The 226,627-nt window shown below is 41.3% G+C and overlaps 4 protein-coding genes and 1 long non-coding RNA gene across 14 annotated transcripts; 3 read left to right on the plus strand and 2 right to left on the minus strand.

Annotated features, from left to right (window-relative positions):
* Positions 1-104,032: 104,032 nt before the first annotated feature.
* On the minus strand, positions 104,033-166,072 carry PI4KA (phosphatidylinositol 4-kinase alpha). Of its 4 annotated transcripts, none has more exons than XM_042805087.1 (55): positions 165,839-166,072; positions 163,147-163,263; positions 161,877-161,970; positions 161,101-161,189; positions 160,522-160,594; positions 159,947-160,206; positions 159,203-159,269; positions 157,021-157,169; positions 156,350-156,415; positions 155,189-155,285; positions 154,602-154,793; positions 153,765-153,865; positions 152,898-153,027; positions 151,744-151,876; positions 150,989-151,084; positions 150,031-150,214; positions 149,135-149,238; positions 148,510-148,678; positions 144,968-145,018; positions 132,230-132,338; positions 131,563-131,699; positions 130,498-130,631; positions 129,366-129,448; positions 129,019-129,089; positions 128,777-128,901; positions 128,225-128,306; positions 127,526-127,609; positions 127,082-127,171; positions 125,744-125,863; positions 123,998-124,090; positions 123,492-123,648; positions 123,094-123,221; positions 122,805-122,963; positions 122,388-122,539; positions 121,769-121,876; positions 120,922-121,049; positions 120,722-120,841; positions 119,997-120,076; positions 119,662-119,855; positions 118,852-118,942; positions 117,874-118,041; positions 117,260-117,313; positions 115,896-116,016; positions 115,464-115,593; positions 113,294-113,364; positions 112,358-112,430; positions 112,183-112,253; positions 111,485-111,594; positions 110,786-110,890; positions 110,198-110,323; positions 109,756-109,876; positions 108,923-109,082; positions 107,608-107,697; positions 106,668-106,751; positions 104,033-104,737 (listed from the first exon to the last, which is right to left on the minus strand). In XM_042805087.1, the coding sequence occupies exons 1-55, from the start codon at positions 166,070-166,072 to the stop codon at positions 104,686-104,688; spliced, it is 6,387 nt and encodes a 2,128-aa protein (XP_042661021.1). In that variant the 3' UTR covers positions 104,033-104,685. The 4 variants fall into 4 exon arrangements, with proteins under 4 accessions (XP_042661021.1, XP_042661024.1, XP_042661023.1 ...); XM_042805090.1 differs by having other exon boundaries at positions 151,744-151,873; positions 165,839-165,981; XM_042805089.1 differs by lacking the exon at positions 165,839-166,072 and adding an exon at positions 163,518-163,535 and having other exon boundaries at positions 151,744-151,873.
* SERPIND1 (serpin family D member 1) lies at positions 133,726-142,010 on the plus strand. Of its 2 annotated transcripts, none has more exons than XM_033008357.1 (5): positions 133,726-133,835; positions 135,098-135,969; positions 139,759-140,032; positions 140,981-141,125; positions 141,505-142,010. In XM_033008357.1, exons 2-5 carry the CDS (start codon positions 135,114-135,116, stop codon positions 141,694-141,696), a joined length of 1,467 nt encoding a protein of 488 aa, XP_032864248.1. In that variant the 5' UTR covers positions 133,726-133,835; positions 135,098-135,113; the 3' UTR covers positions 141,697-142,010. The 2 variants fall into 2 exon arrangements, with proteins under 2 accessions (XP_032864248.1, XP_009963020.2); XM_009964718.3 differs by lacking the exon at positions 133,726-133,835 and adding an exon at positions 134,254-134,366.
* A 121-nt stretch (positions 166,073-166,193) lies between the features above and the next one.
* Positions 166,194-176,212, plus strand: SNAP29 (synaptosome associated protein 29). Of its 2 annotated transcripts, XM_033008353.2 has the most exons (6): positions 166,194-166,685; positions 168,195-168,391; positions 169,149-169,234; positions 170,310-170,414; positions 172,043-172,203; positions 173,500-176,212. In XM_033008353.2, exons 1-5 carry the CDS (start codon positions 166,461-166,463, stop codon positions 172,198-172,200), a joined length of 771 nt encoding a protein of 256 aa, XP_032864244.2. In that variant the 5' UTR covers positions 166,194-166,460; the 3' UTR covers positions 172,201-172,203; positions 173,500-176,212. The 2 variants fall into 2 exon arrangements, with proteins under 2 accessions (XP_032864244.2, XP_032864243.2); XM_033008352.2 differs by having other exon boundaries at positions 166,195-166,685; positions 172,043-176,212.
* A 2,462-nt stretch (positions 176,213-178,674) lies between these two features.
* Positions 178,675-189,434, minus strand: LOC116965385. The gene is made up of 2 exons (XR_004409328.2): positions 188,841-189,434; positions 178,675-178,849 (listed from the first exon to the last, which is right to left on the minus strand). It is a non-coding gene; the product is annotated as an uncharacterized LOC116965385 (long non-coding RNA).
* Positions 189,435-189,693: 259 nt separating this feature from the next.
* CLTCL1 (clathrin heavy chain like 1) lies at positions 189,694-225,507 on the plus strand. Of its 5 annotated transcripts, none has more exons than XM_042805135.1 (34): positions 189,694-189,820; positions 197,925-198,132; positions 198,784-198,786; positions 201,998-202,266; positions 202,382-202,543; positions 203,352-203,465; positions 204,737-204,910; positions 205,174-205,371; positions 205,750-205,950; positions 206,071-206,223; positions 206,845-206,967; positions 207,716-207,853; positions 208,045-208,209; positions 208,612-208,792; positions 209,163-209,326; positions 210,087-210,212; positions 210,528-210,670; positions 211,274-211,508; positions 213,417-213,539; positions 213,955-214,100; positions 214,479-214,662; positions 215,211-215,403; positions 215,885-216,042; positions 216,138-216,302; positions 216,653-216,760; positions 217,109-217,276; positions 217,359-217,508; positions 218,309-218,440; positions 218,782-218,892; positions 219,473-219,643; positions 220,430-220,651; positions 221,355-221,375; positions 223,636-223,711; positions 224,714-225,507. In XM_042805135.1, the coding sequence occupies exons 1-34, from the start codon at positions 189,779-189,781 to the stop codon at positions 224,827-224,829; spliced, it is 5,043 nt and encodes a 1,680-aa protein (XP_042661069.1). In that variant the 5' UTR covers positions 189,694-189,778; the 3' UTR covers positions 224,830-225,507. The 5 variants fall into 5 exon arrangements, with proteins under 5 accessions (XP_042661069.1, XP_042661073.1, XP_042661071.1 ...); XM_042805139.1 differs by lacking the exon at positions 198,784-198,786 and adding an exon at positions 224,111-224,199 and having other exon boundaries at positions 223,636-223,715; XM_042805137.1 differs by lacking the exon at positions 221,355-221,375.
* Positions 225,508-226,627: the final 1,120 nt, after the last annotated feature.

Here is a 226,627-nt window from a genome sequence, read left to right on the forward strand (position 1 = left end):
GAATGTTTTCGGAATAACAGGAAAAAAAAAAGATAAAATAGCAAAAGTTGTATAAAAGAATAAAGAAGCTCATACCCAAATTCACAAAACTATTTTTTAAACCAAAGCACATTTGAATGAGTATGGAACCTCACTTGGCTCAGAAAAGTACTAATATATTTATCTCATTGTTTACATAAACTTTTACAGTTTCAGACCTCAACAGATCTAGGGGCCAGTCAAAATTAATCTTTGCTTTTTCCATTGGTTTGTCTCTGAAGGCTATGCAGTGCTCCCCATCTTGGGAGGGGAGATCTGTGTCCCAGCCTGCATTCCAGTACTGCTTGGGGAGGGCAGGGAGAGGGAGGGCAATTAGAAATATGACATGTAGATATTATTTTTTTTGTCTTCAACCCATGAGACATATTGCTGGGAGTAAGATCCAGGCACTATTGCAGAGGCATTCCAGCCTACCTCTTCCTCAGAGGAGTCTGAGGGTACCAAGAGGGTAAAGAGAGATGCAAGAAGCTTTAGAGACAGAGAAGGATGTTGTCAGATGGTGGGAGCTGCTATGCCCAGCACATCTCCTTAACGTTAGCCATGGGGAGCTGGGCTGAGCTGTTTTCCAATCCTTTACTTCAAAACCTCCAAAACCAAATTCCTGGCAAAAACCCCAAAGGCCCAGCTCTGTGCATTTGGGGGAGTTAGCAGGAGCCACAAAGATCACAGAAGACACCAAAGAGCTATTGACATGCAGCTTCTGTGAGGCTTTGCGGCTGCTGACGTGGAAGAGTACGCACAACTCCGAGCCGCCCCTCTGCGCGGGCAGGGGCTGTGGCAGAGGTGGCTGATCTCCCCACGGTGACTCGAGTAGCTTTAATGGTCTGGCGTGAGGGTGAGAGCACGGGTGCCTAGCTGCTGCCTCCTGCTCAGAGCTGTGCTGGGGCCTGGGCTGTACTGTTCAGACCATCTGAGCCACCGTTTAATTAAACAGCAGGATTGATTCACTCCAGACCTTACAGTCATGCGCAAAGAGCCCAACCAAAACTCCTAAGGCTTTCTAGGTGGAAACCTAAGCTTGATTTGCATGTTAGAACAGTCTAAAGATGACCAATGAAGATGGTTTGCTAAAATACCGCTGAAGCCAAAAAAAAAAAAGTTTTAAAAAAGCTCCCTATCATTAGTCTTGACCCTTTGTAGCTTTTACTTTCTACACCAAAGCCAACTCAAACATTTGAGGGAGGGCTGATGGAAAATGAAATATTAATTTTGCCTGGTCTTAATATCTAACAAAGATGGTGCAAACACTATTTGACAGTGTTGTTTTTGTATCAATATGTATGTGCAGTAATGAATGTATTTATTTCTCAGATTCTGTATGCACAGTTTTGCAATGTAATTCAGAAAGTTGCAAACACAAAGATGTGTCCGCAGGGTCTTCTCTACAGGATTTCAAAAAAATGAAAAAAAATATATTAAAAAAAAAAAAAAAAGAATCTCAGAGACTCTCAGCATAGCCATAAACCATAACCTGTGAAGACAATACAAAGACTGGACTTTTGTAGCTTTGCATAGAAGAGGAATTTATGTTTTGCTGTATTTAAATGTTTCCATTTACAGTGTCACTCTTTTAAGATTCCTGTTTTGGGTTTTGTTTTTTGGTTTTTGTTTTTTTTTTTCCTCTCTCTCGTGTGTGTGGAAAGCATTGTTTTCAAGCAGTGCAGGTTCAAAGTCTGGGTTAGCAGTATTTTACCGTGTCGCTTCAGTTCTGAAAAGCAGGAGTATGGGTCTTGACCAGGGAAACATCCAGTGCACTCAGTGAAAGAAAACAAATTCCAAGGTGACTGCTGGCAAAATCCAGAGGAGGCAGAAGTCATCAGAGGAACAGCTGTGTGCTTCCGATTGCAGCTTGTGACTGAGACAAGTCTATTGTCCTGCCTGAAGGACAGGACACAACTCCTATACTAAAGTTCTCATCCCCCACTTACTGTTTACTGTGGTAGCAATAAGGATCTTAAGAGTGGCAAGTCAATGCCTGAGATAGCTAGAGGAAGCGTTGTGCCAAATCCAGCAGCCTCTGTGCCACCTTGTGATGGGCCTTGCATGCTGTACTGAAGCATCAGGTTCCCTGTAGCGTAAGGTGGATAGAGTCCCTGGGAAAAGCTGTACTTGACAAAGCCTCTCGTTCTAGTATCGGTGGAGTTAACAGTTACAGACCTGCTACAGCCTTAAAAATTAGCATGAAAGAAAGGATGTTTGTTGATATCTGGATATTTGCCAAATTCAGAAACCTTTCCAATCATCTGTGCTGGAGTTAAGGGAAAAGCAAATAAAAAACAAAGAGACAAAACCTCCCTACATTTTAAATGGGTTTGAGAGGATCTAGATAGTAAACATCTAGCTCTCCCCAGACAGCAGAAATGCTCATCATTGACACGGCATGTTTGAATAAACATTTGTTTAAGCAAGAGTTTAAAATCCAAATGAGCTCTGAGCTGTAATTCTGGAATAATTAAATAGACTTCTGGCATTTTTTCTTAGTTTTTGTTTAAACTTAATGATTTGCTCAACATCAGCAAAGCGTCTCCATTTATTGTAAAACCCTTTCTTTTCGTAAGGTTATTATTGCACTCCAGAACTGGCCATATTCTTGAAAAAAAGAAAATTTGAGGGTTACTTTCAATAGCTGAAAGTAGCTTGTTGCACTGTTTTAAGTCCCATGGTACTTTACTGTCCTGATTTTATGCAGGAGACAAGCAGGCAAGCAGTAGCTGATTCTCAGCCCGTTTCCACTCTTATATTTTGCATTTTTTTCAGAGTAGGGTATGAAATTTCACCTTTGATGATTTCCCATTAGACTCACTAAATTTGATGCTTTCCTTGTAAAAGGAAGAGATTTGGGATCCCTTGTGAGGCAGTTCCAGCTCTGCTGTACAGCTCCTAGCTGGACCTCCTAGTCAGGAAGACTTCATTTCAGCCCTAGTTCATCTCTGTGCCACAACAGAATTGCTATTTATTGTGCTTTCCTTTTTTTAACCAACTGGACTCAAAAATACTGAAACAGAAGTTTAGAGGTAAAAGTGCACTTGTTGCTCAGTTGTCTCCTATCTCCATCCTCTTCTTCCTCTCCTTCCCCAATTTTCCTAAGCATTTTGAAGCCCAGTGTTGAACACATAGGGATCAATGGATCAGTGTTTTTTAAACAGAGCAGACCCTGTGGGATGCACTAGGGAACATCTAAAACAGAATACTTCATACTATGTTTGTTGGCAGTTAGGGAACACACTTCATAGTGCTTGCTTTCCCTGAGGAGCGGGATGTTTTTTAAACTTTCTCATTCACAAGTTGTCAATCAGAGCACCTAGCACAACTGTTGCTCTAACTTCCACAGGAGTTTTGACTGGCCGGGGATAACTTTCATATGAGGATAGGATCTTGTGCTGGTTGGCTGGATATTTTTCCCCATTTTATTTTAGTATTTTAAATACAACTGAAAAAGGGATGTTGCATCTCTCTTTGATTTTTTTTTTGTTGGTTTTTTTTTTTTTTTTTTTGGTTGGTTTTTTTTGGTTGTTGTTGTTTTGGGGTTTTTTGTTTGTTTGTTTTTGTTTTGTTTGGGTTTTTAATTTTAAGCCTTAACTATCAGTCAGCCTAGGAGCCCTGGATGTTTCCTGGGGAGGGGGAGAAGAGGGAAGGGCAAGGGAAAGGCCGACATTCCTGCTGCAATGTTCTGTTCATTTCCTTCAAGAGCTTGAATTCAGGTCAGAGCCACACATAGTTGTGGCTTCAACTCAAGTGTCATATAAAAAGATACAGAAATTATAATATGATCTCAGCATTCAGAAATTTGCAGTCTTAATGTACAGTGATGAGAAACTGTTATTTTATGATCTTTTCATTAAAAGCTTGATTGAAAAATTACATCTTTTGCTCTAGAGTTCACCTTTCCTACAGCTGACTCTCTGTTTTCTCCTCCCTCATGTATTCTTGCTCTGGGATCTGAACCAGCTACTTTGCAGAACAGACACCCCCCCACACACACACACACACACATATAGCCTAAAAAGCCACACACAACTTCTTATTTTATGCACCTATGCACTTTCCTCATAAGCCAAAATCTGACGCTCATTAGAATATAAGAAAAGATGAATTGCATGGGCCAGGCTGGCATACAGTTAATGTGCAGGCAATGGATAATGGAGGAGTCATAATTCCACCTTTTTTGTTGTATGACCCTGAGCAATTCGAGGCTGTTTTTGAAAAGTTGGCCCTGTTTTGTCCTAACCACAGTTTGAAAGCACTGTCAGTGTTTGAAAGTCAGGGGCAGTAGGTTGTAGATGGACATACCAATCCATAAATCCCTTCAGTCTGTTTGGGCTGTAAGTCTGACTCCCTGGGCACCTCTCTGAGGAACGGAGAAGCAGCTGAAGCAGAAAAGTTTCCTAGAAGAAATTAAGGTTCTCCATCCACCTGTGGTGCAGGTAAAAAGGGGAAATGCTTCAAGGGAAGATGGCTTTAAGTAATGACAAAAGCACCCGTTGCAGATTTCAACCTCTCAAATGTTAAGATCCAGACATTTTTCCTTGGGCAAGTTAAGTGTGACCCTAGCAAAATTAACATTTCCTTGGCCTGGGTTCTTAATGGTGTTTTCTGGTTCCCAGGCCAGGTTTTTGGATCTAAGGATCCTTCAATAAAATACCTATTTAATGGAGACAAATTAAGCATCTTCACCATAATGCAAGAGCCAAGCCTAGTATTTTGCAACACTTCCCTTTGTCACACTACCCATCACCACAGGTTTGCTGTTTCTCCCAGAGCCTGTTGGAATGCCTTAATATGCATCAGAGTAACCCTGATGTTGAATTCATAAATTTCTTTTTTCTTTTTTTTTTTTTTTTGAACACAATGCTGACTATATTTTAAAGTGACTGACTGAAGGAGCTTCAAGTTTAGTCAGTTTTCTGACAGGTTGCAAAGTCAGCAACACTGGTAAGAAAATCATTTTTATTTGTCCTTGGAGATGTGTTTTACCCAGCAAGGTTAAAGAGAAGGACAAAAATGAACAGAAAAACAGATGAAGAGCAACAGAAAACCAGAGGCTGTTTTTCAACAGCTCAGATGTGGTAATGAGCCTGTACTCTTCTACCAGCTACCATTGACTTTTCTTTTCCTTTTTTCCCTTTATTTCTAATTTCTTCTGGAAGTTTTTGCTTCCTGGCACGCATTTCTCTGTGGCATAAGTGGTTTCCAGCATAGTTAATAGATTGCATGTTCTATTTTACTTTCTTTGCCGTGGTCAGCTCCTTTTCATCTCATAAGATCCTGTGACAACTACACAAAACTCTTCATATAATAACTCACAACTGAAATGCAGCTGCCTCTGCGGTGGAACACTGAAATATGTACAACTGAAGCGCAGAGCGCAGGATATAAAGGATACCAGATATGTCTGGAATGCCTGGGAATTTGTACGTTCTTCCCTCTGCTTTCATTGCCCCCATTTATTGGTAGGACTTCTTTTCTCTCAAACCCACACTTGCTTTCTCTCCATTACTCTTCTCCCTCATGAAGAGCAAACAGACATCAGGTCAAACCTTTGAATGATAGGTATGGCTTTTGCTATTCTGGGGGAAATATAATTTAATAAAAATTGGAACTTTTCTATGGGAACAAAACTTATTATTTTTTTTTAATGAAATTTTGTTTCAGTCACTGCTGAGGTCCCATTTGGACCCTGCTGAGTAGATACAGATGCAGAATGTTTGTTTGTTTCATGAGAATTCTGATGACTGATATCACATTAAGAAGATAAAAGGGAAGGGCAGTTTTTTAAAAAAGAATAATTTCAGGTCAGTAAAAGCCAAGATACTAGCACCTCACTTTGCAAATTATTTCTAAAATATGCCTTTGTCTTGGTTTGTATTGAAAATAAACTTTGAAGCACTGGAGGTTTTATCTGCAAGTAATGCTAAATTTTCAACAGCTTTAAGAATGCTGAAGCTGTTACCAACTATTAATTGTATGTATCTATCTGGGTTTTGTTTGTCTGGATGCACCACAAAGTTACGGAGGTTTAAACAAATTGATTTTAGTGTGCACTTGTGCAAAGCCTGCTGTGTACCAAGTTTAGTGTGACTTGGTTTACATCAGTAATAGCTAAAGCTAGTGCATTTGCCTTAGCAAAAGTAATTTTTCTTTGTCATGTTCTTTTCTTGCACAGTGGGAGTCACCTCCTGCAGCCCCCCGTAAGATGCATCTTGAGAATCAAACTGAAGGGCTTCCCACAGGAGAGTCTGGCTGCTGTCAGCAGAGCCATTAAGTCCCTCATTCCTTCCATGTGGTGTATATATAATTTTCAGCTCTCAACTCAGGACCATGGGATCCTTTATGGCAGGAAGCAAACAATGAAACCGTTGCATCCAGTTGGGAGCCTAGTCCCTAGACTGCAAATGTAATGCTGCTTCATCCATCTCTGCACATTACTGTTTGCCCCAGCTCACAGCATGCTTCTGGTAACACTACTGTTTCTTGGTTTTAATTTCACTAAGACTCTGTTCCAGCATCTGAAGCCAACACCCATCCTATCCCTTACCTTGAGGAACCTGGATTACAAAACCTGGCATAGAGGGTCAAAAGTACTCCAAAGTTTTATATTTCAACCAAAACTGCTTCCCTCTACAACTCCTCTGCTTTTGCCTCAATACTACAATTTCTTCCCTCCTACAGGTCACCACACCCCATCTTCCTTCTTTCCCTTCATGGGCTCTGTAGCAATGACTGGTTTGGGGTTTTTTCGCCTTTGCAGCTATGTTGTCTTAGTGATGAGCGCTGTTGGAAACTGTTTCAGAGCAAGGTTTGAATCCATATGTTTCAGCTCAGTAGGTTGAGCCAGTTGTAAGAAAGCACGATCTCCCTGCAATTACAGTGCATCCATAGCTCCAGTACTGTAGAGTGAAAAACATTCATCATACTGTCTTCTGCTGTTCCAGGTGCTAAGAAGAGAGGCCAATGTAGCTGGTATGTATCAGCCTAGGAAGTGATTGATGGTCCTGCCTACTTCCTTTGCTTTCTGCCTTCTCACCGTTTTGCTCCTTACCTTAGTTTCTTGCTTAGTTACAGAGAGCGCTGGGAGAGGAGAGATGTTGTGAGGCTTTCTCAGCAGCAGAGGGTAAAATTTTTGATAATTTGGCTCTGAAGCAAAGGCCTAATTCTCCCTCTCTGCCCTTGTCCATCCTCTCCTTCTTGTACACAATAATTAGATTTAAAAATCCATACAGAATCCCACACCCCTTGCCTCTGGATTCAGACTCAGCTGGTTCACTTACTTTTGGTTAGAGATTTTGAATTTGACAAAAATCAAGAACACTTCCAGAAGCCTGACTTTAAGCAAGCAGCACTTAAGGCTAGTAAAACCATGACATAGCCTTCCCTGGATTTCAGAGGACAGTGGTGAAAGAGCAGATGCTAGCTCTAAGATTTTTTGGTCAGCCTCCCTGCACAGCACATGTGTGCATTGTCTAGCTGTTTGGTGAGCACCTACTCCCCAGTACGGGCACCGAGGATTCAGACGCAGGAACCTGGCCAGACTACATAACCACATCCCCTGGCTGTGGCCGCACAGTGAGCACTTTATGAGCACTAGGCAGGAATTGAGCTCCACATCTGGGCAGATGCTGCTTCTCTGTAACCCTGCAGATCTGTGTGCCTTTACAGTAACGGGCCTGGCCTTTCAAATGCCATCTGGGACTGGCCAGACAGATCTGACCACAGGACACCGGAGAGGGCAGCATCACCAGATGGCACTTAGCAGACTCCCAGGCAAATGTGCAGAACTAAGCTCTGGGTTTCGAGCCTTGTCACCAGAGGTTCTCGCTAACCCCATCGCCTGGAAGCAACCTCCTACCAAATCCAGCTGGTCCCCTTGCCACAATAGCAGCCAAAGGCCAGCCAGGGAAGATTGCACGGCCAGGCCTTGATCTGTATTTTCCACTGCTCAGCCAGCAAACCTCTCCTTTTTTCCAGCACAGCTGTTTTCCATCTCTGCTCAGGAAACATGCTCTGTTTTTGATTCCTGGGTCTTGCTTTATGAAGCAATCATGGGCAGGCTGTCTGGGTGAAATGGGTCACAAAGTGGCTGTGGGATAACTCTGGATTTTGAACGCCAACACAGAACAAAGGGGAGCTTTGCCAAGGCTCAGGTGAGCTTGGGGTCAGCACACAGACAGGCTACTGACGCAAGCATGAACGCAGGGTTTTCTTTCACTGGGCCATGGTGTTTGAAATCCCCCCTCCCTTTTCCTCTCCTGCCCGCTTGCCACAGCCTTTTCCTGGTTAGATCCACATGTCAGTAACAACGGTGGGTGCATGGTTAATAGTGTCAGTTTCCTGCTACCTCATACTCATGCAAAACTCCTAGACAAGGTGGCCATCCCTTCTTAAGCCACCAGCCCTGTATGACTAGGTTACTAAGTGATGGTATCACAACAGGCAGCTGTGGCTTGGTAACTTGGACATTAAAGACACTTAGCCCTTGCTGCAAACAGAGGATGGTGGGGTGGCAGACAGTGGGTGGAAGCCCAGGATGAAGCGCAGACCTGGATGTGCTCCACTCAGGAACACCAGCAGCCAGAAACACCCTGGCATTGAACTTTTTGGCTCACTCCCCAAAACACTGGAAATTAGCCAGCTCCCTGGTCATATCAACCTGGAAATTAGCTAGCTTCCTCAAGGGTTAAGGCATTAATGTTAACACCATCTATATTAACTAAAAATAATATGTGTGCAAAAAGATCTGAGTTACAGCTGTTACAGGAGTCATACCTTGGCTTTTCTGAGTTCTTTATATGTGATGTGTGGTCCTTTACAGCAAATGCCTGTAAAGTGTCTTTTAGGCTGGAATGGGTAGAAGGGACAGTTACACTGAACAGCCTTGGAGCTCACAAAGATGTGCTCTGGAGCAGGCTTTGAAATCACCAAGGGCAGAACAAATGGTGGAAGAGGCTGATCACTTTTTTTTTTCCCAGAGGGGTAGAGCTAAAAACCAGCTGGGCACTGTCATCAAACTGCCTGGATGTGCATCTACGTAGAGGCAACAGACAAAAAAGGAGAAGGGAAGCAGAGTTCTGCCTCCTTTTCTTTTACAAATTTACACCCAATCAGCTCCTGGCTGCTCTAACTGGTTTGATAGTGTCCACATAAAGGACTTACTGCCATAAGAGGAAGGATTCAAAAATCACTTAATTGAATCATTTCTGTCATCACACAAGCCACAGCCTGCAGCAGTTGACATGTGGTCAGCAACTAGGGAGTCTTCCACTATAGCTACTTCTTTGCTTTTGGTGGGAATCTCTGTTTCAGAGCTGGGGGTGCAGGTGGGAACTGGAGGAGGGGAGGGGATGGAAAGCAAGCAGGCTCTGGTGTCTCTGGCAGTGCACTGCAGTCCTGCCCAACATACAGATGTAGCCTGCTCTTCCAGTCTCAAGTCTCTCCTGAGCAGAGCGTGCCACTCACACCAGATTGTGCAATAGCAGTTTAGGATGTGTAGCGTGCCACTCACACCAGATTGTGCAACAGCAGTTTAGGATGTGTACAAACACTGGCAGGAGGGAGAGATGTCAGTCCTTGGTGTAAACTCTGACCTAGCCTGGCTTCAAGCCACTGATCACAGTGGTGAGGCTATGCCAGGGCTTGTCACACACTCACAGTGCACTCTACCCTTCCCAACAAGGTCTGTCAGGCTCCTCTACTTTGCTTTTGTAAGTGTACACACAACATAGTCTATGAGCACTTTGTCCTGCATCTTTTTTTTGAAGGCAGCAAAGGTGAGAGGAATCTCCATTATTTTAGAGAGCATTTAGCTTAATCTCCTGAACTCCTTACAAGATGGGTATCTTCCAAACATCCTGACCACTGTGAATACTTTCTACAGAGGCGTATTAACTTCCCTTGATTTGGTTGGAGTGCCTGCCTACTCTCATTACCCTTTTGCCCTGCACAGTACTGTTCTGCAAACTATCATACTACAGAAGACCTCTGACCACAAAGTCCAGATCAGTTCCTGGTCCATAGCAAAACTGTAATACAAGTAAAACAGCAATTTTCAGATAGATCACCCTTTCTGTTGGCGTCAGGTAGCCCAACAGTGGCTCATGCATGGTCTGTGGGGTACATCCTCCAAGCAGCATGGCCCTTTCACACCCTAGGAACCAGTGAAGCAACATTCTTCAGCAACAAAGGGAAGCATGACACAGTGGCACATAAAATGAACTTGTTAAACTTCTTCCACTACCATGTTCTTTCTGCTGGGTTCTGATTTAACCTCGTCTCCAATGCCAGTACCTTGCCTTTACCTTCATCCCCATTTTGTTAAGTCATTTCTACAGTTGCATTTTCTTTTGCATGAGACACAGTTAAAGAAGCTTAGGGAAAAGACAGACTTGCTTTTCTTTGATGACTGGTAATTTTCTTAAATTTCCTTTTTTTCCCTTTTCAGTTTTTTTCAGTCTAAAGAAGAGATGACATACCTTTTGAAAAGCAGCTTTCCTGGGGTTGCTTCTGCCCTGAAAACATACACCTGGAAATTCCAGTGCTTGAGAGGAGCTGCAGAAGATCAGTCTGTAAATGTTTTTGCTGCACTTGGTGAGCAAGATGATGGGCTGGATTCTATATTCATTGGCTTCAGTCTTCCCTAGAAATGACAATACACAAAAGCATCAGCACTGAAACGTAAGAGCAGACTAAAAGATGAGGCTTCTTTGCCTTTAACAAGATCTCATGAACAGCCTTCCTTGACATCTCAGTAGAGTTGACTCTACTGAGATATTCAGAAAAGCGATGCTTTGACAACCTGATCTCAAATTATGCAGTATACCAGCATATATATGAGAGATCTCTTAATACTGCAAGAACAACAGTGCCAGAAGCACAAAGCAAAGCTTCTCCAAGCCTTCTTAACACATAGACCTGGTCCTAAAAGTTTCTGTATTGGCTGGTTCTACCTGCCTTATTAAGCCTGGAGAAAGGATAGAATTAAATTACATTTCTTTTCTATAAAGCAAAGCCTGGCACTGCCTGCTTTTGGAGAGCACTAAGTTCTTCAAACAGCCTTGAAATGCTTGAAAGGAGGATCTGTGAACACATATAAAAATATGTGTGAGCAAGCTATGAAGCCTGTTACAAAAGCCAGAGAGGTTTAAGCTGTGCTGCCCTTCAAAGGAGGCCTGTTCTGAGCAGAATTAGGTAATATCTCATCTAAACCATGACTGCCCATGTCACTTAAGCTGATGGAACTGAACATGTATGCACCGTGCAGCAGGAGGGAAAATGTCAGAAAGGGTCCTTTAAATCTACAAGCCTTTGATCATTCATTTAGCCTTTTGTTCTCTGATACCTGCTACAGCCAAAGCACCCCATCAGACAGCCAAGGGGATGGCTGTTTTAGAAGTGTGCATAGCAATAAGGAGAGTTAGCAAAGCTCTGTCAGGTTGCTCTAGGCCTTATCCAATTGAGTTCTTAAAATCTCCAAAGATGGAGCTTTTATACACTTGCTGGGCTACCTGTTCCAGTGTTTAACCCACTCTCACTGTGAAGTATTTTTCTGTATATCCAATTGGATAGGTAATTCAGTAGGCTGAGGGGTTTGTCTAAAGTGGCAGCATTATACTTCCTTCTGAGGCTCCAGGCCATCAGGAAGATCACACAGTGACAGCACTACAAAGGGAGCCTGCAATGTAATTATGTATGGGCACACAGGCTGGAGGGGCCCAGGGGTCTGCAGATGACAAAAGACATGGTAACTGGTTGGGCCTTGTCTTTGTTTCTCAAGGCCTATGCCAACTGTGCTGCCAACCATATGTGCCATGCATATTAGGTAATGGTCTGGAAAAGCCTTCCCTCTAGAGGCACGTTCTGTGTTCATGGTCTTTGCTGCTATGCCGCCAGCCAGCTCCTGCTTCCTCTTCCTTAGCTTTGTGAGCCAGGGACTGTAGAGGAGTCAGTCCATGTAAGGGCTGCAAGGAGTAGTCATCCTCTTGTTCAACTCTTCAGCTTGTTAAGGAGTGGCATAGTGCAATGCTAAAGGCAGAAGCAGGGCACAGATCTGAGCAGCAGGCATGGTATGGCATGGAGTGAGAGAGGGCCTGAGGAGATCCATAACGCTGAAAGCAACAGATGCCCCTCTTCATCTCTTCGGCCAGCGGAGCTTCACTGACTTTATGTGCTTTTAGAATTTAAGGTACAGGGAAGTCCACATTTAGAAAGTGGCAATAGGAAGAATTCAGCTAATGCCACCATATCTGCATCCACCCTGCTTTAAAGAGTACATAGGGCCTTACTTTCCTCTGACAAATGGGTGAAGGGAGAGGCCAGAGACTGGACATGTATTCAGTTTATTCTCCTGGCTTTGAAAGGCTTAGTTATAGTAGGGCTAAGAGCCAAATGCAACTCTGTCTTGAGCCGTTCCTTCTCCTCCCCCACTAAAGAATGAGCTTTAAGCTCTGGACCCTCATCTCCACCCAAAACGACTGCCCTGATTTACTTTATGCTTTTTTTGTTGTTTCCTTTTAAATCACTCCTAAGCTAAGCTTTTGTTTGCCAAGTTTTCAGCCTGGAGCAAATTTTTACAGTCGAATTATAACCTCCTCTCCTTCCCCTTGAAAAAGAGGTGTTTTTCTGGATATGCTGGTGTCCCACCCATTACTCACTCACCTTGCTGCTGGGAGGCAGGGGAGATGGCAAACTTTTTAAATATCAGCATTTCAAAGTTCAGTGTTGCAGGCATGGGCACACATCTGGTTAAACCATTTCCCTCATATCTTGGCTCAAAATCCTTGGCTGAGACATCTCATGTCAGTATACGTGTCCAGGGAGCTGAGAGGGAGGGAATAAAGGAGACAAAGCGGTTAGGTTTCTCAGAAAGGGAATGGTTGTGGGCTGGAATATAAAGAAATGCCAGGACTGCAGAGTCTGCTCTCTCAGCACGTTACAGGGTTTTGACTCTTCAGGGCAGCATGACACCAACTCACACTTGCAAAGCCCCCTCTAAAGCACAGGCTACAAAAAGCAGAAGACAGCTGAGGCCAGTGCCTTCCATTGAAGGGACAAATGGGAGATGGTCTGAAAAGGTACTATGACTTGGAGCCTCCCAGGAACTTGGACACTTCTTTTCCTCAGGGACTTTGGTTTCCTTACTAAGAACCCAGTGAAAGCCTGAAAATCCCTGCTCAGCTGCCAGTGAATTCCTGATGCCAATTTTGAAGCCAGGAAGGTTCTGGAGAAGATACTTCAAAGCAAGCAACTTCATCTCCCTAACCGCCTGCTTTACCAGTGGGATCCAGTCCCTTGTGCTTCCTCAGAGCATGCCTAAAAACGTTATCTGTGGTCTGGGATGGGGCGTGGGAGGGTGCAAATAGGAGGAGAATAAGGCGTATTTTGTGAGGAATTCCTTGTGAATGTGTCAGATCAAGACTGAAAGTCCTTCACTGGATTAGAGATGTTTCCTTTAGAGGAACTGATGCTCAAATTACTCTGTGTTACAACCTTTTATTACTTTTACCAACTTACTTCCCCTCCTCCCACAAGATCAGTTGGCAAGCTGTAGTTGCCTCTCATGCCAGGCAGATCGCCTGTCTTTCTACCACACTCTCTCTCAGGAGTTGCTCCATGTTAGGAGCCACCATAGTGTATAATGACATTTTTGCACATGCTGACATTGGCAGCAAGTTATATGACTGTTAGGCTTTAAACTACTCAGTGCACAGGTCTTTTAGAAAGGCTACTGACTTTCTGAAAGGAAAACAATCAGCATTCAGCACAACAAAAAGGTCAAATCTGGTATCAAGCTTCTGTGCAAAAAGGGGAGCTGGTCCCAGTACTAACTCTGAACTTGGTGACATCATCAGATGTGCAAAGCCACACAGGATGGTGCATCTCATGTTCTGAGAAGGTCTAAGGGTAAGAAAACCACAGGGTAAAATGGATTTCTGTTGCTTTCCCCTGTGAGTTAGAATCTAAGTGAGGGAAATTAAGAGGAGCCTCTTCCTACAGGCAAGCTCTCAGCTGCATATTAACTCCCACTGCCCAGAGAGTCACAGAAACTGAGGACAGTAAGGGACCTTCTGGTCCATCCACCTGCTTGCTCCAAGGCAGGCCAGCTCCGTCTGCCATCCTTGACTGAAATTTTTATACTGTGTTTTAAATATTTCCTTCATAGGTCCCACAGCCACCTTTGCACTTTATTCCAGGGCTTCATTTGCTTTACTGCTATAAAGCTTTTTCCCTAATGTCTTGCTGTAGGTAAAAACCTTGGTATTTTGTCCTGTATGCCCTGGATAGGGAGAACAAATGATACCCATTCTCCTTGTATTTCTTGTATTGTCCCTCCAGCCCTTTACTACTTCATGATGTTATCACATTTCTCCATTCTTCTTGTTTAAGAGCCTCAGGCTCTCTCAGCTCTCCTCTTCTAGACCTCTGAGATCCTCTTCCAATACCTTAAGGCAAATGCCAAGCTTGCTACCTTAGCAGAGAATGGCATAGCCCCACACTTTGGGGGCAGGGACTGAAGTGTAGCTACAGGTCAGATTGTCTCAAATAATTGAGTCAGCTTAAAAATTCCTTCTTTCCACTGGCTTTGCTGTGGTACTACAGTTCACCCCGTTCCCCAGTTGTGATTATCAATTAGTCTGCAGGCTATGTTCCAGCACAGCCTGGAAAATAACAACTTTTTTTTTTTTTTTAAAAAAAAAGGAGAGCTGTATTTAACTGGGATATTTCCAGGAATCTATGAGAAATTCTGAAGCCTGGTTCACCTCCCAAGCCAGGTTATCACAACTACCCTCTAACAGGTATTTTGCAAGTGTAGTTACAGAATCACAGAATCGCTGAGGTTGGAGGCACCTCTGGAGATCATCTAGTTCAACCCCCTTTCTCAAGGCATAATCAACCATAGCAGGTTGCCTAGGACATGTCCAGTTGGATTCTGAATTATCTCTGAGGATGGAGACTCCACAGCCTCTCCGGGCAACCTGTTCCTACGTTCTATCCTTATGGTAGAAATCACTGAGAGTCTGGCTCCAACCTCTTTATTCTCTCCCATCAAGTGTCTACACACATCAGCTAATTATATCCAACTCCAAAAACCTGCTCTTTTCTCTCCTCCACACAAATTTTTCCCGCTAATACTTGCTCTGGTCAGTAAAGAAGATTCCAGTTTTAGGGAGCAGCCAGGGTGACACACAGCTAACAACTGCTCAGGTGTTCCCAAATGTTTGTTTGTTCTTGTTCTGATCATATCTACATGACCAAACCTTGTTGTACTTCACAGTGACGAAGAAACAAGGATGCAGGCACCGTAGGTATCAAAGCCAGCATCAGAAGACAGGGTTGAAGAACTGCTCTACTCATCTTCTGTATCACCATCTTGACATTTATTAAAAAAAGCTGCCCCCCCATGTCTAGAAGCCTGCAGAGTGATAAATACTTAAAAGACCATGCGTAAGGAATCTTGCGATGCTTGCCTGGATCTGCAGGCAGCCTGAGAAGTATGAATAGCTGTCACTTATCTCAACATAAGATAACTAAGAACCATGGTTCTGGAAAGAGTAGGAAAGGATTAGAGAGCAGCAGCCCAGTATCCTTCCGAGAATACTGGATTTCTTACCCAGCCTCCACACTACTATCCCAGCTTTTCCAGGGAAGGAGTACAGAAGGGTAGAGATAGAGAAAGAAACTCTGCTCCTCCCTCCACTCTCAGTCGTGTGCCAAGATCCCAAACTGCACTAATTTGACCTTGCCAGGCTTTCCAAGGAAACAATTACATAGGTCTCTGCCCTTGGGACTTTACATTCAAAGTCTCCAACCCTTCGAAGATGTATGCACTTGCTTGGCTTTTATCAATGTGATGTGAATGAGTTATAAGCAGAGAAGAAAGGCTGGGATATGCATATTCTTGCAAGGGTTGTTGGAGAGCAGAAGACGATCACAAACCCTTCCCTCTCCACCAGGTGAAAAATTTTACAAACCGTGGACAGTTGCAACCTTCCCCTTGTCCTTTATCCCCCTTGTCTAAAGCCTGATTTTCCCCTGGAATATTTGTCTTTCCTACATTTCCCCTCAGTAATGATTTAATCAAGTAGAATTCTTCTGGTATTAATCAGATGATCAGGGGAGCACTTTGTGGTTAATATTATCAATGGAGATGTCAGGAAGGCTTTGACAGGATTACCCTTGGAATTTGCCATTTATTAACTAGGCCATCAGCTAAAATGGCATGGCTGGGGTGGGGCTGGTTTTGCTTTGCACATGGGAGATGGCTTGTTTAAGGGTGGGGAAGTTGAGGGTGGTGGAGTTCTGTCTCCATCTGATTCAGAGATCTCGAACAGCTGCCCTGGCAGCACTGGGATATCTTTCCCCATCTGTGTGTCTTTTCTTTGCTTTCATCATCTCTTCCCATTATTGGGAAACCATCACAAATCAAGCTGCAGACTGAGCTAGGAGAGCTTGCACCACCAAGCGTAGGCTTGTGGTCCTGACCCAGGGAGGACGGAAATGAGGAAATGAAACCCCGCTGTTACAGGCTGTTCTGCAACAGGAGGCCAGAGATAAATGCTCCAAGGCCCTAGCCCAGGGCATCAGGAATGAGAAAACGGGTTTAGAAATAGAGACATATTAGACTTGCAGAAGCAGCTGGGATACAAAGTAGGCACATGCAAAGAGTTTAAGCAAGCAGGGGAAAGGAAACAAAACAAAAAAATTTGTTTTCTCTCCTTGAAATTTAGCACTGCTGTTCACCCAACACAGACAGATGGATAAACACAGTCGGGTAATGGAAGAATACAATCAAACATTAAAGATGAAACAAATGTAAAAATACAGCTGCAACACCCTTCCCCTCCAAGCGGGTTTCTATCCCAAATTCCAGAGGCACTAGGCATTATTTTCTGTGCTGCAGACAACTTCACATGGGCTATTGCTGGAGGAAACTTTTGCAAACTTGAGTCTCAAAGATCACTGCACCAGAGAAGAGACAGGCACAGGCACCCAGCACCAAAAGTGGCTGGGCTGTGAAGCAAAGGGCCAAAGAGTGAAACTCCTCTAGCACATCACAGGACATGTCTTTGTTCATTACTTATTCAGGCAGGAGTGGAGAAATAAAGTAAGACCTCTATTCAGTGCTATTTTTCTTGGTAGCACACCTCAGGAAAGACAGAAGGAGTTCCCTCTGCACTGCTAGTTCTGCAGGATGAATCCCACCCGATGACACTGGTTTCCTCTCCGAAAATGGGTGTCTCATTCTTGGGGGCAGGTGGAGCACAGAGCTCCAGAGCAGAGATTCTGGGGAGAGGACAAGAGGTGCTCCTCAGGAGAGCCATGAGTCAGCATCTGGGGAGTCTAAGGTGAATGGAGCCCTGACAGCAGCCAGGACTGAAAGTTGCCTCTAAATAGCATCTCCTGCTACCGCTGCCAGAGACAAAACCTGTGGCTGGATGGAATCAGCCCACTGGTGTGGCCCAGAAGGGCAATTTTTACATTCTAACAACCCTGGAATCATTAAGGCATCAACTGAGAGCTTTTAGCACCTCTCAGAGTTTGTGCACTGTAGTACCCATCACCGCATTCAGACATCCCACAGTATTTTTTTATCATGAGTAAGTCAGTGGAGTAACTGGACTCACCATGGACCAGAACTGGGCCCTTGCAGAGAGTTTAGACAGGAGAAAGAAATATTGCTCTTCTCAGTCAGAGTACTGAATATAGAAAGGCAAAAACCAGTGCTCATTTCTAAAGCCTATCCTGCCTGGTCAGCTAAAGAAAGAATTAGTGCTAGAATCCAAAATGCTGCAGGAACAAAAGCACATCCAACTCGTACAGTCTCCTCTGCTTTGACACACAGAGAGAACATATTTATGTAATTCCATCCACTCTGACTTGAAATGTGGCACTTATGCATAGAAAAGTCTGCAAAAGGAAGCCCTTGAAATCCCAGTAAAATTTGTAAAATGGATTTCCTACATCATAGACCAAGATCTTGCATCAGGCCTTTACCATTTATTCAGTACGAATAGAATTAACTTAAAATTCAACAGCTACTCCGTAACTTTTCACATTGCTTATGGAAAAACCTATCAACTCATGTCTCAAAGTCCAGGTGTGAAATTCCTTTTTCTCAATTTGTTCCAGCAATTGCTCTGATGAGGGAACATCCCAGAAAAAGTATTTCTTCACCAGGTACTTTGCAGAAGTCTGGCTCTGAACCCAAGTTCCCTATACCAATGTCATCTTCTTCACCTTAAGCAGATCAGTGAGTCTTCATTTAGAAAGAAGGTTATGGGTTCTCCTCAAGGCAGCTTGGTCCAAAGAAGTCCACCCAAAAGACAAATGAAAAGCCAAAAAAATGTCAACATAAAATAGAGACTGAACGTAGCAAAACTGCTGCTGATATTCGGGAGCAGAAACCACATGCCTCTTGCCTGAACAATTTCCAAACCATAAATGATGTTTAATGTGGAAAAAGTCATAAATGTACAAAAGTTACTTCTAAAACCAAAAACACAGAGTTTCTTACTTACGGCTTTGATGAATGAAGTGTTTTGTATTCTGGCGTCACGCTTGGCACTCTAAAGAACCTTTCTGCTAGGTGGAAATTAATGGCATTGCATGTCAGCATGTCCACTGGGTTTGTAGCAGACTGGAGGGTGCCCTTCAAGATCCTAACACAAGCTATTTCTGTTGACTTCTCAGCAAGATGGAATATGTTCTCCTTCCACTAGTGCTATATCACAGGAAAGGGTTAAATGATACTAAAAGGACTTCAAATGTTGCTGTGCATTATGTTCTTTTGTGCTCTCAGTTCCTACCTGTCTTTCAGCTACTGTCCAATTTATCAAGAGACAATGTGTGAATAAATCACACGTGAACCAGAAGTGGCTCACATAAAGCAGATTAAGGTATTTCAGAAGGACACAGGAATTAAGGAAACGATGCTCTAGTCTCTTCTCTGTTACTGTTGATTTGCAGACATTTTCAAGTATGTTCCAAAACTATATTTAAAATTAAGCTTTTAAAATAAACAGTTTGCACTGGGCGCCAAGATTGCTTTAATGCCAAAACAGAAAACTCTGTCTGTCTGGCACATGCATCACTTTCCAAGCAGGAAATCCAACAAAGCGTTTAATACAACAGACATCATTTGATAGTCTCAACTAAGACGCCCACTTGGCACTAGCACTAACCAGTCTTCCATCAACTGCATCCAAAAATGATGCTTGCCTAACTCGTTATCATGCAAAACATTAATGGGAGTATCTTCCTCTTTTGAAGTCTGTTGGAACTGGAAACGTAGGCTGAAAATGCCTGGTACACAACCATGCAGAACATCCGAGAACCACCCTTCCGAGATGGAAGCAGAGAGAATAACATTGGAAAGCAGATCTTCTCAGCCTTTTCTGTACTGTGAGTCACATCATGTACACACAGTGGTGGGGAATCCCTATGGGAGCTACAGCCATGGCGAACACTGGGAAGCAAAGCCAGTAACTATTTTATGGAAGAGGCTTGCTGACCTCTTCGGCAAGCCTGTAGCTGCCCTGTCAGCTCTCCGAAGGCAACTAGTGGCTAGTCAGCATACCACAGTTTTGAGTGCTGCTATCTGAGCTGTTTTCTTTTTTCCCCACCACTAGTTACTTTTCACATTATGTAATCCCAAACTTTTGTAGGAGGATCTTTTTCTCTTTCTGCATCAGTGAGAGGGGTATGGTCTTCACCTGGTATGAAAGAGAGCTATATTAACTCCTTCACTTGCAAAAATCACTGTCACTTAGAAAAAGCAGTGATGGGTAGCATAAAAGCTGCTACAAACATGCACATATTTTTTGCTTATAAGCATATGTATGACACTAGGTCCTCAGGACAGTCTTACTATCAACACTTGAAGATTCATAGTTTTCCTAGGCAAAAGTGGTCCGTTGAAAGAAATTCATAGCTGAAAATATTACATCACCATATGATTTGTTTAAGCAAATTCCTCAGTGATCTTCTGAAGCCTTGCCCCTATACTCAGAGAAAAAGCATGCTACCTACCAGTGGATCTTTCGAGCAGGTCCTGATAGTTGTTTTCATAATTTCTAACAACCAGTGACTCTGTTTTCCTTTTTCCTCCTGCACCTCACTCGGTGAATTAAACAGGCTGTCAGTGGCTCAAGGCCAAGTCTGCCTCTCTCACTGACAGCACACTTCAATTTTGCTGTTCAAGCACTTCTTCCGGGACAGGTGCCCAGTAAGTGCTTTAGAAACCAGTGTTTACTATTCACAAGAGGAAGAATTTCAGGAAAAATACCGTCATAACATCCATGACGGGTTTTTTTATCACTCTTGTTACAGCCATGCACTTCTGGCATGCCAGCCTTCTGAAATGTGCCTCTTTTGGGGTCCAACCCACTCTAGGTTGCAGTTTTCTGTGCACCTGGAGTGAACATTGCCTCAGGTCTGGTAGCATACCGATCCATGGCAGTGTCCTCCCTAGGACACTGGGAAGCAGTGATTAACATGCTTCTTAAAGCCAAGTAGTTAGAATTGAAGCATGTAAGAGGAAATGTATTCCTTACCATACCCACTGTAGCATATTCGGTCTTTCCTTAAGGCTGGAACTGGAAAGACCCAAATCCTTTGTGTCTCAGCAGATACCTAATTCCTGAATAGGCAACAGCGTGTAGTGTCACCCCTAACAATTCATGAAGTTCTCGCTCTCTCTTTTTCACTGTCAGTATATTTTGCTATTTGACTTCTAACAAGTTTTCTCCCCAACATAAGCAACTTCTACATCATATTAGTGGCTTGTACAGCTAGGTGAGAGTCTGTACAGACAGCAATGTGTCATATACCAGATGCAGAAGGAATTAGCTTGAGTTCCATGTCAGTGATGAGGCATTCTTCATCAGTCATAGTTGTTTTACTCTCTCACTCATTACTGAACACTGCTCCTGCTTCTTAACCATTTGCAATGTGCCTGTGTCTTTAGAGCTTCTGTACAGTCCCCAGCAATCCAGGCATTGCTTCCGTGCTCCAACCTGGTGCTTGCTTGTAATTACCTTTCCTGGTTTTCCTATTCTTTTCCCAAAAGGCTGAGGCACTTTTTCCTCTTTGCTTTTACTCAGCTATCACATGTCTTTTCCTCACACCTATTCAAAATTCACCATAACAATCCAACATGCCACCACTGCCCGTGTCACAGCAACAATCTCTGAGCAGTTATTCCTGAAGCTTCTATCAAAACACAAGTGTTGCTGAAAAAGTTTTCTGGTCAACTCATGGCTCCTCACCTGCAGCCTGAGGGCACACCACTTGAAGCTGCTATTGCGATGCCCTGTCTCCTGTCTCATTAAGGGCAGAAAGTAAACTGCAATCCTTTATTCCTCAGCATGGAGCACAGAGGTATCCTGAATAAATTCCCTTGTTTTTTAATATGCTCATTTTTTGGAGACTACTTCCAAACTTGATTTAAAAAATGGTTAGGAATGAAGAATACAGTGGTACATTACTCAAATGGATGAAGATCCTCACCACTGTAATGCTGCACCCTCTTTCTCACATAAATTTACCGAGCTTCAGTTTTCAACCACTGAATACTAACACTTTTTCTTGCCCTAGTTGGACAACTCCATTATCAAAGCTGCACTCTAAACAAGCACCTAGAGATTAAAATAAGGCCTCCCTTCTTTTCAGTAAATTAAACATATTGTTAAATGGGGTGCTAAAATTGTTTCTGAGTTATCAAATGCAGAAGTCTCCAGCTCAAAACACATACACCAAGGGACAAGTGTCGATACAGTTTTGAGTCAGTGGAAACACTGGGATTATTTCCACCAACAATGGTGAAAGCACAGCCAGGGTATAATGCAATAGAGACACTCCTGAACCCCAAATTCCTCTAAAGAAGGAAACAGTCCTTAGACCAGGCTTGAAGCTTTCTAGTGAAGAGTCACAAAAGTTTGTCCTGTTGCCACACAGACTTTGTTTGGTGACTAAGTATGCCTGAGTATCTTGTTAACATGCCCTATGATATTGAAAGCTGACCCTTTGCAATAAGAAGTGTGACAAAGAAACAAGCTCTTGAATGGGGAAAAAAGGGCTGTATGCCCCAAGCACTGTAACTCGAATAAAGGTGCTTTCTAAAGGAACAAAGATGCTTGTACACAGGTGCCTGCTACAATTGCTGCTCCTTGAGTCAGTGGGTAAAGTGCAAGACAGCAACAGTGTTGGGAATTGGGCAGCACTGGAGTTTGAAGCAAAGAGGCTGGTCTGCTTAGCCTCTCGATGTCACAACAGTTCCTGAAAATTTCTGAGTTCCAGGAGAGCTGCCTGACTTCCTCTGAGCCACTGCCTCCGAGCTGCATTCGCAACACCGGCGGCCTGTGTATTTCAGGAATGTGAAAAACTGGCACAGTGAGGTCTATGATTCAGCCAAGATGATGTGTTGGGACATGACTGAAGTTAATTAAAAGGAGCTTAAGACAGACAGACAAAAAAAAAAGAGTTTGCAAGACTTCTTAAAGAGCCAATTAATTATTATTTGTGGCTGCACACGCCAGCTGGGCCACAACATGGAAACTCCCCAGCCTTTACCACTCACCTCAGAGCCTTTATACAACGCCAAAAAAACCCATATGCAGGTCAGCCTTCGGAAGCTCTGGGCAAACCCCCTGCACTGGAGCTGGGTACAACTTTACTGAAATCAGCAGAATGACATCGTTTACACCCACAGATTTATGTTAGGTCTTAATGGTGGACACAGAAGCAAGAAGTGAACAGTATCTTGGTTGATATGTGAAAAAGCACGGGCTACTGCAGATCAGGATGGCCTAGTGACAACTGTCTTTGTGTGCACGGACTAGAAAGGGAAGGACTGGCTTCGCTTGGAGTCAGGGTGGGGGAAGAAAGAATAAATGTGAGCAATTTCATCCTTTCTACTACACAATAGTGGTCATTTTCAGAGCTGCACGAGGCACCCATGCTAAAAGAAGCATAGTTTCCCATAACACACTTCCAGACTAGTTTCCTATAAGGAAGTCATTGCCGCCTTAGCAATTCCCTAAGACTAAATTCCGAGTCCCAAATCTATGGCCCCAAACCCTTCATTACCTCCCTAAGGACAGCAAAGCAATGCTCACATGTGTGAGCAACCTCATCTCTTCCAATTCTTCTACATGTTCAGCTAGCACTGTCCCAGAGGGACAGCTGAGCAAAGACAGGAATGAGTCTTGCCATAGACCAGCCTGGCTGGAACCCTGAGCCACATGAGCTGCACAAAGGCAAAGCAGTCGGAGCCACCCATGGGCTGAGCGGGCTGCCCGACCCACGCTTACCAACATTTGTACTTTTCCTGCTCAGGAGGAACAGACTTGTCAATAACCAACATGTATGTTTAACAGGAGGCTGCAAATTTTAACAAAGGGGACTTTTTACTTTGACTCCCTGTCATTTCGGTGGCTTATGGCGATTACAGCTTACAAGGCTCCTGTGTGCGTGTGACTGGCACGGCTGCTCCCCGGGCCGGCGAGGAGCCTCCTACCGCTGCAGGCCCCACACCTGCTCGCACAGCCCTACCTGCACGTATACCTTGGCAGCCCCGTGGCATTTGCTGGGGTGGGGGTGGGAAGACCATGGTGTCATTTACACACAGATTGAGCAAACCAGGTGCAATCGGTTTGGGTTTGGCTGAAGAATCCTCCACCCTTCTCAAGCTATTTAACCCCTGCAGTGCCAAACCTTTATGCATGCCCAGGGCAATGAGAGCATTAGTTTGCAGAGAAGAAATCTTTAGGTCAGTCGTCATTCCCAGATTTGTAAAGGCACAACAGGAGGGACAGGTCTTATTAAAGATCCATTGCCTAAAGACAGATAGCCAGCCCTCCAGCTACTGTACTCTGAAAATTATTTTAACCAAATCAATGAAAACACATGGTAAATATCAGAAAATCAATTGTCATCTGAAAACGGTTTCCTTGTCTTTCCACTACCTGGTCTTGGACAAGCTAAAATGATGCTTGAAAACCTTTTGAAGAGCACAGCACTGGGACCAATGTGTTGCAGGTGCAATGGGCAAGATGACGGCAACCTACCTGCTCCTCGCCAGAGGCTACAGTAGCTCTTCTGGTGCTGCCCTGGTGAGTGTGGATGGCCAGTGTGGGGACCCTTAGGAAGAATTCCCTGCTTCAGCCTTGAGACCCAGTGTTTGGTTAGCCACCGTGCAGGTTATGTTCAGAAAGGGACCTGAAGGGCCATATCTTCTGCACAGCTTTGAAAATAAAGCACCTACTACACACAGCAGCATACACTCTGGAGCATAAGCAGATAACTGTGGCACTTCTGAGCAGCACATACCCCAAAAGCAGTTCACACGTAGCTCAGATGACTTACAGCAAGAGGGCTGTGGTGGTACAAGGACTGCTGGGCAACCCAAGCCTCCAGTACTGGGAAGCAGTGCAGCAATACCACTGCACTGTCCTTGGACATGTTCAGTCCAGCTCTATCCCACAGCAGAGAGGCAAGATCCCTGGGACCCACAGTCTGAAACTCACCCCCTGGAGCACCCACATTTTGTCTTCCCACCCACTGAGCTCTCTGGTCTATGAGGTACACCTTGCATCTCTCTGACACAGGAATATTTCGGTATGCAGTTTGTAGGGGCTGGACAATTATCCATCTCTGAGCTCAGGGGTCCATAAAGTCAACTAAGGGCTGCTTACTCCCAATCTGTTACTTTGCTCAAGATTAATACTATCACGACAAAACCTTAAAATGGAAACCCCTATGGGAAATTGCTGACTGCAGATCACTCAAGCTGAAGAGGACATGTTTGCAGAAAAGCCCGGAACAGCAGATTTTATTTGAGTTTCTATCTCCAGTTGTTCTTCTGGCCCTTTCACAAAGGGTTGAAGAAACAGGGTAGGGACTTGGGGGGAAGTCCCGACTGAAAGTAGCTTAACACCTTTCTGGATCCTCGCCAAAAGCAGTTTCAAATTAACAATTCCAAACTAGCAGGAAAAATGCTTCTCTCGACCCCCAGGGGGTCAGTGCGACACCCAAGCACAGGCACAAGGCAGAGCTCATATCTGACACAAAAAGACAGGGTTGCTCACCTCTCTCGCGGGCTACAGCCAGGAGAAAGGGGCACTGCTTCCAGGAGGGGACAAAGCCTGCAAACCCCACAACAAAGGCCACTTTTCAGCAGCACATAAAAGAAGGAGGGCCTGGGTCTGCTGCTCCAGCCAGACCCCACCCCTCGCAGCGTGGAGGCCTTCGTCCCAGCTCCAGCCAAATCTAATCAAGTCTGACATACAAGACAAGGCGGACAGCCACTTGCCTTAGGCACCCACAGGCCTCCCCCCCACGCCCCCGACCCACACAGGCGCTGCCTTGCTGGAAGAGCTCACGCCAGGCCCCCAGCACCATCCCTGTCCCTGAGTCCAGCTCCCGGCCATCACCCACCTCTGGTCAGGCATGCAGCAGCCCCCAGCCCCGCCAGCCATGGGGAGAGTGAGGTGAACCCCCCTTCCTCCCACCAGCCTGGAGGGCCCCCGCGACCTTCGCTGCACCAATGCAATAGCTCTGCTCATGTCAGGGGAGACGCAGCCCGTGGCCCTGCTGCAGTGGGGCACGAGCCCTTCCCTGCTTGCAGCCACGACTGAGGTTCCCTTTCCCTAACACCCTCCATAGCAGCACCCATCAGTGGGTTCTATGTAGCTGGGGGAGTCTTTGCCCCCCAGTCCTTACAGTTTAAAGCACAGCCCAGTGTTGATTAAAGTACACAGGAACTGGGCCAGATCCTCGACAATACTAGTCACTCTTCAGATAGGAGAAAAAAACCCCAGAGCTTTAAAAGAATTCATTTAAGCATTGCTGGGACAAATGAGCAAGTGCTGAAGGTAGAAAGCAGCTCAAAGCAGTCAGACCTGTCTCGTAATAGCAGGGAAGGATGAATATTTCTTAAAATTGCCTCTCCTGCATTACCTACTCCACTCCTTGGGTCAGGGCTCAGTTTGCTCCAGAGCAGGCGAGAATCTAGCAAGGAAAGCTGAATAAGCATTGCTTGAAAGGGAGGAGGCAGGAATTCACCGAAGTGAAGAGGAGGAGAAGGAGAGAGCACAGGCTGTTTTTAGAAGTACTGGCACCACCTTAGTCTGCAGCGGCCAGGAAACTGGTTGGAAGCTCCACGACTTGAGCAAGACACCCAGTCCTGGGAGCCAGAAGAGGAAGGAACTTGGCAGAAATTTCCCTCCAAAGCGAGGAATCATTTCTGCAGCAAACTATTCAGCTTGGCCTTGCTGCAAACAAACCCTGCCAGATACCTGATCATGCCACCAGTATATTAGCACTCCTCTCCCCTGCTCTTAATACAGCCATGAATCTTCTTCATCCACTTCTATCTTCCATTTGATCTTTTTTAGACAGCTTCCCTCTAACCCCAGTCTTCCTGCACTGCCCTGGGGCCATCACAGTGCTCTCTGCATCGAGAGCAGCCGCTGTCCCATCCCCCCTGGCTTCCAGCTGCCCACCCTCATTCCTCCCACACTTGCCCTTTGGGCACTGTTGTCCCACCCCCTCCTTTGAGAGGCTACAGCTTATAGCACGTTGAAGGGTAAAAACCACCGCTCTGGTCTTCCTACGGTTAAAGACAAAGAGGCCAAGCATCAAAGAGCCAACTCAGGGAAATTCTGGCACCATGCAGGAAGCTGAGATAACTTGGCTGCTTCAGTTTATCTTTACCCTTCCTCTCCAGAACTAGTTCTATGTAGCACACCCCATGGTACAGTGTGGTATAAAGCCCAGGGCAGCTGGAATGTTTGCAAGGAAACAGAGCAGATAGGATAATATTATAGCACTGCATTTATTTTCTTACTTGCTTGCAACACAGAAGAATAGTGAGAGACTCGATACTAGGCAGCTGGAGTGCCTCATAGCCACAATATCTCAGTGGAGTTAAAAGACACCTATCCATACCACAGAAAGTTGTGTCAAGGGTTGGTGGTGCCAGCATAAACCTACGGGCAAAGTCTGAGAGGTTTATACCCATTCCAGCTAGAACTTCAAGAAGGAAACAATACCACTTTAAATACATACCGACACTTAAAAGCTTAACTGTGCGAATGACAGCCATGTCCTTATGTTCTGAACGTGTCTGTCCCTTTTGAAATCATGAAAAATGAAGCAGAACAAATTTAACTTTTAAAGACATTTTCTAGGGCACAACAATACACTGAATAATTTCCCTTTGCTATACACCATGGAAACAAAAATAGCCCTTTTAGAAAGACTATAATCAGCGATTAGAGCACATGTATCTCTCCCCCCAACAGACACAGAAAAGATAAATCTATACATGAGTTGTAGTCCTGTTTTAACATGTCATCTAATAAGACTGTCAGTTCTAGTCTAGCTATGAATATCTGTTGCTAGCGGAATGAAATCCTAGCTGAAAGTCTGGAGCAAAAATATAACTACCCTGGAAACGTCTTGTTAATGAACAAATTACTGTGTAAAACATACACTAGCATTCACAATTGTATTTTAGTTATCCTGTGTTGAAAAGAAGCATAAACATATTCAAATCCACTTGGGGAATGCTAAAAAACAAGACAGAAGAAAGCAAAATTCACTTTGGACCTGATACTTGCCGCCCTGGGTTTGAAGTTATGCAGGAACAGCCCCTCCAGCAACAGTTCTGGTTCCAGACCTTTTCTCCAATGAATCCTGCTGCAAACGAGACCCTGAATTCTTTCCCTTTTAGAATAAATGCTTGCACAGGGAAGGCATTGTGCCCACATTGCAAAGTGGGTGACACCAGCAGGCATGGAGGGAAGTATAGAAAATGGTTTTGAACATGGCTAAAGGGGATGACGGATAAGCAGAAAAGTACAAATTTTGTTCTTGGTTACTTTAAATTAGGGTCAGTCTGTGTCTTTGGGTTTATGCCTAGTTGTTGCAAGCTAGCTGGATTTCCATCCGGTCCTTCCTTCCACATACTCATTTTGACCATGAGTTTAAGGCTCCTGAAAGGCACCAGGTGGTGGTGGGGGATGGGGTGTGTGTGTTTGTTTGTTTGAACTCCACTTGCAAAAACAACAATAAAAGGAGGGAAGGAGATTGGATGACTTCACATTTGCTTTCCAGCAGAGTATGACTGAGGCAGGGAGGTAGCTTGGTAAATACACTCAGGGAGGACTATGGGGAGGGACAAAAAACATATGGAGAAACCTAAGAGAAAAGAAGCAAGAGGGATAGAAGTTTCCAGTCATTAGCAGAATGAAGAAAATGGAGACAAAACAGGTGATACAGAGAAAGTTTTTGTGGACACAACCTGGAAGGGGAGAGCCAAGAGTTTCATCTCCAGGCACAGTCCAATACAGACCTAACAGACACAGCTGAAGCAATAGGTGAGAAAAGTGAGGGCAGGAGACAGAGACAGAACAGGGCACTCTTGGTGGTGAGCAGTCCAAATGTTATGCTGGACTCTGCTTTGGTTAGTTGCTGCTGTGTTACTAGGAACTTCACACTGTCTTTCTAGAAGTTTATAGCATTCAGGAACCTTCTTCTCCAGGAAACTTGCCATGTCTGTGTGGAAGAGTACTGTCATCAAGGTGAGCCACAGGCAGCTATTGGGAGGTATAACAGAAAAGGTGTGAGCATGAATATGAGGAGAAGAAGTGTCTAAGGAATTCGAACTGATCCTGGTTTGTGGGACAGGAACAATCAGAGGAGGAAAGGATAATGTAGGCAAAAGGAAAGCCCTGGAAGGAGGGAACACAAGTTCTTTGAACTGAAATTCTACTTTACTTTAAAACACACATATTGCAACAGAGATGCACACATGCACGCACACACACAAACAAGTCAAGTATCCACATGAACACAGTTGGTTCTGGATATTCCTTCTTTCTTTAATTGGTCCCAGGTGAGGCATCAACAATCACATCTGGAAATTTTTATACAAATGGCAGGAAAGCCAATGACTCGGGTCACAAATATTTCACGCTCTCTCTTTGCCAGAAACACAGGACAAATGTGGTTTACATCTGTCTCCCTATAAATACACACACTCACACTTGCAGGATTCTCTGCTATGGCAAATACTTCTACATGCAAAAGCAGAGCTGGTCAGTGTCTCCCATCCCACCCAACGTGGATTTAGTCAGAACTGAGAAACTGGATGCTGGGTGACACCTGTGGTCCAGGTCAGGTTTATCATTGCGATAAGGATCAAGAGATGACAAGGACATTCTTACCGACTGTAGAAGCAAAACACAGAATCAAATTACATGGATGAGCACTGTTAAAAGCTGCTGCAGCCCCAGCCTTCCAGACCCAGACTCCATGAGACCCCAGCAGAGGCTGTGTTAGGCACAGCCAGTTTCTGCCTGACATGCAAACTCAGCTTAGCTTTCCAAAGCTCACCTTTCAAGGAAAAAAGCCACCCGTTCTCCCTTAATCCTCTACGCTTCCTGCCTCAGCTGCTAACAGGCCTGCTGAAGAAAAACAGTGGTGGCAGTAGCTATCACCTGAGTTTATCCACTTGTAGTCAAGAAGAGACCGTACTAGTTTATTGTGTGTGATGCACCAATTCAAGCAGAGCAGTGCCTGATTTAACTAGTTCTATCCAGTGTGCACTGGTGCCACAAAATGCTACACAAATTCAGCACATCTCAGTAGTAAGGACCTATCTCTTAGATCTCAGAGCCCGGACTCAGATCAAGTGCTAACAGTAGTACTGTTTCCTAGTAGTAACCCTGTGCTCAGCTTCACTTTGGGAGTAAGCCTCAGAATGCTGGATACCCTCAACACTGTTGCTGTATGAGCATTACAGTTGCAAAAGACGGACACAGCTTCATTACTACCTTTGTCAACAGTGCTCTTGGGAATGCAGAGTAGATGGGTTTCTCTTCAGTACTAGCTAATTCTTAGAAGAACCACAAGAACTTTGGTTCTTTGCTCTTCTGAGGTGTGCTGCTAGGGTAGATGATGCTGTTAGTCCTCTGCAGTAGATACTGATTTAGAAGAACTGAGCAACCTGCTGGGTGCAATGGAGTGTGCAAGTAAGGCAGAGTTGGGCAGGAACACCTTACACACTTCTAATGAGCCAACTCTGATCCTATCTATGGCAATTTTGTGTTGCTCCAGGGGTAAAGAGACTCAGAGGTGACTTAACTAGATGTCAGAGGGATCTCCTAACACTAAGAAAGCAATCCATTTGGCACTTTGTCATTCCCTCTGCCTGCCCTTGGCATAGTGGATGTAGCAGTAGCTATTCACAGAGCTTTGCCAAACTTCTGGGCAGCAGGGTATGACAAGGGCCACTGCACTGCACCCCTAGAGCAGCCCCGAGTCTGCAGCTATAAACTCCTGGATGATGAAGCTGCTTGGCAAACTTAGATCAGAATATTCTTCCCTCACTGATGAGAATGCCTAAAGCTAAAGACACAGCTTTACCTACCCCTGAATGACCACTGTTAAACTTCGTGCCATCAAATTTTGTAATGGACAAAAGAGTCAACAACACCCAGCTACTGCATCTCTTGATTTTTTTTTTTTTTTCTTAAGCCATGGTATTTAGCTAGGGCGCTTGGCCGTATTTTCCCTCATCGAAAGCTTTAAAGCAATTGGAAAGTTGCATGTATGTTCAAGCAAGAGTTGGTCACTCAGGTAGAACAGCACAGCAAGATACACATTCCCTTAAAGTCAATGGAGTTCTAAAAGCAAAACACTTGAAATTGACAAAAGGTCATCATTTTTTATTCAATGTTTAATTAACACATCCAATGTACTTTAGTCCCACTGTTGCACTATAGCTTACTCATTTTGGTTTTTTTAAAGCATTAAAGAAATTTGATTAAAGACAGCATCTTTCAATATTCGTTCATTAGATCTTTAGAGCACTCCATCAGCCAGGCTAGAATGTGCGATGCTGCTGGTACCTGTCCTCTCCTCACAATTCAAGAACAGGTACTGCCTTAGCAGGTACCTCATTAGCCTCATTCATTCTGGAGTTTTCCTTGGGAACCCCTGCAAGGGTCACTGCTGGAAACAAGATCACTGATCAATGAATTTGTCATGGGTGGCTCACACTGTTCTCTTCTGGCACTTTGGGAGCTTTCCCGAAGCCCACGCCAGGCTGGCCAGCATCCCTGCAGGACAGAGGTGATACACAGGACTAAGAGAAACTGAACCATGTAGATGCACAAATGTTTGGAGTCCTCATTCTGAGTCTTGACAGACACTGCTGCACTCTGATTTATTCTCTGTAGCCTTTTTAAGGGCACACATTGAAATGACCTCCCCATGTGTCTCCACCAGCGCTCATCTGGTATGCCACAGGTGTGAGGCTGTTACTGCTCTTAACATCTTTTAAATGTTCCACCAGATGAAGAGATGAATTCCCTTTGTTCCTCAGAGATGGAGTTTCTTTCATTTCCTGCATAAGGATGCAGTCCACACTTCTAGTAAAGGGAACAGATGATGTAGGCCTAGAGGGTAAGGGTGCATTTGCATGGGATGGGTTATCAGGTGTTTTTGCACAATTAATAATTTATGCCCATTGGGCTGTACATGCCTGGTAACAGCAGTACTTTTCTGAGGGTGTGCTCTGTTTCACATGAGCTCAAGAGAAGAAAACCACTCTTTCAAATCCCTTTACTCTCAGCCCATGGACAGAGTCCCCTTAAAACCAAGGCTGAATGAAAGGATCCTGATTTGGCTTATTTGCATATGTGATTATGTAAATCAACCTACTGCTTCTTATCCCATGGCAGCAGACCTGCCATACTAGGCTGCAGAAGAGCCTCCAGGTCTGTGCCACAGTGAAGAAGATTGGATTATAGAAAGGGACATATGCGTGAAAACAGGTCCTAGCTGCATATTCACAGTTCATCAGCAAGCACATGGGAAAAGTGGGATTTAACCCTTCACTGTCAGAGAGGCAGGGAAGAGGAAAATCGTGCAACAGCCATGGAGAATGTATAGATATAATGCAGCAACCTTCATTTGAACATGTTTAAGGATAAACAACAGAAGTATTCTGCGACTACTCAGATAGCAGCCTGCTGTTTGCAAAAGTGTTAATGACCTTAAGTCACCAGAAATCAAATGGTGAAAGATTTCCAGCCCCAATATCATCACAAGAAGAGCTGTCTCATTCACGTATCACTATCACCTTGTGATGCGCGCACACTATCTGCTTGTTGCTCACCAGTGTGCACAGTACCTGCCTCCTGAGAGGTATGTTCCGCATTTCCACACACCTATCCTGCATCCTGTTGTTGTCTAGACTGTCATCTGTCTCTATACCTCCAGCCTCCCAGCTGCCATCCCACAGATGCAGCATCCAAACCAATGCTAACTGCACTGCCCAGGTGTCCAGGACATGTGGCAGCTCTATACCTCCTTGTTCTTTTATTATGGATCTGCCTGCCCAGAGCCCCACTACCTCCCAGGGGCAGCTGGGGCTTTAGCCCATTCTGTTAACAAAGCAGCTTCTTACTACTGGGATGCCCAGCAGGCCCTGTCTGTGCAGCAGCACTGCTAGGGTTAACACAACCCCAGTCCAGCATATCTAAGCATCTGTAGGAAGTGGAACATTTTTAATGCTGTGAGGAAACTGCTGCATGGATGACAGTAGCAAAGAGACCGGGCCATGTCCATCAAGAGGAAATAGAAGCAGTGTTCAGGGATGCATGGAAAGTGCTGAGTAGTCACAAGATATATTTTGCAAACTCTAAATAATCTCTTACTAGGGCTAATAAGGCACCTCTCACAAAAAAAAAAAAAAAAAAAAAAAAGAAAAAAAAAAAAAAGCATGGAAAGTAACAAAACAAAAAAGAACTGTCACTTCTTGAGACCACGGTTGACATGAACCAGCAATCTCCCAAGGACTGATTTTAATCTGACTACAGGAGTAAGCGACAGTAACTTTAGGGTTCCAAGAAACGTCCCGAAGCAAAACTAAATATGCATCTGGATTTCTCTTTGTTCTGAGATTTGAACTCAGGCTGGTTTTGGCCAAGAGTCACTCAACTTTTAAAGCCAACTTTGCCCAATCTAAAATTTCCAAACCAGGGCAAATAAAGTGGATTTGGCAGAGTTTCCTTTGGAGGGATTTTGCATGTGTGACACAAACTCAAAGCAAAAGGAGTTGGGGCGGGAGGGTTGTTTTCATTTTGTTAATCCTGTCAAGACTAGCAACACAAGGGGGGATTTTAGCAGTACTGAAGGTTGATCCAGTCCAGTAACATCTCTTCAAATTATGCTGTTTTTACCTACCCTGGATCAGCCACCCTAACCTACCCTTTGTGAACATACAGAAAAGCATACCAACATGCAGTAGCTGACACTGGCTAACTCCATCCCATTTTCCTACTGTGAGCAGGACCAAGGTGAGAACAAATGGTGCTGAGTCAAAACCAAACTTAGTAAAACGGCAGTGTTATGCATAACCCTGGTAGTCCCAAAGGACCTCACTTCAAATATCTGCAATTTGAAATGAAAACAAATAAAATAAAATTCCTTCATTTACAGGTTTCCTCATCCCTCTATCACCCTCCCAATTATCAGTTTTGATGCCCCTCAAAGGCAACATCAAACGCAGGAAGCTGGGGCATCTGAATTGTATCTGTGCACTAATCATACAGTTTAGATGCCAGCTTCCTCTCCTGGGGTGGCAGTCCCTCTGCAAATAATGCTCAGAATCAGGAGAACAACCAACTGTGATTTCCTTTTCACCATCCTCAGAATTAAAACAGGGGTTTAGCTGTGGGGTTTCTTGTACTCCAGCTGCACTGCTTTAGCCGTGGCATTTTACTGATTCTGTGGTCAGAAGGATGACACCATAGGAACAGCATCCATCTAGCTCCAGCAAAAAATATTCTGGCAACTTGCAAGACAATTAGTAAGCTTCTACTCATTTGTATTTGCTTCCTCACAGTGGAATTCAGGGTATGTGGTGGAGTCCAAACAGCCCTAGAAGCTTTGCACATGACTGCCAGTCATGGTCACTCCAGAGAAGAGAGAAAAAGCAATAGAAAGGAAGGAATCCAGCTGAGGGAAGGAACATACATATGGACAAACCCATCCCACTGAGCATTACAAGGAGGAGCAGGGTGCAGAGTTCAATGCATCCTTAGGGACAGAGCTTGGAAGCAATGGAAAGGGCTCTCGGATGTGCTCAACAACAGCAGTGTGAGCTAGCTGCTGGCAAGGACTATCAATGGCAGCATTCGCATGTTATGTTTTTCTTTCCCCTTTTCTGAATGCCCCTAGCAGGCTCGGACCGCTTCAGGGTACCAAGCCCATGCATACACCAAACCTCTTCTCTTTGGTCTCTTCAAGGCTGGATGTGGATCTATGCTGTTACCTGTACCTGAGAAAGTCCAGGAGCAGCTCCCTACAGTCCCACCATTTTCTTGCAGTCAGGAACTGACAAAAAGGTGGGAATACAACTGTACTCTGCAGAGACAGCCTGGCACGTTTAATCTGCACCAGCTGGAAAAGTGACTGCTGAATGCTGGAAACTGCTTTATTCATGCGGTTAGTCTAAGGCAGCTCGTCAAACTGACAAGAGCTTCATGCCCTAATCATAGGGTATTCTTTACCTGCTCCTCCGTGTGCCCTGCCCCGGGAGTCCTGTGGCACCAGATAAACCAGACCAAGGTCAGAGTGTGCTCTGAATGGCAGCTGCTGTAGCACCCACAGTGCCCTGTCCCTAGCCTGAGCGAGAGCTTGGCATGAGGCAGCCAGCTGCAGCCAGCCTGAGAGGTTAGACTCCAGCAACGTCTTCCCATTCTCGGCTGGCTGTCTCCCATGTGGCGATGCATAGCACTATTCACCCGACTATTGGCCCAGCCCAGAACTGTTTTTATTAGAAAACACTAAGGCAAGCCTTTCCAAGCCTCAGAAGAATCATCTTGTAAAGATCTGGGCTTGAGATGCCAAATGATTGCTGCTTTGGCGGAGTCTGCACATTCATTTTTTTATTGGTCACAAACGCTTTCCAGATGCTGGCATGCTGGCTGCAGATTGCAACTCTGGGGACTTGGCTCCCAGCCCCAGTCACTTTGTTAAACTCTTGACCTGCTGTGGGTTAAAAGAAGCGGGGAATGGGACTGAGTCACCATGAGGGCATTGCTAAGAGAGAGTGCGCACTACACAGCAGAGACCCATTTCAGCAGCTTTCTGTGCTCAGCTGGCATGGAAAACATTTAAGGTGGTCCACAGCAATCCAGCTCAGCTGCCAAAGCTGGTGAGAACTGCAGCATAACAGCAGTCGCAGGTTTAGGAGCAGGGACAGAAAGGCTGCCCTGCAGCTGGATTTTCCACACTGCAGCCCATACACTTTCCATCTTTTTTTCCCCTGCACAAGTGGATTTCCCATCCCTGCTCCAGTACTAAAGCAATCCTCTGAGCCAGAGCCATGTGCAACATCAGACTGAAAGCTGAAGCCAGGAAACCTTCCTTGGGTTCAGGTTTCATGACAAGCCTGAAGCTTGTTCATCAAGGAGGCTTGCAAACCTTTGGGGAAAAAAAGACTTTCTGGATTCTCAGTTGTTACAGGATGTCCCAAATAAGGAAAAAATAATAATAAATGTGAACAAGCAGAAGGAAACACAATTTTGATAGAGCTGTTTGATATTTTTCTGAATGGAAAAATTTCCCTTTGAAAAATGTAGCTGTTAAAAATAATAGTTTTTTTTTTTTCTCCCCCTCAACAGGGTAATTTTTTCAAACTAATATTTTGCACTTTTTGATAGATTCTTCAAATGAAATTCTTTTGCAGTTGATGACTTTCCTTAATCTCAGTTTTCAAGAAGAAAAAATTCTCTCAAAATCTCAGTTCAAAGAGAACACTTTGAGCTGAAAATTTTTCATTCTGCTTTAAAGTATCCAGCCAAAAAGCTGTGTTTCAGAGAATGTATTTCCATTCTGAACTTCTGGACAGAAAGGAAAACAGTTCTTGATGAGATGTATTGACCTGAGCTTTGGTGCACAGTCTCCCCCTCCCCTGGGTGGGCATCCTGCTGGGGGTGGGGCACAGGGAACAGAGTCCCTTGGCACGTCCTCTGCCCACGACATCCACCTCAAGGCTCTCCACCTCGCTCTCCTATCCCCTCCCTTAATAAAATGCTGCCTAATCCACAGCCCTGACAAGCTCCTGATCTCTCTGCTGGGGCAGATGATGAACTGGATGCCAGGCAGGACAGTGGACAGGACGCTGGTGCAAGAATGTAGATGAGAGATCTGCAGGAGATCTGCAGCAATGAATCAGCTCCTGAGCACTCATGCAACGATGTGGCGGTGACAATGGCTGTTAACGCCTGGTCACTCCTCTGCTACTGCTGCTGCTGGGGGAAACTGCTCACAGAGGTCTGCTTGCGCCCCTCCACCCTAGCAGCTGGGGATGGAGATTTTTCAGGATACAGACAGGATGCTGAGGAATGGCTGGGTGCCTCACTGCTCTGGTTGTTAACTTCTAGCCTTCCTTCGGACCTCTGCAGGAGCTTCATGTCACCCATGGGCCATTCGTTAGAGCAAGCAGGGCCTCTGGGTCTTGAGCAAAAAAGGAAAGAGTGAGCCAGTCCTTCTTCTCAACCCTCCAACAGCCACCCAAGGAAGAGAAGCCACAGGCAGATGTTTCAATAGAAGCTGGGATTTGCCTTTTTGTACTCATCCTGCTCAAGAGGCCTGCCCACAGCTCGTCTGCCCATGTTTGCAAGCAATGCACGATCCTTTCAGCATTACTTGCACACATAGAAAGCTCTGCCATCCTGAGGGAGTATTGGGGAAAGGTTTTATCCCATGGAGCTAGTCCAGTGATGCTAATTAAATCATCACATTAGAGCTGGGGGCTTTCTTGAGTAAGTGTTACCACTTGAGCTGAATCGCACCTCAGATCACGGCCAGGTGTGCTGCCTAGACTCCAGAGCACCCTGCCAAACTCATTTCACTTGTGATGCTAAGGCCAATTCCAGCACAGTCTCCAGAGATTAATAAAATAGTGGAGCAATCCAGTGTAAACCTGAAACTTTTTAGATTCAGCCAAGTGGAAATCCAGCCTGACTCCCCACCCAAAAACAAACAACTGAGAAAAAGAGAGAAAGTTTTACATAATAACCTATCCAATGTTACAGCAGACAGGGTTTCTCCGAGGACATTATGTAATGTCTCGTAAGGGCTTTTAGCTGAATTATCAGGTGACTTGCACAATTACTAAAGAGAAAAACAGAATCACAGGTGAGCAGAGGGTGTGAGAATAGGCATCTGCCTGTTGTACATTAGCAGCAGGAGAAGTGATTCAGATTCAATGAAATGACATTGGAGACAGGTTCATGCTACAGACCTCAGATTTGGAGTCAACAGGCTGCAAAACCTGTAGCTGTTTAGATCTGACATTCTGGTCCAGGCCTGTCTTCCCCAGCGCGAGGGAGGACCACTCTGCAATCCTCTGTAGAGGGACAGACTCCCCGAGGTGAGTTTTTCTGCTTCCTCATATCTTCAGGCTTTACATCAGGATTCAGTGTTCTGGGACTGATTGTTTGTGCCACAAGGACACAAGAGAGAGCTCTTGGCTACTTTTTCTCCCACAGTCCAAGGATGGGAGGGATGAAAACACTCCAGATGAACTCACACTGCGTAGATGCTGACGTTTACTTACATGCGATTCTCTCCCCGACCCCTTCTGCTCACTGAGAGCTCCAGGGGCACAGGAGGAAGGACAAACACAGCCAGTATATCAGATAATATAACCCCACATGCCAGCTTACTGAGTTCTGTCTTAAACTCAGCTCCCAGCAAGAAAACAAAACAAAACAAAAAAAAACACAGCAAAAAAGCATTGCTTTTTGCTTGGACTCTGCTCCAGAATCTCTCTCCTCTGATGGTTAGGAACCTTCTAATTACCAGCCTAAACTTACTACTGGCTAGATGATACCCATCTGTTCCTGTGCCAGTGTTGCTTTCAGTGTAAGCAGTTGTTCTCCCTCCCTGGAATTTACCTCCTCTTTTCCTCCTGTCATGGTGTATTTATAGAATTTCTCCCAGCCTTCACTTTGTCAGACTTCTATTGAGGGAAGATTTATCTAATGGGTTTTACATTTGCTTTTGCCATACATTGGTCTGTACTTGTCCAGCTTCAATGTCTGAGTGGAGCAGCTTTGCTTTCAGATCAGCACTGTCCTTTTAGCATGTCAGGGAAGAAGTACCTTACACATCCATTAAATGAATGAATGCTCTATTGCTATGCAGTGCTTTGCAACAGAATAAATACTCACATGAAGACAAATTTACGAAGTACTATCAACATGGTAGTGATTACTGAAGCAACAGGTAGATATTAGCACACAGAAGGAAGAGAAGAATAAGGTGGACAATATTGAGAGCCATTTGAAAAAGAAAAGGCACTTGGCAGAATGAAGAATTAACTTCCAGACAAGTGGAGAGACCTAGTACTGCTCTTCAGCAAGCCTCTAGGCAACAAAATGGGCTTCAGTAGAAAGAACTTTTCCTGAAGAAGAAGAAAAAACAAGTGTTGCCAAAATATTAATATTAAAATGTCCTTCTTGTAGATAGTTCTAGTAATATCAGAGTAATTTTGCACATGGAATCATAAAATTATACCACAGGATACTTAAATCCTTTATAATCCCCCACTTGTACCATAATCAAATTGCTAGTATCATAGCCCTATTGTGGTAAAACCAGCCAGACCAGCAAAGAAGAATGCCTCTTGGGTGAGTACATGCAAGTCTCCCATGGCGTTGGAATGATATAGGAAGGCTTTGTTCTGTCTGGTTTTGGGTTCCATAATGCTTTTCAGTGTAGTAATATAGCTTATATGTATGCTATCCTCTCTCCTGTGAGTGCAACCCAGAGAGATACATATGTGAACCGAAGCCATTGTATGCAGCTGGTTTAAATACATCTGCGAACTGCATTCCCAGCAGAAATTGCCTTAGACTCCATTTTCTGGTCAAATTATTGCCAACTTTTTGAAGTAGTTTCTACTGAAGACATTTTTAATGCTAGATTTTGTACATGGGTATGAATCAACCAATTCCATTGACAGCTGACAGAATTATTCCAAAATTCACTGGGGCAGCTAATATAAAATCTCAGCATTTCATGCCCCTCCCAAACTCTGCTGTGAAGTCTTGTTGGTTAACGAACTTTTGTATTTCACCCAAGAGGCAGCTGCAGTAGACTAGAGAGTGAATAACTCTCTGAGTTAATCCATTACACTGTGTTGCTTCCTACAGAGAGACCAGTACCACAAAAGAACATAGCCTATTATAATTACAGGTAAGTGCAACTGATTAGGTGGAATTCTAGGAGATACGGTCAATCATTCAGGAAGCTTTAAACACATTCATATCTCTTTTAAACGCATCTAGTTCTACATTTTATAGATTCAAAGACTCTTACCACTGCAGCAAACCACCAGCACAACCTACTGTTTAAATGATGGGTGTCCTACCTGCAGCCCTTCTACTCCCCCTAGCACTTGTTCCTATTATTGCAGATTATTTATTGAATTGTCAATTACTACTAATTTGACGATGTTCTGATTGCAAAGCTGTGTTTCACCCTCCTACATGAAATCTGTGGGAAGGGAGGATGGATGAAATGAGAGTCATGAGAAGATTACCCTGAATCAACCTGGGAAGAGTTGGTTTCAGCTCACCCCTACACATACTGGCCCTCACTACTCATGCACTCCCAAGGAGGTTCAGAGCTTGCTTCGCCAAGGGTCCACAGCAGGCCAGAAAGCTCGTTCATTTTCCTCCTGTTCTGGAATCTCACCCTTGTTGCCTTACTCTGTGGAGTGGGGAAAAGGTATGGCTTTAATGTTTGTGCCTGGATTTGCACTCTCAGGTTTACTTACACTTGCCTATGAACAGACATACAGAATACATAGCAAGAGTAAGCAATTCATAGCAATCTCCCTGAAGTTCTTCCATGTTGAACACTGCTAAATTATCATTATTATTATTATTATTATTATTATTATTACTATCTTAACAGGTTTGCAGGACATACCACTGCTAACTCATGGATCCAGTGGATCTCAAATCTCACCTCTGGTGCCTTTACACAAACAGATCATAGCTCTCTTTAGTAGCCACTCTGACACAGCACGTCCCTAGACCAAGGGGAACTTCAAGCTCAGAGCTCCTCTGTGCGTGCAGCATGCTGTCTCTGGATCAGGGCATTCACAACACCGACATCAGCACCTTGCATCAGGAGTCTCATTGCTCACTTGTGTGCTTTATGACTCATCGTCTATTCTCATGATTGCATCTAGTTCTTTGTAAGCATTTCATCAGTAATAAATAAATATATGTACACATCCATAGTCAAATACCCCAAACCTGTATCTGATATCATGATGCTGACAGGCATCAGGAAAGGAACAGTGGGTTTGGGGACCTTTATCAAGGGGCAACGATTGATGTTGATATAGACAGCCTCGTCCTTAACTAAAATGAAAACAGGCTCTGAGGAGGAGATAGTCTTCTAGGGGACAATCTGTGAAAAGAAAACTCAGAATCTCATATAGACACACCATTTAGGTTCCCTGGGGTTAAGGCAGGAGAAGTCTCCCCAGAACACACCCTAGGGTTAGGGAGATAGGAGTATGACTAATTCTAGTGCATCACACCTCCCTCCCTCTGGAAAAAAAGGAATAAACATTGACTGTCAGGGAGCAGAGAGCAGTTTGGGATTGGAACTTCATCTCCAGGAATTTCTCTCATCTCTGCTGTCTGGGAAACAAATTTCTTAAACATTTCCTGCTTGCTTTCTCTATCACTCCCTTCCTCTGAAAGTGTAAAATGAGTCAACTGGATAATAAACGAAGAAAGGAAAAGAAGATATGTTTATTAGAAGCTTGAGAGAATAAATATCTACCTTCAGTTGCAGGGATTGGCACGGATTCCTACCCATAAAGATAAGCCTCCACAGACGTAGCTCTAGGAGGTTAGATCTTCCTCCAAGCATGATAGGCCTCAATCCAGTGGATAGTACAAAGAGAATAGGGATTTCCCCAATATTGGTACATACTATGTTAAATTCCACCTTCAGGCAATATATAATGAATGAATTATAAACCCTTGAAATCTAGTTTTCTAGTACAAACACTGGTAGATCCTTGAAACAGCCATACCAATATAACAATTACACCACATAGCATTGTTTACTAACTACAATAATACACTGTAATAAACTATAATCTACCTTGGTATTATAATATTGTAGTATGATTATGGCTAAAACAAATATTATGCTGAACTACTGCAACTAATTTAGCATGTATAAAAAATCTTAGCTTAATTTCAAGTTTCACAATTGCAGAAAGTGCCAAAACAAACTGAAGTCCACAGGCAGAACAAAAGGAACCAGAAGGTTATATGACCAGCAGTCTTCAAAGAGAAAAAACAAGACTGGTAAAGGGAATCACTTTACAGAATTGGAAGGAAAAAAACATTGGAAGGGTTATAAAACAACATGGTTAAAATTATCACCAAAATGTTTGATTTCTCTTTCCTATATAGGATTAATAAAATAAGCAAACTGCATGCATGCAGTGACAAATTATTTGGTCACATTTATTTAATACATATACATCTGAAAAACACACTAATTAGACCTCGATAATAGAACTATGCTACTGTTCATGTTGTAATAGCAAGAAGAATCGTAACTGTACTATGATCTGCCATGTCCTGCAGAGGAACGTTCAGACTATTCCACAGCCTCTTCTAATGTCTTTTGGAGCTTCAAGAAGCATGGTGAGAAAGTTTACAGAGCCAGAACACCCCTCACATCTAGATCATCACTAAGGTGCCCTGGTTGACAGTCATTGCTAACAGTGCTTCATAACTGTCACAGGTTGTAGAGTTTTGAAACAGTCACGTGGTAGGTATGTGAAAGCAGGAAGATAAATCCATATTCAGGTAGAAATGAAAATATAACCCTAAAATGCATGTGTGTGTGCATAAACACACTCCTACCCCCTGCACCCCTTTGCTTTCTCATAGTGCTTTAAAAACACGACATTGCTGCACAGTTCATCACAGCTCTGGGGTGATTGCTCCAAACACTTCAGGATGGGGATCCTTTTTTCCAGTTTCCAATCTAACATACAAGTAACATTTTTTTTTGGCTTTTGCCCCTGCCTGATTTTTTTCAATGACAGTCACTTCTAATGTTTGCAATTAGATGTACAGCAGACTTTTCAAAATGGTGTTGAGCTATTCTGGTGGTCTGGTAATTGCAGTGAGCAGGCTGGACAGGTCTTCCTGGCCTACAGAAAGGACTGAATGTGCCACCTCTGGTTCCACTCCTAACCCTTCGTTCAACAGCCTTTTCATTTGCTTATTTCAGTGCTGGATCCACCCTATACATGAAAGGCTCAGCAACCCATCATTCAAACTAGCAGAGGTTTGTGCAGAAGCCTTACATGCAGGCAGAGCTACAGTTAGCGTGGTTTTGGTTAACCCCACAAAACTAGCATCTCCAACTTCTCAAGAAGAGTGATGACTCTTCCTCTGCTACCCCCACACTGTCATAGTTGAAATGAAGATTTAAACAGTTGTCATCCACCCCACCCTCACCCCATTCAGCACAGATGTATGTGAAACACTGATAGTTCAAGTCATAAGATTGAAAATCAGGGTGTCCATTTCAGAACTGGTGGCCATGTACACACTTAGCCTGGAATATCATAAATGCAGTTTGCCCGGAAATCGCCTACTAAGCATTCATGCCTGATGGACCCTCCCATTGCTTTCTGTGGCCACTCAAAGCACTGTATTACAGGTGTGGAAGTGTTATTGGACCATGAACTCTTCATCCTTCCTTCGGAGTGAGAGGAGCAGGGTAGGTCTACCAATGCTGAGCGTCAAGCTGCTGCAGGTAGATTTCTACCATCAAAGTGGTTCTGGTATCTCTGCATTACATTGTAGTCACTCTAATTTATGAAGAGAAGAGAGAAAAAAAAAGATTGGAGACTGATGTTTTATGAAAGTTGAGATTCTCCCCCTCTGCATGATACCATCGCCCACATCAGAGAAAGCCCAATAGCCGTGGGCTTCCCATCCAGCTCTGGCTCCTAAATGGCAAAGCTGCAAACAAACTCTAAATTAGGCAATGACTTCAGGTAAAGGCAGAATTACCACACACTTGTCAAGCAGCCAATTCAAAGCAGCAAGAGCTGAGGAGGAGGCTGAAAGTTTGATGGCTTCACTGGCTTGATTGGCTGCCACAATGCCCAGGATGACCGATGACACTTTCTTGGGCAGAAGCCATCTCCTCCAGGGCCCACACCCTGAGAAGAGGCTGCTGTCCTTCAGAGCAGCTGGCTCCTGCAGTGGGTTCACTACCTAGATGCTTGCTCCTTCCTGACTTTGGAAACAGGTCCTACTTGTATGGGGGGGGCTTGGTGTGTCTCTGGTATTTATAATTACACATTTATTGAGCTTGTGCAATCCAAACTCCAGCTTCAGGCCAAAAGTTCATTGCTAGAGGGGTTCAATAAAGAATTTCCTCCTGAGAATGGAGGATTACATCACTTGCCAAGTGTGTCAGGCGGTTTTCCAACCTCCTGTTGGGTCACACCCATTCTGACTACTCTGGTGGCTGGATACTGTACATGCCTAGCCATATCCTTAAACTCCATTGGATTAATCTTGTCTATATGCCCCAGACATCCGAAAACTGAGTAAGTTTGTCACACAGCCCCTCCTGTTACAGGCCTCAGGACCCCAGAACAGCTGAAGCAAGTCAATGCATCAGGACGAAATTGGGTTCCCAAGCAGCAGTCAAGCCAACTGTTGAATATTTTGCATGTATATCCCAAAAATGTCAGACTGTTCTTTGCAAATCTCATCACACAGACAAGTCTGTGGTTAGAATAATGATGGTTTTCTGATGGAATGCTTAATAATCTCAGGGACACACCGCTTATCATGCTAGAGACACTGCATACATTATAAAAAGGGATGGCTCCCGCCCCAAAAAGTTCCCAGTCTCTGTTCAGCATGATATCATGTTCCTTTCATATTATTCTTGTAGCATCCTGAAGGGCTGAACACTTGACAGTGTATTATCATCTTGCACTTAAGAAAATACAAATACTGGTCCTTCCACACACAAAGGGTCATTGCATGTTTCTCCATATACAAAACACATACTTGAAGACCCTGAAGTTAAGAAAACGGTTCACCTCTAATGCTCTTATGTGATATTGCACCATGCTGCCACAATTAACAGAATAATCCTAGTACAAACAGATAAACCAGAACTCTTACACAAGCAGTTTTATTATAGAGTCTGATACAACTTTTGGTAGTAAACCAGGGGAATGAGACTAATTTTGTTATCGAAATCAAGGTTCATGTGAGTATAAATGCTCTTCCTTAGCCTTTACATACCTGCTCCCTCGATGGCCTCGCAGCATTAAGCCTTCCAATGTGATATACAATTTTGCAACTGGGGAAACTGAGGCAAAAAGGCAAAAAGTCCCCCCCTCTCAGAAGATCACACTGTGAGTGAAAACTGAAGCCAAGAAGATCTACCTGTTGCTAGTCTATAAACTCCACTTGCTGACCACCAGGCTAAATGTCCTCCACCTCAGAATGGAGCACAGGCATATGGACTGATTATAAGAAGCAAGTTACAGGAAGACATGGATTTTAGTAGAAGAACAGACTGGAGTGGAGGGATTAATGTGATTTAATGGGTCACTTGGGGAGGAGAATTGGTAAACATAAATACAATCCTATTCAGTGAAGTTTAACTAGCAGATAGACAAGGCCCTAATTGTAGATAGATACCTATATTGCTATGGATACCAGGCCCCTTTTCTCCCAAGGAAACTAAGAGCTCTGTGCCCACCAGCCTCAGAGTTTCTGCACTCAAAAAGGAGCATTGGCGATATATACACAGCACAGTCTGGTGATTTCTTTCCAAGCCAAGGCTTCCAGAATCAGCATAACCTCCCCAGTTCCAACCCTGATCCAAGAGAACCCTCAGTTCCCACTGACCGGGGTGGAAACCCCACATACTAAGAACCTTGCAGTATGAGGCTCTTTCTTTGTTAAGAATTGCTCTAACACTGAGGCCTTCAATCAATGCAAGGATCTTGTGCAGTTCCTAAATTCCTGGAGCCAAAAGCCCAGAATAACACAGATTTTTCATTCCCCATGTTGCACAGCCTGGAGCCAGTCTGGTGTCTGAGATAATGGCCAGTGATGTTTGAGTGTTTTTCAGGTCCTACCAGAGGCTTTCAGCTCAGCAGATCCCTGTGACAGGCACGGATCTTGTGATTTGAGACTGGCTTACTGCAGCTAAGGCGAGCAGCATTATCTGCCATGTCAGCCCCCTAACACATGGCACCTCAGCCATGTCAGGCATCCATCTGGTCTAAAGAAAACGATCACTGAAATGTTCTGTCAATCTTTAAACCTACTCACTATGGCACAGCTTAGCTGGAGAACCCCCTGAAACCCAAGGTAATGTTTTCAGAGATAGACACATATGCAAACTCAGGAGAAAAACAGGGGCCTCCATATAGAAATCACATTGCTGCTGACCAATAATTGTGCCAGACCACCTTAAATGGACACTGTGCCCATCTGCTCTTCCCTTCTCCTCCCCCACACTCCTCCCTCAGGGTTGTAAACCATCCTGCAATATTTAAAGTAGCATTGTTCACCTCCCTTCTGAAGCCCCTGGACCATTTGAGTGGCTATATATTCTCTCTGTGCTGTTTGTTATTCCTGAGGACATGCACATTGCTGAACATACTAATAAAAATTTCATAAAAGAGGTTGCCAAAGGGGTGTGCATAAGGGGATTTGTAAAGCTCGCTCACACACACACACACACTCACTCTCCATTCACCATTGACAAAGGGCTGCAGCAGGCAAAAGCAAGTACCTCGGTACAACAAAAAGAAACGCCTCTGCTCCTGAATGGGACCTGGCAGTCTTAGGTAACAGAGCAAAGATCTGTATCATCCAGTGATTCAATATAAGCAAACACAGAAGCGTGTTCCTTTGCAGTCCCCAGCAAGTTAAGTGAAAGGCAAGAGGATCTATCAAGAAAATGCCTGTACAAGGCATACCAGTATAATAGTGCCGTGTGTGCATGTTGGGGTGCTGCCTCCTCACTCATCCACAGTGAGCCTGCTTGTACCTTTGCTGAGTGCAGATTGAAAGGACAAGGAGTAACACTGACTAGAAATGAATTTGGGAAGAGCGTGCTCTTCTCCCACCCCCCTCTTTGTGTTTTTTTGTTTGTTTGGTTGGTTGGTTTTAATCGTTTAGCTCCAGAGTGTTGGCTCTAGAGATTGAAATCTCAGCTATTCGCTGCACGCTGCAGGTAACACGAGCAGCTGGGCCCCGCCATGTGCTGCCACATTCATGGGGAGGGATCTGCCTGGGCTGCTGGGCTCCTCTCTGGGGGTTATCTCCTGAGATTGCCAATACCAGCCTGGTCTCTCCACAGATTTGGGGATGTGGAAGTCTGAGACCATCCAAGTTCACTTCATCTAAGGTGACCAACCACACTGAGGACTTTGTGTTCTCTTATTGCTAACTACTTTATCTTAGGACTGTTGATCTTAATAATGCTCATCTGCAGCCTGGGACTCAGTAGAGTAGCACTGGGGCTAGTACTTGACTCCAGGCACATATAAATTTTAAAAAGAGCTAAATAATAATTTGAAGTGCTGAACAAAACCAATAGCTTCAAAGACTGTCCTGCCTCAAAGCTGATCAGAATTAGGTCTCATACCACTGGAGGCATCTAGGAAAGCTAAGGTGCTAAGGAATGCTTCATAGTGATCTGTTGGATTCCTTTTTCCCTTTGCATCTCTCCCTAGGTGTTCAATGCTCTCCTTAGCAGATTTAACACTCACTTTCAACAACTGGATTGTTAGTTCAGATTTTTGGGGCAGGACATGGGATTTTAAGCATCTCTTAAAGCTGTTTAAACTGGTCTGTGTGCAGTATTCAGCAGATGCTGTGTTCCACCTCTGAGTGACTTCTGTGTCGGTGGTGAAGTCACACACATTTTTTTCTGAGTTATATCTCTGCCTCCTGGATGGAGAGCACAGTATAAATGCATGTCATTATAATCAAATACAACCAGAAAAGAAATAAAAACCCCCACAAGATCTGCAAATGCGTGTTTTGTCTGCACTAAAAAGGTAGCGCATTTATAGAATTATAAATAAATGACCTAGTGAAGTCAGGGTCTTTGTTAAGACAGACATTAGGAAATCATTGCAACGCAGGTTATTGCCCTCACAGAGAGTAACAGCCCATGTGGAATGGTTATGGCAGAGCATTCAGTTACACATTAGGGATGTTTTTATTGTAACACATATTTACAGGCTTCATGATCTGTCTTGTAAATACATATCAAGGAAATGTAAGCAGCCAGCTTTCATTGATGGGCCTTAAATATTTGCCAGTTTTATCTCTGATAAACACGGAGAGTCTCACAGGATGGAGGGCTTTCTTTGTAGTTGCCACAACAGGAAACACCCAGAGAAGACATCAGGTATTTAAGCAAGCAGCAAGCTTAAAGGAACGAACTGTCTTAACACTTAGGAAAGAGGACTTAAGCACAAAAAGACATGTTCCAGTGGTGAGGCTTACTCTACTCTTTGAAATACATTTATACAGATGCGGACATTTGGGTCGGCTGCTGGTCAGACGCCTGAACCTCCGAGGATTCTTATATAACACCAGGATGCTATTTCTGCTTGGTTTTCCACCCAAGCCTCATGCACAATCTACTGCTGTACCATAGCAAGCATCAGTAATTATTACACAGGCAAACAGATGCACACTGCGTGAAGTGCCTTGGCCACAAGTTTACTAATGTGCAAGAATATATTCACTGAGAAGAACAAATTATTTTCCAGATTACAATCTGTATGTGCTGAATATTCCATATCCATTCACCAACCCAGCAAGCTCCACGTGTGTATATTTAAACACAAAATGTACAGATGTTCACTGTAATTTGCCTTGCTGAACATCATGTCTCTTTAATACATTTGGAAGGTCAAATATATTTTAATATTTTGGCAAATGCCTTTGGAACCAACTTAATTAAACACCACAGTTAAATTGGGCAGTATGTTTTCCTCAGAAATGCTTACAAGGACTAGCCTGAACAATTAGCTACAGGCTTAGACTGATGCAGCTGGAGAACTGGAGCTGGGGTGACTGTGCTCTGCCAGACCTACGCTGGCTCTGAGCAAGATCGGTGTGGGTGCCTGCGCTGCACTCCTGGCAGTGCACTACACAACCAGTGACAAGGAGCAACAGCAGAAGGCACTGAGGCAGAGCACAGCAAAAGAAGTAAAAGCTGGAAAATTTAAAAAGTGAACCAGCCAGGAAGCTCAGCAATGCTCTAAATCTAAGGCCAGCTCACCTACAAAATGTCCGAGAATTACTATCAAGGGCATCACACAAGTATTAAAGTGGATGAAGTATCAGTGCTCCCAGGAACAGAGCCAAGAGCTGGGACTGGAACTCAGCTGTTTTAGAAGATACCACCTTCATGTGAAATATATACATAGAAAAATATATGCTCATCTCATGGTATACATATGTAACAGTGCAGATGCACTGCTTTGCTACATGAGTGCTCAAGCAAGACACCTTTTGCATGTCAGCAGGAGTTTAGGCAGGGTTTTCACGTGACATGTACATCTTATTTTCACACGTCAGCTCAACAGCGTGCGTGAACACCAGATTGCAGGCACATGTGCACATGCATGTGTTCTTGTGAAATACTCTGGCAAGTATGCAAGCTTTAGGAAAATGTTCTGTCAGACATTATGTTGACAGATGTAGATGCATTGCCTCTTCCAACTTACAGAAACCAGTCCAGACATCTTCTTTCCATACACAAAGCCAAAACTGGAGTGTTAAAAATTCAGCATTGACATCACATCCAATATTTTAATTGTTATCACTTGACCCTTTGGTCCATGCTTGTTCAAGGCAGCTTCTTTTTTATTAATATCTCAGCACACTGTGTGACACAACTTGAGTGTGTCCTAATTTAATTTTAATTAGTGCCGACTTTTGCTTTCCTCACTAATGAAACAGTGCTCATTACGAAGTGTAATTGAAGACCCCTAGAGGGAGGGGAGCCTGGAGACCTCATTGTGTTGGTACCCGGCATCCTGCCCAATAAAATTCCCTTCTGAACGAAAGCAGTTTTATCATTAATTCATACTGCAGGGGGGCTAACTAGCTGCCAGCCGCTGAGTTCATACTGCTCTTAGGAAGAGCCCAAAGCCTGTTTGTTTTCTCCAAAGAAACAATTCCAATTTTCTAATGACTAAAATACTTACATCGTAAATCCTTAGCTCTCGTTGTTAAAAGTATCTTTGAACATCGGCTGTTATGAAAGTATGCCTCTTCATTAGAAGCAGACTATTCATGAACTTTTTTGTGTGTGTTTTTAATTGAGTTTGAATGATACAAATATTGAGTTGTGGTTAACTCCATTAAAAAAAGAAAAAAAAAGAAAAAAAAAAAGAGAGAAGGAAACATGCTCTGTTTACAAGCACTCTAAGATGACCCGGGCAATCGCAGTAAGAAACAGAGGAGTAGGCCAGGCAGGTGGTTAAGTGACCATCTTTGGATGCTCACATGGATGGCCACAAGGAAAGAGGTCTATATGCCCAGAGCACCCCCAGACTCTCAGTTTCTTTATTCCATAGGTGGGTAATCATGGTAACTGCAGAGAAAAATTCTTCAAACAACTGCATGTACCTTGTTTGTGGCAGACTCAGGATTTTTTGTAATTTTGGCTTCAAAAGTTTTCCCTCTCAGTTACTGGACAGAACATAGAACTGCCATTGTACTCTCTCTGAGTAATGACAGAGTATTTACATGGATTTGTTCAGAAACAGTTACTGCATTTTAGATTCACCTTCTGCTTCATTCCAAGCCAAGATTGGAGCATGTCAAGCCTCTACAACAAGACAAGACAAAGCCAAATGGGCCTCCAAGTCTATCAGAGCTATCACCATATAGAACACTGGAAATAGCAGAGTTCTTCTGGCACCAATGAGGGTCCTGAATCTGGGCAGTCAGCACTATGTCTTGCAAGAGCTGAGGGTGCACGTGCCAACAGACACACAAATCTGTCCAGGAAGGGGATACAAATTTACATACAAAACTGATCTAAAACTTGTGTGCTAAAACTTTCGCTTTACCAATATGAGATTAGGTTTTACCTATCATGCACTGGGATTAGAGATACTTATCTAGAGTTAACCCAAGTAGTATCTGTGCGAAAAAGGCACCTCCAGCAAACAGGATATATGAAAAATGCATAGGCTTTTTGCCAGCACAGATCATAAAAAATTGCTGATTGTGATTTTCCCGCAAACCATTAGCAAAAAGTCATACGTTTTACCTAGAGCAGTGGGGACTCAAAGGTCTTTTCCCCCTCTGGTTGTAAACATCACCACAGTTTGTATTCTAATAAGTATCTGAAATGATGGCACAATTACCTCATTTGGTTTCTAACGCTACAACTCTTCTCAGAGCAAAGGCCTCCCGGTCAAGTCTAGTGCGTGCTTGCCGATTTGTGACACTCCCTGCCACCCCATTCCATGGCAACAATTGCCAACAAAGGTGACCGTTTTCCAAATTTGTGCTGCCCAAGTTGTATGCACAATCATTCTCTAGGCTGAGATACAGCTTAATATCCCCAAGAACCTGGCCAAAGTGGATAGTGTGCTCAAAACACAAAAGAAAATGGCATGTTTACACAAACCTAGTCCATCTCCCTAACCTCAAATTAATGACTCTTCATTAGCTTTCCTAAAATGACCCTGTATAAAGCAACAGAAGAATAAAAAGATCCATGGACAATCATGCATTCAGATTACTCCATTTCCAGTGTAGTTTGGAAGCTGAACCACAATTTAATTGCATCTCATAACAGAAAAATCTCCGTGTTCATCTGTCCATTATACATTTGGGCTTTGGTGATAAGAAAGTTGGGGGAGACCCCAGGAAGGGATTTTGCCTACTGACTCTCAGCACCCATCACCAGCAAAATGCCATTAGCGAAACTCAGTCCCTTTTAATAATGAAGTGTCTGATAGACACTGCTGCTCTGGTTCTGCTATTAATCTTGTCCTGTCGCTGTTACATTAGGGGATGTAAACTATCTTTTCTCTCTACTCATTATGGAAACTGTGCAATTCACATCCTCCCAGGAGTGCTCCAATTAGCCAAGACTGCATCACACTCAGCTTTCCATCAACTTGCTGCATTATGCTGCACTAGAAAAGCTAACCTCCTACCACAGGCACGCACAGAAACAGTCTGCGGTAGCGTATCACTACTGATTCTTCAGATACATTCTCTCTAAAGCTGCAGGTTTTGATCTCATCAGCAATTCCTGAATCTTTATACAAGAAAAGAGAATCTAACAATAAAATATTTTTAAGTAGTTAAGAGACACACATGATTCTTGATTGTGGCAGAACTAGGAGGGAAGGCAAAGGCTGTGTGTGACTTTAACCAGGCTACTTTTACCGATCAAGCATGAGTTTGTACTGTCCAGCACTACTACTGAAAGACACATTCTACAGTCTGAGTAATGCCTTCTATCTTTCATGGCACAGTCAATTAGCAAATAGTTAACTCAGTGTTTTGTACCTCTACCATATTTTGGCAGGTTTTAGCTCACCTCTTGGGCTTTTCTAGGTTGCACTTCAAAGTACACCTACCCCAGCCCTGGTGTTTTACATGAACAAGTGGGTTCTAAGAAGAGATTAGACTTGCTTTTGCTTTATTTTGCTTCTTCCAGTTTAAAAGCAAATAGAGTGGTTAGAAATGTCTCCATTAGTTTCTGGTCACACCTCTCATTCTGCATGCAGCAACCAAATGATGATGCTCATTCCCTAGCCCAAGCTCTGCCACTGCCTTTCTGATCTGCTATCATAACTGCCTTTGCAGTTGCTCCCGAACACAGTGCTGCTTGTGGGGGACCTGGCCTGGGGAGGGCAGAGGCTTATTGCTGCTTCCTCTGGCTCAACTACCGCTACAGCAGGACATGCAGATGTAACCCACGGCTCCTGGCTGCTCTCGCTTTTTTTTTGCCAGGCTGTTTTGGGGACAGCAGAAGCAAGTATCTATAGTATTTAAGATTTCAGCCTTCAGAAGTTAGATTCAAGCTATCCTGAAAGTAGGAAGAAACAACTACTCATGCAAAGCAATGCAGAGCTGTTGATGACAGAGTCTGCACCCTCGAGGCACTGAGCATCCCAGACACTTCAGCCCACGATGACTGTGGAGCTGGCCCAGTGTCAGCTGCACACCCCCCATTTCACCAGTGCACAGTGCAGCACAGCTGGGGAAGCAAAAAGGACACACCAAAGGATGCTGCAGAGACTGAGCAGCCCACAGACATTACTGAGCATGCATCCTCTGGTGCATGTACTCCAGAAAGATAGCAATAGTTTTGTTTTGGTTATTTTTTTTTTTTTTTCAAACATCCTCCCTGCAACATGTAATTTTTTAGGTAAATTCTAATCCTAATACCACTTCATACATCCCAACAATGCAGCCTTCCCAAATGGCTGGTGACAGAGCCCAGGTCTGAGATATTTTTTGTAGGGAGTAGTTATTACTAGCATTTTCTGAACTGTCAGCTCTCCTTAGTTTGAAATGCAAAGTATGCATATGTGCATTAGCAAAATGGCACATTGCACTGTGTGGAAGCGAACCACTCTGGAGGTGACATTGGGCAGGGGTTACATGTGTATGGAGCTGCCAGCTGATGTGTGAATCCATTACTGTTATCAGCAATGCATTCAAATGACCTACTTTTTAACACTGTCACAACTGCCGGACAGAAGAATTCAGTAAACTGCTGGCATGCAATTCTCTGTCTAGAGTGACAGAATAATAGCCCATGCAGATACATAGCAAGCTAATCCTCTTCAGGTGTAGCTACATTTTTCTATGCAAAGCTATCAAAGAAAGGTAGAAGCAGCCAAGAAAGACCTTTTTAATCCTCCGTGTGCTCTTTTCCAGCTTGGAGTCACCAGGTCACCATACAAGATGGTGCTGTAAATGGCAAGTGCCAGAGATCCTAGGTTTTCACACAAGCTGAGGATGCAGAAACTCATTCAGCAGCACCTAAGTGGCACAGACAGTTTATCACTGTTCCCCTCCTTTGCTATTCATTGTGCCTTTACATTTCTATGAATGAACTCTCTCCATAAACAGCAACTGTCTTGTTCTCAAGTCAGCACAGCTTGCTGAAAAACATACTACAGAGCTCCATTCTTATGAAGAGACATTATTGTTTGTCCTTATATTCCTTACATATTTCTATTTAGAACTGAAAGAATGAAGTTGCATTTCACCTGCAGAATGTATAAATGCAGCCACATGCTTTTAAGCATATCTTGACAGGCTCTGAAGAGACTGTCACTGAGAGGGGCTGATCCAAGCCACCCTTGCGTTACCAAGGAACTGAGTGCCTTGCACAGATATAGCACCTCTGGACTGAAGTCAAAAAGGGTATGAAAAAACAAGAGGAGGAGGAGCTGCCTCAAAAATCTGCTTTTCCTACATAATACCATGCTGGGAAACATCTCCTCTCTTCTGTTCCTAACATTTTGATGAACAGGGGGCTTTTGGAAATTAAAATCAGTCTGTCCACCACTCATTTGGGAGCCAGGGCAGGAACACAGACTGCAGCACTCCAGATCCAACAATGGTAATGCAATGATTCATCTGTCTCTCCACTCTCCGGAACATGTCTGCTATGAGTAGGACAGATTACAGACACAGAGGGTTGAGACATCTTTGGCCAATAAGCACTAATCAGAGGGGGGAAATAAAGTAAAAACACTTATCCTCTAGAGACAAAGAAAAAAAAAAAAAAAGAAAAAGAGAAGACTGAAGCAAGCATTACATATATAGGATACTGAAAGTCCTATGGTCTCGTACATCCCTTGAAGGCTGCAGGCACATAAAGATGTCTATGTACTACTTGCATCAACAAGCATGTTTAATGTCATAAAACATGCACCAGAAGCAAGTAGAGCTAACAGCAACAGGAGAAAATAAAAGTTTAGCTCTAGCATAATAAATACAAATATTCAAACAGACACAATAAATACCTTCGAGCATGTTTGTGCACAAATGCATCTCACTGCCACACACATGCATAATACCCCTCCCATTAACAGAAAACCCTCTCTTCTCCATTTGTCCTTTTCTTGCTCTTATTCTTCTTGGGATTGCAAACATAGTTTAGCAAATGGCCATTTCAGGCCAGAGCACCCTCCTACAGTGTGATGCTTTACTTCTTAAAGGTGTTAAAATGTAACACATGCAAGAAGGGATTCAGCTCACATGAGAGTAGGGCACTGACACTTGCAAACGCTGGTGAAGGAGAAAAAGGGGCTTTCCAGTCGTGCATACCCCTGCAGTTACAAGCAAGAGGTTGGTAGTGTGGGAAAGCTTGTCACTCTCTGTAATTATGCACAGAGTATGTCAGGTACTCGCAGTACAATAGCACCAACTTGCTTTGAGTTGGTTATCTGAGTGCAAGACCCCATTGCTATGACTGCAGTAGGAAAGCAAACTGGCTGAAGTCAGATTACTGATTACTCCATATTTAAAAACTGCCCTCCAGATTCTTCATCCACCAGACATAAGAGCAGCTTTCTTCTATAACCAGTGCATACAAAGCCCTGAACCCTACAAACCACTTGCACTGCATGAAACCTTTGTAGGCAACCTGCTAAACACTCTCCTCAATACAGTGAATTTGCCAGACTGTAGTTTGAATTAAGGGTATTTTTTCATCTGCACCAGGAGCAGGGACTGAACTTCTTTGCCTGTTGGTGCTGAGGATGGGCCAGCCCAGCCCCTGCAGCTGCCTGCCAGAGCCCAGGTACCTGCTACTCCTCAGACTTGTTCATGCCAGACCAGAAGCTGCTAGTGCAGGAAAAAGTGGCAGAGATGCTACGACGTTACTGGCACTCATGCTCTTGAAGTATGCTGTACTCAATCCCCTGCATATAAAGGGTCTGTTTTTCAGGCTGTTTGTTATCTGCTCCTCCAGACAGCTGTCCATGAACCAAAGTTTGGGTATCTGTCTTGACCGTGCTGATCAGATCTGAATTAGCAACCTAAGGTTGCAAGGTAAATTACAAAGGGAATTTTCCACAGACCTTCTTAAAATTAAATCACAAGCAAAAAATGCAGCTTAGTCCTTCAAAAGCTGCAATTTGCTAAGGCCCTGAGGGCATTTTGGCAAACTCTTCACAACTTTGCTCAAATATTATCTACCTCTCTGCACTGTCAAATTTCGAGATAAACTCCTGTTCCACAGACCCCTGAGTGTCAGTTATGAGCTTGCTGGCAAGACTGCAGTCTGGACGCCTAGGTGTGCAAATCAGGCCAGACAGCTCAGCTCTTCCTACCAAGGCCACTGCTCAGGTCAGGGGTGGGAAGAAGACACAGACTTCTGAGTTGGTGGAGGCTGCAGAGCTGGGGTAAGTAGGTGCCCAGAGTTCAATGTTCAAATGACATAAATCTTGCTTGTCTCTCAGAGTTCTGCCATTTCACCATGCAGTTCTTGTCCTCCGCACTCACTGATGTTAGTTCCAAATTAAAGAGCACTTCTTTGTGTTCTGCATAATGAGGATCTCCCTTTATCAGAAGAGAGCTATGCCCTTGTCCTTTCACTTACAAAATTCTCTATACAACCCTGTTATTCCTGTGATTTCAGGACTTGTTTTGTGGCAGGAACTTTGGTCCTTCCTACATATCTGTGATCCTTCTGAGACACTAGAAATGCCAAGGCCTCAGGAAACACTGGAAACATAATTCTTTACCGTATAATTCTCATCTTTCACAATATACATTTTCCCTAAACCTTCTCTTCTCAAAGCATCACACGCTTTCCTGTTTCATGCTACTTTTCCCTAAATTCTATTGTGCAAACTCTAATTTTTGTAGGTAATCAGCATTAGCACAAAATTCACTAATGCTTTCACTATTTTAAATAACAATGTGATCCAAAGTGGTTTTCTTTTCCTTTCCAAATCTAACTCTCATTTCAAAATAGGTCATGTAAATTCAATTTCTGTAAGTTGCATTCCAAACTCCTCATGCCTCTAGTATTATTATCTAATGAATCAACATTAGTTTTGCACCAAATCCAGATAGGAATATGTTAATAAGCTTCATATACAAGCATCTGAGTTCTCAAATTCCCCTTTGTGTTCTCTTTTGCTTTCATAGTGACTATAATCACTCTACATGAAAAGGAGTCTAAAATGGCCACTTCACACAATGGAACTTGCTCTGGCATGAGCCAGCTTTGGAGTTGATGTGAGCACAGACCAAGAGACAGCTTTGAAGATGACATAAAACAGTGAGACTGTATTAGAAGTAGCTGTATCTTCTTATTGGTAAATCCCACTCCTTTCTTGATAAAGGAGGGCTGCTTCTTTCTTGAAATCATCACTGCACAACAAAACAGTGGCAGAAGAGCTGTGAAGCTTCCTCTGGTTATGCCCCCCTAATTTGTCTAAATGTCTCTTTTAAAGCAAAGAGGGAGGAGATAAACATATCCAGACCTTTACACGTTCCCTAAACACGTGTGTAATGTGCAACCCCAGGACATATGCATGCACTCACCTAGCACAGCGACATTCAGAGAACCTGTGTTTATTCTCTCCACAGCCTATTTTCCAAATGATGGAAGATTTAAAGTTTCTAATTTTTTCCTTTCCCTTGATGAAGTATTTTCACTTTCTTAACCCCCTGGGGAGGTAGAGTCACAGAAACAGCAGCAGGGCACTGTAAATCTTTGAAACTAATAATTATTAAACACATAAATCTATTTAATGCATAGAGCCCCCAAACATGCTGACTGGATATTATGAGAGAGAGAGAGATCCACACATAGCAAAAGGGCCTTGCCATCTTTCCAGACACGAGGCTGGAACTGTATTTCAGTGACAAGGCTTCATTTGCCAGAACAGTTACTGGGCAGAAGCTTTGGGAAACCTTGGGCTTCCAGCTTTTCATTCCACTCTACCAGCAGCTCAGCTGGAGCCCCTGGCAGGGAGCTGGAAGCAGAAGCTGGGAACCAGACCTCCTGAGTTGTTTCAGTGACCACAACTCCCCATCCATGACAAGCCCTTAGCAATTTTGGGCCCTTGAAAGGGAAAAAAGGGAACTGCCATGCCCAAGGCAATAGCAGAGGCACCTGACTCAGGGCTCTACACAGACTCCCTGCTGCAAGCTTGGATGAGATGGTGCCAATGCCGGTCTCGTGCACTAGTGCTCAGAGGTCTCTGGCTTAAGGAAGACAAAGTGGGCTCTCTCTCCCACAAAAACATGGCCTGGGTGCCAAGCATGAGATTTATGACAGGTGGGTTTGGGATACAGAGTTTGCCTCCACCGATACTCTGGCAAAATGGGGAACAAGTGCTGTATCCTCTGTCAGGAAGCAGCTTCTGTGCTAAACACAGCAATGTGATAATGTGGCCAGAGAACAATCACCCTGCAGCAGGCAGGAAGAATTAAAGTCTCATTCACTGATGACCTGAGGCTAGAAGGAAGGGTAATAGACCTTCACAGGTTGCATCTTCCCACAATGGTTCCCCTTTTTCAGTCCTCAAGCCCAATGCTTCTACACATTTAACTACAGCAGCCTTTTGCAGGGAAAGCAGTTGACGCATTTCTAATTTATCTGTCTTCACTAGCATTTATTTGGCCTCTAGCAGGCAGCAACAGATTTCAGCAAGCACCTTTCCTTTGCAGTAGTCAAAATGGTATCTGGTGTGATGCAGCAATGGTTTTCTATGCCAGAAAGCTTGGAAGTGGCACTTCTGCAGATTTCCTCCTCTTACCCCTCCCCCCAAACAAAGAAAAAAGCAAAAGCCTGCCTTCAGAAACAACTTTCCTATTGACTTTGATAGGACATAAATAGACCCCTGGAGACAGGGATGAGGTAAGAAAGAGTCTCACATGAGCCCATTCAGCACCTGAACACTGGGGCATGTCCTGCTTGTGACCCACATATTTTGCCATTCAAAAAAAAAAAAAATTTGAAGTGTGATCATTCTGTGTCTATTCTAGCTGATGAGTAAGGTACTGCCAGGTTCTCATCAGGTCTGTGACCACCACACTTGCAAAACAACAAATTTAATTACAGATTTTGCTTTTATCTCCGTACATGAATCCCCATCTACCCCATTCATGTGCCAGATACACAAGTTAGGAGCAGAGTTGGTGTTAATTAGACGTTCTTAAAACCCAAACATCTTTGTTTCATAAGAAAAAGATTGGTGGTGTCTTAGAATAAAAACTTTGAGTTCTGTTTTTACAGTAGGAATTACTGGTGAATTTACAAATATATTTTAGTATTTGGTTCACAAAGAAAAATTAAGATTGAGGTGCATTAAGAAATGTGATAACTGTCTCCATCATTAGCATGTTCCAAATGATCCTAATTAAAAAAAAATAAAAATAATGCTAAGATGTGAAATCTAGCATGCCTTAATATCTGTTTAATTTTGACCACAAGCACTATGACAGTAACAAATCTGTGTCTCTACGAGGTAGAGTTTGATATTTTTGGATGGGTTACCATTCCTTCCTTTATTTAGATTCCTTTAAAGTTTTATCTCTATTATGAATTCCCTGGGTACATCATGCACACTTCTGGAATGATACATATTGCAATATTTTACTCTTAAATTACTGATCTATAGTCTCAATTTCAGCTCCATTTTTAGCCCAGATTTTTCCTGTAATTATGATTCTAAATGTAGATCCAAATTTTGCATCTCAGGACTGTCTCTTGCTATTTGAAATAAAGAGAAATATCAAGAATGTAAGATGCTTTAGGCAGAACTGCACTTAGAAGAAAGCTACCCGTGGGACTTTAGTAAATCTTAAAAAAAACAAACAGTGTAGGAATGTGACAGTGAGGTCTAGGATATCAAAATTCAAATATGTTTGATGAGGAATTTGAGCAGAAGATTGGACAAAATGACCTTCAGCAATTTCCTCTAACTCAAAGTATTCTATGATTTATGGGAATATCTTCCGTTTTGTCCATTAGAGAATTTGTTTCCGTCTATTTATTTATTTCTCTGCCTATCACTCTTCTCATCTCAGCAGATGGAATCCAATAAAATGTTCCATTTTGCTCTGAATCCCACCACTGGAGAAGCTCTAGATGGTCTGGACCAGGCACTCCTCCCATCTGTAATGGAAACATGCTGACTGCAACTGTCTGCACTTTGAACAGGCAGATCAAACGCTGTGAGTGACAGGTTGAGAAAATGAAACAATCATCTCCATATTTTGTTGTAGGATTTTTTTCCAAGAAAATATGAAAGTGAAATGTGGTGGACAGGTCCAAGGAGACTGAATTTAATCCGCTTTTGAAGTTGTTTGTGGATGGCAAGAAAAAATGTGAAAAGGATTTTTGGACAGATCTCCTTCTATTTTGCAAGCTAATGGAATTTGCTGAAACAAGACCACCAGCTGCTTTGCTTATAATAGTTTGCACTAGATTTCAATATATTCATTTCTTTCTAATAGGTGCCAACTCTGTTCCATACTGAAGATCGGCCTCATCTAGTGCTCCAGATGCAAACATCCCTTTACCCTAATGGTACTCAAAATTCTTGATTAGAATTCTGTGACCTGGAATTCTGAAAAATTATTCATTAATTTCCTGTGTAGGAATTGGCAAGATAAGATATTTGATAATTTTTTTTTTTAAAAAGCATTTCTAATGTCTATTTTTAAGCAAACATTTCTTGGAAGTTTGAAAATATTCAGATCCTCCTTTCCAAACCACCCTTTACTTATCAGCTGGTTTCCTGAGAAAACAAGTCTTACACAATCCTGCTTTGCATGTAAGTCCATGTTTGTGCAAGTCTCTCCATTAATAATTGTGTGATTTATTAATATTTATTACAATACCATACACTACATATTGCTAATTCATTATAACTCATTGGCCAATGTCAACTAAATTTGACAGATACGGAGTTCTCAAAGATACTCAAAGCTGTTTTTAGCAAAAACTGGTTTTGCTAATTCTGCACAGTTTTGCACATAATTACTCTGCATTTTTACACATCTCTCTTTTCTGATTCTAGGCAACACTGTCCATGAAAATACCTACAACTGATGGGACTAGGACTGTCAGTGTACTACCCTCTGTTGAGCCAGGGAGGCTAGTTAAATTCTTATGCAAACGTAGCTTAACTAACCAAAATTTTGATGTCCGTCCTCCCCTACTAATAAGCCCAGAAGAGAGCAGCGAGAATGATGAGAGCCTAATCAAATCTGGTTTACAAGCAAAAATTACAGGAATTGAGGTTGTTCAGTTTATACTCTCGAGCAATAGGAACACCCTATGGAGAAAGTACTCAAGCACAGAAAAGAATGTGGCAATGGGAGGAAGAAATCTATTCTCCAAATCCAAGGTGGATGTAATGAAAGCGGATGTAAAATGAACCAAGGACAGTCCAGGTAAGACACCAAGAGGCCATTTCTTATGGTAAGGAATAATGAAGCAATAGGACTGGACTGTCCAGGAGGTCACTGGAGAGCTCTAAGAACAGGCTGGACATGTCCCAGGAGTGGCACTGGGAAAGCTGAGCCTGCCCCAAGTCAGAAGAATAACTTTCATTCTCTACTGAGCTCACTTCCAGTTCAATTTGTCTATGCTTCTGTAAGAAGCAGAGCAGGTTGGGAAAAGGAAAGAAAGGGAAGAAAGGAAGAGAATAGTAAAGGCATTTAGAGAAGGAGAAGCAGGCAGAACACTAGAAAATGAGTCTAAACATCACTGTTCACTGCTGGAGAGAAAAATAAATAAAACTACTCCCCCATGCCACATGCAGCCACAGTTGCGGGCTATCAAGCCTATTCCAGTGTGGGATATGGAGCCCAGAGCAAGTGCAAGGCCAATTCAGAAAACTATTCATCATCCCCTTCATTGCCCTCCAACTTTATACCAAAAGCTTCCAAGGTTCATCTGTCTGTACAGTAGAGGGATACCCTGAGAATCTCTGTTATCCTTCATCTGACACATGTCACTTCATCCCAGCGTTACCCTTCCCAGGCTCTGAGCTGGTCTCCCAGCAAGCTGTGAGCAAATCCCAAAGAGAATGTGATTGGAATCTCCAGCTGTAACACATGGAGAAAGTAAAGACATAACTTGGGACCTACAGAAACTGAGTTCAGGCTCCAGTTCTGCCACATCTCACTTGCAGCACCATAGAATCATTTAGGTTGGAAAAGACCTTTAAGATGATTGAGTCCAACCATAAACATAACACTGCTAAATCCACCATTAAACTATGTCCCTGTGTGGCACAGCTACACACACATTTTCTAAACACCTCCAGGGATGGTGATTCAACCACTTCCCTGGGCAGCCTGCTCCAATACTCAATAATCCTTTTGGTAAAGATTTTTTTCCTAACATCCAAGTTAAACTTCCCCTGGTGCACCCTGAGGCCATAGCAATGCCACAGCTGTTCTGTACTCCAGGTCCCCATCGGGAACCCGGGCACAATATTTCTTGGTGTGAATAGGGGATGTGAGTCGGAACCCACCGGGCTCTGGAGATGCCCTTGGCACTCCCGCAGGGGCAGGGCTCTGTAAAAGCTCCAGGAGCGCATTTTGCACATCAGGATGCTGCCACCTAATGGCACGAGAGGACGAGCAGCACCCGGGTAAATCGCCGACTGCCATTTGCAAGCTTGCAGAGGCCTGGGTTTTCTTTGCAGACGTAGAGATGCCTTGAATTTAGCCTAACTCTGCCAGAAATCCTGTTCACTCTTCTTCCCCACTGCTGGACCTTCTAGTGGGCACAAGGATCCCTGAAGACCATCCTCCCCACACTGTTACTCACTAGTCACACAGTAAGTCATTGTTATTGCCTCCAACTCTGTCCCTTCCACGCATCCTAGACAGTAAAACTTCCCCTGACGTGTCACATACACATTAAATATCCATCCCTGTGATCCACGCATGATCGATCTCCCCATCCCACATTACAGTCATGATTAACCTTCTCCCACTACGTCACATATTCAATACACCTCCTTTGCCTCCTTCACTCAGACAAAATGAATCTCCTTAGTATTGTCAATAATAATTTTCTTTATATCCTGCATAACAACATGAGGCAACCTGACAGAGCACTCAGGCAATAATTCAATCTTAGCTTCCCACCGACGTTCATTAAACTGAATATAACTTCACCAGAGCTGCCACTGAATTATACCCTCATATCCTTGTGGGAATTGTATATTATTCCCTGAGGAATAACAGCAATGCAGCTGAAGATGAAATAATTCGTTTTAAAAACCCCAGGACTGTATCTGATAGCACATTATTTCTTCATCTCGTTATTCATTTTGCATATTAGTAATTAGCAGAGGTTATTTTCACCATTCCCCCCACCTTTTTGTTTCATTTCATGTCTGATAACATTAATCCGTGGGAGATAAGATGCTGCAAGATTTTAATACAGCTGAAATGACTGAGATCTTCACTAGAGGCAGGCAAACCCTAGGAAATTCTAATTTATTTTGTCAAAACCAAAAATCACACCTCACCACTCCCCCCTGTATTTTGGCATCTCTCCCGTCCCCTAGAGAATGAGCCTCCCTGGGTCGCACTGTGCAGCTGGATGGTGCAAAGCTCAGGTGGTCTCTCTGCTGACATTGTGGTGCTGCTGCTATTGCTGCATCTCCAGCCCGAATTCCTCTTGCTTGCTTTTGAAGAGAGTCGTATGATTCACTCAGCCCCAATGATAAGCACAAGATATTTTCCCAGTTCACAGTGGTTTCTTGTGTGGGTTTTGGAAGCTATTCTGTGACGCTGCTGTGCCAGGGATGGGAAGAGCTTGCTACATGCCACAGAGGCTGTACCTGTACACAATGAAAATAAATCAAAGAAATGCAACTGAAGTTGTCTTCCTTCCTTGTGCTGCTTCCTCCAGTCTCCCTGGCCTTTGAGAAGTTTCCTTTAGGCAGCACATACAACCCCATTTCCTACAACTGGATTATGCTGCCTTCAGCAAGATGGCCACTGGTCACAAAGCAACTGAGAACCGCTCTCTAACATGCTGGCATCAGCCCCTATCAAAGAACTGTGTCCCAATCTCCACCAAAGCAAACAGTGAAAGAGCCTGTCCGCAGCTCTGCTGGGCTGTGAGCAGCGACAGCCAGGCTCTGCCTTTCGCTTCTTTTTCATGGGCTGTCTGTTCCTGTGGTGTTTGGGGACAGAGCCCAAACATTCCCCCTCACGTCACTCTCCTGCTCCTGCACACGTTGCCTGCTGTTAAACCTTATCCTGCTGAATACCATGTGTTTGATATTAATTACATGTCCGAGCCCCATGAAAGTCATTGAAATTTAATGAGATGCAGGGATGGAACCACTGAGCCAATGGCATTCATTAGGGGTTGCCATGGAGATCAGTTTGCCAGGCTTGACCCACATTAAGTGCCACTGGTCACCTCCCAAACAGACAAAAACATGAAATTAAAAAAAAAAATTGGAGCCAATTCCTGAGGGGTCTAAGCACTATGGGCTCTGACGGTCTTCAGTCAGTGCAGCTGGGGCTCAGCAGAGTTCAGTGCATGGCCCACCGTTCTGTCAGGGAATAGGGCTCTAACAGAAGTCAGGAAGTGCTCCTGAGTGGCATCTGCAGAAAGGAGAAAAAAACCCCACGAGCTCACTGACACAAAGAAGCCAGTGAGCTCTTTGCACTTCCCTTCCACCCCTTACAAGTGGTGCAGCTGAACAGGGCTGTCACTTGAAACACGTTTTGTGCTGTTTCCAAAATAATGCTGTCCCTCGCACTTATTGATATTGTGGCTCAAATCCAGGGAGATGGGGTGAGAGAGCAAGAGATGGACGGGAGGGGGGAGGGGAAGAAAAGAGGTTGTAACTCAGCATGGAAATACTAAGATGGAGACTTTTTAAATGAGGAAGCTTCTGTGAGAACCAAGGATGCCCTGCAATACAGGCCCTCCCTGCACAGAGGTTGGGGAAAGCTGACGTTACTTCCCGGCTCAGCCAGAGTCTCTGCACAGCCTTGGCCACATCCCTTACTTCCCATCTCCCCCATTACCCCCTCTGCAAAATCAGGGTCACAACATGTCCTTCTTCCTGACCTTTGTCTACTGAGATACAAACCAAATCAAAGTAGAAAGTGTACTGACCGTGTGTTTTTCTAGTGCCTAGTGAAAGGGGCAGCATGACTTCAGACAGCTCTTTGTAGTCTCTCAGTATAAATAATAATAATAATAAAACAGAATTAATTAACCAGCTCACCAATCTGTCTACTTTCCAGCCAACCAGTAATCCGTAAGAATCGGACTCAGATGCAGTTGCAGGAGTGGCTGGGTGGTGGTGGGGGCAGCAGGGGAAGGCAGGAGAAGGCTGGATGTGCCGTGGTACACACACAGCTCTGACACCCAGGCAGTGTCTTTATCTCTCAGGTAACTCCAGTGCCACTACAGAGTAGCCCCTTACACAGAGCTGACTGCCAGTGTTATGGTACAGCAGCAGCAGAGCTGTCTCTGATTCCCAAACATCTTTTAATATTTTATTTTTCAACCGTAGTCCAAGCACTCACATACCAAAAAACACACACAGCTATCACATCCCAAGTTCTAGAAGGGAGACTACAAGAACATCATTTAAGCCAGGCTTCAATGAAATGAAAAATGCCCTCATCACAAAAGTGAAAATATAAGTTACAATTTATAAGGCAACTAACCCCTAAGCGCAGAGGCCATCCTTTGAAGCACAACCCAAAAAACAGAGAGAAATTGCAGCAAACTTATCTGAGTACATCTGGTTCACCTAACCCATCTGCAGCCCTGGGAAAGAACCCCATTGCCAAAAATGGCTGAAACCTTATCCTTACAGCCTACGGGGGTTCAGATAATTATATCTGACATGAAAACTTGTAGCACATACAAAAAAACTGGAGGGGGAAGAAAAGGTCAACTGTATAAAGATACAATCACTGTGGAAGGGGCCAAGTTACAGCATGGTGAGCTGTTTAAACAGCCAAGATAAATAAGATACAATTAGGGTTACATTGGCTCACCCTTTTGAGATCCCATATGTGGGTGTATGAACCTTAAAAAAAAAAAAAAAAAAAAAAAAAGGGCCAAGTTATCAGGACTTGATGCTTATTTAACTTGGCCCATTTCAAGGCTCAGCCTGTTCTAACTTCATCCCATTTTTGCAGCAAACATCCCATTTCCAATATTTTTGTACTTGTCAAGTGCTTTCTGATCACATCTCTCTTCTTTTTATTGTTTTCATTAGAAAGAGAAAAGTGCTGAGAAAGGGAAGCAAATCTGAACTCAGGGCCTCCTACACCAAAGTCAGCAAACCTTATCCCTTTGTGCCAGCCAGCCTAGGGTCTTTGGTCAAAAATGAAAGCACAAGAATTTCCAGTGTGTTTAATTACCAACCACAGGGAGCCTGGTACAGCCCCACGAATGGAATAACAACATATTGAAACTGGAAAAGGAAAATCAACTGAAAATATTTTGTGGAAGGGCCACAGAGTCGAAGCCCACTTCTGGAAAGATGCAGAATTTCATGGGAACATGATGTTGGCATTCAAAGCCTGGCTCCTGCAGAGCTCCTCAGACTCATGCCTTGAGATCAGCATTCCCCAGCCTCTGCAGAAGTTGAAAGATAAATCTAGTATTTTTACATACCTACCACAATGAAAGGGGCTTGTGTGCAGCAGTGAGGTTAATACAGAATATTTATTATAGCTCTGTCCTCTTCAATGCACTTTCTAAACAGTTAGAAACTTTAGTTATATATTTGTGTAGTTCTCAATCATGGTATTTGAGATGCTTCTTGCTATCTTAGTATTACCAACACCACTGCTGAAACAGGCAGGAGGCCGACTCCATCGCCTACTTTAGCCCCTATGCACCACTCCACTGATGCATTAGGAACCATTTCTGCAAATCTTTGAAGTGCCTTCTTCATTCACATGTGAAAGAGTACCTGGTTACATGATGGTGGGAGGAGCATGGTGACAACCATTTGGGGGACAGATCACAGAGCAGGAGTGAGGCCACAGTGATGCAATGCAAATGTGTGAGCTATACCCTAGCCGCAGGGAGCAGAGGAAAGAATCAGTGGTGCAAATCTTTTGCTCAGCATCTCAGATTTAACAAGTCTGTTAATGTTGTGCACATTGCAATGGGATGAGATTTCCTTGCTACACATACACAGTAAGTCTGCCATGAGCAGTTCCACAATGACTTTAGCAACATGCTACTGTGGAACCCACGAGGGTAAGTAACACCACAGGTGCTCTCATTCTGATAACTCAAATCCACTGAATTGCTCAAGTTCCAATAGCTCTCCAACACTTTCATATGCAATAGGACAGACAAACTCATTTGAAAATGTATTCAAGAGTGGTTCATCTTAACTCAGCACAAGGAGCTATGGGATGTAAACCCAGACAACTTCACAGTGTGGCTGATAGTGAATAAAGCAGCACAGTCAGCTCACCTGCAGTTTTGCAGTGTGGCTATCTAGAACAGGCTAAGGAGGATGCTGAGACAGAAAAAAAAAAAAAAAAGCCATTAATTCTGCAGCAAAGACATATTGTAAAGGCAGGAGCACTGTATGCAGAATCACAGCATAAATGTGCTAGCCCTGTCACCATCACAGCAGTGCTCTGCAGGACAGCACAGCCCCTCTGCCGGCTGACAGTTTGGTAAGTGCCTGCCAAAATCGGAGCCCCAGAACAACAACATTGCTTGATTTTTTTTTTTTTTTTTTGCAGGGCTCCAAATCATTAAAACTGGGTGAAAGTATCACAAAATGCACTAAATGAATTTTGTTCATTGCACACTGTCTTTCATCAGGGTTCATTAATTTATAAAGTTGTTTTATGGAAGTCTGCCTCTCTCTCTAGCATTCACTGTCACACTGTTCTGCTCTGTGGTCTTGCTCCTTTATCAGGTTTGTGTGTCTGCACCTGATTTCAAGAAGCTGCCTGATGACTGGGTAAGCACTTTGCCCTGCTTGTAAAAATGTGTTGCTTTGACACCCAGTGGCTTTCCTTCTGGGTGATGGGCAAAATTCTCATCCCCTGTGCACCAGTGCAAACCCATGGAAGACAAGTGGGAGTTAGCTCTCAGTAAAGCACAGATAGCAAAGACAGGCAAGCTGGGAAAGGTTCATGGAGCTCTTCAGAAGAAAAGTGTGACCAAGGCACTATCTGTCGTACTCCTGATGCTGAGCTCTAAGAGGCCGCAGCCTGGGACTACAGCTAGAGATACACATCTGCTGAACTCCTCTGTACCCAGCATGTCTTCCTGGGCCGCAGGCACACTCAGACAAGCTGCCCTACTGCAGAACAGGGCCAAACGCTGTCCACTTCCCTTGGCCTGGGGGCACTTGCTTACCCAGTTCATCCCACAGCCCAGCGGGACAGAAGTGCCCATGGGTTTTTCATGGCAGTGCCAGGTTCAAGTGGTCCCTGTTACACCAGATATTACCCATTGGGCTGGGAGGAGAAAAGCAGAGATAAAGGAGCTGAAAAGGTCTGAGCCAGTGAGCAGCTACAATGAGCCACCCCAGGCTGCTGGAGGCCCTTCAGGGCCATCTGGCCCTAACAGCAGCACCAACCTCCCCCTCCCTCCCATCACACACCCCCCTCCTTCTCTGGCAAAAAGGCTGTCTCCTTCCAGTTGTGGGGAGGGGCAATTGCCATATGGGCTTGTGGCTGGGAGACTGGAAGGACACCCAATACGGCAGACAGATGAAGGTGGATAGAAAGCCAAGCGTGCCAGAGAAAAACATACACCCTCCCAACCTCCTTGCCTCCTCTGCCAGATATTTAGGAACCAACATCTCTGCCCTGTTTTATTACACAGAGAAGATCTACCCTATTGTCAGCTATCCCTGCCCCATGCCAGACAGGCATTTATCTTCTGTAATGCTCCCTGCTCCTGCCCAGCACTCCCCAGAGCCACCAGCACAGGGACAGGGATGCAGCTCAGACCAACCAGAACAGAAGTACCCAGAGGAGGAACCCAGCCATACAGCCCCTCTTCCCCTCTCCATTCATCACTGTCAAGATAATAATTGAACATTTGCATCCCCAATTTCACACAGCCATCCTCCCAACTCCCCGCAAATTAAGAGTCCACCTATATTTACAGACCAACACGTCTGCTAGATATGCTTGTGGTAAAGGCTGCACATGGAGGGGGGACCAGAAGAATGTGATGTTTCTATCCTGCTGGTGCCTGACAAAAAGTTCTGGCCTTGAGGCTGCCAGCAGTACCGGGCTTCATTCTTTATGTTCCCCCATCCCATTCCATAGTGTAACACATCCAAGTGGTGCTACTGCTGTTGTTGGGAGTTTGTTCTGTTTGTTTGCATCATTTACACTTTTATTTCCTTCCCCTGTGAGCTCATGGAGGTGTCTCCATTTAGTATGCAGGCCTAGTTGGCCAGTTGCCATAGCAATCCATTGCAGTCCTCATAATAGTGCAGGAAGCAAGATCAAAAAAGCGGAATTGTAATAAAAAAAAATAAAAAATAAAAAAAAAAAAAAAAGAAGAGAGGGAAAAGGCATCTCTCCTACCCCTCCTCTTCCCCACCACACACAGAGGCACTTTGCAGGAGCACATAGTTTTAGGACCAGGGTGAAAGATGAACACATTTTCAGTAGCCACACTGCCAAAAAGCCAGACACCCACAAGGAAGAAAAAAGACATCACTCGTTTAGAAGGACGGCAGCATGCTCAGCATGCACACAGCCTCCATTCCCTGGAACACTTTATATACCGCTTCTCCCTCTGCTAACTTATGTACTATTTTCCTAGAGACAAGGCTTTACCTAGCACCCCCTTATCTACACAGAGACACAACTCCTTTGCTCTAAGGGCATCTACTGCTTAAGCAGTATGTTTATTCATACTGTCCACTTCTGCTCACAAGCTAGAGTTTGCAAAGGCTGATGTTGTCCTTCAGTAACAGGAGGTCAGGTGAAACAATCTTTTCCCTTTATTTCACTACAGCAATCTCATTTGCTGTTTTTACTGGATGTGCTTGGGATGCCCATTTGAATCAAGTCTATACTGTTGTAGAAATAAGAATTAACCCATCCCTGTACACAGTGGCCTGCAAAGTGGTCCACAGATATAGCAGCCAAATCACTATCACGTACAGCTAAGTCCCAGACAAACAAGCCTTTGTATGAAGGAGTTCAGCACAGGAACACAACAAACACACCCCAAAACATCCGATTTGACAACAGTTCCAAAACAAAGATTAACATGCCTGGCCTTGGGGACACTGCAGCTGATGCTTATGTCAGCACAAAAACTGTGTCAGTGCCGGTTGGAGTCTGCTCCAACATGGGCTGCTAACCACACACATACTGTGGATTTGTGAGGTTATGAGGTACCTAAATGAAAGGAGAATACAGCCAGTGCTACCTGAAAAACAGATCTGGGCTCCTCACCAAGAGCAGGCTCTCAGCCCTGCCTCCCCTGAATCCATAGCCTTCACCCATGTCTTCCTTCACCTATCTTTCTCGTCCATTTTGAATATTTTGATTTACCTGCAAAAATATTAGAAGGAGATACTTTTTTTTTTTTTTAAATTTCAAATTGTATGAGCAGCTTTAGGAAGCAAGTGGATGAAGACTCCATCCCCAGTGGAGAGCACGTGGCTAACGGGTAGATTTAATTTATATGAAGCACACCGCTCTCTCGTAAGCCCTGCTTGGCATATTAAACTGGTGTCTTACATCTCCTTCCAGTGCCAGAAATATTCATTTCCCACATCATAAAGACCCATCCATGAATAATAATATTAATAATTAAGCACCTGACTCTAGGGCTATACTTTGAGCATCATAACACTCTAATCATTTGCTTATCCCATGATAATTACACTCCTCCACCCCATTTCTATGCTCTGCCTTATTGGTTAACCATTTATTTGCTAGGGTGTTTCATAAGACTCCACCCAAGTTTTCAGACCCCAAGTCTCACCTGCCTAGCAAACTGATGAGGTATGTCCTCCACATTCAAAATTATTTATTTTAAAAATGAAAGCTATTTGTGCCACTGTGAAAAGCAAGGAGACAGACAGCTAATTACTCCTACTACTGTTTAACCGCAGAATAGAAACAGCACTTTGTACTCCTCAGAGTCTAAGCAGCAGCATTCCAAAGGACAGCAGTCCCAAGGCTCTGCTCACAACTGTCATTCTCGCCAGGCTCACAAAGAGGGGTGGATCAGCAATACAGGGCAGTACGGATGTCCCGACAACCTGTGTTAGTACAGAAAGAGCCACACTCATTTAAGCTCCTTCCTGAACCAAGAAGTAACCAAAGCAGTGGGAAGGCAGGGAGATGAATCTCTGCTGCATAGAGCCAGGCAGATAATTCCAGCTAAGCTTGCTCAGCACTAGTGAGGAACTAGAAGCAATACAGCTGTGTTAATATGGCATTCTGCCTGGACTAATTAGGTTTTCTGAGAAGCATGGTCTATCTTGCACAGGCTCACCTGAAAAGGCCATTTGTAAGGGGGTTGCTTAGTTCAGTGTTGTTTTTTTCAAGCCCATTCCTGTAAAAATGATGGCCCTGCTTCTGCCATCTTTCCCAAGCCATGTGTAAGTACAATAGCTACTGCACCGATTTCAACTAAAAACAGCAGTTACATGCAACTCAGGACAAGAAAAGCCTTACTGGCTGCTTTCACACACACTCCTCTGCTGTGGTACTTACCTTCCATGTTTTCCCCACCAAAGCTTGAAACTGCAGCACAGAAATTAAAGATTTTCAACCATCTCCTCATCCACGGCATTCCTGCAAAGCCCAGCCACAAATCTGTCCCATGGAGAAAGAAATCTCTGGACAAGCAAAGATTCCTCATTACATGTAATCTCACAGCATAAGGCATCATTTCTGAAGGAGCTTCAGAAAGAGAAGATTCATTAAAAGCAGGTGGATAGCAGTCTGCAAGGCCAGAAGAAGCCAGAACAAAAGGGGTAATAACTAGTACTTCAAAAGCAGAATATATCACAGTTTAGTGTCAGCAAAGAGGTCTTAAGAAAATAACATGAAAGCAGGAAGACCACACAAAAAAAGGTCTGATAAGACAAAAAAGCTGGAAAGATCTCTAATGTTGGAAAAAGCTACTTTTGTAATTGTTTCCAACTCCACACAACAAACAGAAAAACCACAAACACTGCCTCTTACGGCTGAATTAAATCAGAGATTGGTGGTATGGCTTGTTTCTTTTGTCTGTTAAATAAAGTACCAAAAGAAACCTGGTTTCTTGTTGATGTTATCCCAAAACCAGGGAGTAAGAACACTTACTCTAAAGTTGATGAGATCCTGCATGCTTACTTGGGTAGAACTTCAACTTAGCAAAGTGTTACTAGTTACATATGGATGAAGACAAGTCAGATCCTGCAAACTCTGGTGATATAAATAACATCTTCTGCAAAGTCTGTTGAAATCAAGAACAGCCAAAAAGACTGGATGCCAATGCAAGATGATGCATTTGAAGAGACCATGTTTTGGCCAGCAATGAAACAAAGCAAGAAAGGGAAGAAAAACTGATTTTTCAAGAAGACATGAAAATAAGAGGGGCCAATTCTATAAAACAGTGAGCTAACAGACTCCAGCACTGACACTAACAGACAAGTATCAGAGCAACTTCTCATCAGATTTCAGTGCCTTGAGGTACTGACATACACAGAGCTACCTCCCAGAAATGATTAACCCTGTTCATTGGTGTCATGTAGAGCACATTAGGTTTTATGAAGGAAGCAAACGCCCATACAGCTTGTGGTTCCCCACATCTCTAAAATCAAGTCACACAACATCAACAGGAACACAACTGCTCCTGTCTGGAGCTTTACTGGAGGCTCTGGCTGCACTAGAAAGCTGCATTGCTTTGTTATACCAAGATAACTACAAACCTCCCCAAGCCAGGCAGACCTTGTCTCAAAGGCATTCTATGCAGATTTTGCTATTCCTACAGGGAAAATGGGACAGTCACCTCTAGAAGCACTGCCCAGAGCACAGTGATATGCAGAGGCATGTTAACTTTATTTTTTCCTTCTTTGCAACATCACGATGCTGCCCCTCCCCTCTTCTTTGTAGTCAAACAGCTGCACACTGAATGCCTGGAAGGACCTCGCAGGGGCTGCTGTTTCACACAGAAGCAAACCACCACCCCTCAGCTGCAGGAAGTCAGAGCCCCGAGGCAGGAGCCGAGCTGCTGCTCACTGGAAGCAGCCGATGGCTGAATCTTACCTCCCTGCAAGGCAACCCCTCCTGGCTCCTCCTCAGCTCAGACAGTACCCTCACCTCCTCCTGCCTGGCTTGGAATACAGCCTGCTAATAACCTATATATCGCTCTACCTGCCTTAGTACTATGACTTTTCACCACTGCAGGCATACCAGCAAAAAGTCATATTGCCTAACCACAATTAGTTAAATTATTAAAATTTCAAGCCAAACCTAAATCAAACTATTTAAAACAAAACAAAACAGAAATAGATACTTCCAATCATTGTTTTAACAGTGTAACACAGCCTTATCTGATGGTTTATGCAAACATACTACACACCAGAATACTTCCAATACTTCCTGGAATACCTTACTTATCTGGAATATTTGCTAACAACTTGCCACAACTGTTGACTTTGAGCGTTCTTTGTTGGAGTTCATTATCTGTCCAGTGTGACTAATTGTCTAGATTATATTTCTGGATTTGGTGATTGACTAGACACCTCCCAGAATCAAAATCAGCCTTTATAGTAGCTATTGACTATTTCAACATGAATACTTGCATGTGTCCACAGTTAATGTATGTATCTACACGAGTCTTCTTTTCCCAACATCTGTATGAACTAAATTATGTTGGTTGGAGTAACCAGGAGAAGCGAGAAGCAGAGTAAGTCAGAGATATCATGGGGATGATATTTTGATAACTCATACCAGATTCTGCAATGAAATTGCGACGGGGCACTGAAAACCATCAACTATCCATCAGCAGCTTTTGTCAGCAGCTGTTCAGCTCTGCCTGGCACAGGATAGTCCCCTCATTAGTTATCTCAGGCTTCTTGTCTCATTCAAGCTATGCACTAAAACAATGTTTTACGTTGTTTAAACACAAAACAACGTATATACACTTGCATAAATGATACATAAGCAAGCCTGTCCCATTGCATCCAGGAGAAGGCAAACTTGAATGTAACCACAAGACCAGCACCTGACAGCCATGAGGACCTGAGGCTAAAACCCAAGTGTTGCTTTATACTTTAATTGTCTGGTAATACACATTCATTTCATCAGTCTGCTGTCTCACTGTGTACGCAAGACTGTAAGAGCTTCAGGGCAGAGGCCATAATTTTTTTCTGTTTATACAGTGCCTACAACAACAATACAGTAGCAACTGGAAATCAAATAATTAAGTTGTTACAGTAATAATGACAGAGCTGAGAAGCAGTGATTCTGGCTGTGTCAAAGCTGCATGAATCCATTTAACATTCACACATATCTTCTAACCTCCCTGGCCTATTACAGAGCCTAGCTCTTGAGGGCAGAAAATTGGGAGGTAAACTAATGCACTGAGGACTAACAGTCCTAGTAGGTCAGTATGCAGCTGCTAATCGGGGTGATATGATAGGACAGTCAAGGAAGCAAAGGAGTCTGATTGCTTCAAAATTCCTACTCTGAATGCTCTGCGTTAAAACCCTCTAACCTACAGAGGGTAGAATTGAGTACAAGAAAGATGAATGGGGTTTCCTTTTCATGAATGGGAGAACTGGTAACAGAAACTTCTCAGACCTGCAAGCTAAGTCAGCCTTGGCACACTCATCACTGCCATTGCACAACACAACAGCCTTCCTCTCAGTGAAGTTAAAGCCTCAACACTTCCTTCAGGAGGCTGCTTCTACTCAGATGGTTAATTAAAATCAACAGCACAGGGCTCCACGTAGCTGTCTTCCAGAAATTGGAGTATAAACACAATCAGTTTTCAGACCAAAAAGATGAACAGTCAGTGAGGCAAATTCAGCCACATGTTCAACTCTGACTCTACTACTGGTGTATCAACTCCATTAATAAAAGATCCTTCAGTCTAAGTTACCACAAGACTGTGACCCCATCACTTTTAGTGGGACACAGGCCAGAGAGGACAGACCCTGTAATCTATCTATTGACAATTCTTAAGCCAGAGCACAGTCCAGATTCATAGATAATGCAGAGATGAGAGGAAAGAGTAAAAGCCTATTTTTGTTGTTTCTATTAGCTAATATTGTCAATAAAAGTAGCAATATATTGTCTGTTATGTTAGAAATTCTATGAACGTTTACATCTACTTTTATTTAAGTAACAAGTGCTCTGAACTGATTACACACTCAGTTAATGACAGGCACAATGGGTGGGTGAAACAGAAGAAGGAGTCAAGGCAATGAATAAAATGAGAACATTTTGCATTCCAAGCAGTTACCATGTTTCTCTACGTTCCAAGAGTGAAGAGACCCTTTTTGCAGTGTTCATCTGTGGCATCTGTTCATTGTTTGTATGACAACATCTACAGCCACATTAGAGAACCACCTGCTGCAACACTTGGCACAGCAAGAGATTTGGACTAATACCATGACAGGATGTGGTGTTTTAAAACAAACCAGATAGGGCACCAAACATTGATCACATTTACACCTGGACTAAAAACTCCAGCCAAAGACTAAATACCTACCTGCCTCACTAGATGTCATGCTAACATGCTGCAGTCCCTGCCTTCGAAATCTTAAAATTTCACCATACAGCTAGGGAACAAGGCATGCAGTTGAGGCGCTAAAGGCAACAGAACAGACCAGAAGCAGGACTGGAAAAAGAGCTTGAGCCTCTTGTGTACTAGCTCAGCGTTTCACCAAGACACCACACTGCCACTGCCTTATTCATGTTTTGCCTTGCAGAGCACAAGGGTAGGACCGTATTGTCACTGCTTGCCTGCTCGGTTTTCTCCAACCAGTCCAGCCTGTGATTCGCCAATGAGTGCCTCTAGCAAATGGGAAAAGTGAGCAAGTCCTCTCCTGTATGAAGTACCAGGAAAAAATAATTATCAATTATCAGGTTTGTGATTGTCATTTCGATAGCTGGTCACCTATGGGAGGACTAAGTTCCCAAGAAGAATCAGCAGCTGATGCAACCTCAAAATCCAGAGCAAAAGATCACAAGGCTCAGAGAAAGACCCTGTCCTGAAGGGGTTAGATACAGGGCCCAGTAGCCATCCAGTTAAACTCTGGCACATGCATTATTTATGGAGTCACTAGTAAGTCCGTGGCTGCCAGCCATCCTGGCCTACCCACAGTGGCAACAGCTCCAAAGCAGGATGCAGCCAAACATACACAGCCCATGTTCAGAAGTGGCTCTGGGCAGGTGACAAGACTGCGGACCCAGGTTTAGCGGGGGGGCTTTGTTCTTTCCTCGGTGAGTCCCAGCCTCCCAGGCAGCCACACACACTGCCAGTGATGGCGCCCACTTCCAAGGCCATTTGCGGCACTACTCCCTGGTTCCCTCCGCTCAGGGAGGCAAAGCTTATAGCAGAGCTGCAGGGCAACAGTTGGCAAAGATTGCTTCCCCTTGCAAGGAGAGTCTGTCTGTCCCACACCACTACCATGAGCCTCCCTGCAACATTTGCTGTGCAAGGGAACTGCAAGGTCAGGAGGGAGGTGTGAGGACAAAATTGCTCTTCTTCCTTGAAGGAATAAGCATAAAAATCCTGCAGCCTGTTGGGGTGAAGCTGGTTTACCCCTGCCACTCAGAGCTGTTTTAGCTGTTGTGAATTTAACAAGAGTAGTATTAAAACAACTACGCTTATTTATAAAAGCAGGCAGGCTAATTGACATTTCTATTACAGAGCACACACCACCGGGAGATTCCCTGATGCTGCAGCAAACCAATATAATCTGCATTACGATGCACTATTCTCTCTGCAGCACATACAAGACGGCTGTGCTCTACTGGTATAACAGCAGGGTTTGAGTCTCCTACCCCTAGCTGGGGGAAGTTTTGTTACAGGTTTTGGTAGTAATAAGATCAAGTACTAAATCCATGAGTAACCACTAACGTTACTTGCATTCACTTGCCTGTTCATCTTGTGTAATCAGCATTATATATCTTGCGCATCATGCTATCTCTGCAACATCCTGCAGCACACTGTTCTTCCTCACAGCTCAGCCTGAAATGAGGGCATTCTCTTTGGAGGACATTGCATAAAACTGCATTATAACATCATCTCCATTTTATACTTAAACATGGGACCACTGAATTTAATGAAAGGCTCACATCACGGTTCTTTAGACTCCTTCAAAAAATCTCAGCAACGTATTGGAATCTCTTCTATCAATTCCTCTCCTACCCATTACAAAGACTGCTGCTGTACAGTATTGTATGTATTAACAAAGATAACAAACCAATGAGGTCAGATACCCTTAATCACACCAGTTTAAATTCAGAGTTACTTTGATAAAATCAATTAGATTATTAATATTTCAGCTGTATACAGGGGAGCAGAAGTTGACCCCTAATCTCTATCGCATGGGTTGCTGCCCTGCAACAAACTGCAGGTCCCAGTAATCTGTTCAGGTGTCATCAATGTAATCTGCAGCAACTGCTCTGCATCTAGTGAATTGGTATAACAATCAAACACTGAGCAGTAAAAACAACTAATGCTTATAGCCAAGACATGCACAGTCCTCCGTATCAATAAAACAATCACAGAACCTCTGCATTATATTGCACAAACTAGCTGTACATGTCAACAGAAGCCTCAAACTCAAACTCCCTGCAGTATACCACCTCCATTATTGTGCCTGACTTTCAACATTCACTGTGCCCAATTCTGCCCTTCTCATCTAAGGTATGAGTATGATGGTATGCTCACTTCTTCTCCCTAGCTGGACAGTTAAGAGTTCTGGATTAAACTGGTACCCACAGCTGCAGAATCAGATCTGCTAACACAAATGGAAGTTGTGAAATGCATTCTTCTACCTTTTGTGCCCCTTTCTAGTAATGTTATATATTGAGCTTTATGAAATGTTCCTTGAATGTACGTAAGTCTCATCTGTACCAAAACTTTTTTTTTTTTTTACAGTGACTATTGATTGTGAAAGATAATGCTTTCTTTCCTTTTTATACAAAAAATAACTTATCAAAAATTCTAGTTGTTTTTTTTCACTAGAACTCATAGAGGAAAAAAATTGTAAATCAAAGCCATAAAGAAAAAAAAAATACATTCTAATAAAGACACTAAACTCTACTCTAGATGCCTGGGGATTCTGACTATGCCTATACCAGGACAAAGATGGCAGCAGCACACGTTCAATCAGAACATACTTTAAAGCTATTCTATGCCATGGTCAAAAGGCATACATGGTGTAAATCATAATCCCAAAGACTGGCGCTAAAATTGCCTTAGATGTCTCACAACTGGATATGGTTCAGCTTTTACATATTAATTTGGCTGAAAAAGCCCTGCTTTTCTAGTATTCAAACTGCAAGCAAGATGCAGGGGGATGACTTTTATGCAGGTAGGTGGGCTCTTTTTCCATCCCAGACCACTGCTGAGTTAAAGGTTTATAAACCACAGCAAGCTTGCCTCTATCACTATTAGGAAATTATGCCAGCTTAAAATAGCACAAAGGCAGGTCTCAAAGAAAATAGCACGATTTCCTTCCATAAACTCACCTGTGTATGTGCCATTCTCATGTTACACAGATGGACAGAACAATACTATTATAGCATGGCTGTTTATCTACAGATACAAATGCTGTACCTAAATGCTGATACTACTTGGCTACAGTGCCTCCATTGTAACCGTCTCCTTTTCAGCCCTTGCTCATCATAAATTAGTTACTTCCTAAATGAGAATATGTTCATTTAGCTTATGTGTGAGAGTCCTGTGCTTTGAAAGAAATCCTTCGTTAAGAGATATATAGCTGGGGAAGGCTGCTCTGGGCCAGTACGGATTTGCACTGACTATTGGAGAAGCAAAGCTTCCAGATACGCAAGTATCTATCACAAAACATGACAAATTAACATCAACATTCAAACAAGTTCAGAAAAATAATTTCCCCGTGAAGCATGCTCAGTTTTCCTTCCCATTCCAAATTCAACAGGGGCGAGCGCCAGGTGGGCTGGCCGCAGGCAGGCAGCCAGCGCAGAACAGCTCCACCCGCGTGAACAGCAGCGCCTTCACTCTGCTTTGGAGCAACTGAAATTCTGTTCAGCTGCTCAGGATTTCATGCACTCTGGGATTTCAGTGCTTCATAAACTGGAATTTTTTTGCTTCTTTTCCTTTTTGTTAAACAATTTCTTGCAAAGATGTAAATGTGGGGAGCTTCACTGCAGGCAAATTACAGAACAATCTGCCCAGAGGGAAAGCTCCTTCCTAGCCGGCGCAAGTCAGAGGTTTATGCCTTGACATACAGGGTTCTCATAGCTTTACCATTTTATTTCACATTATCCTTTTTAATTCAACTGTTGAGGTTCTTGGCATTTAGAGACAATGAGGGGGGTGTCAAGCTCATGAATGCAGGTTCACCATTCAATTAATTTCCACACCCAACTTGTTTTTTCTGCTTTGGACAATTCTCCTCTTCAGTTCTTTGGATCCTGCTGAACTCCTAGCCCAGTGCTACCTTTTGGCAATATGTTCTGCAGCATGTGGCAGAACATTTTCTTTAGCAGTTTTAAAAATGTTGCCTTTCAAAGTTATCCAACATCTCCTTCCTCTTCTACTGTAAAATGCAGAAAGGGGAGCTCCTTACCATCATCGTACAAGTCTGCATTTCACATGCTTCCAGAATAACCCGCCATTATACACCCCCCTCTCCAACCTAAATAATCTCTGTTTTTGTGTGGAAGCTGCCTCATGTTTCTAAGAATAACCACTTCTCCCTGAACACTTCTTATTTTTATAATGCTTTCGTGAACACAGAATGACTGAGAATGGACCCAGAACCTGAGGTGAAGGCTGCAGAGGAAACGTCCAGATCTGAACCAGGAGCAGCTCTGGCTGCTGAGACTGCTGACAGTCTAAATCAACAGTTTCCAGGTTGCAGACCCTAAAAATTTCCCAGTGGCTGTCCTAGGCTTTGTGTAGCAAATCTAAGCACGCTGACAACAGGCTCACTTTCCTTTGGCGCTCTCAGGAGAGCCTCAGGGAGCCTCCAACCTACAGATTATAAATCACTAAATCAATTGCCTTAAAAAAGAGGTGCAAGTTTCTCATTCAGCTCAACAAGGTGTTAACGCTACAGTGCAGCAACAGCAACTTGGGTGTCAGCACTCCTAACCTGCCTGACAGAACAGTGACCAACAGACAGATCAGACAATTTCGCACTTGTGCAAGGATTTGGAGAATACAGCTGGTGTCAACATCTGTATTTTTCAGTCTGATCTCTGACACTGGAGCCCTAATTCAGAGCAAGGACTTCAGTGAAATTCTGTTTCTCTTCCCTGTCCCTGAGCGGCATTAATATATGTAAATTTTTATGCAAATGCATGACATTTAAAGGTAAGAAGTCCAAAATAATTACATATGCTTTTTAAAAAAGGTTTTTAAAGACCAATAATGATGACATAAAAGAGAGAGCATATAACTATTATAGTTAATGTCCTTCATAGTTTAAAATGGGTACTGTAGCTAAGATAAGAAAAGGTGTGTCTTATAAAGTTTTGATTCGGCAAGGTATCTAAGCATGTAAGTAATTTTAAACATATAAAGCTGATTGAGAAATATTTGTTACTTTTCTAAAGAAAATTCTGGGGGGAGTTTTAAATTTCCACTAAAATATTTTATCCACTAACCATAAAAAGCGTTTTCAAAACTAAAAAGTTTCTTCCCAAAAGCCTAAATTTCTATGTTAATTTTTTCCTTCAAATAGGAAGAGACAGAGCAGAGTTTCAGTGACTAAAAATTAATCACAAAAAAATCTATTTTTCCATTTTTCCCCTGCAAGCTCTCTCCTGAGTGTGAAGTTTAACTACGCTTAAATGCTCTGCTGAAACAAAGGCTAGACAGGGTTTCCTTAGACAGGCATGTTAGGGCTGGTCCCTGTAGTCTCTGCTCTGACACGGTAGCTGGCTGCCCGTCTGCAGTGCAGCATCCCCAAGGCACTCGGTGATTGCTGAATGCTGCAGCCCAGCCCCTGCGCGGGGTCCCAGCTGCTGTTCACCTCCAATTCATTTGTGCCTGACCTAACCCACGCTGCGGCGCAGGGGCTTGATCTCTTCACTGGTGTGTGCCGTGAGCTAATATCCCATGTTAGACGTCACATAGATGAATAGGAGTCAGACAAGGGGAGCACACTAGGTCCCAGCCCAGCTGTGAATAACTTATATTTGCCTAGAAGAATGGGTAAATCCTTGGGCAAATCATCAAGTAATATCTTAACAAGAAGAGAACGGTGACGAGATGTGCTAAAGGAAATGGCCAGTGTGACTGGCCTCGCTCCCATCGACCCCAATGAGCTTCTCTTTACTGGGGCACCAGGCATTCTCAGAGCCATCAGGCTGGAGAGGTTTCAGCCAGGTCGCTTGTCTTCCCTTTTTAGATTCACACCTACCAGGTTGCTTGGCTTTGCTTTGAACTGCGAGAATTAGGCAATCCCCTCCTCAAGAAGAGCTAGGGAAGGAATACGAAAAATGTACACAAAATTAATCCAGGCCAGTGACAACCTGAAGATGTGGGGGAGGGAGAAGGATTTATTCATTTTCATGACAATAGCCACAGAGAAAAGAAATGCTCTCCTGCCTCTCCCCAGGGACTTGAATTGAATTCCCAGGGCTGCCAATCAGATCAAGAATTTAACAGCATTTATTCTGTGGGGAGGCTGTCTGGAGCCAGCGCGTCAGCATCTGGATGATGCCCTGAGCCTGCTAGCAGAGCAGCCAGAATCATGAATCTGCCTGGCTTGCCATGCAATGAGAGATTCTGGACACACGCACAGAGAAGCAGTTTCTCTCTCATTTATGGCAACATAAAGCTGGAGAGTCAGGGAGGCCTGTATTATTTCACTAAAACTCAACTGGTTGGTAGGACACAAGCTGCAGACCAAAAATCACTGGCATTTAGACACACAGTGTTGCCTGTAGACGCCACTCCCACAAACCAGGATCTTGACTCAGACTCAATGACTGGCAAAAGACTGGTTGTCATTTGGAACAGTGGTTTTGCACCAGCCCAGGCAGGTAAAGAGACCCGGCATGTTACGAGGCTTGCTCTTCTTCTGGGACGGTTTGCAAGGAGTTAAATTGCATCTTATGTGACTTTTAGCCCACTGCTTGCAAAATTAATTCATGTTTCAGGCTGTAGAGAACGTGAACCATTCAGAGTGCCAGGGGGATGATAAGTTCTTAGGGTCAATTACTGCACAGATGTGTCCCAGTTCAGTTGACACTGATTTCAGTAATAATTTCACATATATATATCTATATATTTAGCCTATACAGGTTAGTTGCAGATAAGTCTGTAATCTACAGTAGTTTTCTCCTAATTACCCCTGAAGTTAGTGTAATTATTACTACAAAGTTTGCACAGCTGTTTCTACTGAAACAAACAGGACCGTATGGGTATTTCTGTCACTAGCAGTTCAATCTTTCACTCACTGCAGTTTCATTTCTTCCACTATTGTTAAATGCTAAGGAAAAAAAAACAAAAACAAAAACAAACCAACAAACACAGTGCAAAGAATGTCAAGTCCCCTTTTATTCTTTTTTTCTTTCCTGAAGCATTTCTAACAGTGGCATTTATAGACATCACTTAAAGCATGGCACAGCCAATGCAAGACACCATATTCTTCTGAAAATCCTGGAAAGGTTTCCTGCCAAATAAGAGACCGTTCCCAATTTCCTCAGAAACTGGACAGCTGAAGGAAAGGATCACCCACTGCAGACACTGAGAGCTAGTCTCAGACTGCAAAGCATTTCAGCAGTATTTCAGGAGACAATTAGCTATCAAGAACTGGCAAATACAGCATGAAGTGAATTACACAGAGGTATTGCAAAGGTATCACTGGCATTGCCCCATCTTTCCCATGCACCATCACCAAACCAGGATATAAGAAGACTTCATATTCCATCTGATGTAGGAAAATTTTCAGCTACTACCAAGGACTCCAACGCAATAGTACTAATGATGACAGTGGATGCCATAAATTCTTATGTTGCATATTTCCCTATATTAAGCTCAAATTATTTTGATAACATATATAAATGGGTGCATGCCATCCCCTGGGAATTCCTCATCTTTCTTTTTTAGGTAAAGAATGTTTCTCTATAGAAATTAAGAGTCAGGGGAGCAAGGTTTCATTGAGAGCACCATGGAAAAGGTTATGCAAGTAACTGCCAGAAAGGCAGGCTGTATTTTAGTGCAACTTACAGACTGATCCAAATTGAGAACTCTATATTATTGTTATTCACCCATTTGAGGTCCTATTTTCACTTCAGTTTCCATAGAAACCTGTTGTCCTAAATCTGCAGCACTTATAGCCTTTTAGTGTCATGGGTTCTTTCTTTACAGCTCTAATTACACCATCATCCACAAGGGGAAATGGCTGGGATGCTTTTCCCACCACAGAAACATTCAGGAAGTGCTGCTCTGTAGACAGAGGGAATATAAAACCTAATCATAAACCTTCAGACATTGTCCTTTTTGAATAATTCCCCTATGTCACAGCTGTATGTTTTATTGTTTGGGTTTTGAACATGGGCCATGGCAGAAATAAGGAAGGAATTTGCAGAGGAAAAAAGAATTTTAAGATTTGGGTTAGCTTTTGCCCTTACTCTGTCTTTTTTAGTCTATGGTAAAGAATAATTAAATATGACTGAAGAAACTGGAAAAATACTTGTAAATTAACTGTGCTGGTGTCACATGGATATTAAATACATAAGCTTGAACAAGGCTGTCAAGGCATATGATCCAGAAAGACCTCCCACAGACAAAGGAATGAAGCTCATGTGCCCTTTTATTCATTTAATTCAGCTCTCAAGTCTGCGTACAATTTTCTTCTCAGCATATGAGGGGTTAAGGTTCCCACCTATGCATTCCAAATAGACTCAATAAGACTTTTTCTGTGTGCTAATACAAAACACACAGAGACCTTTGTCTTCCTACATGCTGGTAAAATGCCTGTTGTGCTATGCAGATTATTATTATTATTTCTGGCACTGTCACTTCTAGCTATGGTGCTTCAAAGCAATGATATTAGAAACATAAAGGCAGGCAGCCCTTTGGAAATGAGGAATAGCAACAGCAACGTCAAGAACTTTTTATAGCACCCCTTACTGAAACATCTGGAGGAAGTATCATCTAATGGTTAGTGAAGATAGCTAAAAAGCCAGGACTCCTACGTTCTGTTTCTAGGTCTGTCACTGCCACTGACTTCACATAACCTTTAAGGTGCCTGCCCAAAGTTACATAGAAGTGGTACCTACCCTAGTTTGCTTCTTTATGACAGGTAAAGAAGTCATCTAAGGTTTGTTGCAACTTTCCTTTATAAGCCATAACAAAAGATGTGTCTACATGCAGACAGTTTTCTGCTATCACTCCAGTGGTACAAAGGTGTTTAAAGACACAGCCAGTCACCATCACCCAGAACCAGTGCTTACCCCCACCCAGCTGCTCGGTTACTCCTCCCATCTCTTCCGTCCTTACAGAAGTTGTGTTTCCACCAATTTGACAAAGGACCAATTCTTGTGAGCAATCCCTAACTTTCTCCAGGCAGAACCAACAGGTTTGCTGTGGCCAACAATCAAAACTGCTTAACTCAGACACTCAACTTTGCCTGGGACTCTTCAGGTGATCAGCATAAAGAGTAAGATCAGCTGGTGAAGTAACATCTTTTACTAGCACAGCTGAACCTGGAAGACAATTTTTGCCTGTGATGCAAGTGTTTTCTTTAGGGGAAGAGAATAACGTTAATGAATTAACATCTGCATTTGTTAAAATGCCCTCATATCTACATAATTTTATATAGCCTAGAGCCTGTCCCAGTGCTCTTGACAAAGAACCCTACTCCTTACCAATATAATTTATGCAGATATAGAAGTGGTGTACAGACCAAGTTTTGAAGCCTGGTATTCCCCTGTTTTGGTGGTAGACACATGCCTCCTTGCTCCACTCCCAAGAATGCTTAAACTGAGGTCAACTGGACATCCCATAGACAAGCCTTCTCATGGATTAGTCTGTGATGACTGATACAGTGAGACACAAAGCAGTTACTTAAAGTATTAGCAGATACTTACAGTAAATTTAAAAAAGGAGATGATGAGAGGAAGAATATTTGTTGTTCTTTTAGTCTTAAATCAGATTTGAAACTGAAAGAAAATATTTAAATTGAATTCTCCCCTTTCACTAAGCTTAAAACACCAAGCCTTCTCATCCTCTTTGCAAACCCTGAAAGGTCTTCTTGGTAAAGCCTGACTCAATAATAGTGTCTCCAACACATAGGTTACTGTGCAGATATAGAACTTCTGCCATGGACTTTCCAATAAGGTCTTTTGATATTATTTCCTCTGCATAAAGAATATCTGATAAAATTGAGAGGCCCATAAAAGCAGGCTTTCTAGTGGACATCCTGATCTAGTAGCAGTTTGGACTGCTCTGCCAAACAGCACCACAGGTCCAGAGAACGCCATGAGCCATAGCTGGAGCACTGAAGCTCTGCTTTGTGGGTTTTTTTTTGTAGTTAGGAGGCATTCCATGCTCTGAGTGTGCCTGCTTCAAGTGAGAAGTGTGCCTTATTAGAAGAGGAGAAAAAAAGATGACTGACATCAAAAATAATAGCATCATGTATGGGGCAACTGCAGTGCTGCTTAATGGCTCCATAATGATCAGAAAAATACTTAGATCTCCAAATCTACTTCACCTGGCATTTCAACTAAAATGATTTAAAAAAAAAAAAAAAAAGTTGTTGAGACAATGGTAACCCGGAGGTGGTAGCTGGAGAGGACACAGAACACAACACTGTCTTTTTGCTATATTCACAACATGGTGTGATCCTCACACCTTAAAGTCTCCATATCACCACAAAGATCTCAAGCCAAAATAGCAGGAACATAAAAAATCATGACATCCTGACCATGCGCACACTGCTCAGAGCAAATGTAGCAAAAGAAACATCACAAGTATTTAGTTAGCTATCGGAATCACTCTGTTGTTGCCATGCTCTTGTCATAATTTCTGTGAATAATGAAGCTTCAAAGATGCTTTCCATGATTGTCTGCATCAGCAGAAAGCCACTTGCCAAAGTCTTTACAGAAACAGACCAACAAAACTAATTCCAGCAAAATCTGCACCATAACTATTTTCAAGTTTAGGGAATGTAAAACATTAGTTATTTAACCACAACTAGTGACCACAGTTACCAAATGCAGGCAGCTGCTTAAAAGACAGATTATGACAACCCATAAAGCTCATTCCCCACCCTTCAGAATGGCACAGAAGTCCAACAACTTTTGAATAATGAACAAATTTGAGAAGAAAACTCCATAAAGAGTAGGGCTATATTTGTTAGGTAAATTATCTTTTTGCTTGGTATCTACATCCTGACACTCTCCAGGAGCAAGGAGCTGCCATGATTTACCAGTATTTCCTGAACACAGTGTGCTTCCAAGCCAAACCGGAGGTTGTGCTAACCCCACTAGCAAAGGCTTTGAATCCCCAGGAGCCGTGTGCAGTGTGATACAACTTTGCCCTCATCAAACTGTTACCTGTTCCAAGTGTTTGCAGATGTTTTCCAGCTGTGTCAGAGGCTGCCATTATGACTTTGTTGTTAACAACACTTGAAAGGTTTCCTTTAAAAACAGTTCAGGCCCACTTAAGATACAAGTGTTGGGGGTGAGGTAGAACGCAGGCTCAGTGTTCACAGCCTGCTCTGCCAGTTGTCGCCATGCAAAACAAGAGCAGCTCTCACGTATGATGAGCGGGATGTGGGAACCAAACCACTGCTTGGGCACTGGCTGCCCTTGCAATGCTATTTCCAAACTATGCCTTGGGAGAAAAAGAGGTCACTGAATTGCTTGTTTCCAACTAGCATATGCTTCAACGCTGCAGCAGCTTGTGCCATGGAGTACATGCGGGTAAGTTATACAGGGACATGGCACTGGCTGGAAACTCCTCAGGAACAAAAGGGGAAAACATGCATGTTCTCAGTGTTGGGGAAAGCAGGCATGTGGCAGTAATCATTCATACAGGAGAGGTTATACACAAACCAGCCACCACAGATACCGGCATTAGCTCATCCTACAGAGAAAGGAAGGGCGGCAGGGGGGAACCCCTTGTTTCTTGTTGCTGAGGTGACCATTAACTGTCCTCCTGAGGGCCAATAAGCCCCTTTTTCACCCATGCTGGGTGGGGAGATCAATTCCAGAATTAACATAAGCACGGGAGACTCCTCTCTGCTCCCTCAGTCACCATCTCAGGACGGAGCCTGTGCTCTTGCACAGGCAGAAACCCTCAGCCTCACAGACCTTTGTACTGCATTCATTGCCTATGTCCACAAAGGTCCAGTCATCCTTTTATTTGGTCCCATTTCCTGATATGACACACTGTGGAGAATGCAACTGTGGATAGGCATTAGGTGTGTAGGAGAGACTGTGCTGTGTGTTAGGAGTGCATGTGAAAATATCTGAGCTCACAAGAGAAACTCAGAAGCTCCGAGATGGAGTTTTTCCTTCAGCATTCCAGTTAATTATGGCTTACCTCACTTTTCGCCATCAGAAAATCCTTTTGTCCTTTCCACTACCGTGCTATTAAGTGTATCATGCTCAGCACTGACAGGTGACAAATGAAGCCTAAGTTGGTTCACCACACTGACCCTTCTTGGCAGGGTTTACCGGGCTGGGCCTGACCTTTTCTTGCAGGCTAAGCAAATTTCCCTTCTCTGATATTCTGCTCACAGGGTGCTTTGTGGCAAAGCACAGGAGTAGAAGCTTCTTGTTCCCCACTATGGGTTTAGGAGTCATCCTTTCCTGGCACCTCAGGCAAAATCATCAGGAAAGAGCAGATACAGCAGAATGTGAGGAATATTCTTTTGATAAGTGAACTATAATGATAAGATTTTTTTCTAGACACAGGGGAAAGGGGCTGAGGGAAAATCAGAGCATTGCTGCAATGCCACCCATCCCCTTCAAGTGAAGATACTGTGTGTCTCAAAATACTGAATTTTCTGTACAGCTTTCAGCAAACACAAGTTTTCCAAAAGAACTGCTCAGCAATAGCCTGCTTTCATGACAACTTGCAAAGAAGGGAGCAGGAGGGGTGATTTGTGCCCAGTACAAAAACAAACCACAAAGACATCCCATGCAGCACACGCACACAAAGCTGAGCTCTGCACATCAGAATGCTCCCCAGAGGAGGAGTCAAAGAATCAAAGCAAAGGAGCAGTGATACAAATAGCCTGACTTTTCAAACACATCAAAGGCCAGAAAACAAGTCCCTCTCAACCCCAGGGACCAAGATAGAAAAGATCTAATAAAGAATTCAAATGCCATAATCACATAATCCAATAAGCTACAGTTAAACTAAAACACCTCTTTAGCAAACATCCGTAAGCGGGAAAGGAAGCAGCTCGGAAGTGCTAAGCATGGATGGCTCCCTTCACTTCTCCCTGTTAACACATCACCTCCTGTCGGTGCGACACATCCAAAGGTTTGTTCTTGGTATCAAATTTCCACGTGGGAAAATGGAAAAGGAAGAAGAGCAACTCAACAAAAAGAAACAGCACAGATCAACCAATCGCTGAGAGCTGAGCAGTGCAAAATGCATGCCATGGAAGAAGCTGGTTAAGATATCCGTGTAGGAAAGATGAGAAAGGGTAGAGGTTGAGAAAGAAAAAGGGAAGACAAACATCCTCTCCAGACTGATGCCAAGGTAAGTCCCTCTCTGTATCTTCCCACAATCCTCCCCACTTTGTTTTCATTTTATTCTGGATACATTTCTTCTGCTCTTCTAGTCTCATATTATCTCTTCTCCCTTGTCATCTCTGAATCTCTCCTTCTTGTACTATCTGAGACTCTCTCAGTCATTCTGCCCAAGTACCTGCTCCCCAGGGTGCGTCTCCCATCATCTCCCTGGTAAGTCTGCCGAGGGGGGTGGAAATGACCTTTACTTTGCCATTGTACAGCAGTGGCAGCTACACTGAGTATTACGAGTCTGAGGCAGTAAGACCCTGATGTTCACATACAGCTATCTGCTTGGTTATACATGCCGTGGAAAGAAGACCTCCCTTTGACACTGGTGTATCAGACAGGAACATTGTGTCTCCCTTGACACACTAGGTAGGACTATCCCCTTCTCCTTCCAAGCTCAGACATGTGGACAGGAACAGACTTAGGGAGAAATTCTGACATTGCCCAAGGAAGACAGATCCAGACTTAAACCCCTTCCTTTGACAGAAAGCCCATCCCTGGCCTAACTCAAGTAATCAGGGAGAACAAGTTTTGCTGATGTATGCATCCCTTTGGTATTTGCTTTTATACTGGCTCCCTAGTACAGTCAGTGAGCAGAGCAGTAAATCTCTCTGAAACACAGCAGGGGATGGCAGCACCAGAAAGAATCATTTCCTCTTGCAGAGCCTAGAGCAGGCAAGTACCATTCCATGGGTACAAAAGCAAAGGAAGAGGGGCCCTCAGCACCTCTGGTACGTTTGTATATACAGATGCTTCTGCAGAATTCTAATATCATCCAGTGAATCTGTACGTAAGTAGTAGAATTAACATTCATAAATACATCAACCTTGTTCTGGCAGAATTCCATCCTTGTGACTTTCCTTCCTGTGCAGTCTCCCGCCATTACCCTCTCTTCTACTGTACAAGCCATGTGCTAATCCCCGTTTTCTCTGAGAGTATAATACTCCCATGAGATACCTTATAAAGTGTTTAGCTAGATGACGTCTGATGATGATGCAAGACTGTTAAACTTTATTATTAAAGTAATACATTAAACTAGTTGTAGACCGGAAGACAGAATAAAACTGATTGACTCAAATGTTGCTGCAGAGCCTTGGAACGTGACATGTATGCTAATGCCAGCAGCAGTTTTGGACCTGATGCCCCAGTTTTCACAGCAAGTGCAAAGTGTAGGCACCTGCACAAAATGCTGGCAAGACATGAGGAGGAATGCTGTAGTCCAGTGAAAAAGCACTTTTTCTTTTCCGTAAGTAATCATTATGGAGGGGAGCACAGCTCAATGCAGCCATTACAACTCTAAAAGTGGGAATTAACTTATTGGAAAAGGTTGAACAGTAACCCAGACACATGACCCCCATCTGGAATAAAGCCAGAAAGGGTCATCAACTCTTTTAAACTCCTTGCTTTATGCAATATGAAATCACTTACTGTTGATGCAAAACATGACAGTACTTGCATAGGTTATTCAAGAAAAATCCATTACCTTGATGTGCCACATACATATCTCTACAACAGAGTAGTGTTCATGAGCACGTTCGCATCAATTGTACAGTGGATTTCAGAAAGAGGGATACAGCAGAAATGGGAAGGAAATAGTGAATTGTTGTATATGATCTTTTACATGGTGAGTTATCAGTTGATTTATGTAGCAAGAGTCCCACAGAGTTAGGTCATGATAAATTCATGAGGCATGTGCTTTTGATCGCACAGCGCTCTTCTCATGTCTTGCCATTTCCAGCTCCCTCTTTATCCACCTTCTGAAGACAATATTCTACCTCACAGGGTAAATTGATGCTATAGACAATAAGGACTAGTCTGCATCAGTTGCATCTTCTGACATGCCATGTTCTGGAAGGGAAGAGATGCCTTAAGAAGTCAGAAGTAAGGGAGAAAGCAGCACAAGCAGGCTGATTGGAGGGCTTAAGTCTCTCCTAACATACTTAAGCGTGTATATCCATATGTGGAAGAAAGGGCTGACAGGGACCAGTTCTCAATCAGCTGGCCTAAGACAAAGATGCTCTGTACTGTACATATGCAACTAAATCACTCCCAGGTTCACAAGTCACTCAGTGGATGGATGACTTTCCCTGCTAAACCAGATGAGACGAAAAACCTTTCAGGGAAAAGAAAATATGAGAGAAACCGACTATAGATTTTAAAAGTGCATCAGCTCCTTGTTTAGGCCTCACATGTCATCATAAACTCTGCAGTCTGAACTCATCCCCAGTTTAGTTTATAGCTATACTGCATGAGCACTGTTACACCTAAGGAGTAACCAGAGATACTGCAACCAGCATGGAGCCCGGCACAGGTTAACCACCAGATACCTAACCAGCCTCTTGGTATGGTTGTGCAGCCCACGCACTGGTACTATATTGCTTTGAATAGGCACCTTTTGGATCAGCATTAAGGATGACTTGGAGCATATTATGGCATTCCCTAGTTCTCAGCTTCAGTGCTGCTCTTACGGAAGCCAGCAGTAATCTTAGTGAGCATTGCATGTGAGCTCATGGAAGCAGGGAATATAATCCTTCTCAAAACCCCAAACCGTCCTTTAGTTTGCAACTGCTCTGTACCCAGAAACAATGTTCCAAAGCTAGTTTTAGGGCACAAAGGCATGCCTGGGTTATCCTTACTGGGACACCTACATAGTAGGAAGAGCCAGGTAGGCATTACTACAGGGGCATGACAGTAACAATCACAGGACAAAGTAATGCAACTTAGAGAACAGCCCAAACTGGCATACCTGCAAATCAGAATCTGCTTCTGCACCTTGGCAAATCGTGAACTGTGGGAAGATGGCTGCTCTTCAGCACAGGCAGAGTGTGACGGGAAGGAGAAGAGAGTCTCAGGAAGATCTCTGGCATTTGAACCAACTGCTACAGTCTGAAAAACTGTGATGAGGGTACATTCCAGAGTCACAAGTCTGTGTCCACCACAGGGTAGGGAGCACTGGCTTGGAGTAAGCAACCATACTGGACCACACATGCTCTAGCAAGAGAGTAACCAGACCAGATATATCACAGAATGATCTGTGTCTCATTTTCCCCATCCGTAAGAGTTTATACCTGAGACACCAACAGACAGGAGAGGAACTGCATGAGCTAGGGACTGTGTGCTAAGCTTGGACATTCTTGCTGGGAGGGATATGTCAACTGGGAGATATTTCCTTACATCACATACCCAGTGCACCACCATTTGGTAAAGAGAGGTCCTTTGGCATCCAGATACTCAGCTCTGATTTAGTGTGTGGTACAAGAAGCCCCATCATTTTAAACATTCTCAGTAACTATGGCACTTTGGGAGACACAATAATTAACATAATTGCCAATTCAGCCTCTAATAATGTACAATGCGCTCATTAACCCAATTAACCCCACACAGCACAACCACCATCACAAACAACGCAACTGATGTGGTGGAGGGGAATGGCCGCTTGACAGCCCTGCCACATCCCAGCGTGCTGACATGACACTTGCAAGGGTTGAAGGCAACTCCCAGCGGCAGGACGCCCACCCAGCTTGGAGATAGAGCACGCTGCCACCTGAGCTGGTGTGTTAGCCATGCGCTTGGCTTTCTTCAGCCCTGTCTCAGGGCAATAGAGGAGTTTCTCCTTCCACAAGGTTTTGCCTGGAATGGGCTGGTACATTTAATTAAGCACTATGTATCAACACCCCCATATGCACACCCCACTTCTCCACCCCCCTCTCCCTGGAAGAGTCTCAGGTGGGATTCACTTGCCTGCTTTTGCTGCTGCTTAATTCAGTCAGGCTGGTAAATAATTCAGCAGGCACTCAGCCAACAAACAAACAGGCAGGCAGCACAAATGGCCAGACAGGGAGATGGAAGAATGAGAGACAGAAGGAAAAAACAAAGTGACAGCTTTTGCTGGAGCTCCTTTTCTACAGGCAGGACTTCAAGCAAGAAGCCAAGCCTACTTCTTCATTCCCTGCAGTTATGCTCTCATCCGCTTAAGAAGCAGGGAGTCTATCTGTCTGACACTGCCATGACCTACTGACAACTCACTGGTTTTTGCCCCACTAAATGGCCCCCCAGCCTTCTGCTTCACTTTCAGGGAGAACTTCAGTGTCCTGCTTAAGCTCTTCAGCTTTGAAATCTCTCCGTGAGGGCCACCAGCAGCTCTTCAGTTAGAGTTGGGCACATGGAAGTCTGTATCATTGACTCAAGCCTGTTTAGGCCTCTCTTTTCCCAGCTGTAAAAGAGAAGATGAAGATCCTTTCCCACTGTGGTCTCAGCAGGCCCAACAAACAGGAGCAACCCTAGGAGCCCAACAGTCCTTCTGATGAAATGCCAAGCCTTGGTGCTTCCAGTCCAGGGGTCACAGAACAATTTCAACATGAGGCTCTTCACATCACCCTGTGTTACAGACAGGCAAACAGACCCAAGGGGTTTTGCTGACCTTCCCAACATAATGCAGCCCGTCAAGTGACACACTGAGAAGAGCTTCTCATTTTGGCAGCTCTGTGCACCATGCATACCATTTAGGTTATCTGCATGAGCAACCTGTGGGACTCTCACATCCATATGGGAAGCTAACTTTGCAGAAGTTGTATGGAGAGTGGATACAGTATGGTATTAAAACAGCACCAGTGAAATCTGGCTAGCAAAGTCAACACTAACTCCTGATTTTAGCTGGAGGACCCAGCACAGGGCCAAGCTGTTACCCACGTTGCTATCCTGTGTGTAGATGTGGGAACAATCAGGCACAGGCAGCACAACCACGCTGACTAGAAGTAACACCTACAGAATGGTCTCAAAATTTCATAGAGACCATAGCCCATTAATTCTGGAGCAGTCAGAGCTGCACAGAGCCCTGGAGGGTGCTTGTGGCACCTCCATTCAGCTCCCTCACACATTGGCTCCAGAGCTACTTTGCAGGTGAAGGAAAGCCGTTGTGCCTGTAGTATATTGGCTCTTTGGAACAACAGAAGCTCACACAGGACTTCAGGAAAACATTAAGAGTAGCATAAGTTTAGACAACATAGTGATGAGTGCTGGATATAGCTGTATCTTATATCTTTGGACACAGCAAGAAATCTCTGCAGTATGACATACTGCTCAGAAAGCAGTGATTTTCTTTAAGCAATAAAGGCTTTCAGTGCAAAAAAAAAAAAAAAAAAAAAGTGCAATTAATTTTGGAAGGCTTATCAGGGATGAAAGTTACCTGACACTCTGCCAGAAGAAGTAACAGATGAGACTGAGCTCCTACTTTCTTCCCCTTATGATAATTCAGTGAACACACCTGAATACCACTCCTGCTGTTCTAGACTTGGACAGGAACAGATACAGACAACACATCCATACTGCAATTGGCATTCTAGGCCATGAGTAACCATTTGTTTTACTCCTATTACCTACCCATATCTGTTGCTTCCCCTGATCTGTCCTGGTGTCAGTTTTACACGCTTGTGGCAGTGTTGGGCTGAACTATCACAGTGTAAAAAGGAAAGAGTTTGCCTCTTGTTTCTTCTGTCTAGAGTCCTGCCCCTCCCACCAAATAATGCCTAATCATGTGAAGGTACCAAAGAATGAAGTGTCTAAACCTCTGAATAAAAATATGCAATCTCTCATTAAAATCAGCTACAGTGTTGCAGCCTTGCAAGGTAACAAGTGTACCTGTATTTCAAAAAGGCCCTCAGGGGTTTCTGGAGAACTAGAGACTCAAATGCTCTAAGCTGGTAAATTAATTTAGATGTTAATTAAATATAAGAACAGTGATAGTGCTGTTCCTTGATGGGTTATGAACAGTTCCTTTAAAACAAATCCTTTAGAATTCTCTGACTACATCCAGTGAATACAGCAAAAGACACAGTATCATCAAGCACCAGAAATATAAATTCCAGCCTTACATAAAAGCTGACTTCCACAAAAAACATATTCCAACCAGAGCAAAGCTTCAGGATGATTCAAGGTAAACACAATTCCATCTACAAAAACAAACAGTGATCCAAAACATTTGTAGTGGGATTATCTGTGATGCTTAACCTTACAATAGTAATGAGGGTTTTATGAATGTTATTTTGAAAGATCTTTCTATACACTTAACAACAAATTAGCATGGGATAACTGTATTAACAAGTTTGGTTTAGCTAGCCATCTGAGCATCCTATGAAAATATCAATGTATGAAGTTAATAACTTGGGACACTCCCATGCACTACAAGTTTACCAAAGTAAAATCCAAATCTCCAAATACTATCGAGAGTCACAGTCTTACCAAAAGGACCTGTCTCTCAAACTGCTGGAATCCCTCTGGGCTACAACTAGCGTGGGACACAAGGACAACAGGCATTTTGGGGTAGCTCACACACAGCGTGCTCATTAGGTAAATGCCCTTGCTCTGTGCTGACTCCTTGATACAAGATATTTAACCAGTTTGCATGTGAGGATTGTTGCTGAGGTGGTAGTGGAAAGACATGAATTTCAAAGAAGGTAACAGAGCATTGTACAAACATCTCTTAGATAATCAGTTCCCTGAGTCTATTCTTGGAGCCGCATAATTACATGATAGTTGCCAAACGTCAGGAAGCAAAAATATCCTTTGCAAGAGTGGAAGACATGCAGGTAGGTTTGTTAATATGCTTCATGTGAACATCCTCTGAGTTTCATTGAGAGGGATGAAAATGCAATGGAAGGGTGACTTGAGTAGGTGTACATACACAGTAATTACAGAAGAAGCTTTTTCAGGCTAGTGATTAACTAAGCATTTCCACTGCCAATAAAGATGAAGAAGTAGCAAGCAACAGCCCCTGCTCAATGATCAGCTGTAGAGTTGTACCTGCTGGACCCTGCATAAAGAGCGAGAGCCCAGAAAGGCACTCCAGGTAAAACAGATGTAACGAGCCAGTCAGTTGATCAGAAAGCAAAGTGCTCCTGGAGATAAGGCTGCCCCTGTAGCGGCTGAGCCACCATTACGCTACTGTGAGCTGTTAAGCTAGGTGTGGTGGCAGCATGGCAAGGCACGCTCGCTGACCCCTGTCAAGTGTTTAGTTACTTACCACCCACAGTGACAACGGGTTAAAAGGGAAGTGGGGCTACCACTGACCAGGGCTGGATACTGCTTTTGGGTTCATGCCTGGACCCACCTTGGGCAAGCAATGAAGCCACGTGAAACCTTCTTACAGCAGTTCTCAGCAGGGTCGTGCAAACCCCTTCTGGTTTTGGCAGACTCATATTCCCTGATCCTCGGTCTGAGATTTTGTTTCAAATACACACAGGCCCTCTAAGCATAACCACAGCCAAGATCAGCCTAGCTGCAAGTCAAATGTTCAGATGATTTCCACTCCAAATCGTAAATCCCACCCTGTCACCTGGAACTGAGCCCATTCTGCTCAAACCTCAGCCTGCATTTGGGGGAAACTTGACCCCGGTTCACTGAGAGGTTTTCAAATCCAGCCCGTGTTCTGGGTTTGTAACAAACCCTCCAAAACAGGCAAAATGCCCTTGGTTTTAGGGTTCATCTGGACCTTGCTGCCAGAGTCATGGTGTCATCTAGCGGTGACAGCTTGTATGGGCATACACAGAGTACCCATCTCCACTTGCCAAACATAACTTTCTCCCAAAATAAATCAACTTTTTGAGAGTCAGAAAAGCCCCACCATTTCAGCAAAAGCCATTCACACCTCGAGGAGAACTTTTTGCAAAGGCATCCTAATAAAGTAAAAGGCAAACTTTGCTCTTCCTATCACTTCCACACAATCTCCTGAGAAAAGGGCAAACCACAATAACTTTGAGGAACAGCAGGCTGAGTTGGAAACAGGTTTTAAATTTGAGAGCAATTCTCAGCATAAAAGTTGCATCTGCTGAAATATTGGTTTTACCTATATTGTTAACAATAATGCTCATAAATCCTAGTAATAGGTATTAGTGAAAAAAGGACTCCAATTTCAATTTGTACTTCGAGAGCTCCCTTCCATAGACACTTAAAAGTGCTCAATTCTCAAGAAATGGCAGATGAATTTTGGATTCCCAATTTACATCCTATTGGGTCCAACTTCCCTAAGAATTGAGCAGCCAATGCAGCTTCCAAATTCAGAACAGCTATTTTGCAAGAAATCAAGCTCCCTGTCTCACTTTAAGCACTTCTAAAGGGATTTGACCTACCATATATCCCATGTGACAGGGTTATGGTAACATCCATTCCCGCTCCTTGGTGAAGCTGAGAACTGATGTACCTGCTCTTAAGCCTGCTCTGGTTTTAAGGAACCTTGGGTGAGATTTAAGCTTAGGAGCTTTACCTTTCAGCTGATACAAAACAGAAACACAAACATGATTGGTTTTCCAGGCTCAGCTGATGGGTAGGAACTCAGTTACCATCAGCCCTGTTCCCATAGCCTCAGGCACTGCACTGAGTCACTCATCCCACAAACTGATAAGAGTTACATCTCAAAGGAATGAAAACTCTCTTCAAATTGGAAGAAAGCTCACAGTGTCAGCAGAGAGGCAGGAAAAAAACTAATCTTGGCACTGTCCTGGAAACCAACTGGGTTTTCAGGTTCCTGAAGCCTTTCTGAGGTTTCATCACAGATCCAGCTCAGGTGTTTCCTTGGCAGGTTTGTCTTCTTGCCTAGAGCTTAATCCCTCCCTCTGATCTAGTCATTCTGTCTACAATCTAATGAGCTTGAAATTACTGTATATTTGTGTGCTCCTCTGAGCTCTGATCTGTGACACAACCACAGTTGTAGCTGGATTTGCTACTTTCTTTATTGTCTGGGGTTACAGCCTGAAGGCCAGGCTTGATGCTAAAAACACTGACATTCAAATCCCAGTTTACATGGGGGGTAAGAGGGAGAAAGCACTTTTCAGAGCCCAGGTTTCTTCTGGGATCCATCCCCAGACAGTGCTTTTCAAGCTAGGTCACAGCACAGATCAGGACTATCTTCATGGCAGAGGATTCCAAACACCTGATCCCACCTTTGTCACAGACAGCATGAGAAAACTATTAACTACTACTTGCCTGGACTCAAAATGACTACAGTGAGCTCTTTATAGCTGCACCAAAGTGTTTTCTTCTCTTGAACTTGTTTTCTTCCCCAGTTCTACCCCTCTGTTCTGCTTATTCTGTGAGGCTTAATGACTTTAAGTGCCCTCTACCCAGTATGTCTACAGTGAAGGTGAAGCCCAAAGCAAATTGCTCAAAGGTAAGAGAGAATGTTGAACTACTGTTATGTGGGAAGGTTTTTATTTTTTTAGTAAGTACTCATGAACAACTTACCTCACAGCCTGTATATAAAGTACCTTTCACCCCAAAGCATCATTCCAAAAATGTGCATGCACAGAACCACACAAATGTAGCCATCTCTAGAGCTGAATACAGCTGCTGCTCATACAACACAGTGTGATAACAGCAAGGAGAACTACTGCACTGTCCACAACAAACCTGGGTTGTTTTTTTTTTTTTTTGGTTTGTTTGTTTGTTTTTTTTGTTTGTTTGTTTGTGTTTTGTTTTTTTTTTTTTTTTAATTCACTGTGGATTTCTGCACGCTTGCTATACCAGAGGAGACACATATATTTAAAGGCTTCATGTGAGTCAACAATGCAGAGTCAGCAAAACACATTTCCTTTATGTCCCTCGGAAGGTCAAAAACGTCCCCAGCAGAATATGCCGGAATACAAACTGCCAGGCTCTTGAGCAATTTCATATCTGATATTCAGGTACTCGCTAGCTCTACCACTCAGTGCCTGCCGTGACAGATATGTCACAACTAAAGGTCACGGCAAGGTTGTCCCTGCCAGATTTGCTCGCCTTACAGGAAAGGCAATTTGTTTCTCCTCAGTTGCTCGGCCCAGGTGTCCCAGGCACCATGGCTTGTTTCGGAGTGCCCTCTGCCGCCCAGCACACAGAGCTGCGAGGCTGCAGCTAATGACAAGAAAATTAGCGGGATCTTGGTTAAAGGACAGACAGCAGCCAGCCCTGCTCAGCCTCCCATGCAGCTCAGAGGCCCCGTGCAGAGCTGAGACCTGAGCTCAGCATCTGGCTCTAGTTACCAGAGATCTAAAGGCAACAGGTTTGGGAAGCATTGTCACCTACCAGGGCTGCACAGACAATTGATTTTCTGGGGCAACTGTATCTCACCTCATCTCCCACACCTCACAAAGCTCTTGCCCTGTTCTTCTCATCTAGGACCCAGGGCAGAAAAGGCAGCAGATGCTCCTTGCACTGGCACTGCTGGGATCCCTCCTTTGCAGCCACGGGAAGCAGCTTTACCCTTCTCTTCCACCCGGCCCATCATCCAAGCAATGAGTAACTCCTGTCTCCAAATGAAAATAGGAAAGCTGACTTTCATCTGTCCCTAACCCAAGATGTAGAGCCAGGAATCCCTTTGGGGGTCAGGGGCCTCTGAAAACTGCACAGAAACAGTTTCTATCTTAGTGGTAAGAGATCAGATATTCTAAAAGGTTCTACTAACTTACAACCTCTAATACTTAGCAAAACTGTTTAGTCAGTCAGTTATCCTCACAGCTCCAAGAATCCTTACCGTACCCTTACTAATACTCCTTCTGTTCAGGCTCTTGCAGGCAGCCAGGCCTGACACAAAGATTTTGGTTTCTGACTCTCAATGCCAGAATATAACGTGTTTCTGCGATTTGGTACTTACCTAGCTTAATAAAATTCTTTTAAGTACAACACCCATAAGTAGCTTTATTAGATCACTCATTCATGTACAGTCAGCTACCACATAGGCACAGCATTGTCCTGCACAATCAACAGCTTTGCAATATGTACGGGATTCTCTGTGCAATGAGGTCAAGTACTGCAAAGCTGCTAGGTCTGTGCTCCAAAGAGTAAAGGGAATTTGTCAGCAAGGAAATGGTTTGCATGTGTGCATGCGAAGATGCACACATGCAGTCTTTATCTGTATGCTAACAGCAAGCATCTTAAAAAAAGCTTAGATGTGGCAGTCAAAATATAACTCATCAAGTCCTGCACTAAGGAAGAGAAGTACATCATAGCAATATATGATTTTTATCTCTTATCTTTCTGTTATCCAGAGGTATATTCCTCTCTCTGTGAGGTAGCACTCCTATGCCTGTACAAGGATGGAATTCCATGACTCACCCCTTCTTATATCAGGATCAAAGTTACCACCCCACATGTTCACTCCTAATCAATACAAGCAGCTGTGACTGTCTCCTAGATTTGCTACAATTCAGACATTTTTTTTCCCTCCCACAGCAAAGCACAATTTGTTTTGCCAGGCTTGTCACTGCAAAGCTGAGACAACTTGCTTAAGAACAGACCAAGACACATTCCTAACTCCGTATCTGTTGCCAGTTAGGGGGTTTTAATTCCCAAATGTGTGGGGGAGTATCAGGGCATGTAACAGTCTTTGTGTGGGCACTTACACCTACACTCCCAACTATCACCCCCAATTCTCTTCCCCTTTTGCCTGCCAGGTTTCCCTGGGGAAAAGATACCTGAATGCAGACAGATGGGTAACTTCTCCCTTCAGTGAACTGCCAGCCACTGTTGTCCTGTGTGATTAGTGTGATTGCTTATCTATGTCACCATGTCATCCTCCCTGTTCTGCTCTCCCTGGGGAGACAGCGGAGCCACACGTAATGTTCATAAACCTGAACACAAGCATGTTTGCAGTTTCTTGCTGCTACAGTAAGCACGGAGGCTAACCACGGCCATGGTGACCCTGGAGAGGGACATGTTAGAGTAACAAGACTCACAACAACACTATCACTGCTATTAGGCAACTGATATTGTGCCAGAAATAATCACAAAGGCATCGCCTAGAACTACAAAGTTCTAGTAACAGGGCTGCTGCAGTTGCAACAGCCCCTCAGAAAAATAGTCCTTTTAGGGAGATTGCACTATTTAACAAGCCTGCTGATGCCAGGACTGCGTGTTATCAGAGCTCATCTGCTTTTACCAGCTAAGTAGCTTATCTAATAAATACACTATGTCATCTTACAAATCTTGCTCGTTCAGTATTATAACTCCTATGACCTCCCAAATGACCAAATCAGAATCCTTACAAAAGCAGATGAGGCGCAAAAAATCTCAAACAAACCAACTCACCACTGACATACTGCAGGTAACAGCCTGGGGTAGGCATCCTTCACATCAGGCCTGGAAACTGCTGCAGCACCTCCAAACATTATTTCAAGGTGCTTTCAGTAACAAAGTTCTGTCAGAAAGCCTTTATCTAGAAATAACCCCTGTGCATGCTGTATTTGAGCATACCATGTGCAGCTTTTAGAGCTTATTACACAGGACAAGAAAAATATCATGTCTTAACACCAAAGAACACAGGGACTATATTTTTCATCAGGTCGAACAATATTTTTCATGAGGTCAAACAAAAAAAAATATTTTAAGCTGTATCTACATCTGGAACAAATCCTTTTGTTTACTACCTTTTTTTTTTTTTTTTTGACAGTGTTCATGTGGAAGCAAAGGGAAAGGATGGGCATATTTACAGTGAAAAGGGAAAAAAATCTGATGTAAACTGTTCTGCTGGCCATAATTCCTTCCCTCCCTGCCCCCTTCCCCAGCATTGCCAGAGGACTGTAGCTCCTCTTCCCATGTTTGCTCATTTCATTAGCTCCTCCACAGAGTTCCCTTTCTCTGCCTGTATCAACCCCGATGCTGTGCAGCATGTGCTGGGTGTCCGCAGGGGGTACCACGACCCTGCGCACCAGCCAGAACATCACACAGGCACGTTGGGCTAATGGAGGTGGATGGCTTCGCTTCAGTCTCTAACACACATAATGAGATTAGCATTTGAATAGTGCTGATCAAGTTACCAGTAGCACTGAACCCTGGGTCCATCAGATGCAAATGAATCTCTATAAATTTTGCTCCTTTCTTAAGGGCTCTTTATATGCACTGCCAATATAGAAAGAACTGCAGTGGATATAGCCAGGGAAGTCTGTCTCTCACCATGACCTGGAATTTCTGAGAGTGGAGAAACCATAGCAGCATCTTTTCTTAGAGAAAACTTTTTTTTTTTTCTTTTTTTTTTCTAAAGAGCACTTTTCTTCCCTTCTTTTTGATGCCTCTTTTCTCCCAGGGCTGCAGAGGCATTGGGACATATTCTGACATAAGGTTCAGAGACAGAAACCTTCAGAATAGCTTCAGGTAGATCTTAATTCTATCTGTTCTTCATTACCTGAGCAACTTCCGAAAGCCCTGCCAGCCCCCTTGCGTAAAGGACATATTCTTCCCTCGTGGGAGGATGAAGGTGAAATAAGTCTATGTCATCTCCAACCGCACTAGTTCAGTATCTCCGAAGTACTTGTAATATTCCGGAGCATCTCAGTATTCTCATCTCCTCAGTCTCCCTGAAGGAAGATACAGAACACATCCTGCTTAGGAACAAACATCTTTAGGGTACTGCCTTGCATGATTAAATGTAAACTGCCTAATCCCTTCTGTATCTCAATGGATGCTCAGTTATAGGGGAGTTTGCTTTCATCGCTCTGCTGTGGGCAGGAACACTGAGGGTAGAGGAAGGAGGCAGAGTGAACTTGTGAAAATGAAATCTGCAGGTGTCAGCAGGTGAGCTTTGGCACAATCACCAAAAACCACAGCTAGAAAAGAAGTCACAAGAGCTCATCATTCCTCCTAACATGGGGCTTTAACACATTCACAACATTCCTGCAGGCTTCATAGCAGAAGAAATGATACAACCAAGCTATCTCAAATGCAATTTTCAAGAGCGCACTGCAAACCACCTTGCTCTTGTGGTAACTCCAGTTGACCTCTACGTGCAGTTGGATCCAGTTACTTTAATTTCTCTGGAGAAACCTGACAGAAGAAACTAAGACCACATCAGCTCTATTGAGACAGCCCGACTGAAGTACATAAGTGAGTACTGGGAAGAACTCCCAAATGCATCCACTTCCTGATGCAAAGCCCTGGACGGCTTTAATTGCACTCTAGGAAGTTCTGTGCATCCTATGCTTGAACACACAGAAATTGCTATGGGGGTTGAGATTTGCAACTGGGACTGACTTTCTGAAGTCCAGCATTAGCAGATCCCCACTTAGTATTCCTAATATTATTCACCAGCTGATAGTCACTTCTAGTCCCAGATACTTCTAACAATGCTACTACAAGCATTTGTTAGGAAGTTTACACCTAATAGCATTTATTTATCCTGTGCTCATTCAAAAGAGCAACTTCTGATGCAATCTCAATTTCCGCTAGCTCTTAATTGATCTTCTCATTATAAGGCTACTTGAGACACTCATTTGCGTTTTCATTTCACATGGTACATTGATTTAGAGGTGCAAGAAAGGAAAATACATGCACATAAGCATTAACTTGAATTAGCAAAACATTAGAAGTCCTTACCACCCCCCCTGAGAAGAAAAGCAGCCTTCACATCACTCCACCTGCTACCCGTTACAGGAAAGGTGTGAGGAAGTATATCACATTTGTAGTGTTAATCAACTCATTCTCCTATGGAGCCTGAATAGGTGCAACTAGCCACAGGCATAAAGCACAAAATTTACTCTATGTTCCAGTTGCTTGTATAATAAAGTTGAATTAAATCAACAATTAAAGCAGCTCTTGCACAGTACTCCCCAGTAAACCTTCAAATGCTTTTATAAAGCCAGTGGCACCTTCCCATTTTGCTAGTGAAAAAAGAGCTCAGAGCCCACCTTGCTGTGAGCCACCCACTGCACAGGCAATAGACTACAGCACAAGACCCATTTTAACACCTGTGCCAAAAGCCTGAACCATTTTTGGATGAAACAGGCAGGCTGCAGCCCTTCCAGACTGGGAAAAGGCCAGGCCCTACACTACACCACACACAAAGACCCCGCCTCACAAGCAGAGCCAAAGCAGGCTGCTCGCGCTCTCCCCTCTCCTGCCCCTGCCTCCCTGAGCTGCGGGCACAGCAGAGCATCTCCCTACGGCCGCCTCAGCCGCCTTCCCTGGCTGGGCCCTCCTCAGCCTGCCCGGCTTTGGGCGGGCTGCCCCCTAAGCAGCTCCAGCTGCCCTGGGCCCAGGGGACATGCTAGGAGTTCCCTCAGCAAAGCAGAAACTCACCCTGGGAGATAAAAGTGCCAACTCAAAGATGCTCAACAGGTCACACTACCCAGGGGAAGACGTGGGTGCGGCCGTATTATCAGCAAGCACCCACACAGATCACCCTGTGCCCTGCAAGGCTCAGCCTGCCGCTACGGCCCAGCTCCCGGACAACCCCAGGACGCCGGCACGGGCAGCTACAGCCCAAAGCCTTCTCCTCGGCGCCACAGCCGCCTCTCTGAGGCGGGATCCTCGTGTGCATGACAACCCGCTCCCCGCGCCCGAGCATCCCGCCCGACGCACCTGCCCGCCCAGGGCCCGGCCCCGCCTCAGGGCTGGGTCTCCCTCACGACGTCGCCGCCCCTCAGCGTTGAGCCCGCCTCAGGGCTGGGCCTCCCTCAGGGCGCCGCTTCTCCTCAGAGCTGGACCGCCGCTGTAGAGCGCCCCCGCCTCAGGGCTGAGCCCCCCCGGGGCGCGGCTTCTCCTGAGGGCTGAGCTCCGCCCCGGGGCGCGGCTTCCCCTCAGGGCCGAGCCCGCGCCAGAGCTGCCGCCCGCCTCGCCCGGGGCCCTGGGCCGCCAGGCCCCGTTCCCCGGGGAAGGGAATGGACCTCGAAGGAAAAAAGTCCCCTGAAGATGGGACTAAGTTTTCAAGAGCCCATTCTAGAATGAGAAGCGTGTGGAAAAGGAAAGAAGATTGTAAGATGTGTGCCCCTGTCCAGGGTAGGGCTCCTCTTAAGCAGCAAGGGGGGAGTGTTACCTTAGTCCTACATTTCAGCTCCACAGTAGGTGAGTCTTGTGCAAAACATTTATGAATAAAAAGTAGCACTTAAGATGGACAAGAAGCTGAAGAAATATGATTTCTCCATTATACACAAACGTGCAAAATGATGCATATAAACTGCAACTCAGTGCATGACAAAAGATTTGCAAGACACAAAGTTTAACGTCTTTTATTACATTTTATAGATTAAATATATCTTCAGTAGAGTCTCTTTTTTTAAAACACACAAAAGGAAAAAATACATTCTTCATGTACATATGAAATACTGACCACATAGCAGGGACCATGTACAGTGCAAAGTACAAACACAGCTACACAGACATCACCACCTTGGATGATTATCAGGCTTTTTCTACAGTAAAATTAGAACAAGTTAACAGTTCTGCTTCCAAAGAGAATTCCATACCCTTCCCTTCCATGGCATTTTGTGGGATTGTGCAGGAAAGAATTTTTTTATTTTTTAAGGGTATTATAAAATCCTTGCATTGCATGAAAAATTACCAAACTCCACAAGCTTTACCTCTTTCACATATTCATAATCGTCATACAATTTTTACTGTGATTGCAGTCCAACCCCAAAAATCCAGGGAAAAACAAATATATATAACCTGGTAAAAAGAAAGGAATGAATCAGACTGATTGTTGCAATGTCCAGGAATCATGTACCCACGTGTACACACACATACACAAAAGATGGAAGATAGCGAGGTGTGATTGAGCATCTCCTATTTATTACAAGTTTGGAGTGAGGGCATGGGGTTGCATGTTTCACTTCAGCAGTGAATCTCTAGTGTCTCAGTACGGGATGTCATTCTGGTAGTACTGGATCATGTCATATGTCCTGCTCCTAGAGAAGAAAAGCAAATCAGAGGTAAGTAAAAGTTTAAAAAAACACTGCACCCATTGCCACAGAAACAAACATCAAGATCCCACAGAAACAAAACATGGGTGAAGGAAATTAGCTGCTCATCAAAACTAGCCTACATGCTTTGAAGGTATTGTGAAAGCTCAGTTACTGTTTTGAACTTCACAAAACATCCTGCTCTTGTTTAAACTAGGTTAAAAAAAATGTTTTTTTCCATGCTTCTCAGTGTGACAACAGCAACAGCAGCTTGGATCCTGTGTTTGGATAAGTGAGAACCACCTCACATTGCACTGGCAGTTTGTTTTAGGAGAAGGAAATACATAATGAACGAAGCAAGAACATCAGGGCTGCATGGAGATAGGCTTATGTGGAAATAAACATAATCTTAATTAAGGAGAATGCTAATAATGAAAATAAAAGTGCAGGGGAAACAACAGCATTAATAGCAGCATCTCTGATGAATGACTGAACAAACAAATCTTAGCCTTGTTACAGATAACTCAATTATCCACGAGCAGAGCTTATTCAGGTCACAGACTACCCATGCCACAGGTAGAAAAGCTCAACCAAGCTCGTCATAACTAAGCTGGCTCTGGGCATTCACATGGCAGTGTGACTGCCTTTATAACCCCCAATATTAATCTAAGATTCTGATGAGATGCACCAGCAGGCACTAGAAAATCCAATTCAGTTCTAGCAGGGCTATATCTGAGTCAGTGAGACTTACTGGTCTCAAGCTGACCCCGTATGGAACTACATATGAGTTTGTATTAGACTCTCCAATATATCCCACAAAATCTGTATTATCTGGGATAATAATAAAACATGCACTTAAGATGTTTAAGTATTACATTTATTGCATTTGAAGTAGTAAATGTAATAAAATTAAATTTTACATGTCATTCCCTTTCAAAAGTTTTGCACAAGATGCCAAACTCTTTGTATACTGGAAGGGAAAAAACCTACAGTTGATTGGATAGCTGGTGATTAAGTTGATTTTTAAATTGCTAATTATGTGATAGAACTGATTATTCCATTCAGTATACTGAATAGTAGGTGACAAATGAACATGGCCCAGCTACAAAGACATTCAAAAGCCACATTGCCAGTCTTCTCTACTTGATGCATTTTCCCTGGCCAATATTATACATTAAGTAACATATGATCTACCAAAATGATTAACATGCTAATGTAGTATCAAGTCATGAAGAAAAAATGAGCAGAAAGATTAGAACTCATTTCTAGAGAGGAGCCAAATACAGTTCTGAACAGAATAGCAGTTTTGAACTTCAGAAGGATATTACGGCAACTTAATGCCTACTAGCAATTATAAAAAAGATGCTTAAAAGTCACTCTAGACCTGTTGCAGCTTTATTCTCACTCAGACCAATGGACCATGCATATTTTTTTTTAAGAAACCTTCCTCTTGCAATATAAAAGGCAACAAGCTTCACAATCAATCCTTCCTCGTTCTGAAGAAGGCATGCTACTCCTGTTGCCATTCAATACCATTCTTTACTATTTATTCCTTTATTTGTAGAGGTAAGCCTGTCCTATATAAAAGGAGATATCACAACCAGACATACAACCCTAACAGTACAGTTGGGCATGCTCTAACACAGGAGCCAAAACGCTTAACTTTTGGGCCAAAGATTCACTCTGACAGAAAATTTTCTATTCTTTAGACTAGCCAGCCTTGTTATTTGACCAGCCTGGTCTTAAGCCTTCCTTCCCAGTGTAAAAGGGAGGAGATGCAGCTTGTTCAGAAGCAAAGCTGCTATCCTGCATTATCTAAATATCAACAACTCAAAAATGTTTGGTATCTGCCTGATAAAGCTCTACTTTTGAGCTCTGCTCAAAGCTTGATGACCTTCCTTTAGCCATAGGGAGAAGACATGCACAGATGCCAAACCTGTTGCTGAGGAAACAATTCTGGATGATCTTGATGATGAAAGTTGCAGCCTCCCGTTCAGTCATGTTGGGGCTGAACCTGTGTCTATATGCAGAAAAACACAAAAAGCAGAAGTAAAATTTGTGAGGTTTCCTTTCAGCATGACACAAATGTGTCTTTGCACAATCTCAGCCAGGTGTTGATTTCATTTACTACAAGTACCTACTTCTATGAGACTACCTTGTACAAACTAATGTTTTAATAAGCACTTGCTGTCAGTCTTATAGTGGAGACAGAGGCTGTGAACTTTTCACCAGTGCTAACTCTAGGGACAGCAACTCCCTCTTCCTAGACAGCTGCTGCTTTTAAAGTACTGTTCTACATAGTTCCCTGGAGCTCCAGTCAATCATACTTTATGAATCTGTGCTTATCTTTAGGAAACTGCAGGAAGTTATATGCAGGAAATGCTGAGCGAACTCTGCTCACTCTGGAAGCTGTTTAGTGTCACATTAGAATTTGTATTTGCCTAAGATGTTATGTATCTATGTTATTTCATGTATATATGTTACAACATAATCCCATTCAGTACTGCGTTACCTGTAGAACAAATTTTAAGATGCTGCTCTTCAGAGTCCAGCACCATTTCAGAGGGCTTCAGACTCTGCAACACATTACCTCTCAATTAAACCAGTTCCTTTCTTTACAGTCTTATTTTGCTAGTCCTGAAAACTTAAAAGATAATCCACGTACTTGCACAGTCATTGAACAGGTTGAACTTAAGTCTATAAAAAGACCTCTGGAATTCCTATTTTCTGAAATATTCTATAAACAGAAGTTACCATTTTTATAATGTTGAGATATTTGAGTAGCATGACACCTATACTCACTGCACAAGTTGTGGCAGTATACATTCTGTGAAGAACCTATGAACATTTTCCAGTTCATGAATGTGCTGACTTACTTCAACAGCTTGATTGTCTGCCCTCGGAAACAGGGCAGCCCTGTATCCAACATTAATGTAACCAGTGAGACTACAGCATCCATGTAAGGCCTAGAGAAAAAGAGGACAAAAAAGTTACAGTACTCAAACTTCTGCAGCCTTACTATATAAAGCAGGCAAGCTGAGAAGTTCAATGAGCTGATCACACCTTTTTCAGCAATTAAATCAACACATATAATCCTCCTATATTTGCTGGTGGAACTACAGCATTGCTTGCAAATCTGGCACTTTAATTAAATTTCACTCCTTTATGTTGGATTACTGGATACTCAGAATGCTACAAGATGAACAGTCTCAAGGAGGATTATACAAAGCAATGGTTTAGTAAACAACATTTCTTTGGCATCAGAAAGGTGAATCAGTGCATCAAAACAGTACAAAAGGCTGAAACTAGCAATACCACAGTTAGAGATTATCTTCTAATTCCTAATTACTCCACAAAATTCTTTGCTACATCAGCCCAGCTTCCCTTCTCCTTCCTCTCCTCCTCTTAAAACATTTATTACCTACCAAGCTATTACTCTACTACTTGGGTGACCTTTTTGGCTTGACACAAAACTTTCTCCAGATTTCTCTCCTCAAGGAACCAAATTGATCTTGACTCCAAGACAGCCCCTTCTGGGGCTACTAGCTGAAGAAACTTTGATTCCGTAAGACAACATCAAAATACTCATGACAGAATGAGCTTTTATGTACACTCTACTGTACTGTCCTCCTCCTACTCACATGCAACATCCTCTTCATATAGGTTTATTAGTGCTCCTGTTAAAGCAAACCGTTTGTTTGGTATGGCACAAAGTAAAGTTGCAAATCTTTATGGTGACTGGTTGGCAATCACAGCTGAAGAACTAAGCTAACAAAACCCCCACATATTTTATAACAGGAAATTGTAGCACTTTTTCACATCTCCTACCTAATTAACTCTAGCTGAAATGAGTGATTATTGTGATTGTCCTATCAGGGAAAACAAGAAAGATTTTTATTCTCTTGTAGTTTCTTAATTCCAAGTTTTAACAGCATACTAAATTGTGTGAGAAAATGTGTGTAACATCACATTTATAAATTGAATATAACATATAAAATTTTCAAATGAAAAGAACAGAAAAATCTCACAAAGGCTGTAAAATTGCAGGATTATTAAGCTGTTTCAAAGTTTGCAAGATGTAGCAGGACAGTCTAACAGGCTCAGACCCCCTACAGACAAATGTTTTTTATCTTCTCATCTGGTTTTAGGCACGCAAGCACTTGCACTTTTGAGCAGTTAAAAACACCTTACCTGACTGCCAGATAGCCTCTGACACACATCTCCATAAACCATTTGAATGGAGTTGCTTCCATTTTTCCTCCCATTATCATCACCATCTCATCAGTCAGCTTAATGTCAGGCTCCCAGCCCAGATTTCCACCAGGTGAGCTTTCAAACATGAATCCAAAATCTGTGCACAAAAGATAATTTGCCTCGTAAACTGTTGGTTAATTGTGCGTTGTCAACGCTGACAGAAGAAAGGAGAGGTGGATTCCACATAATAATATCTACTTTTTCTACCGACATTTCAACTCCAATTGGAAAAAAGCTTTGGTGAAGTATAAGAACACCAACAAAAGAATCATCACCATGACATTAGACTAGATGTAAGATGATTACATCAGATAAACTCCTTGCTGAAACATCTGTGCAGTTCCAGAAAAGCAAAGCTAAAGCAGAGGTTACAGACTCACACAATTATATAAATTAGGTGTCAAATTTAATTTACACTCATACAGTGATGAAAGAAACCCCACGATACATTTATATATTTAAATGTATATATACACACATATACGTATGTATGCATGCATAAGTATGTATACATGCATAATCCATATGTATGTGTGTATATACTTTCCTGAAGGTGGAAAAACATTGCAAAGCTAAATTTACATAGAAGCAGCCAACACAAATATACATACAATACTGAACAGGCATGAAAAGTACATGTATATTTACAAACTGTGAAATCAGTATATAGATTGATCTCAAAAGGGAAATGGCTTATTGTCTTCTATAAGCAATACTTAACAGTAGAAGGAAAAGGTAACTACTGAAATCTGAATGGGGATATGACTGACCAATATGAATGATGTGTCCCTTTTTGTCCAGCATGATGTTGCCATTATGCCTGTCTTTAATCTGGAGCAGAAACAGGAGAAGACTATATGCAGCCATACTGCGGATGAAATTATAGCGCGCCTGTACAAACAAGAAGTTAAAACAAATCAGAATAACACAGAGAATGTAATAACTCTCCATCCTAAGAGGAGACAGAGCTGAATAAAGGTTTTTTCTTTTTTTCCATTCATTATTAGTTTGAAGCAATGTTCAGTGATACTCTCCATACATCTACAGATGCAATAACTTCTTTAGCTAACTCACTCATAGCTAAATATGGATTATCAGCATCAGAGACCAGATACATCATTATAGTAGTCATTATCCAATTACTTGTCATTATTTCTTATAGCTAGAATGTGTCTGTTGAGATTTTGCTGTGCTTGCCAACTGATATTTTACCTTCTGGAATGCAAGGGTAGACTCATCTCCATATTGCCTTGTAAAGTAATCATACATCCCAAAGTCTGTCTGCCTGCCCAGCTGGTCACGGGATGTGCAGTCAGGAATGCATTCAATAACACCGCACTGAAGGGGAAGAAGAGAATCAGGTCTGTAAAGCATGCTCCCAACATATATTTTGTTCATGGCTCTTGGCAGTCATACAAGTCCTCTGAGAAATGTGGGGAAGCCTACAGATCACTGAATACAGAATTTCTAGTTTATTAATAAAAAAATATACCCAGTTTTTTAGGATTTCCACACAACAGAAGACAAGCCCTGTGACTTTCCACTGACTTGCACAATGCAGTCCCAAAAATCAAACAACAAACATGAATAACCACAGGTGGCAGAACTTTAGAGCCAAAAGCTTTAGAAAAGCAGGAAGCAGGAGAGGAAAGACTCTTTTTGTCGCTGGTACTCCAAATATTTGGCATAAGCAGTGTGGGCAGTGTTTCCTTGCAATATGGAATTTTTATGTGTGCTGGAAGAGAAAGTATTTTTTAATTAGGAACTATTTTCTACAGTAGTAGTCAATTACTCACTTACCCCAGGAGCTGTGGCCACCACTCTGTATGGAAACACAAAAAGATCCAGGCCTACCAGCTGAAATATGTTCTTGAAGAGATCGATGATTTGTAAAGCTAACATGTCCTGTTATACAAGAAAAAAATTGCACAAGTATTACAGGGGTTACAGATCATAAGTTAGATTACCAAAATGCTCTGAAGAACTCTGAAATGAACATTAAGTTACCCCATCAGGTCTGCAGATGTGTGCTTGTGTGGCTCTGGGGGAAATCAACAAGGGAAAAGATAAATGCTGTTTAAGCGGGTAGCAAGCAACACAGAAGATTTAACTGTTGACCTATGAAGAACAAATTTTCCCATCACTCTTTATCAAAGAGGGCTACTAATAACTCCAGGGATAATTGCTAGCATTCCCTCTTAATCAAAAACAATCAAACTTCAATGTACAGGATATCACCTTGGAAAATACTGCTGCTACCAGTAGTTCAATCGAAAAATAAACTCTGAAAAAGAATTTTAAGTCATGGTCTTGAAAAATGTTTTTTGTTTCCAAACCAGAATTTCTCTAGTGGTACAACACAGTTCTCTCTCTCTGTCCATAACTACTGGAGATTCTCAAGATTCCACAGAAAAATATTTCTGTACTAAAATTTTCTTCTTCATTACTGTCACCTACAAATCTGTCTTCTATAATTACAAAGCCCGAATAGCTTTGTACCTGTCTGCAGTCATCGCCCACTTTAAAGATAGCTGCCTGCCAACAGATTTTCTTGCTGTCCACCCCTTCTTCTGCACTTTCATCTATGGAATCAGAACGACAGCGCAGACCTGCAAGAAGAGAACAATGCAAAACCTGGACACAGACTTTAGTAACTTTCTACCATGACAAGTCCTCTGCACTCACACAACATTTCACTGCAGGTACACTACAGATATTTCTGTCTGGCAAGGTCAGTGCTATAAGATAGTTCCCTTTGTCTACTCGAACTTGAACATATCAAAATAGAGTTCATGATTTACCTGGAAAATGCCTGAATTGCATTAAACTAGTTAGCTGGAGCATCCCACAAAATTTATTATGAGAAAAAACTGCCAAAACCTGGAGTTTGGTACAGTCTAAAAACCAGGGAAATGCAATCAGTTTATGTTAGTCTAAAGTAACTGTTAAAATTTCTTCGACATAAATGTGGCTTGCTCCCTGGGACTTAAAAACAAACTGCAAAAAATGGATTTAAGTTTTCTGAATTTTATTCTCTCTTCCTCTGATCCAGTTTAATTTCTGAGACATACCACTGCAGATAAAGTTCAACATGGAAATTATTTTACTGCAGCAGTACAAGTCATAAAACCAGGCGATTTTAAAGGAACTGCTGACTCTTAATTAGTAGTGTCAATAATTAAGACACAGTTACTAACCTTCTTTTTCAAGCTCACTAACTCCGCATCGTTTCACTTTAAATTTGGCCAGGTAGGGTGCTTTTGCTGCACTAAATTGTAATAAAAACAAAGATGATGATGAATGCAAATTAGCAAAACAAGAATTTATAGAAAAATACCTAATTAATAAGACAATGTAACAAGAGCATGGTACCTCTGCATAGGGGTTCCTGATTTGTAATCAATGTCCAGAACAATAGCTTCAGGATTGCTGGGCAAGTAACAGCCTGCAAAACAGAATGGACAGTTGAGAACAAATCCATTGGCCAGTGTGACAATGCAAGTTGGAGAATAACTAATTTGGTGTCTATAACTTCAGTGCATAGTTTTGAATTAAGTAGATTAGATGTAAACTGGAGATTACAGTCTGCGAGCCACAAAGGATGCAGTGTCCTTTGCATTAGTGAGTGATTGCCAGAAGCTAATAGAATACAGTTTTGAACTAATGCTGCAGAATCTGTACCACAGAAATGTACAGACAGGACTTCTCTTACAGAAGTCCCTAATAAGATGTGGCAATATGTCCCAGTGCACTAGGGAGGGCTCTTAGCAACCAACACATGGAAAGAGAATTGAGACCTGTTAAACAGAGACCAGGAAAAGCTTTCACCAAACTCCATTTTAAAAAGAAGATTCAGATTGGGAAAGCATATGTTCAAGATTTGTAAGAACCTTCAGACACTGATGTTTTAAGGGAGCGCCTGATGGGAGAAAAAGGAGAATGAAAGAAACTGGACACGCTTCATTCTTGAGATAATATAACTTCTCAAAGGTGCCTCATCTTTTTGAAATAGAAGGTGGTCCAAAGAAGAACAGCTTATTTATCTTCTCTCTTCAGACATACATTTATACTTTTACCTATGGTGTGCTCTTGGGCAAGTTTTGATGTACCATATACAAATTATTTGGTGGGTAAAAGTATTTGAATTATTTCAAGAGAAAAACAATCCAACTGTAACAGAAGAACAGCTGCCAGCATCAAAACTGAGAGCTGTCACTTGCAGAGATTTCAAGATTTGCTTGCAGAAAATACAGTGCTCATGTTGAATGCAAAAATCCCACTATATGATACAATTAAATCACTTCTTACCAGGCTGCACCTTCACCTCAGACAGAGCACTCAAACAAGCTTTCTTTCTTTCATCTCCCTTAGGGAATGGCCTAGAAAGATGAACATTATTTTATTTATCTGCATACTATATATTAAGCACTAGCCTCACATTTGTTTCAAATTTATACTTCACTAAAACTGTAACAACAAAGATCTCTTACTGTACCACTTCTAGAGAACTTATAGGCTCAATACCTAAACAGAACATTTTCTATCTTAATGAAGGTTGTAGTCTTTGCTCTGCAGATTTAATATTGATTTGACACACAGGTTGCTGACAAACCCAAACAGCATAAGACAAGTGAATGAAATATATAAGGGCTCTTCCTTATAAAGAGATATGAGCATAATTATACCTTGTAAGCACTGCTATAGTTATATCAATATAATTTTCCTTTGTGGAACTTACTCTAGAGTAAGAACATTGGTAACTGGAAAAGGACAAGCCAGCAAAATGCCTGTGCAATTACACGCCTAATTTGTTCACATACTTAGCATGACTGCAGGTGTCAATTGGATAATTGGGAAACATGGTTAACGATCAGTGCATACAATTACCCAATCTGCACAGGCACTTGTGTTAACCATCTATTGAAGTCAGTCACACAATTGCATGTTCACCCGGTGTAGCAGCATGCAACTGAAAGGTATTACTTATGCTCATTTTAAGCAGTACAGTAGACTACTGAAGCAGCAACATAGTCCTTAATGAAATCATTATAGATGATACATTAATTCACTTATGCCATCTACAAAGCAAACAGCATCTCCTCTATGTTGTCTTTACATTGGAGATGCACAAAAAACAGATTAATTTTAAGGCTGGGGTGCAATATGCAATGCTTGCAAAGCACCATTATTATCTGTTATTAATTATAACTTCATACTAACAAACAGTGGATTGATTTAATTCTAAATGTCAAGATATTCAGATCCTAACCCCTGCTTTTAATTCATTCTACAGGGTGAAAACATTTTAACATGCACATAGAAGGCACCTATGATGTAAGTGTCCTTTAGCCTGATGCCTGTATACTGGTGCTTTGCAAAGCTTCATTTTAAAGGAGGTGTGTTCCAGGACATACATTTTATGTGACTTTCAAATGCTTTCATGCATCAGAGAATGTTTTAAAAATATGCAATGAAACCACACTGACAGACTTCGAGTTTGTGTGCCGAGCTGCTGCCATCCACTGGCCAGTTTTATAAAAGCTAAATTACACATCTTACTGCAGTCTTTACAGTCAACAGTGAGAACCTCTCTATGAGCAGGACTTGCAGTTTGAGGAGATTGGCAATCCAATGTAGATGACATTAAATCTTTCTCCATAACCACAATTATGAATGGAATAGGAATGAAGGAAAAAAGACTTATATATGCAAAAAGAACAATTGTCTTTGTATTATACTGCACAATGAAATCTCTTTGAGAACAGGAAAAGACAATTTCATGGAGTTTTAGCAGAAGGTAAACCACTTACCTACGCTTGGTTTTGTTTGTTTTTTTTTTTTTTTTCTTTTGTTTTGTTTTGTTTTTTTTTTTTTTTGTCTCGTTGTGTTTGTTTTGCTTGTTTTTAAACTCCACACAAAATGTTGGTAACAAGTTATAATATGCAAACAAATGACAGTCAATCTGGTAGACCTAAACAGAGAAGTGCTGTTTTTCCTGACTGAACTAAGCTCTGATTACTTTTCAGGAGAACATCAGCAGCGTATCAAAAAGACCAAATTAATGATGCAGGTGACAGCTGACTGATAGGATTTCAACTAGGACAAGAGCACAAACTGCTCTACCAACTTAATTCTTGTATCAGTGCATTTTTCTATGAGGCCTCATTCCACTATTACCAACCACAATGTATTTGATAAAATCAGATTAAAAACTAAAGTTCAAGTTCAGAATCATCTGCTTCCAAAGTAAAAAGTCATGGCTTTTCAGACAGCCTGCTAGTTCAAAGCACAAGCACTGAAATCAGGGCAGATATTAATTACTCCTAAGAAAAAAATAAAATACTTATCATATAAATATTTTTTTTCCTAAAAATACTATCTCAATACCCTAAAAGAGACTTAGCCTCTTAATCAGGACACTGGTAAATAACAGAACAGCAAAGCCCCAAAAAACACAATTCTGAAGTACAATGCTTACTTGATAATGGCTGAAACGTTGGTGATTTTATTAAAGAAATCAAATTCCCGTTGGTAGAACTCCTTGGCTGGGCCAGATAATGAGCCAGTTATCTCCTCTACTAGCTGCTCCAGAAGTTCCCCAATGTCAGCTGCATGTGAAAAAAAGAGGCATTTGTGTCAGAAGCTTATTTCAGAAAGCTAAATGACACAGGTAATGGAAACAGCCACCTTCAGATAACATTCAAAAAAAGGTACTGATGCAAACACTTCTGCATCTCTTCTGATGCGTTTTGTCAGGTAGAACACTTCCACAGAATGTTCCCTACCTCTACAAATGAAAGAGAAGTTCCTAGCTAGAAGGATTCCTCCTGCCAAGATAAGCAGGAAGGAGATTTAGTCTGAACTGAGACAAGGAAAGGAGTCAAGCTAGATTATATTTTAAAGCACTCACGATCTTTTTGGTGTCCTTCTTCATCCAGGTAGATATTAGTTTTCATGTTCCAGATGAATTGGTGAGCCAAGAGCTGGGATTTGGCAGCTGCCCACAGGATGTATTCTCTAACATAACCCATCTGCAACCATATCCACTCCAGTAAGGATCAAAGATCATTACCACTCTAGCAGACTCATTGCTACTAAGAGCTATTTTTCAAACTCAAAAATATTTAATGGATGGAAAGAAGACCTCTGCACTCTCACTCACATTGCTAAAAAGACCTCTGAAGAATGGCAGTGTATTTTAACAAGTAGTGAATTGACCTAAACTATTTTTCACTTTATTACTGACCTATTCCATTATTCTAACCAACCTTCTTCCCACTTCTGTGCTATCTTCTATCTGTTCTATTCAGATTTCAATTCTCTTTGAGCTTAGGGCATCTCCTAGCATGTGTACAAGGCACAATGAAAGAGACATTGGTCTTGCTTGGCACCACTAAATGCTCCTGTAATACCAGAAATCTAGACAGTGTCATATGGACTGCACATTTTGGTGGCAAGAACTGTATGTGCTGTCACAGTTCCACATTAATTCTGGAATGTAAGAACAAACTTACAAAATAAGTTGAAGCGTACAAGGGAATCCTACTCTTTCCAGAAGTTGCATTCCCTTTCCTCTACTTGTAGCTACTTCTGTAGTCTGCAAATGTTTCTGTTTGACTGATACTCACAGACGAGATGTCTGATGTTCATGATCTGAATTGCAAGAGGATATTTCTCTATGCAAAATTCTCAAAGAATAACTAAATACAGTCACGCACACTACTGGCTGGGGATGTCTTCACCTGAAAATAATGCACTGACCAGAGTTCACATGCCTTGTGGACAGGTAACAATAATGTCACATTAATGAACTCTGAACTTGGTGGTCAAGCTTTACTTCTGGCTTCTGCAAGATGAAGCTAAAATGAGATTTTATATACAAGATGGAGCACAAGACATCCCTAAATGTCTCCTCCAGCTAACTCCACAGCAAAATGATTAAGGATAGTGATTTAATTTCATTACTGCTTGTCTCATGCAAACCTCCAAAAGTGTTATTCAGACAGAGTCCTCATCTGGGGTTTCCCATAACAAAATGACTTTCCTGACAGATGAGCTACATGGCCTCTGGTTTCTCAAGTCTATCTGTTCATAAAAGAGGTGTACCCAAAGCAAGCAAGCCTCTAGAGACAGTATTTCTTCTAAGTATTAGAGACACTAGATAATAATAAGCAGCATTAGTTTACACTTAAATTCTGGCTGATTTGTAATTTTAAGTCTAAAAGCTGCCTTAAAAATCTGTTTTGTTCATATGTAGCTGTTTCATATCCTTACCTTGTCATACCGAAGTGCCTGTACAATCTGTGGGATGTAGAATAAAATGGCATCCTGAAAGAGAGAAGGCAGGGTTTTTACTGTTATTGTTTTAGTAGTTGGAAGGGAAGACAGGTCATATGCCCAGAGAAAAGCTCGCTTCAGTTAGGTGAACAAAATACCACTGCCTCTTTATTTTAAACTACATATGCCACCTCCTCAAATCAAAGTATTTTTCTCTCCAGTTACTCCCTTCAAAAATATCATTAATAATCATGTATTTTACAGTCCTAATACAAGTCTGACAAGTGTTAAAAATCTAGCCTTTAGAAGATACTTTAGAAGAAACACCTTTCCACTGAGAGAAGAGTCGAAAGGAACTATCTGAGAAGGGCAGCCTGAAGAATTCAGCTTAGTGTGATTTATGACAAAAAAGTTGCAAGTACGCAAGTCAGTATTTGTGGGACAATCACCTTTAACTTTTCATCCCAATATATTCACATTCTGCAATTGCAATGCGGTGTGCCCATTTAGCATGCATGTTTCTCCATGGTACTAAAATGAAGCCTGTGGCCACAATGAAAAGGCCATTAACTTTATTTGGGGTGTTAAGGCCCTCTTGGAACTCATCTTACCGGAGGAAAAGATCGCAGGACTTTAACACCATACTGAGCTGTTAGAGGATGAGGTGGGTACATGCTTGAAAAATAAGAAAGGCCAGTTGGTGGATCTGTTGGTGCCCAGCAAAGAACATGGCTGAGCTCAGGTGCATCAGCATCAATTGTATGCCAGGTAACCAGGTACTGAAAAAGCAAGTCAGACACGTTAGGATTTTATAGCGCTCAGTAATGTCTGGGTAATACACATCAGACACTAATGTTATAATCTAGCACCCTGTAACAGGGCAAGTGAAACATGCTACATTTTATTTTACAAACCACATCTATTTTATCTAAAGCATTTTTTTTCCCACGGAAATCTAACTATTGGAATCGCCACACTTCCCACATCACCAGCTGAAGTTAGTGAAGTCAAGTTAGTAAAAGCACAGTACAAGAGTTCTAGCATAGGGAGAAAGAAGAAAGGATGAGCCCTTTCATAAAAGTCCAAGAAGGTTCAGTTTTCCAGTCATTTATTTTACAGGTGATGTATAGAATGCAGCTCTGACAAGACCACCCCTCACACAACTAGAGTGCTTCACTGCAGATCAGCATGAAGAGTCTCCTCCATTTTACGAGGGTTGGCCTTTTGACACACAGAACGGAGTTAAGCTTGAAATAATTTCAGCAGCAGCACTCACCAGTGTTTTTTTTACGTATTATACAAAAGGAACAGAAATGGTGGCTGTACTGCAAGTGGTAAGTTTTGACACATTTTGTGTATGGTGAGAATATACCCAGGAGCAAGATGTACCATAAGCTAACTAGCCACCTACTCTTAGTACTGTGATTCTTGCCTCAGCACCCTATTTCCACAGCTGTTCTGTCCTTCTCTCCTACAGAGCTATGGTTAGCACTAGAACATACTGTGTTAAGTAAAGACTGTATTTTCCAATATAGCTGGATGAAACGGGCATACTGGGTCCCTGTAGCAGTATAAATATTCACAAGTACCTTTATTGCTTCAGGAACATCACTAACAGCTCCTGGGTCCAACCGAACCAGACGGGTCACTTCTGTTCCAATAGCTTCAGTGTTCTTAAATCTAAGTATAACCAGAAATACAATAACATTATTAAAAAATTTTGACAGTGCCTTCTATTTATGTGAAGATAAGGACAGCAGAAGGCAGAAAAGTATGTGCTTAATAAACAAATAGTCCAACTATGAAATAATGCACACTGAGGGACCAATATGCTGTCAAAAGAGGATTCAGGAACAACTGGTCCACATCCAATGCTTTTGTATAAACCACTAGTATGTTAGCCCACTATTGGATTCTTGGCTGAAGTATACTGTCTGGGATTCTACAGAAACCAGCGTGCGGAACTCTACTTGGCAAAAACTATCACTGTTGTAATGGGGAAAGAATTTCCTTTCCCTTCTGGAGCCAACTATGCTAATTCTCCTATAATACTTATTAAAGTGTAAGCCAATATATAGCTAGAACATTTCATTCAAAGATACTTCTGGCACTGTTTAAATGTGATTAAAAATCAAAGATGATTTCTTCTGAACAAAATATTGTTTAAGTGTTAGTGAAGAATGGGCGTCAGGAAAGGAAGATGGACGTCCTTAGAGCCCGAGCCAAATGAGCATATGAAGTAATCTAGTTCTTTTAATTTCAAAGGTCTCAACCAGCTGTGAAAGTATACAAGGGGGCTGTAAACAGGAGCAAGCGCTATCGGTACTTACAATGTAAGTACTCACTCAGATTCCAAGGCAGCAGGAATTACATCAGATCTTTCTTTTGAAACATCTCACCTGGTAGGCAGCTGTACAGCAAGATGAGGAGAAATGCTCCAAGCCAGATTTACATTATCCTTCCACTGCTTCTCACTAAGACTGATATACTTCGACCTCCAGTTTGCTACACTGCTCTCTCCAGTTTGATCCAACTCTAGCTCAGGGGAGGACAGTGGATTGTACCATGTGATTAACCGTTCAATCTCAGTAGCCTGAGGGGGGTGGGAGAAAAAAAAAAAAAAAGTGTTTTCTGGAAGAAGAAAACACACACTCCCAATTTCATACTTTAGGTATCCTGCAACAACAGATTCTTAGAAATTCATGCAGTTTCCCCCATTCTTCTGATGACCCACCAGCAACGAGAGCAGTAATGTTCTTCGCTTCATGTAGTACTTGTGTAGCTGTGTACCTCTGTTAGTCTTCTTAGACATTCCTTGAGAAAAGGATAAAAAAGTTTTCAGTAGCTTTTGTTCAGTATGTTAAATGGTGCTTTCAAATTGTCCACACCTGGCAACAATAACACTTCAGAACTGAATAACCATAGGACACTTGTAAATTTAAATCAGAGTGACTTTCTAAAGTCAGCACTGCAGCTATTCATTGTACAGTTGTTCTCTGAATATACGGAGTACAACAGGCTACCCAGATATCAATTTAGCCAGTATGGCATTCACTTTAGACTAAACATGACAGCCTACTAAAAAGAAAGCACAGTTTACAACTGTACAAAAACACAGCCCACAATCTAATGTCGCTCTGCTGCCCCCAAAAAGCACTTAGGGGCAAAGCAAGCAATTTCCTTAGAGGATTTTTATACATCTTGACCTCCAGTCTTATTTCTTCTGTGCTACACATTTGAACATTCTATCAAAAAACCCCAGGTAATTTAAAAACATTGCTGCTTGCTACCAGTAAGGCTTTTTCTGGCCCCTCTCCAGAGTTCAGCATTGGTAATTACATACCCTGCCAGGAGAACATGAGCCCAATGTTAAAGGCAAATACTGACTTTAAGCAACATCTGCATATAAAATATGCTGTAAAGTTGACTGCAATGAGCTGGTTACAATCATAAGGATACCTGATTTTTTCGATATGGTTGACATGCCACTGGATAAAGGGTAAGTATTTATCCATCCTTGTGTAGCCTGTTGCCGAGATCCAACATTGATATCCAGGTTGCTCCTCGTGTCTTGATTATCTAAGAACAGAGCACAGATCTGATGTAGAATCAAATCAAAGAAGCAACAGGCTTCTGAAACTGCACATAAAGGAACTCACCAGGTGGCACAAGTTGGCTGGCAGTCAGATACTTCTTGTCCGAGAACATTGCTGTCCAAAACTTGATCAATATGCTGATATCCTCACGAAGCCTCTTTTCCCCTTGTGTAGGGAATTTTGAGGGACAACTTGAAAAAAATTACGCAAATAATGTGAAGTTGAATGCATTAGGGAAAAAAATCCCAACCCACACAAATCTAATTAAGCTATATTTCTTACTCTGACCAGAATCTACGAGGATGAGACCACACATCACTACATTTTATCCTCATGGCTTTTTTATGTCTGTTCGAAGAGCACAAGCTTCCTATTATAACTGAAAATTAAGGCAGCAGTCTGTCAGCATCCTGGATTCATTTGAAACTTAATATTATGACTGACTGACCTCCTCACATTCAGACATTGCTATCAATCATATTCTCTTCTGTTGTGCCCATGTCGAATGTTGTAATCATCAGTGTGGGTGTATTTTCAAAACAACAAAACTGTATTTCAGCCACACACTCTGTAACAGCAATTCTTTAAATCTTATAAATCTAGGTACAGTTTTAAACAATGAATAAACTCCAAAAACTCCACAATAAGGAAAAAAGAACAGAAACATTCCTGAAGATACTACTTTATAAACCATGCATAAAAACTGGAACTTATATCTAAGCCTCTTTGAGAGTGCTTATGAACTACACAAAAGCACAAGGGAAAGAGAAGTTTCTGTTAAAATGGGTGAAAAAGGAAAGGAAGAAGTTAAATCACTAGAAGAGAAAGACAGCTGCTGCTTTGAAGTATCATGGAAGGTTCAGGAAATCACACACACATCCTCAGTGAGTAGTTGCAATTAAAAAAGTACCTGAAATAGTCAAAGGCAGTTGAATAAATCTTTTCTCTCAAAACATTTCGAATAGTTGCATTTGGAACCACATCAGCATGCAGCAAAGACAACCCCAGAGTTAGCAACCTAATAAGCAAGACAGAGAATTAAAATTTTAGTATTTCCAAGATGGTGACCAATGCAACACCATACAAACCATAGCTACAGCTGTAACTCCATTCAAATAATTGAAAAGTATCTGTTTGAGAGCTCTTGGCAAATTGTTCATATTATCATCAGTCTGCTTCTAAAACTGTGACTACTGAACCACAAAAAGTAAATGCCTTCAAGTCACAAAAAGTGAAAACAATTGATGGAGCAAAATTATCTCCAACTGATACATCGACTAGATCCATGATGTGGGCAATTCACTATGTGAAATTATCCCATGAAGTTTTCTGAAGCACAAAAAATAACTTTCAAGCTAAAGTCAGCTATCTGTGCTTTGAAAACAGAGCTTAGACTATACATCATTGCTTTTAAAGGAATTTTCACCACTTGAAGCAAAGGATAAGTTATATATTTAATGTTTAGTTCCCTTCTCTCACCTACCTATAACCTTATTTCTTCCACCAAGGAAAAAAACAAAACTACTCACTTAAATCGGGGTCCAATTGCTGCCACATGCCGATTCAAGCTGCCTTTCGCCCCTCCAATGTTCAGTGAAAGAGACCGCTGGAGCAGGCTGGAGAAGATCTCTATTTGGTCAGAACTGCAGTACTTGGCTATTTCAAATCTCTGCACCAAAAACTGAGAGACACACACACATGACATGCCTCCTTTGACCTTTATTAATCTCAAACCCCCCCAGTCTTTTCTGTTTCAAACACCCTTCTTCTCCCTCTCAATTATCATGCTCATCTAAAAAGAGTGTGTCTCCTGGCTTTGAGGCAGATGAACTACCATCATGCCTCCAGTTCTTTCCTGAATCGTGAGAACAAGTAGTGCAGAGTAGCTTAATCACAGCGTCACTGCAACACCACCATAGGCAGGACGTTCCAGAAGAAACACACACCTCTATCCAGATGTAATGTGGGGTCACCTCTGGCGGACAAGGCCTCGGCTGGCTCTCTTCTGATGCTGCTAATGGATCTGCTTCTTTCTGCTCAGCAGAAAACAGGCCGACTTTCTGCTCCACTGTCATTTGCCAGGCTCCTGCCATTTCCCGCATGAACTGCAAAAAGAAAGATAACAGTGCTTTCTGTTTCAAGAGCATCTTCTTACATGGAAGCTCTGAATCTCTCAAAATTTTCTCTCTTCCCTCCTTGCAGTGGAAGGGGAAGAGTTGTGAAATAGCTTCCTACCGGCACTTCTATTCCATTCTTGGCAGCAAGCAGCCACTCCCAGCACGCAATTGCTGTTTCCATGCCATGTTCATTGAACATTCGCAGGGGTCCCCAACACAGATGATGAAGGAGCTGGGGATCACAGTCTGAAAACAAACATTCAGTCAGATATCTCCAATAAAATAAATAAATGCTTTTCACATCAGTATGAAATTAGTGTGCACAGTATGTAATAATCAATTCCTAATAAATCGCTTCTGGTTTAAGAAGGCTTTTCCCCAGTGTAAGCCTGATTGAAAAAACGCAAAACACAGTTTTGCTTCAAGTTGATGTGTACTGGGTTTGTATACAGATAGTTTCTGTAGTTTATTACTCCTGGCATTCACAGCCAGAAAGCAGAATTTGTTTTTCATTACCTTTGCTGCTTATTAGCAGTGCAGTCAACTTAAACATGGCCTGGGTGTAGAATTCAGTGTGGCCTGATTCAAGAGCATCATTCAGCTCCTTGACCATCAGCTTATTCAGGTCAGATGTTCGTCCTGTAGCATTTGAAAACTGAATCATTCCAGAAACCTGTAAAATATAATGAGTTTTTCAACAGAGAACAGTATTTTTAGGAATCTAGTTTGGTATTGGTCATGGGCTGATTAAGGAACTCCAACAGAGACATCTTTTGTTACTATTTTGCTAAATCTTTAGCTTTATCTGCAATCTAAGAACTTTCTGCAAGACCAACAGTAAAATGATCTATTTAATAACCTAGGAAAATGATACCCTTAATCTTGAAGGAGTTTAGCTTTAGAGTCTGTGCTAAAAATAACACAGAACCGTACAACAGTTTAGGTTGGAAGGGGCATCATCCCCTGAAAAGCCATGCCAGAGCTCATAGACATGTCACACTAACAAGAAACTCTGTACTTACCTCTCCTGCATAGCGGTTGCGCAAGTTAAGAGAAGCCATGAAGTTGGAGTAGTCCTTCTTCACACAAGTTGGTCTTTCAGTTAGCTGGGTTGCCTATGACCAGAGCACATATAGTTGTTTATACTGTTCATATCCAACCACTTCTCTTTTTTTTTTTTTTTTTTTTTTTTTTTTTTCTATTTTTACATTCACATAGGCTTTAAGTTTAGAGTGTTTTAATGCTAATAAATATAATAGTATCATGACTATTAGATGTAACAGTACCTGGACTGATAAAAATTAAATAAGGAACATGTACATTAATTCCATTTATACAGTTTGAATTTTATACATACTTGTATATACTTCTTGAAATACCAAAAAAAAGCATTAAAAGAGTAGAATCTCTGGGGCTGCTGCTCCCTTTCCATGAACAGGTAAGGAAGAAGACAGAAGAGCAGATATGCTCTTGGTTCTGCCCTCTCCATGCAACAGCTTGCTGAACTGACAGTAATGCAGAGAGAGTATTCTGTTCTTGTTTTAAAAAGTGTACTAGTTTCCCTGTTTCCCTTTGCAGAAGTACTCAGAAATTTGTAACTCAGAGGTTTCTCCTCAAAACAAACAAACGAATGATTCTTTACACTGTAAAATGAATTTTTTATACTGAGGATTTAATACTAAAATACAAAGCCAGCAAAACCATCAAAAATTCAACACTCCTGCAATGCTTTGCTTTGGTATTGCTAACGGCTAGCTTGGCTCAGCACTGGATAAGCTTTTGAGAAATATTCTTATTACATGTCTTGGATATAAAATTTGTGTGCTATCGTCTCTGTATTAGCAATGTCTAGTCCATGGGAATAAAGCAGGAAGAAAACAAAACTGCTAGCAATCTGCAAGCTTTCTAGAAGAGCTTTTGACACTTGGTTGACATGCAGGAGGGCTCTAATCGAAACAAATACTGTTAACATATTAAGAAAATAAAGTTGTTTCTCTTATTTCCTTTCCAGTTGTAAAGTTTCTATTTTTTTTCCAGCATAGTCTTTATTTTATCAAGTGTTTTCCCCTTGCCCCTTTAGAGAACAATGTGACTGCACTCCTGAGTACTGGGAGTTCTTTATCTTATTTATATTAGTGACCATCACTGCCTAGAAGGGCAACTGTAACAGAGAACCAAAAGGAAACCATGCTAAAGCTGGGCATGGAGGCAGACTCAGACCTGCTGCTGGAAAACAAGCTGGCTGCTGATACAACAGATTATACTGGATGTTTTTTCAGGAGATCAGAAATTACAACCACAAATAAGAAAAAATGAACTGTAAAAAACTGCATTTAACTGCATGAAATGTTCAATGCAAAAGCGTGTTTTGAGTGTATCTATGTAAAACTCAGAGCAAATGGTATCACCTGACACTCACCTATGTTACTATTCTAGAAAGCAGCTCATTTCAGTCTCACACAAAGATACTACTTTCAAATCATTAAAAATCATCTATAGAAAACTCCTAAACAGCATTAGGTAACAGTTTTATTTTCTTGTTTGTTACCATCTTACTTTTCAGTATTTTACAGAACAACATGATGAGAAGATACCATGATTTGAGATTGAAAGAAAAAAGGTATCTTTCTGAGTAACGTTCAAGAGCTATGACAAAGGTGATTTAGAAAATCTGTATCATGTGGCTACACATAATGTTATAAAATTAACATGATCACTATACAGCTGCACAAACAAACAAACAAACAAAAATTGTGCCCAATACTCACGCCCAGAGTGGTGTTCTGTCTGTTGTAGCCTGCGAAGTGCAAGACGCTTTCTGTAGCCATAGCCAGTCCTGTGTGCTGGGACAAACCTGATACCCAGTTCTGGTGTTTGTTTAGGTACTCCTGGTAAGAAAAAACCCCAGACAAACAAACAACCCGCCCCCCCCCCCGAAGTGTTTGTTGAAAAACTGTGTTTTTCAAAACAAGGCAGCTCATAAGCAAGTGTTGCATCATTTCAAAGTACCAGAAAACTTAAATTACAGACATGACTGACAATAAATAGACTGTCTCTACTCCCTTTTAGGCATTGTTCCCCTGGCAATAAGAAACTCTGAATACCCTCCTAAATACATAAAGAGTAAGATTCGTTCTATTTTGTAAAAGGATAAAGTGATAGCTGAAGGCTGAGGTCTTCTTTAAAAAGAATCACTTTTCATTAAAAAGAACCTTAGGGAAAGAAATGTTTTGGACTTAACGGAAGAAGTCAATATAAATAGTTACCCTTTTACATGAGATATAATCCCTTGACCTTTTTTTCGGGAAGGAAATAAAAACTTCAGGTAGAGTTGCAGCGTCCGAGATTGTGACCCTCCCCAGAAATTTGTATCAGCACTAAGTTGGGCACCTCTAGACAGAATACCAGTCTAACCTGGACTCCATAGTTCAGCTACTCACCAGGGATTAACAGAGACCTGCATTTTACTATAGTGAGAATTTTTGTTTACATAAAAGTATTTTATTTATTTTATTAGTACATCATAAGTAGTCTTTTGTAATCTTTGTGGTCTTGTGACTGTTTTCTACTGAACTCTGCCACATGTGAGCGTTCACTACACCCATGCTCAAATTAAAGTCTGTAGTTTACAGGGTCTCATACATTAGCAGGGTTTCTCTGTATTAAAAAAAAGAAAAAAAAAAAAAAAAGAACCATAAAGACAGATAAAACATCCTCTCAAGAGGGAAACAAAAAACAAGTTTTACAACCTAATCATACATTTCAGTCCAGCTGATATTTTCAGCTAATGGACCAGTATTAAGCAAACTCTGCTAGGCAGATGATTCTATTACACCAAATTCTGACTTCTGAAGTAAACCCAGGACGATCAACTGCTTACAAACCTATTATTCTCAAGATACTAAGGTTTGGACTACACCAAAAATCACATCAAATCAAAAATTCTAATTATTCTCTGCCAATGCTGTAAAGAAAATCTTAAGAGTGACAGAAAAATTTTAAATGGTGCTTGGATAGCCTGAAAAAAATAAAAAACATCAAGTAACTTAATTCTCATTTTGAAGATCTGCAAAGATCAAATTCTTTCAGAGAGGCAGGCTCATTACCTGTAGATGAGATTTTGTAACCGAGGGAGCCCATTTCATTGCTTCTTGCAGAATCATCCCACAGCGTGCAGCAAAATCCTTGACTATACTCTAGAATTAGAAAGCATCAATACAATCAGTTAAATACAGGACGTTCAACAAGAGGCACTGGTTTTAATGGTGTAATAAGTAACACAGGGAGTAAGGCAGGTTGTGGCAACATGATACAGTTAAAATTTTCTGTAACAATTAAATGTACCCTTGGTAAGAAAAGAACTGTCACACTTCAAGTCAAGTAGATTCAGAAAAACATAAATACCAAGTATCATATTGTATTAGAAGAAACTTATCTAGGGAAGTATTTTTAAGAAAAGGACAATTCAGAGTAGCTCACTAATTTATCTCCTTGGCATAAAGAAATCAGGCATTAGTTTGTTGTTTGACAAATCAAGGAGGATCACCTACCTCTCTGGCTTCATGTGTGTCAGGGACAGTTATTCTATATGGAGCATCAGGAATGTCATAGTATGGTTGGTCCTTGTGAATGTCCTACACAAAAACAATGATCAATTCTCAGTAAGATGAAAATCATCACTTGGAACACCGCAGCACTCTCCTCAAACAAGAAGTCTGATTTACCAAACTTTTTTGCTAATACTTACTCTCAAAGTCAATCTGAACAGCTCTAAGAAATGATTTTTTATTCCAGTTTGGTTTTCAGTACATGTATTTTTAAAAATCCAAAGCGCTTGCCTCAGCGTTTAATACAAAAGGAAAACTATAAAGCATTTCCATCTTATTCATTAAAAAAAACACAAAAAAACCCACCACCGAACTTTTATTTTAAATGAGACAGTTCAACAGTTACAACCCATAATGGGTAATCCTGTGTTTTATTCTTGATGCTATATTTGACTTTCTGAACCACATCTGACAACAGCTCTCTAGCACTAGTTTTACTACCTATGAAACAGGAATGCAAATGCACTCCTTCACAGGACTTAAAATTAACATTTTTATCAATCTTAGTGATGATACCAAAACCAAATTAAGAACTCAAGTATCAAGTAAATGCAAAACAAAGCAAAAAATTCAGTTCTAGTAAAGAGAAACAGAAATATACATTTCATTTCCCTGATAGAATCACTGAAAAAAGGAACTTACTGCACTAAGAGACAGGGACAGTGTCTGCAGAATATCTAGCATAGTCTTCAGCACGGTTCCACTCCACAGCAAGTGAGGGAATCTAGAGCAAGACAGGATTCAGAAATACAATAACCATGGAGAGCTGAGGAAGGAAGTTATTTTATCAAGAAATGGAGCTGCTCAAAGAGCTAGCTGTATACATCACTGGGTAAGCTCATACTCACTGGAAGTCACAAAGCTTGCCACAGCTCACAACAGCCTGACTCAATAGAGAGTTGAAAGCTTTCTAAAAGCAAGCTAAGTAAAGCTATTTCATAGGAATTGAGATTGCATTTATTTCATGGACGCTTTGGTTTGCTCCATCCACGGGAATACTACTAAGCAGACACAGAGATTTTAAGCAGAGGTTTCAGAACCCAGGTTAAAAATACTACTGAATGTTATTTTTCAAGGAGATGTTTCAGCAGAAGTATCAGCCAAGAAATCCACTTAACTGTCGTCATCAACTGTATAAGAAATGACTAGGTAGTCAATGTGAAAAGAGGACAGGAAAATGAAAGCTATACTCACTTGTCTACCAGACCAGATAAGTATTTGTCTGCAACTCTCCTGATCCTCTTGTGAATGTGGTTAAAATTCACCAGCAAAAACTGAGCATGTCTCTCCAGCTCTTCTTCGTTCTCCTTAGTTTTAGGCTAAAAAGCATGCCAAAGAGAAGTATGAAGCTCTTCAGGAAAAAGACAAGCACACTTTCATAAACTGAAATGAGAACATTTATACAAATTTAAAATTTTAGTATCCATGTAACCTACTTTATCAGCCATCATTGTCAGGAAAGCTTCAAACACCTTATCAGCAACAGCTATCACACACTGCATCATGCCTGAGGAATTGAGAAAAGTGACAAGTTTGATTATCAGAATTACATTTGCTTTATAAACCATGTTTAACAGTTAAAAAGTATTCATGTTTACTCAGCCAACACTGAACCAAGCTGTTTCAAAACAAGACCAGCATTCTTGGCAAGAATAAAGCAACAGCAATCTAGTGAACATGATTATTTTTGTTATATAGTTGCTTGATTTGTTTTAGTTTTGCATGCCTAGAGATAACTTCCTAGTATCTCAAGTTGCAAGATAACCTAGACAAGTAATCTTACCAGATTTGTCTTTTTGAATTGCTTTATCCTCAAAATAGCAAAACATGACTTGGAAGCGATCTTGGTCAGTTGAACGCAACACCCTAAGAAAAGAAGAGGTCTGTGGGTTGGGTTGTTTTGATTTTTTTTTGTTTTAGTTTTTTTTTTTTTTATTTTATTTTCTGTTAAATATATTCCACACAAATCTATGTACTTTAATGTCACAATACACACCATGCTCATATAGCAATTGTTCATTTCATGATAATTTTACAACTCTAGTAAATGTGCTATTTGCTATTTGTTTCTATATTCAACTACCAGGGCTCAGAGATCATAAAATGCTGTTTTGTCACTGAGAGAATAACTTTCGCACCTCAGGAGTGGGAAACCTGGTGATGATGTACTTATACAGTCACCACAAACATATAAACGCAGTATAATCTTTGGCATTTCTGTAGACTTTGCTTTTGTTGAATTTGCATAGGATGGAAATATCACTTCTTAAAAAAAATGCTTCTAAATACAGTCAAGATGTTTCTGGAAAAGGTCTGTCAGTTATCATCAAAGTAAAAATTAGACGGAGAAGTTTCTTCCTATCTTGCTCACTGCTAGACCTCCACCTCAGCTTTCAGCTACACACTTCTTTGAGCAGCAGCATAAATACACTTTTAAAGGAAAAAAAATAGTTTGTGAATTCAGTACATTTGATTAGTACAACCTAATACACAATACTGAGGAGAAAAAAAAAAAAAGTACACTACAAAAAATTTTTCTCAGCTCCTACATTACACTAATCTTACAGGACATGCAAGTGTCTACACTGTCTTTCAGAGATGCAAGCACAAGACTGTGCATAGGATACATTACACTTGTAAGACAATCCTTTAAAGAACCCTTTCATCCTTTTTCTAGTAGTTCTTCTTCAGAAGAAATCCCATTTTGGGGGATCTACTATATTATTCCATCCTTTTTATCTTCCCTATAGGCATTTTTGCATAGATGAATTCCCAGTCTCGGAATCTCCAACAGAGTTAATGTGACTTAAAATACTGATTCTCGTTTGTCTTAGTGTTTGGCAATTCTTACTTGAACAGTTTTTAATTTTTATTCTTTTTCTAAATTCGTCAGTGAAAAAAGTACATATATATACCTCATATACTCTAGGCGGTAAACAGAAAGGAGATAGGTAGACATGGCAAAGTCCAACTTATTGATCAACGCTGACACTTCAGGAGGAGGATCCAAGAGATTTATTATGGTACTCCGCAATTCATTTAATTCAGCCTAGAGATGAATACATGAAGTTATCTGAAGTGGGAGGGCTATTATTAGTTTGTGCTCCGAAAACGTTTCCTTTCAGCTATTACTCTTTTTACTTTTTAACCACTGCAAACAATATGTCAGGATGCCTCTGTCTGCAGACCAAGACCAACCTGCTCTGACTCAGCAAGTCACAATTCTTCAAATATAGAATTAAAATAGTGGAGACAAGCTCCCTTTTGAAATAACTGCTAGTTTCCATACAGTTATACCAATTAAGAAATAGAGTTCCTACACTAAATGCACGTAATTTTGATCAACATCAACCTTGCCCTTCTTAACTTCATGGGTTTGTTGGGCCATTCTTTGATGTCACAGAACTAAATATACAGGCAAAATGCAGATTTCCTTATTATTTGGAAGCCAGACAAAGGCATTTCATAAACTGCAACTCTTCAATTCACTTTACACTGCTACGACAAATAGCCCTCAGGTAAAATCTATCCTGCGAACACTAGAGAGAGAGAAGTATTCCAGTACCAAGACAGAGAATAACAAAGGAAAAAGCTCACTTAACATTTCTTTGAAGGACTGAATATGTTTTTTCCCCTCCAAAGTTTGTTGATTTGTTTCTTTTAAACACTGCAAGTTTTGTCTGTCTGATCCAAAATGGATGAAAAACTATTAAAAGGCTTCCACCTCCACAAAGAATTGGTTTCTATACCTAATCAAAATAGTGTAGCTACCACTCTAAACAGTTGTATTAACACTCAATAAAACTAAACCGAAGTAATTTTTGTACACTGTTGTCATAAGAATAGTATAAAAAAGCTGTTTTTCACTAATAGATGGCAGATTGAATGAGTATTGTGCTATTTCAATAAATCATGGTTACTGTATCATTTAACACTGATGGACATAATGGAAGGAGATAACAGAAGAAATTAACTCTTACAGAAGTCACAGTGTCATTCTTCATAGCAGAATTGTACTGAAGAACAGATCGAAGTGGTTCTTTGCTAGGAAATGTGAGTAATGGAGACTTGGTGGCAATTTCACACACACCCTCATACCATTCTTCTGGCCAGAGACCTGGAGCACAAATATAAAAAGGAAAGTGGGGTGGAAGAGAAAAACAATATTAAGATTCACAAAGTTAACTAGCATTGTCAAGTTTCGTACTACTTCCTAGGGCAAATTTTTCATACACTTAATCACAAACACTCAACGCAAGTCCATGTTCCAAACATAATAAATGTGTTTAGGTAATTCCAAATGAAGTTTCTCAAGGGGTAAGAAGTTTCTACCTGATTACCAATGCGTCTGGTCTTCCATTTCAGAAACTTAGCTATTAAAAACTCAAACTTAACTAAGGGTAACTGCTGTTTTAGCTTAGAAAAAGAAAACCTAAGTACAAGTTGTACTGTGCTCAATCTCACAGAAAAACAGAGCAAAGACGTAAAGAAATCCTACCAGAGAACTGTCACATAAGCTGTTTGCTTTGTAATGTCTTTATGCCTCTAATTTTTCTTCAGACTACTGTGAACACTTTGCAGTTACACTTGGATTCATCAAGACTTTAAATCTGAGCATCAATGCTGCTCTCTTAGAATTTACACTACCTGATCCTTCCACCGCAAATCCCATCAGCACTGAATACAACCAGAAGTCACGGAACAGCTTCTGCAACCTGGGCTTGGCCTCCTTGATGGGTGGCAAGCGTCTAGTGAGCTACCAAAGAAATAAAAATTCACATCAGAAAACAGTGGAAGATACAATAACTTAATTCCATGCTAAGGAATCAATACATGTACCTTTTTTATTATTATTTAGGAAGATAATATTCTTTGTCACCTATGAAAACTGGTATTACGTTACTATTGTTATGTTGAAGAAAATTAGATCTTGTCAGAATATCTGAAATACTAACATTTGACATGCCTGAAGTAAGAACTTCCTTTGTTTTACACAGGAACAATACCATGCTGATACAGTAACCTCTGAAGAGAATACATAATATTAGTATACTGTCAACTGCAGAGAGGAAGAGACCACACGGTCCTTTAAACTGTGCTGCAGACAATGCCGTGCAGCTTTGCTTCAGTGCAAAGGAACTCAAAACCAAATAAACATTAGTCAAACATACTTCTGGTTGCTATTGTTTATTGGCTTTGTGGAAATACATTGAGGCACCAATTGGGGATCTTTCATTGTTTGGACCCACGCACACAATGACATCAGCTCTGGGGAATTTACTATCTAAACAAGCAAGTAAAAGGGCATTATTTTCAACACATTTCTTAAAATTCTCTGCTACTTTATGCACAAACAGCTGCTACCACTGGAGGGGCATATCTTATACTCCCAGCCAACATGATACGCAATTTTAGATAAATTTATATAATAAAGCTTATTGTGTGTTATCCTAAAAGTGTCAGAAGCACAAGCAGTGTTTAAAAAGTGAAAGAAATGGACCATTAAAACTGCCAGCTTTATTCAACATGACTGGGTATTATTACTGTAAACTTTATTAAGACAATGTTAGATTTTAATCTAGCTTCAAGAAGTTTTCTCTAACCGTACAATGATTCACTTGAGGTATGAAAGCCAGAAGTATTTCAGTGCAACCTCATATAAAGCCAACTTTGGATATATTTGTAAATTAGGAGACAGATTGTTCATTTAGGAAAAAAAAAAAAGGAAAAAATCCCTCTATTATTGTAAAATTAATCTGAGTCTAATCTGGTGAATGGCACTATGGTAAAAAGTTGCTTGTGCAACACAAATATTTGCACCAATATAACACTGACTGAAAAAACCTGACCATCACAAGCACAGTGGCCTCAACCATATTTGCAGTAGGATGCCCCCGCATTTCAGCACAAAATAGCAGCGACACGGCTTTTACTAGTCATCAACAGTCAAGTTTATGTGCATGCTTGACTTTGAAACTTTACATACACACCAATTTTTGCTCAAAGATCTTCCTCAAAAGTGAACAAGTACCTGCAAAGCTGTAAAAGTAGTTCAACAAACAACATACAATTCAGCAGAGATCACTAGGCAAGGGAGGGATTTTGGCTGACGAAGTAAGTTTAGCAGTGTTTGGTTTAGAGAATGTTTACTTTGGGAGATACACAAAAAACTAGCGTCAAAGTTCAGATTTAAACCCTGCCATTCCCCTTACTTCAGCTATTCAACACATCCTTTCCATACAGTGGCTTAAAGGTAAGCTTCATTTACATCTTCTGTTATTTTAGGTAGATCTGACTAAAGACATATATATTGCAGAGTGGGGGAATGTTTTGCTGGTGTTAAGTGCAGCTAACCAATAATTGAACGTTGGTGAAGAAGAGAATGTAAAGTTGGGAACTACAGAGAGTAAATTCCTCTATGCCAAAAGCAGAAAACATTTATCAATGGTTACTGGATAGAGTATCTCATCCCTAAGGGACTGACTTCTGGGGGCGGGGAAAAAAAAGTAATGAATTTATGAAGGAAGAGTGAGAAAAAGACTGACTTGAGTCGTTTGGTCACAGTATAAATACCACTGAAAAAGCACCTTATGTGGATCCTTCCTTATTGCAAAATAATTCATTTTTTGTATGGGATAATCACCTTAACTGCTTTTTGGATTTCAGACTAATTAGTTCAGGGGGAGAGTTTCAAAAATTAAACTGTCAGTTCAGTTACTGCAGTCCTGTTACAACATGTTTGTAAATATTTTCCTTCAAGCACTGGTTTTATTCAGAGATGCAGGTATGTATATTTATGTATTTTACTTCTACAGAACAGCTTTATGGACTCTTTGCAAATTTAAAAAAACATTCTAATCAATGATGAAGTAAGATTTTTTGTTTTAACACTGCAGTCTCACTAACGGTATTTAGTGCAAATGCGTATTTCTCCAGGTTTGTTGCTAAATCCCTTGATCTCCTTTATTCCATCAAATTTCAGCATTGCTCTTCCAAAAATACTCCCATAAAAGTCCCATTTTTTGTTGTAGCTACAGAGTGTCTGCTTTTCACATTCTTCAGTACAACTCAGCCTTCTGGTATGCTCCTTCAGTGGATACCTAGTCCCTCCTCCTACCAAGCTCGAATGTTCAAACTTATCTTCATGTCATATTTTTATCATACACTAGTAACAGTTAGTACACATTTTAAGTGTTACAGGTTTATAAATAAAGAATCCCACATATTTTTGGTAATGACTTTGCTTCTGCTGAAATATGCTAATAATGATGAATTCCACAGAAGGAGGTCAACCAATTCTTTGGCAGGCTGAAGGCATTATGTAAGCAAAACCAATTACCAGTAAAACAGATTTATCCATCTAATTAAGCTCTGTTCCACTAAAAAAAAATGCTGTTGAATAAGGCAACTATAGACCTTCTGCTGTGACAGAATTCAGCTTAAACCTAAAATTAGGGAATAAATAACTAAAATGAAATTGCCCTAGCCTCTCAAATGTGTTATGTTGTCTTCCAGGTTTTGACCTGTCAGGATGAAGCTCCTATTTCATTTGCTTGCCCTTGCTCTCATCATAACTGCCACATTTTGTGGAGTCAAGGACTTTGCTGAGCATTTTGAAAGCCTTAAAGATGCACAGCCACAAGAAAATGGGACCTATGATATGCCAAACTTATCACCAGAGTTCCACAGAGAAAACACTATCACTAATGACTTGATTCCTGAAGAAGAGGAGGAAGAGGACTATCTAGACCTCGACAAGATACTGGGTGAAGATGACTATAGTGACATTATTGATGCTGGCCCATACATGGTTTCTGAAATTCAGCAAGGAAATATTCTTGAACTATTCCAAGGCAAAACCAGAATCCAGCGTCTCAATATCCTCAATGCAAACTTCGGCTTTGACCTTTACCGCAGTGTGGCAGACAAAGCCAACTCTTCAGATAATATTCTCATGGCTCCTGTTGGCATTTCCACTGCAATGGCTATGATTTCTCTGGGTCTCAAGGGTCAAACTCAGCAGGAAGTATTATCTGTTCTTGGCTTTCAAGAATTCATTAACGCCAGCACCAAATATGAGCTCATGACTGTTCATAATCTCTTCCGCAAACTCACTCATCGGCTATTCAGGCGCAATTTTGGTTATACCCTGAGGTCGGTCAATGATCTTTACATTCAAAAGGACTTTTCTATTCTTAATGATTTCAGAAACAATATGAAAACATACTACTTTGCTGATGCCCAACCAGCTGATTTTTCAGATCCCAGCTTCATAACTAAAACAAATGAACGCATCTTGAAGCTGACCAAAGGATTAATAAAGGAAGCTCTTGTGAATGTAAACCCTACAACACTGATGATGATTCTCAACTGTCTTTACTTCAAAGGTAAGAATCTGTTAATTCAATCTTAGCAATGGATTTTATCAATTTGTAATTCACTGCATACTTGATTAGAAAACCCAGACTGAACTTAAATCTAGTCTACAGTTCAAAAAAAGCCTACTGACATTCTCATTAAGAAGAATCTCTATTATTAGCCCATTTTTGCATGTTCCTGTAGCACACCGAAGTTCCAGTCATGCCCTGAAGTTAGTGGGTATTGTACAAATACAGCAAATGCTTATTACATCCCAAACCTTACAGCCTAAAAGTGAGACTACAAAACAATGTAAGGAATGCAGAATAGCCTCAGAAAGCACAAGCTCTGTAGGAGTCTCAGATGGTGGGGTATTAATGCATGTGCAATGCATGTTATTAATCACATTCAGTCCTGCTTCAAGCTATTGGCCTCACTGAAACAATACAGGTTGATTTCAGTTAAAACACTTAATATTTCTGAAGTATTCAGGATCCATAGGAATGACTATAAAGAATTTCAGCTTAAAGTATGTATTTTTTTATATGATCAGAGCACAATCCTTGTCAACAAGCCTATACAGGGGACTGAAGAGAATAACCAAAACAGTATTCTTCTACAACTAAAACCACATGCATTCACCACATGGAATATTTCAGTTCACTCAGCATGAACTGTCTACTGATATGGGCTCCTACATGTATTACTATAGGCTGAACAGTTAAAGAGGCTCAAGGTAAAGACTGTTCAATATATTCTTATTATGAATCCTTATTTTAATTTTTTTCACATTTAAACTAAGTATCTGTGGTGAGATTCTCAATATTAGTTATCTGCCTCAGGTTGAAAGTTCATTAATTTTTCAACAAACTTTAAAAATGGCATTAAATGAGCAAGAGGTGGGAGGTGCCAATGAAAGAGGAACTGAGGAAAAAAAGGAAAACTGTTACTGACTGTTTAAGATGAAATTCGGATGAAGGTGACTTAAAACACTCATAAGGAAAGACAGATTAGCACAAATGGGTAACAATGTTTGGAAGTACAGTATACTCCTTTCCATAACTTTTGAAGGAGTTTCTTTTTCCCAGTTATGTCCCTGCTTCCAGGAAGCAAATCCTCAAAGGCTCTCTTACACCTGCCTTCTCAGCATTTGATTGTAGGAACTTATGGAACACCATTCCCATAAGTTTATGAAATGGACCATTTCTCACTCACTTGCAAGGTGTTACTTCCTTGAATAATGCCACTTGCCTCTTTAAAAGATCTGAAGCAATCATTAGCATAAGATCCAAATAATCCCCTATTCTGAAGTACCAGACAAAAGGGACTTGTCTCCTTAAGTACATCTCTGATGATCATATGTTATTAAATACATGGCTTTACTGTCCATTAGATCATCACAGGAAAAGGATTATGCAAAGTGTGAGACAAATACATAATTTATTCACAATTTAGTCAAATTTAAAATACCTTTCTGTTTTTCTCTAAAATTATTAAATACTTGTGCTATCCCAAAATAACAAGAACACCACCAAAAATTAAACAGCTTTAGTTCTGGAACTCTTGAGTCATCAAGACCAAAAAGACCTTTGGCATTTTCTTCTCCCCATGGAATCCTGCTAGTCCAAATCGCCTTGATGCAGTCTGCTGAAGGCTGTTATTTCTAACCCTCTAAACCAAAAAGATCAATTCCATATTGCTGTCTCCCATTCTTTCATCTTACAGTGATATTCTACTGGTAATTCCATTTCTAGTGGAACCGAACTTTTTAAAAGCAAGTTCTGCTCCTGGTTTCCCCACCAGTCCTTCTAGACATGCTAATTTTTGTCTATATCTTTCTATTTACAATATTTACACTGTCTGTGCTATTGCAGATAAGCTCTGTTAAGCCCTCAGAGCTAAGAAACCTATGACTATTCTCAGGTACACAGAGATGCTCAGTACAAGTGATATTAAGTAATAGATTACTTGCCAAACACCATGAAGTCTCCAGCTCCTTTTATACTAAATACCATCAAGAAACTATTGGAAACTATTCCTGTTGGTAAGAGGCAAGTTTTATCTGGTATAGGTGCCCATTCTACCTCCAACTGAGATGTATTCTCCATTCTGCAGAGGTCTGAACAATCATTTATGAGCTTCCTATCAAGTAGGAGCTGGTTATTTTAGCCATGGTAGATCACTGCAGCTTTTGATAACTGACAGATTTTGACAGATACAAAATGGCTTCTATGAGATCCTAGTCACAAATGCAAGAGAGACATCAGTGAAGACAACTTCTGCCACCACAAATACAGGTCTAAAAGACATCTTGGTGGGAAGTTTCAAAACAGGAAGCCAAAAAAGTCAAAGTGCCGGCTGGTTTCAGCTGACCCCAGAAGACAACATGCCTCCTGCTAGAGAACAGTATTTTACCCCAAGAGAAACATATCTGCAAAAGTGAATTCAAGAAAAAAGTTCCCCAGCTCCTCTCTTTTACTACAAAGAGCTGATGAATGTCTCCCATTTCTCAGGTGATGACAGTGCTGCTGAAGCTCTCCCAACGCACAGCATCTTCGTGTGTTTAGCTACCTAGAATCCTATGCCTGTGAATTCCGCTCCTTGAAGAACAGCCAGATGTTGGTTTTTCCTGAGAAGTGCAACAGTTTGTTTGGGAAGAGCATAATCAATTTTATATGCCATTCCCTTCAGAATATTAACCACAGTCTGATCACTCCTCAAACCCATCAGCCCAACACATGAAGAATCTATTAAAATGAAAGTTAGACTTAAGGCTTTTTTTTGTTACTTCACAGTCAGTTTAGCAAAGTCAGACTAAGGATCTCAGAAACATTTGCAACCTTTTAAAAAAAGGTTACTGATTAAGGTTGTATTTGTACTCTCTCCACACAGTTGCAGCCACAGTCCCCAGGTACTTGCTTGCCAACAGTGACCTAAAATCTGGAGTTTTAACAAGAAATACCAGTAACCCTATTTCCACTATAATTGTCTAGCTTTAAAGCTTTGCTCATTAAGGAAGAAGAAACTTTTCCAGAGCCTTGGTTCAGAAGAGATCAATAGGAACATTGCTTTAAAAAAGCACCTTCTTTTACACAGTCATTAAATATGTGAGGTACCCAAAGAATCTTCAGATAGAAAGATTTGAACCCTGCTGGAAAAGCTTTCTGGGCTGCAAAATATGTTGAATTGTATTCTTTGGGCATAAACCTGTCATCTGACAGGCTCGTGTAGATGTGCCGAAATCACATCAAACTGGGTCATAGAATTAAGCAGTCAACACCTGAACTCTTCAGCATGTCTTAACACAGAAAGTTAACTGGCTAAGTCAAGGTAATACCTTCAGCATAGTATCTTTTCTGCAAAATGAAAACAGCCATTACTTAAATTGATGTGCTGATGCTTGAAACAGTCTGGTTTCAGTTATCAGGTCTCTCAGAAAATACAGCTGTGTCAGTTGTTTTGCTAGGTACAAACCCTGTCAAATATTCTGCATCTGTTTGAACTTTGTAATTCCCAGGTTCCTTGTAGAAAAAAATAGTACACACCAAGCCCTTTCAAATCTCCAGTTTGTGTTTACCTGCTTTTGTAATTCAGAACATTCAAATCAGACAAATGTAAATTGAGAAAGCAAGACACAAATTTTAAAGTCACTTTAAAATTTGTCTTATTTAGGCTTAATTGAAATCAATAATCTCCTACAGTAATTCCCAACTCACATGAATTAAAACTTAATGTAAACTTATATATAAAAATTGAATATTTATTAAACAATGATCTTGGATTTTTTTGTTTATCTGACTTCTGTCCTGTATTAACAGGAACTTGGGAGAATAAGTTTCCAGTGGAAATGACAATGAAGAAAAGTTTCCGACTGAATGAGAAGCAAACAATAAAAGTTCCTATGATGCAGACTAAAGGGAACTTCCTTGCTGCTGCAGACCCTGAGCTAGATTGCGGTGTGATCCAGCTCCCATTCGTCGGGAACATCAGTATGATGATTGTACTTCCACACAAACTCTCTGGCATGAAAGCCCTAGAAAAGCAGATAACACCTCAAGTGGTGGAAAAATGGCAGAAGAGCATGACAAACAGGTATCTGCTGAAAAGTACATCTTGTTAAAGTCTTAATGTATTTTCTTGATGATATTGGCAAAGGTAAGTAAAGAGCACAGAATGCAACATGATATTTTGATGAAAAACATTAAACCTAAACTCCCAAAAGATTGATTTATTGAATCAAAAATCAAGACCAGTGATCTCTCAAAACTTAAAATGCCACCAGGAAATCAGGGATGGTTGAGGTGGAAAATTCTAATGGAGTTCCAAAATTCTATTAAGTATTTCTTTAAATCTACAACATTAAAAAGTTCTTACTGACAAAGTTTACAATGAGTAAAAAAAACATGAGTGTGATAATAACGGGTTATTTGTACAAAATAATCTCAATCATATGGAAGAGTCTGTGTTCACTTCAGCACTTTGCATTTCAACATATCTGTTGTGTAAAGGCATCACAATGCGTGGGACAAATGGCACATCACAATTATGGGAGAGAAAAAATTATATAGCCTCTCTTGTGCAAGATGACAGATCAGGTGGTATCTGTCTTCAGACTTGATAAAAAGAGCTGATTTGATGTGCTATTCAGGAACCCAACCTATTTCTGTTGTATACAATAAGTGACAAATCTCCACCTTAGTACTCCACAAAATGACAGTCCAATATTTATTATAAGCATATCCAGCCATGTACTGAACTGCTCAAGGCCACACAACTTATACACATAAATAACATAAATCATCATAAGTGAAATATTAAATTGACAAACTAAAAGTTTTGGGAAGGGAATTAATTTTTTAAAACACAGCTTGAAAGTAACGATGCACAATTTTTGAAAGTAAAAGTACAGTAAACAGTCCTGTATATTTGTGTCCTTCCTGCTGAAGACAGTAAAAAAACCAAACCACAACAGATATGTAAAGCAAAGGAATCATGTAAATATGGATCTTTTCGATGATTTTTCGTTTTTATTTTTATTAGAACAAGAGAAGTGGTTCTGCCCAAATTTAAGCTGGAGAAGAGTTATAACTTGATTGGTTATCTGAGATCCATGGGAATAGAAGAACTGTTCAAAGAAACAGGGGACTACTCTGGTATATCGGATGAGAAAGTCACCATTGACAGGGTATTTACTCCTCTTTTTCTTTCTGATTAAACTGTATCACCTGAAAATGTGGCAACACAGTAAAAGTAATTCACAGTAACCTAAAATAGTATTTTTTTTGCTGGAAGACATAGGAGGGATGTGCATTTTTCTGCATGTCCTCGTCGTTCATATAATGAGGAACAAGTTAAATCAGATGCCAAAGCCACTAAAAGAGCTGTGGTCTGTCAGGAACAGGCTTATTCACAAGCCAAAACCAAAGGATTGCTGCTGCACAGGAGTTACCAGCAAGCGTGTCACAAGGGAGCCACGTGTGGGACATGAAGAGGGGGGAGGCTGTGAGCACATCATTTGAGTATACTTAGGAGATCCTCAATTTCTTTTTTGTTTGTTTAAACAGTTCAATCATCAAGGCACAATAACTGTGAATGAAGAAGGCACAGAGGCTGGAGCAATAACCAACGTCGGGTTCATGCCTCTTTCTACTCAGATTCGCTTTATTGTCGACCGCCCTTTTTTGTTTCTGATCTATGAACATCGTACCAGTTGCCTTCTGTTCATGGGTAGAGTTGTCAACCCAGCCAAGTCTTAAAAGCAGAGAAGACCTCCAACATGCAGTTATACATGGGCTGTATCGTTACAAGTTAATATACCAGTATCATAAAGGAAATTTTATTGTCATATTAGCTAATACAAAAGCCACTGGTATCGAAAGAAAATATATTATCTACAGGTAGTTTCATATGAATGGACTCATAGCAGTAGATAATTTCACTGCAATTTAAAATGGTTAGTGCCATGTATTGATACAAGTGTATTAAAAAAAATAAATCGCAAAGTAACTTACACTTTGTGTTCTACTTCAGTGTATAAAATATAATCAATAAAATATTTAGACTATCTGGATTCTTGAAGTTTAGATCTAAATTTGTGCTATGATGCCCATTTATAATAAATAAGAATAAGTAAATCCTGAATACTGGATCAGTCTTAGAAGTCTAAGTCTCTCCTGAGTATTTTACATAATCTAACTTGAAAAAGAATAGGTGTCTACATTCTTTCTTTTACTTGCATCATTTAACATTCAGCAGGTTTACACACCATGAACCTTATGGACTGGTGTACCAAACAGGAAGAGATAAAAATGTCTTGGAGGAATGAAATACTAATGGATCCACTACCTAACTCGTATGGTTTCAATACAGTTCTGTCATCTTCATCGGTACAAGCTGTATCAGAATTAGGCCAACTAGCTCAATTATATAAAGATCCTTAGAATACCTTTTATAGTAAAAGCAGCTAGCAAAATGCTCTTTCCACTGGCTCAAAATCACCTAATCCTCTCTACAAAATAAAGCATGATTTATAACAATCACATTTGTTAAGAATTCAAACACACTCTCCATACTTGATTCAATGGAGAAAACCTCTCAAGTCAAACTAAGACTGTAGGCTTTCTGAATCATTGTGGTAACAACACGAATGCTGTAACAAAAGCCTGCTTCACATTTGAAAAAGGGAAAATTTACCTGTACTCTGTAGCATACTACTACCTGCCCAGTACAAGGAACAGAGTTGCATTATACATTCAAGTTAAAGCCAATGAACATACTCACCTTTGCATCATACCTTTAAAAAAAAATTGTGCCTCACAATCCAGTGAGGGTATTTTTATAATTATTTGCTATATCAAATATTGTAGCCATCTAAATATATTAATATTATATATTTGTCTTATGTTAGCAAAAATACGCAAATTAAGCTATAAACCAACAGTTATTTTAAGGATTAGGAATTCTCTTAAAAAGGTATTTTCTAATATTAAGTTTAAATTACTGATTTTATTTTGCTTTTATATACTGCCATTTTTAATTTTGCTTCAACTACAGTTATTTGCCCTATACATAAAGCTTTTTAACATGACAGCCAGAGAAATATTGGTATTTGATGATGAAAGATGATGAAGAGCTGATATCAAATAGGAAGCTCAGATGTTTCTTGATTCCTGTGTCACATTGTGCTTTCTTATAAGACCACCGTGTGGAGGACAATTTTCAGTACTGAAGGTGGTTTGCAACAGAAATCATTAAGATTCATATACACATTTTATTGTTTTATCTATATTCAAAAGGAAAAGCATATTCACAAGATTAAATATTCATGCCCCAGATTTAATTAGTTTATCAATGATTAAATGAGCTGGAACATCTGAAATATGAGGGTTTTGAGACCTAAGTAACAGGAATTATTCAAGAGAAAGAGCTCAAGCAGAAAAGCAAATCAGCTACTGCTCAAAACTCATGATCTTCATACATTGTGCAAGAAAGTCAAATATTTGCTTCAACAACCATAATGTAACCATTAACTCTTGCTTCAGATTCTGGCACTATCTGACTCTATTTAAAGGTCACATTGGTTAAGAAAAATGCAGTTATCATCAGCTATTCAGAACAAATACACCATCAACAAAAATTCGAAACATACAAGTACTTTCATAACTTTTACACTAAGTCTCCAAGAAGCACTAATCTTTTCTCAATATGCAAGGAATGATCTTGCTTTCACTCAGATCAGTGTTAGCATTACTGACAGCTGAAAAATACTACCCACTAGAACATATCTCTCAACACAGTTCTAGCTAGTTCAGGCAAAAACTGAGCACCTATTGAATAACACAGATCTAAAACATTTATAACCACATTTCTGCAAAGCTGTGATCTGGCCCTTGTGTTTGCTAGTGAATTCAGGAAGAGCTTATGTTGGAAACTGGTGGAAGAGACAGGGGAAGGAAAGGAACAGTTCTTTGATCTTTAACTGGTGCTAATTTTTGGCTCTTCTCTTTGCAAAGCTTCAGTAAAGAGGGCTGTGAGGGCAGAGTATGAATTGAATGACTTTTTTCTGCTTGTTAATGGATGTGCAGTATGAGCAGGTTACAAGCAGGCATGCCTACTGCAAGTATGCAATACATTCTCCCTTTCCATCCCATTAGCTGTGCAAGCAAAGCCTCACAGAAAAATTCAACTTTAGGAGGGGAGAAAGTGACATGATGGTTTTCTGTTCTCCAGTAAGTTTAAGTTTGTCTATGGATCTTCTAGATACTTTTTGTAGAAGCTACAGCAGTTAGGCAACTAGTCCTACTGACCTGGAAATTCAGCTTGGACATACTCAATTTTCTGTTGGAAATCTAGAATGGTCGCACACCGGTTTTTGACTGAGTAGTTACACTTTGTTAAAAAAATATTTTTTCCCCTAGAAAAAGTTGTCATCAGAGACCAAAACCAGAAATGCATCAAAATAAATCAGTCTGGAATGGATATCAGCATCCTTGCACATTTCCTAAAATGCTTTCAGCATGACAGACAATTCTAGTTTCAGAAGACACAGGATACTTTCCTCCCCTTCCTCCCTCTTTTCTCAATGATTCTTTTTTTCCTTTTAAGAAGCAGAATTCACCGTTCCACCAAACTAAAATTTATTTTTAACTCTGTTTCTACTAAATTTTATTTTTCATTTTTCTCCGCAGGCCACACAAACATGCTATTTACTACACTGCACGCCAAGCACTATTCAAAGAAATATCCCCCGTGATATTATCTATATCATGAATCTCTTTAATTCATGACTAGCAACAATCTAACTCTCAATCACAAAAGATTTATTATTTTAAGAGCTATGTCATCATCAAACGTTTCCCCCCCTCTCAGAGCAAGAGATATTATTTTACAATACTACTGTATTTCTCTTGGATGCTTACTTCTGCACTACTTGTTAATTAAACTATTTGACCATGAAATAGCACCAATATTTTGACATATGTGAGAAAAATTATTCTGTTTGTAACAACCCAACCATTGGATACTCACCACAGCAATAACAGGAATAAGCACACCCAGATTCCCTGCACTACTGGAGGCCTGGAAAACAAAGGAAGTTATCAAAACATTTATAAAAGCATTTCTAAAATACCCGTTACAGGATGTATTTCAAGCATCAAACATCCCTACTGTCTATGCCAATTACAGTTCCTGATCTTGCAAACAGATACGCACAAGGTGGTCAAGAGAGGACCCCAGAAATCCAAAGGACTGGGACACCCACGAGTCTTTAACAAAGATTTTCAGGTGGCTCCTCACAGACTGGGATGTCCCTCACAGAAAGGATGTTTTCACCTTTCAGCACTGGGTCTTCCGTATTTGGAAGACATATATATGGATATTATGCCCTGAGCTAAAGCAGGGGACAAAATATTCATTGATACCATGTCTACTCTGACATGCAGCAACTGCAAGAAAAATGCTCACATTAAATGGGTGGCCACAGACAAGTGTCAAATGTTTACCAAAAGACTAATTTTACAACCAAAACGAAGCCAAAAACAATAAGTCTGTAAAAAGACACCATATTCAAGAACTTATTTAATCAGGGTAAGCAGACTTTGCCATTGAAATATAAGAAGCATGAGGATAAAAGGTATTTCCTTAGACTTACTAGGACATTTTTAATTGCACTGTATGCAACAAGTACATTTGCTCTTGGCCAAATACAGTGTTTATAAACTGAAAACGTTCACTGCACACAGCACATTGTCCCTCATATTCTCTGATAAAGCAGTGATAGAACAGATACCATGCTCAGAGACATCTCCTCTCTAAACTTTCCCTACCTCCCATACCTTCCACCTTGGATTTGGGAGGGAGAAAACTCTCCAGCTTTCTCCTTACAGAAGAGAGACCAGGCACAGAGACTGCTGGTCCCACAGGGAGGAGGCAAGGCAGACATGTTAACAGGGTACAGATTTGCATGAAGTGGAATAAACCAAAAGGAAGCTATTAAAAAAAAAAAAAAAAAATAGAAGAAAAAGAAAGGAGAGAGGCAAATAGTCTTCAGATGAAACAATAATGATACAACCCAACTAAGACACAATTGTAGTTCTTTCATGTAGTGTCCAAGATAAAGCAAAACAAAAGACGGACCCTTCAATATTTCTGAAGGGTATAAAAGACCACCACTCAAATCACTCTAAGGGGTAGGAACAACTGGAAAAAGTCACTGTATTTGCACTAAAGATGAACAATGTGCAATGACTTCCATCCCTGGGCATACTTGGAGAACATTCATGTTAACTACCAGCAATAGGAAAAAAAAAAAAAAAATATTTTTCTTCCCCTCACAGAAGCTACTTTTGCATGGTTGAAAGATCTGGTTTAAAACATAAAAATTAGCCACTGAAACATTGTAATGGTTAGCGAGCAAATTTAAGTCCATGAAAAAGTATGCTGAAAAGCAGAGGACATAGGCAAACTATTTGACAGCTATGAAACAAAAAACTCGCTTTTGTTTGGGAGCACTGCATGTGCAGTGTTTTACCTACTTTGAGTCTTTTTGAAAATGAAGTAACCTAGTCTTCAGAATACCTTTTATTACTTTTACTCTACATTGAATAAATAGTGTTCTAATAAAAACCACTATCAGTATTTTAATAATAAAGAAACACTGCCTCCTAGCTCAAATCCATGTTAAAAGTATCACATATTTTTCCGTTTGCAGGCAGCTTTAAGTCAGCGCAGCAGTTTGTTTCCCATAGTGATTCCAAAACTGAAACAGTGGAAAAATAGCCCTGGAAGGAGTAGGGTGGAACCTAATTTAGAAGTGTCATTTTAGAACAATGTTTGCAATCTGTTTTTCACCATTTCAGCTCACTTATCTGTGTTTAAAAGAACCTATGAAACCTGTGGAGAGAGATTTTCCACCACAGACTTCATGAAAAGCAGATTCTAAATATGTCTTAATTCCCTTTTAAAAGAGTTGGCATCTCTGATTAAATACAGTCTACCTTCAAATCAAACAGATTAATTTCAGAGGGATTTACCAAGAGACTTCACCCATCCCATAAAAGTATAAAGACAGGACTTAGTACTATTAAAAGACAGGACTTAGTACTATTAATGTGTAGCATACACAGGAGGAGGGGAAAAAAAAAAAAGAGGTGAAAAAGGAAAAAAAAAAACACATTATTCCTTAGTACTAGGAAAACGTGCCTATTTCAAAAGGAAGTATTATCTACCTGCCCTAAAAAGCAGTGAACAACTCCCAGATCACATCTCCAAGAAAACCTTAACTTTCCACTACAAACACATTTGAATTATTAAAACATACAAGTGTATTTTTTGTATATAAAATCACTATCAAACACTGTGAGTTTTTAGAAGTTCTCCTAAGGAAGTGCTTAGAATGCCATGAGGTTCCAGCATTTGAACACTAGGGAGGAACATAACCAGAGGAAGGCTTGATTTTTGATGAGTAGGAAGCAACTACATTTTGCCTTTCAAATGATAATATAAATCTCAAGAGCAAAAGTCAAGGTTAAGACCTTGTTATATTTCAGAGCAAAGATGAGATGAAGGTATTGTTGGAAACGGGCACACTGAGTACTCTGGATACTTTATTGAAATGAGAAAAAAAGCTAGTATGAAGTGAGGTGAAAAATTCTTCACTAAGAAAAAAAGCAGAGGATTCTGAGTGAATAAAGCAACTGCACATAAACTGCTCCTGCAGAAATTTAGCTAGCATTTAAGCAGTCCTCTTCCAGACCTTCTCACAGACTTTTAAAGGCCAGTATGTATTAAATTTTACAAATCACAATTAAAAACTGAATTTAAAAATAACTCTAAAGCAAAACCACTCAAATTTACTGCAAAGTATTCCTACCATACAAATCAAAGAGACAAGTCTCCTCTTTCTTGGGCAAGCTTTTTGAATAAACTTGCTCTCTAAACAACACACTCCTAAAATTCAGCAGATATTTACATTAAATCTCTAATTTTCACTTCACTGCACTGTTTCCACCATAAGCCTCAACAGATAGGCCTGCATCAACTTGGACCTCGGAGAAAAATCAAGATGAATCCACTCATAACAGCAATTCAGAATTAATCAGAACAACATAAACTGGCTATGTTGAGCTGGAGGTTGGACTGAATGACCTCCTGAGGTCCTTTCCAACCTGCGTTTTCCTATGACACCACTAGGTTTAGAAGCAGAATTATGTCACATCTAAAGACATCTCAAGAATTAGTAAGAGGAGTTCAGTAGTCAGCATGCTGTATTTCTCTCTGCAGCTCTGCCTCTAACAGTAGAACACTGCAGTTTACTTAGCCTCACACAAAACCAGGCTCAGCTGAACAACAGGTATACCACTGCTTTATCTCAGACACTATACACAGATTCATTAGGTGTTTGAAAGGCATTATAGATCTGCACTCACACTCCACAATAAGAACACATTTCTTAGGTTTAAGGAAGCATGGTATTTTCTGTGTCAAAAGACACACAGAAGACTATGTTTAGTAGTGCCATCTGTATAAATGCACAGCTGCATACAATTAAAAAACAGTGAATATCTGACCTTTAGTGCTGGTCCTTTTTCACTTGCTCTCTCACTAGCTCTCTTTCCTTCTAGCCCAAGCTGAACAAACAGTTCCAGCAAGTTCATCAGCAGTTCATCCACAAGGTGTTCTCCTTGAATGTTAGCAGCAATGTTAGCTAGGGCATTAATGACTGCTAAGGAACAGTGTCTGAAAAGAAAGAACAGTTATGAACAAGCAATTCCTCAAAGTTTTGTATTTTCAGTGCTTCCTTCATAACACTGATAGTAACTCCTGTAATAAGGCTACTGACAATTTTTCAATCACAGGGTTTTTTTGGGGGGTGGTGGTGGTGATATTTTTATGAATAGTGGCACATCACTCTACTGATAATTGAAATGCAGTCAGTACTTCAGCGAAAAACTACCTGTAGACTTTGCCTCTGGAGGACTACCAGTTCTACCTGTAGTGAAAAATAGTTTTAGGAATCTCTACATTATGAAGTGCTACTATTTTTAAACACATTATTTTTTAACATAAAAAAGAATGGTACTATTTATAACCTTGTTATAAAACTCATATTGGGAAAAAGTGAAAACCCATGATGTAGCATAAAGGATATTTGATACAGTATTCATACATCTAAGGGACATAGCTAAGTATTACCTGTATCCATGATCCTTATAATCTTTTGTGGCAGAGTAAACAACTGAGCTTGCTTTAACACTGATTTGCTGAAACAGATTCCACACCTCCTGGTAAATATATTGCTGTAAAAAAACCCAAAAAACCCCCACTAAGTAGAGTTCACTGGATACAACCTCTCTATACAACAACCCTATCAAACACACTAAGTATTATGAAGTTCTTCATATAGGTATCTAGTCATAGCCCGAGCAACAGCTTCAGCTTTCATAAAGTACACAGTGGAATTGCTTTCATTAGTGTTTATAATTGCTCAATTTATAAAAAATTTATTATGTTCTTTAACTCCACCTTCCTGATGGAGAAATTCTTTTCAGGATTCTGAGTTCTGGCAATCAATTGTTCGCTCAGAGGCACAAATTACATTTGGAAAAGGTAAGTCAGTTAATCCTTGTATGACTGAAGAAGGCAATCTATACTTCTAAATGTATGGACCTACAAGACATTGAAAGTTAATTACTGATATGAAAAAAGATAATGTACACCTATTCGGGACATAGGCCAAGTTTATAAACTCCTTAATAACTTTTGAAAACACTGAGTTAGGCCTTTCTTTTTTTTTTTTATATATTAAAAAGAAAAACAAAAAACAACAAACAAATCAAAAAACAAAACACTTATTATTTTCTATGGGGACTAATCTTCTTTACAGGGACACCATCTTACACATTATTTATTAGCTTTTGTTTTCTGATGTTACAGAGACATAAGCATTGTACAAGCACGTACCTATGGTGAAAAAAAAACCAAAAAAAACCTTAAAAACCTTCTTCAAATGCAGCTTCTGAAATATGTTTCCTTTTATCTAAAGGAAAGGGAGCATGAACTGGCACTCTCTTGGCCAGTTCTTTCCTTACATTTCCAGTGATGACTAAGCAGCCCAGCTGATCAATGATGAGTACATCAAGATGAGAAGGTGGCTGGCAAAACTTCTGCTGTAAGATCTGTAGGATGGGTTCCATCATTTTTGGTGTGTCCCTCAGTGCCACTGCAATGTGCCCTAGAGCACGAATTGTGTGGTCAGGAATCAAATGAGCTTCCCTGTTACAAAAACAAACAAAAAACCCCAAACCCGTACATGTAACTGTTTAACAATTATCAAGACCTTCAAGCATTGTTACATTTCATGTAATAAATAGTTCATATACTAAAATTTAAACATCATGAACAGCTTTAATATTGCCATGCTATATACTCACCTACTCCCAACATTACTATTAGAGATACGCCTGCACAAGTTGGTTTTCAAAAAAAAAAAAACAAACAAACAACAAAAACAAACACAAAACCCGCACAAAAACACCTCAAAAACACACTATCCAAGAAACCAATGTTAATCCATGAACAAACTGTTCTAGAAACAACAGTGAAAAGAGGTAAAAGTGATCTGCAAAACATTAAGACATGACAGACCAGCTATGATAGGACCTCCCCTTGGAGGTTTCTTGGTTAGCACGTCTCTTAAAAATAAGGTAAGTCAAACATCACAAGTGACCAGCTGTGTCAAGCCATAAAAGACAGCTGAAGCCTGAAGGATTCAGTAGAGAGAGTATCACTCAACCTAGGACTCAAAATTGGCTAATACTCACCAAAGACTTGCTGATTCAATCAGATAAAAATTAATCTATACCTCTTGGTGTGAAAACAAGGGCTCAGCTCTGCAAAGATTTGCATGGGAAGATCCTGACCCCACATACAAGCTCACTCATCTCAGAGACGTTTAATTCTAAAATAATGCTGCCTATACTTTTATCTTAGAATAAGCTTCAGGTACACTGAGTGAAGGAAAAATTGGTTTGATAACTAACAACTTACTTATCACTCTCCTGAGAGATGTACAGACGGTTAGATAAACTGGCAAGAAAGGCCTCAACAATCACCGAATCTATAGTCAAGCCAGCTTTCAAGCACCTGGAATAATAAGGAACAGAAAACTTGCTAGAACAGCCAGAAGGAAAAGAAAAAAAACATGAATTAAAAATTTCACTTTTTACTACTGTAAATGCACACCAGGTATAAGTGAAAAAAGTTTATACTGAAGTATAAGAACTGATTGCCTAGGAACACTGAATATGTATTTTAAAAGATGAGCTGAGGTTCTACTGCTGCCTTCTCCAGCAACAATAAAGATGGGGATATACAATAAGGTAAATTCAGAATCCACTGCTTCCCTTGTCTCTAGTCACCAACTATTTGTCTTCCCTCCAGCTCTCTGTACCTGTCTAGAAGGGAAGAATAATCATTACATTGCCCACATTTGAGTGTGTAACAATCCTTCTATTACAGGAGTCTCACTCCACATGGTAATCTAAGCAGAAAACAGAAACCCCACTGAGTATCAAAATGGCAACTAGTATGAATTACACGTGTGGGAAGCAAAACGAGAACTAATTATTATTTTACAATTAGGACATAAACAGAACCAAGAGATGTCTGAAGAAAAATGAAGTCACGATGAAAAAAGGCAAAAAGCCTTTATAGCAGCACAGGGCAGCACCTTCTAACAATCACAACACTTTTCCACTAGGGAAACAGAACGTGTGTTCCAACATAGTGCAAGTCTCTCTTACCTGCAGATGTTGTCTATGGCAATGTCACGCAGCTGCTCATACATGGATGGTTGACTTTTTTTGCCAGGCATTACATTTAGAGTAGACTCTGAATGCTCGTTGGTTACACTAATCTTGATGTCATTACCACCTACTAAGAGCACAGAGTATAGAAATCAACATTTTGCAATAGCTTTTTTTCCCCAAGATCAGAGCACACAGGCAAAGCAGTATCTGGTGAGTGCAAAACAGCCTACCTTACAGCTCAAAGAGTCGAGCTAAAGAACTTTGGAAGTGCATTAGTTGTCACTAGCTATGCAAGATATTAGTGCATTTAACTTCTTCTAAACAATTACTCCTAAGTTTAGTCACCTTCAGTTCTCATTTTACCTGTACTGCTTTAGCATTACAATACTGGTTTTGCATTAGCAAGTGATTAACATTGAACATTTTCTTTTTGCACATCATAACTTGATATTACAATTTAAAAACAACAACAAAAAAATCTGACAAATGTCATCAAGATGGTCATGGGGCTGGAGCACAGGACCTGTATGAAGAGTCTGAGTAACACAGTCTCATTCAGCCTGGAGAAGAAGTGGCTTTGGACAGATGGAGAAAACAGAAGCAGGCTTTGTGGGAGAATATTTAACAGCCATAACTTGAAACAAGGGATGTTCCAACTGGATATGTGATTTCCCACCCCCCCGCCTCTGTGAGGATAATTATACAAAGGCTCAGGTTGTAGAAACTGTCCTAGAAGGTTTCTGAAGGCCCTAAGCAAACTGCTCTGAGTTGAGTTCAGGAGGTTGACACACATAATGCAACCTTCAATACTGCAGTATCACACTACAGTTGCTGGTGATCTCACTCAGGGCAAAAGTGCTTGAGATAAGAGTATCTTGGTTTCAGCAGAAGAGGCACAGCAATATTGCTGCTAGAATAAAATGTAGTTCTATTTATACTGCTTGCCCTTAGATACACTTTTACCAGAATATGATTTGCATTCCTCCTCTCCACCTCCAAAAAAAAAAAAAAAAAAAAAAAATCACAAGTGCATCTCCATTTCCCCCTACAGCTATATCACCACAAAATATCCAAAAGCATCAAAAAGCTATATGAGTTGAAAAACCATCACTAGCATACCCTTTGGAACATGGCCTTTTTCCCTTTACCTGTGTGATACTGGCTATGATACTTGTAAAGTTTCACAAGCACTGGGGAAGGTATCACGAGAAAGTCTCTCAGTGATGGATTGACAGAATGAACCACAACGGGGAACCTCTCACACAAACGACCTAGACCCTAAAGAAGAAATTAAAAAAACAAACCAAACCAAACAGAATATAGCTTTAGAATACAACAGCACAATTTTTATTTCAGCTGTAACCTTGCAACTTCAGCTCAATACAAAAGAACCCAAACCAAAACAAACTATACACACTTCCTAGAGATTACATTTTTAACTGAATATTTAGACATTTCAAGCCTCTGATTCTTTTATAATACCTTAGAATGCTGCACGCCAGTCAAGCGTTGATGCTTTCTTCCTGGGTAATTATGCATGAGTTACATGAAATGAACTGCACTCTCTAAAAATAGTTACTGGACAAGTTCCAACATTTAGATAATCCTGATTATTTACTATGTGGTGGAAAACACCACATTTGCAAGACTATAAGTGCCCAATAAGAAGACAAAAATATTAGAATAACCAAGCCTTAGCGTTAAAACTCAGTGATCTGCCAGTCCCAATATTTTAGCTGTTCATGTAATGGACTAAGAAGCTAAATCTCTCACAAATTAACTACTGGTTAAAAAAACCTCATTAATATTATTATTCAAGAAGTAGCTGAGAAAATTTTGAAAGCACTACTCTACTGCAGTTTTAGTTTCCACACCAGACCTCTAAACTCCAAATGTAGAACACATTGATGGACAGTAATACAAATAACAGATAAAAAGTCTTCTTCTAGCAACCTACAGAACTCCCCAAACTCTCACTCACTGATACAGTAATATCAAATACTGTAAAGACAGACCTGCAAACAGCAAATTAGCAGTGGCAAGTGAGCAATGATGACTTTGCTTGAGGTTTTTGACTGCAGCTTCTCTGATAACTTGATGCATAGGTTTTCTGCACCTTAAATGAAAAACATAGTTTTTTCTGTTGGATTTATCAGATTTGTTATTAGGCCACACACAACCCAATGCTTACTGAAATTTCTAAAACAACACAGAAAATATACCTCATACTACAATTCCTCAAAGAGATTTAGTGCTGCTTCTGCAAAAAACAGTTTTGGAAACTTAGTATCTGCAAACAACAGCTCTATCAAACACTATGATTGAAAGTATTACAGTACATAAAGTTGATTTTGAGCATACTTCACAGTTGACAGAAAATAAATACTGCAAGGCCAAGGGAAAATATCCTTCACATATTTAGAGGATGTGTAGGAAATATACAACAAGAAAGAAAACTGAGAAAAAGTGAGAGCTTCCCAATCCTGTTAGTAAATAAGAAACACCTTCTTTAAAAGGATGACTGAGAAACATTTAAGACACGAAGAGCAATAATTAAAAACATAAACTAGAAAATAAGCAGCTGCATGTAACACAGCAATTATACCATCTCCTGTAGATAATCCAATAGGATGTTTCTGTTTCCATTTCTATGAAGAGATGGCTACCTAGCCAACTAATTTGACAACTTTTTGATGGAAGCTTTACTCTTGTATTCTAATAGCAAAGATTATTCCACTGAAAGTTGTTTTATATTCCTCTGAGCACCACTTACTCTTAGAGAATTTATAAGTATTTCTACAACGTAAAAAAACCCCCACAAACATTCCAGAGACTGAAGAGCATTTTTTTACCTTGCTCATCTTTCACAGCCCACACCATGAGATCCACACAGGCGGCATTAGCCTGACAACGCAGTTTTAAAGGACTCAGTTCATTGTGCAGTCGGTCCACATCGTGAAGGATTTTCTGAAGTTCTGATTGACTGCTGTTGAATTGCTCTAACACAAAATCATGGATTTCCTTCACAAATGAGTTGGGAAGGTCTAAAGAAATAGAAGGAAATAACATTATACTAGAAGGATAGGAGTCATTGTATCAGAATAACATATATAAATTTAATTGCTATGTTATAAATTAAATTATTTCATAAAGTTTATCCCCTACCTAAAAGATAAATTTCATAGCAAAGTTTACCAGTAAGCAGACGACTGAAATGCCTGCTATTAATCCTTTTAGTGGTGTTCAAAATACTTCTTTTTCTATTTCCATAGCACCTTTTTTTTTTTTATGGAAATATTTCAAAATACAGATTTTATAGCATCTGTGGAGTTCCCATGAAATGCAAACTCCAATGTTCAAGCACTCAATACAATGCAGACAACACTTTGGATCCTAAACATAACGAAGTAAAAAATTAAAAAAAATACAAGTACTGTACCTTTCATATAGTATAATGTGTCTCTCAGCATTTTAAACTGAGCAAGATAAAGAGGGTCACTGAATGTTTTGTAATAGAGATCTGTATTAGAACCCATCTGAAAGAGAAAAAAAGCAACCTGATAGATTCAAAATTAGGTATTTTCCATTATATTGATAAATAAAACTTCTTGTTCCAGTCACATAATTGTTTTCCTCCACAATGTAAAGATACATTTAAAACAGGTACCAGAAGTAACTTCACAGCCTCCCCCGGCACCCCCACCACCACATTTTTATCAAAAGTACATCCATTCAATGCATTAAATGAGATTCAGTTACTCTTTCAATTTGAAAAGCACATATACATTATCTCTAACACTGACGTTAAAAGAAAACCCAAACACAATGAAACCAACAAATAAGAGGAGGATTCAAACCAATCATTTTACTGAGATAGCAAAAGGAGAAACTGAAGCTGTCTCCACTCAGGCCTACATTTCAAATATGGCAGTACTCGAAGGAAGGCTGAAGAGAACAGCGAAGTCATGTTCCCACACAACTGAACACACTCTTTCCAGTACAGCTCTACACCCCCACGGAGATATGGCTAACTCCATAAAACGTGGCAGAGGCTGTTACAGAACTGCACCCAGGGAAGAGGAGAACAAGGACTCACAGACCTATAGAAATGAGTATGCAACCTCTGAAAGTAAAGGTCCACAAACGGTGACGCTGTTAAACTTGTAGAAAAGACACCTAGAAGAGCAGCAGTCATTTCCACGCCAGAAAAAGAGAACCAACACATTTTATCTACATGAAAAAAGACAATGTTACTGTAATATGCAATAAAGTCCTTAGTCTACAGTAAACCAGTTTTGGACAACCAATGCTGTAATTTAATTGGATAACAGAGCTGAAGTGAGAAAATGCGTCATTTTTTAAAGAGAATAACTATTTCCCTTCTGTGGTAGTGAAAAACATTGCTCCCTTCACCCCTCTATTTTTGTGTAGTCCAAGGCTAGATTTAAACCACTGAAAGAGCAGTCAAACAGGAAATTAGTATCATTTTGCAAAGAGAAGGCATACCTTACATAGGTAAAAGGCTAATTTTCCAAGTATTACTTATTAAGACAAAAAAATAAAGTGTTCAAGTCATTAGAAAAGGAATTTAAAAACATACCTCTGCAACTTCAGCTACAACTGCATCCAAGGTCTTTAGCAGGGAATCCCCAACGATCTGTTTTACCTACAGAAGAAAAAAATTAAAAAATAAAGAAAAGATGTTTCCTGTTGATGACTGCAGATAGGAAGACAATAGAATTTTGCCTGTGCACAGAAAATACAAGTCACTTGACTACAAAACGTCAGATGAAATTAAGGCTACAAGAATTTCTGACTGCAACAAGAATAAATACATTTGAGCCTCTGTGATGTTTCAAAATAGCTGATGCAGGAAGCAGAAAGGGCCAGCAGTTTCTGTCACTTGCATGAATTCTCAGCAACTAAACCCTTCTAGAAAAGGGTCTAATTCCTAGAGCAAAATCCAATCTTCTATTTCAGCAACTACAAGGACGTAAATTACCTCAGACTAAGTGGTCTCCGAGAGTTAAACAGGAAGAAATTGACATAAACATTTCTGATTTTTCCAAACTCTTCATGGTTCATAGGTGAGATTTTTAGGAATATTATTGAAGCATGACACTAAATGCCATAAAAATAACATAACACAAAGCTTGAGAGACAAACACCATCCTTTTATTTGCAATTCTAAAAGATTAAACTGCATCTATTTCTAGCACGAATACCTAGAATGCAATCTCACTGCAGCCTTCAGAAGAACCCATCACATACCATGTTCAACAGCTGGCGGAGCATTTCCAGTGGGATGTTAAACTCTTTGTTATTAATGCCATTGAAGAGAGGAGAAACTGAAAAGCTGGAGCTGATTGTAGAGAAGTAATAATCAGGATCCAGTGCACTCCCATCAGGAAGATATGATCCTGATCAGAAAAGAAATAACAGAAATAAAAGTTCAGGGAGAGAGAAGATATATAAGCTTTGCTATTTGGTAATGTTCAGTTACTACTAAAGAGTTGTCTCCAACACCGGTACAGTCTTGACCTTAAAAGCCATCAGGAGGCATGTTTCAGTTAACGTACTGGTAAATCAAGACAGAAAACTATGATGAAAAAATATATTTGTTCATTAGAAGTTTACAATCACCATGGAAGAATTCAATTACTTGTGTTCATATCAGAGACACTGCTGACAAGAAGTCTTCCCATACTACTGATGTACATTTACATGATGTACATGTGTACTGAAAACATTTGTGAATGCCATTTTGCTGAAAAGCACAGAGGTACAACCGACAGGTTAAGTCAAAACTATCTTGTCAAGGTTTTCTCCTATATTAGATCAAACGAACATGTGGCACAGCTTTCATCTTAGAAGAGGCATCAATTCACTACTGCAGTTTGAAGATAAAGAGAAATAAAACTATTTTTCAGATTCAAGTATTCTATTAAGCAAACAACTTGCTAAGTGTACTGCTTTTGGCACTGTTTTCACTTTAGAAATTATATACCTGCTTTTTTAAAGTACTCAGCTGCCTGTGCTAAACTAATATTCTTGTAATTAATAGGCTTTCAATCAACACTATTAATTGACAACAGCAAAAAACATGTTTTCAGTCTTTTTTTCTAAAGTATTAGTCTTGGCCAGTGTAAAAACAAGCCTATTACTCATGTTCTTCAGAAAACAATCACAAACTATACTATTAGAAATAATACAAGGGCTGCCTGTATCTGAAATATCTGGTAGAAGTTAGTATTGAAAATAAAATCCTGATTAGAATAACCATAACTCTGCTAGAGACACAATTAAAATTATTCTCAATTTTTTACAAAGCTGTCTACTATCCACCTAGAGTTTTATTTAAGATGATTTTTGTTCAATTACTAGAGTCTCCCTCTAAGCTGTAGCCTTTTTTTCCCCTTTCTTTTTTTTAGTTCAAAACATGAAGACCATAAAATCAAAGAAGTATAGTGTAGTTCAACAGGGCAGACAGATGATAAATAGGTCTCTTCCTACTTGACAATTTAAGAATGGTATTTGAATTACCCTATAATCCCCTATGATTGAAGAAGAGGGATGCATCTGTTAGTAACATAGTAACACAAAGTAACACAGTAACATGAAAGAAAAAGAAAAGTAATGTGGAAGTAATTAATTTAAGCCAGGGCTCTGGAGAGGACAATGACCCAGAAACAGAGAATGCCCAAACTGCTAAAAACCTCAAAAGGCCAGACAAACCAGACACACCAAAACACCTCAGATGCAGAGCTAGTTCTCTACTTCATTCATGAAAATTTATTTTTAAGGGCTGTTTTGACACAGAAATCACTGCTAGAGCTCTGCCAAAAGCCAGTGGTTAAGAGTTTGTGTATTAGCTCATCTAAATTTTTCACATTTCTGCCTTTTATGATACAGTAATTAACACACACTGAAGTTGAGTGCTCACTCATGTCTCCTTTATTATATCACTTCAGCAAATTACTAGGTCTTACACAATGACCTATATCGTATTTACTTAAAATGGAGCAGTTGTTCTAGTTTTATACAATCTGCCACAAAGGTCTCAAAATTCCAGACCCCAGTCCAACAATTTAGTTGTCTGGTGAAGCAGAGTATTAACACTTGTTCCTCAAAGTTACTCAGCGTAATCTCCTGAAGTATTTTTGGCCTAGTTGAATTAAGATCTTCAGCACTAGGTACAGCTTAGCAGCCAGGAAATCATGTCTCTCAGAAGCCTGCCAGAAACAATTGAGCCTGGAAACCACTGGTGTTAATAACAACTTCCTACTGTCTCTATAGCCCAAAATTTTTTAGAATCTTAGCAGATATGTGCCAGAGAATTACAATAAGAATTCAAGAGGGTAGAAAAAGGGATCAAAAGGATTCTGGTTTTCAGTTCCTTAAAATAGCAACAAATCTCCCAGATCACACAATGTTCCTTTGCAAAATACTTTACCTTCAAAGTAATGAATTGCAGATCCTCCAGGAGAGCTGGGAGGAGGAATTCCACGTTCAGGACTAACCTGAAACATTACAGAAAAGCCATAAATTTAAAAGTATTTGTAAAGCATTAAAAAAATCTTCCAGACAGTGATTCATACATTTCATAATGAAACACAGCTTCAAGCAAAACTAAGAGGAACTACATACTGCCAGGTCTAACTGCTCAATTCCAAACAAAAACAGGAAGCTAAGAAAAGCTAATTCAGTGCTTTTGACTAAAGGGAAGAGATCAGGATGATGACTCCTGTACTGTATGTAACTGTGCTAATAACAACTGTGGTTTCAAAACCAGCCTCTGAATCCATTCCTGCCCTAAGACAAACACCACTGGTGAAACCAGTGAAAGCTCATGTATCCTCAGCACTTCTGAAAACTTTAGCCATTAAGAGCCAGCTTCCCAAATTCTCAGATACACATTACAATGCTTTTTAATGAGAACAACAAAAGGAATAGTATTTTCCATTTGTTTCATGTGAAGACTTATTAGTACAGTTGTTAGCTTAACTGTCACTAACTTTTCTGTACCTCAGAAACTTATTTTGAAACTCAGATGCAGAACCAAGATAAAGATCTCTGTATCTGGTCAAATAATGTTTTAAGAGTCTGTCTGCATAACCAGGCTTAATGCTGTCTTAACTCCACCAAGACCATGAAATCACCTAAGCACTGACTCCCACACAGGACAAGTCGTACAAACCTGTGAGATGCTAGATACACTGCTAGCCTTTCTCTTTAGTGTTCCTTCTTGGCAAACAGTGAGTAGAGAACTGGGAAGAATTGATCTGAAATCATTAAAAGATCGTCGTCGAATTCCTTCAAGTTCTTCTGGAACTCTTAGGGAATGCGGGGGAATTTTTGGAAAAAGCTTTGAAAGGAGAGCCTCCTCTGAATTGCTGTAGCGACCAAAGGCTCGAGAAATTCCTATCAGGCAGGGAACTGCATACTTGCATAAATATTCTGAAAAAGAAAAGCACATATAACAGTATATTAACAGTAACTTAGAACCTCCTCTTCATGGTTTTGCTACCGCTTCACTAAACTGTTTTAGCATAATGTGCTTTACAAAGACTTAATCATGCAAGAATGAAGGTATTATAAATTAATATATTTCTGCTTCTGTATTTATCAGTCAGCAACAAACAGAATAAATATGTGCTAACAGAAGTTGGAAGAAAAAGCTGCTCACTTTTCAGGAGTGATCCTGATAATTGGAAAACATAAGAGAAGTTCAGAGGACAGAAGTTACAGGTATGGTAACAATTTTAGTAGTACCTTTATCATGCATCTGCGGAGTCTGGCACATTCCCAAAAGGAACTGCATTACTTGGAGAATTGCATCCAAAATCTAAAGTAATCAAGAGAGGCATATAAAAATATCTTTTGGCAAAGAGATACAGTTATCTTATACTAGATCACTATAACAAATGATACTGGCAAATATTAATGTAAGCAGCTCTGTAAACAAGATTTTTTTAATGCTGTGTGACTAGAAAAGGCATACTGCCCTCACTTAGCTTACGAGGCTTCTTTTGTAAAGTCTGCAGTTAGCTGGTACGTACTAGCAGAATAAAACTGCAGCAGTCCTAATCTCAGTATCAAAACTTAAATTCTAAAACTCTGGGTTCGGTGACTGACATCCTTTGACACCCAGAAGTAACAGCAGACTTACGAATATCTTCTACATACTTGAGTATTAATTAACACATGCAAAAGAACGCAACAGTACACGTGTTAAAGCAATCAATCCCTTTGCAAGAAAGGAAGCGACTGTGGTGTACTCTTCTCTAGGCAACTGTCAGTATATCAGCATTGGAAAATTGGGTACCACATTAGCACAAACCTAAACTCTACCTGCTCTCTGAGAGACGCATCCCTGTAAGCAACGTCTGATAACAATGTTACCAAGCAGAAGCTGAAGTTTTCTGCCACTGGAAGCAAGCCTGCAAAGTAATGGACAGAAAATAAGCCACTTAAGCATCATTAGAGAGAATCAACATGCAAAGAGCAAATAATAATAAACCAAGAAGACATAAGTGATTCCCATGTCATACAGTTCTGAGATTAATATAAATTAAAATATAGTATTACATATAAAATTTAAAAGTATACTTTAACCATGATAATTTCAGCATGAAATGTTAAAAGAATAGTTTTAATAACTAAAAACTTCTCCAGGCTTTCAAGTACTTGAAAAAAATACTAAATTTTATAATATCCTTTGTGAAAAAGTATTCTTATATCAATTTTAACAGATATTAAGGGAGTAAGAAATTAAGGTGTTTAAATAGCAACTAAGCATCAAAGCTGAAAGTAGAATGTACAAATCTTGGGTTCCACTCTCCTGTTCTAACCACTACACAATCTTCTCCAATTTAGTAACAAAATATATTGAGCACAGAATTATTTGGAAAGTGCAATTTACCACAAAGCAGTCAAGCAAGAAGGCTGGGAGCTATTCAACTTCCTCTTTGCTTCTACAGAAAATCAATACTGAAGGCTGTTGAGTCAGGAGCTAAGAACCTAGCAGGACTGATCACCTCCCCCTTGTACCATGTCCTGAATGACCTTTGTTATTTCTATTTCCTGGCTGCCACTCCACGAGAATGATCAAAACCCCCAAACATCACCTCTGCCTTTCCGTGCATTGCTTTCCTCTATCCATTGGACTTTGGGAAGACCCTTCAGAAGTCGGAGGAGGTAAGGAACCACATTATCTTTGTGCTAAAAAGGAAAATATTTAAAATGGAGAAGAAAAGCTGAACTGTATCATCTCAAGACATTTTAGAGATATGAAAAGATTACACTAGCCACACAGAGAACTCATTTCTAATGATTACTCCACGTTACTTCTTGAATATTGCAAAATTGATTTCAACACAAGCAAATGAAAGTAAACCAATTCACTGCTATAAATCAAATCCTTTCATTCTAGGCAACAGTTCATTCTCCATGAAAATTGGAGAAAAAGTTCCAGACCAGTAATTGTTCCCAAACAATTTATTAGTTTACAGCAAGGTCACAAAATAATTTTAAGGCAGCTAAAAATTCAGTGCCAGTCCCAATTCAGTACATGTGACCCATCCCACAGCCTTATGCAAGTCACTTAACACCTCTGTGCTGGCACTTCAGCTGTAAATCAAAGGACAGCACTTTCCTTCCTCATAGAGTTGAATTAATACTAACTGCTGGCTTCGAAAACATTAAAAGATGCTAAGAAACATGAAAAGAGCTGCTTTATTTAAACTTCATGCTACAAAAAATACAAAATGACAACATTAATAATATTCATGTAAGCTATATCATAGTAAATAGATACTATATAGGAGGCAACTCAGGCCAGATGCAAACCCATTAAACAACTTAAAGTGAGGTCTAATGGCTCTGGATGAAACAATACCACACCCAGAGCTCGAAGGGAGGAGAACCAGCTTGTCATAAACAGGCTGACAGATACAAAAGGGATGTTTGTATACAATGCAGCCTATGTGCACTGTTTGCCTGTTTATCCCAGCTAGTGCCAGACATGAAAAGGCCTATTACAAACCTGATGATCAGGAGTATGTTGGAACATACCTGTCATTCAGAAACATGTGGGGAATAACACCCAACAACACATATGGTTTGAGCAAGTCCTCCTGAAGAGCCTTTCCTTTCTCTCCTTAAGCTATGATGACCAAAAAATGTGACAGCAGTTTGGCTGTGGCAGTGCCATGACAGCTATCACAGTTGTCAGTACTGCCCTTGTTTCCTTCTGCTCTCCTGCCTGCATCCATCTGATATTTCTGATATTTATTTTTATGAAGAGCAAATACCAACTTTTCATTCATTAAGCAACTAAACTGGAATTAATCCGAAACCTTTCAAGTTAAATAGAGTTAGCTTAAGCAGGAAAAGTACCTGAAGGTCAGATTCAATTAGAAAGATTCCTAAAGCAATAACAGCATCTCTGCGACGTTCATCTAACTGGAAAATCCCATGAAAATCCACTGGACACATACAGAGCAATTTTTGTACCTGAAAAAGAGCAGAAGGAAAGAACAGTGGAACAAGACCTAAAGTGTCAAAACAATCCAAGGGAACAACAGTACCTGGGTCAAAACTGTCTTTCAAAAATTCACCAGCAGACCTCAGGAAAGCAATGCAAATAGCTCCCAGCTTCTCTTTTACGGAGCAGAGCTAGCCATCATGTCCATGCCCTAGAGCACACCAAGCAACAGGCCTGGGTACCACTGATACAATTGCAAATATTTTCACAGCAGAGAGATGACCTGACAGGCTGGGGTTTTCAGGACTCATTCACACCTCCCATGCTTGAAGTGGACAGTATTCTTTCCATCTTCTGGAAGACAGATGGCCACATTACCCTCCTTAATCATCCATCTTAATGAGAGCATCTAAAGGCTAGGAATGAGTGACGAATGAGAGAAACTAGAAAAAGACAGAAGAATCTCAAGTAGATGTCTAACATTTTTACCACGATATGGCTTGTTTTAAAAGTTTTTCAACATTGGTCAAGCTGTTTGTTTGTTTTCACATCTCATGAGAATTTCTGAAACTTTTCAAGGCATCACATTTACAGAGCTCATTTCTGCATCCCTGGTACAACAAAGCCTTCCTTCCACATCACATAAGCACATCCATTTTGGATGTGCAAGAAATATGCAGCAGTTGCATATATCATATTTACTCAATCCCTGTAAACAAAACTTGGGTGGATGCAGCTTTGGTTACAGCTGTACCAATGCCGCCTTCATATACAGCACTGAACAATAAACTGTCACCTAGTTGAGCATGACACTTGCTCAAATCCTTTTAACATAACAGATTAAGTTTCCAGAACTATTATTTTTTCACTATTTACCTATTACTTCACTCCATACGTAGCAAACACATATCTAAAGAATATATCAAATCTCCCAAATACTTTGTTTTCCTGTGGAACTGTTAAGTAAGGGAAAATGCAACAAGTATATCGTCTTTTTAATAAATCTCCTTGATGTTAATAAATATTACATAAAATGGACTGTCATAATAAAAATTTGTGTTTGAATGTCAAGTTACTTCCTATTTCAATAGCTCTTTAAACACCCTGCCCTGAAATTTCTAAACCAAGAAACTATTTCCCTAGAGCATTAGAAGAATTTGCTGGATGCTCAGTGGAATTTAAGAATCTGGTCCTTCAACTGCCAGACCTCATCATTACAAGACCTGTACACAACACAAATAATCCTCTTGCTCAACATAAAGTACAGTAGAGGAAATATGAACTTTGGAAAATAACTTCTGATGCATGTTTCCCATATGAGGTTAATATTTACAATAACATGAACGAATAACTTTAGCTAGATATGAACTGTTAATATCATTTAATTCCTACTCTACTGTCTCAAACAAACAAACAAAAAAAGAAAATAAATGCCTGGCTATTAGTGAACCAACAGCAAGGCTTAAAAAAATAAATTATTCACAGCTGGCTGTCAGACCAATGGTAGATTTCTAGAACAAGAACAGAAGCCTGCAACAGCTGGCCAAGAACAAGCATTAGAGCTTTCATCAACACAGAGATGTGCTTTTCAACAATTTAGTCATCTTTCATTATTGCACCAGGCAATTTAGAAGTCCAATCGCTTCGCACTCAGAGAAGCCAACTCCCGAAACCCCGGGCTGCCCATCCCTCCTCCCCGCAGCAGCACAACACTTGGCCGCACCAGCAGTGGAGACCCACGGGGGAACTGCCCCGATGAAGCCCCTCTCTCTACTTTCACATTCAGGGGAGGTTTATCTCAACCAGGCAGATTCTACCTTGAGCTGATTGCGTCGTTTGGATTTAACCAGATACATGGAGTAAAGCAACCAGCCCTCATTAGGCTGAGACCAATCCCACCTACAAGACCGAGCCCCACAAACTTCAGGGGTGCGCAGCCGCCGTGAGGACCCACGCTACTCGTGAGGACGTGGGGGACTGCTCCACGGGTGCCGGCCGTGGCTGCTGTGCTGACGCCTCCTGCCGCGATGGCATTTTTGGGTCAAGATGGGCCACGCAAGCGTCCGCAGGCCCAGCACACATGGACGCAGCTGGGCTGCCAGAGCCCGCTCCCACGGCCACGGGACAGCCCCCACCTAAGGCAGCATTATCCTCCGGGTGCAGGCGGACACGCCAGGCCCAGCCTCCCACGGGCACGGGCACTGTGTGCATCATAGGTCCCCCACGCATGACAGGGCCAAGCGAGGCAGGCTGGACATCTCCACCCCACACACGGCCGTGACTCGCCACCCTCCCCACCCGCGCGGCACAAGTGACCTCCATCGGAAGGGCCCCCTGCCGCGGCTCCCGCGATGCCGACCCTTCCACGCAGGCTCCACTCGCGTGACGTACACGCACGCAACTCCCACTCACATGACGCCCCTCCGCCCCCCGGCTCCCACGCGTGACAACCCCAGAGTCCACCCCCGGCGCAGCCCCCACACGAGACGAACCCTCCCACCGGCCCCACAGACGCAGCGCCCCAAGGCGTGACACCCCCCCCCCCCACACACACACACAGACACCGCCCTCCCCACGGACGCAGCCGCGCGGGATGCCCCTCACCTTCTCCAGCGGCGCCGGGCTCTGCACCGCCAGCGACCGCGCCAGCGACAGCACCGTGTTGAAGTAGAAGCCGCGCGCGGTGCCCGCGCTGCTCCCACGCCCCGCGCCCGCGGAAGGGGCCGCGGCCCCGGCCCCGGCCCCGGCCCCGGCCCCGGCCGCCGTGGTGGTGGCCGCAGCCGCCGCGGCCGCCGTCGCAGCAGCCGCCGCAGCCGCCGCGACCGCCGCGGCCGCCATGTTGCTGGTGGACTGTGAGGGGGCCACCCCCCCCCCGCTCTCGCGATACCACCGCCTCCCGAGGGATCGCGGCGCGCCAATCACGCAGCAAAGATGGCAGCGCCCGCGTCGGCTTCGCTGCCCGGCCCTCGCCGGGGCGCCGCCCGCGCTCCCAGCCGCCTCCTCCCTCCCTCTTCCGCCGTAGTGGTCCCTCCCAGGCACCGCTAATCCCTCAGCAGCGCCCCGCCCGCGAGGGGTGGCGGGGCGGTGGTTCCGACCGGCGCGGGGCGGGCGGAAGGAGCGGAGCGGCTCCGGGCCGCGGCCTCTGTGTGGAGCAGGGGCTGAGGGAGGCCCCTCCTTCAAGCGCTCGCCGCGGTCGTTTTCTTCGCGCCCCGCTGTCGGCGGCACCATGTCGGCCCTCCCGAAGAGCTACAACCCCTTCGCCGAGGAGGAGGAGGAGGAGGAGGAGGCGGCGTGGCGGCCGGCGCCGAGCGGCGGGGAGGCGGCCGGCGCCGAGCGGCAGCGGTACCTGCGGCAGGAGGTGCTGCGCCGCTCCGCCGCCACCGCCGACAGCACCGCCCGCTCTCTCTCCCTCCTCTACGAGTCCGAGCGGATCGGCGTGGCCACCTCCGAGGTGGGTCGCGGGGCAGCAGAGTGGGGCGAGCCGAGAACGGAGCCTGCTCGCCATGGGGCGGCCCCGCGCCTGCCGCCTCCCGCCGGGAGCCAACGGCTGAAACCTCCTTGGAGGGGTGGGGGGTGTCTCTTGTTTTCCATTTTCCCTGTGAAAGTCTCCCGAAACATTTATTTTTAAAGTTATTCAGTGTCTCGGAGACAAAATGCCCCTCTGCGTTATTGCAGACTGATGTTCTGGGTGGAGGCGGTTTGTTTTTTAAGGGAAAAATCCCAGTTAGATCCTCTCTATCTGAATAATACAGAGACTAGGACTCAGCTATTTTCATGTGCTTTTAACAACTCTTACTAAGTTTTATTACCGGCATTTATGCCTGTTTTTATCTGACTAAAAGCTTAGAAGCAGTTCTCTTGATGAAATGAAGAGCCCTGTTGTTTGTGATGTCCTCAGTTCATCCAGATTAATCATTTCCTTCATTCTTCTGGCCTTGTTTCAGTATAGAGTTTATATTCGGAAACGTCACTCATAAAGGTCTTGTCCATTGTGTCACCTGCTAATGGGGTGTTTCCCTGAGCGTTAGTAATGTGGTTGCCTAAATTAACCCGAGAGCATCCAGAGGCTGCAGTAGGTGCTTGTACTGGAGAGGGCTCACGGTGGCCCTTCCGCAAATGTGTGGGCTCGTGATTGTTTGTCAGGAAAAGCACCAACGAGGAATCAAGAATTTAGGCTTAACACAGGACTTGTGAAGCTTGAGTGGTACATGTTTACTGCTTTATTGAGGGGGAGGGGAAATTTAAACTAGAATTCCCCAAAGTTTAGAGAGAATTTGAACACCAGTTTTGTTTTGCACTAGTGTTAGATGCAGGCAACTTTCCTGCCAGAATTAATCTTTGGATTACTTTGGAATAGTGTTTGTGCTTCTGAATTCAAAAATAACATAATTGTATATATCAGAATTCCTAAATCCTACACTGTTAGTATCATCTTAAAGAGATTATTCCTGCAGTATGAAAAAAATTTATTTGTGTTTATTTTCTCTGGTTATTCTGTTTCTAAATTATTGGAGACATCTCAGTAATCTGAAAATAGTGTCCCTTCCCAATGAAAGTGTTGTTCACAACTGGAAATTGTTCTGCTTGGTTATTTCCCTGCTGTTAAACCTTTGCATTTTCACTGCATCACCCAACAGATGCCATGCTTGTCCTATCAAGAAAAGATACAAATGTCAACCTGGCAAGAGGCCGATACAGACAATTCCTGGACACTGTAGTAGGTGTCAGGAACCTGGCATTGCAGAGTGATAAGGATTTTATAGCTGGTTAATGCTATGGCTCACAAGCAACTCTTGATTGAAATGCTCTGGAGGAAGAAGGGTGAATGAAAAAGCTATATGCCTTTAATCTACCTGGATAGAGGAACTCTGTTGTTTCTCATTAGAGTATGTTAAATATGTTTGATGTTTCAGGTTATCTTGCCTTTACTAGCTTCTCTTTTTCTGTCAATATCTGTTAGGAGCTTGTACGTCAAGGAGAGGCACTGAAGCGCACAGAACAGATGGTAGATAAAATGGACCAGGATTTGAAGACTAGTCAAAGGCACATAAATAGCATTAAGAGTGTTTGGGGGGGCTTGGTAAACTACTTCAAAGCCAAACCTCCAGAGAGCAAGCCAGAGCACAATGGAACCCCTGAATATTATGCTAACAGTAGGTAAGTAAAATAAACATTTTACTTGGGACTTATCTCCCACAGCATCTCTGAAACATCACCAGAAAATTAGAACTTAAAAGATCTGTTGATTCTATCAAGTAAATTCCTGAAATTCTGTCTGACTCCATTTTTCCTTTAACTCTGAGAAAAATATTTTTATTTATATTTGTAGTAGTAAGAATAACTGCATATTTGTGGGAAATTAATTCAAACAATTACACAAAATTACACAAGTAATTCTTCAGAGTCTTCTGAATGATCATGCTTACTTCAGTATTATCAGGAAATCATGATCTGTAGCATTGACATGCTTCCAGTTAAATATTATGTGTATTTCTCTGGCTTCTATCAAAAGCTGAAAATAAAAATTAATTGCTATGAAATTACTGTGTCTTACAGTACTTGTCTCTTTTAACTAAGAAATTTATGTAAAGCCTGGTAATGCTGCATGGATTGATTTCTTCCTTCCCTCCCCTCTCCATCCTCCACTAGAAGAAAGGAATAGGTTGCCTCCAAGACAGAAGATACAGTTTTGGTTTTGATGTCGAAGTTTCCGTATGTTGTTTTCAGCACTAAAGCGACCAGTTCTGCTTTCACTGAAGACAAATGCTACTAGTTCATGTTAAAGGAACATTTTGGATCAGGTCTAACAAATTTGCTCTTATTGTATAAATTTGGTAACTGTTCTTGTTTAACAGACTCAGAATGAGGCCTGTGGCCCGTAAGAATGTTTTCTTTTTATTATCTTTATTACTAGATTAAAAGAAGCAATGATGTCTAGCAAAGAACAAGAATCAAAATACCAGGAAAGTCATCCAAATTTAAGGAAACTAGATAATTCAGGTTTGTCAACTTTATTTTAAACTGAATGTCTATTATGAACGTGGGGCAAACTTGCACAGTGGCAAAGGCAGAGACCCTTCAGCCTGCCCAACTGCTGACTTACATTGCTACCTAATGTCTGGAGATTTGTATCCTAGCCTTCATGGCTCTGAATTGTAGGGAATTGTTTCCCCTAAAACTTTATACTCATAGTGAAGACATGAAGCTTTTTTACTTGGATACAGATTTTATTTAGCCCTTCATGTGGGGGATTAATGCTATATCCACTAAAGACTTTAAAAGCATCCAGTGCTTATATTTGCACAGAAGACACTACAGTCAAGAATCCACACAGTGTGCAGACAACCTTGTCCTATGTTTGCCAGAATATTAACTTACATGTTCAGAGGTTCTCCTTTTTGATTGTCATTTGTCATAGTTTTCAGATACGTTTTCCTTGTTATTTCAAACATGGACTATAACCCTTCATACTGAAGTCACTACTTGATTTATGGAAGGAAGCGTATGGGGTTTCATCTTGTTCCCCATTTTCACAATGCATTAACTTAAATAGTGACTTTTATGTACAACGTAACCGTTCCTTGCTTAAAGTGAGGTTCAGTTATTTAAGGAGTGAGCAAGCAGCAGGGTATCTTTATAGTTGTAGTTCTGTAAGTAAAGAAATGCCTTTTGGTAGCATTAATCTCCATTCCATTCCACATGATGTTAAAAGTCTGTCCAGTAGAGGGCACAAATAACTCTCTGGTGGCTTGAGCCAGGGGAGCACTTAACTGCTGGTAAAAGTCACCAACCTACCTGCTTTGTTAGTTGGGCCGCTGTTTTTTAGCTTTTTCCTCTCAGCTACCTGGTAGAACTACAAAAGGCATCCCAAAAGAGAATAATTGTAGCTTAATAACTGTTCATCTTGAGGGGTGCCCTGTACATAGCAGTGTTGAACTGCTTTTGATATTCCTGCTAGCAGATTGTGATTACATGGCAGCTGTGGTTAGACTAATTTTTAATAGCCCTTCTATAGCTTTAATGCCTCTTCTTGCTAGCTTATTATATAATATTCTGTATTTTACACTCATTACAGACAGTGATTTTGGCAAAGTGGATTTAGTTTCTTCAGTGCAAAGGGATTCCTATCCAAAGAACCAACACCTGCGAGCTTACCATCAGAAAATTGATAACAACTTAGGTGAGTGAGAAAATTGAAGCTGTTTGATGTAATACAGTTTTCAATATTTGGTTCTCAAGCTGCAGAAAATTACTAAGTAATTTACTGCCAACAAACACTTTTTTTTTTTAGCTCGTGAAATTTGAGTAAAAAAAAAATCACTTGCTTGTATTCTGCATTTCAAAACTATCTACACGGCAGAATACAAAGTTTGATTGAAACCTACAGTATTTGAATGGTAGAACGCTGTGGGATGTCTGTGGGTCAACTACTTGCAAATATTAGTAACAAGTCTGAGTTAGAAATGCATTTCACATGAAACCAGCTGGAAACAAACTGGCTAGCATACCTGGAATAGTATAAATCTACTGTGGAAACTGAGCAAAGAGACCAGGGGAAAAAACCCCACACCAAAAGCATGAGTCCTCTTAGATCATATATTGACAATAATTTGACTCTTATCAAATTTTAATATATGAGCAAATCTCTGTCATTTGAATGGGGAAATGGTGCTGAAGTATCCCGTAACATTTGCACTCAGGGTATGAAAATGTTTCTTTGAATCATCCTATAAGTTGACTGAAATATCAAGCAGGCTTATCCATTCATTCTGAAAAATCTTATTAAGCAGGTACTAGTAATACTAATAAGGAAATACTGCTTCAAATTGACATCCAGATTATACCAGTATGGATACTTAGTACCTCTTTTTCTAAAGCTTTACTACTTAAGTCAGTCGAATGCATCTTTCTATATAACTGACAGTTAAACCCAGATATTAAAATGTACATCAGTTGGGACCCAAAGAATTTACAACTGTGCACAGCTTTTGAAATGAACATGTTTTGCAGAAAATAGAAGAATCAAAAGGCACTAAATATTTAATTTGTGAATATACTGCTTTTCTTTTATTACTTCCCAAAACGATTCAGCTGACTTCCTTTTCCTTTGTTCTGTAGTATATATATGAAGTGCCTCTTTGCTTACATTTGTCACTGTTTAGCTGACCTAGAAAGAAGAGTTTGGAAAGAAATCAGAAAGGAATAGATCAAAGAGAAATAATCAAGCATTAGAGTTAGTGGAAGCACATTTGTTCTATGCCCAAGCTGTGCAAAACTTACTGGCTTTATAAGCATTTATACCAATCAGTCTTGCACTAAAATAGTTTCCTTGTAGCAAATTAGAAAATCTGGAAATGGGATTTTTTCATCTATGTTAAATAACTGCTTATATCTTCAGTGTATTGCCGATATCTCTGCATGAAGTTTAAGGAAAAACAATTGAGGCGGTGAGCATGTTGTGTATACCGAGCTGAGAAAACATGTACCTAACTTTCTATAACATACATCTTTTAAAAAAGTAAAAACTGCATTACAGGATATGTAATTTTTAAGATCCAGTTCAGTTTTAAGCATCTGTAGTTAAGTTGTAATGGAGAGAGGAAGGAAATCATGATTTTTGGTAGCAGTGCAGTAGAAGTGTTAAAATATTGGTGCTTCCGCTACTGGAGAAGAGCACTCAGACTTGAGCAGTTGTAACTAATGTTTTCTAACCCAGGGTTTTGGAGAAGAGGGAATCCTGATAGTGTTCGTTTAAGCAATATGCTTTATACTGCTTTGATTCCTTATGGTCCCTCTCTTTGTTGACAGATGAGATGTCTTCTGGGTTGAGTCGTCTGAAAAACCTAGCCCTTGGTCTGCAGACAGAAATAGATGAGCAAGATGATATGTTGGATCGGCTAACAAAAAAAGTAGAGACACTGGATGTCAATATTAAAAGCACTGATAAAAAAGTCCGACAACTTTAAAAGGTTTTTAGAATTTTTTTTGTCCAGCGTCAGTTCTTCTTGGCTGTCTTATCTCAACTGATCTCTTAAAAAATCTTGGACAGTATCCATTTCTCTTTTTTTCCCCTGATATGTTAGTGATTTTCTTGTCATTAAAATTGCATAATCTTAAATGCAACATAATACCTTAAATTTCTTCTTAATGTACATGGGAAAAGTGCACGTTGAGTAAAATCTCTCAGCACTTTGTAAATGCTTTTGTGCTGGATACCCTGCTCAGTTGTGTAACTGTGCGTCACGTGCGTGGAGGAATTTGCAATCGACAAAGCTTCAGTGTCCTTGGCCTGGGAGCTGTGATGAGAAAAGTAACTGCATTTTGCCTCTGTTTTGGGGAGGGGGCAGAGGGAACAGAATGTGCTGCTTCGTTCAGAACAAATGTTGCTAATTCTGTTTACCTACAGCTATTTTCAATTCTGAAAAAATGCTGATTTCCAGCTGTAAAAATAATTTTAAGTGACTGTTCTCTGGCATTTTTGGGGCCTAAGGAACGAACTGTTCTGTGGAAGTTGTAAAATATCATGGGTGTCATGCAGTAATGATAATATCCTGTGCGTGTTCCCTTTCCTAAGATGAATTCTGGCACATGGTGGATCCATGAACTGTGGTTTTTATGTTGGGGTCACTAAATGCTATCACCTTTACAGTATTTTCAGTAAAGATCTCTATGGGTATCTTATGGTCTGCAAGAAATGTTGATTGACAGTGACCCAAAAAGTTTGGGTAACAAATCAGGACTTAAACGTATGTGCTCTTAAAGATTCTTTTGTAGTTGTCACCATCTGCTTTTTTATTTTCTGCTCTTTCTCAACTTATTCAGGTAGGTGGTTATTTGAAAAATAGCTTCCATTTTAGAAATTGAGAGTTGGTCTGATAATGCACAAACAGATCATAGGAGATCATTTAATTTAACATTTATTTTAAATGTGATTAGGGATTGAGCAGATGCTGTATTTCCCTAGGTAATGTGACTAGTTTTAAGAATGACAATTTTGCTCCAGCCTGAAGACATGACAACGAGAACTTGCTGTCTGTCTTGAAAACAAGTAGGTTATTTTGGTTTAGAGAGGCCAAGGGACCTGTGTCTGTATTGCAACACTTGCTATCACAAATGACAGCGAGTGGCTAAGAAGAGATAGTTACTTCCTTGAGCTGGTGCCACGTTATCTTATGAATTGAAGGAAGACCTTGGTGTTCAGGGCTATCAAGCTTATATCCTTCATGAACATCACACGCACACCCTCCCTTTTCCTTTTTTTCAAGGGATTTGTTATCCTGAGCTCACTCACTACCAAGTGGACCCGACTGGTAAGGAGATAAAAGAAAACTTGAGCCTTTCTTGTTTTACTGTGTCTCCTGAAAGTTCACTTGAAGAAAGATAAATCACTAAAAAACCTACACTTCTTAGACAAAGTATAGTGGAAAAATACATTATTTCTGGGATTACTAGCAAAGTAGAGTTGTGAATTAGATTTAAGGTAAGCCTCTGTTTTCCCTTGTGTTACTGATGTCATTGATTTCAGTCCTTAAAAAAATGTGTTTTTTTTCAGGCACATAACACTTAGAGCTTTTGAGCACCTTTTAATTGCTTTTTAATTTTCACTTTGTGTCAGTTATGCTCATTTGGAAGCATAAAAACCCCTTATTAATATCAATGTATCATCTAATTTTTTGGGTGTATACAATGATTACTTCTCTCTTACTCTGTTAGAATATTTATGATATGATTTGATGTCTCAAGATGGTTGATATGTTTTAGTAAATAATACAATCATTAGTTTTCAAAATGTTAAGTACCTCAGTGAAGGAAGATTGGCATTTTGATTACATCTGTTATAGTTTCTTATTTTACTTTCTCCTTTTAATAAAAATGGTGAAGAGACTTGTATTTTTTCTTATTGCAGTGTTGGTTAACAGAAACACTTACATCTTATAAAGGCTATATAACTTTTCTCCAGAACAGAGAATACCAAAAATTGCACAGTAATTAATAACACTCCCTTTAGAGTGAAATCTGCCTGCACCCTAATGCAACTATGTCACGTCTACATTTTTTTCCAAAGTAAGACTTTGGTAACAAGGATGTACACTGGGACTTTCTCCATGAAGTTCTGGCTAATGGAGGAAAAATGTAGCTGGAAGCTCTAGTTGTGTTATGTGTAATGAGAAGTGTGGAGCTTGAATCCAAGCAAAGAATGTTTTTAAGAGCAAAGTGTGTAGCCTTTCTGATGTAAGCTATTCCATTTTTTTTAGTCTATAACAAAACAAAGTCCAGTTTTTGGTCAACTGTTTAATTATATTAGCCTTATGAAATGTTAGCTGCATCCTGGATATCTTTGATGCCTTTAAAAACGCAGGCAGGGAAGGAGAATAAAAAAATCCATCTGTTTCTGCTTTGAGAACCTCAGGATCCAAGCAGCCTAGAAAACCAGGATCTCAGCCATGTGGAAGTTACAGAGGTCTAACTTCTCGTGTCTTCTATCAATCCCATTCACTGTCTCAGTCGTGTATGTCTTTGCTTAGGCTTTCCTGCTCTATTTATTACTTTTGTTTTGTGGGGTTTTTGTTTTGTTGTTTGGTTGGGGTTTTGTTGTTGTTGGTTGTTTGCTTTGTTGTTTTTTTGTTTTTTTTTGTTTGTTTGTTTGTTTTTTTTTTAATGGCCTTGTTTTAAAGGATTATTTCCCACACTGGATTTCTTCTGTGGGGAAAAAAAGTTTGTGCATGGTTATAAATGAATTTCTGCTACAAATGGAGTTCCCTTTCTCAGCTTTCATACAGATGCTTTATGCTGATAAAGAACTTAAGTCTAAGTGGCATGAGGAGACAACACTTTTGTAATAGTGATGAAATTTTTGCTCATTGGAATAACTTTCCATACTGCAGAAAGAGGAAATTTAAAGGGGGGCGGGGGGAGAAGCATGATTTTTGCCTTTCCAGGAAATATAATTTTCTATGTGTTGTGAAGGACTTACTTCAGTGGCTTTTCTTTGTTTCCTGAGATAGAATTTTATTCCTTCTTGGATACTGTTGAAAAACTTACCTTGTATAGGGTATAGGACGTTCAGAAGAAATTTCATTTACACTTAAGCACTAACTTACTAAGTTAAATGATTTTGCCTAAATACTCATGTTGGCATAGAAATTGGTATCCTTGCAGCAAAATAGCTCTGGTTAATTCTTAATGGCTTGAGTAGAAGTTTAATGTTAAGGTCAGAAGAAGATAGCAGAAAAAATAATTTTAAGTCTTCTTTATAAAAGGTGATTTTTCTTGCTTCTCAAAGAATTTGCTAATAAATTTAGAAGAGACTTTAAACATCAGGAAGTAGCATAGCCTTCATTACATAGATGTAAGAAGACATACTCTAAAAATGTCAAGGGGGAAAAAAGAAGTGGGAATAACCAGTATCTGAATACTAGGTTTCTAGGTGTATTTTATTCCTGAGCATTGAATTAAATATTGTAACAAATGATGCATAGCTGAATTTTAGTTTGTACTACAAAGATTTGTTGCTGTGCTGAACTTGGCCTACTGAAATCGTTGGGACACTGTATAGTGTCGGGTGTTTTTTTTAATGTGTGAAATTTATCTGAAATATTTTGCTGCCTAGTAGTTTTTGTAAAGTGATGTCATTTGTTAAATGGTGAAATAGAAAATACTTACCAACCACTCTGCCTTCTGAACAAACAGATTTTTGTAGGCATTTTTAAAAGCATAACATCATATGGAGGATATGTGTTAATTTTGACTTTGAAATATATAAGGCTTAATTTTCAAAATCACAGGCAGTGATTATTTGTGTCTATGGCTTTTTTTAAATACTTTAATTCTATGCCACCCAGGTATAACACTTTTTATACAAGTCAAATTCAAATATTTTAATTAAATGCTGAACTGGACTGTAGTTCAGCAATTTAGGAGATTGAATTAAATGGAGTGTTGAATGGTAAAACTGTCAATAAAGGTGCTTATTGTTAATGGAGAGTGTTTGCATTTATTTCCCCAAATTTTCTGACTACAAATTCATTGACACTTCTTTCCCATAATCTGTTAAAATGCTGGACCTACTCTGCTAAATTTGTGCCAGAATGGGAATAAGTTTGCAGCTGGTGGGATCTGTTTCCTGAGAATAAAAAGAGGGTATTGCCACATATTGCTACAAGTCTACTTGACTCTCGAGTAGATTCTTTTAGATCCTGAAAGAGGAATGCAAGCAGGCATTTATTTTTGCAAAACTAACTTGTGATGATAAAATAATTGAAGATGCTGCTTGAAAAGTAATCTTGCAGTTGTGCTTGGTATTATCAGAAACATTGTAAACTGGATCTATGCATGAACAAGGCAGGTGGAACAGGAGTAAGGCAAAAAAAAATATGTACCCACTGGAAAAAAACAACAGGTGTGTAATATTCCTGTGTGGTCCCAAATTTGGTGATGGCAGAAAACTTCAGAATGTCCTGACTTTCAATTAGGTTCTCATCTGTATATGAAGGTAAGAACTTGGCTTCTGAAAATTTTATATTATAGTAGAGTTTAATGTTGTTTGATACCATAAAGCAGAGATGCAGAAGAGCTATTGCAAAAGCTCTGAAAAGGGAAAGTCGATATGTTAGAGAGAGCTTGACAGGCTTTTTAAAATCCAGGTAACTATTTTGCTGCTGTTGTGCTAAGAGTTCTTCAACAAAAGGGAATTGAGAGGTCTTCCATCTCTGCACTTTATTGCCGTATATAGAAAAATCAAAATAAAGTGAAGAGCGCAGTGGAAGATGGTAGAGAACAGAGCAGTGCAGTGGATTCTGGATTTCTGCTGGAAATACTATTAGCTTGCTCTGCTTGCATGGAGAATTGGTTTCTGAGTCTCAGAAGAGAGAATATTTCACACAAATCTGTGGCTGGCCAGGCATTTCCACCCTTTTGTGTTTTCTCAAGGACTTTCTTGCTTACAAGGCAGTCCATGCCTTTCTGGGAAATGAGGGAGGGAAAGGGAAGTAAAAGATGCTCACGCAAGTATATAAGAACAGGCAGAGCTGGTGCTGCTGGAATGGAGGACCCCCCACGCTTCTGCCTGCCTCTTTCCCTTTTCCCTGCTTCTGAACAGAGGTTTGGTTTTAGGAAGGAGTTCTACAATTTTAATTTGATTTTGGTAGGCGGTTCGTTGGTTTGTTTGCTTCCAAATAAATATGTTATGTATTCCTGAAATGGGAAAATATGAAGAACTGCATTGGGGCCAGAACTGAAGGCTTGGTAAAGCTCACTTGAAAGCAAGGAGGTGCCCCCAGAATAAACAGACTGCCAAATCTGGAAGATCCCTGAATGCCAGGCAAGGTTTTCTAAATACAGCAACTTTGGAGCCCTGCCTTAGCTATAAAAAGTCTAGACGGATTGTGTCTTTGCTGTTGGTGAGGCAGAACCTTCTAGAAAATGGGCTTCCAACTCTAGCTGTGGATATTTTGGGGAAAACAATAGACCTCCTTGGCATCTTCATTCTAGATGATCTTTTCTTTTTCCTCCAAGTTAATTGTAAATCTGTTCTTTCTGTTAATGGACAGCAGTCCTTTGCCAATGGTGAGCTCTGCCTGCAGATCAGGGCTCTGAAAAGCCACTAGAATTTCTATCGTTTGGAAGAAGAAACCTTTGCCCAGCTTCAGTGTGTCTCAGCCTCCAGGGTGGCCCTGGAAGCTGTGAGCTAGGGCAGCAAGAGTATGAAGGGTGCCACTGAGACCACGTCGTATGTATTAATCCTTCAGTGTAGAAACAAAACCCATGTATGGAACATGTATGTCAGGTGCTGAGAGGCCTAGAGTGGGAGATGCTGCCCCAGAAAGTTTATAGTTTAAGAGCAGGCATGTTAGAGCTGTTGGAAAAAATACACAGTTTAATTATTTTCCTTTGGTTTTACTCAACAAAATTTCTTACTGATGTTACGTATTTTGTAAAATAGGTACAGTCTAGGCTCTTTGTTCCTGACTTTTAGTCTCTCCCTACATTCAATCAAGTTATCAGTTTGCTTTGTCTCACACAACATTACCTGTGTCTTTCCCAATTTCTTCCTTGCTCTTTCATCCTTTAAATTCACCCACCCTCCATCCTAGGGGAAAGAAAAAGCTAACGGAAGAGCTTTTCTTCAATACACTCTTGTTGGTGTATTAATTTTGATAGTCCTAATTGAGTTCAAATTATGTAGGTATTAAAGTCTGACTTTCTTGCCCTAAGATTTGAGCCCAAGATTTCTCTTAGAATTTCTGTGCAACCCCAGTGTTCGTTTGCATCTGATGTTTGTTGGCTACATGGTGTTTACTGGCTAGCATGTTTGGGTGCCTTTGAAAAATTCCTGCAGGAATTCCCTTGTGTGAAGCAACTGAAAAAGGTGGTGATGCAGTCTGCTCTTGGCTTCCAATAAGATCCACAGTAATGTCAGTTACTGCATACCAACACTCATGTCACGTTTCAGTAGTCTTAACTTTATTGCCCTATTTTCACCATTGCGTTGCATCTGGATTGATCAATCTATTTACGTCTCTGCCCACTGGTCCTCTTGGATGATGAAAACAGGATGTTCCTTTCCTCTTTGAGTGAAGTCCAGGCAGAGAGTCAGCCAAGAAATCCAGCAGTATGCTATAAATGGAAAGGTTACAAAATTATCATGTAAGAAAGAGAAGGTTAAAACCTGATTGCATCCACCTGCCCATGGAGAAAGCGCTCTGAGGGAGGGATAGAATCAGTCTGTATTTCTCCTCCTGGAATAATGCAAACAGGATGACCAGGACTGAATGTCTGAGGACTTGTCACCTCTAATTTGACTTTTATGGAAAGCCAAAAACTCTTAAAAGGCAGGAATTTGATGGAGACTGAGACAATTCAAGATTCAAAGTTCTGCAGCCTTCTGCCCTGAAAATACTTAGGTTGCTAACCACACTGCAGAGGAGACCTGTGAGTCATTTTCTCTGCTTCATCGTATGTTGTTGTGTTATAGGCTGTTGACATTTCTGGCATTTATTTTTATTCCCAAAGCTGCATGCAGTAACGTAGTATAGATGGGAGCTAGCAGCATTTGTGGGTGCTAATCCTCAGTGCCCGTCTTTGGGATTCTCCCCACCTCACCACGGGTGCTCAGAATGGCAACAGAAGCGCAGTCAGTGCGAAGGCAGCAGCCTGCTTTGCCGTGGCCAGCCTGCCAGCTGCCACCTCCTACCTCGCCTCCACATGCTCTGTGTTCAGTTGAGACTGAGCCAGATAGAAAATATTAGTTACAGCATACTGTGTCGTGATATGGAAAGAAGGATGTTCCTTCCTAAACAACACAGCTGCAGTAATTCCGTGATGGGTTAATTTTTGTTGGGATGTGTTTAGCAAGGTCTAATGAATTGAAACTGAACTGTACCATTAAGCAAAGCACAGGTGAGAAAATTAGCTTGTTACAGTCCTGTTATCAATGCACCAACCTTATTAAGCCACAGAACATCTCTAGCATGCTACAGACATTTGTGGCACAGCAAAAGTAGCCTTGTTCTCAAAAGGCACAAATATGTCTCTACAGATGTAGAAATGCTTTAGCTGGTCTGCTTTCTCCCTCTCCTAGTTAGGCGGCAGAGTCTTCCCAGCTGAGCAAAAATATAATGGGGAACCTCTGCTGATTAACAGCACAAAATAGTAAACAGATTCCTCTGCTTTCTATGCACACACTTCCTCTTATTGCTCACTTGTATCAAACAGGTGAATATCCTTCCATACCAGCACTGTTTTCAGAAGTCAGTAAGTTGTAGTCTAGCTCCTCTATCTCATCTCTCATCAGTACTGACTTCAGAGTTTTTATTTTCCTTAACCATATCCCTCAGCAATTTCATGTGCCATCCAAGCAATGCATTCATTATTGAAATTTGTGTGATTTAATAACTTCCTGGCACAATGATTCCAAAACATGTGGGAGGAAAAATGGAGAAGGATTTTTCTGTCTCTAGGTGTTTATTTTACTGCCTGAATCCTCGCTCTTGACCCTTTTGAATAGCTTTTTGTTGAGCTACATTTCAACTGCTTGTCCAGCACAGTGTCTGAGAAAGACAGTGCAGTCAGACTGTCCTCCTTGCAGCTAAAGGTGGTGGGAAGGAAGCTCATTCTTTGGAATCTGATGTACCACATTGCTCTAGCATTTCTACTTTTGAATTTCTGGAGCTGTTTTCCCTTCTGAAATCTCCACAAGCTAAATAAACACTTTTTTCAACTGCCTGCTTTTCTAATCAGTGTTTGAAATGCAGTGTTGAAGCCTTATTCCCCACTCATCCTAACATGCACTATACTGGGTTTACAGTGGCAGCTTGCCAGAAGCCTGGGGGCTTCACCTGTACCCAAGTGAAGTAAGAGGAAGAGCACAATCAAGGCAACTCTTCACTGTGGGATACAGCAGCACATTGCTGGTTTCCATGTACCACTGGACACTGGCAGGTAGTGGGAATGAGAGAGCAGTGGGGTTTGGGTGCATGAGAAGGAGAGAAGCTAGAGCCTTAGTTCAAGAATGTACCTACTAAACAAATTGGTATGTATTTATGTTGAGCATCACATTAAAATCATTAAGCTTCCCTGTATCTTTGCAGTTAGGTGCATGTATTGCTGAGTTGGTCTGGTAGTATTAATGATCTGCGTCAATCTCCAGGGAATGTCTCTGCTTCCCCAGGCGTCTCAGGTGTCAGGGTTATAAAACCCATTTCTGTAAGAACAATTTTCATTTGGTATTTGTAAGGAACTGAAGGATTGAGAGAACCATTAATTCTGACTTACCCCTCCTTGAAATAGTGATAAATAATGGAATTAGACATTTGAAGAGACATTTTTTAAGCCTCTGCAACCTTGTTACATACCTGCCTGAAAGTACTTAAAATGAATAGTCTTAGAAAAGGAAGAGAACTTGTGATGAGTCTTGGATGCTCTGTGGTTTAATTGTTCAGTCATCTGTAGGCCATGTAGTATAACATAATGTAGTTTTATTTTGACTCTCATCAACTGTTCTGCTGTTTTAGCACCTCTGTCTGTACTGTGGAGTGACTGGAAGATTGCCAAGTAAAGGAAAGTCTGTGTGTGAACAGCCGGGAGGGATAATATGTAAATCTGATGGAAAGAAGCAATTGAAGGCAGTGTTGAGATATAATTGAAAATAGACAATATTGAGCTTCATCAAAAATGTCAACATAAACAGCAGCTACTGTACAATGTCTCTGAAGTGAACTTTGTTGCTTTAAATAACTGCTTTCTACAGAAAACAGATGGGTTATGAAATCTGTGAGCAGACTTCCAGAAAACAGTTTGGTCTTCAGGAATATGTCCATGTTGATGTTCAGCATATCCTCCTGGCACAAGGGGAAAAAGGGCTGCTTCTCCCGGCTGTTATATTTACATAATACAGAGAGGAGCTGGAAAGCTGGATTACATGCAAGCCAAATATAGCTGAAAATAATACGGCATGTCGTATGTAACTATGAATGGAGATGAAGAGAGAGGAAGTGATATCTGAGATAAGCAATATAATAAATTCTGCCTTGTTGCTTTGTAACCCAACAGCTGAGGAGGTAACACACCAGCGAAAGAAACTGGGAAGCCCTGTCTAACCACAAAGACCATGCCGATAGCTTACTAGAATCTTGGTATCACCAGCAAATCCAACTGCATAATTTTTTGTCAAGAGTGGGTAGACTGGGAAGGGATAGACCATTCCAAAATGTTTAACTTTGTATTACAAACAAGGATGGATTCAGGCTACATTTTAATCCTATGGCCTATATTTGATCACCCTTGCTCTGGAAAACTTGATCAAAAAGCTCAGCACCATTTCCTGTATTCTACAGACATTTATACAGCCATTCGTTCTCTCGCTTTGTGAATGAGTATGACCAGTCACAGCCTAGACACAGCAAATCAAGCTCCTGTTTGCAGACACAAACTTGGCAATATATGTTAACTGAACATAGTTCTTGCATCAGGCAACGCATCATGTGCTGTCTCAGTCACATTCTGAGCTAGAAGAGAAACATGCAGATATTTAAGGACCTTTGGGAGGGCCCATGAACGTGGTTATTTCTTAACACTAAACTTGTTTCTTTCAATTCTTTAGTTCTCTTCTTCCAGCATAACCAAAGAAACAAAAGAAGAGCTGCTTATTATTCTTAACAGTTATGTTTCAGTCTCCATGAAATGGAAATGGACAGAAACACACAAAGACGACTCAATCCTGAGTCTACAAAGCCTTACTCGATCCCAAATTTTAAACATGGTCAAACTAGACTCTGGTAGAGTTGGAGAAAATGACTTTTGGAGAGCTATGATGGAAAAGGGAAAACTCAGACACAGGGCCTAGAAATCGCTCCTTTGCTTCCTGGATGCAGTATTTCATGGTGCAGGAAGAGGGAGGCAACTAAAAACTACTGCATGACTAGACCTCCACGCATTCCTTTTGAAATTAGTACTTCATTAGATCACATTTTTTCATGATGAGGACCAAAGATCTGCAAAGAAACATGATCACAAAATGCTAAATAAATGGTTTAACTAGTACTTTGTATGCTTCCCCTTTAATTTTTACATTTGCTAAAGATATTCTATGTATCTGGAACAGCACAGTTTGCCAAAAATTGATGTCAATTTTTTTATGTTGCAGGGCACCTCTTAGGCCTTTAGAAAAGCAGGAAGTACCAAATACTCTTTAAATTCAGGAAGATCTAAGAATATAGGTATTTCTAAAAAGATTAACTAGACTCTAAAAAGATAGGACTGTAAATTTCCTCTGGTGCTTGTTAAGGCTGCCTCTGCACAAGACGTTTTCTCCCTTTATTTAACATCCCTCGTACAAGTAGTACCAGTTACCCTGAAAGCACTGGCATAAAGGGGCCACAGCTGTCTTAATCTTGTGTCACCTGAATTCATTCTAGTGACAGGCTGGCAAAAGTGCTTATATATTGCTTCTGCTAGCACTGGTAGGAATTTTTTAAAAGGTAATTTAGACATTTCATTATGAGGACTTTGAGCATGTAAGTCTGTGCTTACATACATTTTATTCTAGCTTGGCTGTCTTGCTTGTTATTTTCTCAAAAATCTAAAAGGTAGCAAACATGTATGGTTGATGAAACTCTCTGGGAAACATCGTTGCTTTGTGTTTTCATCTTGAAAATTCTAGTTAAGACTGAAGTTCCAGAAAAGTCTGTTACATTTAGGTTATATATGTCATTGAGAACCATGAAATGCAGAGAACTTTCATTAAAACCTGTTCCACAAACAATTCAAGACAGAGAAAGCCAAGAGTGAGTAAGAAAATCAGGGTGACTTTTATCTTCAGCTTCCAAATCCTACAAGCTGACAGAAAAAACCCAGGGCCTTTGTGTTACATAAAATAGCATTACATGGTCTAATAAAAAACCTGTTTTTGAAGGGGAGAACACAGTTTGGAAAATAATGATGTTTTCAGGAGGGGATTTCTGAACTTATCTTTAAAGTTAATGCAAAGGTACAGATTCATATGAAAGCAGGAATTTGGACATAAAGAAAGGGAACAAAAATATTTCATGAACAATAAAACTAATTCAAGAAGGTGCAGACCTTGGTCAAAGATTTTTTTTCCATGATTTGGGTTGACTGCTTCATAGATTTACCAGTAAGGGCTGAACTCCCACTTCAGCTGTTCCTTCTAAATAAAAGTCTCTCTCCATTCTCTGGCTGCCTATTTTCATGAAACTTGCAGAAATCTAGTATCTTTGAGCTTACTCCTCTCCATCAGATATGGCTGAATTTGGCCAATGGTCTCAAAACTTACTATGGTGAGGGAAAGGAAACAGGCAAACACAGGGAAAGCATAGTCATAAAAGGCTTATTTCCGTCTGGGGATGGAGGGAATTCATAGTTTATGAATTTAGAGAGTGCTTCTTTCCAGGATTAAGAGAAGGGGAAATATATTGTAAAGGCCATACAGAAAATTAAAAGTCTGTTTACCATCTGCATGGTTTACCACTATACTCTAAAATGTCATGGAGTTTCTGGTTTTCTTGGCTTTATTCCATTTCCTGGATAATAAAATAATGTTGAGAAAATGAACACTGAGGTTTCCCTATCAAGGGTCTATTTCAAAGGAAATAGCTAAAAGACCATAACAGTCAATATATTCAGCATTTCCCAAATCACCCCATTAATCTGCAATTAGAAAACACTGCATCGCTCAGTCTTGTTGTAGGACAGAGGTAATAACCAGAAGACCCCTTCAGGTCCTTTCCAGATGTTTATTCTTGTATCATATTTATGCACACTTATTAGTTATGCTCCTAAATGGTATTTAACCACTCAGACCATTTAGGCTAAGATTTTACTTGGTCTCTTTATAAGCATAGCTTGGTTTCTGTCATTCCAGAACTAGTGAAATTAGCAATAGATGCACACTTGATTTATATTAGCTGCCTCATTTCTTTACATTAGTTATATTTTCAAAGAACATGTTCACCCTCTATCCACTTGATGGATGAGCTGCCAGAGAAAACACTCTGGAGGAATTCAGCTTCGAAAAAGGTTGACATAGCAAGCAGCCCTGACCCATCTGTCATGATTTTGAAGACAGACGTTGACTCCCATGCCCTTTATTCAGCTTTGCGTCACTGTCCAGTATACCTCTGTTTTTACAAGGCTGGGCTGGAGTAGTTGCAATTTCAGCTAATATACTACCGTGCAAGTAATTCAGCATCGGTGCTGCAAACCCTGGAGATTGCAAGTGTCCAGAGAAGAACCAAACGACTATATGAATGCACAGAGGGTCAGAAAATGGCTTCTTTAAATGGAAATGCTTCTGGGAGGAAAGACAGGTATATTGTTTGCAAGTTACTAGTCAATTATGTATCATCATGGCATTAGCTCTGTGGGGAATCTAAAGACTTCCAGCCTGCACTGCTACCACCTCTAGACACTTGTGCTCATTTTGACATTAAATGCCATCAGAATTTATCAACTCCAGCAGAGCTTTCCATGCACAGGGAATGCAGGATGGGACCTCACATAACAAACGAAATTCATAAAGTGACCTTTATCAAGAGCATGTCAGGAGTTAAATCCACCATAACATGATTTTCTAAATCCTTAGCGTGTACAACATTCTCCTGCCAGAGAATGAACTAGAGAGAATCTAAACATTAAACAGTTATATATTAAACAACTTTGCAATGAAATCCTTACATTTCAAATAATTTCTTCAAAACCATTACATTTACAATTTTTACCAGTCTGCTCTCAGGAGCTTGTGCAATGACTTACAAAAACCACAGGAGAAACTCATCCAGAGCCTCAGAGGGCTTTGTATGACCCAGAGTTATGCATTCAACAGGAACAACAGATGGGAAAAGGAAAATTGAATTCCAGGGGAAAAGAACATTATTTGAATGGAATTTTGAACTAAAATGGAGAATTACAGCAGGACATGTACAAAGAGTCAGTTCTGTTAGGGAGATGATGAGAGGAGTCAGTTCTTGACTCAGCAGTGAGGAGCCTGTTGGAAGAAGAGAGGAGACAGGCGGGAGGAAAGGGGAGGGCTCCACTGTCTCCAGGAGACAAACTGGAAAGAAGTCCAAGGAGCAAGGGTGTGGTTTGAAAAACAAGGAGTACAATTTCAAACTGGATCCTGAAGCAAACAGTGCAGTCAGTGAGGGCCTTAAGTTGTATGAAATGTCAATTTTCTCTGCAAGAGACCAAATCAGAACTTTCAGAGTTGTTGTGATGCTCTGTCTTTGCTGCACCACAACATCTTCATGCTGTGACTGCTGATACAGCATTCCTAAGGTTTGCATTTATCTGTTAGGCAAAACATTGACACTCAGACAGCACCAGTCAGCATACAGCTGGGAACAGATGTGGATCAAACATTCTGCATTCAATGCTGTGCCATGCACATCAGCTCTCCAGCGGTTTGTAGTGGTCAGCTGCAAGGACATGCAAGTCCAACCTGCAGACTCTGGATCAGTTGAAGCTTTACTTGTTCATACTCTGCCAGGTCTCCTGCTGTCAACAAGTAGATGCTCTCTCATATAGGCCTGAATATGTGTAATATTTTTTTAATCAAAACAGTAAAATGGCCAAACATTTGCAAATTGAACACTTTTGTAGTTAAACTGTGATCTGGACTGACGTTGTGGAACAAGACTCCGAGAGGAACACTTAAGAGAAATGCACATTGCTTTCCCAGTGAGACTTCCTTGACTGATTCTGTGGGAAGAAGACTAGGAACATGCACAGTACATACAACGTTTTTCCATATAAATAACACCCTCCAAGGCAGCTCTTCTCAGGGCTGTTCTCAAAGACTGAAAGAGAGCATCAGGCTGCCATCCATAGGAGGAGCCAGAAAACCGAACATCTGGAGGAGAGCAACCTCTGAGAAAATAGTGAAACATTTACTAGGAGCTTTTCCATTTGCGTTGTTAAAGGATTGCTGGGGATTACACCATTCTCAGCTGCTAAGTGCTGTGGCTCTGCCTTTTATAAAGGAGGGAGAGAGTAGCAGTTAGCTAATCAGAGGGGTACTAGTACGGTGAACAATTAGAGACTTGAGACCCTTTCCTTTTACTAGACTATAGGAGAAATACCTTAAATAAGGCCAGTAGTGCATTTATATTGAGAGATCCCAAACTAAATATAGAAAACAAGGTTAAAAGGCTCAGTTGAAACAGCCACACACACAGCTCACTGTACAGAGGTCCATTTCTTTAGCTATGGAAGCTCAGCGACTTGCAAAGTGGAGATAAAATGGCAAAACACTTTTCCCATTTTTTTGATCAGTGTCAAAATTTCAAACACTGTCAGCTAGCTCTTCAGAGCTGATCATGCTTGCTAAGAATCTAGCCCTTGTGATCAGCAAAGCCAGGTGTTAAAAAGAACAGATATTTAAACACAGAACAGCATAAAGAAGGTACAACTGAGAAAGACATCATGAGACAAAAGCGTGGCAAGGCACTTTTAGATAAAGTGAGATGCTTTTTTTAATACGGAAATTACAGGATGTTGTAATTAGGATTTGGCCAGCTGGGAGTGGGCATGAAGCATTATATTATTAAAACTGGATTGAAGAAATATAACTGACCTTTAATTTTAATTATACTTTAAAAGAGCCTTGATTTCCTTAGCCAGTGATCTCTCTAGTTCATGTCAGCTGTTTAGTGCCAGACTACTAAGAGTGATTGCACACTACACAGTGATTTTTGTGCATCTGTAATTCTTGCTAATAAAAATATGTTTCAAGAGACAAACCTGTTGTTTCTTTCCTTTGTCACAATTTTCTTTAAAATATAAATGTTTTAAAGATACATATTTCCTGTAGCTATGTACATACTTAAGAGGTCCTACTTCATCTGTGAAATAAATGATGAAAGTCTGTGGCTTGCTTCTTTTAAACAGAGCTAGTTAGCTATAAATTAGAAAGCAAAAGCTTGCAATTGGAGCTCCGGATACAAATAATTAGCATCCATAAAGTGATTGTGAGGGAAGGCAGTTGACAAACACAGATCAAGTTCATTATACCAAAATGGGATGGTGACAGATCATGTCCCACTGATGGTCTTGTCTCTGCAGAACTGTTGACTTGCCCTCATTTAGAAACTGATATAGCTGACCCACTGTAAATAAACTGCTTCTAACAAACCTATGGAGTAGATGCTACTCAAACCTCTTTTAAGACCACATGAAGAAAAGTTGCCTCCACCTCAGCTCCGTTTTTGCTTAGAGAGAACATACCTTGGTGCCTAACCCCAATCGTGAGTCCTCTGGGGAGAACTATAGATCCCCAATTTCCCGAGGGACAGGGGCTTTAGCGGCACCTCAGTCCCAGCACCTCCTGCCACCTGTGCAATGGGCTGTTCAGGGTTTCTTCAGTCCAGCTGCAGGCCTACAGATCTCCCATACGGGGCACAGGGGTCCCCATAGCTGCAGCCTGCAACTGTGCATGCCTGTAGGAACAAAGGTGTCTCAGCAGAGCCATGCCTATGATTCCTTTGGAAATCTAACCCAGTTTTGGTAATTCCCAGCTCCATGTATTAAAAATGAATGAGGTTAATTAAAAATAATGAGGTTTTAAATTGTAATATATTTGGAATTGTTTTAATCTGCCTTCTGGTTTTGAGTCTTCAGGGGTCCCTTTTTCAGCTTTTCTTTGCAACCCACAGCATAAGAAACTCATTTGTAAAAAATTAAATCAGAGATTTTCCTGTAATCTTATGTTTCCCAGAGCTGAGCTCTCTGGGAAAATGTGAACAACATGATGCTCCAGATAAAACTGCTGGAGCTAGCAACACTGCAGCAGTTTCCATCTCTAAGGATTATTGTAATTTTGGAGAAACATAATAGCAGTAACATTACCTCTGACTCCCTCATCTGATGCGAATGGACTGACTAAGAGTGAGGGTAAAATAATAAAAAAAAAGGGGTGTTGACATACTTCTTGTATGTTGGACCCTTCACTTCTTGGTTATTCAATAACTTTCCAATTTACGATGTCAACTCTCTGGAGAACGAACCTTCTTTCCACTTAGAAATTCAAGTGGGCAGAGGAGCAGGATGGCTTTTCAAACATACCTGACAACTGGTCATAAAACTCCTCACCTACCTTTGGGCACGGCAGTAGGTAGCAAAGCCCATGTGGGTCTGCGATCTCTGGGTGAGCCGTGGGCAGTGGGCAGCAAGCCCGACCCCAGCGCCGGCTGAGCCCCCCGGGGCTGCCCCGAGCCGGGGGCCGTGCCTGCCACAGGCTGCGTGTCCCTCTGCTCCCTGTGGCCGGGTCCACGCCGAGAAAGAGAGCTGCTCCGTACCACGACCAGGCACGACGGCAGGTGCCGGGGCAGACCGCGGGGCCCGCCGGCTCCCGGCCTCCACCACCCACCAAGGGCCGCGGCCGGGCGGCGGGGGCAGCGCCTGGGAGCCCCCCCCCCCCGCCTTTCTCCTCACCCACGGCGGGAGCCCCACGGCCCTGAGGGGAGCGCCACCGCCGACCCCACCGCGAGGAAGAGCGGGCGGCGGGGCAGCGCCCTGAGGGGCGGCGGCGCCCACCCGCCGCGGGCAGCTGGGGAGGGGGCCCCGTCACGTGCGTGCGTGTGGCAGAGGCGGAGGGATACGTGGGCTCTGACAACCCCTCCCGCCCCTCTCCGCTGGCCGCAGCCGGGGGGGGGGGGGAAGCCCCCGTTCCCTCCGTGCTCCCCTCTCCCCAGCCCTGCCGCTCAGAGGGAGCGGGGAGGGAGGGGGCGGGCGAGAGGCGGGGCGGGGGGAGGGTGAGGGTGGGAAGAAGCGCCGCGGTGAGGGACTATTTGAGGAGACCCTGACAGGCTGGAGAGGTGCGGAGTGATCCCGCCGGCGGAGTGAGCGGCCCCGAGCTGAGGCAGAAAAGGGAGGCGAGCACCGCCGGGGCGCCATCCCAGCGAGGGCACTGCGCCTGCGCGCTGCCCCCCCCCCCCCCCCGCCCCGCCGCCGTGTGGGGTGCAGCGGCGCCCGCCCTGCTGCCACCGCCGGCCACTGCCCCGCGCCCCTGCCCAGGGGAGCTCGCCCCCAGCCATGGCCCAGATACTGCCCATTCGCTTCCAGGAGCATTTCCAGGTGAGCGGGGCGGTGGAGGCGCGGCGTTGGGGCTCCCCCTCCTCTGCCTCACTCCGTCCCTCGGGGGAGGGGGGGGGGGGGCGCGGCCTAGCCGGGGCTGGGGGCACGCTGAGGGGAGGGGGGAGTCAAGCCGCGGGAGCCGTTCTCGCGGCCGCTGTGGCGGGGGGACCCGCACCCTGCCGCTCTCCTCCTTCCCTCCCCACCGGTGCGGGGCCGCCGTCCCGCCGGGCGCCGCGGGAAGGCGCGCAGGGCCGAGCCCGCCCCCGGTCCGGGCTGCCGCCTCCGTCCGTCTGTCCGCCCGCCCGTCCATCCCCCGGGCTGCCTCTCCGCGGCGTGCGGAGCGGCCGCGATTTGTGCAGAGTCACTCGTCGCCTCAGGGACCTCCCGCTCCGGGCGGGGGGGGGAGGCGCCGGGCAGGGGCCGGTCTGCTCTCCCCGGGACCGCGGGGGCTCCCCCACCTCACTTGGGGTGGGGGCCTTGATACTGCAGAGGGATCGAGGTTTTTCTGTTTTACCTGAACGACCCTCTGCCTCCGGATCGCGGAGGTTCCTGGGAACATCTTGCAGTGCAGCTGCGAATTGGGAGGAAATTGCTGAGATGAGGTGTAAGAAACCATTTGGACTTGGAAGCATTACAGCTACTGTCCCTCCTTCCAAACATAACAAGATTTAAAAAATCCATTTCCAAAATGACATAGTTCTGTTCTTAATAGCCTGTAAAATCCATAATGCCAGCATTGGAAAAGATCCATGACTAATGGATGCAGCACAGACAAACCGGTTTATCTGTTTCCTTGTGAACTGCTGGTGAGGGAGGGTTGTAAATGGAGTGAGAGAGCAGCAGTCTCCGAACATGCAGTTTGAGGCAGGAATTAAAGGAATTTGCTAAATGAATGAGAGAACAGGAAGTGGACTTGGCAAGTCATCCTTCTGTCTCTGTACCGCCCCTTTCTGTCAAATCGGGCATCCATTTCAAAATGTGAACTGGGTATCATCCATCAGTGTGGACTTTGTGCTACTTCCAGCTCCCTTTGGGAAGGGTTTTTCTGCTTAACTGAAAGAACTGGCTTGATCACTCCAGAAGGAGCCCTAGCCTGAAAAACAGTAATAGGGTTGGCAAACTCCAGAAATATCTGATCCCTGTGCCCAAGGGAGCAGACAGACACACTTGCCTGCTCAGAATTGTTATGGGTTAAGAGAGTTTAACATAGCAGAATAGGATTATACTGGCACTCCTCTCCTCGTCCCCCCACCAATGTCCAGTATAGCTGTGCTTGTAGCAACCTTAAATGAATTTCCAAGAGCTACAGTGCAGCTGTCTAAAACTTGTGATCAAAGTGTTTTGATGTCAGACTTACCTTAGAAAGAAGTGTGTAGTTCTTGCAATTTCAAACTAGCAAACATAGCCAATCCTGCTAATTGTGTTTGGTCTATAGAATAACGATGAGAGAACATCTCAGCTAATATGTCATAGGTTTAATGTGCTGCCTTGCCTATTAAATGACTGTTTCTGTGATGGCTAGTGTTGTGTGTCTTGCAGTGCTGCCAATACTAGCATTGTGGTACTTCTGCTTTGGGTGGGGGGCTAGCAACTTCTCGAGGGATTTGTACTGAAGTCATATTCTATTTTTTGCTACCACCTGCTTTTGCTCTTAAATAATTTGGTCTTATTGAAATGACTTTACCTATGTTTGAGGGACTTTTCCCTAACATGGAGGCTGCAGAGAGGAGCAGGGGAAAGCTTGGAACCCCTGCCACTAACATGTAGGAGCAAAATCTTCAGGGTTCACTTTTCCTGCTTATCCCCCCAGTTTGAGTGCAGTAGTTCCAAAGCAGTACTCTGCTAAAGAGAAATTGAGATCAGTTTTATCTGGGAATAGGAATGCAGTGCTGCTTCTGCAGTTGTCTCTACAGGGTGGGATAAATGAGGAGGGAAATCAGAAGGAATGTGGGAACTGGTAGTGTTTGTTCTGGCTGGATATCTGCAGTACAGTTTTATCATCTCTAATCTAATATTGTGTGTTGTAACATTTCTCCATTACTCTAGGTGTTTACATGGTGCTCATTGTTGACTATGAGGGAACTCATGAAAAGACTAGGCTTTCACTCCTCTTCATAATGTTCTGCTATCACCCATATTTAGGTTTATCAACTAAAAAGTCTTCCCCCCCCCCCAAGAAATTGGCTTGACTACAGTTACACTAATTTTAAATACAACAATTTAACAGAACTACTATGGTGTTTTATGATGTTAAGCCAAAAAAGTTAAATTCCTTATAGTTGTGCTCTCAGTGAGCCTGCATTAAATTGCTGTACCTTAAGACAATCTGTGTATTGTTTATACCTGTAGCCATTTTAGTTAATATGGCTTTAAGTGGTTAGAATAGCTGCTAGCATTATAATTACTCAATTCCAAAATCAGCCTGTTGCTGATGAAACATTTCATCTAAGTTCAGGCTCTTCCTGAGGTAGATGTATGTACTTTACTAAAAGAACTGAAGCATGCAAAAAGTGCTCACCAGAGAAACTAAACATAAGTTGCAGTGCTAAATACTGAACTCTTCTCTCCCACTCTCTAGCTGGAAGTGGATAAATGATAGTGTGAAGTGAAACAGCGATCTTGGTCCGCATAAAATTGGAGGAGTACTAGGGATCAGCAGACTGTTTACATTCTTTGTGAAGCTCATTTTGCTTTATGTTGATCATCCTTCAGACTGAACTGTAGCTCCAAGCCTGTGCAGGAGGAGTGACTGCCAGTCACAATGCACATGAAATTTGACGTTGTTATAGCTTGTACGTTCAAGTCCTGTGTGAGCTGAATGATGGAGAATAGCCGCAGTAAAAGGAAGATACCCAGGTCTTATGGTGGTAGTAGTCAAGCTGAGAATGAATTCAAGTCTTACTATTTAGCTCCGTTTAATGCAATTGAACAGTTGTTTTTAGATGTGAACTCTATAGCTATGAGTCTTCACAAATGCATAAACAACTTGCCTCTTGCTCATTCTTCCCACAGAAGATATTGTAGTTAAGTCCCACAGCAAGGGAAAGGAATAAGATAAGGACTTAGTTTTTATCTGTCTAGTGGCTGACCAGCTGCAGCAGTACAAACCATGCCAGCCCTGCTATAGTGAAGTACTGGTACAGACTACTTAAGAACCTGTTTAAATCACAGTAGCTGAACTCTAGTGCTTTTGCTGGAGCAGTTATAAATTAGTTAGCACATTGAACTCTTCCAAGGGGATTGTAGTCTACAGTGGAAATGCTGTAAAAGACTAAATTTAGTAGTACATAGACTGGAAACAATACTACTGGAAATCAGTGTACAAAGTGTTCTTGATGTAAAATTAAACTTCTTCTTTACTTAGTCATTGGTTTGCTCTTAAAAGCCTGTCTGTATTATCTTCAGAGCTTTTTTCAGTTTTCATTAGCAAAAATATCTGCTTGCCTGCTGACAAAACTGTTGCTTATACAAAGTCTCACGTTCTTAGGCTGGGTGCTTCATCCCTTAGATGGATAGACACCTGGATCTGTAGGCAGGGTCCTGCTTTCTGATAAATAACTAATACAGGCTCTTGAGCACAGCCAAGGAATGTGAAAAGACTTGTGTGTGTGGTATGATCTTGATGTGTAAGTTTTGTGTGTTTTGGTGCAGACCTGAGAAGCTAAGATATCCTGGTTTTACACATAAAGTATGTAGATTTACTTCTGTCATTTTCTATAAAAAATACTTTCTGTTTGGGTAGTTGGAGATGTCTTGTTAAGAATTATTATCTGTTGTGCAATAGGCATGACTGAGCTGAAGTGTAATGGCTTTCATGAGTTTGCTTTGGCTAGACATAGGAACTTGAAAGCACTCAGGATATTTGCAAGCAGTAAATGACTTTTTGGACTTTCTTTCAAAAGATAGGGCTAAATAATGACTTGATTCAGCTATTTAGTGTTGCAGAGACCATATTTGCTCACTGGATTGAAGTATGGTAGGGAGACTCATTCAATAGATGATCTAATCCTTGTCGCAGACATACAGGAACAGATTTTTGTATAGGGAGAAACTGTCACCTAAGATAAAAGCCTAACTGCAACTGCAGCTAAGCCCTGTGAGCTGGTGGTCTTGGGTGGGTCAGCTCCTCTAGACATCCTTGATGTCCCTTGCCTGTCAAGACGGGAACTGTAGCGTGAGGTGAGGGTGGGCTATTGAAAGGGCATGTCCAACAACTACATGCAGATCCTTATTGAGCATGATTATAACTTTATATAGTCACATGAGTAGAAGAGTTCTGAGAAACTGTATTACTGTGTTCTTGGTTTGCATAATACTTAAAATGATATGTACTTACAGAGCTTTTAGCAGGCAGTTTTTAATTGGATACCTATAGCCTCTATCCAAGCCTTACTCTTTTCTAATGGGCTTAAAAAACAATAGTTGATCACCTCTAAAAAGTGTTTCTGCTAGAGCTGTGTGGCATAAAGCTGAAATAGGATATTTACTGAACCCTGGAGGGATCTTAGAAAAACCTCTGAATTTGACTCCAGCATTTCATTGATCAAGTATCGGAGTGTCAGTATTAAACAGACAGTAAGTTAGGCTTAAGTATTTCCTATTAGTGAAATGGGCTTAGTTTGAAGTCAGGTAGTATCAATGTCTGAGTTGGTCTGTGCTGGCTCACTCTGGATCATGGCACGCCACAGAAAGGGAAAGGCATTAGAAAGCTTGATGTTTAGTGGAACACTTGTGTAAAAACATCTCAACTCCCTTTCTTAGGAAATGATACCATGCTGGTGAAGTAGAATGGCAAAAGACTAAATCTCAGATTAATAGTTGTATTTCATCCTAAGTGTGGGAGTTGTATATCCTCATTGAGATTGAGAATCAGATAATACATTTGGGTTAATCTTTACCATGTCAGTAAGTTCTTAGTATCTGTAAGGTGCTTAAAAGTAAGTTTGGTATCTAATCCAGTCTGCAGTAATACTAGGTATCTGTGAAGCAAAAATCTTTATCTGGTTCATTCAGCCCGATAGTAAAGATAGTTCTATGCTGTACATGTAGATAATGAGCACTGGGGCATGAAAAGCTAGGAGAGGCGTTAGACTGTTACTTGTAGAACAGAATGTTCTACAAGTAAGGTTTACAGTAGCCTACAAGGGGGTGCTTGGCAGGGTTTAATTGGATTACCCAAAAGTAAAGTGTGGGGTAAAATCATGGAAGGAGGCTACCCCCATAGTAAGTGTCTCTGGAATGACTTTGTAATATTGAATCCTTTTCAGAAGGCAGTGGTCTTAGTTTGAGAGTACTGCTTGCTGAAGAAGCATAATTAAAAAAAATGAAAATTTAGTAGCAATTGAGAGACCTGATGTTCACTCCTTTATGAAAATAAACTTCAAAATCTCTAGTTAATATATACAAACTTCAGTAATGACCTGTAGTACCTTCACCTGAGGCCTTTGAAGATATGTAGCTAGATGCTACCTCCTGTAATAGTTTTCTTAATTCCTTGCTTGAGGAAGTGGGGAAGGTGCTTTAGAACAACATAGTCCAGATTGTTTTGGGAGATTTGTCCCATCCCAGATAAGGGACATTGGCCAGCATCGCTTTTAACTTGGTGGTAGAGGGATTCTGCTCATGTTCTTACACGTAGTCATAAGGAATATGCCTCTTGCACTGCTTCTATCTTATAGGAGCACATACAGTCAGATGAGGATGTTTATCAATCTCCCCTGATGGCAGGATCAGCCTTCAGTGTCTTCAGACTGCTAAAATGTGAAGCACTGTCATCATTCACTGAGGCTTGCAGTATTCACATGACCATCCTTTAGGAAGTACTGACACCTTGCCTTTAAAAGATGTGACTGAGTTGCATAATAAGGGTGGCAGTGATATTTGTGCATAACTTATCATTAAATTTTCTGAAAGCTTTGCTAGATTTTGCAACATTTAGTATTAAAATGGGAAATCTTAATACTAGAGCGATGCAAAAATCTTACTTACCTTAGTGAAGATACCCTATGTGTTATTCAACATGGACCAGATTTTGGAGCGAATAACCTTGCACTTAAACCTGAACTTCAAATAGGCTAATGCCTCAATATTCTCACCATGCAGAATGAGTGGCCAAGGGCTGTTTCTTGAACAGTAGGTTAAGCTGAAGCATAGTAATAGAGAAGAGATCTTGAAGCAGCTGTGTTTCTACTTCAGTACTATGGAAATAAATCTGAGTTTGGATAAATTAAATCAAGTTAGGAACTTGGCTATGCTGCAGTTAAATCTCGTGACCACTCTTGTGACACTTTACTATCAGTCTCTTAGAATAGACTATACTCTATTGGTAGATGGACTCCTCAAGCTCAACATTAGAGTGCAGAAGTGTCTTCTATGTGAACATGTAGTTTGTCACAGTAAGTGGATGTTGTCCAGTCTGGAGTATGTAGAATTAAGAGCCAATCATTTATTCCTCTGTTGTTAAAGGTTACAGAAGTTGGTGGAGCTACAACTTGCATGTTTATTGAGTACTAAAACTTTGTGTTACATATGAAAAGCACGGGAGTTGTCTTGGTATGGAAATGTCTTTCCTTAGTGACACAGAAGGCTGTTATAGCTGAGTGCCCAGTGAATTTGCTTTCAAAACTAATTGCAAGCAGCTTCTGATGTTCTTGTGCTTAAACTTTGATTTTTCTTTTGGAATGAATGGCACCTACTGAAGTTTACTAGCATGTATTGTAGTATTTACCTATGAACTGAGGTGTTAGCTGCATGGGCCTCAGTTTTGCTGAGACACACTTGAGGGAGGGAGTAAATGTACATTTGGCTTGTATTGCATTACTGAAACTTCAGTACATTGAGATTAGTAGTTACATACCCAATTTATGATGTGAGTAGCTTTATAGAAGCTGTAACAAGCCATGATCAGCCAGATCAAAACACAGAGTGTTTGTCGCAACATCATGGGACTTACTGCCCAAGCGGTTTAGTCTATTGTATGAAGGTCCTGGTGGTAGGTATCAAAGGAGTCTCATGACTTAGTGATGCTGGTGGTAGTTTGTATCCTATGTCCTTGAGGGCAGTCATTTTTCACTTGCAGCATGCTGAAAACCAGTATAGGTTAATCCCTTAAGAAGCTTCAGTGAAGCTGATACAGTTCCTCTGCCTGAAAAGCATTGCTCTGGGGCATAAATCAGGTGCTCAGGCTTGTCACGGTTACTGTTGCACAGCTTGCATACATACCAAGCTGGGGTGTGCAGCATAGGTAAATCTGATTTACTGCAGACCAATTGAAACAGTGATACTCATCCGCTGCCACTTCCTTTTGTTACCTGAAACTGGAAGTGAATGGGAACAAAGTTAACATAAAAGGATGGAAATGAAATAGCCACCTTCTGGGGCAGTCCCTTCAGAGGGACAAAATGACTGTTACATTGGGTGACAGCCTTGTACCTACTGTCGTACAATTGAGTACAAGTTATGTTTGAGTGTTGGACATAAGGCTGGAGAGGGCCTGCACTGAAATCCCTAGCCCTTGTTGAGCCAAATGGAATGACTGATTATTTTAACACCTCTTTCTTACCCTTCACTGGTAAGAATTCGATTCTAAGAAACAAGATGAACAAGTCTGCTTGTGAAAATAGGCTATTTGAGACCTGCTATGTAGACTTCATTCCATAATGTTGCTGGGAGTGGGTTACATAAGGGTAATTGATTCTTTCCACAGGACCCACTGATACTATATGTTGTAGCTCTGCCACTTAAGTTTTCAATATCAGATTCACCAGCCTTGCTAAATTTGGAATAGTGATGCCACTGATAGTGTACAGCCTATCACATTACTAGAACCAAGTTAGGCAATAAATGCTTAAGTTAAAACTCATTTTAGTTTGGATCAATAATGCAGCTTTGGACTGTCCTTAGGGCTTGAATACTGAGAATTGTGTAGTTCTTTGCCTATGGAACAAAGAGAAACAGAAGATAAATTGTATTTCCATAATATACGCTCTTGTCAGAAATATATGCCGGTTTTGTGTTTCCTTCTGGAGAAGGGTTTAGGCATAGAGGCTTTAGTTAGACCTTCAACATGAAAAGGATAATAAAGCAACTTCTTCTGTCTTTCTAGCTCCAAAATTTGGGCATTAACCCAGCAAACATTGGATTCAGTACACTAACAATGGAATCTGATAAGTTCATCTGCATCAGGGAAAAAGTGGGAGAGCAGGCACAAGTAGTGATAATTGACATGAGTGATCCAACAACACCCATCAGACGTCCAATTTCTGCCGAAAGTGCCATAATGAATCCAGCCTCTAAAGTAATTGCGCTAAAAGGTGAGTAACCCTTTGTTGCAGTATGAAAACGGCTGTTCAACTGTATTCCTGCTTATGTATGCTCTTAAGCTTAAGATTTATATAATCTTTCTAAGAAGAATGTATATGAGGATAGGAATTCTTGCCTGAACTTGCATGCTGTGTTTTTGGCAGTGGATTTTTCAGTAATTTGAATGATTTGCCTCCAAGTAGGTGTGAGATGCTTGGGCTTGGCACTGCAAGCTCTTATTCTTACTGAGGACCAGGTCAACATATGGTATACTTTCCCTTTAAACAGGTGTGGTAAACATAATGGACTCTTGTAAAGATGAATAGGAGTGTAAAGCCATTCTTACTCTCTGCTCTGTCCTGGCCCTTTCTTGTAGTTCTGAAGAGTTTACTGGATACCAAGAAAATGTCATAAGGATGGCCAGTAACTGTGAAAGTCTGAATGTACAAGCATGTTGAGTTTGGCAATCATGAGATCTTGCAGATAGAAGACTTTTACTTATCAGTACCAGTGGTGTTGATACTGCCTTTAAGTAGTACCCTGAGCTCAAAGAAATAATTTTCAATACATCTCTGGCTCTTATTAAATGACCAACTTCTGGTATTTAATCTCAATAACTGTTACTGACTATGTACTTTTCTTCCTGCATCTTGTCTAAACAGATGGTGAGTGAACTTTGTTGTGACATTTCATGTTTGGTAGTACAGAATGGTCTAATCTCATAAAAAGTACTGAACGTTAAGGTAGATATTTGACAGTTCACTTCATGGCCAGGTGGGAGATTTTAATCCTCAACTGGTATTACAGTGAAAACATTCTCCATTGGCTTGTTGCTAACCATTTGGCTGCTTTGACTATTGACTGTACCAAGTGAAGGAGAAGAGTGTGCTTTCAATGTTTGTGTATGTGTGTGTATATATGATGGAAGTACAGTTGATAGACAAAACCAAGTTGCAATATTTTTATGAGAGACCTCTGCTAGCATGGTCTGTGTGCTATTCATTTCTGCCTAAGTGTGTTTTTTTAATTGTGAAAAATCATGGTGAAATTACTTAGGGGTCCAAGAAATATCTGTCCTCAGAACTGGCACAAAACCTCTAGCTTCTTGTTTTTGATCTTGGGCTTAATTGACATTAGGAGAAAATTAATGTGTGTATTTGACTTAGCTGAATCACAGATTCAGTTTAAGATGTTTATACAGCTTGCAAAGGACTGCCTTACCTGGGGTGTGGGTAAAGGAAACAGTGAACCATAACTTCAGATCTGTTAAGAGTTCACTGTTCTTAATCTTGGACCCCTTTAAACAAATCATATTGGCAAGGAAAGTGTCTTCTCTACAGTAGCAGAGCTTCACCTAGCTCTAAGAAGAAACTATATCATCTGGTTTTAAAACTAATCTACCAGCTAAATGGATTATCGTCAGCGTTGAAGAATATAGCTTTACTCTTCTTAGTGTTAAGACTTGCTTAAAAGGAGTATTTCTCTGTCCATGCAGAGTGAATAAGCTTGTCCTCTGAACAGAAAGGACTGAGTGAATAATGTCACATTGACATGCAAAGTTGTGTTGTCAGGTATTACAAATATAATGGTCTCTTCTAAAGACGAAAGGGTTGGGTAGAAAACAAGATAAATAGAGCTAACTGATATGTTGTTACCCACCATAACCAACAGAACCACAATGAACTGTACTGAAGATGTTGTTTAAGTCAGTTTGTCACCCCAGACTTTCCCTGCTGATTGACTGAGGCTTCAATACTCAAAACTGTTGCATATTGTGACTCAGTGTGCCATGATTGGGAGTTGCTCATAATCTGAGGATTATTGAGCAATAAACATACAAACCCACCCTCAGAAAAAGAAATGAAATGGTTCTTAATGTAAACTGAAATGCAGTATGCACAATTTCATTTCTGGATTGCATGTGGCATTCTTCTGGTGTACCAAGATTTATGCTTTGTCCTTGTGTTCATGATCCTCTTGCTTTGCTCTGTACTGAGAGGACTCCCCAGTCAGTGTAAGAGGAGAATGCAGCACTCAGGGGTGCTTCCATTCTTTGTTGAATGGAGAAACTTCATGTTCCAGTGAACTGAAATGTAAATTCTTGTCAGTGTTCAAAAAACTAAATCTGTTTACTTGACTACGCCTGCAGAGATTAGTCTAAGTAGACTGATCAGTCTGGTAGCTTGATCAGAAAAACTTATGTAAGACTCTGGCTTTTTGTCTTGGATCTTAGCCTAAGAAAGCATTCAAGTAAGCATCACATCAGTCAAATTTAGTCTAGAAAACAGACAAGTATGAGCTTTTAGCTCGTTTCAGTAGCTTATTGATTTCTTGTATGTTCTTCAAACTAGGAAGGACATCCTGCTTCCTCTTCAGGAAGAATGACACTGCGATCAGTTTCTTTATGCACATACTGGTATTCCTGTTAAGATGGTGACTAGAGCCCCTCCAGAACTACTTGTCTGCCTTCTGCATGCGAGGCTGCAGACTGAACTGTAGGAGTTCCAAAAGCAATCCCTTGATAGCATCAGTCCACTGCTGGACAAATTGTTGTCCAATACAGTAAATATGCAGTTTCCAACTATCAGTTTACAGTTTGTGTTAGGTGCATGTGCAGAGCAAGGTGGTCAAACAAGCTGCTTTTGTCCCAAGAAAGCTAGCAAGCTGTCCTAGGAACTAGTTGATCAGGTTAGCAGTTCTTTATGCGGTTAATCCAGGAAGCATAAATGCTGCATGTGGTACCTCTGAAGTCTTGTGTTGTCCCTTGGCACTGCATTAAACTAATATGTTCAATTTAATCTACAAATGATGCTAAAAGATTGTAGAGCAGTCAGAGATGCATATTAACTTGGGTTTACTATCACTTGAAAACAGTTCCTCAGTGGCTAGCAGACTTCATCTATCAAAACTTCTCAGTAGAAGGAACATCTACCAGTTTGACAGTCAGAAGTGTTACTAGCAGGAAAAACACTTCTGAAATGTGGATAGAAATAATGGCATTACAAACCAATACTCTTAACAGTCTGAGTGGGTGTCTTGTGAACGGAAAACAATATTTCTAGAGCTAAGTTGTCTCATCTGCAGTGAAATAAAACATCTTTATAGGTTGCTTCAATTAACATTAGTTTTAAATATATCTGTACTAGTGGCTTCTGGTAGTTAAAAGGAATAGTAAAGTCAAGCTTAAGCCTGCCATATAGTTACCTAAATCCTGAAGCAGTAACCCTAACTGGAACTAAAGCTCCAAACCTTTCTATAATATTTTTGACAGTCCTCTTCAATAGACACTTACTGTATTTCTCTTGTACAGAGAGCCCACCTGTCTCCTAGTTAAGTGCACAGTTCATTCAACAGAAAAATGGAATGGAAGCTGTGGTCTTTGGGTATCTCAAGAACTGTTGCAAGTCCCATGCTGTTGGACTCAGTCCAGGTCATCTACAGTAGCTGCTAAATTGACACAGACTGGAGCCATTCTTTCTGTTAATTACATTCAGTGACATCTACGAGTCACTTGTAACTTTGGTATACCAGCACTGCTACATAAACCTGAGTTTACACAAGCTCTGTAGCTTAGACTGTCTTTTAACTACAGCTTGTTGTTAATTAAAATGCCCATGCTTGTCAGTTGTTGGAATGTTTAGTAAGTGCCTGTAAGAAGTAGATCTTTTTGCTTCAGGGATGGTGGGGGTGGGGGTGGGGAGGGGTTTCTGTTTGATAAGTCGAGTATTAAAGGAGACTCAGATGTGACAGGACACTAACCCTATCTGTAACATCACTGGAGTAGTGGGTTAAACAAGGTGCCTGTAAACAGGCAGACTACAGGGTGGCCATTGTGGTAATCTTATCTATGATGTTTCTTGGGTTTTGTCATACTAGCTGGGAAAACACTTCAGATCTTTAACATTGAGATGAAAAGTAAAATGAAAGCCCACACAATGGCAGAGGAAGTGATCTTCTGGAAATGGATATCTGTGAATACAGTTGCCTTGGTGACAGAGACAGCAGTCTACCACTGGAGCATGGAGGGAGAATCACAACCCCAAAAGATGTTTGATAGGCATGCTAGTCTTGCAGGCTGCCAAATAATCAATTACAGAACAGATGAACACCAAAAATGGCTGCTGCTGATAGGAATTTCAGCACAGGTAAGTTACCTGGAAATGGCATGTGATGAAAACAACCCAGAGAGCCCTCGCCCCACTTGTCTTGCTATAAACATTTGAAATCTTATCTCTGAAAGCTGACCTTCTCTTTTTCTAGCAAAATCGTGTGGTTGGTGCAATGCAGCTGTACTCAGTTGATAGAAAAGTCTCCCAACCTATAGAGGGCCATGCAGCAGCTTTTGCAGAATTCAAAATAGAGGGAAATGCCAAGCCTTCTACCCTCTTCTGTTTTGCTGTGAGGAGTCCTGCAGGGGGCAAGGTAAAGTCTGCAGCTGTTCTACTGGTCTGCTGTAGCAGAATTCTGTACTAATGGAACTTCAGTGATCACACAGTTTATGTATGCTCTCTGAAGAACAGCTTGGGAACCATGTGTGCAGCATATTTGATCAGTATCAAAATGCTTTCCTTCAGTAAGATAGAAACTGAAGAAAGTCTTAGTTGCTTAAGTGGAACTTAGAAATAAGAACAAATGTAGATGCAACGAGAACTGAGCTCAGGGTGTTAAAGCATCAATTTATACCCATGTGTGTTTTTTGTGTGTACGAAATTAAGTCATTAAGCAGACTTACGCCTTGAATTCAGTACAGAAAGAGACTAGATAAGCCTTAGTACTGTAGGTAGGTTGTTTGCATCAAACTGATAGTGGAATTCAGTAGCAGTTTGAATAAGCTACAACTGCTGAGCATTCTGTAAAGAGCTGAGGTAACACTAAAATGTCTCGAGCTTTCTAGTCTTATCCTGCGAACTTGTTGATGAACTGAAAAGTCTCATTCAAAATATCTTGAACAAGTTGTCTTGAATAGAAATATAGTCTGCTTTCATAGAAAGCATGAGGGTTTTTTTCTTTTTTGATCTTTTCCCAGTTTTTACTTTATCAAGTTCCAGAAAACTTGCCCCTCTGATAAATATTTGGAGCATAGCTCCCCAGACTGTGTTGGTTCAGGATTGGGCAGATATGCATCACCCAAGTGTGGTAGATGATTCGAGCAGCATATCTGAAGAAAAGAACTTCTTTAATGTGGCTGTGCTTGCAGGCAATCTTGTAACATGTATTCTTTTCTTCCTAGCTACACATAATTGAAGTAGGTCAGCCAGCTACTGGAAACCAGCCATTTGTTAAGAAAGCTGTTGATGTGTTTTTCCCACCTGAGGCACAGACAGACTTTCCTGTGGCAATGCAGGTAAATGTTTGACCTCCAAAAATCAACTTTATATTTTGGCAAGTAGCTGCCATCTGTCAAGAATGTTTTCTACTTGTACTTTGCTGTCATTCCTCCTAGTTCTGCAAGGGGTGTTAATAGACTTGTGGGAGCTAGCCTGGACACTTAAACTAACTCAAACACAAGTATGTAAGCTGTTCAGTATTTGTCCAAATATGTCAACTTAAGGCTGTATTTAAAAGAAACAGCACAATCAAAACCAAACAAAAAGCCCCAACAAAGCCCTACCAAAAATCTACCACCACAACAACAAAACCCTCAATAGTATCTTCCAGTAGAATGTGTCTCATGTCACTTTGGATATTGAACTTGTTGCTGATGTTCATAGTTCTAGATGAGAACGTTATGGTGCTTGATGTAGCTTCACATGAAGTGGCATTTCATCTACAGTAGATGTCACTGTAAGAGACCAATGGTGTGGGGAGTCCAATAGCAGCATACCTCCTGTAGTAGCAGCACAGAAAAGGCAATTTGGGATATTAGTGGGAGATTCTTTGGGAAAGAACATAGCTGGTTGCCTTGAGAGACCAAACTTAGCATGCTTGCAGGACTAGGAATTGTGTAATAAAAGCAAGCTATCTCAGAGCATGTATCTGCTGAGCAGTCTAATAGATCAGTTTCATAAATGAACCAAGAGATGCCTTAAACTAAGGTAAACAAAACTGGCTGTCTACATGGCAGAATTCATGTGGCTCTGTGCTTCAGCTTGAATCTTAATTAACAGAACATCTGAAGATTTGTTCCAAAGTGAAAGTACTTCTTTATCTGAAGACCATTTTGGCTTAAAAGCCTCCCTAGTTTAAGTGACTTTACTTGTAAACTGGAGTATTCAGTAGCTGAGCTTGGTTTAGGTTCTGCTGGTGGTTTGGGTAGGCCTTGCTGGAAGAATGGGATTATCTCATTTATTTCTGAACAGAAACTTGTACTGACATGTCCAGACTAGAATGCTAACTATGCCCAAACTTTCTCCCTCAGCCTGGCTCATTAGGATAAGGGCTACAGATGAATTTTAATTTCCCTCCAACCTCTCTATTTAGTGGAGATATGGCTCCAAATGGCCAGCAAAGCTGTTCATTGGTTTGAGTCTGTAAGGCAGAAACCCAAAGCTATATTCGTTCTTAGTATCAGTGCAAAGGCATGTCACTGCAGTACTGTCTTGTGACTAGGCTAAAGGCAGCTGTCTCAACTGTTACAGTCTTAGTCTTGACTAATAAAAAGTCATCTTTTGACAGATTGGAATTAAGCATGGTGTTATCTACCTGATCACGAAGTATGGATATATTCACATGTATGACTTGGAGTCTGGAGTGTGCATCTATATGAACCGTATTAGTGCTGATACTATCTTTGTCACAGCTCCTCATGAACCTACCTCAGGCATTATTGGTGTGAACAAAAAGGGACAGGTAACAAATCCAGCATTCTGTTTTTGAGCCTTCTAAAGCTCAGATGGAACCTAATGAGTAACTTGATGCAACAAATACCATGGAAGGGAGCAAGTAACTATTTGATTAGTGAGTTTTTGACCTCTGCTACTACACAACTGCCGGGGGAGGAACTTATTTTTTTAATAATCTACTACACTGATGGACTGCATAGCCATTTGGCTGCTATATTTCATAGTTGTGGAAAGGACAGGACTCCCCAATATGCTTTTTGTCCTTTTCAGGTGCTTTCTGTATGTGTTGAGGAAGACAACATAGTGAACTATGCTACGAATGTTCTGCAGAATCCTGACTTGGGACTGCGTATGGCTATACGTAGTAATCTAGCTGGGGCAGAGGAATTATTTGCCAGAAAGTTCAACACACTGTTTGCTCAAGGAAGCTATGCAGATGCTGCTAAAGTAGCTGCATCTGCACCTAAGGTAAATAACTCCAAAGGTAAAGCTTAGAAGTCGTGGCGATTTGCCTTAGCTTAGTGGACTTGTTTAGCTCATTTGTGTTTCAGTACTTGACATCTGAAAACTAAAGTGCTGCAATATTAGCCTTAGTTCTCTGCAGTTTGGTGGTTGTTCCGACTAATATATTCTGTATCACATAACAGATAATCTGCTATACTTTTCCAACCATAGGTTGGATTTAGTGTGGCCACTGACTTCTTGCTATAATGTGATTGAAGATCTCCATTGTGAAGGCTTAAGAGTAGATGCTTCAGTACATAGCTTAACACCTATTTTTTTTGACTAATACTATTTAGCCTTCACTAATTGAATATTGCTTCTCTCTATCTTATGCCTCTTCAGGGAATTCTACGTACCAGTGATACAATCAGGAAGTTCCAGAGTGTACCAGCTCAGCCTGGGCAGGCCTCTCCCCTGCTCCAGTACTTTGGAATATTGCTTGACCAGGGACAGCTGAACAAGTTTGAGTCTCTAGAGCTCTGTCGCCCTGTCCTACAACAGGGCCGCAAGCAGCTTCTGGAGAAGTGGCTGAAGGAAGACAAGGTTGGCTCGATCATGAGACTAGCTTAATTTTGTTGCCTTGTAACAACTGAATGTGAATAATACTTCTGTTGATGCTACATCTCTGAATTCTGCTTGATAAAATACCAATTCTGATTTCAGCTGGAGTGCTCGGAGGAGCTGGGAGACTTGGTGAAGACTGCTGACCCAACCCTTGCACTCAGTGTCTATCTTCGTGCTAATGTGCCAAACAAAGTGATTCAGTGTTTTGCTGAAACTGGTCAATTCCAGAAAATAGTGCTGTATGCTAAAAAGGTAAAGTTATCAAACTTCTAGACTCTATCTTATGCTCTATGTGTACATTCTCAAGCTATCTTCCATGAGAGAACTTTGATTCCTGTCACTTAAAACTGATAAGTAGGTAAGATTGAGAAACAGTGTCTTCATTGTTGTAGTACAAATCATAGTGTATGACTAAGGTCTGAGCAGTATGCAAAACATTAAATCCAGAATATCCAGAATTTTATGAACTATCAAATTAATGGACGGGCTCAAGCTTATTCTAGAGAATAAGGGTAAGATTCCTCCTAAATTCATAAGTTGGGAGGCTTTTTGATGGATTACGAAACAATTTGCCTGATGTCCACTTGTAAGTTAGGACCTTACTTGATTGATAGTGCATTAAGACTCTTGAAAGCTTTGTTCCTAGCAGTTTTCTTACCTAGCAGGAGAAACGCCCTGATGCAAGTTCAGTTACTAAGTAGGTGAATGCTGAATTTCTGTGTCAACAGACAAGGAATGGTTTTGAGTTCCTGGAAGATGGGGGATAGGCATGGCAACCTTATAGCTGTTCATAGTGCCTATGCTAAAGAATCTGAAGGATTAAAAGATGTGTAAAGCTTCCTGGATGTGCATGACTCTTTATGTAATCTCTAGGTTGGCTATACCCCAGACTGGATATTCTTACTGAGAAGTGTGATGAGAGTCAGTCCAGAGCAGGGCCTGCAGTTTTCTCAGATGCTGGTACAGGATGAGGAGCCACTGGCTAACATTAACCAGGTAATGCCTAGAGCAAGAGTACTGGTTTCTTTCTAGACAGAGGTAATTGCATAGTACTGTTTTGGGGACTGGTAAGGCCAGTTCAGGTCTCTAGTGGGCTTGGGTAGAAAAGTGACTAAAGTATTCTAGCCAAGTTTGTTTTACCATTAAGCCTTTAGAGGCAAGTATGCTCTCAAGTTCTTGTGGGAGCTTTCTGTCTTTACTCCAATATTGATAGTGATTCTGCCATGGTCTTAGGTCTAAGCAATAGAGTGTTAACTGTCCTAGTGTTGGCTTTAATGGTGCACACATTAACCCTTCCCATGCAGAGAATTTACAGGAAGATGAACAAACAAACCTAAGTTGAGCACTGGCTGCCAGTAGCCATTGTGGTTAAATGGACAGAAAAATAAGACAACAATTTGTATTATTAAATAATTGATGCTACTTAGAAGTCTTGTCTTTTCCTCTAGCAATTATCCCAATGAGAGTGAAGGGATAGGATTTGCATACTGTGTTAAAACTAGAGTGGGTGGCAAAATCTGGCAACATAGATCAAAGTAATGTGCTGCTTACATTCTAGAGAAAAAGAAAACAAAGTGTGAAACTTGTCTCTCTATTACCATGGTAGTAATCCTATGAAAACAAAGAGAATATAGCACGCTAGGTGCTGTGATGAGCTGCCTTTCTAGCCAGGCCATTAGTATATACAGATAAATATGTATGTGTGTACATAGATCCCCTTCTCTAACTTGACCAATTTCAACAGATTGTGGATGTGTTCATGGAGAACAGTCTCATTCAGCAGTGCACATCCTTTTTGTTGGATGCCCTGAAAAATAATCGCCCTGCAGAAGGCCACCTTCAAACTCGCCTCCTGGAAATGAATTTGATTCATGCCCCACAGGTAAGACCTTTTAACCTAGTTCCTTCAAAACGTGAAGGAGTAATAGGCTTGCACAAGAATATGATGTCTGATACTGATACCTATAAGCAGTTTAGCAACATCAAAGAAAGATCTGTGCTGTGACTTTTCAACAATTTTTAAACTGAGCTGCTGTGATTCTCTGACAGTGAATATGAAATATAACCTCCTAGGTTGCAGATGCCATTCTTGGAAACCAAATGTTTACACACTATGATCGTGCTCACATTGCCCAGTTGTGTGAAAAGGCAGGCTTGCTCCAGCGAGCTTTGGAACACTACACAGATCTCTATGATATTAAACGTGCTGTCGTTCATACTCACCTCTTGAATCCTGAGGTAAGTCTGTTGTACAAAGTAAGAAATTGAAAGCTTAAGTGAACACTCTTTAGCACTTCATTACTTACAAACCATCTTACAGTAGCTGCAGGGATTTTAGCATCTACAGAAGCAGCACACATAGCTGTGATTCAAGAACACTTGTCCAGTTAACAATTAAACCATAATCTGTAGTTTTGATGGCTTAAACTGACCTCAGTTTCCCAGGTGGGCATTTCAAATCTTACTTCCAAACTGCATTTTTGTAGTTGTAAAGATGGTGAGTGTATTTTAAGTCTTTGGTCTTAGTGCATGGAAGACTTCTCTCGAGTAGCTGGGGTAGAAACTCTGGTTAGCTGCCATATTTTAGAAATCAGTTAAATCTTGTATAAGTTACTGAATAAAATCTCCTTCTCTTTGCAGTGGCTTGTGAACTTCTTTGGCTCGCTCTCAGTTGAAGACTCTGTGGAGTGTTTGCGTGCCATGCTGTCAGCCAACATTAGGCAAAACCTACAACTCTGTGTGCAAGTTGCTTCTAAATACCATGAGCAGCTTGGTACCCAGTCTCTTGTGGAGCTTTTTGAATCTTTCAAAAGCTATGAAGGTACAGTATTAGAGGGACACAGCTTACTTGGAAGCACTACTTGATTGAAGATAATAGTAGGGATTGTAGCTTTTATGGGAGAGGTACTTGTCACACGGCTGGACCTTAGAATACATTTATCAAAGTGATCTTATCACAGTGAGTTCTAGAGGTATCTTTGTTCCAGATAGATCAACCCTGCTGAGAGAATAGCTTTCATTCAACTGCAGGAAAAATCAGAAGGATTTTTTCTCCTCTTTTAGGTTTCATCTTTCTTTCTGATCTTTACTCAGGAGAGTTTAAACTAAGTCAACTAAGCTGAGGCATGTAACAGTCTGCACTTGATTCACTTACCCTTCTAACTATGTTAAAAACATGTGACTCTTTCTAGGACTGTTCTATTTCTTGGGTTCCATTGTAAACTTCAGCCAAGATCCAGATGTTCACTTCAAGTACATACAGGCAGCTTGCAAGACTGGTCAGATAAAGGAAGTGGAAAGAATCTGCCGTGAAAGTAATTGCTATAACCCAGAACGAGTGAAGAACTTCCTGAAGGTAAATATTCTGTCCAATGGATTGAGCAGTCCTCTGTATGTTTTGCTTAGCAGCAGAACTACAGCCTTCTAATGGAGAGAAATGCCCACTCAAGGTTTAGCTGACATGGCTGTGAGTAGTCTACTGTGTAGCTGGAATAGGAGTCTGATCTTATTCCGGGTATACAATAGGGTTTTCTAGACTACCTCTGGGAAAACAAGTTCAAATTCACCATTGCTTCAAAACTAGCCTGTATTGATATAACTTGTACCAAACTCATATGTTGTCACCTAACAACAGTAGGTGAATCCAGGATGGTAGAATGTAAGACTATGCTGAAGTATCCAGCAGGAGCTTTATCAGGGATATTGGCTAGACAGAGCTTGTTAAAACTGGAGTCAACCTGTACTACAACGCTTCGTATGCTTTGTGACTGATAAAATGATATTTTAATGCCACTTAATTTTGCATGAAGTTCTTGGCCCAGCAACTGTCTTCTGAATAGGTATGTGAATTGATAGTCACTTTGCAGCTAGAGATGTAAGCCTAATGTTGGCACTTCATGAAGAGCCTAGACTTAAAACTCAACTGATAGACTGGCTGCATGGTATTCATAGTGGGTAACTTGCTTTTGAAGTCAATTGTTGTCTTGGCAGCCTTAATTTTTAATGTATTATGACTGCTAGTGCTAAGGGAACTTGGTCAGACTTTCCTGCTCTGCAAATGATTCAATAAATGGTGGTAGCTTATTCTTTTTTTTTTTTTTTTGCACAAAATACAGGAAGCAAAGCTCACAGACCAGCTTCCTCTGATCATTGTCTGTGATCGATTTGACTTTGTTCATGACCTGGTGCTCTACTTATATCGCAATAACCTGCAGAAGTATATAGAGATCTACGTACAGAAGGTAAGGAGAATCTACTTCTAAGCTCTGCTCTTTCCTTCCTTAGAAGGAATTTAACCTTTCAGTAAACTAAAGCAGGATCTGCTGCAAGTTTCTTATGCTCACACTTCTAGTGCAGAGGCTCTTCAATAAGCCTTTTGTTTATTGCAAACCTGTAAGTGTAGTTTTTCCTAGAATGTATATACAAATGTGTTAGTAACTTAAACTATGCTTTGGAACAGTGAATTTTAAATTAACTAGAATTTCCCTGTGTGGAAGGCTGGGGGTGGGTTATTAGTAATGCTAATAACTAATTTTAATGATGGTGGCTTATTCTAGGTGAATCCTAGCCGTATACCAGCAGTGGTTGGAGGGCTTCTTGATGTGGATTGTTCTGAAGATGTCATTAAGAACCTCATCATGGTGGTTAGAGGCCAATTCTCAACAGATGAGCTCGTGGCTGAAGTGGAGAAAAGAAATCGGTAATGAAAATGCATCTGAGACACTACTTTTGGGCTTTCCTGACCCTGATGTACACCCAAATTGAATTGAATACGATTTTGTTGAATGATACAACACTAATACTGTTTTACTTTTCTTTATAGAAAAGCAGCTTAGATGTGCTAGCCAGGTTCTTGATTATTTGGGCCATATAGGAATGCCTGACAGCACTGCATGACGGATAACATGGCTTTTGAACGCTTCCTGTACAGCCAACCATAGGATGTGCCTTTGGAGTAGATTTGGATAAAACTGTCTTGACAGTGTTGTTGGAGGCACATGGCAGCTTGTGTAATTAGTTTGTTGATACCTGTAAAATGAACAAGTGGCTTTAAGCATGAAGAGCTAGTGAACAGGGGTTGAAAGGAAGGATTGCAAACCCAGTGGCATCTGCAACCTTCCTTGATGTTAAACTGCAGATCTGGCCTCCACTTACTTAAGACTTGCCAGAAAAACTGGCTGGTCTCTGTCTGCTTTTAAATCTGACCAGCAGACTTGCTTGAAGGGATGGCCAGGTATTAATGGGTAGCTGTCAAGCATACCTCAGTCTTACTTACAAACCTAAAATGTTTGCTTCTTCAAAGGCTTAAGTTGCTGTTGCCATGGCTTGAATCAAGGATTCATGAAGGCTGTGAAGAACCTGCGACTCATAATGCCTTGGCCAAAATCTACATTGACAGTAATAATAATCCAGAGCGGTTCCTTCGTGAGAATCCTTACTATGACAGCCGTGTAGTTGGCAAATATTGTGAAAAGAGGGACCCTCATCTGGCCTGCGTTGCTTATGAGAGGGGGCAATGTGATCTGGAACTCATAAAGGTTAGCAAAACTGCATTTATAAACATGTTAAAGAAGTACTTGCTGCCTGAAGTGGAAGCCTAGCTGGCTACTTGTCTAACACTTGCAGAATTGTGTCTTGCAGTCTCACTCAGGAGTTGAGGTAGGCAGGATTTTTTTATGTGGAGACAGTAGTTTTTATGCCAATGAGAAGAACTTTTATACCATTTTAGTTTGGACATATAGTGTAACTCTGCAACTGTAAGGTACCATTCATGTCTTTAATCCACTGAATCTGCTCAAAATTAAATTGTTTATTGGGTCCAGCTAATGAATATGCCTACTGTTAAACCTTTGTTAATTTGATTTTTATTTTTTTGAACCTTGAGCATTTGATCAGCAGAAGGAACAGACTGTCATCTAGGAGGAAAAGCTTCTCTGAAACTAGAACAGGGCTTGTAATTTTCCCTTATGATTGACCCTTAGAATTGCTCCAATACTTAACTAGAAATGAGGAAAAGAAGTGTTGACAGTCAAACTGCAAGGACTTACTCCAATAGCATTCCTCTGCTATCTTAAGCTTGTTGATTCTCAATCTCCCTTGGACATTCAAGGGCAAGTGAAATTCCCATGGTTCTTCAAACACATCGTAGTCTCAAACTGAACATCAGATCTTAATGCCAGACTGTAGTGCTTGTGGCTGCTGAGAAAAACATTCTCCTGCCTGCGCTTCTGCAGTAGTATATGCAAAGAATGTCAGCTCTGTAGGGGTAAGAACCATCTTGTTTTGCGCTGTTTGAAAGGAAGTAAATGCTCTTCCCTAGCAAGGCTTACCCTGTGAGTGTTAGAATGGTGGTATAATCTACGTTTGCTGCTAAAAGTGGATGACTTTCCAGTCTGAAGCATCTATTTTTGAAGTAATACCTTCTCATCAGCTGTAAAAAAAAAAAAAAAAAAACAAAACCCAACAACCAAACAAACAAAAAAACAAACCCAAAACCACTAAAAACCTGGATACATTTAACTCTTATTTTAGGATAAGAAGGTTGCTTTGAGGAGTTTTGCTAGGGATCTTTGCTAGGATATGTTTTAACTTTCTGGTTAACAATAAAAACCTGTCAGAACCAGTTTCTTCCTTGAACTGATGTTCTGAGCAGGTGTTTCTGGTTATGGAGAATAGATCTTCCTCCTGTAAGAACTATTCTTGCGACATTGACTCCTACAAGAGGGCTCAACTCCTGCAACTAATAGATGTACAAAGTAAAGCAAAACTGTGCTGCTACTAACTTGCTTACAGCAAAGCACTTGAGATTCCAAGAGCTAATTTGGATGCTAACAAAACATGACCTGTTGGTAGAAGATGGAATAGGCCTTAAGGTTTCTACTCTTCTAGTTAGAAACTGAAGCTAGTGATACTAATAAGATCGTAACTCATAACTCTTCCTTGTTGCACCACTTTAGGAGATTCCACATTTATTATGTACCCTTAACATTTTAACAGGGGAATCCAAGCTACTTGCTACTCTAAACACTACTAGTGTAAAGCTAATGACACCAAGTATGTAGCTTATTTCTAGCTTTAAACACCAGCACTGTTCCTCAGTTCATTACTTAACACTGCCCAGGCAAGTGGCCCCCTTTCTAGATTTAAAACTTAAGTTCTTCAGGCTTCTGCAGGTCTTCACTTGAAACAGAAGCAAATAGTTACTGTGAAGCCACTGTCACAGTATTTGTCGGGCAAAACCAAAAGAAGCTATAGAAATTCTGCTGGAGACCTTCTCCATGAGCTTCCCAGATCAGAGGTTGGGAAAGAACTTGTCTGTGGCATTTAGCTTTGGTCAGTGATTAGTTCTAGCCAGTCTTCTAGACTGTCTGATTCATAGCTAGCTAAACCTGTCTAGTGGTACTGATCCTTAACATTAACATCAATATTTGTAACTTACCCTTCAGGTCTGCAATGAGAACTCACTGTTTAAGAGTGAGGCTCGTTATCTGGTGCGCAGGAAGGATCCTGAGCTCTGGGCAAACGTTCTGGAAGAAAACAACCCATTCAGGCGGCAGCTTATTGACCAGGTACAACACAAGGGCTAAACTTTCAGTATGAGGCGACCTCAGGATATCTCAAACATTATGGAACATTAAAGTAGCTCTCTTCCCCCACAAGGTCCTTCGAGGCCCCGTCTCAACCATACAGAAATTTAGAAGAGCTTGAGTGGTAGGTATTAATTTTGACGCTCACGGTCAGAAAACTTAGTTACCAGTAAGATATTTCTGTCCTGTGGAGTGACCCATCTCCAGTGAATTTGCTCCCTGCATAGACCCAAGGTGTGACTTTAGTAGCTATATCTAATATAGGAGTAGCTTGCTCTTGCTGTCTATGATAAAACAGTCTCAAAGTTCTGAAGCCTTAATTTGTAGTTCACTGGAATAGGTTGGCAAATATCTTATTTGGGGAGAACACTTAATACTTTCCTGCCTTTCAATCCAGGTTGTCCAAACAGCTTTATCAGAGACGCAGGATCCAGAGGAAGTTTCTGTAACTGTGAAAGCTTTCATGACTGCTGACCTGCCTAATGAATTGATTGAGTTATTGGAAAAAATTGTCTTGGATAATTCTGTATTCAGTGAACACAGGTGAGAAGAGATCTTTGTCCACAAGTTTAGCCTATTCAGGGTCTTTGTTTAGGTTGTGAAGTGACCTATTGGCCTATTGGTTGCAGGACCAAAGCACTCCTAAATGTGTATAATCAGGTGAAAAAGCAGAATTTAAAGTGCTCTCTGTTTTAAGAACAGAGCTAGTTCATACTATCCAGTTTGCAGTGATGTGTTGAGAGAACACTGATAATGGTAAGCAGTTTCTTTTTGAAGGCAAATATCAGTGCTTTTCAGTCTGGGAATGTAAGGTTGTTGCTAGTGACAGAAAGCAGGTGAAAGTTTTTGCATGTACAATACATGTCACTTAAGCTGTGCCTAGAAACACATGCTTAACCTCTGCCTTCTGTTTAACCAAAGGAATCTTCAGAATCTTCTGATCCTGACTGCCATTAAGGCTGACCGCACTCGTGTGATGGAATACATCAATCGGCTGGATAACTATGATGCCCCAGATATTGCAAACATTGCCATCAGTAATGAGCTATATGAAGAAGCCTTTGCTATATTCAGAAAATTTGATGTTAACACTTCAGCAGTCCAGGTGAGACATGGTTTCTGCATGAAGGTATAGAATGTTGGTGATAGAATGGGAAGTGTACACTTGGCTCTCAAGGAGTGATTGTCACTTAAATCATGAGACTTAAGAGTACAGTCCCCTTATGTTACCCAGCTTCACGGCGAAGTGGGATTATATGAAAAGAATAGCAAAACAAAGTAAAAGTAATTACTTCAGAGGCTGATTTGCTGAAAGTAATCAAAAAAACGTTGGGGCACTGCACTATATGGTTGGGGTGTGTGTACTACATTTGATTCAAAATGGCTGTCTGGGAGACTCATACTTGAAAGGTGCAGGAGAAGCAAGTGTGACTAGGCATTGTCTTTGGGCCAGCATTACTGACTTCTGTAAGACAGAGGAGAAACAGCAGCAACATTCTTGCTGCCCCTGCTTCATTGGACAGAAATGGCTGCTCTGAAAGCAGTTACCTTCATACTGCTTACACAGAACAGTGTATACACTTTAAGAGTTCTGCTAGAAAGGACAATGTTTTAAAGCTTTGATTTTTAACTTGTAACTTCAATTTCAAACAGGTGCTGATTGAGCACATTGGCAACTTAGACCGTGCTTATGAATTTGCAGAGAGATGTAACGAACCAGCAGTATGGAGCCAGCTAGCCAGAGCACAGCTCCAGAAGGACTTGGTGAAAGAAGCTATTGACTCCTACATAAAGGCAGATGATCCATCTGCCTACATGGAAGTTGTTCAAGCAGCTAATAGAAATGGTAAGGCAAAGCATCTTCAAACTTGAGATTGTTTGGATACGAACTAGGTTATTGCATTTACCTCGAGCAGTAGGGATTCTTGAGACATGAATTCTGTTGCAGAGGAAATGGGAGCAGTCAGTACGTGGAAAGGATGAGTCAGTGTTTAGTGAGATTCCTGTCAACAAGTGTGTCTGTGTTGCTACACCAAAGATAGACCTTCCTGTGGAGATAACTTGGACTGTTATCTAAAATACAGCCAAGTATAATGTATTTAGCTGAATGGGGCAGAATTGCTTGCCAACTGGATTGTAGGATACTTGAAAGAAGTTCAACCTTATGTGAGAGTGACTTGATGTTTATCAGGGAATTCCTTAGCTCAAATGCAAATGGCTTAGTACCATGATGGAGGAGATCCTTGAGACTACTAGTGAAAACTGTTCCTAAGGTGAGCAATACAGACTGACTAAACAGGATCTTAAGTATCTCTTCTCTCTTCAAGATAACTGGGAGGACCTAGTGAAGTTCTTACAGATGGCCAGGAAGAAGGCTAGAGAGTCTTATGTAGAGACGGAACTTATTTTTGCTTTGGCAAAAACTAATCGTCTGTCAGAACTGGAGGAGTTTATTAGTGGCCCTAATAATGCCCACATACAACAGGTATGTCTTCATACACAGTTCCCATGTATGACTTGCTGCTTAGCTGATTTCTGATTCTTGCTGTTACCCTTGTTTACCATGGGCTCCTAAACCAGGTTGGTGATCGCTGTTATGAAGAGGGGATGTATGAAGCTGCAAAACTACTCTATAACAACGTCTCTAACTTTGCTCGCCTGGCATCTACCTTGGTGCACCTTGGAGAGTATCAGGCGGCAGTGGACAGTGGCCGCAAAGCCAACAGCACAAGGACTTGGAAAGAGGTAACTTAAACTCATGGTTTTTACTAGTCTGCAGAATGTGCTCTACTGTTGCTTCTGAGCATGTTGTTTAGCTCTGATAGTAGCTTGCTAACTGTTTCTGGTTACAGAGTTTCTGTGGCTTTATAAGATGTCCTCTTGCTCAAGGTGATAAAGCTTAATTTCAAAACAGTGTAAAATAGATGGCAGAGATTTTAATTCTAGATCAAGCATTATGGAAGTACCCATTTGGAACTGTACACAAGTTTGTACAGTTTTTGGTAAAGCTTTGCTCATTAGCTTTCCCTTTAAAATAAGGAGATTAAGCGCTGCAGTATTCTCCTGTTAACTGACTATTTGCTAACTCGTTACAGGTATGCTTTGCCTGTGTGGATGGAAAAGAATTCCGCTTGGCACAGATCTGTGGCCTACACATAGTCATCCATGCTGATGAACTTGAAGAGCTGATCAGTTACTATCAGGTTAGATCACTGTTAATATCGTAGAAGACTTCAGACAGCACACTTGTATCTGCTATCACAGATAAAACCTGATACCCTGTGGAGCTGATCTTTAAATTAATTCTTCCTCCATCTCCGTTTCCTAATAGACGCATGCATTTTTTTCTGTAGTAAATAGAAGGGTGTTAGTTTTTACTGTCCCTTCTCTTACAATTCGGTTGTCTCATTGAAATCATGTCTGACAAACCTGAGCACTCATTTGGAGAGAAGAGCAAAGCATGTTGAATTTAAGTAAATGTGCATTTTAGCAAGCTTTAAGTGCCAGTTGGTCATGAATTTGCATTTAATCCTTATTCTCTTAACATCTAGGATCGTGGCTACTTTGAAGAACTTATTGCCCTATTGGAAGCCGCTTTGGGCCTAGAGCGTGCACACATGGGAATGTTCACTGAACTTGCCATCTTATATTCCAAATTCAAGCCTCAAAAAATGAGGGAACATCTGGAGCTCTTCTGGTCTAGAGTTAATATTCCAAAGGTATGCAGTAAGGTAGCTTCGCTGCAACTCAAGGTGGGAAGCTGTCAGTGAATCAAACTGACTGATTTCTTCATTTTATCAGGTGCTCAGAGCTGCAGAACAGGCTCATCTCTGGGCAGAACTTGTATTCCTCTACGACAAGTACGAGGAGTATGACAATGCAATAATTACTATGATGACTCATCCCACTGATGCCTGGAAAGAAGGGCAGTTTAAAGACATAATTGCCAAGGTAAGTTAGTTAACTGAAAGTGCTGAGAATTTCTTTCATAAGAGGGAAAAATGCACAGCAGAATTGCTGTTCAGAAAATGAGTCTGCTTAAGCTACTGCTCAGTTTTCCTGCTGTACTTAAAACAGCTTCCAATCAGTTTAGCACATGAATTAATCTAATCTTATACTCTGTTTTCTGCTATGCAGCACATTCTGTTGAGTGGCAGCAGCTAGCACAAAATGTTTTCAGAGACTGCTCAGGATCATAGGTCACAAGCAAGAGGCGTAACCTCAATACCTCTGAGCTGACTGCTGTCTTAGTTTGTGGCTGTAACTGTTCTTGAAAGATCTCTGCAAATGTTTCTAGCTCTTCTAGTGTGAGAATTGGGGCAGGCAGTCCCATGAATACGGAAGATGAATAGTTTAGGCAAGATTTGAGACCAAACACCTTATTGGTCTTACGCATTTCAAGGCAGCAACTTAAAGACTGGCTAAGGCTACAGCCTTTCCTGGCTTCAACACTTCAACAAATGGTCACATCAACTGTAGTGGACTACCTGTGCCAGGATCTCTTAACTGTGGAGGGGTTAAAATTGGTTTGTACTACCCCAGTAGCTTGTGAATTCACTGTCTGTAAGCAGGTGGCACAAGAAGCAGTCATAAGATTGAACAAGAATTCTGCATGTGAGTGTAACACATCTGGCCTCTAGAAGGGAACTTAAGTTTTCATTTGAGTTGGATAAACTTTGTGCTGAGTGGTCCAAACTAAGCACCTTAGGCTTGCTTGTGTTTGAAGTGCTAACTAGTGTCTAACCATACAGGTGGCTAATGTGGAGCTGTACTACAAAGCCTTGCAGTTCTACTTAGACTACAAACCTCTACTGATCAATGATCTCCTGCTTGTATTATCTCCACGACTGGATCACACCAGGACAGTCAATTTTTTCTCAAAAGTAAGTTTGGGACATGGTAGATGAACAAGAAAGCCTCTTGATGAAGTTAAGACATTCCAGTCTTTGGCTGGAAAAAAGGCTTGACATCTGTCAGATAGCTTTGCCTTCCGTATAAAGGACTGAGAAGCAGCCCAATCCTGTCTTGGCATGGGAAACAATGGAAGAGCTAGTATAGCAGGTCTAGGAGGCTGTTTTATTTTACTTCTGTTAATGCAAGATCCTTTGTCTGAAGGGTCCTGACAGTAAGCATAAACTCTTATAATAAGTGGGAACCTGTTTCAGGAGTATGAAGTGTCAGAATTGGTATACTTAATCTTATATTGGAACCGTCTTAATTCCAGGTTAATCAGCTACTTCTAGTAAAGCCTTATCTGCGTTCGGTCCAGAACCACAACAACAAAGGAGTTAATGAAGCTCTAAACAACCTTTTAACAGAGGAGGAAGATTACCAGGTGAGCCCTGCAAAATAGATTGCTAAGCCTGAGGGATGCTCCTTTTTTCTCCAACAAGAAGAGGTCATAGTTTGGTTGTTCCTATGCTGACACAGAGTAAATCCCTTGAGTAGAAGATACCTTATGCAATGCAATGATAGTGGGGGTGGAATCAGGCCTTTTATGGACAGGAGTCCTGAGACTGTGATTTGCAAACAAAGCAGATGCCACAGTTACTTTTCTTCAAAACAGGCTTCACAAAGGTCAGTATCAGTTATGTACTCTACAGGGCAATGCTTCTGTAAACAATTTGCTTCTGGTCTCATTGGCTGCTATGTGGAAGACATGCTTTGTCTTCCAAAAGAAACTAGCTTTTCTGATCTGTCAAGTGGAGCCAGTATGACCCAGTTAGCATCTTGCTTTGTTAAAAATCATCTTTTGGAGAGATGTGTGAAATATGCAGGGTAGACAAGCTGTAGCCATAGTATCAACATCCAGCTAGCAGAACCTAAAAACTTGTGTACCATGGTTAGATGCTTCTTTACTGTAGTTCTTGCTTACTACCATCTGGAAGCGTGTGTAACAATTCTCTCTCAAACAGGGTTTGAGAGCTTCCATTGATGCCTATGACAACTTTGATAACATAACACTGGCTCAGCGTCTGGAAAAGCATGAACTCATTGAATTTAGGCGTATTGCAGCATACTTATATAAGGGTAACAACCGCTGGAAACAAAGTGTGGAGCTATGCAAGAAAGACCGTCTGTATAAGGTGAGTTAATGCAGCCTGACTGTCAAAAAAGTCTGAGCTTTGAAGCATGGATCTCCTGGATACCAAATGTGTTGTTACTTTCAAACCTGGAATTCTCCCCAGTCTTAGCCCTTCACTTGCAGTTTAAGGAAAGACTCTTAGAGCAGAAGTGCTTGCAATTTCAAACGAATATCTTGAATCTAATTTCATAATGTTATCCTGTACTCGGAGATCTATCTATATCAATCAAATGGTATCTTTACGGTCTTCTGTATCTGGATGGAACATCCTCCATAGAACTGAAGACTTATGCCCTTGTAAGGGTACAGATGAAACGTGATAATGGTATATCCTTCAAGCCTGTAGTGAATTCACATGAGCCAGTTTTTGCCTACTCTGTAGGAGATCTGGCAAATAGTGTTCTGTCTTGCCACATAGCAAGCAGTTGATGCAATAATCTCTTCTGCTCTGGGTAATCCTTAATATCTAATGGTGAGGTAGGTGGGATTCCAGAAAGATTGTTTATCTTCTCTGCTACGAAACTAAACAATCTCATCAGGTCACTTACAAGTACTTAAGGAAAGCCTGTTGGATAATATTAATACAAGTATCTGGGTTGCCTCAAAATAAGAGGATTTAACTGAGTGTATGTACTGTAGTTTGGCTCCTACAGAACATGACTGGTGTTGAAGACTGACTTCATGGTATGCCAAATACCTGGCTTATCTAGCTAGCAATAACATGCACATAAGGTGTAGAGCAAGATGCTGGCAGGTAAGGGTCAATAACTCTTGTTATTTTCTGTAGGATGCTATGCAGTATGCTGCAGAGTCCAAAGATGCAGAGCTAGCTGAGAGACTGCTTCAGTGGTTCCTGGAAGAAGGCAAGCAGGAGTGCTTTGCAGCCTGCCTCTTCACCTGTTATGACTTGCTGCACCCAGATGTAGTCCTTGAGTTGGCATGGAGGCATAATATCATGGACTTTGCAATGCCTTATTTCATCCAAGTGATGAGAGAGTACCTTACCAAAGTGAGTATTTCATAGGCTAAAATGTTAAGACTTCTAGTCTGGATAATTAGCATTGTGCAAACCAGAGCTCTTTGCATGTACCTTGGAATATTGTTGTTCCTCAGACATAAGTCTCCTACGAAGTTCTGTGGGTTTGATCACTTTAGGCTAGCTAGCAAAACTTTATAAATAGATGCCTTCGGACTTGAAAGAGGTCTTGTTAAACTTTTTCTTTTAATGATGGACATAAGCAACTGTGTGCTTTTCAGAGCAGCTCCATAGTTGATGGAGCTGAAAACTTGGCGAGGACAACCTGTATCACTCATTTCTTCATGTAACTATGAAAGTACTCTCTGTTTTCTTGTTACAGAGACTATAGCTTTTGAGTACCTAATAGTGCGCACTGTCAGCCATAGAAGTAAACTGCTGAAGATGATTTTTAAAATGGAAACTAGAACTTAGATGAGTAGTTTGGATGTACAATACTGATACCAATAACTACTCCTCAACTGAGAGAGAAGAGAGATTCTGATCATGTGTGGTCCTGAAATGCTTGTCTCAAACAGCTGTAAGATATTAAGCGAAGATCTTTCGTGAGAAGGCTTTAGGGTTGCATAGGACATCACAGTAAAGAACTTAATTAAAATGAATAATCTAAAAGTGACTGATTCAAGTTGCTTCTAATCAAGTAATGTTAAGTGTTCCCCTCTGAATTTTCTTGCAGGTTGATGGGCTGTTCTATAAGGTGACACTCTGATTTCAAACTCTTTGTGTTCATTTGTGTCCCTCAATATCCTAGGTTTCTTTTACAGGAATCTAGCTGTAGCTTCTGCCAGAAGAGCAGTGTAATTTAGCTCTAACTCATTTCCTGTTCACTTTCTAATGCTAAAAGGATAACTATTCACAAGCAACTTGAAAATCCAACCAGACTCTGCTTCTCTTCATAGAAAACAGAAGCAAGTGATTGAGGAGGACTTGTGTGTTTGGGCTCCTGTTCACTATATTACAGATGTCTTGTGGCAGGGAGGATGTTGTTCATAAGTAAACAAAAGCAGTTGCCATGTAACAGGATGTGTTTGAAGTGCAAATTGCTTGTTATGCTGTAAATTACCAACGTGTGCAATCTTTAAGGCATGATAAATTTGAATAGTAGCATAAAACTTCTGTAAACTTCTTGCCTGTTAGTAAGATGAAAGTGCTTGCACAGATCTTAAATGCTGCTGCCGCCTCATATTCCACTGAGGTGAAAGTTGCCATGCAAGTTCACCTGAACTCTTCCATGTGAGGTTTAGGTCTAAAATCATGGTCTTTAAACTGGTTGGATTTACAAGTAGTCACATGTACTAAATACGGGATAACTTGCCAGTGGAAAATCTGCATGATGAAAATGGTTTACAGTGGAACTAATTTAGTCTGAATTAACTGCAAAACATGGAATTAGAGAATGGGCTTTATAAATGTGGTACGTCTAAAACCGTCACGTAACTAACTTCAAAAGTACAAAAGAATGGACTAGTTTATCAGCAGGGTTTGTATGTCTTCTAGAATGTATCTTTCTTTTATGCATAGAAAGGTGTTAAAGCATTGAATAGTCTATGTCCCAGAAGGGGCCAGGCACACAAAATATGATGATGCTAATTTGGAGACTTTTTTGAACAACTTTACTTCTAGGCAGCAAAGCAGACAGATGTTTGGGCTTTCCTGGAGAGCTGCTCTTGTCCCTTGTACAGGATCTTTGCTCTCGGCATGCTTGCTGTCTCCAACAGAGGGAGTAACTGCACTTCTGTTCAAAGTTCCTTGATGCTGTAGGGGCATGAAAAGAAAAGTATAATTCAAGAGTAGGAATCTCAAGTCATAAGTAGAGCAATACAACTAGTTTGAAACGGGTAGCTCCAAGTGATTTGATCCATAGTAATAGGTATAGCATTAGTAACACCAATATTTAGTGTTATCCTGAAGAGCTGTTAGGCTGACAGCTATAAAAAAATGAACCACTTAAAGACCTACTGCCATTCAAGTTATTAATTTGAGTTGCAAACTTCAAAAAATCCAGGAAACTTTTAAACACTAGATCTAGATAACAGCTCTAAAGTATAATAGAGACCCCTCTTGCAGTACTTCTCAGACCAGATATGGTTCTTGCAGTGGGAAAAGAGGAGGGGCAGCTGAAATACATCATTGGGCTAAATGTAGGTTTGAGCAGAATGTTAGTACTTGCCTGTATCTGGATGTGAACCCGTGTGATTTTTATGCCACAGTCTTCAGTCTCAATGGTTCTCTTATGGAACATATAACTTGTTAAACCTGAAAGAAGGAAGGTACTGTTGCCTTCTCAGATTACTCCCCTCACCCCCAATTCAAAATTATGTTCAGGGCTCCTGCATTACTGTAGCACTGTCACAAATGTGTTTAGCATGAGCAGAACTTTATTTGGCACAACACTGGGATCTGTATAAAGCTGATACTAGTAGACCATTTTCCATGATGGTTCTAGAGTTGCCTCTAGGAGGAGTCTATGTGAATACTAGTACAGCTAAAGCTGTATTCTGCAGCCCAGTTTAGGCTGTGGTCTTCAAGATCAGACCTCATGGGTCTGGAATATTTGCAAATATCTGAGTGCTCCCATTGAATGGGAAAGGGGTTGCAGGTTAATAGGTAAGTGTAGATTAGGCCCATTTGAGTTGATGCTTGCAACTGCAATGTGATGGGTTTGTTTTCTGGGTCAGGGAGTTAACAGTGACTAGAATAGGACCTCAAAAAGTGCTTTACTTAAAGGTAATGATGATCTCAGCTGCTTTTGACAGCTATTGCTTATTATAATAAATGTAAAGCAATTGGGAGAGCAGGTTTACATAACTTGCTGTGAACATGCAGACTTTTCTAGTCTCCAACTTGGTCTAATAAAAGGAACTCCTGATAGCTAAGGTACCAGGCATGAAAAGCCTCACGCAGTGGTACAGTTCCTAGTCAAGGCTTTCATACGTCTCCTGTTCGCTTCAATGTAGGTGGATAAACTTGATGCTTCTGAAAGCCTAAGAAAAGAAGAGGAACAAGTAACTGAACCCACTCCAATAGTATTTGGTAGGTGAAAGACTTGGTTTTAATTGATTACCTATTGTCACTCTGGTCTCTGTTTGTGGAGGTAACTAAGACTACCTCCAGTCAAAGTAAACTGGCTTCAACTAGATAGTAGAATGGTTGTTTCTGCTAGATGAACTGCATAAGTTGACATCTCACTCTTACAGTACTTCTACTCTTCAGCTAAAGTGTTGCTCCTCTTACATGGCTCAGAACTATAGCTTAGGAATAGGATTTCAGTATGGTAACAGGGGATACCAAGGTGTGTACAACCCCAGGAATAACTTAGAGCATGAGAATTCCTACTGTTATTCCTGTCTAAGAGGAATGTGTCTGCTTTCTGCTCTTCCAAGTAGAAAGGCAGACTGGCTTTCTAGCTCACCCATTTTAAGACACGTGCAGCCAAAAAAACATGGCTGTCCTCAAGTGTGCTGCTATTTTAGAAGCCCTTCTGAAGAGGCATTCTGCTAACAAGCACCTAGAATTGGCTGGTAAGGGAAGGATGTGACTGGTTCACTGTCTGATGTAAATGTTAACCTGAATTTAACATACGCATGAGGCATGTGTGCTCCTAGTGATGAAGAAAAATCTGTCAAGGTATATTCAGGCCTTCTGCAGCACTCTTCAGACTGAGACCTAACAGACCTAACTATTTGCTTGAATTGCTTTACTTTTCAGTTCTGACCATGCATGGGTTAAATAGTATCAGTTTGTTTGGCTTTCAGTATGGTCTCTTCAAAACAAGCCACGTTTATCAAGATCAGTTGCTACTCCTCTTCCCTCAGAGTTCTGCCTTGCTTTTGTAGTTTTCTGGTAGCAAGAGCAGATGGCCTAGGTGCCCACTCTGTGGTGCATGTTGAGTAATAGTGTGACTTGTTAATGTATGCTTGCACAGTGGCTGAGTTTTGGCTAAAGCCTCGTAGTCCTGTCCCATAGTACAACTAGCATTAGGGAAGCTTGGTTTCTTAAGCTAACTTCCTTTTTTTTTTTCTCATGCTTTTCTAGGCCAGCAGTTGATGTTAACAGCAGGTCCCAGTGCAGTACCTCCCCAGGCAAACTTCCCATATGGATACACAGCACCAGGATTCACCCAGCCGCCTGTTTATGGTTTCAATATGTAACTAGCTCTCTGACAGACCTTCACTGTCTCTGTTCTCTTTCTTCCCGTCCCTTTTTAACTTCTCCAAGAAGTGTACAATGGTCCTAAAGGCACAGATGACCTTCTGCTGGCTGAACACACTTGCTGCCTGGCTCAGTGAGGAGACTTCAATGGGATGCCTGTTACTGTTATTTATTGATTATTGTCCGGTTACATTTCAACCTCTGAAAGGCAGCTTTTGTTAATGACATTGTGAGACTCCTGTCTGAAGTTAAGGCACTATTTCACTAACTCATATAGCAATAACTGCTTGAGGCCAGGGGGAAGAGAGCATATTTTTCTTTCTTTTGCAAAGCCCATTGAAGGCAGCTAGGAAATTGCCTGGCACCAAGTTGTTAAAGCTTTAGCTGAAGCTACTGAAGTAGCAGGGTTGTTAACAATTCAGTGAAGCATCTCGTTAATAATGAATTGTTAAAAGCTTGTGTACATCTGACTACCCCATTTTATTTGCAGTCTTATGTGCAAAAGAAAATGGGCTTTCTAATATTTGTGCTCTGAATGTTTAGAGGAATATTGGGAAAATTTTTCCTTTTCTGGACAATAATGCTGTTGAGGTTCAATGCTGTTGGAGTCTGTTCTCTATTTTCTGGAGTAGATCTGAGACTTGAAGAAAATAAATCTTCTCATGCCAGAGAGCAAACACTTCCCAGATCCTTTTTGTTTAACAAGAGGAGAGCATGTTACTTATTGACATTAAATGGTACTAAAGGAAACCTCAGCTATGTGTGGCAAGTGAACATAAGAGTGTGCATGGGCTGCCAAAGTACTAGAGATGCAAGAGCACAGTGTCAGAGCTGGGGAGGGGGACACACTGCTAAAATAGAGGCAGTAGGGAGGGCCATAATCCTGACTTTTTATTTGCACCTTGAACGGATTCTGGCATTGGCTTCCTGCCACACTGTGCTCTGACCCTGTCTGGTGGGCAGAGTCAGCACCGCCTGAACTGACACGGTGCAGTGACTCTGTTCTGCTATGCTGCAGTAGTATCAACAGCGTGTTCATCACCCATCTCTTCCTTTGAGAATGCCAACAGGGATGTATTACTACTTTATGCCACCTAAAATACATGTATCATTAACGTTTTATGTACTTAGATAACAATGTATAATTTATGGTTATGGATCTTGTGCTAATCTTGAATATTATAAAAGTCCAACTATAAATGTAAAACTGCAGTATCCACTGTGTGGTTCTAGTCTTAATATCGTGGGGGTGGGGACTGGTTAGTAGTAATACACTAACACTAATAGCATCAGGTTTCTTCATCTGACAACTAAAGATGCCAGGCAGCAAAAGAGAAACACGGGCTAAAGCGCCTAACATGGATGGCTTAGCAATGAACTGAAAAGGGAGTTGTGGACTCTTCACTGGGCACATCAGCACACTGTCATGTGCGGAGGCCATGCTGCAGGAGGTGGTCACATGCTTATGTGACTTCATTCACAGGACTGGAAAAGCTTCAGTCCTGTACTGAGGGAAATGCTGCAGTTAGTGTCTCTTCTGCTAAAATACATTAATGTGGTAGTGGTAAGCGACACCTTTTGATCTGAATTCTACTTGAACAGGGCAAAACATCTTTAAATGCCAACTGGTAGAGACTGCCAGGGTTGTGTAATCAGTAACAGCAGACTATGCTTTGGCACAGTTCTAACTAGTATATTGTCTAGCTTGGTCGCTGCCCTGTGATAGCAGTGGCAAAGAGATGCGGTGTCCACCTTCCTGATACAGTCCAGAGTATTCCAAGTGTTGTAACATACTAA

Source organism: Tyto alba, unplaced genomic scaffold (assembly GCF_018691265.1).
Source record: "Tyto alba isolate M040663 unplaced genomic scaffold, T.alba_DEE_v4.0 Super-Scaffold_44, whole genome shotgun sequence".
Lineage (NCBI taxonomy): Eukaryota > Metazoa > Chordata > Aves > Strigiformes > Tytonidae > Tyto > Tyto alba.

Coding starts and splice junctions, on each gene's coding strand:
- SERPIND1 (XM_033008357.1), top strand. CDS start 135,114: ATGAAGCTCCTATTTCATTTGCTTGCCCTTGCTCTCATCATAACTGCC. Junction 135,970..139,758: donor CAACTGTCTTTACTTCAAAG/GTAAGAATCTGT, acceptor CTGTATTAACAG/GAACTTGGGAGAATAAGTTT. Junction 141,126..141,504: donor AGAAAGTCACCATTGACAGG/GTATTTACTCCT, acceptor TTGTTTAAACAG/TTCAATCATCAAGGCACAAT.
- PI4KA (XM_042805087.1), bottom strand. CDS start 166,072: ATGGCGGCCGCGGCGGTCGCGGCGGCTGCGGCGGCTGCTGCGACGGCG. Junction 111,595..112,182: donor TAGTGAGCTTGAAAAAGAAG/GTTAGTAACTGT, acceptor CTCTTCTTGCAG/GTCTGCGCTGTCGTTCTGAT. Junction 110,324..110,785: donor TGGTGGCCACAGCTCCTGGG/GTAAGTGAGTAA, acceptor CTTCCCCTTCAG/TGCGGTGTTATTGAATGCAT.
- CLTCL1 (XM_042805139.1), top strand. CDS start 189,779: ATGGCCCAGATACTGCCCATTCGCTTCCAGGAGCATTTCCAG. Junction 198,133..201,997: donor TAAAGTAATTGCGCTAAAAG/GTGAGTAACCCT, acceptor TTGTCATACTAG/CTGGGAAAACACTTCAGATC. Junction 208,210..208,611: donor CTCACCTCTTGAATCCTGAG/GTAAGTCTGTTG, acceptor TTCTCTTTGCAG/TGGCTTGTGAACTTCTTTGG.
- SNAP29 (XM_033008353.2), top strand. CDS start 166,461: ATGTCGGCCCTCCCGAAGAGCTACAACCCCTTCGCCGAGGAGGAGGAG. Junction 168,392..169,148: donor GAATATTATGCTAACAGTAG/GTAAGTAAAATA, acceptor CTTTATTACTAG/ATTAAAAGAAGCAATGATGT. Junction 170,415..172,042: donor GAAAATTGATAACAACTTAG/GTGAGTGAGAAA, acceptor CTTTGTTGACAG/ATGAGATGTCTTCTGGGTTG.